Source organism: Candoia aspera, chromosome 5 (genome assembly GCF_035149785.1).
Source record: "Candoia aspera isolate rCanAsp1 chromosome 5, rCanAsp1.hap2, whole genome shotgun sequence".
Classification (NCBI taxonomy): domain Eukaryota; kingdom Metazoa; phylum Chordata; class Lepidosauria; order Squamata; family Boidae; genus Candoia; species Candoia aspera.
Window position 1 is genome coordinate 103,553,854 of NC_086157.1, and position 241,320 is coordinate 103,795,173.

General features: G+C 41.5%; 2 protein-coding genes across 2 annotated transcripts; both read left to right on the forward strand.

Annotated features, from left to right (window-relative positions):
• The first annotated feature begins 27,680 nt into the window (after positions 1–27,680).
• Positions 27,681–35,359, forward strand: CCDC82 (coiled-coil domain containing 82). The gene is made up of 7 exons (XM_063305868.1): positions 27,681–28,240; positions 29,133–29,382; positions 29,504–29,596; positions 29,745–29,869; positions 31,456–31,626; positions 33,364–33,549; positions 35,149–35,359. Exons 1-7 carry the CDS (start codon positions 27,686–27,688, stop codon positions 35,218–35,220), a joined length of 1,452 nt encoding a protein of 483 aa, XP_063161938.1. The 5' UTR covers positions 27,681–27,685; the 3' UTR covers positions 35,221–35,359.
• A 12,775-nt stretch (positions 35,360–48,134) lies between these two features.
• Positions 48,135–234,742, forward strand: MAML2 (mastermind like transcriptional coactivator 2). Its single transcript, XM_063305869.1, has 5 exons — positions 48,135–49,540; positions 183,441–184,904; positions 226,137–226,316; positions 227,888–227,999; positions 233,131–234,742. The coding sequence occupies exons 1-5, from the start codon at positions 49,061–49,063 to the stop codon at positions 234,105–234,107; spliced, it is 3,213 nt and encodes a 1,070-aa protein (XP_063161939.1). The 5' UTR covers positions 48,135–49,060; the 3' UTR covers positions 234,108–234,742.
• The last annotated feature ends 6,578 nt before the right edge of the window (positions 234,743–241,320 follow it).

Genomic DNA, 241,320 nt, shown 5'->3' on the forward strand with positions numbered 1-241,320 from the left:
CCTCATGCTAATGAACCAGTTTCTCAGTAAGAAAAAGTCATTTCCCATTATCCATCAGGCCCTTGGCAACAATAAAATGGCACGTTGCCAGCATCTGCATAAACCATCAGATAAGCAAGGAGATCAGATGCGGCTACGAACACTCCTTAACTAACGGTGTATCTCGATAGCAAGGAAAGTCCTAACAACCCAAGTTGTAGACACATTTGATTTCAGGAGCTGCAGACAGGTGCACTAGGGCATTCTCCAAGGGACATTTTTGTCTTCAAAACTGAAGCACTGCACAGGCTTCGTAGTCACACAGTTCACCCTGAAAGCCATTTTCCACCTTTTGCTCTGGAAAATGGGTGGAATTAAAACCAAACCATCAAACTGACAGCACAGTAGGTCTAGCACAGGATGTGTGAAGCTGAATTCCTAATGTGGTAGTCTGGGCCACTTTTTGTACTGTGTACAGAGTACATGTATCTCTTTTTAACCAAGGCTGAATCGGATTTTTTACTGTGGGTTACAGTCACTTGAGGCACAAATGACCAGGCTCAAATTATCCTACTTTGGACACATTATATGAAGACCCAGCTTTCTGGAGAAGGCTGTAATCCTGGGAAAGGTGGAAGGAAAGAGAATAAAAGGAAGAGCAGCAGTCAGGTGGATGGACTCAGTTACAATAGCAATGAGCGTACCGTTGGAAGAGTTGAAGGACCAGGTTAGAGACAGATCATCATGGAGAAAACCTATCTGTGAGGTTGTTAAGAGTCAACACCAATGTCAAATACATTAATGCAAGATAAATGGATGTTTGCAATCCCTGCACTCGAACATAGAACATATAATAGGTACAATGTCAAAATATCCTTTAGCAGAGGCAGAAAGTTTCACTACAGAGGAACATGGTTCTTATGGATTATTTCCAGATATGCCTAAACTCTGAAATCTCTGCTCTCAAATTATAAACACAGATTAGAGTTTGTGTGCCTCTTTTTATTCTTTCCAACCCAATGGAGTTTGGGATAAACTTATGTATAGAGGCTCAGGAGTCTGTCTGTCAGCAGGATAATGGTCTGAAAACTGAACAGAACAGGACCAACTGGGGAGAGGCAGGGGGGCAGGTGGGGAGAGAGATGCTGGCAATAGAAAGATTGAGTTTGAAAATGGACCAGATTGGGCCGGGGGATAAAGAGAAAGTAATCACTCCAATGCATGTGTGGGAGAAGCAATCAGTCAATGGGTCAGAATGTTGGCAGCTGCTCCATTCTAAAACACTTTTTTCTGACAGTAAGTAAATGCATGAATGAGAATAAGTGGGGCCATAAGGTAGAGGGCATGATTCTCGTTCCTCCTACATATATTCAGTGCCTGGGGGAGGGGGGGACTTTCATATAGTCTTTGGTGCAATTTGGCTTTCTTCCTTACATTTTTAATGGAAGTGTGCAAGTTAAATCCTATTTCATTTGAATGCTTGAACTGATTTAAAAATCTATTTAAATGAATTCAGATCAAATCTCTGAATCAGATCTGATTCAGTTAGGACAAATTTGGATCATCAAAACTATTGTGTGGACAAACAGGAAGAGTCTGAATTAGTCCAAATTGATTTTGTCATGTGAGCTGGGCTTTCTTTAGTTGGAAGATTCAGTTTGATTTGATGGAGCCAATCCACCCATCCATTCAACAGTGTTTTTGATCAATCTGATTAGGTCTGAATTGATTTAGAGCCTAATTTTCAAAACATGTATGGAGATTTCAAGTTTCTATGTAGAAGATACTCCAGAAGGATATATGCCAAAGGAAAGGAACTTTTTTGCACTACTGTGCATGCTATGAGAACCTGGCATCTTCCCAAATAGTTTGAACATTTTAAATGTTCTTATTTTTATTAAGTAGGCCACATGGTTACCATTGAGGGCTATTGTCTACTGACAAAATGGCTGCAAAGATGGGCATAATGACAAAACACTTTTGTATCAAAATTTTTCTTTTTAACATTAGAATAATCTTATAAAAGGATGGGTAAAGCAAGGAACATCACAAGTGTCATGGGAGATGTCAAAATATTGAGGTATTTTTCTTTCTCAGCACATATGGTATTTCCACATAAGCACCCAAGAGTTAACATCATCCCCTAAATAAAGTTTGTTGAACCACAATGTCAGTAGAGTATTACATTTCATACTTCTGTGGGCATTATGTTCTTATGATGCCTTGTTTGGATTAGTATTGTTTAAAAACAAACGAACAAATTCTAATTCCATGTGCAATTTTCCTAAGCAAAGTGTTCTGTTCATAACATTTCCCCCCAATGCCAACCCTCAATCATTTGCCTTGTACTCATGATTGTACAGTATCTTACACAACAGTTGGATTAATAGCTCCAAACAGACTCCTGCACTACAAGAATGCAAGATGAATTGTTATAGAGCAGAGAGTTTAGATTCAAGTTCCTATGGCAACCTCAGTTCTGCCCCTCAGTTGTGCTCCTTCCTGAGGCATCCTTCAGAAGCACCAGTTGTCACAGCAACCTTAATTGTAAGTCACCAGCCAGGAAGATGTTGAGTTAGAGACTTTGGAGTTTGCTGTATCAAAGCCAGCATTTCAATCAAGCCTTGAAGAAACTCATTCACACATAAAGAGATTGGAACTAAATCAGCAACAAAGCAAGCATGAATCTTTGTCAGATGAAGGGACCTGAAAGAAGATGCTTGACCGGGACTAAACTGTCTACAGTTTAGAGGACAATCATCCTTGCATTGTTTTACATGCCCCTTTTTTCCCTCAAAAAAACTCAAAACCACTGCTTTTTCCATGGGTGAAACCAAACCTAGAGAGTGTACCTTTTCTAAGCTGAGGAAGTCTCCTGAAATGGTTGGGTTGGTAGTAGAAGCACATCAATCTTTCAAAGCTCCATTTTTCCAAGACCACAAGTGGAGTCAAATAACTTTGTTTAAGAATATCTTGCAAATATCGTCCCGTTGCAGCAAAGTTGTGACATGAAGGACTGTTGTGCTGTAGTCATCCTAGAGAGAAAAGAAGCGAGCTGCTAAAGGATAAATGCAAGGGCTGACAGATCATTGCCAAAAGGCCAGACAAAAGAAATAAAATGCAATAAGTAAACCCAACAGCTTTTCTAACAATCCTCAAAAATCCATACACAGTTCGGTGGTACAGAAGAGGTAGTTAAAGATTACCACTGTATCACATAAACATTTATTATATGTCAGCACCTCACCACTTCACAGGATGATACTGAGAATTCATAGCAATCTCCAAACTTCTTCAGGGTGGGGTACAAAGGAGCAGAAAAGGACAGAGTTTGCAAAAATAAATAAAGCAATAGAACAACAGCCCAGGCATCACAAGACAGACACACAAGGATAGCAATACCTATGGTAAGGAACTACATTATTTTGATTACTGCATTTTTAGTGGCCAAAGAAAAATGTCCATCCCATGTACAGCATGGTGATTGCTACCAAAAGCACTACAAATAAAAGTGTTGATATCCTACTGGTGCGAGCATACTTGGAACAATGGTCTGGTTACCATATACTTCACTAGGAAAATGTCCAATGTTTGGGCTTTAATCCAGAGGGGAGGCATGAACAAAAGGAAGTGCAATTGCAGAAAATAAAATTAGATATGATATTAAGAATATTCAAGAAGACAGAGATCTTTTCCTCTTTTCTCATAACGTTGTAACTCAGGGCAACTGACTGAAGCCGAATGTGGGCTATTTGGGATAGCCCAGTAGAATAATTTCTTCCCACAGTGTGGCAGAGTGCTGGAAAGCGTTTGGCCCAAGACCTCAGAAAAATCACACACCAGGCATTTCTATAAAAATAAATGTATTTACAGAAAGCACAAAAACATATTTTCAAGCTTGTGCATTCACACACGCTCAGAAAAGACTGGGAGGAGGGCTGTGTAGAAAGGAAACCGAAACTAACAAGCCCAGGCAAAATACCTCTCCAGGGCAATTAAAAGCTTTACCTTATATGGTCATGCTTTTTCACCCCCAAAACTAAGGATACTTAAGTTTGACCTTCTGACTCTGCCAGAGTGATTTGTTACCATAGTAACTTAATGGCTTGCTCCTTGCAAAAAACAAGGAAATGCCAACACACAGCACCTACTTAATTCTGGAATTCACTTCCACACAATGTAATGTGGGCATCTTAAAAGTGTTACATTGGGAAGGAGGGGGAGGGGACAAATTATAATGATATGTAAAGTCATGTTTGGCTTAGATAATGTGGGGAGAAACTCTTTTTGAATTACAGGCCCCCATGGACACTAAAAGCAGGGAAATTCAGGAAATACTTCTTCAAACAGCACACAGTTAAACTAGGGAATTCACAGCCACCATTGTGGTAATGGCAGCCATCTTGGACACTGATAGAGAGGACTGGATGGGTTTGTGGAGGATCAGTACTAATACTGATGGCAATTTACTATCTCCTGATGCATTGGCAGCAAGCCTGAAATATTCTCCAGTCCAGCTTCTCAGATGTATCCAGTGTGTTAGGGATATAGTATGCAGGAGAAATATGTCCTTGACCTAACCAGGCAGATATATCAGATTTTATTTAGACTAATCCATGAAGGACAAAGCTACATTCAAGTTATATCTGATCAAGTCTCCCAGGTAATTTTGTGCCAGGCACTACAGGTAGTCCTCACTTAACTACCACACTTGGGGCCAGAATTCCAGTCACTAAGTGATGCAGTCATTAAGTGACACATCACATGACCGGATCAGATTTTACGACCATTTTTATCATGGTCATTAAGCGAATCAGTGGTTCCCTATTGATTTGGCTTGTTGGAAGCTGGCTGGGAAGGTTGCAAATCACGATCACATGACCACAGGACGCTGCAACTGGTCATAAATGCGAGCCGGTTGCCAAGTGCCCAAATTGTGATCACATGACTGCTGGGGTGGTGTGACGGTCATAACTTCGAGGACGGTTCATAAGTAACTTTTTAGCCTCATCATATCTCCAAACTGTCGTTAAATGTATGGTCCTTAAGCAAGGACTACCTGTATCTCTTAAACCATATGGGTGACCAGCAATACATAAATTTCTTATGGGGAAGGGGCTGCAGTGGGTGGGGCTTTGATGTGAGTCATGTTCTACATATGGGCGTGGCCAGAACTGCTCATTTTTCCCCGAGTTTAGGGAGAGGAGCTCAGTTGTGAAAATTTGCTTTTTGACTACATGACATTTATTTGAGGCCAGAGACACTACAGATTCCATATTTCCTATCTCGGAATGGTAGAAAACCATGCTGCCAATTTTCTGCCATTGTAATCAAAGGGGGCTCTGGGCTGCAAATAAGGAATTTGGGGTGATGTGCTGCTCTGGATTTTCCATTGCCCACCCCTGTCTTAAGCAAGTGGAACAGGTGTGCTGTCTTTCATATTGGATATAAATATATCATACTATGCTAATAAAGCTACTAATGGTGCTAGTCATGGTAGCAATACTGTCTCCAGGATCAAAAGCAGGTGGAAAACAGCAGCAGGAAATTACTGGGAATTATATGAGCTTCTTAAAGACTTATGGTTGGACACTGTTGGTAACAAGAGACTTTGGCCTGGTACAGCAGGACCCAGCTTACTGTATATGCTGATCTCAGCAAGGTTCAGCACAAATAAATGGTCAACAGATAGATGTTTGCTCATAGTTCAGCTGAACTAATCTCACTCGGGAGCCCATCTCAGTTCCTTAGACCTGTATTAAAGCTGCAATAAAGTCCTATCACTAACAAATTTTGTCAAAACACAGAGGCATTTCTGTAAATAGCTTTTGGTCTTTCACTTTATTTTGCAGAAAATCCTTTTCAAGAAGAGAGAGGAGGGAAATATGGAAGATGTCTTATTCAATCAGATTGCAGATCCATTCCTATGACAAGCAATTCTAAGAACCATCAAGTGAATTTTAACCAAAGTCCTTTGAAAGAGAAATTCTTTTTAAAAATTACTACTACCTTGAAAAGTGGTGTAGGGAACACCTGTGAACCCCCAAACTGATAAGTCAACATTTGTGTTTTTTGTCCAGATGCTTCTTTTTGGTATCATCTGTATTGCATTATTTTAATTATTTTATTCTGTATACTGCCAAGAGCCTAATGGAGTTGGGTGGCCTATAAATTTAATAAATAAAATAATAAACAAGTAAATCAACCAACCAAGCCAGGACATGCCTGAAGCAGCATCAAGTTTAAAATTAGGAGTTGGGGAGAAGGATTTGGAAGAGAAAAATCAGAACAGAAAATGACATACGTTCTGACCGATCAGATCGTTACTGGTCCTCTTTTTTTTTTAACTTAGTAGAGTTCATATTTTGTATGCAGAAAAATCCAGGATCTCCATGTTGTGCTGGAAAAAACTCCAGAGAGATGCTGCTCATGGGGGCTGGAAAATTGGCATCCTGAAGCCTTGAGCATCCAGAGTCCTCTATGACTGTAACTGCTTAAAATCAGCCACACAGCCATCTTGTTTTGGGGTATTCCTCAGGCTGCATTTCAGCCTTCCCAAACCTGACATCTTCTTGTGACTTGGATCTACAACTCCTAAAATTCCCAGCCAGAATTGGAGAAAGTCCCAAGCTGGAGAAAACTGTTCTAGCTACAGACCTCTAAGCCAAATATTGCATAAATACTACAAGTAGTAAAAAAGGGAGGTCAGCCTTGGCTTAAGAAAGTAAGGCCAGTGTAAAATTATTTCTGCAAATCAACTCATTCTTTATTAAAATAGATGTACTGATTTATTTTCTTCCAGATACCTATTTCTTTAGTGATAAAAGTACATGCAAATACAAAACTCAGTCTTCGCAACCTACATAACTAAATCCATGATTAGCAGTAATTTTGGCTGTTCATTAAAGATGTGTTTGAGTCTGAAAGATTAAATAACAGTTCTTTATATTGCAAAGGGCTCAGAATTCAGATTTGCACATTTTACTCCACGTGTGTGTGCAGAAGAAAAGGAGAGTGTGTTATATTTTTTTTCTTTCACTGTTAAAGGTCATGAGAGAGAGAGAGAGAGAGAGAGATTCATTCATAAGTCCAATTCTATAAATAGCAGAAGCAATGTAATAAGCGGCAATGGCTCATATTGACAATGTTACTATCATACCATCTGACATATCCAGCACATCTCTCTCTTAAAGTTCCATGTTATACTTATGGGAATTATTGCCATATTCAGCTAATGTTATCCAGTAAAGAACACTACTATAAATATACAGTACATGCATAGGCTAGTAACATCCACTCACTAGCAAAGGAGGAGTTTGAAAATGGACTGAATCTGGCCAAAGGCTGCAGAGATGTCATTTTTGGTTGGTCCCCACAATACACTGCAACAAGCACGCAAACACATTCCATCAGAGTGGATTCACATTGTAGCAGACCACGGGCTTCTGCCCCTGTGATCTTGCTTCTGAATACAGGTAGTCCTCACTTAACGACCATTCGTTCAGTGATGGTTCGGACTTATTTATTTATTTATTTTATAAATGTATTCATCGCCCATCTCTCCCCTATGGGGGGACTCTGGGCGGCTTACAGTAAAACAGGATTAAAATTCAAAACCATTACAATACAAAATACCGTAAAAATACAGATATACGGACTTACAACAGGGCTGAAAAAAACAACTGACGATCAGACCTCACACCTACGACTGTTGCAGCATCTCCGCGGTCACGTGATCACGATTTGGGCATTTGGCAACCAGTTCACATTTATGACCATTGCAGCGTCCCGTGGTCATGTGAACGTTTTCTACCTTCCTGTCTGGCTTCTGGCAAGCAAAAACAATAGGGAACCACATGATTTGCTTAACGACCATGTGGTTCGCTTAATGCCTGCAGTGATTTGCTTAACAACTGCCACAAAAAAGATTGTAAAATTGGGTCAGATTCACTTAATGACTGCTTCACTTAGTAACTGAAATTCCAATCCCAATCGTGGTTCTTAAGCGAGGACTATCTGTAATCAGTAGTTCTCAATTAATCGTTATTAGCTCTGATCCCACCATCTCTTTGTAAGTTCGCAGCTGGGTACAAATTTCTTGAGAAGCCCTCACTTTGCTACTAAAGACCAGAGAAAGCTATATAGCCGGAATACTCTGCCAATAAGCACACTACCTAAAAGAATATTCTTATTTTATTCTCTTTGAGGTCCAAGTCCATGTTGAAAGTAAATTAACATTTAAGTTAGCATGATATAGAAATATCATGAAAACAGCAGTATCTTCTGCACTGAACATGATATGCCCATTAAACCTGAAAATGTAGCAGCTGAAAACATAGTGAATATATTGCAAATCCTTCAGTCTGTTTCAGTCTATTAGTCGCTTAGATCAGAAAGTAGGCAGCCTGCCCTGTGCTGTCCAGCACATATAGTGTATACATGTACATACACACAGATGCAACACAAAAGGAAAGCAGAAAAACCCAAAAATACACACACACACACACATGCAGAGGCAACAGATCTCTACCACCCTGATTAGACCCCCTTGAACACACATTCACATAGGCAACAGGCATGCAAACTCCTGACTATTCTCTGAAAAGAAAAAAGACACATACGCACAGATCTAACAGTTACTTCATTACACAGAAGAAAATACAGATGCCTCCAATGGCCACAGCTGTAAAGGGGTTAGAAAGAATTCCAGAAGCCACCCCACGCACATGTTTCCTATTTCGTTTGATTTCAAATATTCAACATATCTCTGTATTGAGCATACAATATCACACTGACTGAGCATTCCTTTTCCATGTCATACTAAACGCCACAAGATCTGCCTTGGAAGGACACAAAGATACTGATGAGGAAAATTATTTAATAATACATGCACAGGGATGGCTATTCAGAAGTAATCCTTGTTCAGTTCAATGGGATTTACTCCTAAGTAGAAATGGATAAGATTCCAGATTCACACTAGTTCAGTCTGCATAATTTATGAACTAACAATGCAAGATTTGTGTAGGTTCTGTTTCTGAAGATCTTTCTTTGGCAGAATCATGTTGCAATTATCTATGTATTCATAGGTGAAAAGGCTGGTTATAAATATTTAATTTATAACCAGCCTTTTCACCTATGAAAAGTGGTTAAGGCAGCTAATAAACAACAGAATAATGTTATTTCTAACATTAAAATAGGATATAATAATAATAGAAAATAATTATTAAATCATTAGGCTAGAAACCAGGAGTGAGTTCTAGTCCCGCCTTAGGCATGAAAGCCGGCTGGGTGACCTTGGGCCAGTCCCCCTCTCTCAGCCCAAGAGCCAATCAGGTGTAGTAGGAGAGTTCTAGTCCCACCTCAGGCATGAAAGCCGGCTGGGTGACCTTGGGCCAGTCCCTCTCTCTCAGCCCAAGAGCCAATCAGGCGTAGTAGGAGAGTTCTAGTCCCGCCTCAGGCATGAAAGCTGGCTGGGTGACCTTGAGCCAGTCCCTGTCTCTCAGCCCACAACATCAGGCTCGGGCAACAAGCCAGTCAGTCAATTCCTGTTGCAACCAACATTCAGTGTATCTGAAAAAAGCAGACTCTGCACCTGCAGGAAGATGCTAGGAAGAAAAAAAATAATGTTATTCCTAACATTAAATAAGATAATAATAATAATAATAATAATAATAATAATAATAATAATAATAATAGAAAATAATTATTAAATCATTACCTTTGATACCTCAATACATTTTTATATTAATCTTTATTAAATAATAAGTGATAGCATCAGCCCAGTTTAGCAATTCTTAGAGTCAAAGGCAGATTTAAAATGATATACTTGCACACACAGCCCTTGTGTAAGCATGTATCATATTAAATAACATTATGACCATGTGATCAGGAGCATCTGCAGGAAGGGGTAAAACAAGTCAAGATGGCGGTTTCATGCCCCACTTTTTTATTACATGCAATGCAGCTTCCATCTTGCCCTTTTTGATCTCTCCCGTGAATACCCCTCCATATGATTTAGTCTTGCACAACCTGGCATGATCCAGATGTGCACAACCAACTGCACAAGCAAAGCAGTCTTAGCTAGAATGTCCCAAATGCATCAGATTATGCAAGGCTAGTCCACCGAGATCATGCTCTTGAGAGCAGGCCTTCAGTATCCTATAATATATCCTTCAAGTTGAGTTTCATCTAAATTGTAGATGATAAAGCAGCCCTCCTTTTTAAGACAATAACTAGTTAACCCTTGATCCTTTATTTCCTGTTACACCTGTAGATATAGTTTTCTATCCAACAGCAGAAAAATACTCTAAATCATTCACACGCACACGGACAATTTACTTCCTTTTCGATATCATTCTGCCATTATTGGTTTCCCAGGCTGAAATGTAATCAGCCTTGTTCAAGCTTACTGTTTTCACCTTCTATTTCAAATAACCTTCTGACATCAGTGCTACCTAGGCAAGATTAATATGACTTTCCTACTTAATATAAATCAGTATGGAGTGCTCTGCAGAAATGCTTCTAACTGCGAGGGACAATGCAGTTTATCATTTTGTTCTGGAAGCAAGTCATCCAGATCTAGCTATTTATGCTTCTTTGAATTCTGAAACTATGAAATATAAAAATGTTCCCATCAAGAAAAAGAATGAATTAAATTTATAATCTTTGCATTATACCTGAAATATCTTTCAGGGGTTGCTTGTTTATTTATTTGTATGTTGCTAGTTGTTTTTTTCCTTTAAAAAAAGAGTAGAAACAAAATCCAGGAAGCTTTTAAGCAAAATACATACACTAGGTTAAATTAAAATGTATTTACTTGTTTGTTTTTATTTTAAAAATGTATCTGCCACTCACTCATAATGTAAAGGCCTTGGTAAATATAAATATCTTAATCACTTCTTAAACTATAATAAGGGAAGAGCCTATCCAAGCTCCTGTTCCAAGTTGTTGCAAGATCTAGGTCCTACCATGGAAAAGGCAGAATTAGGTGTTACTGTTGAATGTATCCATGATGGCACATATAAAAGATACCCAACTGAAGGTGGATTGTACAAATTCAGGGGTCCTGCACATAACCTCAGTCTAAGTTATGTGAACCCTAATGTTCCATAGAAAGCACCTTGAACTTGAACCTAGAAAGCAGAGAAACCTGTACAGCTGTTTTAAACAGGAGGATCAATGTGGCACCTTCTAGAAACCCCATTCACTACCTGTGTTGGTGGTGAGGATCTTCAAAAACTATCCTATGGAGAATGCATTGAAGTAGTCCAACCTTCAGGTTCCCAGTATATATGTCACCAGCATGAGATCTCCAGGAATTGGTGTAGCTGAGCCAAAGCTGATGACTTGCCACCAATATAATATGACTAAACAGCATTAAGAGAGCCTATCTGGTATAGTGGTTAAGGAATCAGGCTAGAAACTGGGAGACCATGAGTTCTAGTCCCACATTAAGCACAAAGCCAGCTGGGTGACCTTTGGCCAGACACTTTCTCTCAGCTCTAGGAAGAAGGCAATGGCAAACCACTTCTGAAAAACCTCACCAAGAACACTGCAGGGACTTGTCCAGGCAGTCTCTGAGAATCGGATACGATTGAACAGATTAAAAAAAAAAAATCCAGCATTAGGGCCAGATCCAGGAAGACTCTCAAGTTGCAAAGCTGTTCCTTAAGGTGAAGTGCATCTCCATCCAGATTAGGCATATCTCCCAAATCCTGAAGTCCAGTCCCTGGAATCACCAACGATTCCACCATATCCAGTTTCAGTTTCAGTTCATTCTTCCACCTCCCATAGCCTGGAGAAACACAAATGGCCTTCAGACATCTAACCTGAGCTCATGAGAAACCAATGCAGAATTAACAGGTCTCCCTTTAGTCTTCCTTTCTCCAGACTGAACATCCCTTCATCCTACCCACATAGGATATGATGTAAAGTTAGTAAGTCTCTGAAGCCTATGAAATGTTCGAACACAAAAGAGTCAGTACAAAAACCCAAGAACACTTGAAAACTGTACAAAGGTAGCATTATTAAACCTGTCTTTGTGGATGTTTTCAATGGTTAGACACCCACAGCATAATTTTTGTTGGAAAGGCAGAATGTATGTTTTAAAAATAAAGACCTGCATAAGAACAATAGTAATCCACTCATATCACAGCCTCTGATCCAGCAATATAGTCCTCTTTGTGCAATGGATGGTGACTTCATGGCCTTTCATCTGCCATAATCTGTAATGGTTGCTTGCAAGCCATTGGATGCAATAAAGAGGAAATTAACTTAACAAAGTCCTCTTGAAATTAAAGAGATTTTAGCAGAAACTGACTGGTTACAGTTTCATACTTGAGTCCGACGCAGGTGAGTGAGGTAAGATATAGCTTGTGCATAAGATATATTTGCACCACCATTGCTCTTTTACCCTTTAAAGAGCTTATTTGGAGGGGGAAAAAATCCAAACTCAGTTCAATGGTCCCGTAAAGGCCTGATTTCTGGATGGTTGAGATGTGAACTTAATAGTTCTTCAAAGTCTGCTCAGTTTATTTGAGCAACAGGGCAAAAGTATTTGCATCAAGCATTACAGCTGTGTCATTCTGAGAATCAGAAGAAGAAGAAGAAGAAGAAGGGGGAGGGGGAGGGGGAGGGGGAGGAAGGCAGCCCACATGCACCAGCCAAGTTCACCTTAGAAAATGTTGGGCTATTTCGTGACTTTGTTTTCGTTTTGTTCCTGACTGTTTACAGCAGGAGCTAGTGAATCCCAAGATCGCCTGCAGCAAATTGAAGGAGCCGTTTTCTCTCCTCACTCCGTCTATTTTATCTCTTTCTTCTCGCCATTTCATCCTGACGCTTCTGCCAAGAGGGCCAGCCGTGGAACTAATGTCTTGCCAAAATGGTGAGCAGAGTTTTTTGAAAAACAGGGAGCGCTGTTAAATTATGCAGGAGTATCTCCTCACCCTCGAGATTTGACAGAAATCTTCTTGCCTGGTGAGCCTGAAAGTAGAGCCTGGGCAAGGAAATGGGAAAGGAAGAAACACTGAACAGAAAACCAACTGTGCAAATTTACAGAACTGCAGGAGGCAGGGGCTGAAATTCTTCCAATTGTTTGCAGGGTGGGCCCCCCTGTCTTTGTTGCGTGGAAGGCTTTAAAAGGCTACAGCGATGACAAAAGCACAGCATACTATCCTTGGAAGCAATGATATATGGGATCAACTCACTGGCTTTATATTATTATTATTATTATTATTATTATTATTATTATTATTATTATTATTATTTATAAGGCAGAGATGGGACAGCTATATCCTTTCTGATCTGCTGAAATACACTTCACAAAAGCCCTCGAACGTATGGCCAATGATGAGGGCTTATATGAATTCAGCAACATCGAGAAAGGTACGTGTTCCCCACCCCGATTATAAAGCATGGAATGGGGAAACAGACAGAGACAGAGACAGAGAGATTTGCCTCTCAAAACCACAGCATCCTGAAGCATAACAACAGAAGGAAGTTGGATCCAGGCCAGGTTGGCAGAAGATAAGCCTTAAGGGAAAGAAGTATCACCCATTCACCCAATGTAGAGGAACTGGCTTTGAGTAGGATGAAATGAGGATGTGAGGCAGAGCCTTCCTTGCAAATACTGGCCCATTTTCAAGTTTGTCCTTCACCTCAAGGCTTCACAACAGGGTTGGACAATCATCAGGGGTGGGGTGGGGGCTCTTTCAGGTCCATGAGCCAGAAGGACTGAGCTGGCCACTCAGAAATGTCCCATCTCTGCGATACAAAATTAGTAAGTTCTAGTGAACTTTGAAACTGGACTGTAACTTCTGTTGTGCCAGAATCATGCCCTAGGCATGAAAGTTGGTAGGTTAGATGGCCCCTGAGATGTTATTGTTACTGTTGAGGCCTATTGGGTTTGTTCTCAATGATGGTTAGAGGTTATTATGCTTTTGCTGTGATTGTTTTTCTCATTTTGCTTTCAACGTGTTGTTAGCTGCCCAGAGTCAGATTGATTTTGAAACATAAATAAATAATTAATATTTATTTGTTAATGTTTAATAAAACAAAGTTTACATTTTTTCTTCCAAGAAAAAGGCTATTATTATTATTGTTATTATTATTATGCTTGAGAATTTCTTTCAAATTTCTCTTGTCCCTTTTAAAGTAATTGCTGGATATGGTGAAATGTATTAGTACTGATGTTTTTATTTTCTATTATGTGTTTCTCTATCCCTCTGAAGCCTCTTTGGCTGCCCATGTTTCTCTACCTGAAAAAGCCCCATGAGAGGCATTCTCATGGGACTGCGATTTATGCAAGCATGGAAAGCCAGAGATGCTGCAGACTGCTCAAGAAATGATTGCACAATGAAAGTCGGGAAGTTTGTACCACCTGGTAACAAATTTACTAGAAAAAGTCTCATTTTTACCAATATTGTCTTCTAGAAAGAAATCTTGAAAGTGCCTTCTCCTTCATCAGATTGAAAGAGAATAGGTACAAAAAAACTGAAGAAGGATTTATCTGCCTTGCACAGAAGCCTACTTTCTCCAAATACCAGTTTCTGGATAACCAGATCTGGGGAGAGCAGCCAATCTTCATATCCAGCTCATGGACACTCCTTGGATATCTGACTGTCCAGTGTGGGAAGTAAAACCTTTGGCCTGATCCATCAATATTCTTCCTGTAAACTTTCTTGATTCTCATGAAAAGCACATGTTCTGTCTCAGGGGGCTAGTTCCTCTCCAGAAAGTGTTATTGTGGATAGTGGATAGCAGTTTTGCTGTAACTTCCACAGAAAGTGGTGCTGCTAAATGTGGATGAGCTAATTTGAACACTAATCCAATGTGACTTAACCAAAGCTTTCTCTTTGCAGATCATCCTGGACATGCTATTAAAGCTTTTGTTGAGCTTTCTTTTGCTGCAAGTGAAAGCATTTCACATTATTTTAGAAAAATGCTTTGGGGAACAAAAGTCATGGTTCACCAACCAGGTAACATATTTTAGAATGTTCTCCTTGGGCTGAGATGCCATAATGATGCGGATTATACTTCAATTCTCTGTATCATGTAGTCCTCAACTTACGACCACAACTGGGGCCAGAACTTCCATTGCTAAGCAAGGCAGTTGTTAAGTGAGTCATGCACGATTTTACAACCTTTTTGCTGCAGTTGTTAAGTGAATCACATGGTTATTAAACAAATCCAGCTTCCCCCATTGACTTTGCTTGTCAGAAGCTGGCTGGGAAGGTCACAAGTGGTGATTATGTGCCCGGGACACTGCAGCCATTGTATATACATGCTGGTTGCCAAGTGCCTGAATTTTGATCACATGACCGCAGGGATGCTGCAATGGTAAGTGCAAGGACTGGTCGTAAAGACTGGGCACAAATTCAAACGGTCGCTAAATGGATGGTTGTATGTCAAGGACTACCTGTAAGTTGTTGGGGTTATGGCTTGCATAAAAGGTTGTCACCCTGATTCAGGATAGAGAATTTGCACCTTTCTAAACTGCCTCTAAAAGATGCACAATCTTTTAGCACAGAGGTTTTCTTCAAACACTGGTGCTGCTGTTTGGTGTCCAATTGCTAAGATTATCTAGTACCTCTTTGACTATTTTTTTTTTCACACTTCAAAAGGCATAAGGGAACAAAAAAAAAAAAGGCAGTCCAAATGGTGATGTTTGCAAGGGCGGGTCAATATCAACAGGATGATGGATTGAACATTGTGGCCCAACCGTCATGCATTGGTGCCGCATGCAGATTCCAAAGGGGTGTGGCCTGAATCACAATGCTCCATTTGCCATCTTGCCAAGCTTGACCTACGCACTCTCCCACGGACACCGCTGTGCTTGAAATAAACCAGTCAAAATTTCTACTGCATACTGAGGAGAGCAGCGCACATCATATTATTTACAAAATCTCAAACTTCTATTGATTACTAAATGCAGGGCAGAAAAAGAAAATGATTGGAAGAAATAATGCTGCTTAACTGAAATGTATCCTAGTTTGTAAACAGAGAACTGCACTAATCTATTTTTCTTGCAGCTATGTCCTCTGGATATATTACACTACAGTTTTCATCAGCCCCAGCCCCTTGGCAAAATCTTACTGAGAATTCTGGGGTTTACTGTCAACCAGAGGGTGCCCTTAGAGAGGGGTGAAAAATGTCAAGATGGTGACCATGACTGTGTGATCAAAGTGATGAATGTTAAAAAGGGGCAAGATTTTGATTGTATGGGAAGGGCTAAACTCTTGATCTTTTTTACTCTCCCCCCACCCCACAGGGCACCTCTGCTGTTCTACCTGGAGGAGAGAGTCTGCCATTAGTGACACATGTACTAGTAAATCCAGGGTTGGATTACTACATTGTGATGACTGTGGAATGGCTTATAAGATGGTATTGAAATTGTAGTTGACCCACTCTTGTGGAGGGTGAGGACTGGGGAGAATCAGATTCAAATCCACCCTTAGCCATGAAAGGTCTTTAATAGATCTTTCTGCTAGTCCCTCACTCCCAGCCCAACCTCCCTCACATAGAGAAAGAAAGTGGAAGAAAGAATACTATCTAGATGGCCTTTAGTTCCTGGAGGAAAAGTGACATATCAATTTTAAGACTCAATAAATTCCCATATTACTGCTCTGATGTTGCTCTCCAGCAGAGTAACAGGCTACGACTGGGAAGGTGGGGAGATGTGATTCAAGGAGATCCTCCCAGCAGGTACGTTGATAGGACCCTCCTCAAATCAGAACCATTCTGCAAGAGTTCAACCAGTGAGGTATGGTCCATCTCCTAAAAACAGTAACATCTCCTCCAAGTCATGCTTTGCTCCTGGTAATCTCATCAACTTTTCCACGGAGTTTTTTTGACAACAGTAAGTAGCGTAGAACAGGGTTCCTCAACCTTGGCAACTCTAAGCTGTGTGGACTTTAATTCCCAGCTTTGCTGGCTGGGGAATTCTGGGAGTTGAAGTCTGCACAGCTTAGAGTTGCCAAGGTTGAGGAACCCTGGTGTAGAAGTAATCTCTCTCCCTCTCCCTCTCCCTCTCCCTCTCCCTCTCCCTCTCCCTCTCCCTCTCCCTCTCCCTCTCCCTCTCCCTCTCTCTCTCAAGTTGGGTTTGGTTCACTTCCAAGCCTAGCAATAACTTTGGCATTCTCTGATAGTCTCCCATCCAAGTATTAAGCAGGCTTAGCTTTTCAAGATCAACCAGGATCCAGTTTAGTAGCAGTGCAGCCATTCTTACTATTAAATAAGCATGCCTGATGCCCACATAAAATGACCAGATGCAGAAGAGGAACAGCACCTGAGTCTTTAACATTTGACACACTGGAACGAGGCATTCCAACAGGAGTAGCTTAGTGACAACTCTCTCTTCAGGAGCACTTGCAGTTCTGGCCTCTTTTACATGTGATCACTCATATCTGCAGTTTTAGAATATAAAGCAACCTGATGCATATTTGCTTTGAGAACAGTTGCACAGAACATGGTGAGAACTGCTTTAGACCAAGATGGGCAACCTGGAGATTGCATGCATGATGGAGCCAGTATTTTCATCCTAGTTTTGAAGGTTATTGAATCCTAGAGTCATAGAATCATAAAACTGAAGAGTTGGAATGGACCACAAGGATCATTTGGGGGCAGGAAAACCAAGAGGTGGCTCTCCAGCCTCTTCTTAGAGACCTCCACCAATGATGAGCCCATAGTCTCTGTACATATACTGTTCCACTGTTGTACAGATCTTACCATCTTATACTGATGGGTTTTAAGAGATGAAAATGGTGCCTCAAGCTACAACCCCTTGTACATAAAGTAAACCTGTCTTGTTTAGGAGACATTAAAGGTGCCTTCAGCCTCTGCATTGCTTCAAACAGATGCTTTGCTTTTAAAACCCTTTAACCTCATAATCCCAATAAAATAAGGGCAGAAAAGTTTGGCAATGCCATCTGGAGACATTATGAAGTTCAGGATTTTATTAGGGGTATGGTGAACAATGTCTCCTGGAGGAAAATTGTAATCATTTCATTGTAGTTCCTAGCAACTGTTTTTTTATGGATAAGATTTCAGTTATGAAATACCGGAGGAGCTCAGATGTATCAATATGTATCTAAGGCATTTTTACAGTTTCCAAATTCCTTGCCATCTGATTAATGTTAGGTTTTAGAGCAGGAGTCTTCAACAGATAAGCCAGAAATTGAATGTTTTGAACATTTATCATGAAACTGTCCATTTGCCATTCATTTGCTCTTCTCCTTGCCCCAGCCCTATCTGTAAAGCTTTTTTGTAGATGGTCACTAATGGTCTCCCCAACCCCAACCCCAACTGCCACTAGAGCCATCTTCTGCAGTAAAGCCGATGCAATTTCCAATTTACATATTTTATCATACTGATTACAGTCTTATTGAGGAAGAGGGAATGGGGAGAAAGCTTATGACAAACTTTCTGACTTCTAGTATTTCCTAGATGACAAAGCTCATCAAAGTCACCTAATTTTGTCAGCACTGATGGCAACAGGGATGGGACATTTTACTTAGTAAGAAGAGCAGCAATGAAAAGGTGAGGAAACTGAATGAGGTGAGTTTTTTTCTCTCTCTCTTGCTTTCCTCAAATATAGGGCTCAAATGCCACCTACTGGGAAATCAGAGGGCTGTTCCTAACACTATAAATCCTGACTTTATCAAGAATATAAAAAGAGGGTCACTGAATCAAGCACAGAGTTCCACGTTTGCTTCCCACCATGGCCATCAAAATGCCATCTGGGTGTCCCTCCTTCCACCAGGCCTCCAAGATTAGAAACAATATATAGAAATAACAACTAGCAGCCCTGGATTATTTCTAGGCAATCTTCTTTTCATGCTGGCCATAACTAACAGCCTTTCCCCACTTGTACTTAAGCACAGTATAAACATGCCCCAGGAACTTATTTTTTATGCCATGGCCTCATTTGATCCCCAGTCCATACCTGAGACAGCTTACAGTCATCCTTAGCAGTTCCAGTGTTACTCCCTCTTGGATAGACAAGGGGAGGGGAGGGGATTTTGCTAATGGATGCAATCTGACATGTATTAGTGACCACTTGGTTGGTGTCACAGCCAGGTGACTCCTTGGGCGTTGGATCAGCCTGGCATCTATGAACTGCTTTAAGCTGGTATAGGCATGCCCTTCTCTCCAGTGCCTGGGAACTGTCCTCCAAGTCCATTCTCCTCCAGCAGGAGAAGCAAGGAGAAATACAAGTGCTTTACTCACTAGATCACTGGTTCCCAACCAGATCCATGGGACTGGAAATCAAGGTAAAAAGTGTTCTTGCCCTGCTTCTCCTGTCACCTGTTCCAGGTTCAGGTTGGTACCCAGTTTTGACAAAAGGTCAATACATGAGTCAAGCCACTGATCAAAACCACGTGCCATCTTTCTTGCAGTTGGCAGATGATGTCACACCCATTGGTGACCTTGAGAAGAAGGAAGGACAGCAAAGTCAGAGGATTTAATGAAAGGCTTTACTTAACATGTCCTGCACACTGTAAAGCAGGGCCACACCATTCCATACAGAAGCTTTAGAACAGGGTTTCTTAACCTTTTTGTGCCACAGAACTCTTTGAGATCCCTTGTTAGAGAAATGTATTTAAATGCATAAAACAGATTGATACAGATTGGGTTGCAAAGCAAAGCTATTATCTCAAATAGAGTTATCAAAATACACAAAAATTACAAATACATAATATAGTAATGAATGAGTTTCTTTGTTGATCCATCACATCAATAACAAGACAAGTTAAATTTCAGAAGTTAGTGAAAATGAAGTTGTGATTTCCCCCCCCCCCATCCCAAGTTCACAAGCAAGGTGGATGAACTCAGTTACAATGCCAATGAGCACACCGTTGGAACACCTGAAAGATCAAGTTAGGGACAGATTGTCATGGAGAAAATCTATCTATGTAGTTGCTATGAGTTGACACGGACTAGATGGCACATAATCAATCAATCAAGGTCACAACCCCCCTGAAATCCCCTACAGGCCCCAAATTAAGAACCCCAAGGGGAAGGGGGTCCGAATGACACAAGCAGTACTGCAGTGTCACAAGCAACACCCCTTTTTGATCTGCATTGCATGCACACCCCAAAGGGGCAGAGCTTTCACTACAACATCGCGAAGCTGTTTTTGTCATTCTGCCAAAAGCAGAGAACGCCTGTGGGTACCGCGTGGTGTCCTATCCCTGTTTTTTGTTGAGATTAAAAACTGAATAATATTATAGACTTTCCTCACATGAAAACTGCTTTGGATATTTGATGCTATGCCATTTCCAATCTGACCAATTCCTTTGCTGGGATGAGATGCCATATATTCCAGATGTGGTTTTCACCTCGGATATTTCTATGGGTAGTGTTAAAGTGTTGATGGCTTTTTTTGCCGATTCCATCTTTAAAAGCCTGAAGCCCAGAAGAGCTTTCAGAGAGGGCTTTGCACAAGCTTCTTAAGCTATTTATAAGCTGAATTCACAAGTTTCCAGTTCAGAACATCAGCCTACAAGAGCAATAAAGAATTTAAAAAAGAAGTCAGTTGTTGAGATGGACCCATTTTGGCATTTTCCTATCCTCCCCTGCTCCCCCTCCCTGCATTTAGAGCAGTGTTTCTCAACCTCAGTGACTTTAAGACCTGTGGACTTCAACTCCCAGCATGCTGGCTAGGGAATTCTGGGAGTTGAAGTCCACAGGTCTTAAAGTCACTGAGGTTGAGAAACACTGATTTAGAGCTATCCTAATAAGATTCAGTTTGCTTTAGTTTCTGTGTTTTAACACTGTTGCCCCACCATCAGCCTTGGCCATCTCCTTTCTCCTGTTTATTCCAGTCTGCAATGGAAGCTTGGGGAACTCAGCAGCAGGAGCTTGCTATTTCAGATCCATCCCCACCCCCTTAACAAAAGATCATCCCCATACCAATAATCAAAGTATAAAGTCTCTTTTTTCCCAAGCATTGAAAATTGTTTCCAAAACAGTAGGTGGGCCATTACTTATGAAACAATATTTTTATGAAGGCAGCAATTTGGGCGGGAAACAGCTGGACAACAGCGCCATCGTGTGGGAGAAAAATGCAAGAAAATACGAACACAAAATTTGCGTTCTTTTGCAGGGCAATAAGGAGGCTCCCTTGGAGCAGAAGAGCCATAGAGATAGGCACATTGTAGAGGAACACGTCAATTGTAGGCATATATTTTCCTGTGTGTCCAGATAGCAAAAAAAGGACAAAATCATAATCTGTCTAAATAGGGGGTGAACAGTTTGATTTTCATATCAAAAATAATTAAAACTGGGCACAGTTGGCAACAGCTTTCCATTGCAGACCACTGCAGTTAACAGGTTGGTTAAAGATTGAACTGAGACTTGCTTTGATTTCCCAGTTAATAATGAACCTCCAATAATGAAATAAAAGGTGTGACAATTCCCAGCACAGCCCAATCAATTTTGCTAATTTCTTCTCTGTAGTGCATCCCCAGGACTGTAGTCATTTTCATGGCACTGCACTTTACCTAAGCAATGGATCACGGCAACCTATCGCTCCACTGAATCTCCTGTAGATTTCCAAAACCCAAACCGGCTCCATCTACCTTCCCCAGCCTCATTCTGTCCAGATGTCTTGGAATACAATCCCATCATCTCCAGATAGAGAGCCCATTTGTCAGGGAGATGAATTAATACACCATACAGGACACTTTGTTACTTACGCAACTGGTAGCAGTCCATGGCAATCAGTTGGACGTATTTCTGAATAGATGTGCACGAGAAATGTTTAAACAAAGTAACTACCACCCTAGCTTTCATTTTTATTACTCTGTTTATTTTTTGATGCTAGGTTTGGGGTTTTGCAGGACTGGATAGGCAGGCAGAGAGAAACCCTCATATTACTCTTCCCCGCTGTGGTTTAAGGACTGCTGTGCTGTCAATTCCGAACAGCGTTTCTCACCCTTGGCAACTTTAAGACATCTAGACTTCAGCTCCCAGAATTCCCTAGCCAGCATATAGGATCCTTGATAGATTCTATTGGCCAGGCTTAGCCAGAGGTAGCAATTATCTAAATCATAATCTGTCTAAATAGGGGGTGAACAGTTTGTAAATCATGTCCAGAGTGCCAACTATTTGGGCAAAAAGGGCCACAGGATCAAGCACTGTTAGTGGGAGTTCCTGTAGCCCTGGGTTCACTCTCCAGCACAGAGCTGGAAAACAAAACATCCTTGCAGATTTTCTATCCCATCGGGGTGATGGCAAGCTGCTGGAAAGATAAGCAGAGAGAATGGAGAAACACAGGAATCTGACTCAGGATGCCTTTGTTTACAGTGCACGTTCCAAGAAGATAGGGAAAGCCAGGGGAATGAGTTATGGGTTGCTAAACGAGACCCTAACTATCCGTGCTGTCAACATGAGTGATGAGAATAGAGTGTGTATGGGACAGACCCTTCAGCAAAGGATCGTTACCTTGTCGTGGTGCTGGAGCTTGAGCACCTCAATGATGCCATGAGCTAAACCGTGAAGGGCCACCCAAGATGGGAAGGTCATGACAGAGAGGTCAGACTAAATGCGATCCCTGGGGAAGGTAATGGCAACCCACCTCAGTATTCTTGCCGTGAAAACTAAATGGATCAGTACAACCAGAGATATGTCGGTATACCATCGGAAGATGAGACCCCCAGGTCGGAAGATGGTCAAAATGCTACTGGGGAGGAACAGAGGATGAGTTCAACTAGCCCCAGATGTGATGACACAACTAGCTCAAAGCCGAAAGGACGGCTAGCGGCCGACGGTGCTGGTGGTGAACGGCGAATCCGATGTTCTAAGGATCAACACATCATTGGAACCTGGAATGTAAGATCTATGAGCCAGGGCAAATTGGATGTGGTTACTGGTGAGATGTCAAGATTAAAGATAGACATTTTCGGCGTCAGTGAACTGAAATGGACTGGAACGGGCCACTTCACATCAAATGACCACCAGATCTACTACTGTGGACAAGATTTATATCCCCATACCAAAAAAGGGAAACACTAAAGAATGTTCAAACTATCGAACAGTGGCACTCATTGCACATGCCAGTAAGGTAATGCTCAAGATCCTGCAAGGTAGACTTCAGCAATGCATGGAGCGAGAATTGCCAGATGTACAAGCTGGGTTTAGAAAAGGCAGAGGAACTACGGACCAAATTGCCAATATCCGCTGGATAATGGAAAAAGCCAGGGAGTTTCAGAAAAACATCTATTTCTGTTTTATTGACTATTCTAAAGCCTTTGACTGTGTGGACCATAACAAATTGTGGCAAGTTCTTAGTGGTATGGGGATACCAAGTCATCTTGTCTGCCTCCTGAAGAATCTGTATAACGACCAAGTAGCAACAGTAAGAACAGACCACAGAACAACAGACTGGTTTAAGATTGGGAAAGTCGTACAGCAGGGCCGTATACTCTCACCCTGCCTATTCAACTTGTATGTAGAACACATCATGCGACATGCTGGGCTTGAGGAATCCAAGGCTGGAGTTAAAATTGCTGGAAGAAACATTAACGATCTCAGATATGCAGATGATACCACTTTGATGGCTGAAAGCGAAGAGGAACTGAGGAGCCTTATGATGAAGGTGAAAGAAGAAAGTGCAAAAGCTGGCTTGCAGCTAAACCTAAAAAAAAACAAGATTATGGCAACCAGCTTGATCGATAACTGGCAAATAGAGGGAGAAAATGTAGAAGCAGTGAAAGACTTTGTATTTCTAGGTGCGAAGATTACTGCAGATGCTGACTGCAGTCAGGAAATCAGAAGATGCTTAATCCTTGGGAGAAGAGCAATGACAAATCTCGATAAAATAGTTAAGAGCAGAGACATCACACTGACAACAAAGGTCCGCATAGTTAAAGCAATGGTGTTCCCCGTAGTAACATGTGGCTGCGAGAGCTGGACCATAAGGAAGGCTGAGAGAAGGAAGATCAATGCTTTTGAACTGTGGTGTTGGAGGAAAATTCTGAGAGTGCCTTGGACTGCAAGAAGATCAAACCAGTCCATCCTCCAGGAAATAAAGCCAGACTGCTCACTTGAGGGAATATTAAAGGCAAAACTGAAATACTTTGGCCACATAATGAGAAGACAGGACACCCTGGAGAAGATGCTGATGCTAGGGAGAGTGGAGGGCAAAAGGAAGAGGGGCCGACCAAGGGCAAGGTGGATAGATGATATTCTAGAGGTGACGGACTTGTCCCTGGGGGAGCTGGGGGTGTTGACGACCGACAGGAAGCTCTGGCCTGGGCTGGTCCATGAAGTCACAAAGAGTCGGAAGCGACTGAATGAATAAACAACATGGGACAGACCAAGCAGCCCTAACTAAAAGACTGTGACCGTACCTAATTAGCATCTTAAATATGACACTCCCAAGACAAAGGTTATGGGAAACACAGAACATGCTAAAGGATATTATGGGATAGTGTGTTGTATGTTAAGGAACTGCGCAGGAGTCAAAACAATTAGCCAATGAGGAATTTTGTTTATTGATAACCATTGTGATGATCTCTGTAAACTGTATAAAGACGTTGGACGCTGCTGGTTTCAGTACTTCTTCTCCTTTTGAGGAAGGAGTCCTTTTTCTTCTAGACCTCTGGAATAAAAAGAGAAATTTGATTCTCCTGCCTCGTGTGAAATTATTGGGCTAATTGCACTGGGCAAAATGAAGAAGGGACAGGCACAGAAACAAATAAAGAAATGGCTAGTGAAGATGGTGTGACAAGTGCCAAGAAAAGCTCTTGTCACTTAAAAGAAGGGAGGTATGTGGAAGAGTGAACTCACCACCGGGAGCGAGCAGGCATTTTTTTCTTCCTGGGATCCAGAGTTTTGGTGCTATCTGGGAAGGAGGGTTAGGTCAGCCTCACCCTCTCCTCAATTGGAGAGTTTCTTTTATAAAAAGGAACTGAAAGCAAGAACGTGCAGGGGTTTGTCAGGAAAATAGCAGGAAGTGAGCAGAGACTCAGAAATAGAAACTTACAGCCCGAAGGCAGGCGGTCCTCTTCAGACAGCAAGAGAAAATTCAATTCTTGGAGCTGCAAGAGCGCTGAGAGGCAGAGCTGAGGGACGGGGAGAAAAAGAGTCCGAACAGAGTTCGCAAACTCAAACAAGCGGGCTGCGCGCGGCAGTCCAAGGACAGATCCACAAACCAGCTCTAGAAACAGGGCTGTGAGTGCGGGGGCAGGGGAGAGGGAGAAGCCTATTCGCAAATCTATAAAGGAGGGGAAAGGGTCTTCACATGTAAACGGGTTGTGATTGGCTACAAGAGCCGAAGACCTGGGAGAAAAGGAAAGATTTAAATACTTCAGAAAACATAGCGCTACACACACAGGGATAGGAACAGAGGAATAAAACATAGAGATAGCAATGTATAGCTTAAATAAGAATAGAAATAGTAGAATAAGATAGGTTGTTTGTACGCTAGAAAGGTTTTGTGTGGGAAAAATAAACACTGTGTCTGTATTCTGTACCAGATTAAGAAAAACTCCGAACAGACGCTATGTTATGTATTGGACTGGCAGCAGTCCTTGGCAATCAGTTGGACGTATTTCTAAGTAGACATGCGCAAGAAATGTTTAAACAAAGTAGCGTCCTAGCTTGCTGGCTGGGGAATTCTGGGAGTTGAAGTCCAGACGTCTTAATGTTGCCAAGGTTGAGAAACACAGATTCAGAAGGCTCCATCCACTCACAAACTTTAAAAAAAATGAACCCTGAATCTGGATCACCATAGACAAGTAGACAGTTATGAGTCCTTCGGAAGACCGTACCCAGGGTGAGAATGCGGAAGTCACGCGCCTCCCGCCTCTCGCTCAGCTGGAGCGGCAGCCTGAGAACGCAGGCGGGGCGGAGGTGAGTGGCGGCCAGGCTCAACCAATTACAGGTTGGAGGAGGAGAGGCGGGCCCGAGGAACAAAATTCCGTGCAGTTTGGTTGGCGGGAGTGCGTTTGGAGACGTAGGTGAGCGCCTGAGCGGCTTAGTCTCGCATTTCGAGGGAGGGTTGCATGGACCCAGAAGGGGCGCCGATGAATCCCATCATGCCTAGCCCGGGGCTGGCTGGGGATGATGGGTTTTGTAGCACAGCGCCCCTGCCAGCTTCCCAAGCCAACTGTCCCTAACCCATTTGTTCCTCTTCCTAACTCTCCCCATAAGGGGTCATGATTTTCTTTTAAGCTGCCTTGGCAGTCTGGAGGGGCAGAAAGGTGGGCTATGTTTATGCTTTGCATGCAGCCTTCCCCCAGCTTGTCCTTCCAGATGGCTAGGACTTCAGGGTCCACAATCCCCAGCTATCACCCTCTGCTTCATAGTGGAATCCCATCACTCATTGCAGCAGAGAAGTGCAGTTCAAGGGGGCCTTAGCCCAGATATGGTCAGGCGAAGAGTGATGGTTTCCCTACTGTTTTTACTCGATACATGTAATGCTCTTTAGAAAATAATATTAATAATAAAAAAATATTTTTTTCAATTTGAAAAAGGTATTTTTTAATCAGTATCGGTTTCCGAAAAGTCCCAGTTCTCTGATGTTGAACTTCTTAACATTTACAGACTTCAAAAAGACTTTGAAGTTTGGCATAAACGGAAGTGATCTTCTTTCATGTGGTCACGTTTAGCATCCTTAGCTGGCTATGTGTTTGCCTGTTTCCAAACTCGTATCAGTTTATTTTCGCTTGATGCCAAAGTCTGAGGAATCCAGTGCTATTAAGAAGCAATTCATCTTGGAGCTGCATGAAGGGCCAGTTATGTTGCAGGCCTTGAATCAATATTTGGGCAAATCCTCTGAAAATTTTGTAGTTCTCTAAAACGTGCAGAATTTATTTCCAAAGGTGAGATTTGTTTCTGGCCAGTCACGCAGTCAAATGTCTCTAAAACTGCAACTCAGCTGAGCCGTCACCTGAATGCAAAACTTTGGATTGTCTGCCACAGGTACCCTTCATTGTAATTTATTATTTATTTATTTTTCAAATTTTGCCACCGCCCATCTCCCCCCAAAAGAAGGACTCTGGGTGGTTTACAATGAAGTTAAGTTAAAAACAATAACTATAAATAACTATAAATAGTATGTGAAATTTAAATATAAATACAAATACAGGATATACATATAGAAAATAAGAAAAATAAAAAAATAAAATCCAGATGGCAGTAAAAGATCTAATTCAGTTTATATGTATGTGAGGAGCACTCTAAGCCATCCCCAAGCATGACTACTCCCTGCCCCAAGCTAGGTGGCACAGCCAAGTCTTCAGGTTCTTCCGGAAGGCCAGGAGTGATGAGGCTAGCCTCACCTCCAGGGGAAGAATGTTCCAGAGGGCGGGTGCCACTGCAGAGAAGGCCTAATTCTACAACATTAAAACGTTCCATGAGATTTCCCCCCCCCCCCCCCAATGCTTGAGAGATTTACTGGACTTGTTTGGCAGATTTTGGATCCAAAGGACAAAATCCATTCACCAAATTACGCTTGTATAAAATTTCATTTGCCATAATGGACAATCAGGTCTAAAGGACACCCACTATTAATCCATTAAATCAAGGGTTTACTGTACGTCCACTTCTTTTAAGTCTGGAACTAGGGGTGTGAGCAGAAAAAGAAAACCTTTTTTGACTGGGCTCCCCATCACTATTTGGGGAGCTATGAAAGCAAAAAGTACTGAATTTCGAATTCAGTATTTGGCTTTTTTTTCTTTTCTATTTTTTTTAGTAAATCCTTATGGAAACTAATTCTGCAAGTAGAAGATACAAAACCAGGAGAAGCACAAGAGCAGAAGAACCGGTAGCCAAATCTCAAGTTGACTGGAGGCGGACTAAAAGAAATCAACTGCCTGAAAGTGAGGATGAGGATGATGAAATTGTATCATCATCAGAAAAAGAACTCGAGTCCAGTTCAGAAGAAGAAGTCGGTGGAAAAGAAGCAGCATCCATACTTAGGAAGAGTAATGGTGAAGCTGTGAGTGATGCAGATTTTCAGACATGTTGTAGTGGTGTAGCATCAGAGGATCTGGAAGAAGCGGACATCTCCTTCAGGAAGCGGAAGAGACCTCGGCCAGCTGTGATGTATGACAGTGATGAGAGCAGTGACAGCAGTATTGTTAGGAAAGTGTTTGCTAAACGCAGTTGCAAAATTGATGAAGACAATTTATCTGTTGATGGAAACACATCCCCAGCAGAGGAAAAAGCAAATGCAAAGCTAGGAAGACAAATAAAACTGCAAGAACTGTCTCACCGGCAATCAGGACGATCTGGCAGAGTCAGTCAATGTGATGAGGTACATTTTCAAGTCATTTGCAGAACATATTTTGACACTTGCTTTTTCACACTTGTCACTAGCCCACAGATGGATTTCACCTACTTCCCAGTTTAAGGGACATGAATTTTAGAAGCATATTTTTACATTTACCTTGTGATCACAACAATATGAAAGTAGCCATAAATGATTAGCTTGTGGGGTGGCTGCATTTGAGTATGTGCCATCAAGTTGTTATCATCTGTTAGTGATCACACAGATTTTCTCCAAGAGAGTATGTCCATAATCTGGTCTTTCAGCTCTTCCAATGGTGCACTTATGGCTATTGTAACTGAGTCCCTCCACCTTGCTGCTGGTCAGCCTCTCCTCTCCTCTTTCCTTCCACCTTTCTCAGCATTAGAGCCTTCTCCAGAGATCTGGGTCTTTGCGTAATGTGTCTGAAGTTGGATAATTTGAGCCTGGTCATTTGTGCCTCCAGTGAGAACTCTCTTGATCTGTTCAAGGAACATTTGTTTTCTTGGCTGTCCACGGTATTCTCAGGAGTTTTCTCCAACCCCAAAATTGAAAGGCATCAATGCTCTTCCCATCCTGCTTCTTTAAAGTCTAACTTTCACTTCCATGGTGTATCACAGGGGAAACCGTTGTTTGCACAATTCTGATCTTTATAGATACCCTACTTATTTATTTATATGGCCGCCCAACTCAAAACTTTGCAACTCTGGGTGGCCTACAATAAATCATATTGGTACTGTGTTTTCCATGTAATTATTTTAATACACACAGTAACATTACTCTAGCACTAATTAGATTAATAGTTTTAAAAATATATATATATATGCAGACTAGGCTTTGGTAAACAATGAATTCAACTAAAATATTCTAATAATACCGTATTTTTTTTAAATATCTCTAGGATGGTGCAGATGATGTCTCGAAACAACTTGGTTGTCACTCATCCCTCACACAAGATGAAATTAGTGCTATGTCTTCAAGTGACAGCATGAAAGATTTCATAGATGATGATGACGATGACGATGATGAAGAAGAAGAAGAAGAAGAAGAAGAGGAGAAGGAGGAGGAGGAATTGGAACAGGAGAACCACCAGCCCCAAGACAGAAAATATCCTGTATCCAGTAGCTTATTGGAGAAACACGTTCCAGGCTGTAAGGTCACAATAACCAAGAAAGTAGCTATAAATACTCTACTTATAGCATTTATTAGCACCTAGCCTTCTATTCATACGGTCTGTACTGACACATATTTGTGTTGATGGTTTTTTAACAGTGTTTCATGTTGATCGTTACGAACACCTTCGAAGAGTTGTAAAAGCCTTTCTCATCAATGCAACTGATGGTAACTTTCTGAGCTCTTTATATGGTAAGCAAAGACCCCTCCTGAAGAGGCTACTACTATTTGCTACCTCCTTTCAAGTTTTTCTCAGGGCAGTAAATAAATGCATTACTCTTTTTAAATTGTTATGTAAGAATAACAAAGCCTATAACGGTGATTTGTGTTCTCTCCAAAGCGGGGAGAAGACAACAGAGAGATGCGCAGAATATGCTGGATTCCCTCTATTATTTGGATGACCGCTTTATTCAACCTCGCCTTAATAATTTACTTTCAAGTTGTCGCTGGCAAAAACGATATAAGGTATTGAATTTTCTTCTTAATCTTTTTATTTAATTGCTTAGTTGAATTGGCTCTGGCATTCGTATCTGTGTGGTGTGCTATTTTTCTTAGTACAATATACAACAATAAAAGAGGGTAAAATATAATGATATAAACAAAGACAAATCATACTATAATGTCTAGCAATAACATAATATGAATGTATACTTGTCCTTTCATATATTGAAATGTTTTGAGCATTCACTGAAAGCTGGGCGTTGATTGAGCCACATTCAAAGCATTGAGAAGGGCACCTATGTAAAGGGCATTTGTTAAGTTTCCTGGAAGGCTTGTGAAACGCCTCCAAAGGCTGTTCCCAAGATTGGCAGCAAAGAAGATTGGCTGTGCATGCACATTCATGTGCAGCCCCTGGGGACAGCCTTTTAAGCCACTACACATTGCTTGCAAAGGATGCAGCTGCTTTAAAGCTAAGAGGGGCTTCGTAGGGATGTGCAAAGCTCACCATTCCAAGGACAGAGTGTTCCATGGTTTCCTGGAATGATCTGTTGTTGCTGTTTTCCTAAGCACACCAATCCAGCCATACAGGGAGAAGCTTGGTAGTTTTCTAGAAGCAAATCTTTCTGGAATGGCCCAGACCACTCCCTGGAACATTGTGAATCAATTCCTCTTTCTGGAAGATTTACTTCCAGGGAATTACTGAAACATCCCTTGAATGGCCAGACAGGTGCACTTTGTAACTAAAAATGGAACAGTGAGTTTTGCATGCCGCTGGTGCTTAGCAATGAAATGCACTGAGAATCGCTTTTTTGGAATGTCCTAGTTATGATCCTTAAAGCCCTGCATAGCTTGGGACCAAATTTTCTGCAGTAATGGTTTCCTTTAGATGATTTCATTTGGTGAGGTTCTCATATCAATGCCATGGGCTTGGTGGTTCTCCTGCATAACCCCATTCTCTGAATTTAGAACAAAGACTGATTAACACTGACTTCCTTTTCACCTTTCTGTGTGCATATAAAGTGTGTATTTGGGAAGGCAGGGGTGAGGGAACGCAGGGGTGAATGAAATGGCATTAGCTTCACTCTGATAGATCCCACTGTTTGTTCTGTGCATGTGGATCCTGTTTTTTAGACCTTCAGTGCACACATGCATACACACAAACTATTCTGAAAAGAGAGTTCCTAACTGTTGGGTACCTGATATGCACCTGATATGTAATAATACTTTGAAAAATTCCCTCACTGCCTATATTGATCTGGGTCTGCTTACTTACTTACCCAGACCTCAGGCTGCTTTCTTCTACTGGAGAATGACAGTTGAATCATATTTCCTAGATTAAGTGCACTATATCCATCAATCAATGAACCACTGTAGTTGAGAATCCATGGATTACCCAATTAAATACATATTTGAAAGTAAAAAGTGTGTGAGCGTAAAAGAAATGTAATTATAAATAATCACATGTAGTTGAATCAGCAATGTGTTACAAGAAATCAGAGGTGCCTACAGTACAATTTTGTTTCTATATGAATGCATAGTATCTCCAAGACGTGGCAACTAAGTCACTGAAACAGCTATCAACAGAATTCTGATCAAATGTATTTTTCTAGGACCGAGTGAACAGCTATCCTGATGTCCGCATAGTTCCAAGAACTGCAGAGACACGTTCTTGTGAAGCCTGTGAGCTACAGCGGACCTGTAAGTTTACCGTGGTTTTCTCTGGAACACTGTACAATAGTAAAACACTGCAAGTGGACTCCTTCATGCCCCATGATAGACAGGTGTGTTTTGCCCAATACTAAAAAGCGAATGTGTTTGCATGTTTCCATTTTTAAAGTCTTGCACTTTTTATGGCTATTCAGTTCACAGGTTTCAAACATTTAGCAATAATGTATGCTAGAGGTGTGGAGTGCTCAAAACCAAAATGGGAAAGGTGTTTTGCATCTACTGTAACCTGATTGCTCACTGTATCCTTCAGCACCTGCTTAAAACAACCTTCAAGATCCACCTTTCCAAAATCTTCAGGGATGCCTCTGAATCTTAAGTAATTGTCTTTGCTGGAGTTCTAATGTATCTATTGTTCTTTCCATTTCCTAACTTTTCAAATCTTGAGCCTTCCGATCCTTGTTTCAAGCTTTCTTGTCTTTCTTTTAACTCTGATTATTAGCTATGAGCACTTCCTTAACTCCTCTTTCACTGAAATATGTATTTTTCCCATTGGATTCCAAAGCACCTTTTCCACTTCAGGCCCAAGTACCAGGCACCTCTAATGTATCACCAGTATTTATTTATATAATTCATTATATCCCAGTTCATGTTATTTATTGTTCACTTTTATTAGCAACCAAGTAACCAGAATCACTTCCTTGAAACAACTGCTCATAAACTTGTGTGCAAGAATTGTCTTATTCTATAATATTTATGCATCTTAAACTTGTAAAAAAATTTTTAAAGAAGCTTTATTGTAACCTTCAGAGTTACAATAAAAAAAATTTTAAAAATTAAAAAAAAAAGTTCAGAGTTGGCCATTGATTTATGGTTTAGCAATTTAATATTATACTATACTATATTATTTACCTGCCTCACTTCTAAAGAAGTCTTATATAAAACTTACATAAACTTATTTAGAAAGTCTCAAGTTGAAATCACGCTCCAGTCTGAAATATTCTTCCACTGACATTTTGGTGTTCTGGATGCAAAATCCAAAGACTGCCTAAAATGAAAATGAAAATGCTAGAGACTGACTTGATTCAGAATAGCAGCAGATATCTAAAAGTAATCTATCATTTCTCTGATTTTATATATAAACAAACTAAGTAACCTTAGATAGTTGGGCAATTAAGTAAACAGGAGAACTGAATTGGCCCCTTTAGGAGCTGTGATGATTTAATGATGTGAGAATGATGTATCTTGAAGCATCATTGTGACCAATTCCTTTTGTGTGCTAACAGCATCTGCTATGCATATGTACAGCTTTAAGTTACCTGAGTATTTCCTGGGCTCCTAATTCTCCATTCCCAAACTTTCTAATATGAAGTGACTGCTTACATTTATGCTAGGGAGACTGTTCTACTATGTAAACGGCGGGTTTTCTGTGTTTATATTCAGTAACTTGTTAAAAAAATTCCTTTGCAATTCATGTGGTGTTGAACAAGATATTCTTTGTGACTTAGTGGTAATAAATGTATGCAACAAAGAAGTAATCCTTTTTATGTATTGTTTCAAATGTCAGCCTGCTCCATCAGTGCCAATATTTTAACTAATTAAAAGAAGTAATCCCTTGGTAGCTTCCTGAGCAAAAAAATTAAAAGTCGGACTCAGTAGACATCACTATTGCCTTTATCAAGGTGGGCGCAGGAGTTGCTTTCAAACTAGGATTTAATTATTGGATAGTAATAAAGGTCCTGTCTGTGTTAAATCCTCTTATGTTATAGGACATCCATTCTTGCTTAACTAATGTCTATCTTTGCTACTGTTGTTCAGGACATGCCCAGTAAATGAACTTATGTTTGATGCAGGTGTTGAAGATTGGTTGTATATGTAAAGACCGTACTGAGGTTTATCACAAACTGAAGCACTATAAATATAAATTGTATCAGAGCTGCTGTTTAGCTATAGAAAACAAAGGTCTTCAGGATGAGCCAGTCGGAGATTTAGTGGACCGAGTTTTCAGCCAGCTGGATAAAGAAGGCTGGATGAATCAGGTATGTGAGTTTGTTGATGGTTTGGAAATGCATTGCTTATGGATTAAGTGAGGGGCTGAAGGGGTTGTATAATATCTAAGAGGGAGGAGGGATTATAAGATTGTAATTATCTGTTGAAGAGAAGGTCAGACGTCATTGTATTTCATAACTTTGGTTTCTTTTTTTTCTTTCCTTACACTTTTTTCCTTCCTTTCTTCCTTTCTTTCCTCCTGTCTTTTTCTTTGGATTTGTCTTTTATGTCATGTAAAATTCTTAATAAATTAAAAAAAAGAAATTTAAAAAGAAATGCATTGCTTGGAGGCAGGTAAAATTATGGTGGAATGAGAGTAAATTATTGCAGAGGGAGTAAATCTAATCCCTCCTGAAGTATAGTCCTATGGAGACTGAACCAAAAGTTTCTTCTGTTTAGAATTGGGTTCCAGCTCAGATATTTAATTATTGATCCCCCATCTTCTGAGAGCTGAAGTCCACCCTTGATCTACTGTAGGTCCTTTCACCATTTCAGCTAATTAAAGGCCAGAGGGGGACAACTTTCTGGGCAAAGTTTTGAACCAGGTTTTAATTCATTGCTATTTCCACAGCAAGTTGATTTGATGTTGTTGTTCTATTTTTTAAAAAAGAAGCAGACAAATCTCTGGGTCACAATTCCATCACCGCACATTAAATCAAAGTTACTAAAGAAAACACATTAACGTCTGCACAATTGTCGATTTTTTTTCATCTTTTAAAAAATATCAGATTTATATCCCACTTGTATTTTGTACAACTCAAGGCAGTATACATAATGTTCCTGCCTCCTATTTTCCCCACAACAACCACCTTGTTAGGTGGGCTGGGCTGAGAGAGAGGGACTGACCCAAAGTCACCCGGTGTTCTTAGATGCCCAGGGGAGGACTAGAACTCTCGGTCTCCTGGTTTCTAATCCAACACTTCCACCACTACATCAAACTGGCTCTCTGTATATGAACTTGATCGCTAAAGATGGCTTTCTGAGAAGGCCCAAGGGAATTTTGACAAAGGCAGTCCCCATTGGTATAGTAGGGAGAGAAGTACTACTGAACAATTGTAATTTCCATGTTGCTATTAACAGTGCAAAGAGTTTACTAATAATCTGGAGCTAATACTTACTAATGCTGACTCCTTTCTATCTTTCATTGGTTATTCCATTGACTATAATTAATCTGTGTTTAATTTATTTATTTTGTAATCCATTCAGTCCTGTCTGATTCTCAGAGACTGCCTGGACAAGTCCCTGCAGTTTTCTTGGCAAGGTTTTTCAGAAGTGGTTTGCCATTGCCTCCTTCCTAGGGCTGAGAGAGAGTGACTGGCCCAAGGCCACCCAGCTGGCTTTGTGCCTCAGGCAGGACTAGAACTCACCATCTCCTGGTTTCTAGCCCAGTGCCTTCACTGCTACACCAGACTGGCTCTCAGGATTTAAATATACTCTTTTGTAATTTCACACTATTCCCTGTGCTATTATTCCAAGTCTTCCCAAAACTGTAGCTGGGGGTCTTGATTATGACATGCATCAGAAAGTGACTTTATACTCGAAATTTAGGATTTTAGATGCCTTACAGTATTTTTCTTCTTTCTTTGAAGCAATATTCTGTCCTTAAAGACTCTCTGGACAGCGCAGATTTCTTCCAAGTCGAAAAAATGGACAATGAATAAATCTCTTGAAGGATTTTAAAAATGCATCCTATGTGCTTCAGCCAGACTGCTGATGGGTTTTGACTGCCATACCGCATTCCTGCTATTATTTCTTTGTTACTTATGGTCCACAATAGTATACAAATATATGCATTAAATTCCTTTTTTGTATTTCATTTTTAATTATCAGAATAATCCTCCAGATAAGTGGGAGGATTATTCTGATAATTACAGTGGGAGTCCTCTCTTCCATGCCGTTGAGGGCCGGAGAGCTCACTGAACCATCTTGAAATCAAACTGGATATTCATTCAGCAAATGAACTTTTCTGTACACAAGCACTTTCTTCAAAGAGAAACATTTTTGTGTTGCTTTTTTATGCCTTCTGTCTTTGTTTCTCAGTACCATTTTTTCTGTACATACTTAGTTTTTTCAGGGCTGTATCAAACAATCTTCCTAAAACCTGCAGTTTATCCTTCTTGCAGGCCCAGAATTCCAGGACTTTATTACCGGCATCCACCGAAGGAAGCAGAAATATCAGGGTCTGTTCAGATTAGGTCAACCAATTCCACTAAAACAACTCTTATATCGTTGTTGTTGTTCCTTCCCCCCCACCCCTAACGCGAGGGAAGGAGCTGTAGAATTCTTTTTCTAATTTGTGCATCACCTGCTATTCTGTGTGTGATAGTCATCCAGCCCGCTTTCATTCTGAACTGTGACTGGGAGTTTGGTGGAATTTAGCATCCTGAAATGGAGGCTTCAGTAATGAATTTAATCATGAACTACTGACCAGGCAGAGCCGTATAAACTTCAGAATTCCGTGAAACGTTTTTCAGGCTGTTCAGTTCTGAGCTGTTTCCTCCCATCCTTGAGTCAAGAGGAAGTACCTTGACATCAATAGCATTGCCCGCACAGCCCAACTTTTAACACACCTCAGCAATCAGGCCAAACAGCGTTGCTGCTCACACACAGTTTAATGCTGGGTACTTTCAGAACAGCATTTGAGAGATCCCCTGCTGTTCCATTCCAGTTGACCCTAGCGGGGTAAGATCAACCACCAATAGAGGCAGGACTGGACTGGGAATGCAAGTTTCTATTTGCATTATTTATTTATTTGAACGTGCCCCCTTGGTAAGTAATTGCTTATTTTTGCACTTCCGATGAGAGGCCTGTTGTTCTCCCAGGAGACCCTTAATCCTGTGAAACAATTTAATAGATGCTGCCATTTAGAGGTGCCCTGGATTATTGTATGGGTCATTTGGTTTGGGGGTAAGGAGTTGTCTAATCCAGGAGTGGTGGGTTATTCCATAAGCCATGGTAAGATAAGATAGCATGGTACAGACCCATGTAACGATTGCCTTACTCAAATAAAATGCTCAGACTTCAAATCTAAGTTTAAGGTCTGGTTTTATTTAGAATAGTGTGCAAACAGAGAGAAAGCTGAGAATGAGAAAAGCGTGCCTAAACTCAAACTAAATAGCTCCGTTTCCAACAACGACCCACCCACCCCCTTGCATACAGAACAATCCCACATTCCCAGGTGCTCCTAACGAGCTATGCTGATCGACGGGCAAAAAGACCTTGACATTTAAGAGATAACCCAAACACATTCCTTCCTGGCACAGCCCCACACATCTCCCCATACAAGGTTTATCAGCAGCACCCTCCCAGCCAGGAACACGCATCAACACTCTGGCATGTGAACCGTTACGATGGAGCGAACATCACAACGGTGACCATGACATACCGCCCCCCCCGACAAAAATTATGCAGAAGGCTTAGAAGGATAGGCAACATGAAAATCGCAAACCAAATTAGGTGCCAGGACATCGCGCGCAGCGACCCATTCAGGATGGGGAAAATGCTTCCAGCAAACTAAATATTGAAGAGACCCCCGAAGCCTGCGAGAGTCGAGAATCTCCTTGACCTCGAAGTGCTGCTGGCCATCAATCATGACAGGCGGAGGGGGAGGAGGCCATGGATGCCAACGAGAGGTGTCCTGGGCAGGCTTCAGCAAGCTGCAGTGAAAAACAGGGTGAAAACGCTTCAAATTATGAGGCAGATCCAAACGGACAGTGACAGGATTCACAACAACAGTAACAGGAAAGGGGCCGATAAACTTAGGGGCCAGCTTCTTGGAAGGCTGAGGAGACTTGATAAATCTGGTAGAGAGATAGACTAAGTCCCCAATGCGAAAAGATGGCTGTTGGCGCCGATGCCTGTCAGTGTGGAGCTTATAGGAAGCCTGAGCTTCCTGGAGAGCGGTCTTAATGACGGGCCAGGAATCAGCAAGCTTAGAACCCCAATCACAGGCCGCCACAGCCGGGGCAGGAGGTTGGGGAAACTCAGGGATGGGAACAAAATCCTGACCCGAAACAACCCAAAAGGGGGTTTGACCAGTGCTTTGGTGCATCGCATTATTGTAAGCGACCTCAGCAAAAGGGAGCAAATCAACCCAGTCATCCTGGTGATAATTGATGTAAGATCTAAGAAATTGCTCCAGGGTGGCATTAAGGACCTCAGTAGATCCGTCAGTCTGGGGATGCCAAGAGGTTGACAATGCCTGTTCGGTGCCAATGAGCTTCAAAAAAGCCCACCAAAATCGTGAGGTAAATTGTGTGCCCCTATCGGTCACCAAACGAGAGGGGCAGCCATGGGGGTAGTACACGTGCACCAAAAAGAGTTTTGCCAACTGCTGCGCCGATGGAATGGACGCATAGGCTCCGTGTCCTGTGGCAATCAGGAAGTGCATCAGCCAAAAAATTCTTTTTCCCCGGGATAAACTTAAGTTGGAAATTAAAACAGCTAAAAAACTGAGCCCAGCGTATCTGCTTTGGGCTGAGACGCCTGGGCGTGCGGAGCGCCTCTAGGTTGTGGTGATCCATCCAAACCTCAAAAGGGCAAGTAGCCCCCTCCAAAAGGTGACGCCAAGCCTCCAACGCAGCCTTAACCACAAAAGCCTCCTTTTCCCAAACATGCTAGCGCCTCTCAATTTCAGAAAACTTACGGGAGAGATACGCACAAGGCTTTAAGAGCCCAGCAGAATCTTTTTGCAACAAAATAGCTCCAATAGAAAAATCAGAGGCATCAACCTGAACAACAAAAGGCCGTTCAGGGTCAGGGTGGGATAAAATGGGCTCCACTGTAAAAAGGGTTTTCAATTGATCAAAGGCAGCCTGACAGGCAGGAGTCCAATTGAGCACGGCCCCTGGGTTTTTTACTTTGCGTGTCTCCCCAACCCCCTTGGTGCGCAACAAATCAGTCAGGGGCAGAGCAATCTCCGCGAACCCCTGGACAAAGGACCTGTAAAAGTTAGCGAACCCCAAAAAACTTTGAAGTTGGCGACGGGTGCGCGGGCGCTCCCAGTTGAGAACCGCCTGAATCTTCACAGGATCCATTTCAATGCCTTTGTCAGAAACCCTGTAGCCCAAGTAATCTAAGCGAGACTTATGGAATTCACACTTAGAAAGTTTAGCGTAAAGCTTAGCTTTCCTGAGCTTGGTGAGAACCTGTGTAACGAGCCTTTCGTGCTCCTTCTCAGTTTTGGTATAGATGAGAACATCATCCAAATAAACCAAAACCCCCTTAAACAAATGTTCGTGTAACACCTCATGGATCAGCTGCATGAAAACCCCTGGGGCTCCTGCTAGGCCAAAAGGAAGAACCTTATATTGAAACGAACCCAAGGGGCAATTAAAAGCCGTTTTCCATTCATCCCCCTCCCGAATGCGAACGCGATAGTATGCTTCGCGAAGGTCAAGCTTGGAAAAAATCCTACCAGTGGACAAATGAGCTAACATGTATTTTACGAGAGGCAGAGGGTATTTGTTCGAAAGTGAGGTGGAATTTAACCCACGATAGTCCGTGCACAGTCTTAGGGTGCCATCCTTTTTCTCACGGAATAGAACGGGAGCCCCAACCGGGGAGTTTGCCGGTTCAATAAAACCCCTAGCAAGGTTTTTATCAATGAGCTCCCGCAACGCCTCTAGTTCCTTCTTGGTCATAGGATAAGACTTCAGCTTGGGCAAGGGAATGTCTGGAAGAAGCTCAATGGCACAGTCAGTCTTGCGATGGGGGGGGGGGTAATTGGTCAGCCTCCTCCTCCCCGAAGATGTCAGCAAAGTCAGAGTACCTTGCCGGCAGCCCCTCCATGGGGAGAGCGGGAGCTCGAGGGTCGACAATTTCAGCCCTCCCCGCAGCCAAAGTGAGGGATCTTCCCACAACGGGAGCCTGGTAGAACCCATCCTCAAACGTTAGAGTACGGGTTTTCCAACTGATGTATGGGTTGTGCCCGGTTAGCCAGGGAATCCCCAAAACCACCAAAGGATTGCCCACTGGGGTAACGATGAACTGGATCAGTTCGATGTGCATGCCCATTCGCAATGTAACCTCCCCAGTAAACTGGGTGGCCGGACCCCCTCCCGCTGTGGAACCATCGAGCTGCTGAAAAATCAGCGGTTTTGGGAGAGGGAAGCAGGGTAAGTCCAAAGCAGCGACCAGGTCTGGATGGATTAAACATCTGGAACACCCTGAATCGACCAAAGCCCAGACGTCAACGGTCTTGGATCGGCAGGCCAACTGGATCTTTACAGCTAGGATGGGGCAATCAGCACTCACCATGTTGGTATCGCGCCCATTCTCCACCGCCTGCCCAGCGGTGCTGTTTAAGGCAGGTGGAAGGCGTTTCCCGCCGGCTGCTCCAGAGCGTCCAAAGCGTCTCCTGTAAGGTATACATCATCCTCTTTGTCCGCAGTCGCCAGCGGCCCCGCCAGCCAGCGAGGAGGGTTAGGTGCCTTTTGTGGTATCTTTTGGGTTGGTTTAGAGGGGCGATCCGCCGTCTTAGCTCTTTGACATTCCGCTGCGCGGTGACCCGCTTTGCCACACTTGATGCACTGGCCCTGGGTGAAATGGCGTTGCCTTTCCTCAGACCAACTTGAGTCAGACTGCATCCTCGGCCCCTTCCCACTGGAGGGGGGCTTGTCTCCTTTCGTAGCTTGCATAAAGGTGCACTGGGCATGCTCAGCCTTCCCGGCCAGACAGATCCAATCATGCAGTGAGTCTGGATCGTTTCTGCACAGCGCCCACCACAACACCTCCCGATTGAGGCCATCCTTAAATCTATCGATCAAGGTAGCCTCCGACCATTCGGGAACTTTCCCTGCCAAAACTTTGAATTCTAGAGCATAATCAGCAACCAACTTTTGTCCCTGAACCAGTTCCTTCAGAGCATCTTTAGCCCTTTCCTTAGCAAGGGGATCCTCAAAATACCGTTTCAAAGCGGCTAGAAAGGTATCGAAGGCAGCCAGCACTGGGGCTCTTGATTCGGATAACTGTACATACCAGTCAGCAGCTCTGCCCTTCAGTTTTGTGGCAATAGCCGTGATTTTAGCCCCTTCCGAGGTAAAACACTGTCCATATTGTTGCATATAATTCGTCACATTGGTAAGGAAGAATGACAAGTTTGTGGGGTCTCCATCAAACTTCACTGAAAAGTCCTTAGCTACCCCGCCACTCGGAGGCGCCCCAACTGGTGGACGAGCCGGGGTAACTACCACCGGAGTGGAACCATGTGCCCTGCCCCTTCCCCTCGGAGCCGGCGATGGAGTAGGTGGGATGCTGGGACCCCCTGCTGCCCCCGGACCAGTAACAATCTTTACCAGGTCACTCACTGCGGTTGAAAGGGAGCGTAGCATGTACTCCATGGATTCAATTTTGGACTCAAGGACTCTGATCCTATCCAGCGTGGTGGAGTCCTCCAGCCCTGGCACTTCAGGTTGCTGACTCCCCGACACTTTTGTGGACTCTCTCTCGGGAGTCTGTGGGCATCGTAGTTTCCATGTGGTGTGAGATGCCCCCGGCTGGGGGTCTGCCATGGCATCCCACAGGAACTGTTGGTGCTCGGCGAGCCCATCATCCGTCTGGTCCCTCACCTCCGGGCTGGAGCTTGAATCTCTAGAATGGGGTGCGGGGTGGGTTGGGAGGGGGCTCGAGTCCCTGCTCGGGAACACTGTCTCCAAGAGTTGTCTGGTCGCCTCCCCAAACCCCGTTGACTCCTTCCCCAATTCTGCCATCGCTAACTTCTTCTCTCACAAGCAGATTTCTTGGTAGAGACTAGCGAGGTTTGTTCACGGAATGATTCTCAGCTTTATGTAACGATTGCCTTACTCAAATAAAATGCTCAGACTCCAAATCTAAGTTTAAGGTCTGGTTTTATTTAGAATAGTGTGCAAACAGAGAGAAAGCTGAGAATGAGAAAAGCGTGCCTAAACTCAAACTAAATAGCTCCGTTTCCAACAACGACCCACCCACCCCCTTGCATACAGAACAATCCCTCATTCCCAGGTGCTCCTAACGAGCTCTGCTGATCGACGGGCAAAAAGTCCTTGACATTTAAGAGATAACCCAAACACATTCCTTCCTGGCACAGCCCCACACATCTCCCCATACAAGGTTTATCAGCAGCACCCTCCCAGCCAGGAACACTCATCAACACTCTGGCATGTGAACCGTTACGATGGAGTGAACATCGCAACGGTGACCATGACACCCAGCTTGTACCTTTTTGAAGGATCATGCCATGGGGCTGGGCTATCTGAGGGACCGCCTCTCCCCGATTACATCAGCCTGTCCCATTAGATCTGGCAGGGAAGGCATGTTGTGGGTTCCACCCGCCAGGGACTTGCATTTGGTGGGTCCCAGGAGGCGGGCCTGCTCTGCGGTGGCTCCCTCCTTGCGGAACATTCTCCCCGCTGACGTTAGGCTCGCTCCTTCCCTGCTATCGTTTAGGACGTCCCACAAGACCTGGTTATGTCGTCAGGCCTGGGGTTCGTTGGGAACAGGAGACATTCTTAGATGGCCCCGCTGTGATTGATATTCTTGCTCTCTCGGGGGGGGTTGTGCATTCTAAAATTTTCTGCTACTATTTTTATTTTAATAAAGACTTTTTATCTTTTTATAATGATTGTTTTTACCTGTTTGCTATTTTATCTCGTCATTGTACGCTGCCTAGAGTCGCTTTATGTGAGATGGGCAGCCAAATAAATAAATAAGCACAGAGCTTATAGAGATGGATAAGATTTATTCGAACACCTAGAAAAGCTAACCAGGAAGGGATGGTGAGACATGTGCTCCACTCCCACCTCAGATCTGTGCCTGTGGGAAAGAGCCAAAGCCAGGCTATGTTCAGCAATCCACATTATTTAGGAGCTCTTCTACAGGTATGAAGAACTGTCCCCATGTACAGCCTAAAAGACAGATGTCCTGTTTCAGACCTTTCCCAGTAACACAAGTTAGGATGGAAGGCTGGGGTACATATTCCCTGTGTCCTTTCCACATTTAGGATTTTCCGGTCTCAAAAGGTAACCAGCATCTCCTATAAATTGTTGGTTAATCACATAATTAACTAGGGAAATGATCAATCAGGGCTGTTCCCCTCTCTTCATACTTCCATTGTGACCATGCAAAGAGCCATAGCTTGGTGGTAGAGCATCTATTCCTGGCACCTGGCTAGGGCAGGAAAAGACCCACTTGAAAGCTCACTTTGAACATGCACGTATTACATTGTCATCCCCAAAACTATCTCCATGCAAGAGAATGTTGGAAAGCTGGGTATCAGTTAACAGACAATACTGAACAATATGAATCAGGTGTAACTTACAAAAAGGAACCTTTATGCATTTATATTAATATTGGTAGTCCTCGACTTAAGACCACAATTGGGACCAGAACTCCCATTGCTTAGTGAGGTGGTTGTTAAGTGAGTCATGCCCAATTTTACAACTTTTTTTGCCATGGCTATTAAGTGAATCACATGGTTGTTAAGAGAATCCAGCTTTCCCCATTGACTTTGCTTGTTGGAAGCCAGCTGGGAAGGTTGCAAATGATGATCATGTGACCCCAGGACACTGCAACTGTCATAAATGCATTCAGATTGCCAAGCGCCCAAATTTTGATCATGTGACCATGGGGATGCTGTGACGGTCGTAAGGGCGAGGATTGGTCTAAGTCACTTTTTCAGCACTGTCGTAACTTCAAACAGTCGCTAAACGAATGGTCATAAGTTGGGGGCTACCTGTATGAATACATGTTATATTCTGGGGCTAATTTTCGGGGCGGGCTTGGGCGCGCTGGTCGGCGGTCGGTTGGCGAAGCAGTCCGCCGTCTTGTGCCCTAATTTGCCACACCTCCCGCAGGGCTCCCGGTTGAACTTCTTTTTAGGGTATATGGGGCCGGCCATCCCCCCGTGTGGTGCGGGTACCTTTTTCCCGACGTAGTTTGTGTCTTCCGTGGTTGTCATAAGGAAGGTGCGGTGCGCGTGTTCGGCTTTCCCCGCGAGGTGGATCCACCCGTGTAACGTTTCTGGGTCGTCGCGGTAGAGGGCCCATTGGAGAACGTCGCGGTTGAGCCCCTTTTTGAAGATTTCCAGCAGGGTGGTCTCAGACCAGTCGCAGACCTTTCCCGCGAGGGCTTTGAACTCCAGGGCGTAGTCAGGGACCGTGCGTGCGCCCTGTTTAAGTCTCTGGAGTGCGCTTTTCGCCCGTACTTTGGCTAGGGGGTCTTCGAAATAGTTTTTCATCTCGTTGATGAAAGCAGGGAAGGTGGCGAGGGCGGGGGAGCTGGACTCGTACAGTTGGACGTACCAGTCCGCCGCCCTGTCTTGGAGTTTGATTGCCACGGCGCCGATCTTGTCGGCCTCGGAGTCATAGGAGTGTCCGTGCCTCCCCATGAACTCCCTAGCGTTGGTGACGAAAAACGAGAGTTTTGAGGGGGTCCCATCGAAGAAGATGGGGAAGTCCTTTGGGGCCCGGGCGTTTTGCGCGGCCCCGCCTCTCGCTTCCCGGGATGTGGTGTCGGCCGCCTGTGCCGTCTGCTGGCTTTCCGCTGGCTCGTGTGGGTTCGGTGCTTCGCTCGGGGTGTGGGCTTGTGCGGGGACGTCATTGGGTGGCGCGGGGGGCATAAGCGCCTGGAGCATGGTCCGGAGTTCCGTCAGCTGAGCCCGCATGGCCGCGAGTTCAGCTCGTGCCTCCTCGTCCACAGCCCGCACCGCCGCTGGGGCCGGTTCCGTTGGCGCGTCCTCGGGGGGGGGGGGTTCATCGTCCCTCCGCCGCGGGTCCGCTTCCTCCTCCGTCTGATGGGTGTCTCCGTCGTCCTCCTCCGTGTCGAGCACCGTGGGGCTGTCGCTCCACGCCCGTTGCTGGGGTGCGATGTGGGGCGCGGGGTCCTCCGCTGGTTTCGGAAGTCGTGCTGCTCCCTCCCGCGGTCGGGTTGCCTCCGTCGCCATCTCCCCTTGGGGTTGGAGCTGAGGCTCGGGTCGGGTGGGGCGGGCGTCCATGGCTCCGGGAGTCCGCGGTGCCTCTGGCCTCGGTCGGTCCTCCTCTGTCTCTTGCCGCGCGGCTCGCCCTCCTTGCCCGCGCCGTTCCGGCCTCATCTTGCTGGTCTTCTCGCCGTCTACTCCTCCCGCGGCTCGTTGTCGTCCGGTGGGGCTCGGCGAGGCTGAGTTTATGACTCTCAGCTTTATGTCATGCGCTGCCTACCTCTGAATAACGTTCAGACACTGGGTTGCAAAGCAGGCTCTGGTTTATTTCAGGATAGGTACAACGTTGTTAGAAAAAGCTGAGAGTGACAGGAGCGCGCCGGTGCGGGGTTTAAATACCCCGCGCCGGTCAGCGCCCCCTCGCTCTCGGTCACGTCACCCCCCTTTGTCCCATGCGTTGCCCTGCCATTGGTTGAGGGTTTCTAGGATCGCCCATCCGCAGGTTTTCATTCTTCTGCTGATTGCTTTCAGCTGGGCGATCCCCGTGGTATTGCTGCTGATGGCTTGGGTGGCTCCGTGATCCGTTTATCTATTGTTTGTTAGCCGTTAGTCGTTGTGGGTTGATGGCTACTTAACTTGTACCCCTTCACCTATTTCCTTGTCATTGTCATGAGTGCCATTGCGCTGATTACTTTAGCTCAACGGCACTCATGACACATAGTTACAACAAATAGGGGGGTTTGATGGGAATGGAATCAATCCAATCAAACTCCAGAAGCAAAGATGGAAAGATGGGCATTACCTTCATATTTGGTTTGTGAGCTTACTGGAACCATCTGGTTGGAAGCAGATCCCTGACCTTGATACTGCTACAATCCAATCCAATAAAGCATTTGGTGTCTTATTTCAGAATGTACTCGGCAAGCAGGTTCAGACTCACTCCTTGCTACCTTATCTCTGATGATATAGGAGTGATAGCAAAGGATATGGAAGGCCAGACTAGGAGATAGTGGGATACAAACACACACATAAAGATATGACATGCATTACCTATTATGTTCAGATTTTATTGTGCTTTTAAAATAAAAGCCCTTTGAAATAATGTGTATACGACAACACTTTTAAGGCTGAATTTGCAAGATAGGGCCTTTCCTCCCTTGCATCAAACGATGTCACAAACAACCCTTGCCTACTTCTTTTTTCTGCTATGTTCTCATCATGTTACCCTCACTTTGATCTCAGCCTATGAGTGAGAGAGCCTTAAGTCATCCTTGCTATACTGATGTTCATGCAATGCTTTCCCCTTTCAACTGAGAACATGCAACAGCAGCCACAAAGTCTAAAACGTGATACATTTTGCCACTGATGGCAACTGAGGCAAAGTTAGGTGATCAGTAAGTAGAATTTGCACCTGGCTACTACCGACTAATGTGGGTGTGTGTCCTTCTTGTCTTGGGGTCAGCCTCATCTGCTGCCATCTGCTGTTGTCTCCATAAGGAGCTGGACACAGTGACATTGGTCTTTAAAGAAAACTTAATTGCCTGGGTTTGAAATGTCACAGTGAAATAACTATCTTCCCACCATCTCCTGAACAGACCATGGAGGAAGCTGAAAGTTGGTATCTGTTGCCTATATAAAGAAAGGAAGAGGAGAGAAAATTTCAATGAATGTCCTATTTGTGACATGTGACGTGTCTGTACTAAGAAAGATCAGAACTGGGCAGGCAATGGTTTTCCTTGTGACACTCTATGGAAGCAAAAGTTGGACTTTGAAGAAGCAGGATAGGAAGAGTATTGATGCTTTTGAACTTTAGTGTTGGAGAAGACTCCTGAGAATACCATGGACAGCCAAGAAAACAACAAGTGGATCTTCAAACAAATCAACGCAGAGTTCTCATTCAAGGCACAAAGGACCAGGCTGAAAATTATACTTTGGACACATTATGCAAAGACTCAGCTTCCTGGAGAAGTCCATAATACTGGGAAAGGTGGAAGGAAAGAGAAGAAGAGGATGACCAGCAACAAGGTGGATGGACTCCGTTAGAGTGGCGATGGGTGCAGTGTTGGGAGATCTGCGGGGCCAGGTCAGGGACAGATCATCCCGGAGGAAAGCTATCTAGGTGGTCGCTAACAGTCAATGCCAGTCTGATGACACATAATCAAAAACGTGTGACCTAACTCACTTCATGACTCCAAACTGTTGTTTCTAAACTTCATTCAACTCAAATGGTACGTAGGATGCTGGGCCCAGGAACGAGCCTAGAGATGACAGAGGCTGTCAGCCAGACCCATTGCATTTGTACTGCATCATCGTGGTTGGCCGATGTTTCTCCCACTGGCTGATGACCTGAAAAGGGAAGGGAGCAAAGCCAGAACAATCAACAAATGCTTTGCTCATCACGCACTGTGCATGCAAGATCAGGAGAGCTCCCCTCTGCAGTGAGTTGGATCACAGGCGATAGAGGCAGGACAGGGATTAGCTACAAGGACAGAACACTTTACTCTGACATAGTTCCCTGCTGATTCAAGGGCGGATGAAGACTTTCTGCTCAACTATTGTTATGTATGCGATATTTAAAGGTGGATTTTGGATGCACTGACAACCCTCATTTGTCTTATGTATTAAGAAATGGTAGACCGTTTGATTTGCACCATTTCCTTCCTAAAGAAACGGGATGCATCTGTGCCTGTTTCTGCCACCTTTGGGGACTTAGGCACTGCTTTAGAAAGCTGCAGGAACTGGGCATTGGGGGGCTCAAAGCAGGAAACGGGCATTTACCAATTTAGGGTTTTTATTTAGATTGCTCAATCTTTCCCCGTACTTCAAGCCCCGAGCTGTGTTGCCAGTTCATTCTGACACGGTGCTCCCTGACTTTTGGCAGGTCCACTGCCCCTCCAGATGTTGCTGTACTCCGAGCGTTGCTCACGCCGGACCCATCAGGAGCGGCCGTCGGAGGAAACGGAAAGTCCCTTGCAACGACGCTGCTCCGGCGCTAGGGGTCTCCCTTCCCCTAGTTTCCCTAACGGGGACTTTCTGGCGTAATGCTGCCAGCCTCCCACTAGGGCTCCCCCCTCCCTCCCCCCCCCCCCCGGTGAGTCTCACGTTTGCTGCTGCCGCCGCCGCCGCGCTTCGCTTCTACGTGAGCACAATGAAATCTTGTGCCGCTGCAAGCCCAGCGCCGCGCAGTACCCGCAGGCTGGCGGCTTAAGCCCGAGACGAGCGCAAAGGGAAAGCAGGACCCGCGGCGGGATCGCCGGGAGGAGGGGCGGAGTCGCGCCCACCGCCTGGGAAATAGTGCCAAAAAAAGAGGAAAAAAAATCCGGAAAGAAAAAGATCTCCCGGATCCCCGATCTGGGAGGGATGGAACCTCACTGGGTCGCTCCGCTCCGGAGGCAGAAAGCTGGCAGTTTGTAAGTTTCAGGAGCGGTTTGGAAATCGCTTCCCAGACGCGGAGGGATGTCTCTTTTCGCCCCCCAGCCTCGGGCGCTGGGGCCGCGGTAAGCTTCGGGCTGCAGAAGCCTGAAAGATTTTTTTTTTCTCTCTTTTTTTTTCTTCCTCCGAGAGCAAAGCTGCTTTTTTTCCTCTTTTTTTTTTTTTGCACGCCGCGAGAGAAGCTCCCGAAAACTCCGGATTTCTGTTCTTTGGGGGTTTTGTTGTTTATGGTGTCCCCCCCCCCCACCCCCGCGCTTTCCCTTCTGCCGGATCTGAACGAGGAGAAGAGCAGCCGCCGGATCTGGACGAGGATCGGAGGAGTTCGGGCAAGCAGCGGGTTGAGAAGCGATGGAGGGAGGGAGCGAAGTAGTTCAACTCTTGGTCAGTCTCGCCCCCCCTCCCGCCCCCTTCTGACTTACGGATTCCGCGAACAACTTTCTTCCACCTCGTGTCCTCCTCGCCTCACTTTTTCCGCATTTCGACGCGTCCCTTTCTTTGCGTCCGCGCCGCCACCTTTCAACCAGCCTTTGCGCCTGACGGAGATGAGGATCATCATTACTACCACGACTGCTATCCCCACTAACTTTCTCTCCCTTTTGGAAAGCATCCCTCAACTTTGTGGGATGATTTAAAAAAAAAGAAAGAAACACCACAAAAAACGCTTCTTGGAAAATATTGCTTCCAACACGTCCCGTATTCTTAATAATCGAAGGGAAAAGAATCTTTTTTAAAGCGATTCGAACAGCTCGGGGCGTATTAAAAGGAAAAAAAGAAACACCTCCCCGCCCCCTCATCAATTGCTCCACTGCGTTTTAAATGTCTGTGGCAGCTTTGCATCTGTGGAATGGATCCTGGTCAATTTCTTTCTTTCTTTCTTTCTTTTCCCCCCACCCCTGAGGTCATTTGCGCTCCTGGGCTAACAGATCTTCCGCAAAGGATGGGTTTTCTGTAGTCCCTCGCGCGAAATCTGTCAAGTTCTCTCCGGACTGTCAGGGAGGATCATAATTCATAAAGGGAGGGGGCTGACTTCGGGTTGCCCTACGGGGGGGAAAAAGGGGAAAGGGAAAAATCCGATCTGGATCTAGGCGAGCGACTCCTTCGGCCCGGCCATTCATGTGAGCGTGAGAACGCCGCGATCTCCGGTTGGTAAAGAGCGGCGAGCGCGAGGAGGCGTCGGGATGGGGGATACGGCGCCCCCTCAAGCCCTGGGTCTCCTCGGAGGCGGCGGCGGGGGAGGCTCGATGGCGGCGGCGGCGGCGGCGGCGGCGCCCCCGCGGGTGCACAGCGCGATCGTGGAGAGGCTCCGGGCGCGCATCGCCGTTTGTCGCCAGCACCACTTGAGCTGCGAAGGGCGCTACGAGCGGGGCAGGGCCGAGAGCTCGGATCGCGAGCGGGAGAACACCTTGCAGCTGCTGAGCCTTGTGCAGCACGGCCAGTCGGCCCGGAAGGGGAGCAAGCACAGCAAAGCGGCGGCGGCGGCAGGGGCGGCCGGCCACAGCGCCGCTGTGCCTTCTGCCAACGCCGCAGCGCCCCCTGCGACCGACTACTATCCCCAGCAGCTGATCAGCAACGGGACCGCTGGTGGCAGCAATGGGATCAACGGGGAACAACACAGCGCCGCCTCTGGGGGCGAGCCCAGGAATCCAGCCCTGATTGCGGTGAGTTGCGTGTCCTGGCTGTTTTTTCTGACTGTTTCTACTTCGTCTGTCCAGCCAAAGCAAAAGGTTGCTTTGGGTAGATCATTTGGTGGTGGTGGTTTTGCCAGTCCCGACTCTCACAGCCGAGGCTAAACTAACTCCGGACAGGGCAGGCTGAGCGGGTAATCAGCCAAGGGCTTCCCTATCAAGATCTGGGGAGCCTTCCGAACTCGTGGTGATCCTGGACGCTTGGGCAGCCTCAGCTGGCTTTGGGGCTTGAGTGCCCCCCCCCACCTCCACTGTGGTTTATGGGGATCTGGAGCAAAGTTGGGGCTTCTCTTGGCAGTGCCAGGGCTGACCTGCTTCCCCTTTCCAGGTCTCCAGAAAAACTCTCCCCTCCAAGCCTCTTCAGCTGAAGATCTCTTCCTCTCCACCGCCCCCCCCCCCAAAACAACATGGCCCTTGGATGCCTGGTCACCCTGACCTGCCCTGGAAGCTGGGTGGGGCTGGATGGGACAGAAGAGGCTTATATTAAATCCCAGCAAGATGGAATGACTGTTCATCCAGACATCGCCTGGAGCTGGGCTGATTCCAACTTTAGTACCAGATGGGCTTGCACACCCCCGGAAGGAAAACTCCTTCTGGGCAGGCTGCCTTGGCCGCGTGGCTCCTCTCCGAGCATCAGGTGGAGGACGGGGTCAGGAGAGCCTGTGCCCCCAGATTCCTGGAGTTTTTGCGAAACTACATTTCGTAAAAAAAATTAGCCGCCCAGTTTACAGTGTCTGTTGGTTAGTTTCATTAGATTTAGATGCCGCCTGACTCAGGTTGACACTGGGCTGCTCGCAACTCTAAACAACAATATTCAAAATATAATGTAGAATGGCCAGAACAAAACCAGCATCCATCTGGACAACATATTCTAAATCCCTCCCCCAAAAACCCAACACCCCCCCCCCAACATCTAACAAGAGGAGCACATCCACCCTACCCAGGGCCAGGTCTTCAAAGCCTTCTGGAACATCATCAGGGTAGGACCTCTGTTTGCCAAGGGACCCCGACCAGTTGTGCAGTATTATGCTGATATTTCAGGAACTGCAGTGGTTGTCATTAAGCTTCCAGGCACCCTTCAAAGTGCTTGGAGAAGGAAAAACTCCTCTCCCAACAGGGCTTTGGGCACCAAGCGGGCATTAAGATGCTTCTGGAGCCCATCTGGTGATTATGTGTTTTAGTTATGTTTTTATGTTGCCTTGGGGATCTGCTGCTTTTAGGTTGTGGATGACGAATTGTTGATTGGGGTGAATGATCAGGAGCATAAAATAAACCAGCAGCTTACAGGCCTAGAATTGCTAGTGGATACCACAGAAATTCAGCAGCAAAACGGCCACAGTTCTTCAAACAGCGCTCATTTCTGTCCTTCAGCCCACCAGAGCAGCTCCAGTGATCCAAAATTGCCATTTTAGGTCAATTTTGTCCCCTTTCAGAGGGTTTTTGAGAACTTTGATGGTAGAAGTGGGCACGGAGGTCTTTGGGTAGCAAACTGCTTCCGTCTCCATTCTAAAAATTCCCCTAGACCATCCCCCCTCAAATTTAAGCTGATGGGAGTTCTTTTAAGCCAGGGGTGTTGTGATAGGGCAAGGTCAAAAAAGTCAAGTTCGCCATGATAGTGCAGTTGAAATTCTGCCTGTTTTATAAGAGTGACACATTGCACAGAAAAACAAGGCAGAGCTTGAATCATGCCATTGTGGCTGCCATCTTGACTTTTTTGACCATACCTTGCAAACACCTCTGCTTTGAGTCGACACCTGTTGCCTAGTATGGGGTCAACAGACCTGTTCTTGGCACCCACCAAGGTCCCTGCCCCATATAATTTTATACTTTTCGATTCCTTTAACTTAAAGAGTGAGCAGAAAGCTCATACGCTACAAACCAAACCACCAGCCTCAAACATCTATATTGCCAAGAAACCATTGGCCCCATATAGCCTTCCAGAAGCCTTCGCATAAAATAAAGTGTTGGGTGGCTCCAACCAAGAGCTTGGTTTGACTTTTGGTGTACGCACATTTAGTGTTGACTGAGCCCTTCATAGCAACCATTTTGCAAGGGTGCCATAACCTGCTTTCATCCTTGGCTGCAATCAAAGAATAGATGAAAGGCTAGTTTAGACAATGACAAGGGTCTTTCTACCTGGATTCAGTCTATGTCAAAATAACTTTAAAACATTTGCATGGCTCCCCATCTTTTTTCTCTTGACTAACATACTTTACCTAACACATACAGAAAGAGGAAGAAGGAAGTCAGCAAGAGCCATGTATTAGGTTATTATGATAACACCCACCAACTTAGACAACTTTTAATACAGAAATATACGTGGTTGTGGAGAATAAGTCTATGCATGTGAAATTTCCATGCTCGGGAACAGTATACATTCAAATAACAGCTGTTTGGGACAGAACATAGAGGGAAGCTGTTGCATTTATATGTGTTTGTCATCTTCTCAGAAGCATTTAACTGGGTACAGCTGATGGACAACTTGGTCTGATTTAGCAAGAATTTGTTTCTGTTCTAACCTCCTTTCATTAAGAATAGAGGAGGGAAATGTGCTGAATTTCTTTCTGCCACACAATTACACAGAGCAGGAAGAAAAGTTCTGGAACCTTAAGAAAAAGAGTGAGAGTATAGCCCAGAGGAGGAGTATAGCCCTCCAGGTGATGTTAGACTCCAATTCCCATCAGCCTTTCCAACTGGGTTAATTGCCATGGGTGATGTGTGTTGGTTCCAATAACTGTGGAGGATGAAATTCCCATAAATAGCACTTGAAAGAAGCCATGATAGATGTGCTGCATGGATAATCTATAAACTAAAATGATGGTCTATGCACTACTGACCTTCAGGGATGATCACTGGCTTGAGTTAAATGTGCCAAAGAGTGTGAGTTGCTGCATGTGTAGGACTCCTCAAGGACTATTACCTGTTTTGATTTGTAATACAAGAGCCATTTCAACATACAAAAGCAGAAGATAAGGCTTTCCCAACCTGGTGACCTCCAGATACCTTGAATGTCAACTCCCAGAATCTTGTGTTAGTTGGGGATTCTGGATGTTGAAGGCCAACTCATCTGGAAGGTGCCAGGTTGGGAAAAATCGTTCCAGATATTACTTATCCACAGTCCTGTACTGGTAAAGCATCATTTCAGAACAGAGGTCCATTTCTAGGATCTTGGAGCTGCAGAGAAAAGGATATTTTCTGGGAAGAATGCATGAAATTTTCACAATTTAGGAGTTCCTTCACAAAACCTTCCCACTACTTCTAAAAAAAATGAATAAAAATCCTCTGGCATTTTTTTTCCTGATGAAGTTATTCTGCCTCACACATTATTTGTTTCTACTAGCCAAATCCTTGTCTTTGCTACTGCTACTCCATCACCCAGCATAATAAACTGCCCAGATTCCCTCTGGTGGGAGGAGATGGGTGGTGACAAACTTTAGATAGGTAGATAGGTAGATAGGTAGATAGATAGATAGAGATAGAGATATAGCTCAATGCAGATTCCAATGAACCCCAAAATTGCATCTTCTTACTTCGGTCATGTGGAGGCAATGTAGAGGATCAGCAATCTTCTACAAATACAGCTGTGGTATTTCAGGTGATCCTAAGTAGCAGCTCATACAGATGCAAAATGTTGCAGGGATTCTCTGCATCTGGTGACTTGGATCTTCTCTGCTGGTCCTCTTGAATGTCTAGAACTGAATGTATAACAGGGAAGCTCTTCAGGTAACACAACTGTTAAATGCCTTACAGCCACTGTATTATGGTCGGGTAAGAAGATGATGATTTGGATTTCTTCTGATTTAACAAGAAATTACCTACTGCTTCCTGCTGTTGCGATTCAAGGCTATAAAGATACAAGTCACATTAGCCATTTTTCTTTTACAAGAACATCTGACTCAGTAACTCTTCATGTAGACTGCAGTATCCGTGTGCTACCGAGTTGCATGCATTCGCTTCTAGCAATCTGATAATTCTGGGTTGACAGAAGAAGTATCACCAAAGCTGTAGAGCCAAATTTGCAGTAGTTTTCTTAACATCACTTTCAGCCTGGAAACCAGGGAACGCATGTGTGGGCAACAAATTTGCATTTGGGGAATAATGGTCTGTGGTCATTGGCTGTTTATTTCTGGGAGAGCTTAAATATCAATGCATAGTTATACATCTGTCCAGGTGTGATCACTCTCTTTTTTTTTTTTAACTTGCACTTGTGAATGGCTACAGGAGTATGCACACAATTACTAGCTTTTTTTTTTAAATGGAATTGAAATAGCTGGCATCTGTTATACCTTTCCACAGTTGCCCACCATGCTTGTATCAGGCACTCCTGCTGCAAACATGGATAAAGGAAGTGGACTTCTTAAGCTTCTCCTACAGTTACAATATGGTTCTTGGGTCATGTTTATTTACTTTTAATTATGCATTAATTTTATCCCATCTTGCCTTTAGGATCATATCATCAAAGAATCATAGGATGGAAGAGATCTCATGGATCTTCTAGTCCAACCCCTTGCCCAGTGTAAGAATCCACCCCTACAGTATCTCTGACCGATGGCCAACCAGGCTCTGTTTAAACACATCCTGCAAAGGAGAGTCCACATCTCCTGAGGCAAGTCTGTTCCACTGTGGGACAGCTGTTATCATTAGGCATTTTTTCCTGATGTCCAGCTTCCGTGTAATTGAAACCCATAGTTTCTTATCCTGTCTTCTGGAACAACTTTGCCCTGTCTTCTGCATGACAGTCTTTCTAATACTTGAAGACATCTATCATTTGAGCATGCAGTCTTCTCTTCTCCAGGCTAAATACACCCAATAGCTCAGACTGTTCCTCATATTTTTTCTTTTCTTCTAGACCCCTTATCATCTAAGTTACTCCAGCTTGTCACTGTCCTTAATATGCCATACATGGAGCTGGATGCAGTGTTCTAGCTGTGGTCTGAGCAGTGTAGAACAGAAAGGAACTATGATTTCCCAGAATACTTAGTATGTTGAGGCAGGAGGATTGCATTTGTTTTCTTTGAGCTGCACTATTGGTGCAAGATAACATACAATACACAGCAGTTTTTCCTTTAGTTTTTCTCTACAACAGCCTTCTAAAGAGATCGGCTGGACTAAGAGATAGTGATTGGCCAGAGTCATCCAGGGAGTTCCATGGCTGAGGATAAATTCCAAGCTGGCTCCTACCTCTTAACCACTGTATCATCTGGCTTTGTTACACTTCGTTGCATTATAAAGAAGATTAGTACTCTGGCATAATCAGAGGAACTCAAAATGAGAGTCTAAAATTAAACTTGTCCTTGAGCCACAGAACTGACTATTCTGATACTGTTGGATTGAACTGTATTGGGCATCCCCTTTAAGGTATTCCCATCTTCATGGTCAAAATAGTGATATGAAATATCTACAATATAAAAAAAAAAAACCTTGTCCAATACCTTGAAGAATGAGAGAGACTAGGTCATTATTTGTAAATCAGACTTAAAATTTACTGTGAACCTTTGGTAAATTACAGTGTCCTACAGAACTTTCCTTCTTCCCCTTTCATGCTTTTCAGACCACAGAAAAGCAATTAACAATGCCTGATGTTTAGAAACATACCTCCTTTTATTTGCAAGGCTTTGCCAAACCTGAGTTTGGGTTAGTTGGTTTGCTTCCCCCCCCCACAATTTCTTCAACATGATAGATAATCGAGTAGGAAGAAGTATAATTCCTGGAGAGTTAACTATGTGATATTTATTTAGTGCATTTCAAAAATATTCAATGTACATTAATTCAAGGAAACTTACAAAGCTAAAAAGGAATGTAGTTTATTACAGCAGGTATGGAAGAGCAGGACAAGATTGAGAAATGGTAATTTATTGCAAACTAACTTCTAAACTCATCCTCAAGATAACATTGTAGCCACATTCATAAGCTGATCCTGCCCTACCTGAAAAATGTCCTGTAGATTTCACTTGCATTTAGTACCAAGCGAGAGTGCATATTTCTTTGTAATCATCTAAGAAATAGGTTTTTCCGCTCATTAAATAAGTCAAATACATGAGTAATGCTTCTTTGTGTAACTGAACTGAGATTTTTTAGAAGGAAGGGAAGAGGGAAACTCTTAAGGTATCCAGCTTTGAAAAAGACCTGAAATGTGTTTTCCTATCATTATAGGACATCCTCAACTTTCAAGAATTTTCAGATAGTGACAGTTGCTGGTAGTGGCAGCTGAGAAGGCATCTTACTGTGCCGCAAGCTTTAAAATGATAATAAAGAAGACATAAGTAATCATCTGCAATGAGAAAAAAATCAGAGCAAAATAATTATTGTGCCCTAATTGCTTATTGCATTGTACTTTTTTTTTTTTTTAAGAAAAGAAGACAGAGAGAAGGGAGAAAAAAGAAAACGTCTTCCAACCCGCCATTCCTTTATAACTGTTGTTATTTGTAAAGCTTTTAAAAGTAGGTCAAGTTCATGTGACATATCCTATAGGAATATAAAAATACATTCTATTCCCTTGGTCGTAGGATGTGTTAGGAAAGGAAACGAGAACAAAATGCCCAATATTGTAATATATTTATTCAAATGTACACAGTGTGATTGAATTTGGTTATAGTCTTGGGGGCAAGGTTGTTTAGGAAAAGGTGAGTGCCCTTGGAAATAGAAGTGTATAAATTAAATAACGCTCAAAGAAAGTGAACTACTTCCTCTCTTAAGATTAGGGGCCAGAAGTGCCCAACCATTTTATTACAATTATAAATCAAAAGAGCCGTATCCCCTAACATCTGGAAGACACCTATTCCTGATCTGGCCTTGAGCAATCACAAACAATATTGAAAAAGTGGCAATTTATTTTTATTACTATCTTTTCCAGTCCTAATTGCATCAGGAAAATGGAAGCCTGTTCCATAGTGAAGGATGTCAACTGGCAAATTGCAGGGAAGCCTGGCTCAGATTGCTGTCAGTCTTCTCCCCTTTATACATAAGGACCTGCATTAGATATACAGTTAGCAGGATAAAGACTTTTCATTTGCTTCTTCTAGCGTTAAGGAAGTGAAAGGGAGGCTGACTGTTGGCAATCAAAGGACGAGACCTTGGAGGACAAGATCAAAGGCAGGAATAAATAGCTTCTCACCCATCACAATTTTCCTAATATGAAGCCTCTGGTATCCTTCAGCAGTTTACACAGGTGCAGCATTCCTGCCCTTGGGGGTTTGTATCTGTGCCAGCACATCCAAAGAGCTTCGTGGGAGTGCCAAAATTCTCCATGTGGACAAGTCTAAGGAAGGCATAATTCCACTAGAAGGTTTCAATTGCAGTGCCATAAACAGGGCTTCAGTTGCAGGAGATGTCAGGATGAAACTTTCCATAGTGTATTTTATGGAAAGAATATAGTAAGGTTCTTAGAGTGATTTGAAGATTTGCTATTCTCCCTCTGTATTGCTTCTCCTTTCTCTAATGTTATTAAGGGATCTTTCCTACGTCTTGGGTCCATGTTCTACCACTTAATCATGGCTCATCCCTACAACTTCCTTACGTTCACATATTTGTGTGTGTGTGTGTGTGTTTGTGTGTGTAATGCTGTATATTTCTAAGAGAGAGATCAACTTTAACTGTAGATTCTGCATCATCCAAAGGAAGCTACAATTGAAAGCAAGCATTCAGAAGTACTCCAATTTTTTGTAGACATGTAGACTTAAGTGGCATATCTTGCTGATTCTGGCAGGTATCAAGGTTGTCCTTGATGAGGATTGATTTCACACTAGTATTAATTTTGGAGAAAATGACTTGCTGAGATTTCACATATCACTGCCAAGCGAAGCCATCGCAGTGTTCTAAAATGTGGAAGGAACCAATTGTTCAAGTGTGAAATGCTATGCACCATTGCATGTTCTCTACAAAATGTATTAAAATGCTAAATTAACAATGATCAAATATATAAGCAATAGCTAAGTAATACTTAGTTGCCTATAAAATCTTTAAATAGAGCTACTGTAAGTATAAAACTATCTAGTATAAATCCTAGATTCCAAAAATTATTGTAAGACAGGGGTTGTCAAACTATGGCTTATAATCCCGCTCAGGGTGCTGTGAATAAATGGAGGGGGGGGGGGTTAATTGATCAAGTTTGCCAAAACAAGCATCCAGGAGATCTTAAATGGGTAGCATTTTTATTTTGAGAAATGGCTCAATCCATGAATCTAACCATTTGTCAAAATTTTCCACCAATCATAGCAGTCTTCTTTATTTATTCACTGGTTATTTAGTTTTATTTGGGAGAGTCGCATAAATTCGTTTATCATTTTAGGTAGGCATGATCTTGCAAAGTTAGAGAACATCTGCTATAAGGTACTTTAAAAATTAAGATGAAATAGCCACACTAAAGGAAGATAATGAGAAAGAAGGGCAACTGCTTGTTTCAAATATTGTAAAGCTTTAGAAAATGTGATCTCCCCCAAGTGGTATTATTGGACTTTAACATATGATTCTGATGCAAATGCATAACACTTTTGCTATAACTTCATTTTCTAACATCTTGTTTTAATATACGGTATGTATCCACTACATGCTATACAGTATGCTCCCAAATGTAAACCACTATCTATATTTTACACTATTTACAAGGTGTAACTGGAATGGTGGTCCCTTTTGAGAAATGTTGACAGTGTGAAGATAGATGAAAATTCTGTCGCTCACAGAAAAATAAATTCAACACTGAGCCAGGCTCTGATAGTTCTTGGGGCTATTAAGTTCATGCTGAGGTTGTCAATTGCAATCTTATCCAAACTTCAGGGGGAGCTGAGAGGCAATCCTCTCCCACATTAAAAAAAATGCACACATTAAAAAACATTGAAAAAAATCAGAGAAGGCTAAACTAGAATACAACTAGTTGGAGATATGGCTAAAGACAGATTCATAGAATTATGGAGTTGGGGAGGTCTGTTTAGACCAACTCTCTTCAGAGCAGAAATCCAGATTAAAGCAGCCTTAGAGGAAGGCTGTGGGACCTTTGCTTCAATGCATTCTAGTACAGGAGTGTCTACAGTCTCTTTGGAACACTGGCTCCAAAGGTGAACGGCTCTTAAGTTAGGAAGGTGGTTTGGTTGTTTTTTCCTGAAGTTCAATCAGAATCTTCCATCCTGTAACTTAAATCCATTATTCTGTGACACACCCGTTACTCCCCATGATATATGTGTGATACTCTCCCCAAGTCCTGCTGTGCTGCCTCATTGTAGTGGGAGGTGGGTATTCCTGGGAGGAAGGAGTGAAGAATGTCAGGAGTGTATGCCAAGATTATATATCCCCAGAAGGGTCACTGAAGGCATAAAGGCCATCCCAGCTGCCCAGCTAAAGCAAGCAGGCACCTATACTGGGCAGCAGCGATATAGGAAGATGCTGGAGGTGGATGATCAATCTAGTGATAATGCCAAAGGCATCAATTCATACCGTGTGGGAGAAGGCAATGGTAAACCATTGCTGTATTTTTACCAAGAAAATCACCTGGATAGAGACATGAAGAAAACCTATCTATGTGGTCTGTAAGAGTCAACTCCAACTTGATGACACATGATCAGTATATGTGCATCTGACTTTTCTTTCCTTCGTGAAAACCTTTGCATTTTTCTCTGTTTATTCTGTTGCTTTTAGCCCATTTCTCTAACCTAGCAAGATCATTTCAAGTTTCATTTCTGTCTTCTAGGGTATTTGTTATTCCACCTAATTTTGTTTCATCTGCAGATCTGATAAGCATAACTTTCGCCTCTTCACCCAAGTCATTAATGAACATATTGAAGAATACAGAACCCAAGACCCCTTATCCTTTTTTATCAGTTCTATCTTTCAATCTGTACATTCCAGTTGTAGGTTTCATCCTGCCATTTCCATTAATGTTTCCTAAACCATAGTCACCTTCCTGCAGTAAGATTTCTAGTTCTTTGCCCTTGTTCCTCATACTCTGTGCATTTGTCAATAGTCACACAGGAATCCTAGGGGTCCATAAGTTGAACCTATTTCTTTCTTACTGTCTAGCTGTGCCAGACACTATATTATGGTTTATATTCTTTTGACTTAGAATATTATAGGAACAGAGCCATGATGACATGCTAACCATAGTTTATGATATAGCATGTTGCATGAACACAGGTTGAATATATCTCAGTGCAATAATGAAGATGGGAAAATGTCCTAACAACCAGGAAACACACTGAGACAATGAACTGGTCTCTAATATTTATTGCTAGTACTTAACAGGAATCCTAACAAACTGAAGAAGCGTGGGAAAAACCCAGACATATAACCCCCAAGGGTTAAGGCGGTCCCGATCTGTGTCTCTTTGAATGGCTGAACAATTCATCAGTGCTACGCATGCGCTTGACAGTCTGGATGGGAGCCCCCTGCTCGCCATCCTTACTCATGACAGAAAAACAGCATTCAGCCTGTAGTAAGTGTTCCAGGGATGTTCACTTAATGTCTTGAATCATTAAATGGACCTAACCTATGTTAAACCTCATAATGCATTGACCAGTTGGTGGTCATGAAGAGTTTTCCAGATGACCTGCTATTGCTTTAGAGTCCCTTTCCATTCTGTAAGATGTAAGTATTTACCCAGCCTCTCCACTGTATTCATGCATTAATGGCATTGCAGTAATGTGTTCCTGGGTGTACAGATTATGTGAGTTCCTGTTTCTTTTTCCAGCAATCCCATCTATTGGATCCATCTCATGTTCACCTTGCCAATCTTTTCCTTCCCCTTCCCCATTTTCCTCTTGTGTTCTGAAGCAGCAGTATCTACAACAACAAAAAATGACTGGGGTGATACCAGTTTCTTCCTGAGCTGGTATTGGTTATTGAATCAGCTTGCAGGGTCAAGGGTGGGAAGGGGACAAGGGGAAGAAGATTCATGTGCTTTAAAGGATCAAAGTTCAAACCTTATAAACTGGCATAAGCAATTTACTTGAGAAAATCACAGATAGTATCACCACTAGTTAGTTAAATTTCTGCAGGCAAAGTTGTGTTTTTAGAGCTGTTATGTCTGGTCCCCTGGGCAACAACTTTTCACAGAAAGTCCTCCAGCATCTTAAGAAGGGCCTTCTTCCATAATAACTCCAGTGTACTTGAAGACAACTTAAGAAAGCAGACTGATGGTTTATACACGTGAGAAGTGGTATTGGCCAGATATGAACCAGATTTTGCATTAAATCATTCTTTTTCCATTTGTTGATCCTCTGATTTCATATCAGAGCATTACTTTCTTATTTGTTGTTGCTTACAAAACTGCAAAATAGCATCCACATGATAGATGGGAACCCTGAATACCTATTTGTATGGGAAAGCTACACACACAAGTGTAGGTTCCTTCATAGTTTTGCAGAATGCATCCCTGATTGCAGGAACCTTTAGGATATGGTTGATGAGTATGACCTCTTCTGTAAATATATGAAGAGTGGGTTCACTTGAATATGCTGTTCTCTCTATCTGCCTTTATAAGTCCAACCATAGATCACTGAATCCTACAGTTCTGATTATGAGTTACATGTTAAAATAGAATTAATATATTCTCTATAAGTTGTGAGTGGAAGTATTTGAGTTTTGAAGTGTCTCTTGTATACATCACACAGTGGCAACTTTTCATAAGGACATTTAATACTCATGTTTGGAGGGTAGACCAAAATATCTCAGAGCAAATTAAATTGGTTTACTGGGTAAATAAGCTCTGTCAAAGGCTTCTAAAAATCGGGACTCATATTACGCCCACACCCACACATATAAAAGCTGGGGTTACGAGCTAGTGTAGACTAGAAAGCTTGCCCAAACTCAGTCTCTCCAGATAGTTTGGACTGCAGTGTCCATATCCCCTAGCCAGCATGGCCACCATATCTGGAGAGTGTCAGGTTGGAGAAAGCAAGCTTAAGAAGTCAATAACAACAGAGCAAACATTTTAAGCAGATAATGCTTAATTTCCAGGTTCCCAAACATGGACAGGTTTGTTAATGCTTTCTTAATACCATAAAAATGGCTTCTTTTTTTTCCTTTGCCTGCAAGTGGTGAACAGATCTATAAGTGCCACCTACTCAAAATAAAAATATAAAATTCCCAGCATATAAAAATCAACTTTACTTTTTACCTTAGCTCCACTCATCTTTTGAAGTGGATACACATCATGGCACTCAAAGTTGGCCTTTTGAGCATTCCTGCTAGCCAAAATCTCTGCTAGAAGACTGGTGTTTTCATATGGGATTTTGAGACTCAGACCAGCATGCTGAAAAAGTCCAAGAAACTTGAACCTACTGGGAAACTTCCTGGGTAAGGAGGTTAATAAGAGTATACAAGTTTTCTTGAAATACAAGTTGCACACCATTACTGAACATGGTCTACACACTCACTTTATATGGGGCTACAGTGAGGCCATAGAGCTTGACCCCCTTAAAGGCCCTTAAAACCTTTTAGCCATTCCATTCCAAAACTCCTCCAAGGGCCAAAAGAACATTCAGGGGTTATAGGTTACTGACCTCCACCATGTAAGTTCTCCATGTGTTTCACATGAACCAGGGCCAGAATTAAGGGTTAATGTCATGGTGTGCCTTGGAGAGAAGAAGCAGGCCAACCCAGGAAACACCACATTTGTTGCTGTTAACCCCCTGACAAAGCAACCCTTCAGAGGCATTGGGGAGGAATTAAATGGAGGGCACCATCAGCAATGCTGGAGTATTTTTTCCCCTGCTGATGATGTCTGTTGGTGTAAGGGAAGATTGGGTGACCTGGTGCCCATGGTCCTCAGTGTGCCCCACTGAGCTTCTTGGCCTGATTTTTAAAAGACATTCTTAATTTTAAAATAAATGGAAGTCAATAGGCTTCCAAGTAATTGCCTGTAGTAATACTTACTTATAAGAGGAGACAGGAGTGTTAGGTATGTTTGCCACCTTGAGATGACCAAAATAAAGATGATTGATAGACAGACAGACAGACAGACAGACAAAAACTGTGGGATAAAAAAATCTAACAACAACAACAACAACAGGGATGGTAGAGACTGTCCTTGGGTGTTGGTTCACCTTCTGATAAGTGGGTGTCTTGTAATTGCACCTAACACATCCTTTCCCATTTCTAAATCCTAACTTGTTGCCCCTGGGAAAAGAAGAGGAGAATTGAATTGGGCAGAACTGCTACAACAAGAACTTGGTCAGTTTCTCTGTCCTACACTGGTTCTTCCGCCTGAGCTTCACAAGAATTGAACAGAGTGAAATGGCTGCAGGCAGAAGAGAAATTTGGATAGCTTTCTATCCAAAAAGCTTGCTCCTACCACTTTGTGGCTGAACAGATTTGGCCCCTCTCCTGAAAAGCCACCAAACCTGATTCCATCCTAGTCCTTGCAGCATGGACCTTTGCAAGAAGGCTTCCCTGGTGAATGAACATAGGTCCCTTAGTAGCGATATCCATACAGAAAGGTTCATCTGAGCATAGGACATTGCAAGCTGACTCCCATTTACCATACCTATCCCCATCCACTCCAGTCTTCTCCTTCAGTAGACGACATGCTGCTCTGGAATCTCTCTCTCATTTCTCCTCCTCTTTCCTTTCCAAGGAGGTTGGTCCCTGGCTTTCTTTTTCCAGTTGACTAGTTAAATTTTGTCTTTCTGAGCTAACGCGACGCTAAAACACACGTCAAACACATGGTTTCAACATGTTCACCATCTCATCCCAAATGATTATTCCCGCACCATGTTGTTCCATGTTGACCTTTTTGGACATTCACGTTTTGGAGGAGGGTTTGGCGTGGGGGGGGGGGTCATTTGAGAGGATGTACTTTTTTCCTCTTCTTCTTGTTCTCTTTCCTAATGGAAATCTGTTTGTGCACTTCTCCCTCTCCTTTGCTAAAATGTTTATTTATGGCAGCTTTATGTGGATTAATTTTCCCACTGGAAGGTAGGGCAAATAACATTCTAACCATTTAATTGTGGAATATTTATTATGTGAACTCTTGAACAGAATTGTATTTTTTAAAATACAATTTGTCCCTCAACTGTTGTAATAAGGGAATGGATTCTGGTACATTCAGCCAAGGCAAAATTCTGTGTTTCAAATTTAAATACCAGTTAACCTCCCTGCATCTATTTTCTGAGAATTACAAGAAAGATACAAAAGAAAAATAGATATACTAGCTCAAAATTCTGGGAACTGCAGTCCCAGCCCTTCTGAATGGCATCAGACTAGGAAAATGGTCTCTTGAGCACAAAGAACACAACATGAAATTTGGTTTTGCTCATTGTAAATATTTTTCCTAGAATGTCATTTTTCACCTGAAGTTGGAACCCCAGCTCAGGAACTCAACAATCTATATGAGATGAGAGAAATTTTCCAACTCCGTTGTAATGCATATTCAAAGAAAAGCCTTTCAGATGTGATTTATGAGTTAAGACCCTCAGAAGGTGCACATCTAGGATTCAGTGTGTCAAGGAAATGCAGAAATAACCAGTTTAAGTATGTTGTCTGAATGCAGCAACAATTCTGCAAGTTGCTGTCCTAGACCAGGTAAGTCAATAGATGTATGACAATCTATGACAATATATCCCTAGTAGTGCCTGTTCTGACTAGGAACATCTCTCCAGAATTTTAGAAATGAGTCCTTATGTTGCTCTCTTCTCCTGGTGTAAAAAAAATGGGCACGTCAGGAACTGAACCTAGGATCTTCTTCCTTACTTAGTTTCAAAATCCACTGAGTGACCTTGGAACAGTCGAAGTTCCACAGCATAATTTAGCTTCACAGGGTTTTTGTGATAGCAAAATTTAGTTGCAGTGGGTGCTACAAAAATCAAGAGAATCATTAGGTGGCAACAAAGAGATACCAGTGGTCCACTAGATGGCAACAAAGAGGTACAGAAAAAACTAGCTATTTGATGCTATCTAGTGGCCTTCTAGATATTTGCAGCTCAGAACTGGTCATGAAATTAGTTTACTGGTAGGAAATCTGCCCTGCCTTGGCCTCCATGACTTATGGGAAGTCCTTAGCAAATCCATTCAAACTGTTCTCAGCACACCCTGAGGAATTGTCATATATGATTTCAAGGCCACCTTCACAATACGGAACAGAAGAAACAAGAGAATATGCCATGATAGTATTTCCCACAGATTTCTGAGCACTGTGGCAAAAAAGTAAACAAAGATTCAGCTGCCAGACCATGATTTACAAATAGTTTGGTAAAAAATATAAATTAGAAATAAGACAATAAGACAACCCAAGGCAGGTTATCCAGGACTTATTGTAGAACAGTGTAATGGTCACCCATGGGCCGGGGTGGGGGGGTGGGGAACGACCTTCCACCTTGTTACAGTTTTACTTGTGTTTGTACTAATCCATAAATCAGGCCTGAGCAAAATAATTCTTTATTTCTTCAAGTAAAAAAGGCTTGTTTTCTTTTTTAAAAAAATAAATTCTCAATTTCTTTCTCTCCTCGGATAGCCATTTGGTAGCTCTGAGCTGGCAAGAATTTAATCTCTGTTACTCCTTGTCACTTTTCAGGGGCAATGTTTTCCAACCAATCTAGTGCTTGGGTTCAGAGGCAGCTGCTTCTCTTTCACCTCCGGTTCCATGATTAAAAGGGAGGGTAGTCCTAAGAACGGGAGATGGCAATTGTTCACAGTGCAAATACTGTAATGTTGCCATGGAAAAATGCTGGAGACTTCAAGGGAGTTTGTATTTCCTGAGGAATCCAGTCTAGCCGCTTTGACTTATTACAAGCATGCACGCTGAAGGAGCCGGACTGAAGTGTATCTTTGCAAAGCACTGATGGGCAGAGAAAAGATGGTGGTGGGAGCTGGATGTATGGGGAAGCCAGGAGAGAGGAAGGATCTGCATTTCAGAGTCTGCATTTCAGTAAAGAAGCTGCCTTCAAGATCTAGCGTGGGCTCTTCTGAACATGTGAACATTTGTGAATTCTTTAAGTCTCCAGTCCCCTCTTCTCTGGGTTGAAGGATGCTAGAAACGTCTGCGTACTCACACTTAGCAGTCGATGAAAGGCATGGTCATTCCCTTTCAATTGCATGGGATGAAATTATTTAAATCCAACTCTTTGGGTTTGAAAAGGAACAATGGCCTGCAGCAGCCAGGCCTGAGTGAATTCTCACCATGTGCACTGTACTACAGTTCCCATTATCCTCAAGCAGCACAGCTATTGGGGACTTGGGGAGTACTCCTGTGATCTAATATGCATGGGGGGGGGCATGAGGTGGAAGGGAATGCTGGCCTGCCTTATAATCTGTCTTTCCGAATGGGTAGTGGTAGTTGCATTCTTCTCAACTTCATACATTGCCCAAGTTACTTAAATGGATTATTTATTTATTTATTTAGATTTATTGGCCCAACTCCAGTGGACTCTGGGCACTGTACAAAATGCAAAAGCCTAAATAAGATGGTAAACCTCAATGGTAAAATAATAATAATAATAATAATAATAATAATAATAATAATAATAATAATAATAATAATTTATCCCAGGTCCTTGGGAAGGATTCGATAGATGGACAAAAATGCCAAATCCAGTGTGATCAACCATAATAAATTAAACTCCCAGCTGAGGGTAGCATACAACAGCCTTGAGACGGTAAGCTGGTGGTAACTTCATATCAGCCTTGCAAGGTAGACAGAGCCATGACTGGCCTTCCTGTGGCAAAAGGTAGCACTGCGCTCTAGGACTGATAGAGTAACCCTGCCCATATCTGCTCAGGGAGCATTCAGGATTCCAAATGACTGGAATCCAAATTCAAACAGAAACTTAACACACACACTACTTGAGTTGTGCAACATTTCAGACTGGAAGGCAAAGAAGTCTTTCTGTAATGGTATGTGGGAATGACCCTAAGAGATGAGGGGAAGAGAGGCTGCCTAGGGAACAATCAGATAAAAGGGGGAGGAGCCCGCAGCTGAATAACAGGCAGAGAAAGAAACTTAGAAAGGACCCACCCTAACTTATTAGGCTGTAAAAGAGATGGCAGGAGATTTGTACTTTCCGACTTGCAAGATTCTGTTAAAGTAGCCTTCCAGTAAAGTAGAATTAGCTCATTTTGTCGTGTTTCCTGTCTGGTCTACCTGGGAGGCCGACAGCCTCAGAGTGCAGAGGAATGAACGTAGCATCTGCGTGCGACTCCTTTAACCCAATGTATACTTTCCCAGGCTGGTGCAGCAGCTGCAGCAATCCCACAGCCCCAGGAAAAGACACTGCTGCTTTAAATAGCTACGGACAGGTGGTATGTTTACACTCCCAGTGCACTCCTTTTGTGCCTACGAAACCACTCTTTGGCTAAGGCAGGACTGTGGATATACCAGGAAACAGCCTCTCAACCCAGTAAATTAGAGTGGATTATATGGTAATCTGTGACTCCCATAAGAATTATTTATTATTATTATTTATTACATCATATTTATATAGCTGCCCATCTCACAAGGAGTGACTCTGGGTGGCGTACCGGAATCCTAGTCAGGCTTGCTTATTTGTGTCAGTAAAAGGATCTTGGTAAACCAGGTTCTTAATTCAGTATGTTGTGCAAACACTGTCTTTTGGATGTGATTCAGTTGCGATGTATCTGTGTGCATTTGTGTTATCAATGGTTTTGCCTTTGAACAGTGTTATCTATTATTCTTCACCATATTGGAATAATATTCTTGATCATAAAAATACCGATTCAGTAAATCAGGAGACCGAGAGTTCTAGTCCCGCCTTAGGCATGAAAGCCGGCTGGGTGACCTTGGGCCAGTCCCTCTCTCTCAGCCCAAGAGCCAATCAGGCGTGGTATGAGAGTTCTGGTCCCGCCTCAGGCATGAAAGCCGGCTGGGTGACCTTGGGCCAGTCCCTCTCTCTCAGCCCAAGAGCCAATCAGGCGTGGTATGAGAGTTCTAGTCCCACCTCAGGCGTGAAAGCCGGCTGGGTGACCTTGGACCAGTCCCTCTCTCAAAGCCCAAGAGCCAATCAGGCGTGGTATGAGAGTTCTAGTCCCGCCTTAGGCATGAAAGCTGGCTGGGTGACCTTGGGCCAGTCCCTCTCTCAAAGCCCAAGAGCCAATCAGGCGTGGTAGGAGAGTTCTAGTCCCGCCTCAGGCGTGAAAGCCGGCTGGGTGACCTTGGGCCAGTCCCTCCCTCTCAGCCCAGCTCACCTCACAGGGTTGTTGTGGTGGGGAAAATAGGAGGAGGAAGGAGTATTAGGTATGTTCACCGCCTTGAGTTAAAAATAATTAAGGTGGGATAGAAAATATCTTTTAAAAATCTAAAAAAATTAAGATGCATACAGAACAGCCCCCTCTACCTAACTGAATAGAGAATCCATTGAGGAAAAGAGTACAAGTATGAAGAACTGCAAGGGCAGGTCCCCAAAGCAAATATTCAGATTGGTTCTCACTGGCTAAAATAGGGTGGAATTGATCTTCTGCAGAGCTGTAAGTGAAGCTCTGCTCCTTTGTAATCTTTGGAGGCTCTGAGTACTTCTTTCAGGAGTCCCAATATGTTACAGCCAATAAATCCATCACTTTCAAGGGCTATTGGTGTCAGTGCAGAGTTTGCACAGAAGAGCAGGATTCAGATTTACAACTCCTACGGCTCTTGGCAACCTTGTTCACCAAGTGAACCATTTTGCTTGGAAGAGCAAATCTGCAGCTGACAGAGCAAAGCTGCAGCAGGGCAGAAATGCAAAACCTTTCTCTGTTAGTTTTTAAAAGCAAGAATGTCTTTCTTTAAATAAACGATGATTGAGCAAAACTTATCATAAATCCCATACTACTTGAACAAAAAGTGCCTTATTTTTCACTTGGGAAAAAGACTTAAAAAAAAAAAAAAGCAAGAGCTGCAAATATAATAAACATTAAAAAAAACAGATTGTGTTTTTAGATGGATATCCTTCAACATAAATCTTTTTCTGGATGGTTATTTATATTGCATGTGACATTATCATCCTAGCAAGCATGATATTAAGATACGGAGATATTAAGTGTAGGTATCTTAATATTATTATTTTTCCTGTTTTGTTTTGTTTTGTTTTGTTTTGTTTTTCTTTTTTCTGTTATTAATTTTTTAAAAAATTCAATAAAATAAAAACCCAGCAAGCGTAATGCAATAGCTGTTTCATTCTTCATTGGTCAGATGCCTCCTCAATTGTTATGAAGGACTCAGGCAATCTAGAACAAGTTTAGTGCAATGAGGATGATCAGAAGCCTAGAAAACTAAGTTCCAAGAAGAGATATCAAAGGAATTAGCAATGTTTAATTCTGAGAAGAAAAGTCAGGGAGACGATAGTGTTCTTCAAGTAGTTAAAAGGGCATCACATCATTCAGAGGTAGGTCAAGATTACTTCTCAGTCATCCCAAACAACAGGACAAAAAATAATGGAATTTCAGTTACAAGAAGGACAGTTGCTGAAAGTCAGTGTGGTAGAAAAGGTAGACTAGAATTGGGGAAACTCATGTTCCAGTCAATCCTCAATCACAGAAACTTTCTAAGCTAGTCAGTGTCTCTCAACCCAACCTACCTCTTAGAATAGATTTGGTGGGAATAAAATGAAGGGAAAGCCCTGTGTAAGCTGCCTTGGGATCCTGGAGGAAAGATAGGATATATCTAACAAAATAAATAGTTTGGCTGAATGTCAAGAAATGTTGCCCATATCCTCATTGACAGTGGGACCAGTTCCATTACTGGATGTCTTGAAAGATTGCCTAGGCAGCCCAAGACAGTGGATGTTTAATTTGGATTCCTACACTGAACAAAAGGTTGACGTGATAGCCTTAATGACTCTTTCCACCTCTCTGGGCTCATCTGCACCTCTCTCAAATGAAATACAAACATGCCCCACTAACCATTTTTGAAAGCAAATCCTCATGATGTTGCCTTCACCTCAACCCCAGCCCACAGTGGAGACAGCTTAAAATCACCTTTTGCTGTTCCAGTTTTAAAGTATGTAGTGTTTTCCCTCTTCTCTTGACAGAATTTTATCAGCTTCTAATATGCTTCAGGAATGATGTGGTTGATGATGCAGTCAGGAGGTGGGATCTACCTAGTCCCCATTGGCCACTTTAGGCTGCTGTGAGCACACAACCCTCCCCTCTAGGCACTGGCTTGGGCAGTGAAGGACAGACCTTCACTGAGGCATTTACTTACATAATACTTGATTCACACTCGCATTTATCAGGTCTTGCACAGGCCCCTTATGTGCATGAATTGACTGCTCTTTTGAAAGAGCACTAGATCAGTTTTTAGTATTTGGTGCACCGTCCCATGCTCCTGCAACCTGTCAATCAAGCTATGTTGGGACATGGTTATTCAGGAACAGCTTGATTGACAGGTCTCAGATGCAAAACTACTTGTTCCTCAGTTACTTTTAATGGGAGCTAAATTCTCTTCCACAGACTTCCATCTATGTGTCCCAGCCCTGCCCTACTAGATATTAAGCAGAGCAATTCTGTTTTTCCCAATAAGCAGGTAGCAGTTGATGGGAAATGAAACAAAGCCAGGAGAATCCACCCATCACTTTCCTTAACTTGTTCCATATTTAACCTCTAACAACATATCAATCACTGGTCTCATTCCTAAGGCAGAATTGGGATCAGTAGTTAGGGCAGTGCAATTTATATTGGACTACTTTTCTGCCAACTCAAGGTCTGGAAGATAGCACTTTAATGCTGATGTCTGGCTGTACCCTGACAGCTTCTAGAGCCACTAGAGTGAACTATTTCTTTTTTCCAGTTTTCTATGCTCTCACCTTGTTTGTGGCTGTATTGAAAGGCGTTCACTGTAGTTGTGGGAGAAAAATTGGCCAGTGCTCTTCACCTCATCAATGACATGGTCCTGCTGTCTCTCCCCATCTTTTTCTTTTGGCATTTTTATCTTTATCTTTTTATTTATTTATTTATTTAATTTGTCCCTGTCCATCTCCTCCCATCAGGGGACTCAGGGTGGTTTTTACTTATGTAAAATGATAAATCTCATTTATGGTACCACCACTGAGACATCCCAGAACTAGTCAAAGATAACACTTTCTAAAGTTTTTAAAGTTTATCTCAAAGTTGAGAGATCAGTACAAACCTCTGTGTGTGTGTGTCTGTGAGAGAGAGAGAGAGAGAGTGTCCTGGCTTAAGCAAAGACCACGCTGAGATGAGGAGAAAGTCTCTAGTGTTTTATTTAACTGCTATAGTAGACAGAAAATCCTACCAAACTGAAGGAGCATGGGAAAACCCAGACAGATAAACCCCAAAACTCAAGGCGGGTCTGTTCTGGGTTTCTCTGAATAACAGCTCAAAGTCTCTAAACTACACATGCGTTTTCCCCCCTGGATATGGACCTCCTCCTGCTCACCATCCATACTCATGACAGAAAGAGAGAAAGAGTTTCATAAGGAGCCAGAAGAAAAAGGCCTATAGGTTTCACAATCTGATTCCATACTACTTTGGATATCATCTTCTTATATTATAATTATTATTATTTGGACTGTAATGCTAAGGTGTTGGCTAGGACAGGAGAAACCTAGGTTCAAGTGCACCCTTGTATATGGAAATTTACTAGATGGTTTGAGATCACATCTCCAGCCAAACTTAACCCCTACACCACCTCCTGCATTGGAAAACATTGGACCCCATTAGAGTGAAGGAGAGTCTACCATCTCTCTGTCTAATTGGCCCCACTGTTGAACCATCAAGAATAGATACTTCCTAGCCTTGAATTTGCTATTGCCCTTCTATGTCTCGGACCTGGCCATTTAGTTCTTGAGTCATTAAGTCTCCTGTCTTCATCAAGCATCTTCACCTTCCCAGTCCCACCTCACCATACACTCCTCAGCCGCCCATATTAGATAAAGCCTTCAGGCTGGAAACTGAATGTTTAGCTATCTTCATGGCTATTAATCGATCATTCTGTTGATTAATGTGTTCTTTAAACATTGGGTTGTCTTTAAAGGGTGCAGGATGATATCACCTCTGCTGTTGTTCTGCAGAGATTATTACTGCTCAATGCTTCCTGATACACAATAAGTGAATTTACAATCACAGGTGTTAATAAAGCCTGATGGATTTTTTTTCTTGTGCATGTGTGTTGGGAGAGACATCACTGCACGTTTGGTAGGTTGAACAGACCACTCAGGGCAGAATAGCACTGAGGGTAGTTGGAGAAGAAATTAAAATTGTTTGGAGTAAAGACTCCAACTCAGCATAGAAAATGAGCACTTTGCCTCCACTTTCTTCGCTCTACACTGTTGAACGCTTACAGTACTCATAGCATCAACAGCTGGCAGATGTAAGGTTCAGATGTTTGTGTGTATTTTTCCTCCTTTCCCAGAAAGCTTGGCACATCTGTTATTTTTACACTGCATCCCAGAGAGCAGCTAGAGCAAGTTAAAGTTGTATTTGCATTCCATGGAATCCACAGTGCCAAATGGAAAAAGCTTTCTGGGAGATTCCACTGCAGCTTTACCAGTAAACAAAGCTCATGAACCAAATACACTTTCTCCCCATTCTATCCCTCCAAATGATTTTTGTCAAGTAGCAAATTTATACCATTATTGAGTTTGCGGAATAAATTAAGACCGTTAGAACTCCCCTAGATCATGTCAGGACACCATTTGATCCAAGAGTGGGGGGTACCTGTGGCTCAGCAGATAATATTGAGCTAAGTTCTCTTTCTTCCTGATTGTATGCTATGCCATCTGAGACTGGAGGACTGCAGGTCCAGCAGTAGAAAAGCATCCCATAAAATAAATTCCCATAATCCCTACTCATTGTAATCCAACAACTAACATCTTGCTTCCAGAAAGGTTTTTTCAAAAGCAAAGAAACCCCAATGCCTTGTATTACAGAATCATACTTTCTCTAAATAACCTCATTTAGCTTTTGGAACTTGTAGCTGCCATTAAACTAATCCAGAAAAGGGATCAGGATTAACTAATCAAAACTAGTCTCCCCACAATCTAGCACCATCCACATGTGTTGCATTTAATCTCCTATAATTCCCAATCAGCAGGACCATTGGCCTGGATCCAGCACATCAGAAGGACATCTGGTTGGGTGAGATCACATCTGATGACTCTAAATTCCATTTAGAACTAATTAGTTCAACCAAACCTGGACTCCAAAAATCTGGGTGATCGTGAGATGGCATCAAAGAGAGACAGAAAAGACTTCACTGCCATCTAGTAGTTGTCCATATTTTTGTAGCCCAAGTCTAATGTTTGAAATTGTATACATGCCAAGTGTGGTGACACACTCCGCAGGAAGTTCAGATCAGAGCAACCTCTACATTTTGAACGGGTGAGTGAAGGAAGAAAAAGGACCCAAAGTAAACTGAATGAAATGTATTAACCATGATTTCATACTTCAGAGGCAAGTTTGGCCAAATGTACTTTTTTTTTTAGTGTTCTCTTTCAATGAAGTGCTTTGTTAAAACTGGGATACGTTCCTTCAACCACTGATGATGATCCCCAGTTAAGCCACAAGTTATTTTCATCTTGAATGTACTACTGAAACAGGTGGTCCAGGATCAATTATGTGTGGCAGGCATTTAAAAGAGATTGCTTTAGGCTTCTATACAGTTAGGGCCCACTTGCATCTGCTCTCTGAGTTTAAGAAGAGGTTTTGGTGGGATTTTTTTTTCTGAGAAAAACAGATCTGTCTTCTGCACTTATCTTCCCTGACAGACTCATATACTTCTGCTTTCCCAGAATTATCTGTGCTTTTTTATAGACCAGCCTGGACCAATCTCATGCTCCTCCAGATGTTTTATAGTACAACTCCCATCACCTCTAGCTAGAAACTATGGTTGGGCTGATGGGAGTTGTGGTCCAAAATATCTGGCAGGCATTAGACTGGACACATTTGGTTTAGTCCCTCTGTATTCTTTACATCAACTTTCCATTTGTTTGGAAGAGCTTTTTCTGATCTGGATCCTTAGCGAGCCTGGGATCAGACAAGTGGTGGATCCAACTTTTATGGCCTCCCCCACTCAGTCAGCGGTGGCTTGGGTTCTTGGCTCCAAATCTGTTGCCTTTTTGCCAGAGACTGCCCAAATAAAGCAAAGTGGGGAGAGATTTGGAAATAATTTCTCAGACAGGATGAGAAAGCTGAGGGTTTCCAGTCAAGCCAACCATTTGTTTGCTTGCTTGCGTTCAAATTAACTATTTTACACAAACATTGGAGTGTGTTTCTTCCCCTGGGCTGCTTCCTAGAATAGCTTGTCTCTCTGCTTTACCTGGTGTTACCCTGCTGGTTGACTGGTCCTTTGTTAGACACCCAGTCCAGAACAGCAGGTGGTGTTTCATCGCTGGAAACAAATATGTAAGAAATGGTCTCCCCAAAGGTGAGGAAACTCCATGTGTTTTAAAATGAGATCTGCATTTGGACTTACAGGACAGCAAGAAGGGCAGGTATCTAAGTGAGTGAAAAAGAAAGAGCACAAGCAGGTCGTAGTTTCAGAAGCATCTGGCAGAGAAAAACAAGTTTCGAGGTGGAATTAGCTGAAATGGGGAGAAGATTCCTCATTTGAGGACAGTCCTACTTGCTTTGTTGGGCTATTCTACTTTGAAGGCTGAGAAGCCTTCGTAAGCCTGTTCTCAAGAAAATCATCCAGAAAAAGAAGCAGATATTATTAATTGGAGGAGATTGTGTTTGTGGATGCTTTGTAAGTTCTCAAGCAAGCTATTCTCACTCCCCAAGTTCATCTAGATCTTCTCTTCATCATTATTGCAGTTCTATTTTTATTTGCAGAGGCACTTTTTCCTAGAGAGGAAGAAGCTAAACTCTGCTAAAGCAACTGGATGTCTTATTCCTTTCACTCACCTAGGTTTGCACAACACATTTAACCAGGCCAGTTAATGACCTAGCAGCTGCATTTGCACAACACTGTTAAACCTGGTTAGTGTTAACCTTGGTTCATATCTTAGCATGCTGCAGAAACCCAGCACATTCTATGAGTTTATGATTCAAGGTATTGTACAAACCCCAGAAAATTGGCTCATTTACTAACCAGGTTAAGTGTGTTCTATGAGCACAGCTCATTTGTCTACTTTGAGAGAGTAGGTAAATTGGTAGCAAAGACTTCTGCCAGGACCCCTGTAGAGTTGCAGCTTGTCAGCATAAATAGACTGGACTGGAGAGGAAAATAGGCTGATTTAGTTTAAGGTAGCATCTTCTTTTGGTATCACTGACACCCATAGATCATGGTATCCATTCAAATCGGATTACACACAACTTTTTAAAACCTGCAATAGAGGCTTAGCAGTCTATATGGATTACCGTGTCAGATTTGCTTTGGACTTGTTTTCTGTAACTGCAGATTGGACTATACCTGAAAGGTGATCTCTCATATTTGAAACTTGGTTATGGATTGATGCCAGAAACATGGAAACGGAGCAAAGCCTTTCTTCTTGACCTAACTTTCTGATTAAAGCTTTAGTTGATCCATTAAGGTGTTCTGTGTAACTGGACCTCACAGGCTGCAACAATCCCTGGTTAGCAAGTTAAAGGTTGCATCCAAAAGTGGAGATGATTAGGATCTAAACTGTGATTGGTGATGAGCTTAAAGCACCCATTTCACCTTTAAAGTTCTACCAAGTAGCAAAAATCACATCAAGGTGAATATTTGCTCCCACCTATTCTGGGGATTCTGCTTGCTGAAAAGAGTTTTCCAGAAGCTGTTATTTAACGACAACTTCTAAAGTCACAAAAGGGGAGAATTATTCAATACATGCTTGGTAAGGAATCATATTAGCTGTCACACATTTTAATTGAATTTGGCTGTAAATAAAATGAAATCCTATTCAATTTTCTTTTTTTGCAAATGTTTGTAAACTGTTCTCCCCAATGCCACTCAAGGGCTCACATGCATCCCTGGGGGGAGCAAAATATGTGTTGTGATGTTGCAATGCAAAGTCCACCCCTTATATATATATATATATATATATATATATGTCTCTGTGTGTCATTTTGGCATCATTATAGTCAGAATACCTCAGGGAGGGATGAATGCAAAACAAGTATGCTATATGCTGGGGTTTATAAAGCTTTTTGTTATAAATCAGTCTATAGACTTGTTCTGAGCGGGGGCCTTTGGGGGGGATGTCAGAAAGGTCAAGATTGCTGCCACCACCACAAGATCGAAGCCACACCATCTTGACTATTTTGCCATCCTCTCCTCCCCTCATGGATGCCTCTTATTTTGGGCAGCTTCACTCATTAGATCTGTTTGTGAAAAGTATAAAATGGATTTGATCTCTTTCAGCTGTGTGCTACAAAAGCATATGTTTGATTTGGCTGAACTGAGCTGTTGAATGTGAATATTTTCTGCCTTTTGTCAATCTGTCACTGTGTTCATGTTATTTAAAACAGAGAAGGGGGGCAGTGTGTGTGTCTGACAAGTATTCTTATACATTTTTTCACACCTCTTATACATGGCAGTATTTACAGAAATGAAAGCATTCTAAGTAAGCCTATATCCCCAGATACTGAAATCCTCTGGCACCATCTTATGAAAGAGTAAACATTTCCATAATTCAGTCTCCATGACATTCATTGTATGTATTTCCCAGAGAACGATGATCAGCAAAGAGCAAAACAAAATAAAACCACTTTCCTTGTTGTTGGAAAAGTGACCAAAAACCATGTTGTCAGATTATTTTAATTGAAAATTTGGAGCCCCTTAGCAGCCAAACTGAAGGTGCAATCTTACAATCCCCAAGAGAGTAGTTCAGATGAATGACACATTGCCAATCTCCTACCTTGCAGATAGGAAGGGAGATGTTATACAGTATGTGTGGAAAGAGGTCAGCACCAGAGTCTCCTTTTTTGCGGTGTTAGAAATCCTCACTGGCCTAGAGAATTTCTCTCAGCTAAGGAAGGAAGCAAGAGAAACGGAGGGGAAAATAGATGAGTCTTAAAAGTTTGACAGTTCTACCCTATATACCCTTCTTCCATATCCTGATTTCTAGCAATTGCTTCATAGATTTGCTCAACATCTTACTCATTTGGTTCATGTTGAAAACCTCAACTAGGTCAGACCTGATTAATATCTGGATAAGAGATATGGGGGGTGGGGGAGAAATCAGAGGTACAGACCAGGTAGTGGGAAAAGCATCCCAGGACCAATAGAAATAAGTTTATTTATTTATGTTATCCTTTGTTTGTTTTATTCTATTTTTTGTTTGTTTTATTGTTTGTTTGTTTGCTTGATTGATTTGTATAGCCACCCATCTCACAAATGTGACTCTGGGCAGCTTACAATAAGATAGATTAAAACAAAAATACATAATATAAAATAAAAACACATAGCAGCCGAGCATCATAAAATAATCATCACCAAAGCCAAGAGATGGGCTCTATCACACTCCTGGGGCCCCAGGCTTGGGCACAAAACCAAGTTTGTGGGGCCATGCAAAAGGCTGGCAGGATCAGGGCTAACCTAATCTCAGGTGGAATGATGTTCCATGGCTGAACAGGTCCTCCTCCTGGGCCCTGCCAGCCAATATTCCTTAGCCGATGGTACCCAGACATGTACTTCCTTCTAGACCACATGGGACAGGTAGAAACAATTGGAGAGAGACGGTCCCATAAGTAGCCTGGTCCCAAGCCATGAAAAGGGTTGGGAACAAGCTACTTTTGATTTGATGGCAAAAAAAATTGCATGAATATATGCATCATGCTTTTACCCTGACCCTTTCCCTGCTTAATCTAGCAAATCCAAAGAGAAGTTGCCCTTCCATGGTGAAATTCGAGTAATATATGAATGTAGCTTCCTCAGATTGGCATCTGTCAACCTTCAGCATTGGTAGTGTTGGGATTTCAGCGGCCACCACAGCTGTGTCCATGAAGCCACCGGGAATCAGGCTTGACTTGAAGGGCCCTTCACCTTTTTACAAGCCTATTGACTGTGCAGGGATTCCTATCCAGGCCAGAATCTTTGTTTCAGAAAATCCCATCTTTCAGGAGAACCCATCCTGTGCTACCAGGGGGAATGTGGCTATGAGAGAGGAAAGGGAAAGGATGAAGTTTCAAAGGAGAGAGAGAGGAGAAAAAAAGCTTTGTCAAAGCATTTGCATGTCATGCTTGATCAGTGTGAATCTTGCAAATATGTACAGTATTAGCTAGTGGTTCCAATAAGCAAGCGTCCCATTTCTGAACACCTAACACAGGGCACTTCTAGAACATCACTTCCCAAAGCCTATTTTGCTAACGATATGAAAAGAGGGAGGCTTCTCCCTAGTGCTGCTGCAGGCAGGATTTGTTTCACAGGCCATCCTAAGCAGTGAAATGTTTCACTGAACCCTGTTCTACCCAGAGTTTTGTGTGTTTTTGGAAATCAATTAATTTGCAAATAGCTTCATAACTGAGTGATGGTTAATTAAGATAGCAGCATCTAGCCACCCCCCAAAAAGGAATATCATGTCTTTAGAGCCTTTTATTTCTCCCTCCCCACTTGGATTTCTTTTACTGTATTCAAAAGTGCCAAAAAAGTTTCTTTCAACTATTTTCAGGGCTAGTAGCCACTAACCATCAAAAGCTTTTAAGCAAGGATCTCCCACCAGTAAATGATAAAAGAACTTGCAGAGAAGACTGTTTTCCATATCAAAAGGAGATGCTTGTTACAAAGGATTATTCCATGCCAGAAACTTTGTTGTCAGGTTTAAGATTTCAGAAAGCATATATTTATTCTGTAAAATAATATAGCAGATAACTATATTCTGCTATATTCAGAACAGTTCTGTTCTGAGATTTTCTGTGAAATATTACACTGGAGAAAATAGAATTCTCTATGAAAGCAATACCGACTGAATGCACATGTGCTTTTAGACATAGGAAACACCTTTTCAGAAGGGATATAATTAATTTTTGGTTCTTTGTTCTGGCATCATAGCATGGGAAAGTTACAGATGCAACCTGCTGAGTCTGGCTGAAGTGGTAGCATTCATGTTTAAGGAGAGAAGGAAGCTAACATTTTACAAACATATGTAAGAAATTACCCTGAAACATTATAGAAGCCAGAAGGCAGGAATGTGCCAAACTGTGCTTGCTTAAAACTGACAAATATGTTGACTGGGAACGGAAGTTGGGAGAAGACAAAATGAAGAAAAGGGAGAAGTGGGCGGCATGGGAAGAATGTTTTCCTTGCCCTTGAAATCACACTGTGCTCCAAAGGAGAAGAAAAATGGAAAGTAAATTCTAAAAGTGTAAGAATAACTAGGGCATTCTGGAAAACCAGTGTCTGGTGCTAATGATTCCCACTATTGGAAATCCTATTCAGGCTACACTTTTGGATTCCGTAGGCATTGCTAACTATTCCACAAGCCTATCAGTATCTCCATGAGGGCTAGAAACTTGAATTTTTTAGAAAAGAAGGAAAAAAGGCTTGCTCAGGCTACTCTTTCAGCATCGCTCATTATCTTGCAAATACATCTGCAAGTATTTTCATAAGGATGAGAAACAGGGTTCTGAAATAAAGAAAAGAAAAACTAGTGCAATCATAGGCATATTTACTTGAAGTAAATCCATATAACCTCAGCATGGCTAACTCTAGAAAATACGGTCAAATCAAATTCCACACGATGACATGTGAAAACGTACAGAGTGCTGGCAGACTGGCTCTTTCTGAAATTCAGTGGAAGGCGTTTGAATAAGTGAGTATAACAAAGCTATGAATGAGAAAACAAAAATGCATACCTTGGCAGCAATCGTAGGGGTCACTACACAATCAAGAACCAGCAGGGGGGGTCTTTTTGAAGACCATAGGGCAATACAGCCAGGAACACAATGAATGTTGAACAGATCCAGATCAAGAAATAAAGACCTGTTGCTTGGAAGGAGATCTCCCTCTCTCTCTCTCTCTCTCACTCACACACACAGGCCTTAAATACACAGAAGAAATAGTGTCCTGTGTGCGTGTGTGTGCGTTTACCTTTATAATCCCACTGCATAACTTTCCAACAAAATGCTCTTGTGTTCATAGCTACCACATTCCCAGGAACATCTCAGGAAGGGTTGGCAGAAAATGCCTGGAAACAGGAAGCCCGTGGTCAGCCTCAGCCTTGCTGCTGTCCACCAATTGTTATTCCGCTCCCCAGTCACATGACAGTTTGGAATCAACCACAACAATGGTCCTACTCCTGCTATCCCATGTCCTTAGTGAGAATGGCATGGATGTTGCCATCAAGAACCAGGTCCCAAAACACTAGCTATAAGTCCTTTTTTGAAAGCAACCAGGGGCTCCATAAAGAATAACACAGGCATAATGACCTGAACATCTGAGGGCAACAGTCCGTTTTTTCCAAGGGCTTGTCACAATTTAAACCCCAATTAGTCTTGTGAGTCCTTCAGTGCATCTTGATCTGAGCTGTCTTCAATCTCTAGGTAGTGGCAGATCCAGAAATATGATTATGCCACTTCATCCAGAAATATGATTATGCCACTTTCATCTAAAGCAGTGTTTCTCGACCTTGGCAACTTTAAGGAGTGTGGACTTCAATTCCCAGAATTCCCAGCCAGAATACTGGCTGGGGAATTCTGGGAGCTGAAGTCCACACATCTTAATGTTGCTACACTGATCTAAAGCACCAGCTACAGCCATTTCTGAACTATTTGGTAGTAACATGTACCTATGCTTTGGTTATATCATAGTTAGGCTACTGCAGCACAAAATATGTGGGTTACCCCTGAAGAGTGTGTAGAAGCTTCCAGTGGTATACAATTTAGTATCTAGGCTGCTAACTGGTTTATAATACTGGGATCTCATTATAAAACATGATAAGCCTGCCAGGTGTGGCTTCTGGAATTCTTTCCAACCCTTTAGTAGCAACTCCACCCTGAGTCACATGACCAGGAGGGAGAAGGAGGAGACATAGGGCTTAAGAAGCATTCCAACCCCTTTCCACCTGCCCCTTCCATAGGGATGCACTGGAGGGCTGTTGTCTTTGTTCATCCCAGCTGGATCCAGACCATTTTTGAATTTTTGAATTTTAACTTTCTTTTGTTGGGTTCACTCACCACACCAAATTTGCCCTGTTCAGTTCTATCTGGAAGGACAGATAGAGACCCAGGGCCTTTAAGTAATCCTTTCCAACTTTCCACTGGGTTGGAAAGAATAGAAAGATAAAATATACTTCATGCTGAGCCAACTCCTGGTGACTCTGTAGACGTATCTATACCTGTGGTGAAAAACCTGTAGTACTCGTATGAACACTTACCTGGCAGTAATATCTGTTGAACAGTGCTAGTTTATTCAGCGTAAATATGTAGGATTGCATCATAAACCTGCTAGTGCAATAGGACTTTCTTTTAAAAAGAGATTTGCTTCCTTTCCTTTCACTCAAACAAAGCATCCTGGAACGCCAAGTATAGTGATACAGTAAAAGCGAAACAGTTTTGCACAGTGAGACGAAAATAGTAAGGAAATGCAAGAGATGTCATATATGACACAATTAGAATTAGGTGAGGAAAGCATAGGAAGCATATTGGATCTAAGAAACTTGGTCCTGTTCTCAGTTAGAGAGGTGGACTAGAGTTGACATTTGCCACATCTGATCTTCATTAATAGTCCAGGAAATCTGCAAACAGTGTTTCAAAACACTTCTTGGCATCCTGGATATAAGTGCATATAAAAGGCTCCAATTTCACTGCTGCAAAATAATTTATTGGGAGTGCCACCACAAGGAGTTCGAGCTACAGCTATAGCCTTGTGAGTAAAAAAAACCCCGAGATTTGCAAAGATTGGAAATGATAGGGGAAAATTCTTAATGCAGTTACGTTTGGAAAGAAATGTATTTTGAGGAAGTCTCTTCCACTTTTGCAAAGTTCCCTTGTTTAGATTTGTCAGGTTGGCTGGGAGAATAATTATAATAATAGCATTAGGAGAAGAACCCTGCTTGATGTTCCTGAGAAACCTAGAAACAGGACCTGAGGCCAACAGTGGTCTCTTGCAATTGTTCTCCAGTGACTGGTGTTCACAGGAATCCTAACTCATAGTCACTGACAGAGTTATTGTCCATGAAATTATCTTACCTGTGCTGGTGGCCATCACAATATCCTATAGCCATTGTTTTACTACAATGTTTTACTACACTGTTTTCCACGTGGTCAGCTTTTTGTCACCACTCCCACCCCCCATTGTGCCATAAATGTCCTCATCATTACCGTTAAGAAGCTGGCCAGCATTCATTCCAGTTCCCTCCTGCTGCTCTTGGGATGCACAAAAATGAGCTCAAAGTTATTTGGCTCAACTGTGGAACAGCTTCCCAGGACCAGTGGCACTTCAGGGGCACAGGAGGGTAGCTGCAATATCAGTCAGACACAGTTCATACAGTGTATGTGAAATGGGCCTGTATGAAGAGGCCTCTCATTTTGTCTGGTATCTTCAATTCATCTTCAATGAATTCGTTTTACTGGCTAACCACAGTTCCCTGTGTCATGAAAGAGAAATCTTTACTTCCTCCATACCATAAATAAGTTTACTTTGATATGTCCCTGCTTAAAGAACAAAAGGCAGTGTATGAAGGAGTGAATGGATGTGGTAGACGGAAGGAACAGGAAGATCTGGAGAGCTGTAGTTGTCAGCCCCAAGATGTAGATCAGACCAAGAAATCAACACCACATTAAGACTAAAAGTACTTTTATTAAGATTGGCTATAGTAACAAAAGCTTGCAAGTCTGATTATGGTTTATCTCCTCCCCTGTTATACTAATGTTAATTAGGGAGGTTTCTGTCCAAGACATTTTCGCATTCCTCCTTCATTGTTTGGACTTAAGCCATGTTTCCCTTCTCATTGCTTTGGTAATGGATCTCTCCTTTCTCTGTCATGGCCATCCTCTTTACTCTCTAAATCACTGTACGGTGGTATTATAAACTAGATTTAGCTATTCTTCCTTTCCTTTTTGTATCTCATGCATTCTTTGACTTACTAAGTCTGTTGGTCTGCATGATAATTCCTGTAACGCTAAACACAACAATGGGATCAAAAGTGGTATGGGGACAGAAGCTAGCAAAAGAAAAAGCCAATCTAAAAATGAGTCAAATGCTCCTGGAGACTGCAGCAAAATCACCATCATCATCATCTAGAAAATATATTCCAGTGCTTCTTTATGGAAGAAGTATTGGGCAGAGACTCAAAATGTCGCCAACTCCTCCATTCTAAGACTCCGCCCTCTCCTCCCAGTCATGTGACCCAGTGCAGAACATACACAGCCACCTTGTGCTTCCTGTATATACATATAGACTAACTGTGGAGTCCTTGGTGTTCTCTGAGCTTGGTTGTTTTCTTGCAGACATTTCGTTACCCAACTAGGTAACATCTTCAGTGCTAGAAGGGAGTGGGGTTTTCAAGGACTCCACAGAGCTACAAATATTCTCTTCTATTGCTACATATAGACTAAGACAAACACCAATCCAAGTGGAAAGCAAAAACACATTCTCTCTAACATGAGCTGTTACTTCATTACACCAAAAAAAAGAGAGATGCTCCCTATAGCCACTGCTGGTAAAACAATTGGAAAAAACTCTAGAAGCAATGCTCTGCAAGCTTTTTCGACCTTGTCATTTTGGTTATTCTGTTTTGTGCCCATTCCTTTTTTAGAATCTTTTGGCTTGATTTGCTAAGTTAAAATGAGGTTGGGAAATTTGTGATTTAAAAAGGAAATCCATCTATTCTCAGTTTCTTCTCTAAACCTGGTCATTCCATTATAGCATACAATGGTTTAGTTTGTTTGGACATCATGTTATTAGAAAAACAGTGTTTTCTTAACCTGGGTATAGTGATTCGTGTATTGCATAGAGCCAGGTTGCCTTTCTTCCTTTGCTTATTCCAGAGTGAGGCAGATATACATCCTGGGCTATCCTATCTAAAGCTATTTTATCTGGGCTTCAAAACTCAAGATCAGGTCACAGGAAAGAGTTAGAATTAGCTCCATATGCCTTTGCCAAATCTTGTAGTTGTGCAGTTATTCAGTTTTTTTCAGCTCAGATATGGTAGCCCTAATCTTGTCTCTTACTTTTTTTTTCTTTTTCATATATTAGATGTCTTTGTAATCTACTATGTATGTATGTATGTATTTAATTACATGTAAAGGGCACCCAGTTCTAAACAACTCTGGGCAGTTTACTCTTTAAAAACAAGAATCAATGAAGTGAAGAAACAGATTATATGCATCCAAAGGGGAAAAAAATACATAAAATCTTACAGGGGCTCAACATCCACCCTAACCCAAGGTCTAGGAGCATAACCAAATTTTCAGTGCCTTCCTGCACATCCTCAAGGTGGGAGGCATATTGATCTTTGTAGAGATGCTGTCCCAAAGGGCAGGCACCTTGACAGAGAAGCCACACTTCCATGGTGCTAATAGATGACATCGTTTAACCAAAGGGACCTGGAACGCACTCACCTTTCAGGATCTTTCCACACAAGACACCATCAGATAATAATGACTACATTGCAAACAAGATCAAATCCTCAGTTACTAAAAGATAAAAGAAAACCCTTCTCTAGAAAATAGGGGTTATTCATAAAAAGGGAAATTTAGGTTGATGATCTGTAAGTCTCTTGAGAAAGCACAAATGTTAGCATTCGGCATCTGACTCAGTCTTAGCTTCAATTAATATCAGAGGCAGAAATGTCCAGACATTAGAGTAACAAAGATAGACCTCGAATTGCAAGACAATGCCTAATAAAACCCCAGTCCAAAAGGCCAGGGAGATATGCACAATTTTCAGTTATCAGTGGATGGAACTTTATAGCTTTGTTAGACTTTCATTCTGCCAGCAAGCTTTTTTCATTTTTCCTAATTTGAGACCCTGTTCAGGCTGATTTCTTAAAGATGGCATGCCATTTGTCTGTATTTCTGGCAATTAAATCATCTGTGCGAACAATTAAACTGGATTCATATCATCCTAAGTCATGTTTGTTTTAACCATGATTTTTTATAAATCAGCCACCCTAACTAGTTATGTTAAGTGGCTGACAGGCCCTGGTAGATTAGCTCCTGCCCATCTCCTGGCTAACTACCAGGGCAGGGGGGGTTGGAAGGATGAACCATCTCCATCACTCCACAGCTGCCTCTCCTTATTTATAGGATACCCCCAACCATCCATCGATCCATCCATCCAATCACCAAATCAAGATGGGTCCATCCATCAAAGCTTGCCTTCTCCCCCAGTCCCAGCCTCATTCTACATTAAGAGGAGTGATTGGTGGATGTTTTCATGATGGCTGACGATTTTGGGAGTAAGGGAAGGAATCATCCAAGGAAATCCACTAATTCCTATCCTTAACATGTCCTTCACACAGCAAGTAACAATACCACCATTTGGCAACATTATTTTTGTGTCAGGACAAGGATTACCAGTGGAGATACCATGGTTATGCCAGTGCAGTATTCTGCCTGCTAAAGTTTGGGTAGATACAGGGATACTAGGGGAGTTCTTTGGGTCCCAAGTCAAACCAGATGTCCCCTCCCCCATCCTAACATTAGTTATCAGATAGAGATCTTGTAGCTACATTTGAGAGAGTAGACTTGTTCCCTACCTGGGCTGCATACACAAGTCACTTTTTGGCAGGCACAGCAACAGTGGCAGTTTGTGGTACTTTCTCAAGACAGGAGTAATGCCAGTAGGTTGAATTCATACTAGGTGTATCAGAAATGGGCTGCAGAAACCCAGATGACCACTAAGTGGCAAGAGAGAGTTCTTAGTATTTCTTTACTGCCATCTAGTGGTCGTGCTAAGACTAGTTATCACATTTTTGTGCTGCCTGCTCCCACCTGCTGCTTCATCCTCTATGCCACTCAGGCAAATGCTTAGGAGCCCCTACTGGCCCTGCAGCAGATATAACCTGTCTTGTATTTTAAAGTCTGAAAGCTGGGTTGGGCTCCCCTGTGCCTGTGGGACCCTCTTTGACTGTATTAGGTGAATAGTGCTTGAATTCAGCCCTCTGAAAGAGTCCTCTAACAAGGCACCAAGTTTGGTTTGCTCTCAGAGCTGGGATTCCAAGTCTCTTTGTTTTCCCATCATTCCCCTGATGACTTAGTTAGAACAAGGGCTATTTGCCTGTCAGTGAGTGTCACTTCGTGAAGACAGAACAAATGAAGGAAGAGAAGGATTTCTTAGACAGGCCACAGTGACTTAGGCCTATAAATACTTCCAGATGGGAGCATTTCTGGTGAACTTTTTCCCCCTCTTGCTTCTAAAATGAGGCCTTGTTTATGTTCTGAACCTCGGCAGAGATTTTTAAGTTAGTATGAAGTGTGATAGAGGCAGTTCCCACAGATTCATTTGGGCGAAGGAAGGAAGGCTATATCATAAGCCGAAAATTATTAGTAGGATAATCATAGGAAATCAAAACCATTAAAGTATCAGGATAGTTCAATTTGACTTGCACAGGATTCATACCTTTTTTCATTTGAATGTTAGGCAGATGGCAATGCTCCAGGGCAGGTATTTGTCAGGACAGAGCTAAATGGAGATGTAGGTGCTGATGTAAGCTTCCATGCTGCCCTCCCTGCCCCCACCCCACCCCCATGTACAGAGACACACACACAGAGATATGATGTTTCCACATGCTTGGCATCTTTTTGGCAAACTAAGCACAGTTCCAGTGCATTTCCATGATCAAGGTCATGCCTGGAGAACTTTTTAGTGCTTTCCATGCTATTGCTGGGCAAAGGACTGACTACCTTCTTGCATTCACCCATTAGAATTCCCCAAACCAGAATGATGATCTAGACCAGTGTTTCTCCACCTCAGCAGCTTTAAGACGTGTGGACTTCAACTCCCAGAATTCCCCAGCCAGCTTAAAGTTGCTGAGGTTGAAAAACACTGATCTAGACTTTGGGATTACAATTCTTAGAATCACCTGCGTGGCAACTGCAGCAGATTCTGGGAACTCCATACCTCTAGGAGGCACACAAGAAGTGTGGAGGAATCTCCTAGGCCATAATGTGGCTGGTTTGGATAGGCAGGCAACCAAGGCTGTGTTTCTTACCTATTTTACTTATTTATAAATAATTTTTATATTGTCCGCTCATTGATGATATAAAAACATGATCAAAAAATCAAAACAGCCCCACAGTATAACTCCCATTTTCATTAAAATAACATTTAAGCAACCCTAATGGTACCTGGTATAATGGTTGCCTATTCTAAAACACTATCAGACTCATGAGCAGGATCACAAAGATATCTGATTTATTAAAGAATAGTATGCAGGATCACAAAGAAAGCTGAGAATGAAAAAAGCACGCCAAATGCAAACTAAAAACCCTCGGTACAAATGAGATCCCTCCCCCCATAGAATCTTCCCAAGCTCACAATCCCAGGTGCTCCTAACGACTTCTGATGGTCCGCGGGAAAAGTCCTTGAACAGAGCACATAACCTAAACACATTCCATTGAAATGAACATAGATACAGAGCTTGGCACAAGGTTTCACAGCAGCTCCCTCCCAAACAGAAATGCGCGTCAGCACCATAGCATGTGAAATGTTATGATGTACAGTGCACATTGAAACAGTGAACATGACATACTGCCCCCCAAAATAAAGAAAACACTAAGCGGCAAGCTTCAAAGGGTAAGCCAAGTGGAAACGGTTAACTAAATCAGGAGCATTAACGTGGCGAGCAGGCACCCATTCAGGATGAGGAAAGTGTTTCCAGCGGATCAGATATTGGAGAGTGCCTCGAAGCCTGCGAGAATCAACGACCTCCTTGACTTCAAAGTGCTGTTGGCCGTCAATCATGATCGGAGCAGGAGGAGGAGGTTGGGGATGCCAGTGGGAAGAATGGTAGACAGGCTTGAGCAGGCTGCAATGGAAAACAGGGTGCAAGCGTTTCAAATTGTGGGGCAGGTCCAACTTAACAGTAACTGGATTGATAAGACCAACAATAGGGAAAGGACCAATGAACTTGGGAGCAAGCTTTTTCGAGGGCTGTGGGGACTTGATGAATTTGGTAGATAGATATACTTGATCCCCAATTTTGAAATTGTGTTGCAAAGAACGATGTTTATCGGCTTGAAACTTGTAAGCAGCCTGGGCATCAGCCAAAGCCTGTTGAATCACCGGCCAGGAATCAGCAAACTTAACAGCCCAGTCAGGGGCAGAACAGGATTGGGGAGGGGGTTGTGGCAGCTCAGGGATGGGAACAAAGTCATGACCAGAAACCACACAAAAAGGGGTTTGCCCAGTACTCTGATGGACAGCATTGTTGTAAGCCACTTCAGCAAAAGGCAGCAAGTCCACCCAATTGTCCTGATGGTAGTTAATGTATGCTCTAAGGAATTGTTCAAGGGCAGAGATCAAAATCTCAGTAGATCCGTCAGTCTCAGGATGGGACGATGTGGACAGCGCCTGTTTGGTGCCAATCAATTTTAAAAATGATTTCCAAAACTGGGAAGTAAACTGTGTCCCGCAGTCACTGACCAAACGGGAGGGGCTACCATGGAGATGGTAGATATGAAGGAGAAATAGGCAGGCCAATTGCAGGGCCGACAGGATGGACGCACATGGAATGAAATGGGCTTGTTTGGAGAAAAAATCTTTTACAACCCAAATGACAGTTTTCTTCTGACTGGGAGGTAGGTCCACAATAAAATCCATAGAAATCTCATCCCAGGGACAGGATGGGCTGGCCACTGGCTGTAGAAGCCCCTGTGGTTTTCCTCCTTTCGCTTTGACATGGCACAAACAGGACAGGAAGCAACATAGTCCTTTACATCACACCTTAAGGTTGGCTACCAAAATTGACGGTGAACCAAATGCAAGGTTTTGACAAAACCAAAGTGTCCAGCAAGTTTATCATCATGGGAATGCTGCAAAACATCAGCTCTTAAAGTGTCAGGCACATAAAGGCGGTGTTCCACCCACGCCAGACCGTTTTCAAAAGAAACATTGTCCCTATTAGCTAGCAACCAAGTGTCAGATTTCAGTGCCTGGAGAAAGTCCTTCTGTAACTGACAAGGAACTCACACTTTCTGCTTCCCAGACAGGGCTGGGGGCGGGGTTGCCTGCGCACGGGTCTGGCTCCGAGTGACTGCAACCAAGCCCAGTTGTGGTTCAGTGAGAACAGTCCCAACTATATCTGCCACATGGTCAAGGTCCTGAGGTAAACGTGACAAAGCATCGGCCAGAAAGTTTTTCTTTCCCGGAATAAATTTTAACTGGAAATTAAAGTGACTGAAAAATTGAGCCCAGCGAATTTGTTTCGGACTGAGACGCCGGGGGGTGCAGAGGGCTTCCAAATTCCTGTGATCAGTCCAAACCTTGAAAGGGCATTTAGTGCCTTCCAGGAGGTGATGCCAGGCTTCCAAAGCGGCTTTTACAGCAAAAGCCTCTTTTTCCCAAACATGCCACCGGCGTTCAGTTTCAGAAAATTTTCTGGACAAATAAGTGCAGGGTTTCAAGTGATTTTCAGAATCTCTCTGTAACAATATAGCCCCAACTGAGGAGTCAGAAGCATCAACTTGGACCACAAAGGGGCGTTCAGGATCGGGGTGCTGTAAAATAGGCTCGGCAGTGAAGAGGGTTTTTACCTGCTCGAATGCTGCCTGGCATTCAGGCATCCAATTCAGCACTGCCCCAGGGATTTTTTACTTTGCGTGTCTCCCCCTAACCCTTGGTACGGAGTAAATCAGTAAGGGGAAAAGCAATCTCAGCGAACCTCTGGATAAATTAGCGATAGTAATTACTGAACCCTAGGAAACTTTGCAATTGCCTCCGGGTGCGGGGATGTTCCCAACTTAAAATCGCCTGAATTTTTTCAGGGTCCATTTCAATGCCCTTGTCAGATACCCTATAGCCTAGATAGTCAAGTTGGGTCTTGTGAAACTCACATTTGGAAAGCTTGGCATCTCTAAGCTTACTTAACACCTGCTTGAGAAGTCGTTTGTGTTCCTCCTCGGATTCAGTGTAAATGAGCACATCATCCAAATAAACCAGGACCCCTTTAAACAAATTATCATGTAATACTTCATTAATCAATTGCATGAAGACTCCAGGCACCCCTGCTAACCCAAAAGGGAGGACTTTGTACTGAAATGAACCCAGTGGACAATTAAAAGCGGTTTTCCACTCATCTCCAGCTCGTATGCGGATGCGGAAATAGGCTTCACGAAGATTGAGCTTGGAGAAAATCTTGCCCTTAGACAAGTGAGCTAACATGTCCTTCATGAGTGGCAGAGAGTATTTGTTGCAAATTGAGATGGAATTTAACCCCCGATAGTCTGTACAGAGTCGAAGCATGCCATCTTTCTTTTCCTGGAAGAGCACAGGTGCCCCAACTGGGGAATTTGCAGGTTCAATAAACTCCCTTGACAAATTTTTGTCAATAAAGTCCCGTAATGCCTCAAGCTCCTTCTGAGTCATTGGATAAAATTTTGGCTTGGGCAATTGAGCATTGGGAACCAACTCTATTGCACAATCAGTTTTCCGATGGGGGGGCGGGTAGCTGATCTGCTTCCATTTCCCCAAAGACATCTGCAAAGTCTTGGTATCGATCGGGCAAGCCTTCTAAACGTGCCAAACCAGGGCACGGCGTGGCAATTGCAGCCCTTTCAACCCCCGCACTTGAAGCTCTCTCCGCGGTAGTGGTTTGGTAAAACCCATCCTTGAAAGTCAGAGTTCTGTGTTCCCAATTTATATGTGGGCTTCAATAGGTCAACCAGGGAATCCCCAGAATTACCAAGGGGTTGCCAACAGGTGCCACTACAAATTTTAAAGTCTCACAGTGGCTGCCCATTTGCATTGCGACAGTTCCAGTGAAATGGGTTGCTGCCCCCCCCCCCCCCGCCGTTGAACCATCCAACTGTGTGAAGATCAAAGGCTGCTGGAGGGGGAAGCTAGGCAGGTCCAAAGCAGCAACCAGATCAGGGTGAATCAGACACCTGGAACACCCAGAGTCAACTAAAGCCCAGACCTCTGTAGTCTTTGTCCGGGAGCCCAATTTCACTTTTACTGCTAAAGTGGGACAGTCAGCACTCACCATAGCATCCTCGTGCCCATCCTCCTCCACCTGCCTGCAGGCGCTCTTCATGGCAGGTGGCTGGCGTTTCCCGCCGGCTCCTTAGAGTCATCTTCAGCCTCTCCTGAGAAGTAGAATACTTCCTCAGCATCAGCTGCCCCCTTGGCTGCTGTCATCCGCCACGAGGGGGGCAGTGATTTGGCCGGCAGCTTGCCCGCTTGATCTCCAGCCTTGGCTTTTGGGTAATCAGCTGCTCAATGCCCTTCCTTTCCACATCGTAGACACTGACCCCTCACATAGCGCCAATCTCTCTCCTCTTCCCAGGCTCTATAGCCTGGCCGGGTAGCAGTTGCAGCACTTCGGGGTCCCCTCATGGTGGCTGGTTATTTTTCAGGTCATTTGGTTTGCATGAAGGTATGCTGGGCGTGCTCAGCCTTGCCGGCCAGACAGATCCATTCATACAATGTCTCTGGGTCGTTTCTACACAGTTGAGTCCCTCTTTAAACCGTTCTATTAAGGTTGACTGAGACCAGTTGGGGATTTTCCCAGCTAAAGCCTTAAACTCCAGGGCATAATCAGCTACAGACAGTTGGCCCTGGGTAAGATCCTTCAGTGCCTTTTTAGCTCTTGCCTTGGCTAGAGGATCCTCAAAATGCAGCTTTAATGCCCACATGAAGTCCTCAAAATACTCAAGCTCAGGGGAGTCAGCCTCACTTAATTGAACATACCAGTCAGCCGCTCGTTCCTTCAACTTGGTGGCAATGGCAGTTATTTTAGCCTCTTCGGAAGGGAAGTATGGTCCAAACTGCCTCATGTAACTTTTAGCATTAGTGAGAAAGAAAGATAACTTGGTTGGATCCCCATCAAACTTGACAGAAAAGTCTTTCACCCCCACTCCTGTTGGAGCTGAATCAGCGGCTGCTTGAGTGGTTGGGCCCCAGGTTACAGTTGTTCTCCCTCCTTGGGGTGGGAACACTGGTGGTCGAACTCTGCGGGATGGAGATTCATCCCGGCGCCACCTCCAGCCCCACCCTGCCGGCGGTCCGGGTGGGGGGATGGAGGATGATTGTGTGGAGCTGGAATCTCCTTTGCGCCTCGGCTGCCCCCCCCCCCCATGATAGAGACAGGTTTCTCCATCGATTCTATTTTGGCCTCCATCACTCTTAGCCTTTCAGGGGTTTGAGATTCCTCCCTCCCACGCGTGTTAGGCTGTCTCCCTGTTGATACCATGGTAGATTCTACGTCTGGGGTCAGTGGGAACCGATACTTCCAGGACACTTGTGACGTCCCTGGCTGGGGTTCTCCCATTTCATCCCAGGTGATCAATTCTGCGGGCGATTCGCTGGGTGCCGGTTGCTCTGGTTCTCTCCCATCATCGGATACCTCCACCTCAGGGCTGGAACTCGAATCCTGCCATAAACCTGAAGGTTCTGGGGTGAGGCTCAGTTCTCCGCTCTTGACCATTGACTTGGGCATCAAGCCAGTCGGTTCCTCAAGTCCCCCAGTCGTGAGCTTGGATTCGGCCATCGTTAACTGTTTTCCCTCACAAGAAACCAATCTTGGTAGGAGCTAACGGTACAACTTTGGTGATTCTCAGCTTTATGTAATGGTTGCCTATTCTAAAACACCATCAGACTCATGAGCAGGATCACAAAGATATCTGATTTATTAAAGAATAGTATGCAGGATCACAAAGAAAGCTGAGAATGAAAAAAGCGCGCCAAATGCAAACTAAAAACCCTGGTACAAATGAGATCCCTCCCCCCGTAGAATCTTCCCAAGCTCACAATCCCAGGTGCTCCTAATGGCTTCTGATGGTCTGCGGGAAAAGTCCTTGAACAGAGCACATAACCCAAACACATTCCATTGAAATGAACATAGATACAGAGCTTGGCACAAGGTTTCACAGCAGCTCCCTCCCAAACAGAAACGTGTGTCAGCACCATGGCATGGGAAATGTTACGATGTACAGTGCACATTGAAACAGTGAACATGACACCTGGCCACCCTTGGATTAATTACTAAAGGTCCACTGAAAAAGAAGTGTCTTCACAACCTTTCAGAAGGCCAGAGGAAGGAGACTGAGTACCCTTGTGGGGTAGCCTAGTCCATAATATTGGGGACAACACTGCAAAGGTCTGCCTTCTGGCCAGTTCTCCCCATACCTCTCAAGAGGATCAAACTCTAAGGACACATTCTCTAGAATGATGATTTCATGGGACCAGCCAAATAAATTTAAATATGGTGATCCCTGCCTTGATAATGCTCAGTGCTGTGCCATGCTGTTCAGGTTTTTATAAGCAATAACCAGCTTTTTAAAACTGGGCCTAGAAGCCTATTGGCAACTAGTGCAGCAGCTGCAAAATTACCTTGCAGAAACGTATTCCTCCCACCTGCTGCCAGGATGCTGCATTCTGGACCAGCTGCAGCTTCTGAGTCATCTTTAAAGGCAGCCCCACACACAGGGCATTGTAGAAGTCAAGACATGTGATGGCATTCTCTGATCCTGAGAAAGAAAACAGATATTTCCAGAATATTGCAGAACAAGAACAGATGGACATTTTTGTGGTAGCAAATAAATGATTCATATCCTTCCCATCAAACCAAGACTTTAAGAGAAAAGATCAAAGGCATTAAAGTAGTCACTAATAAATGAGGGCCAAGATACACATAGCCCATCTTGCTTTCTAGATTGTGAGCTGCCATAAGGGCCTTGACAGGTACAAACCGCTCAGAGTCCCCTTTTCGGGAGAGATGGGCAGTGATAGAAATTTGAAATATAAATAAATACATACATACATACATACATGGTGAATCCAAGAGTTATAAGTGTTTATTATTGTTGTTTTTGTTGCTTTATTTTTCCTGTATTAAATGCTGCTGTGAACTACAGTTGGAACTTGGCATTTACACTTTGGGAATAAAAATCAAAGTATCTCAAAGGGGGACAGTGAGTGAAAAACTGAATCTAACTTCCACAGTACTGATCACTCACTTCGGTATGCTCCAAATTCTGTTACTTTCCAGTATCTTCATCTCAATTCACTGAGCAACAAAATTGGACTAGCCAAACTTAGTCCTGTGGGTGTTTGCTGGTGGCGGCGGGAGGAATGTCAAGGGGAACAAATGACAAAACGTGTCATAATGTCGTAGTATCGATGCCACAACTTACATAATTGTGGTGTTTACATGATGACGTGGCAACAGGAGTGATTCATTATGGTATCCCTGTGGTTTGCTGCAGATGTCACTGCCAGTTTCCCAGTGTTGTGGAGGACTAGATCTACTAGGAGCTTAAACTAGCCTTTAACGCTCTTTTTTCTTAATTTCCCACCAGGGCAGGGGAGAAAATGGGGTCACTGTTCTGTAATATTTTGGCAGTGCCAACTTGAAGGGCTCCTGAGGGCTACTAGAAAGGGGCGGGGGCCCATGTCTCTCTGGTGGGGTCTTATCTCTGTGTGCAGCCATGTCTGCAGGGGGAAGTCAAAATCAGCAAGATGGAGTGATGCAAGCCCCCTCCCTTTTGTATGTGCATCACTGTCACATGTCACGTGTTCAGAAGAGGTAGGACTTGCATCACAAGAGCCCACCCTCCATTCTGCCAACTTTGATCCTATCCCTGTGGTCCATGCTGGAGGATCATGGTAATAGTGTGCTGAGTTCTCCCCTGTTGTTATTCTACAAAAGAGGCTTTTGTCTTCCTATCTCATTTCTGGGTGCTTAGATTTTCTTTCAAATTTCTTTTGGTCTGGTGTTTTTTGAGTGATGTCCATGGAGATGGCAATGGATGCCACTGCTCGTGTTTTCTTCCTACAAAATAGGACTACCAGACCATTCCACTGAGGTAGAAACAGCTGATAAAGAAAAGATCTAACAAAAGTTGTGAGCAAAACTCTTCTTATATATCATTAGATGGGTATTTAGTTCTCTCCCTCCAAAATGCTGCTTCTCCACAGGAAAACTATCCTTTTTCTAAATAATTTCTCCCCAATAAAAGGCCAGCTGGAAGTAACAAAACACTCTTCTCTCATTTACTCCTACCTGGTGCCTTCAAATGGTGTTGATTTCAGTTCCCTGGACATTCTGGGCATTGAAGCCCTACATGGTTGGGAGATATCAGCTTGAGAAAGGCTGTTATACCACCCCTTTTTTTTTTCAATCTTTCACTTCCATCTGATACTCCACATTTTAGGCTCCTGAGCCCCTTCTGGGCTGATGGGGCTTTTTAAAAATAAGTTGTATTTCTACAAACACGGGGATCACATTTTTAAAAGCCCCATCGTAGCTCCAGCTCCCACCAACCCATGATTGCACATTTTTAGGAGGAACCATTTGCAGACAAATTTTGGCAGGTGCTTGTTTTATGGATGTTTGAAACATCAGAAATCCTCTGCACAATCAGAAGGTATAATAACCACAGATGTTTTTTCAGCAGCCTCAATCTTTCTAAATGGGAAGTTAGGGGGAAAAAAACAGTTTACTCATATTACAAAGAAATCTCATGCCAGGAAGCTGGATTGTTGTAATTACCTTTTGGTTGGGAGAGTGGGCCTTTTTAATATTATTGTTAATGTTTTTAGCTATAAGTCCTGGTTCCCTAGAATTTTTTTTCCAGTTGCTGTTTTATTTGATTGTATGTTTTGAATCCCAATTACTTACTGGGGAGTTGGACACTGCTCTGAGTCATCAGGCTGGAATTGCCTATAAGCCCAGCAAACAAATTAAATAAATAAATCTGATGGAAGAAATCTATATGGACTTACTCTATATTCCCTCTTTGGTGCTTCCTGGTTCTCCTCTTTCCAACAGTATTTAAAGTTTTTTTAAAAAAGAGGATTCTTAATACTTTGGTTGTGCTGCAACTGTGAGAACTTGATAAATGAGTGTTCATTCTCGGGAGCCCCTTCTGAACAGGAAACTTCCCGTCCTCTCTTAATTTTTCCCCCCCTCCCAACCTCTCATTTTAGCTAAAGCGGTTTCTGCAACAGTACTTAGCTGCAAATGAGTGCCTTTAGGAGGCTTTATTGCACTTCCCGGGATAATTGAGCCTCAGTTGTTGGTTAATTATTTTGGTCTGCTTGGCTGTAGCTCAGCACAGAGGCTGCAGAGGGAATGAACAGCACTTCTGTGCACAGGCTGTATGCACCGGTCTGACCTCCTGTTTATGGAGCCATGCCAAGCACATCCTCACCACCCTATCCCCTGAATTCTGGAAAGGCATAAAAAGTGGACAGGCCTCTGCTCAGGATGTTATTTCCCAACAACTTGCCTTGGTGCTCCAGCATTTCTCAGACAAAATTAAGAGGCAGCCAGCCTTGTGGATTGGCAACCCACTGTCTGCTTTACTATTTTTTGTGCCATAAATAAAACACTCCCAAAATGGTCACATTCTTAATGGGGAGTCGCCTCCCCTGTGCTTCTTTCCAAGCAAATAAAGGACAAAAGCAAAAATACAACGTTTGACCAGAAAAGCATAACTGCTCTATAATGCATTCTTCTTCCCCAGTCAAAACAATGGCCACCAAGTAGACAGAGCTACACATGGCTGCAATGCCATCCTAGGGGCAATCTGGGATAGTGTGAGGCATTCCTTCAGCATAAAATGGGTGTGGGTTTTCAGAGTGATGGAGGCTCCCTGGAGGTTCCTGTCAATAGGGAACAAATATGAACTCTTGGGGGTGAGAAAATGGTAAATCTTATGCTATAGACTTAATTCCCTTGTCCTAAGTCTTGATTTCTGCTTGAGATTGTTTTCTACAGCTCAGTTTTGTATGTAACCTTTAATCATACTTTATCATTAAGAGTTGTAGCACATGAAACATCAGACTTCAAGTTCTTCCTTTCTTCTGCCCAAGCGTATCTGTGGATTTGGGGATGGGGGTTAAAAAAAAGTCAAGGTGGCAGTTTTGACCTTGGAATTAAAGGTCTTACATGGGTCTGTAGGACAGGAAATCCTATCATCCTATTTTGCCTTTTTTGACCTCCCCCTGCAGACACCCCTGCTCCTCACTTCTGCAAAGAAAATATTTCCTTGGTAAAGTCATGAGAGCTTAGTGTTACATAAGCACACTAAACTGCAGACAATCAGAACTCGAGTTAGTGAAAACAAGCCAGTTTCACAAACTGTGTTTGCAGTTGGCTTGCTTCCTGTAATCCTGCCGAACTTTAAGATGTGTGGACTTCAACTCCCAGAGTTCCCCAGCAAACTGGGAAAAGCTGGCTAGGGAATTCTGGGAGTTGAAGTCCATACATCTTAAAGTTGCCAAGGTTGAGAAATGCTGTTCTATATGTTTTTTCATTTCTTCTTTTGTTTTGCAGATGGGAAAACAGCCCCTCTATAAAACACTTCATAGGACTATGCAAATAGGGAGGCAGGAAATGAGCAAAATGATAAATCAGTTAAAGGATATTTTGCTATTTAAGAAATACTTCAACTACTGTAGTGTCTTATCCATCATATACTATTCTTCCAAAACTAGAAAACAAATATAAAGAGCAGAAAATGGAACTAAGTAACTTCTGCTTTAGCATGAAGTAGTTGCAAAATGGGAAGATATTTTAAAAAAAAACTATCTTAACCCCAACTTGCCATCCATCCTAGTATCTTGTGATCTTTCCACTTCCTTCTCCTGCATAATATAGTACAAGTATAACGATCAACATCTAATCTTTCGCAGCATTTAACAGAGGTTCAGGATATATATTTCTTCCCTGTTTGGAGAGCCACAAGGGAATTTTCCCCTGAGTATATTATTGTTGTTGTTGTTGTTAAAGTCAACTTTTACTATGAACTTTCAGGCTAAAATGCAAAAGAGAAATGTGTTTTCAGAAACACAGCAACATTCCTTTCACACTCCCACTCACGCAGAGGTTCGTCCACTTCCTTCCTGTGGCTTTTTATAGAATCATGTGTTTCTCTCACATCCGGCAATAAAAGGATGTTTTGTGCTGTGATTGTAGATGGGTGTGTGTGTGTGCGCAATTCTGGTGGTTGTTTTTTTTAAAGAAAGAAAGAAAGAAAGAAAGAAAGAAAGAAAGAAAGAAAGAAAGAAAGAAAGAAAGAAAGAAAGAAAGAAAGAAAGAAAGAAAACCACCATCCCACAAGTATCATGGTTATGGTTTGTGTAGGAGAAATAGAAATATGTCTAACCTTAAAAAGATCAAAATGATGGGGGTATGTGGTTTAGTTTCAAGAGACCTTGAACTGATCCGCTAGATTTTTCTGGTAAGAATTTCATTTACAGCATGAGCCACTTGATTTTCATTCATAAATCTGAATCTTTCTTCCTTCCTTTCTTTCTTTCTTCCTTCCTTCCTTCCTTCCTTTCTTTTTCTTTCTTTCTTTGTCTCTCTCTCTCTTTCTTTCTTTCTGAATAGTTTTTATTAAAAGATTTTACATATATAATAAGAAGTACATTCAAATAAAAAGAGAAAGTAAATGTGAAAGAGAAAAGAAAGGAAAGGAAAGGAAAGGAAAAAAGGACAAAGGAAAAAGGAGATAGAAAAAAGAAAGACAAAATAGAAGAGCAGAAAACATGAAAAGAAATACATAGAAATGGCTTCTGATCTTCCTCTCGGCAGTTATACATACAATTATAATCAAACCTCTGTCTCTAAGATTACATCATAATTCCCTTCTTGCTATAAGCTATTCTTTCTAATCATCAAAACGGAAAGTCACAAAATCATTTTATTTTTTACACAAAAAGTCCATAACGGGTTTCCAGTCATTGATGAATGTCAATAATGACCTTTCTCTAATCAAACAAGTCAGTTTGTCCATCTCAGCAATTTCTGTCAGTTTCACCAACCATTCCTCCATGGTGGGTAGTGCCGAATCTTTCCATCTTTGTGCATATAATAGTCTCGCTGCAGTAATCAGACATTGAAATAACATTCTTTCTTTCTCTATATAACAAATCTCTACAGTAGCTCTAAGCTAGGACTGTGCAGGTAATCTTCAGTTCTTCCCCAGAATGACTGGAGAAAGCTCAGAAAATTCTCAGGGCTATAGCTCTTATATGCTATTTTTCTTTGAAGGAATTCAAGGGGTATATCTGTTTCAGCCCCTCCTGCCATTTTATTCTACAAAAATTGTATGAGGTAGGTTATGCTAAGAATGTATCACCCTGACATGCTAGCTTTTCATAGTAAGGCTAGCTGTGGGTTTGAAAGGGCACGTGACAACTGCCTTCTGGAGGGTTTTGTCCTGTATCATTGGATTCTGAGGAGGTTTTGAAGCCAACTGCCACCATTTTGATGTTCAACGTTGCCTTGATGTACCCTTATTCTGGGGCACTGTGGGAAATTTAAATGGTGGCTCAAAACCAGCCAGGAAAATCAACTAAAGAGTTGGATAGATGTCAGGTGTAGGTCCAGCTGGGACAAGAGAGCCCATCTTCTCTACTCTCTTGGGTTATTCTGCCTCTCCAGGTAATATGGACCTAAGCCAAGGCCCTCCACATCACTCCCCCCCCCAAACTGATTTTTTTCCCCTTAAAATCTAGAGGGGTGGAATAATTTGCAGAGTTTGCAACTTTTTCTCCCTACTCCAGCTCCCTTGTAGAGGGAACTGGAAGAATCCTCATTTATCTGGGGATCAGTCCCCGCCCCGCCCCAGGTAGGCCAGACCAGGAAATCAACTCCATAAGAAAGCTAAAACTACTTTTATTGAGAGTGGCTATAAAAGCAGAGTCTTTTGAGTCTGATTGTGAGAAGTCCTCCCCACTTCTTAAACTCCAGTAAATTAGGGAGGTGTCTGCCCGATCCACTTCCAAATGTTATCTTGTTTCTCTGGACTTAAAAGGTGTTTCAGTCCCCTTTGCTACAGTAGGTAACAGTTCCTGAATATTTCTATCAAGATCATCTTCCTTACTCTCTGCACTGGGTCACTATCTCAATAGCCATCAAATGCCAGCCAAAATGACATTTTTGCTTAAAGTATGTTACCGTGAATTTACCAGCAGTCAAGCTTAACTCGAAGGAGGCTTTGCTTTAAGTTACTACTTAATCCCAAACTCTGATTTTGTTGCATTCTTCTGTTCCAACATCAGTCTTCAGAGCCCCCAGCCACTAAGTTGTTCTGCCCTGTTCAGCTAATTTTATTGATATCATGCCATTTTTTTTATTATTTAAAAGCTCTAAGACTTCTGAGCTCAGAGCTGAAATTTAATCATGTCCACCTCCACCTGTGTTTTATTAATAGAATCCACTTCCTTCATCAAAAATGGCATGCGGAGAAGAATATGAGAAATTAGCCATAGGTGATAACAGCCTCCATACTGATTCCGTGAAGAGCACAGTTGAGATGCAGCTCAAACTCAGTGGCCAGCTTAATGAAGGCACAAAATGAATGTAATGGGTCCCACGTGAACAGGAAATATAGCTGGGGAAGAAAGTCCTGATCTCTGAACTCAACAAGAGTGTCTTCTTCCAAAGGTTGCCAGCAAGAGGTGGCCTTTAAACCAGAGACAGGAGTGTCTGCAGAGGGGAGGGTCAAAAAAGTCAAGATGATGGCTGCAACTGTGCTGTTGAAACCCCACCCCTTTTACATGTGTCAGTGCATGTAAATAAGAGGCGGGGCCTTGATCACACATTTGCAGCCGCCATCTTGACTTTTTTCAAAACCCCTCCCCTCCTTTTGGGCACCTTGATCAGTAACCCCAGTAAGAGGCAGTAGTGTCATGAAAGCTAGTGTGCTGGATCTCTGCACAACCAACAGTAATTAAGGCATTGGGCCAGGACTGGTGTGCACAAAGTTCCAATGTGCTCCATACTCTGGAAGCTCACTGGATGAGGCACTAGTTCTCAGCCTAACCTACATAATACTATTGTTACTGTAGGACAGTGTTTCTCAACCCTGGGAAATTGAAGGCATGTGGACTTCACCTCCCAGAATTCCCCAGATGAGTAGAGTGCCTCCATGTACAGCTCCATCAACTGAGCATCGATGTTTTTAATTAGGAGAGCTGGTGCTTCCATTAGGCAGGGTAGAGATGGCTTTATCCCTGGGCAGAATGCAGGGGTTCCTTTAGGTGGCAGACTGGATAGGTGGCAAATAGTGCTGAGCCCCAGGTCATGCCTTCTAAATCTATTGCCCAGAGCAACTGATTCATGCCCTGATGGCCTGTGGACCTCTTGGAAATGTTGGTCTGTAAGGGGAACATATGATGAGTAGCTGCATTAGGTGTAACGTAAAGATGTTCAAGAGATAGCACAGGGGTGAAGTGACAGGAGGCCCACCCACACTCCATTGTTCCTTCGAGAATGGAAGAGGATGGAAGCTCATCAGAACCTTGAGGGCAGAGCTGGGCAGAAGGTTGGGGCAGGAGACAGGCCCAAGGAAGTGATGGTGCTTCTTTCTTCCTTGGCCAGAAAGTCCCCTGGGATTGTTCCCCAATTGAACTCTTAAAGGTGTGTGAGTTTTTTTCTTTCTAAGAAAAGGTGAATTCAGACTTCTCTGCATTTTACTGGGCAGGAGGAAAAGGACTGACCCAGGAGGACTTTAATGAAGTTTATTTGTTCATTTGGTAAGCAATATAAGAAGTTCAGAAACCAGATTAAAATTAATAATAACAGAGATACTGTCTCACAAGGCTGCTGCAAAGACAAACTAGGCAGAAGTATTTCTCCAAACCTGTTGCAGTTTTTGGTATCCGTCAAGCGTGGGGAAGAACTGGACACAGGACAGTCCACAATACACTGTTCAGGTAACATCTGACCAGGAATACCTTGCTTGGACCCACCTTGCTTGGATCCTATTTAAATATGCCGAATCCAAACTTTAAGTTGCACTAAACTCAGGATAACCCCCAAGCCCACATCTGGCAGTTTTAATTCTACAAGATCTAAATAAAACAGTCATGCTTCCGGTGGATTTTGTTCTAGCCTGGATCTTGTTGGAGAAACCGACATAATTCAGAAACATGCCTTCTACTTTTTCTTGCCCTTCTTAGCCCTAAAAAGAAAAAAGGCATTGTCTCATTTCCTCTGTGCTCCTTACAAATTAAGCTGGCAGAACTGCTTGGCCTCAGTTTTATCTCTTTTATCTCTGCCTGAAACCAGACTCGTGAGTTAGAAAAGATGGAATGAATTCAGTGGAGAAACGCTGTGACCAGTACCATCAAAGAAACAAAAACTTGGGCTGAGTTTCTCTTGGCATAATTTGAGGCTTCTGGTCTGCCAGACCCCAGGGAGAGCTTGTAAAGATGCAAAACGTCTTTATGTTAGAGATGATAATGCAGATGTTGATGTCTTTGCAGGAATTCCACTCTGGATTCCTTTGTGCTAAATATGAAAAAAGGGAGACAACAGCTCCTCACGTTACTGGGAATTCTATATTACAGTGTTTCTCAACCTTGGCAACTTTAAGACGCGTGGAGATGTCTTTGAGGAGAAAAGAACTTCATGGAGACAGTGTGGGTAGCGTTTGTTGTTTTCGTATTGATTTAGTTCATTGAGATATACAAAGTATACAGTCTCTTCAGAGGTTCACAGCCTCCTTGGCTTCTCTTGCTTCAATTAAATCTCTCAGGAAGATACTGAGAGGGCACATCCCATTGATCAGCTACCATCTCTGATCAGCCTTAAAGAAATAAGGAAAAGCAACTTTTACTCATTTTGGGAGACAATTCAGTGATAACTATACTTTTTCACACAGAGGATCCATGGTTCAGTCTCTGGCATCTCTAATTTAAACTCGGTGGGCAATCCTTGACCACTCTTTATGGCTCATAGACCTTCCATATACATATATCTCTCCCTGCCCCAGCTTATGAGGAGAGATATATGTATATGGAATGAGAAATTGGCAAGGCATTCTTCCATTCTTCAAGGCAAAGGATATACTGGAAGTATATTTCACTGTGTAGTTATAACACAGTCATAATTAACATTTAACAACCAAACTACAAAACAGGGTTTTAAAACAACAATTTTAAAAATCAAGGGGAAAAAAATGCAATGACTTCCCAAAACTCCCGAGATGGCTGGGAATATTGTCCAATTCATGTGTAGCTTGAATCACTGCAGCCCTTAGGTCCTCCCCCCCTCCAAAAAAATGTTTGAATGCAATCCCTGGGCACCAATAGTTGCCCATCCTTTACTTTAAAAGATCAGGTGGCAGGTGATGCAAAGACACTGTGTGAGACCCTGGGAAACCGCTGTCAGTCACATGGACCATGTAGAAAGCAATTTCCTCTTTCCATAATTCCACTGCCAAATTGAGGGTGAGAGGGAAACCACATGTAGCATGGAAGATCTGCCTATGGTTCTCCTGGTTTATTTGTTTATCTTAAAACAGCTGCAGAACAGGTCTGGTTTTCATCACCGCTGTGGTGCTGAAGAAAAGATATGGCAAAATTGCTTTTAGCTCCATAATAGAAGGGAAAGAAAAATACAGCCATCGAATTGATACCATTAAGATCAGATGGTCCTGTGCATTCTTCCATCTTTGAGCATATAAGAGTCTTGCTGCTGTTATCATATATAAGAACAGAGTTCTGTGCTGCTTTTCAAGCTGTTGATCCATCAAACCCAAGAGCAACAGCTCCGGTTTCAATTGTAAGTCCACCTTAAGAATCTTTTGAATAGTACTACATATTTGGTTCCAGAATTTCTTAGTTTTTCCACAAGTCCGCCATAAATGATAGAAAGTTCCTTCCCCCTGTGAGCATTTCCAACAGACATTTGATATCCCATTATACATTTTAGACAGCTTATCAGGAGTGAAATACCAACTGTACAGCATTTTATAAAAATTCTCTTTCAACCTATAGTTCCAAGTGAATTTCAGACCTTTGTTACACATGTTTTCCCCTTGTTCTATCATAATATTGCACCCAAAATTCTTGACCCATTTAATCATACAATCTTTAACATATTCATCTTCTTTGCCTCTATTATACCTTTAAAAAATCAAACCAACTTAAATCATTATGGATAAATAGAATCATACAGCCTTGAAATCAATCCACATACTTAACTCTTAATTTCTTATCCCACCTCATAGTAAACCAGAACATTTATTTGTCTCCATATTATACACAGAACATTTTTTATAAATGAATATAATTAAATTGATGGAATTGGCACAAATGGCTAAACTGACAGCATTGATAAGAGAAAACACTGTAAGATTCATTTCCATCTGGAAGCTGTTCTTGAACTATTCGTTTGAAACGCAAAAGAATGAATTCTTGTTTTTAGGTTTTGATGATTGAATGGTTCGATTTTAGAGATACAGTGTTACTAAATGTTTAATTAATACTAAGAGATTAGCTTTTATGTACTTTTATACCTGTGCTGGAAAAGTCAGAAGCCACTGGTCTGATATGCTTTTTTGCTTATTCCTGTACCATTTTAGCTTTTCCTGTTTCTTTTTTAGACTTGTATTCTATTGGTCTTATATTCTGTGTTATGTGCCTTAATTGTATCTTGAACAATTAATAATAAAAATATTTTTAAAAAGGGAAAACAACTACAACAACAAAAGATCAGATGGCCCTATCTTCAGCATTCTCCTTTTCCATGCTGGTAGGGAAAAAAGAGTTGTTCTCCAGCACATATGGAGACCAGTACTTGGTTAAATGTGGGTCTGGAGACTTTTGTCAATCATAAAAGTGGTTGCCAATCTCTATTTTATCCCTTGCTCCTGAACAGTACTCTACCACTGAATATGCAGTTTCCATATACATATATATGTATATATATACATATACATATACAGCTAACTGTCCATCACAATCTTTTTTAAAGAATCAGAAGTCCCAGCCTCCAGCAGTGCCAAACAGGCCCAAGATGCTTTCTTTGGAAATAAAAATGGTGGCAATAGTTGCAACCCAACCCAGTAAAACCTTGATTTAACCAACCTTTTGGGGCAAACGGGTGTCCATTAAATCCAAATGTCCATTAAACCTCAATGGATATATTTCTGCTCATCAGCACTAGACTACTGCCAATCAGATTGACAGTTTATCCCCATCCCAGAATCTTGATCAGAATCTCTTTGGAATATTTGGAATATTTGGGTCTTCCAAATATTAGTTAATAAGCTCCACTTGCAAGAGTTGCTGATGTAGCAAGTGAGAGGGGAAGACCAGCATCAAATGGGAGTCAACAGTGTACATTCATTTTTTCTCTCTTAGTCCCTTGCAGAGTTTTGCTCTCCTGTAGTTCTGTGGATCCCATTCAAGTCCTTGTGGAATCCTAGAGTTTGGAAAAAGCCCATTTTTCATAAAATAGTTCCTAAGATATTTTGAAGAATAAATTTAAAAAAGGAACCATAATGTAAGTGCCATGTGAGTCTTCAGGTACAGCATCACCAAAAATGCCTTTGCTAGGTAGCTACAAGCTATGTCTCACTCAGTAATAATAAAACTGTAACAGCAAGTAATGTAAAATATATCTTCCTGGATGCCAATGGGTGCACACTTGCAAATTCATTTCCTGAGATTCCCTCCAAGGTTTGATGGACAGAAATAAAGTAGCTGTCTTTCTCTGATCAACTATTCATCCCAAATCTCCATTGGTGGTGAGAGATCTATTTGAAAAAGGGCATACATTTCTAAGCATTGCAGTACAAAGAAGATACTTACTTTTTTAAAAAAAAGTTTACATTGAAGTCATTTGTATTGAAAAACTTGAATCCAGGAGACATTCCTAGGTGATCTTTCTCTTCTCCCCCTTTTCAACAGTTGCTGTCTCTTCTTTCATCCAGATCCTTCATCCATCTATACATACAGCTTCTTCCATCATCAACTGCACTTTCTCCCCACACTTTCAAAATTTTTGAATGTTAAAATAAGTTGCAGACAAAAAGCTGAGCAGGGTCAGATCTGGTTAGAACTTGGATTGGAGACCAATAGGAAATACCAGGGCTGCAGGCTAGATGGAGATTTTAAAAAAACATCCTGAAAGAAGGCATGACAAACAGTTTCCATATTATTGTTAGGACAACTCCATGGATGTGTCTATGAAATCACCAGGAGTTGAACGCAACTCAAAGGAGACTTGACTTTTTTATATCCCTAATAATAATTAACAGTGTCCTGAAATGAACTGAAAGTGTTTGTATTCTTGCCACAGTAAAGACTACAGAAGTTCAGAGAAAGAGCAAATATTAGGCCTGCTGTGGAAATTCCACTGAAGACCTTCTGTGACAAATTAATTAGATATAATGTAAATGTAAATGTTGTTCCATTAATTGAAAAAATCTGATGACTGGCTGACTGGCCCAAAGATACTCAGCTGGCTTTCATGCCTAAGGAAGTTCATTTTCCACAGTTCTAATCCAGAACATTAACCACCACACCAAAACTCTCCCCTACATCCCCAACACATGCAGTGCCAACATGTGCAATGTATCCTCCCTCAGTCCCCCAAATGTGATCCACCTCTGCAGTTAAACATGATTATTGATTCCCTGCCCTGTGAATAGTAGAGAACAGTTTGCTTGACCCATTTCATTTGATTGTCACAAGTTTATTTATGAATCTTTCTGGACTTTTAAACCACCAGTAACAGTGAGTTCCCAGACTGATTTAGGAGATGGTTATATAAATAGACAACTGCAAGTGTTTTCACTATCAGTGAAAAGATATACCACAGAAAGGCTGTCAGAAGCTAAAAAAAATCCATCCTAATTTGTTCAAGGATTAATTGGTTGTAAATGGGAAATGGTCCAGTTGCTGAAATTCTTGTAACTACATCCCTTTCGTCTCAATAAATCTTGCTAAAGATGACTTGGTGAGAAACTTAAGACAGCTGATCCACTAGGTGAAGGACCTGGTGCTTTTTTGTCATTCTGTGGTCAGGATAGTGAGCACTGTCATGTGACTGCAAGATGGTCTGCATATAAATCGAATCCAGTGTCCTCAGAATGGGACTTCAATTTCCCACTAGTGATTCCAGGGGAGACAAAAGGTACCATTCATCTGGTTTTATAAGATACTTTTCTCTTGTTATCCCCGCAGTTTATCTGTTTGTTCAGTTTATGTCCCATCTCCCTGCTCAAAAAAGTACTCAACGCAGCTTGTGAAGAAGGTACCCCCAGCCCTGTGTACTCAACTCATATCAAATGTCCGTTTGGCTTGTGGAATTAGTACGGTTAGTCTGCATACCGACGGAGTGAAATAGTAAATGTTTTGCTAACTGAAAGAGGCAGTGGTTGAGTCTTGTGGAGAATGGGGTGTGGATGAAACTTTACATCTCTTACCTAATAATTGTTGAATTTCAAGCATTTCTTCTTTGGGGAAGCTTGCAAGTAGTAGTACAATCCTTCCAGAGCATTCTGGTTGAGACTGATTAACTAGCTCCATTCCAAATTGGATGCTTGTTTATACAGCGCCACATAGAAGTATAAGAAGCTGGAGCTGTGCTTCTATTCTAGAGCTATTGCTTCTATTCTCAACTTCAATACAAGCGGGGAATAAAGGCTAGGATTGGCTTCATCAATGAACATGTTGATATGTACACTGCGTAAATTAAAAAGGTAAGATAATGAGAAAGCCCATGTGGATATATTATAGTTACACTTCTTTAGATAACAGGCATTTGGGGATTCAGGGAACATGCCAAATGTTTGAATGAAAAATGAGTGTTGACTCAGGATTTGAAAGAAGGAAGAGTGGTCCCATTACAGAGGTGCTGAGGAAGCAGTTCCAAGCAAGTGGATCAGCCGGGGAGAAAAAGAAGATTGATGGGACAACCAAACATTTGGAAAGATGAGGGTCATCTTGGTTAGAAATGAACTGGATAAAGTGCAGACAGAGAAGGTGAAAATGGATAGGGATGACAAAGAAATGTGTTCAGTCAAAATACTGTATGTATGTGTGAGTGAGTGTGTGTGTGTGTGTGTGTGTATGAACTTACCATCAGTCATCAATAAACCATATTTACACACCATTCAAAAGAGTCAACAAAAAGCTAAGAAGGAAACAAAAAAGACCAGAACACATCCGCTGCAGCAGCCAACACCCAGATAATCAGGGATTAACACCAGACAAACAATCAAGCAGGAAGCAATACCCTCATCAAGGAACTACCAAGGAGAAAAGCACACCCCCACCAACACCAGCAGGGCAAGCTACTGTAGATAAGCATGGAGCAAACCCCACACTCACGAGCACTGATGATGTTGCCTAGTTAGGTAGTGAAACATCTGCAAGCAAACAATCAAGCTCAGAGAGCACCAAGGACTCCACAGAACTTACCCATGTCACACCTTCCAGAACAATACATGAATCAGGAGGCATTTGCATGCTAAACTCTGCATTTTTCAGGTTCTTGCAATGTATTTTGTAATGGAATCATGTTTGAAAAGGTGATGCTTCCTTGGGTTGAAAGTTGAAAGTAGCTTGAAAGAGATACCTTTTCCTGTGTTGCACACACTTAACCCTTCAGCAAATTGTTGCCTCTGATGGAACATGTTTTAGTCAGGAATTGTTCTGTATAATAAGTCTTGAAAGATTCCCCTGAGTGTGAAGCATTCTGGACTGGGTTTTGACCCTTGGACTCTCCCAATCAGGAAGAGCTAAAGAAGAAACCTTACTTGAGCTGAGATCTCAGAAAATTATAGAGTTGGAAAAAACCGTTTTAGGCCATCAAGTTCAACCCTCTGCTCCAGGCAGGAATCCTAATTAAAGTATCCTTGTTGTTGTTTATTCGTTTAGTCGCTTCCGACTCTTCGTGACTTCATGGACCAGCCCACGCCAGAGCTTCCTGTCGGTCGTCAACACCCCCAGCTCCCCCAGGGACGAGTCCATCACCTCTAGAATATCATCCATCCATCTTGCCCTTGGTCGGCCCCTCTTCCTGTTGCCTTCCACTCTCCCCAGCATCAGCATCTTCTCCAGGGTGTCCTGTCTTCTCATTATGTGGCCAAAGTATTTCAGTTTTGCCTTGAATATCATTCCCTCAAGTGAGCAGTCTGGCTTTATTTCCTGGAGGATGGACTGGTTGGATCTTCTTGCAGTCCAAGGCACTCTCAGAATTTTCCTCCAACACCACAGTTCAAAAGCATCGATCTTCCTTCGCTCAGCCTTCCTTATGGTCCAGCTCTCGCAGCCATATGTTACTACAGGGAACACCATTGTTTTAACTATGCGGGCCTTTGTTGTCAGTGTGATGTCTCTGCTCTTAACTATTTTATCGAGATTTGTCATTGCTCTTCTCCCAAGGATTAAGCGTCTTCTGATTTCCTGACTGCAGTCAGCATCTGCAGTAATCTTTGCACCTAGGAATACAAAGTCTTTCACTGCTTCTACATTTTCTCCCTCTATTTGCCAGTTATCAATCAAGCTGGTTGCCATAATCTTGGTTTTTTTGAGGTTTAGCTGCAAACCAGCTTTTGCACTTTCTTCTTTCACCTTCATCATAAGGCTCCTCAGTTCCTCTTCACTTTCAGCCATCAAAGTGGTATCATCTACATATCTGAGATTGTTAATGTTTCTTCCAGAGATTTTAACTCCAGCCTTGGATTCCTCAAGCCCAGCTTGTCGCATGATGTGTTCTGCATACAAGTTGAATAGGTAGGGTGAGAGGATACAGCCCTGCCGTACTCCTTTCCCAATCTTAAACCAGTCCGTTGTTCCGTGGTCTGTTCTTACTGTTCCTACTTGGTCGTTATACAGATTCTTCAGGAGGCATACAAGATGACTTGGTATCCCCATACCGCTAAGAACTTGCCACAATTTGTTATGGTCCACACAGTCAAAGGCTTTATAATAGTCAATAAAACAGAAATAGATGTTTTTCTGAAACTCCCTGGCTTTTTCCATTATCCAGCGGATATTGGCAATTTGGTCTCTAGTTCCTCTGCCTTTTCTAAACCCAGCTTGTACCTCTGGCAATTCTCGCTCCATGAATTGCTGAAGTCTACCTTGCAGGATCTTGAGCATTACCTTACTGGCATGTGAAATGAGTGCCACTGTTCGATAGTTTGAACATTCTTTAGTGTTTCCCTTTTTTGGTATGGGGATATAAATTGATTTTTTCCAATCTGATGGCCATTCTTGTGTTTTCCAAATTTGCTGGCATATAGCATGCATTACCTTGACAGCATCATCTTGCAAGATTTTGAACAGTTCAGCTGGGATGCCGTCGTCTCCTGCTGCCTTGTTATTAGCAATGCTTCTTAAGGCCCACTCAACCTCACTCTTCAGGATGTCTGGCTCTAGCTCACTGACCACACCGTCAAAGCTATCCCCGATATTGTTATCCTTCCTATACAGGTCTTCTGTATATTCTTGCCACCTTTTCTTGATCTCTTCTTCTTCTGTTAGGTCCTTGCCATCTTTGTTTTTGATCATACCCATTTTGGCCTGGAATTTACCTCCAATGTTTCTAATTTTCTGGAAGAGGTCTCTTGTCCTTCCTATTCTATTGTCTTCTTCCACTTCCGCGCATTGCTTGTTTAAAAATAATTCCTTATCTCTTCTGGCTAATCTCTGGAATTTTGCATTTAATTGGGCATATCTCCCCCTATCACTGTTGCCTTTTGCTTTCCTTCTTTCTTGGGCTACTTCTAGTGTCTCAGCAGACAGCCATTTTGCCTTCTTGGTTTTCTCTTTCTTTGGGATGTATTTTGTTGCCGCCTCCTGAACAATGCTGCCAACTTCTGTCCAGAGTTCTTCTGGGACCCTATCTACTAAGTCCAGTCCCTTAAATCGATTCCTCACCTCCACTGCATATTCGTTAGGAATATTAGTGAGCTCATATCTAGCTGATAAAGTATCCTTAACAAATGTCTAACCAGTTTCTGAACACAGCTAATAAAAGGCACCCATCATCTCTCTATGAAAATAGCTTCATTTTCAAAGTGACGTAACATTAAGAAGTTTTTTTTTTCTAAAATTCAACTGGAATATTTCTATAATTTAAAACTATTGTTCCATCTCTCGTACTTTCAAATAGTCTTTTCCCTCTTTTACATACTGTAGCATCCCTTCAGAAATTTGAAGACTCTTTTATCTCCTCACCATTTCCTATTCTCACGGCTAAATGTACCCAATTCCCTCAATCTCTCTTCACAGGACTTTGAGGACATCAGAAGTTCCTGATCCTGTTTTCATTGTTCTCTCATCATTGTCCCTCAACTTTTCTTCTGAGGCATATCTGCAAGTAGCTGATTCCTGACTTCCTTCCAACTCCCCGACACCTGTTTGTTATAAACAAATGTGTGGTTGGGTTGTCCTCTCTAACTTGATGCTCTTATTATTATTTGAACATATTTTCCATAGTTAGGTAATTATTGGAATTGTATCCAGAATATCTGCAGGGTATCAAGTGGTAGAAAGCTCGACGTATGCATTAAGACCAAAGATTCCTTTTTCAAGTCATTTCTGCCTCCAGCATATTTCAAACCAAACCAAACCAAAACTTAAGAATGGAATATATAACCAGGATGCTTTGGGCTTTTTATAGATTCTCAACAGCTGGGTTTTCCTCCTTGGCTAGAGGTAGCCAAACAGTATGGTATACTAATTGTGAAGAGCCAAGTGTGAGGATACTTCTCACAACTGTCTGGGCTAAGGATCAGTTCAGAGAAAGAGAGAATAAGATCTCTGATCATTTTTTTCTCATTTCCTGCTGCCGCTTTCATATCCTGGATAGATGCCCAGCCAATGTGGGCCTCTTCCAAACGGGAAGGTGTTGCCATTTAAGGGGACCAAAGATATCCTTGGCAAAAATCAACACAAAATGCTGAATGCTGGCCTGCTGATTGGTCAAAAGACAGCAGCCAGCTTGAATCGGCAAATGCGTTAGCATTTTTAACATGTCTTCTTTTGTCAGTTTGAAAGTTTCCAGAATTTAGGAACGGAATGAAAGAGAAGACTACAAGGAAGCTATTAGAGATATATAAAATAAACAGTGAAGAACATGCATTTTGGATGGGAAAGACAGAGAAGTTCACTTCATTGAGAAAGTGCTCACTATTTTAAGGAGGGTGTTTACAGTATTGATGAATGCTTATTATTTCAACAAAGACCTTTTTTGTCATGAATAGGACCAGCCAATGTTTAAAAAAACAGAAAGGAAGTAGCTATAACAAATGAAGAGAGTTTTGACTGAAGTCATGAGCTATACTTCCTGCTAGTGATTTCTTTAACTCTAGATCACCTATCATAATTCATACATATGTATGTACTGTATGTGAATTGTTTTAACCTCCAACTGCCCATCAGCTCAAGCTGTCTTTTGACCAATCAGCAGGCCAGCGTTCAGCATAGCCCAAAACCCCAGCTTAGGATATTGGTGCAAGTGGTATATACATCTGCTGAATATTAATATGCTTAACAAGACACATACAAACACAAATAAGCAATACAAATCACTTTATTTAAAATTAGACTGATTCACAACATAGAAAACCTCTGCGAAGGTCGTATGCTTCATGCAGAAGGATACTTATGTCCCCTTGTTACAACTAGTTCAAGAGGAAAGCAGTGGGGAATCAAAACAGGCAAGAGGGTAAACACGACATCACAGTGCAAGCCCTTACTGTTTTGTACTTGGATGCAACATGCATGAAAAAGGGGTGGGGCTCAATCACAGAGCTGCATCTGCCATCTTACCTGTTTTGATCCTACCCTACAGATGCACAACTTCTCCAGTCAGTACCAGGTTGTCTAACAGTGGCTTATAGACTTTAGGTAGGGTAGACTTAGGCATGGCTGAGTTATAGCCCTCATCCCTGAGTTACATGAGATCATGATATGGCAATAGTTGAAAGGAGGAGGAGGAGGAGGAGGAGGAATATGTTAACTTTGGACATACACAGATGTCAGCCTTGCGAGGTAGTCCAGACAGGAAGCACAACCAGAAGTACTAGCTCTACTTCATTGTAAGGTTCCATTAACAGAATCTTGCAAGTCTGAAAGTACATTTCTCCCCCATCGCCTTTACAGCCCAAGGAACTAGGGAGGGTCCCTTCTGAGATGTTTGCCAGGCCCCCATTCCTTCTGCGGACTTCTGCTGCTTATCCAGCCGTTGCCCTGGCTGCATCTCTTCCCCCTGTCTCCCACATAATAAGATCTTTTTTTTTATTTGCTTTGTGACTGGATGAAGTTTAGAAGTTTAGAAAGGATTAATTAAAAAAATGAAAAGAGATAATGGAATGAAGTATAAAAATTGGCTGGATAAAATATAACCTAGGGTGCATATTTGATCAAATCTAACAGAGCTAGAAGCCCAAGCTTCTAAATGTGAATAAATGTGAAGACTGGAAGGAGACTAGACAGAATGATGTGGCTCCCAAGCACTACCAGGATACACGCAGAATGTAAGCCTTCACCACAAGAACATTGAGGACATTGATCATGAGTCCTGTATATTTTACAGAAAGAATTCCTATACAGCCTTGAATCTAAATCAGACTAGCCCAGAAATAATGGAGAAAATAGATAATGAGCTAAAGGACAGTGAGGAAATGGTATAGAGACCAAAGGTAGAGCATTGAACAAAAGAGGATTTTACCTAGTAAAGATAGAAGGGTTTAAGCTAATCTAAGCTATGGAACGAAAAACCAAGCAAACTCACAGAGCTGAATCAAACAGACCTACAACAAGGTCAGCCTGAGTATATACTGAGTATGTATTGTCTCAAAAGGAGAGGCCAAAATTCAGGCCAGTAAACAAATGTAGTCATGCTCATGAGAAAATAGATCATAACACACATCACTGAGGTCAAGAGTATCCAACAGTATGCATGGCTTAGTCACTACAAATCTTTTCCGTGTCTATATTTGTAAGACTGAGATGAGGAAAAACCTCATTACCATTAAAGTTCAGTGCAAACTCATCCTCACCCTGTCTGCAGTCTCCTTCAAGATTAAAACAGCACTGTCTTGAAATGATTCGCTTTTCACTAGCCAAGGGTTTCCTGTGACTGAGGATTAGCTCAAGGGGCCTCAATAGAACTCAAATTGTGATTTGAATTCCATGTTTTTTTGGGACTCTTCAATTGCTCCCCATAACCCTGTTCTTCTCTACTCTCCATCATCTTTCCTTGAATATAAAGATTATTTCTGGACCCCTCTCCTGGTGAACCCTCTGGGTAGCTAGGGTGGCTACTTACAAATTGCCGAAAAGGGAAATGTATCACCCCCAAATAGAGGGGGAAAATGTAGACAATTTGCATACAACTCTGTGCCTGATGAAATATAAAAGTTGAAGTAATTGGTATAATTAACCCAACATATGCAAGGGCCTACAATGACCAGGTGATGTGTCTGACTGCTTAGTTTACACAGCTACACAAGGGTGGGTACACAGAGATGGGTCAAAAAAGTCAAAGGATGAGTCACAAAAGTAAAGATGGTGTTTGCAATGGCCATCTTTACTTTTTGGCACCACCCTGTGGATACTCTTGGCTTACTGCCTGAATACTCCCTTATAGATAATTTCAAAGCCTCACATGTCCTTTCAAAAGGTTCTCTAGAAGGTGTCTGAAAATATATTTTTTTTCCTTCACTCTACCTTCTAGAGCAGCCTTCCTCAAGTTGGTATCTGCCAATGTTTGCAGTAGACCTGCTAGCAGGCAATTCTGGGCTTCGGAATCTTAATATATCTTGAGATTTCCAATTAGGAAAAGACTTCTCCAATTTGTCCCTTGTGGCATTAATTATAATAATTTCTGCTTCTCTGCTTTGAAAATTGATACATTTGATTTGCTTGCAGCTTCAAGTGGCTCTTGATGCTAAATATGTTCCTTTCCTTTTTTAATGCATAAAGATTTCACAACATTGCACCAGGGATAATCAAGCTAGTTACAAGAGTGAGTGACTGTAACAAAAAGATACAGAAAAACTCAGGAGAACTGTAGTTGTTGTTTCCCACCACCCCCCTGCTCTGGAAGTGTGGTGAAATAAATAGTTACCAAATGTGTCCAAGAAGGAATATGATCTTTATCCCAATGAGTATTGGGGACAACAGATATTTTGAAGTTGTAAACAAGGCATTGCAAAGAAAGGAATAATGGAAAGAGAAGTCAGTGTAGATTTCTGAACTTTTAAGTACATTTGATTTTGATTTTTTTTCCATTTTGGTGCCAGGAAAACAGCATCTTCTCTATATGTGTTTGCTCAAACTCATATTCTAGAAAACCAGCCCAGGCATGCCAACTAGTCACTTGAAAACTGCATTGGATATTGTAGATATAAATGGAAGGAAACCATTCATGTTTTCTACCATCTCTTGAAACCCAGTTCTTCTCAGTGGAGTCAGGTTACACATTTGACTTTGAGTCCAATGACAACCCAGCTGTTGTTTCCATATGGAATGAATGTGCAGATGGACAGCAGTTACTGAGTTCACCTCCACACATTTTCAGCATGGTTTCTGCAAAACCTTGTCTCATATGTGAGCATATCTGTAAGAAGCCCACTTCTTTCCTGTCCCTCCTAAATTTCTGGTTTGCTCTTTCATTCATTCACTCCAAGACAGGGATGGGAACATTTTGATCCTGGGCCTAATTCAATTCCTCAAACTGTCTTTTTCACTTTGGTTGATCTTGGTTTGCACCTATAAGTAGTGCTGTTCATGCACTTGATTAAGGACATATTGTTATGAGGAACAGAAGACAAATCTCACAACTAAAAGAACAAATTACAGAAGCAGCAGCCTAGTTTTTCCAATGTTTAGATGTTTCTTGCTTCTTGTTTTTGGTTTCTCAGCAATAGCTAAACATAAAAGGCATGAGACTTCTCTTCACATTACGTGCTTGAAATAGGTGCAGGGTTTAGCAAGAATAAAGCTATTTCAAGAAGGAGAAGCCATGGGATAACTTTGTGGTTGAGAAAGGTGCCCAAAAAGTTGATTTTGGGAGCTCATTGCTACACAAACAAATGTCTAAACCAGTGTTTCTCAACCTTGGCAGCTTTAAGATATGTGGACTTCAACTTCATGCTGGCTGGGAAATTCTGGGAGTTGAAGTCCACACATCTTAAAGTTGCCAAGGCTGAGAAGCACTGGTCTAAACAATAGTATTATTAAGGTTTTAAAAATAGGAAACCTGGTATATCATGAGTTGGCCATGCAACACTTTTAGATGCCCAGAACATCCCTAGATGGCCTCTAGAAAACCTCAAAAACCTGAAAATGAAATGCATATTAATTTCAGAAATTCATATTGTTCCAAATTTCACAAGATTGCCAAATGTGGCAAAATTCCAGTGTTTTCTAATGAAGTTTCATGAGATGTCAAGCTAGAACACATAATATTTTGGTGTTTCTACATAATTCCACTCAGGAACTTGGAAGGTGAGAATGGATCATTGAAATCTCACAAAATTTGGCAGTCTTGCCCGATTCCAGAAATTTTACCTTTTTATTTGCATTGTGAGAGCAAACAATAGCCCCTGGCACCTAAAACAGTTGTCCATCCTGCACTATATCATGGCTTCTATGTATTTCTTTTCCATCTCTCAATGCTTCTAAATCCAGCTTAAAATGCACACAAATTTTATCTGGGCTACTTGGACTCCTTTCATATATTTTTGGATATCAGGATGTTATGAACATGAGTTAGTTGCTCTTTTACAAATCTAGAGCTTACAGATGTTCATCAGCCAATCCTCTCCCAGTCCTTATTACCCAGAAACCTAGTACCTTGCCCTACCTTTCTCAAGATTTGTCAGCCTTGCGAGGTAGTCCAGACAAGAAGCACACCCAGAACTACTAGCTCTATTTTATTGTAAGGTTACATTAACAGAACCTTGCAAATCTGAAAGGACATCTCTCCCCTGCCATCTTTACAGTCCAAGAAACTAGGGAGGGTCCTTTCTGAGACATTTGCCACTTCCGGGGGCTAAGTTGCCTCTTATCTGACCATTGCCCCTGGCTGCATCTCTTCCCCCTGTCTCTCAAGGTCATTCCCACGTACCATTACAGGATTGCACCTAGGCACTCATCCCATCCTGCTCTTCACCCAAATAAAAGAGAGTAAATTGCAAGTATACAGTATCCCTTTGTTTCTATGATTGCCTTGACTGCAAACCTCCATCACTTCCTAATACTGGCATCACCATAATTCTGGAATTGAACTGCTTTACCTAATCATGCCAACATGCTATTTCCAACTCCGAGCTATGGGATGCCAGGAATTATGGGATATGCTACTGATTAAATGGGGAGGTGGGAAGAGAAGTGAAATAGAGGTACTTCCCAGTGAGAGCACAAACTGCTTCTTCAAGTAGAAGGGAGCAGTTAGTTGCTGTTTCTAGGACGGCCTTTAGTGGTACATCAAAATTGCTTGCAAGTGGAAAACTTCAATAATAAAGTCGCGTGACCAACATGAGACTCATCTCACTGCAACTGTGCCTTACTTAGGAAAGACCCTTCCACTTGAAGCCTATTCATTTTTACTTTAGTGGCTGATTCTCATGGCTGTTTTGCTTCCCAATATTTTACCCAGTACTTGGCCATGGATGAATGTCTTGCGAAATGGACTATAAAATGCATGGAATGCCAGAAAAACAGTCTAACCATGATCACAGAGCTGACTATCAACTCATGTGGATTACCTGATCCATACTAAGTTTTCTTTCAGGCTATTATTATTTTATCTTACCTCTATCATCTCTCTCTCTCTCTCTCTCTCTCTCTCTCTCTCTCTCTCTCTCTCTCTCTCTCTCTCTCTCGGTAGTGAACATACCTCCTGCTTCCTATTTTTCCCACCACATCAACCCTGTGAGGTGGGTTGGGCTGAGAGAGAGGGACTGGCCCAAAGTCAGCCAGCTGGCTTTCATGCCTAAGGCAGGATGGGAACTCACAGCCTCCTGGTTTCTAGGCCAGCACTTTAGCTGCTATACCGAACTGGCTCTCCAAACTGGGTATCTGCAAATCTAAAATCTTGAGAAATTCAGCAGCACAAGGAAACAGGTCTTCTGCATATTTCCTGGTTAGCAAGAGAGGCAGAACTTAATATTCTGTGATAAATATACTGTAAATAGGGTTGCAGTCTCAACTACAAATCTGCTCTTAAACTTTAAGAGGGTTATTGTGAATTTGCAGTCAATTGGCATTTTGTATGAGTGGATCTTTTCCCCTAATATCTACCCAGTAAAAGTGAGTTTCTATAAATATTCAGACTTGGTAATTATAACCAGACATGGTCATTAAAATTCAGCAGTCAGCTTCCCCTGTAGGCAAAAACTCTTGTTCTAGCAAGGGGCACATTATCGGAGTGATGTTTCAGGAAAGGCAGCTGCCATATAATATTAAGGGCACGTTAATGAGCCCAGTCCCCAACAAGGAAACAAAATAGATTGGTCCAAAACCCCTAACCCACATAACAAGGGTGAGGGTTGGGGGCGTTGGGTGAGAACACATCTAGAGAAATACTAAATATGTAAGGGATCCGTGTCCATTAGTCTTATTTTTTTTAATAGTCATGTATTTATTTGTATTACTGCAATATACATTAAATGAGAGAAAAGTATAAAATTATACATGCACATGCACACACACACACACACGAAGCTATCTGTAGCTCCAAACAAAGAAAAACACAAACCCAGCAAACAGAACAAACATACACTTTAGAGCAGATCTGTAAAAGTAATCCATTTTTGAATAATGAATTAAACTTCGTCCCAGAATCAGCTGATCAATTTTCTTTACATATATATATATATATATAATTTTTATTAAAGCTTTTAAACAAGAAGATAAAAACTAACACAAACTAATATAAAGAAAGAAAGAGAAAGGAAAAAAAGAAATCAAAAAGCAGAAAGTACAAGAAAAGAAACAAGTTGAGGAAAAATAGAAAAGGAAGAAAAAAGATATAAAGAGGTGGCTTCTGATATTCTTCACAGCAGTTATAAGTACAATATATTTTAACCTCTCTCTCTAATAGTACATCATATTACTCTTCTTTCTATAATATGTCCTGTCTAATCATCAAAACCATAAATCACAAGTTCATTTTTTTTTTCATTTTTACGCAAAAAGTCCATGAGAGGCTTCTAGTCACCAATAAATGTAGATAGTGTCTTTTCTCTAATCAAAGAAATCAATCTATCCATTTCAGCAAAATCCGTCAACTTTACCAACCATTCCTCCTTAGCGGGTAGTGTTGAATCTTTCCACCTCTGTGCATATAGTAATCTCGCTGCAGTAATCATATACTGAAACAATCTTCCATGGCTTTTTTCTAACTGTTTATCCATTAATCCTAAAAGAGAAAGCTGGCTTCAACTGAATATTGATCTTTAAAATCCTTTGTATCAAAGTACGTATTGGAGAATCAGCTGATCAGTTTTCCATTAGATCAGAGTTCCTCGACCTTGGCAGCTTGGCTGGGGAATTCTGGGAGTTGAAGTCCACAGATCTTCAAGCTGACAAGGTTGAGGAACACTGCATTAGATCAACAGAGAGCCGGTTCAAAGACTTGGAGTGGACACATTTCTTCAGTTAAGGATTTTGAAGTCCAGAGTGGTCATTTCTTTCCAACAAAGCAAAATTATTTTTTAGCTACATTCCAGATTCAAGAAGTTCCAAAGTTCTTCATAAATTGATACATTCCGGGATTTGGGCATGTAATTCAATGCCATTTTAATATCTTTAAAATTTATTTCCTTTCCCCGAATCATGGATGTTGAAGGTCTCTCAAATAATTACATCTCCAGTATAAAAAGGGTGATTTTCACTCCTTCTTAAAGATCTGCTGAGCTGTCCAATAAACATGATACAACATTTATTCATTGTTCTTAGACCAGATGTGTTTCTATGAAACCTACTTTGGCTACCATAAGCAACATGTTTCTTAAACATGGATTTCATCCTGCCACAGTCAGCCCAAACTCTGTCCCCATGGACTAGCTTTCAGGATTAACAGGGTAGACAACGATAGGCAAGAGGAATAAATTTGCTTCCTGTTGTTAACTCCATACTGTCAAAGTCCAAAGTAGATCCTCATACATCATGGTCATGAGCGTTCTCAGCGTTGTTTGGGGGGGAATGGAGGACAAAAGATGAAATGTGCATTGCAAAGTTAGGACACAGACTCCATTCCTTCTGTATTTGTGTCACAACATTCCACACAAGTGCAAACGGATAGAGCTTGCATCATGACATCACAATGCGTGTTTTATCATTTGCTGCGGATAGCCCAGACCAGGCCCAAAGGGTGATACGCATGTTCTCTTATCAACATGAACTCATGACTCTTCTCTGGTTTGTATATTAACCTGTCCAACAAAGATTGTGGCTTTCTTCTGCTTCCTGTTGTATGTTTCAAATAGCCAAAACCACTCATGATTTTTAGCCTAGTGGTGCATTTTCAAGATTGCCATAATATCTCAGGTTACCACTGACAAATCACCAAAAGAAAGAGAGAGGGGTGGTGATATGGTTTTACATGCAATATGCTATTTCTATTTCCAAATATAAATTTAGAACCAGTTGGTGCAATTTAAATCAAAGCCAAATAGATTACACCAGTGTGACAAAGCCCAGCATCTAGAAACCCCCTATATAGCTGCTTATTTTATTCCCCCAATATTGATTTCCAATGGGCAGCCTCCTCAGACTTGAAACAGAAAAATGTCCTTTATAAATAGGACTCAAGGCCCCTGTGCCGAGTTAAGATCGCCAAATGCTATACAGGCTTTTGAGGCCTTCAGAAATTTTCATCTGGCAAAAGGGAAAAGAAGGCAAAATTAAACAATATCAAAAAGCAGTCAAATGTTTCCCAGGCTGCCACCTTAACAGCTCTGCAAATCTACTGACTTGGGGCGGTCATTTCACCGTTCCTCATGCTAAGATGGCCTCCGCCATCTGTCAGGTTTTAATTTAGATTCTTGCACTGAGCAAGGGATTGGACTTGATAGCTAAGTGGCTTTCAGAGTTTTATGATTCTATGGTTCTCATTAACTGAGACCAAAGCAGGTATTATGTATGCCTAAACAGGACACCAATCTTTGGGAGCCAGTTGGTTTATTTAGTATTTTGACAGCATGTTAAACACTCACAAAATGGTTCCCGTAGGAGATCTTCCCTTGTTCCCACAATCATCTGTTGAAACCGGTCAGTGTCCAGGATGTTCCCATCACCTGTAGTTTACCTTTCATTTTTTCCTCTCAGGTGTGCAGCCTTCAAAGCACTCATCTGCCATTTTTATTTTATAACAATTCCACTGTGTCCCCTGAGGCTTTTTTGGGAATAAAAATCATGCTAGAAACTTGGACTTCACATTGCACAATGCCAATTTCTTATTCAGTTTATTTAAAAATAAAAAAACAATAAGAAAAAATAAATGTCAAGATAGGGCACCAAGTAAGATGCACCTTGATGGTCATGAGCACCACACTGGAGAATCCAGATGTTACCATACATATTGCTTCTGAATATTGAATGCACAGTTGGTTAAATCCAGGACCTGGTGATCCAGGCCACCACCCCCTCCTCCAAAATGTTCAGGAGTGGGGGTGCCTCCAAGTCACCGTTGACTCCTGGTGACTGCCTGGACAAGTCCCTGCAGTTTTCTTGGCAAGATTTTAGAAGTGGTTTGCCACTGCCTCTTTCCTAGGGCTGAGAGAGATGGACTGGCCCAAGGACACCCAGCTGGGTTCATGCGTAAGGCAGGACTAGAACTCACAGTCTCCTGGTTTCTAGCCTGGTGCCTTAACCACTATACCAACCCAGCTCTTGTAAAGTGTTCTCCAACCTGGAAAATTTTTCCATATCCTAAGAACTGCTGGTCTTTGGCTACCTCTCTTCTGTGGTTTGCAAAAGCTTATAGAGAATGGTGGTGAAAGGCACTAGCTAGTCTGCTGTAACTACCCTGGATAAACTAAGATCTCACTGTAGAACACAGTTTAGCAGGTCCAGAGTTGGCAATAAGCATGATCAGAAACTACCAGGGGGCCAGACTCATAGGTATCTGCCTAAACAGTCCTAGGGACCCCTTTTTTAATTAATTAATTTGTTTATTTTCTTGATTGGAAAAAGATCAACCAACAGATCCTACAGCAAGATTGGCAGCCATTTTAATTGCTAAATGCAATGTGTAATGGCTCAGACACCAACCAATAACAATTGAAATGAATTGTAATCTATTGCAATTTCTAAGAGTTCAACCATTTGATAATAATAACAGTAATAGTAACAGTACAGCTTAACACATGTTGGTGTAGCAGAATTTGGATACAGTGGATCTATTTTTCTATCAGCTTCAACCCCATTTAAGAGACTACCTATTTCATCAGTGGTTTGCTGCAAATTATGTCATTTACTTCAGTTATGTAATCATGCAAATGACATGAATCTTTGCAAACGATGTAAATTCAGATTTAATTGACAGGCCCAACCCTGAATGGTCAATCAAGGTTTTCCTTGTAGCATTATTATTATTATATACTGTACACAACAACGTGAAATCACAGCTGCCAGATCATTAGCTGTTGTTGGCCTTCATTGGCATCGAGTTCTTCCCAAGGACCTAGGATGTCATAATGTATCGGCATAGTATATCTGTGGATCCAAGCAGTGTTGCCTGTTGTAATTGACATTTGGAAATTTTGTCAATGCACAGATTTTCTAAGTGTTGTCCAAGGCCTTTTGGTTTGGCACCCAGTGTGCTAATAACCACTGGGACCACCACTGCTGGTTTATGCCAGTTTACTCCGATTTTCGGATCTTGAAACTTTGTGATCTTCTTGAATTCTTTGTCTTGTATTCTACTATCTCCTAATATTGCCACATCAATTATCCTATTAGTATGGTGGTGGTGGTTGTTATCATTATTATTATTATTTTAGTGAGTCCTATGGATGTGAACTGGGAAAAGGATGTGCCCCCTGTTACCCTTCATGCTGTGCCACTGATCTATTGCTTTCAGGAAAGTGCCATCTGGAGTCTACCTGCCAACTGGCCCCAATGATGGAAGAGAGGCCAGTCCTAAAATACTCAGAGAGAACTTTCCCAGGAGTACATGAGCCCCTTTCAGTAACTCCTGAACAAGTTTTGGTTGATTCTCTTCTTTCTAGTCCAGTCAATTTTTAGCTCAGCATGTGAGAAATCTCAAGCTCAGGATGACCTTTGCTAGGAAGCCTAAGACATGGGCAGTCTTTTACCAGGGAATACTTTCTGGACATCCAATGTCTCTGCAGTTCTTGATTCCAAGCCAAGCCATGAAGACTTTGTACAGGATGAAACCGCATCTGAAGATTTCAGATCATTCCTGAGTTTGTATTAAAAATTAGGCTGGTGAAATTGTGTAAAGCTGGGTGGTTCTTAGGGAGTGAGATCGTGGGAAAGTCTGCGGTCAGATATTCTAGGCCATCTGGACAAATAGAAGGGTTAGACATTCGGAAGCTATAGATGCAACTCATTTGCAATCTGGCACTAATAACATTGGTCTGTTTTACAGGCATTTTATTTATTTATTTTAAATATTTATCTATGGTATTTATTTATTATTAAATCCATTTATGTGCCATCCATCTCACCAGTGCAGCTCTGGGCAGCTAACAGCTCATTAAGAACAATACAAAAAACAGTGTCAACAAAAGGGTAAAAACCTACAACAGTGGCCGAGAACATTTCCATATTTCATTTAAAAGTGCCTTTCAAAGGATAAAGGAAAACCCTTTTTTGAGTCAAGCTTGACTTCTGAAGATTTTAAGAACACACTTCAATATAGTTTTCTTCCCAACAGTATAGAAGTGTTTGCCATTGCTTCCTTTCAAGCATTTTTTTAAAATTTCCCAATCTAACATAAAGCTGTGGGTCTCCCATTCTAAATACTAACCAAGTCTGATGCTGCTTAGCTTTTCAAGATCAGCCAAGGTCAACTAGGTTCTACCACCTTAGCTTGCTTTACTAAATAGTGGTTTGTTTTTTGTTTTTCTTTTGGAAAATACTACATGGACGCTATTGGCTTCTTTTTGAACTGATGTCAAACCCAATCAGAACATAACTGTATTCACACAACATACACAACCCTAAATCTGAATTCATAGAATGCAATTGTGTGTTTATATAGCATGCTATGCCCAAGCCAATAAATCAGGGAAATAATGGTAGAGGAGGGGTCTATTTACATCTCCTGCATGAAGCATCCTAGAGGCAATTGGCTGATCACTGACAAAATATTGGCCTTGACCTGATTCATCAGGGCTATTCTTATACTATGACTTAATGTGATTTCTGGTTCACACAATAATCCAATGGTATGGTTGGATTTCCATAGCATGGTGAACTACAATGACATAACCCTATTTCCCCAGTATTGACTTATTTATTTATTTAATTTATATCACTACCATCTACCCCAATGGGGGACTCTAGGTGGTTTACAATAAAAGATAATAAAAACGTATAAACCTAAAATTACAATCTAAGAATATAAATAGAATAAATAGATATAAAATCCAAGAAGAGCTGGAATCCCAATCAGTAGGGGGTGCTATGGTGCCAACCATCCCCAGATGGAGCTGTTACCCTTCCCATCCCAAGCAAGGTGGCAGAACCAGGTCTTCAAATTCTTCCGGAAGGCTGGGAGCGAGGAAACCCATCTCAATTCCGGGGGCAAGATGTTCCAAGGGGCGGGCGCCACTGCAGAGAAGGCCCACCTCCTGGACCCTGCTAGATGGAATTCCTTTACTTATGGGGACCGTAGCATGCCCTCTCTGCCCGACCAGGTGGGGTGGGTCAATGTTATGGGGATGAGACGGTCCCTCAGGTAACCTGGTCCCATGTAACCTGGTCCCATCTTCATAGCTTTACCCAACCATTATTAAAACCATAGAAAGCCTGAGATCACTATGAGGTCACTAAGATGAGATGATTATGAGGTCACTAATAATGATTATGTGCCATCAAGTTGATGGCACATAATCATTATTGTTATTTTGGCATAACTGTGATGAAGGATGATTCTTAGATAGACTATAAGTTCATTAGTGGGGAAATGGTTTCAAGGCTAGAATGTTGTGTGAGCCCAGCTCATAAAGAGCTAAAATCCTAATTTTGAAATGAGAGATCCATCAAGCCTATTTCTGTGTGCTCTAGGAGTTATAAATGGGGAATTATCTATGTAGCATGCATCTCAAGGTAAGAAACCAGACTGGGTATTTATGGTTAAAGCAGTATTGCCATGCACAGCAAATTAATGAAATAGGTTCAGTTTTGGCTTGGGGACGATGTTTTGAGAACCTTTTGCATATCATAAGATTTCCAACGACCTCATCACTAACAGTTCTGGAAGGCCGTGCCAGGCAATCTCCATCTCTGTTCAGAGACAAAGTCTATGATTTTTGAAGGTGAGAAACTGCTAGATAAGTCTTCCTCAAGATGGCCTCCTCCAAAAGTGTTAAGACTGCAACTCCCAGAATCCCCATTATTGTAGATCCAACCCTCTGTTTGAGAGCTTCCATGGATCTACAATGATCTAGCGATCATTCCTCTTTCCTGTGCTTGCAACAGCAAACAGAAGGCTGCTTCTTTGGGACCCATGAATATTTCATATTTTACATAACAACTCTGGGAAAGCTCATCTAACTTGGCTTCAAATAAGACTTTTTAAAAAAATTCTCCAAGCTTTTAATTTTGAGGCTGTTATTATTTGCTGTTTGGTTTACTAATTCATAAAGTTTTGTCTTGTTCTTGTCACTTTAATATTTGATATCAGTTTGATGGTTTCAGCCATTCTGGGAATATTTATACTAAAAGAATGTGTAGAAAATAGCAGCAATAGTAGACAACGCATCCTGCATAAAGATGTAAGGGCATCAGTGAATTAGAATGCATTGCAAGAAATTAGACTGGGATGATGAGAGGTTTGAAAAAGCTTCACATGCTTAGCCTGGAAAAGATTAAAAGGAGATATAATCGCTACATACAAATATCCGAAGGATTGCTGGGTAGAAGAAGGAACACATTTGTTTTCTATTCCTTCAGAGAGCATGACTAGATCTTCTGGATGAAAATTACAAACAAGCCAGTTTTGGCAGTACATTGGGAGAAATTTCTTAATGGTAAAAGTTGTTCAGATGGTGGAACAAACTGTCTTGGTTAGTAGCAGGGTCTTCTTCACTGGACAGATTTAAGCACAGGAAGGACAACCATCTGTCCCAGATGTTGTAGTTGTGATTCCTGAATTTAGCAAGGGGTTAGGCTAGATGTCCCTGAAACCACACCCAGCTCTGAAATTGGCCAATTGGAATAAGGATAGATTTGCTGTTGCTGCAGTTCTTGTTTAATCATGCAAACATACATGTAATTGGCAGATTCTCCTCTCTGTCTCACCAGGCCATGGCCCTGAGTGCATGCCTTTTTTCTTTTTCTTTTGCATTTCTAAACCAATACAAACAGTAAGAAGAATAATGCAAAGAGAGACAATTACAAGCAAGACCATTACATTTCGTTTCATGGAAACAGAGCTCACAAACACCAGCTAGCAAAAACTAAAGAAACAACAGAGGGAAAAGTGAAAAGGAAAAGTGCATCTTATGCTTTACTATAGTTTGTACAAATATAACTGCAGCTAACCGAAAGAGTGGCATGGCTGTAAATCTTAAAGGACAGGGAAAAGGCAACTTCCCATTTTTAGAGATAAACCAACTACGGGCTTCCATGACTGTTCTTATCTATTCATGCAGGGAATGAACTAAAATCCTAAGAGGTTACATACCTCTGAAATTTGCAACAAAAGAGTAGGATATAAATAATTATTAGAATCAACTGTATCATTAGCAACTGCAGGCATAGGGTCCTGTTTTTAATGTTTCCCCAATGGAAGAGTTTAAGTTCTTGCATGCAAGGAGAGAAATTCTACATTCTGTTTACTATTTTAGTTTTCTAGCTGCAGGGAATTCTAGTTCATCTACATTGAGGAACTTCTGAATGCTCTCCATAAATGTGCACCCGTCTCCTGGCATCCCTTTCATATGCCAGAGGGGCTGCAACTAATCTGCAACTTTTGCACTGCATCATACAAGGAACATCTTCTGCATTAACTCTGGGTCAAAATGGTGCTTTCCTATTCCACTAGAGCAGTGTTTGTCAACCTTAGCAACTTTAAAATATATGGACTTCAACTCCCAGAATTCCTCAGCCAGCACGTCGCCTAAGGAATTCTGGGAGTTGAAGTCAACATATTTTAAAGTTGCCGTGGTTGAGAAACACTGCACTAGAGCATTGCATTCCAGTATTCCATTCCTAGATCTTTTGCTCCATAGGCAGACCCAGCCTGTTCTATTATTCCTCCCCCACCCCCCTAGTTTGAAGTTATATTATCCAAATGAGAATATTATAGCACACATCTGCTGAGTGTAGCACACCATCCATCATGGTTATGGAAAAGTTAATGCAGAAGAAGTTCCTTGCATGATGCAATGCAAAAGTTGCAAATTAGTTGCAGCCCCTCTGGCATGCGAGCTATTTCTGATGGGGCTCCATGCTGCCCATCACTGCCTGAGGCTGTACACTGGGAAAGAAATGTTCCATCTAGCCTCTGAAGTCCCTCCATAAACAAAAATTAAATTGTTTTATGCGCTGTTAGAGGCCAGGCATGAAATTCATCACAAGCTTTGTACCAATTGCCTTTCTTTACCTGCATTCAGACCCTTCCAAATTAGTCCTTAAGTGTTCCGGAGCAGCAGCAAAGGAGACATTGAGGGCCTCTCTTTTAGCTGGCATTGTAATGAATGCTAAGAATTAGCCAGCTCAAATCCCTGGCCATTTGAAAGGGGACATGGTGTGGGGCTTTGTGCAGTGAAAAACTAGAGGCTATGTGATTTACACTAGTGTTTTTCAAACTTGGCAACTTTAAGACATGTGGTCTACAACTCCCAGAAAGTTAGCCCTTTGAGGTAGTCTAGACAAGAAGCACAACTATGAGCATTAGCTCTATCTTTATTGTAACGTGTCATGAACAAAGACTTGCAAGTCTGAAAGTATTTCTCCCCTCTTTTCCATTTACTCTGGAAAATTAGGGAGGCTCCCTGCCAAATCTGAAAAACACTGATTTATACCTAATGAAATACAAAACGAAGGGTTAATGACACCCATATTAATGGATTTTAAGCTTCTGCCACCATTACTAGTGTTCACAAATACAGCATCACTGGAGCCCTTCCTGGTCTTCATGTCCTGCTAATGATCATATCATGGCTTGCTGTTCTTCAATCAGCTGTGGTGCTGAAGTAGCCACGAGGTAGCCAAACTATGGAACAAATTTGTCACAGAGATCGGACAGGCCACTACCATGGAGGTTTTCACCCATAATTTAAAATTATTTCTTCACCCATGCCTTCCCTTGGTTCTACCAATGGCCCTAATGTGTGTGTTTGTTATTCTTTCTTTCTTTCTTTCTTTCTTTCTTTCTTTCTTTCTTTCTTTCTTTCTTTCTTTCTTTCTTTCTTTCTTTCTTTCTTTCTTGGATTTTAAAATATTGCTTTTCTTTAACATTTTAATGCAGGGTGGGCAGTTTTTCAGCAGTCAAAGGCGATACATAATGTCTTTTCTTGAGACTGCCAAGGGGATAGGATGAGAGTACGGGGTGAGGGCTGAATTTAAAGGGGGTCCCATTGTTTGTTTTAGCTGTTATATGCCTATTTTAGGGCTTCTATTATAGTTTCTCTCGGTTTCCCACTCAACATGGTGGGAGAGTGTTTTAGCAGTCATGACAGAGGGCCTCTCTGTTCACCCCTTTTTACTGTATTTATTATAATTAGTGTAAGCAACATTTGGTATTAAATAAAAACATTAAAATGCTGCTTTAATTCCCTCTAAGGAAGGAATTAAATTCCTGTGTACCACTGGGTCTAAAAGTTGGAACCAAGGTATCTAGGAGACAGTATATGAAAATAAGCAGTTTGGGGGACCCCAAGCAAGAAAACTATTTTATCTCATCTATCAAAAAAGAGGATAGTTTAGATAAAGTTCCTTTTCTACATCCTATCTGCTGCAGAGAATATTACACTCTGCTTGCTGTAATTAGAACAAGGCCTTAAAAGGCTGCCATTAAGTAATACAGTAATTGTTTAACATCTATTCAGCAGAAACCTGCAGAACTTATGATCCTTTCCCATTTTATTTTCCTGATTGAAACCAGCCTTTCCCCATCAACAATCAAATCTGTTGTTTTTCCCTCAGAGTAAAATATAACACAGAGCAATAATTGGATAGCAACTTTCCAATTGGATGTCAGTGACTGGCATGAATATATCATGGGAAGAAAAGATGAGTGAGGTGGATCGTGTCATTATTTGAGTTTCGTCACTAGGTAGCACTGTCCTTTGTTCTAGCTGGGTACATTCAGGAGTTTTCTGTTGCTCTTCAGTTGTTGGAGACAATAATGTTGTTACCTAAATTATTTGGTCTTCCTTGACCATGCCTCCATCTTGATCGAAATGTGGTTCCAACTGTCGGCAGCTAGGTTTCTCATTTAAAAAATCTGCTGTACAAAAAACTCAGTAAATGATCCCCTGCTCTTTGATGTCATAAGGACTGGACTGTTGCTTACCATGATCCATGCAGATAGCCCATCAGCACATGCCCTGCCTCTGCTTTCCTTATGAGCTAAACTAGAGGATATTGGCAGGACAATGTTGCCTGGGTGACATTATTGGATTCTACGGCCATCATGTATTCCCTCTTAGCTGTTGTACTCAGAGTCGGTGAATCCATAAGGTGACCAGGATGGCCTTTTTCTGTGCTAGATAGTTGTGACCCTGAATGAAACAAAACTGTTGAGATGTTAATCAAAATGCTGTCATTCAGTCTCGGATCGTAGAGCAAGGCTGTGTTTGACTGCAATGAGAAAAATTTATATCTTTCTTCCTGTATTGCCCAACCAAATGAGGACTTCCAAGGAGCACTAATTTTCATGGGCTCTGAGAAATAGCTTTGTGTTATGTTTTCACAGTTCTTCTCATAACTCAGTTTTATATCAGAACGTAAGATCAGCTGGATCAGACCAACAATCCACATGTGCAGAATTTTGAGACACAGAGTAGCTAAGCAGATACACTTAGAAAACTCATAAAGACAGGGAGAAGCCTCTCCTTTATTAAATCTGGCATTTCAGATGTACTGCCTGTGATTCCAGAGGGCATAAACCACCATCAAGCGTAGTAGCTATGGACATTATGATGATCCTTCATTATATGTACGTTCGCCTTTTCAAGCCAACAAAACTGGTGGCTATCACATAAACTATGCATTTGTATAAATAATTATTTCTTCTTATTGATCCTGAATCTCTCCTCTCTTAACACTGTAAGTGAAGGAGGAAAACATTTCTGTGTCCACATTTTCCATATCGTACATGATTTCACCTAACTCTTGACATGCCTTTGCTCCAGATTTAAAAACCCAAACACTGTAGTTTTTCTCACAGAGAGCTCTCTACCGCCTAAAGATTTTCATTGCACTTTTCCCACCTCTGCACAATCTTTTCAGAGGCACAGTGACCAGGATTGTGCATGCCACAACATAAACATATATAACAACATTACTCTATTGTCTGTTTTGTTTTGAATCCCATTCGGAAGAAGTCCAAGGAATACTCCATGTTGACATTTTCACAGAGTTATCCCCCAGGGTTCCAAAGTCCTTTCTTGATCAGACACTGTTGGCTCAAATTCCATTAATGTATATGTGAAGTTGGATTTCACTTTTCAGGTGCTTTCACTGAACTACATTTTGTCATTTTGAGGCCCATTCACTCAATATAGAGATCCTTTTGAAGCTCCTCAACAGGCCTTTTCGCAGACCTGTTGACCTCAGTGCTCACCCATAAATAAAGATAATCTACAAATAAAATAAAAAGTACTGGTCTGACTATTGAGCCCTCTCCGAACCTCTCTTCAATTTGAAAATGGTTTATTTATTCCTATTCTCTGTTTCTTATTCTTTAGCCAGTTAGATAAACCCCATCATCTTATGGCATGTCTCCTGAATTTGTTAAGGAGCTGTTAGTGAGGGACCTTTTCAAAGGCTTGTTTAAGATCCATGTAAAACATTTATGGGATCATTTGTCTCTACATGCTTGATTATAGTCACAAAAATATCTAAACATATAAAAAAATATATAAACATCTAGAAATGCAAAACTGTCTAGAAATACAAAAAAGTCTAGAAAGCTAGTAAGGCGACATTTACTCTTGCAAAAACCATTTTGTTCCTTTTCATTATACAGTACTGTATTCTTATAAATGTTTCTTTCTTCCCGACTTTAATAATACATTGGACCTTAAACTAACTGCCCTGTAATTTCCTTCCCCCACTCCCATCTCTTTTTAAAAACTTAGACTCTAATTGGCTTTTTTCCAGTCTTCAAGAAGGACACTAACGTTAAAGACAAGCTGGACAGATTAAAAATCGCACACTTTAATTCTTTAAGAACTTCTTTAAGAACCCTTAGATGAAACTGAATGGATCAATTAGATTTTTAACTTTGTCTCTCTTAACTTAAATGGGTTGTGTGTGGTTGACCCTAATCTAAACTCTAGAGAAATATGCGCAAAATAAAGAGAGCAGAACTTTAAAGTGGAAGTGCCGTTCTCACCCCCACACCTCCATGCCAAATTGGAAGCAGCAGCTGAGACTTTGAAGTGGGATGTCTATAGCTGGTGAAAATAGTTTTTAAGGGAGTTGAGAGTGCTATCATATTTCCCTCAACATACATGCACATTTCTTTTTCCAATAAATTGATCAGTTCCACTTTGTTTTGGGGAAAAAAAATATCAGGACCAAATTACATGCAAATATATGTGAGAGGTCCCCAGCAGATATTTCAGCTTCGTGAGGGATTATTTTTTTGCAGACAAAATACAACAGGATGGAAGAGGCATTCAAATATTTCCTTGCCATTAAAAATTATGCCCTTCCTAGCCTGTTCCCTGACCTCTTGCAACAGTTACATTTTTTTCAGTGCTGACTTATTGGAAAACCTGAATCCCAAACATGGTCCCAAGGCTCAACCCATGTTGAATCTTAAGTGATGAAATCTCATCTAAAGTGGAATTTCATCACAGTAGTGAATTACTCAAGACAAATATGGTGATGTTTTTGACCAAGTGGCTGAGATTTTTGAACTCAGGTCATCCCAGGCTTATCCAACCTTCTATCAACCACCCTAGGCTGCTGAAATGAGAAAATTGCTTTGAGAAAGCGTACAATTTAGATTTGACAGCTATAGCACTGAATAATATATCGTAGAGCCAAAGGTTATCATTGCATGTGCAAAGATTTACATGTAAATGGTCCCCCCTGGGTGAAACGATCTGGATTGAATAAAGATACCATGTTTGCCATGAGAAAATGAGCCGTTTCAGCATCCCAAGTCACTTAGTGACAAGATGAAATATGGAAAGCTAAAGGAAATGAGGTACAGAACATGGGAAAACAACAGCCTTGAAATAAAAACCAAAGGCTACAGTAGTAGAGAAAGATGTACAGCAGTCACCCCCAACTTGGCACCCTCCAGAAGAGATGGCAAGTCTCAGAATTCCCCACTGCAGAATTCCCCACTCTCTAGACATTTTGTCAGCTGACGCCCTAACCTACTTGAACCACACCAGTTTGGAGAAAGCAAATAATAACATTCATGTACTATTTTGATTCCATTATGAAAAGCAACCTTCATTTACTTTGCTGGATCAAATAGGGAAAAGGTAAAAGTCAAGATCCCCTTGAGTCAAGTTCAACTCCTGGTAACTACATAAACACATCCATGCATTTTTCTTGGCTATGATCAGCAATGATAAAGCAGCAATTTCGTGGCTACTGGTTATGATAGCTGAATGCAACTCCATCTTCATCTTGTGCTGTGGAACACAAGCAAGAATGTGGTATGGTCTGCTGTCCTCCTTGTGAACTTCTGGATTATTTGCATCTTTCATTTGATTCAACAGGGCTTTTATTAGTCCAATCAAAATAAGATTGTGTTTTTCAAATGATTGATATAGAAATTGTTTTTCCAGAGACAGCAACAGGCTGGCCCTTCTTGAGCCTGTTAAAAGTTGCAGAATCCAGACTAATGCAAAGTTGGCTTTTTTTTTCCCATTCCTATATCTCAAACTTGTCCCAGTACAGGCAGGTTAACCAATTTAAGCAGAGACGCCATAGGCATCTGCATGGGGCACAAGTGATGAAATGTGCATCAGAACATCATTACATGACATTGAATTTTTGCATCCAATATTGGGACAGATACAAATGAGGAAGGTTTGTGTCATGATGTTTCCACATGCATATCATCATTGCTCCAGCATCACTGCTAGCTGCAGATGCCTGTGACTAATGCCTCATTCTTGTGAAAATGTCTAGGGACCAATATGATTACTGAAGCCAGTGCTTTTAGAAGAGGACACACCAACATCTACTGTCTATGAAACCACTGGAGTAGGTCATCTAGAACACTGGAGTAGGATGTCATCAGTTTGGTAATGTCACCCAACTTACTGCTCCTTATCATCCATCTCCAAGGAAGTTTGATAATGGGTTTATAAGGGCAAACAAACTGAAATTAGACTGTTGCAAAATAGGAAATGGGATTCCAGAACTGAGGTTCTACCTGTTCTGAACTGGGGTTGCACTTTCCTTGAAAAAGCAAGTCTGCAGTCTTGGAGTGTTCCTTGATCTTCAGTTGTCATTTGATCCACAGGTGGCAGACTCTGTTGAGAAACATGTTTACACAATTACAGCTGGTATACTAACTGTGTTCCTTTTTAAGCAACTGTATTTGACAGCAGTTACCCACACACTATGTCCCATCTCCACTACTGCAATGTCCTCTAAGTAGAGCTACCCAAAAGTGTCCATAAGTTGCAGGTGGTGCAAGAGACAGTCTTAATAAAGGATGGCCACATTTCATGGTAATTGTCTATGTCTGTAAGCAACTCATTCATAAATTGCAAGTAACCTCAGGTCTTCAGTTCACTGAGTAATTGAGGCCATAAATTTATCTTTCCTATGTTGAAGGATGAGTCTCTTTGCAATAAGAAGGGCACAGAGAATACATTTCTACCGTCCAGCCATCAATTTCCATGTAATAGGCATGTAGTTCAAGAGAACGTGGCTGTCCAAGAATATTAAACCCTTTCTCAAAGTCAAGCTAATATATCTAATAACTTCTTTCTAGAATTTTATGTTATTGAAAATAGTATGTTTTAATGAAACATTATTCTCATTCTATCTCTAATAACAAAATTATTTACTTATTCCTATACAAATGCAGTGGGGTCCAACAAGTTCAAAATACTATTTTTTGTTTGAATAAGCCATAGTCTTAAGATTTCTTGAAATTTTTGATACAGACATTAAGATAGTTTCTCACTGACTGGACAATTGAGGATCTCTAATTCCTCACTCCACTCAGCCTTCAAACTTTGCATGTCAAATTGATTTATCAATAAAAGTATTTATAAAAAGTAATTGTGGACTTTTTGTCTCATATGATTTAGTGTCTCTGATAATTTGAAAATAATGGAGTGGTACACTGGTGGATCTACTAAGAAAGAAAAAAATCCCATTGGAAAAGTAGGTAGCTTGGGGAAACAAAAATAGTAATTAAAGTTTTTTCTGGGTTTCAAATCTGGATCATTCTACCTGTCAATGGAGTGTTATATCCATTGTGCCACTCAGAAAATCCTGTAAGCAGAATTTGCAGCAGACCTGGAAGAAAAGCTAGGAAAATGCAAGGAAAGAAAGCTTATTTTACAGCTGGTTGTTGTATACTGTATACTGTATACTGTATGTATGTTTTGATGCTTTAACTTTGTATAAATAAAAGTATGTTAAGTCCAGTAAGACCCACTCACAGAAAGGAAAATGATTGGCAGTTGCTTTCCTGGAATGGACAGTTGGAAGGGCGCAGAGCAGCAGCAGAGTCCAGTAGTCTGCAGTCCAAGCTGAATTCCTTGCAAGCCACTCTCAAGGCATCTCAGTCAGGACATGCTGGTTTAGAATTATGCCATCAGCATAGGGCAGAAGCGGCTTAGGGGTACAGTGGAGATATGCTCATACATGTGGAAATCTAAAAAACACAGACATATATAGTACGTGGAAATAAGTTATAGAGATAGAAATAAGATTTATAAGCACAGAGAAATAAGGCATAGCTATAGAGATAAAAAGAGACATAAGCACAGGTGTAGAAATCTAGAAATAAGCAGCTATATCCTCAGTTCTGTTTGAAAACCAAAGCTTTTTTTTGGGGGGGGACAATAAATCCTCCCGTACAACAGAGACAAAATTAGCTTCTTGTCCATAATCTGCACCAATCCCCCACAAAGAACCAGGAAAAGCCCAGTACTAAAAGATCTTTACTAGTTGCTTACCAGACATGATTGAAAGTATTGGTATTAACCCTTAAGTATAATGGCAGACAATGTCTGTGCTTTTTAGTTTGATTCTTACTATAGTAGACAGAAATGTACAGAATAGTAGTAGGAAGGGAATAATTAAATAAGTATTATCTTTTGGGGAGGAAGTTGTTTAGGGGGTCTGTATGAATTTTTTTTCTTTATTTTAATATAAGGGGGGAGTAACAGTACTTAGTGATTTTTATAATGTGCTAAAGTGGAATGATTTATAGAAATAATGTGGTTTTGGTTTAATATAGAGTGAAAGATTTGTTATGGAAATTTTTGTATATCCTTGCTGTTAAAAGTCAGAAGTCACATCTTTCTGTAATTTTGGGGAAAAAAAATTCTCTTGAGTTTTCACACCTTTTTAGTTCTTTTTTCTTTTTTTGTAGTTTTTTGTTTGTTTGTTTGTTTCGTAGCTTTTAACCTTGTCTCGAAACTTAATAAAATTTTAAAAAATATATTGGTATTAGCCTTTGAAAGCATTCAACAGTTGTGAGAGATTGCAAAGATCCAGATGCCTTCTAACAGGCACCCAGATTTTTATAAGTTACCAGATCTGGTCATCCTACAAATAGAAGTCCTTCAGAACTTCAGAACTGTTATATGATAGAGTAACTAGTTAATTGGGTATGGTGGGAATTGAATCTGGAGCTTTGGTATGTAGAAGAAATATATGCTAACACTGAGTTGGGCACTCATTCTTCAGGGCGATATTTTGGGGATTATAGTTTCACCTTTAACAATTTACTCATTGAAGTCCTCCCTAGAATCATAGAATGGGAAGCATCCATTTGATCCTTAGATGTTAATCTCCTGCTTAGTGATGTGATCCAGATTAAAAGATTCCTTATCCTCAGCGACCGTTGTAGGTTTTTACCCTTTGCTAATATTGTGGTGGTGGTGGTGGTGGTGGATTGTTTTAATGGGTTGTTAACCACCCAGAGTCACATTCGCTAGGTGGGCAGCCATAAAAGTTGATAAAATAAATAAATACCTGCCCAGCCTTTGAAGAAATCCAGAAAAGGGGAGCCTTGGGCATTGAGTTTCACTGTGGGATAGTTCTTGCTGTCCGGTAATTTTTCCCTAATATTTGTAACAAGAGCCTGCCTTCCTGTAATTTAAGATCATTATGCCAGATCCTGCATTCTGGAATAATACCAAGTTAGCAACTGTAATCTTTCCTGAAACACAACAACAGGACTAGCAGTATTTTAAAAATGGATAAAAACTAGTCTCTCATTCTCTGTTTCTAGCTGAGTTTCCTTCTGCCACTTCAAGTGACTCTGGAAGGTCAGCTGGTTCTCCCTTTTTGGAAAATCTGGCCTTGGTTCTGAGTTGGATTTAGTGTTCAGGAAAATTAGCCCACAAAACAGATGGTGGAAATAAAGAATGGTGCAGTTCAGGGTTGATTTGTGGTGTGATTTAACATTCCCTTACGAGTGGGAGTTCTCCATTGGCCTCCAAGCAGAATAAACAGAGACCTTTTTCCCAGCTGCCTTCCATCACTGACACAGTTGCAAGCAGATTGTGAATAGGCTGCCTTTATCTGGGGTGGATGGTGGAACTACTGTGGATAATCCCATGCAGAAATGGAGAGTGGGGGAGAGAGACCCATAGCACCATCAGGGAACAAAAACACATGAGTTAATTTTCCAACACAACCATTATCATTTTTATGTGCAGTAACTGCATGTGAAGAAAGAAAGAAAGAAAGAAAGAAAGAAAGAGAGAGAGAGAGAGAGGGAAGGAAGGAAGGAAGGAAGGAAGGAAGGAAGGAAGGAAGGAAGGAAGGAAGGAAGGAAGGAAGGAAGGAAGGAGCAAGCTACACAAGGGCAAGGTAGAGATTTTAGAAGTGGACTTTTTAAAAAAAATATCACATTTTGGCAAAAATCCTTTCTGAATTCACAGCATCTGTAGATTAGTTGCATCTGGAAAGCTCAGATACCAGATAATCACAAAGATTGTTCTATTCTTCTCAACAGAGTTGCCCTCTTCCCTGAAAAGGAAGTATTAAATGACCCTGGCTGTTAGTAGGGGGCGGGGGAGTTTAACTTGCAAGAAAGTTCCATAAGTGCATAGATTAATGGTTTGTGAGAGTCGTAAAGCACAGGCAGGAACTCTAAAATGTTCATTTATCTCCTTGTGCTGTTTTGTGGGAAGCATTTAAAATAGTATTGGATTATTCCCCCTGCCCCACAGAGCATGATAGTGGCTTCATAATGATTATTTCTGGCCCTTTCATCTTCTCCATTAAGTAAATAAAATCTGCATTTCAGCTGCAGCAACAAAACACAGTGTCAGTCTAGGATAGCTGGTTGGACGGTAATGCGGGAGAAAAAGATCATGCCAGTGTGGATAATTACAGTGGGAAGATGAGTCAGTGGGACAGTTGTAAGTGCAGAAGAAACTAATATGATTTTACTCTGCTTTATCGGAACTGCTATTTTTGACACAGAAAAAGTAGTTATTCGGCATTATCTTCCACTGATTGGAATCCATCCGGAGTTCCAGTTCTGCTCTTGATGCTGCATTTTAGAAGGAAATAAACCAATTGGAAATAGTACATATGGTAGGGAATTTCAAATCAGCCCTAATCTGTACCATTTCAGGGTGATTTTGATGTGTAGAAAATCTCTGGATATGAAGAGAGGATGCAAACTGAAACAGTAACCAGCTTTTGTGTGATGATTTTGTTCTAATCCTCAGGAGACAAAAAAAGGGCTGGAATATTGCCTAATTCAAAACACTGATGTTTAATCCTCTTGCATACTATCCTGATATCCTAGAAAGCAGGAGAAGATAAAACTACAATAAAGTCTTTTTTTTCCCCAAGATGTTCAAATCACTTCTGGAGGCACCTCCTCAGTCCCAAAATTTCTCCGCTGTTACTGCTAATCATTCAATCAGTCATTCAATCAATCAATCAATCAAGTCAAGTCATGTCAGTTCTTCCTCTAGGACAGTGTTTCTCAATGTTGGCAACTTGAAGATACGTGAAATTCTACTTCCAGAATCCTGGGAGTAGAAGTCTACACATCTTCAAGTTGCCAAGGTTGAGAGACACTGGCCTAGGAGCTCAAGGTGGCATATATAATTATCCTCCCCTCTTTTTAAAAAAAAAATCCCCTAACATCCCTAGAAGGATGGCTGATTGGCCCATGATTGAGTTTGGATTTGGACAAACAAACATTTTTAGTGCCACAATAATTGGGTCATCTGCTCAGAGTGCCCTTGGTTCAAAGCTGTGTTTTTCCTCTTCTGACACCACTTGCTACTCAAAGTTAGAAACTTGTTTTAACAATTTAAACATCCATTAAATGCATTTACATGGGGAGGTATCATATTCCAGAGTCCTGTCGCTAGCCCTCAGATATAAAACCCTTCCTAATGCCAGCAAGTTACATACCCCCAGGTAGCAACCTTTGGAAATACTTCTGTCAGACAGAATTAATCTTTCGTCTCTCAAAATTTGTTTCAGTGCTGTGAAAGTTCTTGTGTTTGCATAAGCACACTGGTTTTTGAACTGGCGTAAGATGATTCACCCCCACTGAGAAACTCTTCATTTCCTTCAGTACCTTTGCAAATCACATTACATATCTAGATTTTGTTCACTTTCTTCCAAAGCTTGCCTTAGCCAATCCACAACAGCTTTGTAGAAAAGCTGCCTGGGCAGCAAGTAGGCACAAATGAAGAAAGTCACCTCTGTTTTTTAAAGAAAGATGAGAACTCTATCACAATCCAGTGCAGAGGCAATCTTGGTTCCTTGCAAATTAAGAGCCAACATTTCTCTTTTTAATGAGCATTAATATCCACGCTTTGCTTTTTAGTAGAAAAGCAGAAACAAAATACTGTAAATAATCTTGTGTTGTTTACTTACAATTTAGAGTAGGGGACAGCAGGCTTTTTGGAGCCCAGGCCTACGCCTGAAGAGGACCTCTCTGGACCAGGAGAGCAACATCCCGTCCCATCAGTAACATGCATGTTGGGGCAAGATTATCAAGAGATCGGTGGCTGGACAATTGCAGCAATGAGAGGCATGTACAGGGATGGGGTCAACAATGTCAGTGGTGAATGCAACAGTGCAATCAAAACCCCACCCCTTTTTACATGCAATGAAACATGTGTGATGGATGTTTAAAAAAAGGGTTCAATTTTGATTATCATTGTAGTCCAGTTCTGAGGCTAGTTTTTGGCCCAGACACTGTTTTGGTTCCCTAGATGGATGGCTTCTTATGAGAGAGATATGGAAAAATGTATTCATTCATTCATTCGTTCGATCGTTCGTTTATTTATTTATTATTCAAATTTCTATTACCGCCCATCTTCCCCCAAAGAGGGGGACTCTGGGCAGTTTACAATAAAAATGGGATGGAAAACGGGGTGGAAAAATACCACCGTGTTGATGATCCTCAAGCTCGCAGTAGTTTGCTATATTGGGACAATGGTGTCGTTTGGTGCTGGCTCTGTGAGTGGGAATTGGCAGCAAGATGCAGACATTCCTACCTGCAAGGCAGTTCCCCAAAGTAGAATTGGGGGACTTCTATTTAAAATAATAGTGGGTTCTACAGGGTTCAGTCTTGTCCCCCATGTTTTTTAATATCCATATGAAGACATTAGGAGAGGCCTTCTAGAGATTTGGAATGGGGTGTCATCAAAAAGCAGATGATGCAATATCTCTGCTTTTTATCTGAACCAGGAATGGCAAAAAAACGGATGGATAAGTGCTTACGGGTTGTGGAAGAGCCAGTAAACTAAATGAAGTTGGGAACCATTTGACTGAGCTACAAAATGGCCTTTGGCTGGTTTTGGATGAAATGACGTTCACCTTCTAGGCCTTAGCATAGGATTTAGGATTGGTCTTGGATGCCATGTAACCTTGGTGACCAAGAGTACCTATGGAAAGGTACTCTGGCCACCACTGGATGGATATGGTATGTTCTTTGAATTACTGGCATGCACTGTATGTTGGGCTGTCCTTGAAGATACCCCAGAGACCGCATCTGGTATGGAACACTGCAACTAGGAGAATACATGGGCTTGGAAGATGAGTGCATGTTTCCACTTCTCAGTGAGCACAGCACAGGTGTGATAGGACCCGATGTCCATTTAAAGTGCTGGTACTGATCAGTAAAGCCCTGAAGAACACAGCTACCCTCTAGGCCTGAATATTTGAGAGATCATCGTACCCAATACCAACCATACTTTGGCCATGCATCTGCTGGGAAGGACTTAGTGACAGTGCTTCCCATGCAAGAGGTTGGAAGGACATATGCCCATCAGCAGAGCTTTCCTATAGTAGCACCAGACCTTTGGAATAATCTTCCAGTGGACCTGAGGCAACCCACTTCACTTTAACTTTTAGAAAACCCCTGTGGATCTACCTTGAAATCCTGTCATTCTCTGAGCCTTGAGAGGCTATATTCACTTTGGTTTTAAATATTCGTAGGAATCTTCTATTTAATTTTTTAAAAGTCACTTTAATATTTGATATTGTAATGCTATCTTAATTGTGATTTTATTGCTAAAGCCTACCCTGAGCACTGTGAGGTGATAGGGCCAGGTCTACATATTAATACAATTATAAATATATAATCACTCTCACACACACTGAAAATCTGTTGAAAAGGCAGCGCCATTGTCCAATGGTCTACTGCCAATGGGGGCCTGATCTTGGGGGATCTGCTAAAAGAGGTTTGTGCTTAGAAGTCGGCTGTAGATTTTTGATGCCTGATTGAGCAGTACATCTATACCAATTACAGCTACTTAGGGCACTGCCGTAGGAGCAATCTGCCCCATGCTGAAAGCTTCTGCAGACTTTTGTGTTCTTCAGCATTAGAGAACTGGCTGAGCTGCAATGACCTTGAAACAGCTGCAAAATTAGGATGTTTTGGGGAGTTGTTTGGTACAGTAGGTTGGGCTAAGAGAGTGAGTGCCTGGCCCAAAGTTACCCAGAAGCATCCACGGGTGGAAGCAGTTTTGAATCAGAGTCCCCCCAAGCCGAGTCCAACAGTCTCATCACTACAGCACACGAGCTACAGCATCTTCTGCAAACTTAGCCCTAAAGAAAACAGGACGTGGAATTTAGAGTGAAGAAATAGAAGACCAAAAAATAGTCACTTCGGATATTTTAATCTGGACGATAATCTAGTAATCAGAGTTTGGAAAACATCGTTTTGGAAAAGAAAATAAGTTACAGCTACAAATGGAAGCCTAAGCATCCACTCCTTAAACTAGCATCCCTGGACGGAATGCAAAGTTTAACTACATGTATGGCAAACCTAGACAGCATATTAAAAAGCAGAGACATCACTTTGCCGACAAAGGTCCATATAATCAAAGCTATGGTTTTCCCACTAGTGATGTATGGCTGTGAGAGTTGGACCATAAGGAAGGCTGAGCGCCGAAGAATTGATGCTTTCGAACTGTGGTGCTGGAGAAGAATCTTGAGAGTCCCTTGGACTGCAAGGAGGTCAAATCAGTCAATCCTACAGGAAATCAACCCTGACTGTTCACTGGAAGGACAGATACTGAAGCTGAAGCTCAAATACTTTGGCCACCTAATGCGAAGAGAGGACTCACCGGAAAAGACCCTGATGCTAGGAAAGACTGAAGGCAAAAGGAGAAGGGGACAGCAGAGGATGAGATGGTTAGATAGCATCCCCGATGCAATGAACATGAATTCGAGTAAGCTCCAGGAGACAGTGGAGGACAAAAATGCCTGGCATGCTATATGGTCCATGGGGTCACGAAGAGTCGGACACAACTTAACGACTGAACAACAACAAAAATTATTGGCTTTCCATTTCCCTTGGGCTATTTTGTCCACATTCAGTATGACCCATGAGAACATGCATCCTGGTGAAGGATGTGATTGCTACTGCTATATTTGCTTAACTCTGGCTTGTATTTTTCTGTCTGTCAGTCTGTATTTATTTATTGCTCACATTTATATGGCCGCCCATCTCACACAAGATGATTCTGTTCAACAAATTGAACGAAAACAGCAAATAAGTAAAAAACACTAGGTATAAAAAGATCAAAATAATTATTAAAATAGGAAGATTTTCAAACAATTTTAAAATATACCAACCCCATGAAGAGAGCAAGAATGTCAATCATAATGGAGCCATCTAAGAATGTCTCCCTTTCCCAAAGAACCCCAGACCTGACAACAGTATAACAATAATTTAAAAAATGGACATTAGAACCGGAGGGCAGTTTGGCATTAAGACAAGCAGAGAAAGAGGAGAGGCTGGAGCTTGTAGATTGAGAAGAGGCCTTGCAATCTACAATCTCAGGTATGCTCTGAATCTGCCAATTAAAACAATCTTAGGAAAAAATACACTGTTGACGTTCTTCTATATTGACTAAAAATAGCTTTTCCCAGCCCAATACTCTTCAGATGTGTTGGAACTACAATGCCCAGTATTCCCAGACAATACAGCCAGGGTCTGGGCATTGTAGTCCCTAACACATTTGCAGGGTGGGTGGAAGTGTTTTAGGGACAGTGTTATTAAGAATATATAATTACAAACTTTTCTATAACTGTGTAAACTGCTATAATAGTAGCTATTGATCCCTACAGAACAGACATAAAACCATTTATTTTACATGGAAATGCTCTCTTTTGCTCTTTTATTTTTTAAATTTTAAATCTACACTGAAAATACCATGACATAATCAAGTGGCAGCTGCAGAATTGACATCCATTAGGTAACTAAGAACAGTCTTAACCCTTTCCTTCAGTAACTTTGGGTTTCTTGACAATTTGGTTCTCTCAAGAGACAAGTAAACATCAGCCCTTTCCCTAGAAAGATTAAGCAATAACATGAAGGAGGAGGAGACAAAAATCTAGGGTTTTTCAGAATGCTGTCTAATATACACAGATTCTAATTTTAAACATGCCTCCCTCTCCCCTAGTGAGTAATATTTTTGCCCTATAAGAATGATTTAAGGTTACATTTGGGTCTAACCTAAGACCTCTCTATAACCAAAGGAATAGGCATTACATTTCCATGAGAACAGCAGGGTTTCTGCAGGATAAATTCCCCTGCCAAAGTTGCTATCATTTCTTGGCCTTTTGGCTAAGATCAAGTGGGTAAAGTTGCTTATGGAGACTAGTAAAAATAAAATAGAATTTTAACAATAGTAAAAAAAAAACTAAATAGAACTTTTGTTGGGCATTTATGGAAGCAAAAAGAGAATCATAAGAAATAACTTTCCTAATATTTGTGATACCCAGCTTGATGCAAAAGTGATTATTTTCATTGCCAATTTTTATGAGGAAATGACAGCTGATACTGCAGCCTCTCTCCTTTTATCATGTTTGTGCTAATATTGTCATTGTGAATTAGCTCTGCAAATATTTAAATGTTCCAGATTTTAAAAATTAGCCCTCGTAATCAGTGAGGGAGGGGGGACAGCCTTCTAACATTTCTAAACTTGTAAATTTGCTAATATTGAAATTAGTATCTGTGGTTATTAGCAATTCCTATAATACAGACTGAATTTTGCATTTTATTCGAATGAAAGACTGTCCAGCTTGATTCTCACCTGGAAATAAATTGAAGGGAACAGAAATGGTAAAGGAACTGGGTGGGCAATGCAGAAAAGTAGGGATATAAATTATTAGATACGCAGTTTAGTGTTCCTTAGGACCATCATTGGCAACTATTTGCATATGTTTGACAGGATTTACTTTGTCATTCTTTCCATCTGCTTTGAAATGTTATTGGCCTGCCAGTCTCTATACTTAAGCATCTTGTGTCCTAAGCCACCTGTCAAATATTTGCTGTTGCTGTTCAACACATTAGGCAGGCACTTTACAAAACACTTTAGCTGAAATGAGAAGTACTTAGCCAACTTTGGCTGATCCCTCAAAAGGTAAACAAGGTCAGATCTGGTTAGTTAGTAGTTGGATGAGAGACCACCAGGTGATCTCAGGGCTGACAGGATGTTGAAAAACCATGCCAGAAGAACTGGTCTAGAATGCAGCGGTGCAGGCAATGATGGATATGCCTTAATATGCCCATGTAACACCTCTGCTTCGCAAGCTACACTGGTGGCCAATTTGCTTCTGGGTACAATTTAAGATAAAGCCCTACATGGCATAGGGCTTGATTAGTTGGGGGAACCACCTGTCTCCCATAGAATCTGCCCGGCCAATCTGATCTGGCAGATTATTTAACAATGATAGAGATAATCACTGTATATGCCGTTGGAATTTAAAAAATTCAGAAGTTTGAAAAACACCCAACAGCTTAGTCACAGCACAAAAGCAGGATATAAAGATACTGATCTTCCTGGATATCTCTTCCCCTCCCAATTTGTAAAATTCATTCATCAAGCAAGTAGCAATTCCTGGAGCGAGTAGAAAATAGATGTGTTTTATCACAGTTGTAAAAGCGAGCCAGATGTTTAGGAGGAATATTTTCCATGTGGAAGAGGACAGGGAGCTGTGAAACTTTCTACACCCCTCTCCAAGTGGTTGCTCTTGTGGAAAAAACAGGAAAGCTACTTCCTTTCTGTTTGCAATCACTACTTCCCAAGAAGGAAGCAGCAGGAAAAGGCCTTAGGCTTCTCTTCTCTTTGTCCTTTAAAAACAATCATACGCAGCTATTAGGTCACTGCTATTATCAGCAGCATCAATGATACACGGATGGAGAAGTCCTTTAGTTGGGTGACCACATCTGGGCTGAAAAAAAATCTACGCCAGGCACTAGTTGGCAGCAACAAGGTACAGAAAATTCTAAGGCTTGGCTGCCAGATGTGGTCATCCTGAGCGTTGCAGCCACATCTGGTAGCTATACCTCAAAAGCAGGGTAGGATGATATGTGGAGCAGAGCTCAGACAAGCAATCTGTGGCTGATGGGGGTTCTTGCTCTTTTTCAGTGGTAGAGTCACACAAAACCATATTTTTCTTTACCAAGATTTATTGAATAAGCTTTAGTGGTCACAACACACTGAGCCATAAAGCAGGGATGGGCAGCTTCCTGTGGCCTGGGCTGAAACCTCTCTCTCTCTCTCTCTCTCTCTCTCTCTCTCTCTCTCTCTCTCTCTCTCTCTCTCTCTCTCTCTCTCTCTCTCTCTCTCTCTCTCTCTCTCTCTCTCTCTGCTATCTCACAAGACGCAAGGTGCAGACTGTGCAGAGAGGCCTCAGAGACAGTCCAACACATATTGGCAGGGTGTAAGATGCAGGCAGGAACAGCATACACTGAACAACACAACCAAGTAGCTGGAATTGTGTACAGGAACATGTGCACAGCGTATGGGCTAGACCCTCCCAAGTCCAGATGGGAGATTCCACAGAAGGTTGTGGAGAATGACAGGGCGAAGATCCTGTGGGACTTCCAGATCCAGACAGACAGGCAGGTACTGGCCAATCAACTAGACATTGTGGTAGTAGACAAGGACCAGAAGACAGCGGTGGTGATAGATGTAGCAGTGCCAAGTAGCAGCCACATCAGGAAGAAGAGTATGAGAAGCTGGAGAAGTACCAGGGCCTGAAGGAGGAACTAGAGAGGATGTGGAAAGTGAAGGCCAAAGTGGTCCCAGTGGTGGTGGGAGCACTTGGGGCTGTGGCTCCCAAGCTGAAAGAGTGCCTCCAACAGGTCCCAGGAACAACCTCAGAGCTCTCTGTCCAGAAGAGTGCAGTACTAGGAACGGCTAAGATACTGCACAGAACCCTCAAACTCCCAGGCCTCTGGTAGTGGACCCGAAGTTGAAGAAGACATACACCACCCTAGGGGTGAGAGGGGATTTTTAAAAAAAATTTCCCCCACTATGTTGGGAGCTCTTAACAGTTATATGACTAACCTGAAGAGCTGCTAGTGCACTGCAATCCATATGTGATCATGGCCAAGGCAAACAACCCACCTCTTTATGTCTAAGCATGTGAAAAGAGGAGGCTCCAAATGGAAATCCCACCAGGTCAATAGTTCCAATGGCATGGAGTTTTTCTTTCCTTTCCTTTCCTTTCCTTTCCTTTCCTTTCCTTTCCTTTCCTTTCCTTTTCTGATGTCTGCCCTGAACCCACGGGGGTTGGGAATAACAGGGTATGTGAAGAATAGAAGGCAGGTTCCATGCCCGACGTCATCCACTGATGTTCCTGTATGGAGAGTTCTAAGTTACAGGGCTGGATAAGTGAGGTTTTGATGCTCAAGAGAACATGCAACGAGATTAAATATTTGAAAATGACTATGCCAGCACAGTCTGTACTTGGCTACCAACATGCAACTGCAAACTCTACAGGACTGTATTTTATGAACAGAAGTGAAATGCAGCTCTTGGTGTGGCTCACTATTTGATCTTATTTGATTCAGTCATGTGCAGCCTGCTTTTGTAAATGTGAATCTTTGCTGCTCGTGTTGCTACTTCCTTCAATTGGAAAACACGTGCTTCTTGAAACAAGCAAAAAGAATCTCACCCCTCAAATTTTCAGGTTGGATTTTAATTCAAGTACAAACTTGAGATGTCAGGTCCTTTTTATGTGCTCAAATTCCATTTCGGCTCATGAAGAAAATCTTCAAACACAACAATGAGTTCCTCCTGGATTTAGTGTGGTTACCCAGGCCTACAAAGAACATCATCTTAGTCCTTTTCTTCCACTTATGTCCTGTGTTTAGTATTTGGAGAATTAGAAACTTGAGACTATACTGTATATACAGAAATCTCCCAAAGCAATAGCTTTTATTTAAAAAATTGATAACAGCTGAATAAATCTGTGGAAAGCTGTAATAGGCAAGTGAAATGTATACCTTTGTTCCTACGGATATGCAAATATATTGAAAATACACTTTTACATGAAAAATGTTTTATGAGATACATTGCTAGGAACTAAGTTGCTACTTAATTTTTAAAATCAGACTTTCAAACAAAGAAGCCAATCAGCAGAGGCATAATATGGATTGATTGAAACAGCAGATTATTAACTTGCACCAATCTGTTTCATAACCCTAACTGGGAATGCCTATTTTAAACTGGGTCTCATTCAAGTAGCACTACTAGAAACTGGGGGGAAATGATCCTCCTAGAACAATTTCAACTGAAGTCACATAAATAATGTCATTATTTTACAGAGCCAGTCCTGCTGGGGAGATGATACCATCACTGTTGGGCAAATAATTCTTTATGGATAAATATAGTTGGGGGCAAGACATATATAAAGTCTTATCTTAGTTCAAATATTTATTTCTGCCTCTGCCTCTGTTAGATTTTAAAATCCATATCTTTGCAGCAGAGGGAAAAAGATTTAGGCCTCATACAACTGCAGATTAGATTTGTTCTATTAGCTGATCCCAGGTATAATGTTCCCACTAATGCCAATTCTATGCATATCCAACAGTCCTTTGCAGTTTGACACAGGGATGCATAATACCCATTGGGGTAGTGACTACCTTTGATCCTCTTGAAGAAGAAAAATATCATGGCTCAGCTCTGCTTTTTATTTACTATCTGCTTATTTTCAAATCTAACTGTCTTCAACCAAGCATCTTCCAAATATTTCAGACTACAATTCCCATCTTTCCCAACTGATAGGGCCATGGCTATTTTGACTAGGAATGATGGAAGTGTTCATCTGGCACATCTGTGGTGCACCATGTTGCAGAAGTCTGCTTGGATTATCACAGCCAGATTAAACTAAATCAAAGTAAAATCAGAAGTAATTCTTCTATTTGTGTTAACAAGTTTGAATTGGGTATGTTCTGAGTCACATGCTGCCCTTCAATATTCAGGGAGAGAGAAAACAACTTACTGTGGTTACTTGTGTCCTGAGAGCATCAATGACATCAGAACCTTCCTATACCAGCTGAAAACATGATGGGATCAACATGGAGAAGGAGAGATATAGTACATCAATGTTAGAAGAAATAAGTTAGAATTTAAGATGAAGTAGGAACAATTCAGGGAGCAAGTTACTGAAAAGTAAGAAATCATGCATATTAACCAACTCATGGAACACCTATTTTGGTTAGGAGCTTGTTGGGAAGAGGGAAGTTTGGTCAAGAGAAAAAGATGCTTTGTGACAATTAACAGCAACTTCTCCCTAGGTGATACCCTTCAATTAATGCAATCCACATGCCCCACACTCATATTGGTTATAGCATTCCCAACACACCTGGAGAATATCAAGGTGGTAGAAGCCTGATGGCTTTCCTTCAAGTATCTTGGGAATTCCTGGCTGGCTAGGTTTTGATAATGTTTAATGTGATCCCTAGGAAGCAGGTTATTTCTGTCACTCCAGTTGTCATTCCACATCATAGGGAGCCTTGGGAACTCTAATTCTCGAATGGCTTCTAGAGATCTTGAAAAGAAAATTCTCAGCATCCCACATCTTTGCTTCCCATAATTCCTTGGAAAAACTAACTGTAGATTACTGCAGATACTTGACTTTTAGCAACCACATTGACAGGCCTTCTCCAAGATGTCCCCAACCTGGTCCTTCAGGTGTTCCAATGGTGCACCATGGTGCTGTATCTGAGGCCATCCACTTCAGTTACATAGCATAGCAATTTACAAACCTGTTTCCTGAAGGTTGTATTTTTGTGGTGAGGATACTTCGCATTTTCTGAGCAGTGTTTCGCACGAGAGGGAAAAACAGTACTTTCTCCAGGGAACATATTCACTGATTTTGTAAAGTGTTCTGAGATATAGTTATGTGAGGGTCACAGGCACTTGCTGAATGTGTTTGTGATATAATTAGCTATACTTAATAGAAATCTCTTCTTTCACATCAGTACCATTTCATAAATTTGAAATACACTAACCATTCTTCTTTTTTAAAAAAGAAAATCAACTATTTTGGGGAAAACATTAAGCTGCTCGTGCTACAAGAATGGTTTTCATTTTACAAATGATGATTACTAAGCAACAGAAGTCCTTTTAGAGGCCTGTCTGCTTTTTCTGTTACATATCCGGGGTTTAAGTCAGGAGTGTCCTCAAGTAAAAAAAAGTCAAGATGGTGGCTGTGACTGTGTGGTCCAACCCCCGCCCCTTTTTTACATGCATCACAACTACCTAGAATGCTCCTGAAAGCTTCCAAACAGGAGTTAATAGCAGTGATGTCCCCACATGTATTTGACCTGTCAACCCTAACCCCAAATGTACCTGACATATATCCCACATTTCTCCCCTTTGAGGGGGGCACTTAAAGGGACATCATCAAATAGAAACTGCTTGATAATTTCCTGCCTGCCCTCAGAGCTTAATTTTTTTTTCCATTTGAAACATTCTAATTTTTAAAAATCTTGCATTTTTAATTTTTAAAAATCTTGCATTTTTAATTTTTAAAAATCTTGCATTTTTAATTTTTAAAAAACTTGCATCAGGGAAATTTTCATAGCAAAGCACAAAAGGGAAACTTGCATGAATCAAAAGGTTTCCTTGACAGTTTATATTGATAGCTCCATTCCAAAAAATGGAGTTGCAATGTTTGTCTTAGGACGACAGTGGCTAGTGATTAGTGGTGCCATCTTGATGGGGACATTTGACAATGTTTGCTAATTCAGTCTCATAAAAACCTTGCAAGGGAAGACACGGAGGATTTATTTTCCATCTCTAATCACCATCACATCTTGGAGTAATGAATTCATTGGTAATTACATTTTGTAAGAAGAAGGATTTTCTTTGATCTGTACTAAACTCATTTTTGTTTGTTCTCCAGAGCAAATGCTGATATATACACAAGTACCTTGCTTTGGCAAGTCTGATGGTAAAACCTTTTCCATACTCTTAAGGCATTTGTGGCTTCCTGTTCATTAGTTTTTTTCCTCAACACTAACATTTATAGTGTTGATTTCAATTCCACTCCCCAATATATCCAATCATTGCCATAGAGATCTTTAAAAAATCGTTTCTAGAGCTACGGGGTAGCTGCAAGGGGGTATCAGCAGCATTAAAATGGCAGGCTTCACCAAGGTAACCAAAACCCAGTTCCTTTTTAGTGTGAGCAATGCGTGTAACGCACATTTAAAAGGGGTGGGGCTTCAAGCACATAGTCGAGCCTGCCATTTTTGCCCTTGCGGACACCCCTGCTTCCTGGGCTCTCTCCCTTCAGTTTCATCCTAAATCATAATCCCTTTTTATTTTTAAATCCTTTTTCTCTGCTGGAGGGTCCTTGTTTAGCCCAGTTGTCAAAGCAACTTGGAAGCTTTGTCATTTGTCGAGACAGGCAGACATATAAATTGACCAGATAAATAAATAAATATTTTTTTTAAAAAAGTCCATCGAATGGCGCTGCCTTTAAATGCACATCGTCCCAATTTTCCAAGAAATCTTCTGCAAATAGTAATGGGATATTAGAAGAGGGACCTATTCTGCTTTTTACAGTAACACGATGCCACCAACACTTTATAATCAATTTAGCCGATTACAGCCTTGGATTATTGTCCGTACATTTCTATCTATCTCCATCCATTCATTAGTCCTTCTGTCTAGGTTTAATCTTCCCAAAGAACTCTGTTATTAGGTAGATTGGAATGATCAATAAATAAATCAGTTAGTATAATCCTTTTTCAAGTTGTTGATTCTTTGGCATGAATAGATTGTTTGTATCTGCTAACCTTTTTTTTTAAGGGTTACCTGATTTTTTAAAAAATGTTTTTGTTTATATATAGGGTGTACCAAATTCAGGCCCCATAGATCAAATAAGGCCCCATAGACAATTTATTATATAAATTACATTAAATGTTCAAATTGGTTGCCATTTTCTTCTAAACACCTCCTTATTCATTGGATGCATGACTTCTGAACATTCCTAAGTACAGTAACATTTTCTCTGGGAAACAATTTGTTGTTGTTTATTCGTTTAGTCGCTTCCGACTCTTCGTGACTTCATGGACCAGCCCACGCCAGAGCTTCCTGTCAGTCGTCAACACCCCCAGCTCCCCCAGGGACAAGTCCGTCACCTCTAGAATATCATCCATCCACCTTGCCCTTGGTCGGCCCCTCTTCCTTTTGCCTTCCACTCTCCCTAGCATCAGCATCTTCTCCAGGGTGTCCTGTCTTCTCATTATGTGGCCAAAGTATTGCAGTTTTGCCATTAATATCATTCCCTCAAGTCAGCAGTCTGGCTTTATTTCCTGGAGGATGGACTGGTTGGATCTTCGGGGGAAACAATAATTAATTAAATATGTTGTGATTGGCCTAGGGGGCCTGACTTTTGGTACACCTTGTTATATACGGTATATTTGGTTTGGGCCATATATAAAAATTTGACTGGCTACTGAAATATCCCTGCAGCATAATAATTGCTGCCCAGAGTCATGATTGTGAGATGCGTGGCTACCTAAATATTGATATAATAAATAATCTAAAAACAGCAAAATATAAAATGTGGAACCCTTTTATTGTATTATTGGAGACTGGCAAAAGGAAGGCAGGGTATAAGAGCTCAAGAATGTAAATTATTATTCAACTGTCTCAACTGGGAACCGATAAATGGAAACAGTTAAAAGGATGGTAGTCTGAGACAGTAGAGTTGGCAGAAAACTCTACCAACATGACATCTCCTGTCTTTTTTGCCAATCCCTATCCTGTTTGTCTCTGTTCTAGTCATTGACTCACCTCCAAACTAATGGGTGACCAAGCCTAATTGATCTGATATACTTGCAGATGTTTGTAGCCAATGTTGAAATAAGGGAGGAAAGGCTATTTGAATGATGATACAGATAAGGATGACTTAAGCCTGTCTCACTCATGGTCTGGGGGTGAGATGAAGACACAGGGGAAAAAAAGATGTGGCCAGGCCATGGTTAGATGTAAGTAGGGTAAGGCCAGAGGTGTGCAAATAGTGAAGTGGCTGCCTGGGGCTCCTAGGCACAGGGGGGGCTGACCTTCCCTTTGACTCCCTTCTTGCCCCATGCCTTGCAGAACCCCAACAGGAGCCATGGAATGGGAGCAGCAGGGAGGGAGGGGAAAAGGAAAGGAAGGAGAGAAAGGAGTTTTACCATCATGGATGCTATTTCATCTCCTCCTCCACTTCCACTCACAAGTAAGCCATCCCCTCAGCAGCAATATCACCTGGGTTCCTCTTCTTCTTCTGTGGGATCACCTAGAAGTGGGACAAAGAGAGGCCAAGCTCTATAGTGGAAGAGGGGCCCTCAGAGACCCTGATGGCTTTCCCTGTTTGCTTCTGGCCAATCTCTTCCTCTTCTCTTTAGCCCTTCATTGGGCTCAGGACTGCTACTACTATGGTAGTAAGGAAGTAGTAGCAAGGTTTTTTGTTTATATATAGGGTGTACTATATATAAATATATATATGTACTCCTCCTGTCTTCCTCTCGCTTGCACTTGGCAGCCAGGGAGGCTCAGTGTCTGAGCTCTTTCATCATTGGGGGGCCCCATCTGAGAGCTTTGCCTTGGGGCCCAGAGAGCTCTACTTACACCCCTGGAAAAGGCCCTCACAAGGCATAGGCAAGACCTTATAATCAGGGGTTCTTAGGGTTATCAGTGAGATAATGATAAACAATGGCAAAATGTGAAGTTTGACATGTAAATAGAGCTTAGTGTGGACCAGTGTGGCCTTCAAGGAGGTTGTGCTTAAAATATTGCAAAGATGAGCCATCCAGACAATATTTACATGTCCATGTCTGGCAGGAAGGATCCTGGTCTCTTTTGCAGAATGGAAATGATCAAACAAAGAGTGAGCAGAAATATTTGCACCAGTTGAGGTCCAGGGAAGAGAAACACGAGGTATTTAAGACCCCAATCCTTGCCTCCTTCTTCAGATGAAGCAGTGTGCATTGTTTTGAGCATATGCTACATACAAACACCCAGCACTTTGCCCTCTATAGTTGATAACAAGGAACATTAGGTAGTTTTTCTGGGCTCTCTTATTTGGTCCTAGAAACAATCCCACAAGTGAGATGTAAAGTTGATGACTCTGAATCTAGTGTCTCCCAAGTCAAACTCTGGCACTTTAACTCTTTCCACCACTCTACTTTTAGTTGCTCAGTCGTAAGGAGCCAACTAAGAATATATGCAGGTTACTCCATACTCCAGAATTTTCCCATTCAGCACATAGAAAGCATCAGAGACATGCAACAGGGATGCTAAACACAAGGTTTCTTTCATTAATAGCATTGCCTTTCATGTATCCATATGAGTCTTCAGAAGGCAGAGCCTGTGAATATGTGGATATGGAGACAGAAGGGTCAGGGCCATAGATAAAGGCATTTTCCCTGTTGAATGGGGAAGTACATCTGAAGGTACATGTGGATGGGCAGGTACATTTGAAGAAACAGAGTAAAAGTAATAGAGGACAGCTGAAATCTGGAATTCCTTATCAGACATGATGTCAAAGTAGCAAATCTTCTCTAAGTTTGATCTGAATTAAACTTGTTTCAATTTGAATCTCATGTGCATTGTGTTCATATACAAGAAGCCCTTGAAGATCTCTGGATCAGGATGCAGTTTGATAAATGGGAGAGAAGGAGGGAGGGAGAGAGAGAAGAGAGAGATTTTCTTGTGAAAATAGTGAGATTGAAGAACTGAAAATAACTCCAGGCAGATATTGGGGCAATGGATCAATTTTCAAAAGCTGACGGACCAGCAAAAAACAGGATTTTCTGATTTTAAGAAACATCTGGAATGTTTTAGATAATACCTGCCAAAAAAGGGTCGGGTTTTTCTTTCCCCCTCCTTCACTTTTGTGTATGTGTTTGGACATGTTTGGACTGACATCACCTTCTGGGCAATCTACTTCTGAAAAGATGCCAGATCTACTTTTGTGTAACCATGTGTGGCATCTTCTGCTTCATGCTAAGACATTCTTACTTTTGCTCTGACTGCAGCTATCTAGAATTCCCATCTATTGCACTCTTTGGTGGTCAAATCAGGCCAAAGGAGAAGAAGTAGGAGCTTAAATCTTGACCTGAGGCTTGGTAACAATTGCATTTGCCCAGAAGGTGTGGATCAAACTGAATATGAAAAGATGCCGAGACTCTTCCAGCCCACCCTTCTCAATCTTCCCCTCACAAGACAACTATTCTTTAAGACTAAAGCCTACAGTGGACTGATATTTTATAAGCTGGAATTGGGATCCACTGTCAAAGATTGATTTAACGTTATTTGATACAAACCATAAATGCACTGTTCACTTTTCTACTTCTACTGTCAGCTTTCACCCAGACTAAAATGTTACACCTGTCTGTTTTCAGCAAGGAGAGGGCAAGAGGCATATAAGCTGGAATGTGTTGCAGCTACTTTACTGAAGCAAAGCAATCTGGAGTTGGTCTGGGCTAAGCAGTTAACTTGAGAAACTTACATACAACCCTTTGATGGAATAATTAAAACTAGGGATAGACAACCTATTGGACCAGGGAACACATTTGGCATGTTGGAAACATGTCATGGTCTTCATGCAGAATCTGTCACTGTGGGTATGGCCAATTACAAGCACCCATTTAGCAGAAGACAAACATGAGATTGGTCCCTCTGCCATGCAGCTCCCAAGACTTTCATGCTGCTTTCTATCACCTCAATTTATCCTTGTCTGTTTTTCTGGGCAGGTAGGCCCACATGCAAACAGAGCCCTTCATGCTGGCTGGGGAATTCTGGGAGCTGAAGTCCACACATCTTACAGTTCCTAAGGCTGAGAAACACTGCTCTAGGGCCTTAGTGGGGCCCTGAAGCATTCTTGTTAATAATGATTAGGTGGAGGCTGGCAGCACATTGCTCTGCAGCATGCCAGCTTTCCTATTTGTTTATGTATTTTTTCTGTTAATTAGAAGTCTCCCTTAAAAGTCAGCTGGGATAGAATGTCTGGCAAACACTATGTAACCGACCCCTTAGTAAAACCAGTGTTGGCTCTAGTTTCTCTTTGACAACTTCATCTCCTCTTCCTACAGAGTTTGTGCCAGACATTTGAGACATTCTACAGAAAAAGCCGCCCAGAGTCACTTGTTGAGATGAGCAGCTATAGAAATTGAATAAATAAATAAATAATAAAAAGAAAGGACATTTGCATGTTTCTACCATTACGTCTTTGATGTCATGGTCACCCGTTCCCTTTATAAGTAATGAGGATAACCAAATTTGTCTTCTTCACCTTTTTTTTTTGTTGCAGGTGGTGGTGGTGGTGGGGGAAATAGCAAAATCTGATGATATCTTTTTAAAAAGTCATTATTTAATGGCCCTAGCTTTGCCTTTAAAGAAAAACTGATGCCAATTTGTACTGCTTTGACTTTTCAGATTGCTGAAGTGCATTTAACTGAAGTGATTCTGAACTGCCAAAGTTACAGTACATTCAGTTGGGGGAAAAGTATTATTTCATCATGATTTCACAGTCCTTGAATGCTTGTAACTGTTTGGGTGAAATAGACCTTTTATCCAGTTTGATTACATTTTCCCTAGGGCCAGATCCAATTCATAAGGGATCCCAACTGCTGCCTTATTATTCACTTACAGTTTTAAAAGTTATCTTTATTGTGACTTTCCTTTGGATGGTACAGTGAGGTGGGTCATAATGATCCCCTTGTTGAAATTAACTGATCTTTCAAGTGCTTTGAATTACTCCCTTTATAAGTAAAATAGGTCTACTGTGGACTCTAACAGCTTTTTAAATATATAGATAAAGTTCACTCATCATTCTAACCCATGGTTTCCTGAAATATGGTTCATTGATCAACCACAATCCATACAATTAGCCGTATGCATTGATGACAATGGCTGAGGTCACACATCAATGCCAAACCAGTGTTTCCTAACCTTGATATATTCCAAATCTGTCGACATAAACTCCTGGAACTTCCAAGCTGGCACAACCATTGCTGAGAACTCTGGGAGTTGAAGCCCACATATCTGGAAGGTGCTAAGGTTAGGAAACATTGGGCTAAACCAAAGCCAAACAACCCACATATTACCTTAGCAGCTTCACAATCCCAGGAAGAGAGACTTTTGATTGAAGGCATTTCTGACAGGTCTTCTAAATCACACTTTACTCTTTGGATCCAGATCACTGCACAGTGCTAATACAAAATAATTATCTCCATATATATGATAGGAGAACATCCGGTTGTTCAGCTCCATAAGGAAGCAGGATTGTATGTTGAATGGATGTGCTAATACACATGTTTTGTTTTTTTGTTTAGACTAATCATGACTATGTAGCATGGGGAGGGTGGAGTGGCATGAAGCTTCACAAAGAGAGGAAGATTTGTCTTCAAAATTTCCAGCTAAAGGAAACTGGGCCAGCCGACTTTCTACTTAGCCAACTCTCCAGCCATGCTTAGTTCTCCCATTTGGAAGATTTTAAACCCCTTTGGATGACTTTGTGGGGAGAAGCAAGTGTCTTGGTGCTTTACTATAAAAAATCCAACACAGTGATAGAGAGCACTGGCTTAGTCTGGAGCTTGTGTGAGATACATGTGTATAGAATAGGATAATCCACAGAGTTCCTTCCAGGGGTTTTGGACTTCAACCCCCATTTACCCCAACCAACATGGCCATTAGCAAGTGATTATTGGGACAACCAAACATCTGGAGGACACCAGATTCCTGGTGCAGAAAGTCTTTTTACAGAACGTTGCAGCTCACTGTTAACTAACTGCACCTTCCCTGTTTCTGGGCAGCAGCATCCTGATTTCCAGACATGGATCATAGGCAACAAAGTGGTGGCTGTTTACATCTTGCAGGCTTTGTCTCTTGGAGGCCTGCTTCTGTTGGGTGCAAAACATCAGTCAAGATAAGCCTACACCAACCGAATTCCTTCCAGATAAATTCAGTCTGCATCTCCCAGAATTCTCCATGAGCACAGGGAGACCCATACACTGGACAGAAATAGTCCAGCAGATGTTGGGTACAGAAACCGCAAATGCACAGAACCAGCTCGACATGGTTCTGAATGCACAGAGCCTGCATTTTGTTAGGAACTGAGGGCTGGGAGAAATATTTATGTCTAGCGCAATAGATAAACTTTCAGGTTTAGTGAAATGTTCCAGGATGAGATAGTGGCAAGTTTCCCAAGGTTACCCACAGGCTAGGCTAAACATGGAAGGGGGGAGTTTGTGGCTCTGCTTGTTGTGATAACCTGACCAGGTCATCTCATTAAACATAATATAGTTTATTTGTTTGGCATGGCATTTTACACACATCCAGCAATCATATTTTATAAATCTAGGTTTCGTCTTTAATAATATTGTGTAAGCACTGTTTCATTTGAGTATGTTGAACTAATACCTGTTTGGGTCTTTTGAGCAAGATGCCTTGGTAGACTTCCTCTCAGCAGATCTACCACCCTCTCACTGTTGCCACTCCCTACTTAGCTACCTTTGGGGGGAGGGTCTATTCTACCCACCCTTCCAGAGAAATGGCAAGATTGTTTGTTTGTTTGTTTGTTTGTTTGTGCTACTGTTTCTCCTTGGACTTATCAGCACGCATTTGCTTCCAGGACACAGGTGAACAGGAAGCAACTGCAAATAGGAAGAATAGCAGAATTAGGGATTGGTATCCCTGTGGCAGATGAATAGAGAACCAGATTTAGGCTACAAAAACAGAGATGACCACTAGACAGCAGCATAGAGTTAAGAGTGTTTCTGTATCTCTTTGCTGCCAAATAATGGTCATCAGGATTTATTTTTCAAGCCAAGATCTGGTAGCACTCAGTATGGCAGTTGTTGACAATTGAAATTCACCATTGTGATCAGAATCATGCTGGGACATTGTGTTCTCACAACCCTCTCTGTGCATAGTTTAGAGTGGGGCAAACTTTCTCTGGCCTAACTTTATGTCCATTGAAATTTACCTTTTGATTGTTCAAAACGTTTTTCCCAAACACCACTGGGAAATTCATTCTTATAACAGATGCAAATAATCATTTCTCCAAAGTCTGGGGGGACATAGCAGGGCAAGGAATGTTTTATGAATGCTAACCTTAACACTTTATCCCAAGTATAATACTCCTGAAAAATAACATCAGAGTGCATTGCACATTAATGCTCCCATTCTGAATATCTTCTCTAGAATAATTCCTATTGGTTTTCATGGTGTTAACAATCAAGCAGCACACTGAGAATATATTTTCATTTAGTTAAACTTTTGGATGCGAAGTCCTTTAACTAATCACATGGAAGAAAAGCTTCTTGTCAGAGTAGGATTCATACCCACTTCCCTTCTAATGCATTTCTAGCCCTGAACTTTCTTTTTTCCCACAAGTATGTGCCAAATCGGTGGTCAGACTCAGATAGTCTCTGAATCTCTCTGAGGTTGAAATCCTTGTGAAATGCTACTCTTAATAGTAGTTTATTATGGTCATTTGACCATCACATACAAAAAGAAATTGACACAAAAATACTTAGAACCCCAAAGGTTTTACTATCCCATAAGTCATAACAGATACTACTATCCCATGACTATTTAGTTGGATATTCATGTCTTGATTTATCAGATCACTTGCTTTGTTTCTTATATAAGGAGATAATAGCTTATTCTTTTGTCAACCAGTTGGCTTTTAGTAAAGATCAAGTGTAGATGACTAGCTAAATGTCCACTAATGAAGCAGGATTTACTGGCAGATAACTTGAAAATACAAAAACATGTTTTTATGTGATGCAGGACAATGTAGCTATAACAGTATTTAGTTGTAGTGGAACAGTAATAGTATATGAAGTAGCAGTCACAATGGAGAAGAAACAGAAGTAATGAAAAACAGATGAATACATAAGACCCCCATTTCTGATGCTTCCTCTAAATCTCTGAAGTTGGAAGGAGGCTGAAAATTTCCTGTTTTTAATTTTTCTTTCTGATGCAAATTTTGATGCTCTACCTCCTCTGGCCCCAGCTGGAAGGTCTGTGAGATCAACTTCGCTCCAGACAGTTCAGTTTTCAGTTCTGGTTGAAACTAGGAAACATGAAGAACACAATTCATAACTTCTGAAATTAGATGCATGAAACTGATTATACATTAGGGGGAGATTTATTCTTTTTTTATTGAAGGCCTGTTTCTCCCTCCCACATCCATATACTATTTAGAAGGGGCAGCAGATTGAAAAAGCAAATATTATTCAGTTATGCTCTAGCAAATTTTTCTAGAGTATGAGTGTTTGAGGAGCATATACATTTCAAAAACTTTTAAAGATGGAGTTGTTTTGGAGACCCTTCCCTATTCTATACAGAATAGAGTAAAACAATTTAAAACATCCATGGTAGAATCTAAAATTAGACAAAAACATAAATAACATCAATAAATCCACACCCAAGAATCAGGGCAATAAAAATAAAAATTATAGATGGCATCATCAAATCAAGGGAAGGGTCTCCAAAACAACTCCATCTTTAAAAGTTTTTGAAATGTCAGGAAAAGGGAGTTTAGCCTGATCTCCACTGGGAGGCTGTTCAGTAGAATTGGCACTGTCATAGAACAGCAGCATCTTCTTGCTTCATCCCCCCAAACCTCATGAAAGTGTAGGATCTGCAGCACTTTCTCCTTGGTTGATCGAAGTGGTCAGGTCGGTACTAGTTGGAGTAGGGAGTCCTGCAGGTTTCTGGGTGGCAAGCCATGAAGAGCCTTAAATTGTGCCATAAGCCAATCAACTAACCCGTGCAGGGTGCACAAAACCAGTGTTACATGCGCCTAGCGTTGGGTACTAGAACATAGGTGGACCACTGCATTTCGAACCAATTGTAGTTTCCTAGTAGCTATGTGGACTCAGTCTTTGCCTCTAATCAGCACTGAGAAGACTGTGCAGTTTCCATAATTCCATAATTGAAGCATCTGACATTTTAGTATTTCCATAATTGAAGCATCTGATCTTTTTTAAGGTGACATATTTACCAGAGATGGACAACATAGTGACCTCCAGATATTTCAAACTACAATTCCCACAATCCCTTGGTATTGCCCTTGCTGTTGGGGCATTTGGGAATTGAAGTGCAACTTTGGAAGGCATCCAGTTATCGATTCCGTGCTAATCGTGAATCAGAGCAATGTTCAGTCTGTCTATCCTGTTGTCTGTTCGACGTCATAAGAGTATGTATCCCAACGTTAAGATCAGCAGTGAAGATTGATCTGGAAGGGCCAACCACTGTCATAAAATAAGTGTCAACTTCATAAAATAAAATAAAACTATTATGAAGGCATCTCACATCATTTAAGCTTTTAAAAAAGCTAATTGTTTCCTGTTTTTTCCTTTACTTTGCCATTTCAGAGTGAAATTTATCTGTTTCTGTAACAATATTTATGTAGTGCCTCACTCTAAAAGACCCTGGGCAATATACAAAAACAATATAACATTAAAAGATGCCAAAAACGGGGGGAGAACACAGATGATTGCCCACAAGGAAATCATGTTGTTATTATTTTGAGAGATTAGCCATTCTGCTTTTTTTAAGAAACTTTCCTGTTTAAAGATCAACATTCAACTGAACCCAGAACTTTTCTTGCTGGAGAATTAATGGACAGTCAATTAGAAAAGAGCCATGGAGGATTATTTTTACATATGATTACTGCTGTGAGACTATTATATGCATAAAAATGGAAAGACTCTGAAATACCCACAGTGGAGGATTGTGAAAATAACAAACAAATGAATGACAATTGAAAAATGATAGAACTAGCAGAGATGGCAAAATTAACTTGTTTGATTAGAGAAAGATCCACAATTATATTTATTAGTGACTGGAAACCCCTTAGGTATTTTTTGCTGAATAAAAAGAAAAATGAACTTGTGATTTACGGGTTTGAAGATTATAAAAGGTAGCTTGTGGAAAGAAGGAAATTATGATATAACTTTAGAGAGAGAAGGCAAAATATAAATGTATCTATAACCACTGTCAAGAAGGTTGGAAGCCACTTCTTAATCATCTTTCTTTCTCTTTCTCTTTCTTTCTCTTTTTTCACTATTTACTATTTTTCTTTATTATCTTTATTATCTTTTATGGGTTTTACTTTGTTAAAAATTTCTTCAATAAAAATCATTTAAAAAAAGAAAGAAACTCTCTTGTTTAAATCTTCCAAGAAGGCCATCTGTATTGCCTCTATATATTTTGGTAGTCAAGTATTTTTAGTTTGGCTTCTTTTACTGCTGCAGGAAGAACTCGTTTGTCAGCAGTTTTTCAGCATGGTTAAATAAAGACTTATTGGCAAACTCCATTGAACTGTTTGATAATGACCCAACTTTAAAAAGAAAGACCTAACACACCCTGCTGGGTTGTATTGAAACTTTAGTTCAGCCACAATCGAAAGCATGAGACAATGCCTGCTTTCAGATATGTAAAGGTGCTTTGTAGGGCGCTGAAAAGCCCAAATTAATATTTGAAAAGAGTATTGCTAATTCCTTTCTCCTCTTCTTATTTAGATACGATCCTATATTTTAATTATCTTGTTGCCTCTGAATCTGCCTGCACAACCAGACAGTTTTCCTCATCAAACAAATGTGTAAGGCTGAAAATGTGTCCAACAATCAATTACATTATAATTAGTAGGGTCTTCTGGGGGGGCAAAAAAAAATCAAAACAGAGGCTATGAGCATGCAGACAAATTCCTGCCCCTTTTCTATGTGCAACGCAGCAGCCGTCTTAATTTATTTGACCTCCACTGCAGACCCTCCTGATAGTTACAACTATCTTTGTCTTGTATTGTGTGCTGTTTTTAATCTGTATTTTGTATATACTCTTGAGAGCCTTATTATTATTATTATTATTTGTAAAGATAATCACTTTTTCAAAAGGAGAACGATCCATACGTTATTCAAAATATTCAGGCAGGACAATACAGCTGTGTGTAACTGACTCCTAAACAAGAAGCACAAACACCATTTTTGAGCTGAGGCCTTACATTTGCTTCAGCTGGGATGCTCACACTAAAAGTTGGGAGGAACGGGACAGAAGAACCTGGCTGATGGTTTTTTTGAAAATAAATTAAATATGAGGAAAAAGAGGCATAGACAAGTACCTTCGCTTCATCATTTTCACCTTGCTGGCCAGATGCAGGCAGGGTTTTAGAAATGACCAAAGCTCCAACGTTGGATGCTCCAATAAAGAAGATTGGATTGCCTAGACAATGTTCCTTATTAATATATAAACAATAAATGTGGTATGTGATATAGAACTGGAATTAATATTACCTAATATCGAAGAGAGCTTAGGAGTTGTAGTCGCAACAGATCTGGGTGCTTCTAAACTGAGAAGGGCTGGGACCATCATATATTTCCATAACAAAGATCTACCTGATATACTAAATCCAAAACTGCCAGGGGTCTTCTTAAATCTTTTAGAGCCATGTATTTTAATTGTTGTGTTTTATTGTATATGATCATACTTCAAAATGTAATGTTATAATGTTAATACGATATTAGTTGCTTTAGGAAAACTTGATTCTAGGAGACGGCATACACATTTTAAATAAAACAAACAAACTATTGTTTTGTTTTTAAATAATTAACATTTCATAGTAATATTAATTTATTTAATTAATAGTAATAATAATATTAAAATTATATTAACAAAATAATTATTTTGTTTAAAAACAAAATAACCAGAATGAAAAGAGTGCTTTTCCACAATCAGGAGCACTGAATAAATTCCACTTCTCTGATTCCCTGCTCAGTCTGAGGCTCTCCAGCGGTGGTGATCTCCCAGCCAGCACACCTGAGCTGTGTATGGGAACAAGAGAGGCTGTGTGATGCATATCATTATGTTCTTCAAGAGCAGGGAAAGAAAGGGACAAAGGAAGAACAGCCTTTTTTATGGGCCTGCCAGCTGAGGCTATTACCCCACTTAACCCAACAGTAGGGCCGGCCCTAGAGGGGAACCTACACACACCCAGATCTCATCTTTACCAGATGAGGTGCCTGAACGCAGCTTGTATCTCACCACCTCATTTGTGATTGAGGCTTGTTATAAAGGTAAAATAGAAGGAACACTAACTGTAACGTGATAAAGGGAGACTTTCTGAACTGCTGTGGCCTCCAGGCTTGCCCACCAATCTCATTAATCTCTGTGGCTTCCATTTTTGTAAGGAAGGAAGCAAAAAAAAAGAAAAAACTTGAAAGGATTAGGTAGACCTCCAGAGTTGGATTCCAAAGGCTGTGTGTGATCTTCTGGCTGCTTGTGTTTTAACAGATGTGGTTTACAAATGGCCTAACCCACCAAGAAAGATTAGCACCTCACTGTTTATTCTTCTTCAAGGGAGAAACCGTGGGAAGTTGACACATTTTCCCATATGTCAGAAAAAATAAAATGGTGCGCAAATGCAGATCCATGGACGCTGGGGCTGCTGCTGGTTGTGATGATGGAAGAGGCATCTTAATTCACTGTTAGCTTTTTGTCCTTCTTTGCCTTACAAATTGCAGTTTGGGATTTCAGGGTAAAATGAAGTGGCTTGGTTGGTGTTTATACCTGGCCAAAGTTAAGAGAAGCATGGGGGGTGGAGGGGGAATAAGCAATGTCAGAAAAAACATGGTATTTGTTTTTTTAAATGCATCATTTACTGTATCTCAGGATGGGCACAGTTTTGATGGCCAGTGGCAGCAGATGGAGCTAAGACTTCTTATTTTGTTTTTCCTGAGGTAAAGGTTTTGAGTCTTTCCTTTAAAAAATATGTTACAGACATTTTAAGGCTTACCTGCTGTTGGCAGGTGGGCACTGCCTCAGAGTGGCAGAAAACAACACAACCAATTTTCAGCAGGTCTGATTGGCAGAAGCATCCCAGTTACAAAAAGATACTTGTGGTCTCTATGGGTCCTGGGCCCACAGAATGCCTGCCCCCTGATTTACCAATCCCAGCAAAAGAAATGGTTAGCAGTCCATACCTGCTCTGGAGCAGTTTACTGTGGTCATGCAGATCAGCCCTTAGTCCAGGGTGTCTCAGCCTTGAGCTGCTTGGCTCCAATGTATAAACCAGCTGGAAATGAAGCCAGCTTAAGAAATCCATTTCCAAATTTCAGCCACTTCCTTCCCTTTGGCTTTGGTGATGGTCTGGATTTCTATCTGGACTCTATCTACCTTGGCCTTTGATTGGTTGATTCCCCTTCTTTACCCTTCCTACCTGTGCACCAATCACTTTTCTTGTTGTGGGCAGGTCTTTGAGGATATGTGGTTTCCACTGATAGACCTTTGGTATCAATCATCTATTGATTCCTCCTCATACCTGACATCTTCCTGGCTGGGGCATCCCCGTATGGACCAGTGACACAAAAAATAAAATATCACTCTTTTACCATTCCTCCTGTTTCTTGGACTGGAAAGGGAAACCGGGAAAGCTCTTGTTATTTCTCTTCTATTGGTTCTTGTTAATTTCCCCTTACAATTAAAAAAAGGAAGGGGGTGGGTCAGTCTTTCCCTGGCCCGCCATGAAAGGAAGGGGGAAAAAACAGAGGTTCAACAGTTAAGGTCACTTTAGAAGAGGACAAGCAGCCCAGCAGCTCAGGACAAAACAGTCCTGGAAGTGACCAGTGTCCAGAGGATAGTGCAGAGTGTGCACAGTGGGAGTGGAGGTGTTCACCTACAGTACAATGAAAGGAAATGAAGCAAGCAAACTGGGCAGCACCTGCAAAAATTGAAAAATACTGGCATTTGTTGCATAACAGGGAAAGACAAGTAGAGGTGGCCTTTCCAATGGGCTGGGGACCGGTAGAGGACAACACCATGTGTTCCTCCCTTGAGAAATGGTGAGCACCTCATACATGCTCTGGAGCAGTTTACTGTAGTCATGCAGATCAGCCCTTAGTCCAGGGTTTCTCAACCTTGGCAACTTTAAGATGTTTGGACTTCAGCTCCCAGAATCACCCAGCCAGCTTGCCTTAGTCAGATAACTGTCTTATACAGCCAAGGAAGTATCTTCCTAGGAGCCTCGCTCATAAACCACATGGCCTTCCTGATACTTTAGGATTCAGAGAATTTTCTGCAATTGTATGGCTACCAGATCTGGGCTACAAAAAGCTTGACAAGCATTAGATGTCAGCAAAGAGAGACAGCAAAGAGACACACCAGTTGTTCTGTTAGTGTTAATCTCAGTTGTCGCAGCCCAGATCTTGTAAGCCTAGCAATTATGTACTTTAGGATTTTTACCAGATATCTGTCAAATTGAATATGCATAAAAATGGGAATGTGCATCCCTAGAAAATAATTATAGTACGTGCATGTTTGCTTAGAACCAAACTCCACTGAATTTGGTAGTGTAAGGGTTGAGTCTGATTCTGACTCTGAACCAGGAGAAATCGAAACCTATGCTGAGCCAGAAGGGGAAAACAAAACTTATCTGGAAGGAATTGGGGAAATAGAAACCTGGAGTGACTCAGCAGAGTGGGAAAATTCGGAGGAGCTGATTGGGCAGAAACCAGAGGGAGGTTTGAATCCTCCAATCAGTGCTTGTGAGAGGAGAGCTGAGACACGAGCCAAGCAAAAGGCAGCCCGATTGGCTACAGAGGAGAAACCGCGTGAAAAGGGTCGGATAAAAAGGCACCAGTGCAAGGAGCAAACTGCCAGAGATAACCGATCCATTGAGCTAACAGCTTCTTCAGGAGAGTCCTTGCCAGAACCAGGAGCCTTGCCTGTAGCTGACATGGAACCAGTGCCAGCTCCTTCTACCAAGGCAGGCTTACCTCCTTTCCACTCCGTTCCAGCCAAGTCCTGTTTTGCCTCCAGGGCCGGGCTTTGTCTTAGCACTCTGGCCGATTCCAGCCTTACCTTCTGATCCGAGCCTCATCTTGCTGTTCCAGCCAAGTCCAGCCCTGCCTCCAGACCCGAGTCTTGCCTTGCCACTCCAGCAGAGTCTTGCCTTGCCTCCATCACCAAGCCTAGCCTTGCCTCCATGCCACGTCCTGCAGCCAAACCTCAAGCTTCATCCTTGCCTCGCGCTCTAGCCATACCTGGTCTTGCTGCTTCATTGGGGGGGTGCCAATCTCCAGCTGCTTCATTGGGGGGGGGAGTTCTGCCTTGCTGTGTTGCCACAATCTGCTTCTACTCTGACCTTGCAGCCTTGCCTTGTTTTCCTCCACTGCCTGGGGGGGCTTAATTGAACTGTACTGTCTAACCTATGGACTCTTATCTGTTGTAAATAGTTAATTGTAAATAAAGAACTTCCTTTTGTAATCTGCCTGGCCGTCTCATAGTCTGAACAGGACAGGTAGACTTTACTCCATGATATCTCTATATATAGAATTAAAATCATTGACTTTCTTTTTTTTTTTAAGAGGGAAGAGAAAAAGTTGAATTTATGAATAGTTTGCCACAGAAGGAAGAGATAAAAAGGTTTAAACCAGTTTTGCCCACCACTTCTAAACTATCTACTGGTTAATTGTGGGTTTTCAATTATTGTCTTTGTCGTATAGTATGCTAAGCCCCACAGTGTGGTTTATTTGAGGCTTAGTGTGTTATGTGAACCCAGCCATTTTGGTATATAAACTGTGTTTTATAGTTTGATTCTTATGGTATCCCAAGCAGTTGATTAATTAAACCACAGCTAAGCTAACCCTGGTTAAGAGCTTCAATGATCACAGGCTGTATGATGTCTGGACTAAAATTAAAATTCTTGCCCTAATGAGTTATTTGAGAATAGTGGAAGTGAAGCAGTCATGGACTAAATGTGGTCATAATTTCACCTTTTCCTCAAGGTTAATGACCAGTCAATGTTTTCTGCAAATCCACAAGCTATAGCATTTCAGGCATTTAAATATGTTTCATTGTAAAAGAAAAATACCATTCTGTAGCATTAAGGTAAATAGAAAGCTAGCATCTTACAAAAGTGATTGCTTCTCTGCTATGGTAGCTTTTTACACACAGATGCATTTATATTTTTAAATGGAAAAATATTTAATAACCTAGTTATCCATTTACTAGCCAAAGTTGTACAGCTGAGAAAGCGTACCATATTTTGCTACAGAAGTAACTTGGTTTTGACCAAGCTGCTCTGATAACAGCAGTCCTTAATGTTAACAAAGAGGAAATGCATTTGCATTAATCTCTAGTTCCTATCCATCCCCCAAACCTTATCTTTGTGAGCCTGCTGTTTACTGGAATATGGGCAAAGTTGGGGGAAAGGAAGCTTTTCAACGTAATTGTTGGAGATGGTCTGCTGGATTTCTGTAGGTACAGTCTGGCCTATAAATGTGCAAGTATCTGCATACAAGAATGCAATCTAATCCCTGGGCTAGGTTAAAAGAAGTTCCTTTTAGCCAAAAACTACAGGCTGAATTGAGTTGGATTTTTGTGTCCATGTGTACACCCTGTGTTTGAATTTCTCCATACTAGTTTATAGCCAATGAATAGATTTTTTTAAGCCTGCTTGAAGAAATCTGTGCTCTGTTGCATTTTGTTTGTGTGATTAGCATCAGAAGAAGGTCATTTCCACAAAAGTTTTTTTCATTTGTTCAGTCAGCCATGCTGACTCCAACATTCTAAAACTGCCCTGTAAAATTATTCTTATTTAAGCCTGTATACTTTACAGAGCACCAATATGAATTCAGTGGGCCTGCGAAGTCTGTATTTGACTGCAGCCTTAAAGTATCATTAAGAAAAAAGGTTTTATTAAACTTCTATGTAATCAAAGTCTGTATTTTATAACTTTCCTTATAATCCCCCCAAAAGCTCCTATTTTTATGGCTAAATCATGTGCAAATTAGTTCAAATTTAATCCATAAATCAATTAAAAGTCAGATAATTAGATACTTAATTAGATTTAGGATTAATTTAAATTTTTGTTTTTAACTTACTTGATTTCTTCTTTTAAATTTTATTTAAAGAGCACTCATCAGAGTAAGAGACCGGAATCCAAATCAATCCAAATAAAAAAAAAACATTCAACTAAAAAGTATTTTGTTGGTTCTCTAACTTTGTTGTTGTTGTTATTTAAATGAATCTATCTAATAAATCAATTTTCCCCTATTGGGATCCCTGCAGACTTCAACCCACATACAGTATTTCTCCGTAATAAGCATGTACAGTAGACTCTCAGTTAACTGGAACCCATGGGGATTGGTATATGCCAGACAAATGTAGTTTCTGGTTGCTTGAGAGTTACTATTAAATTTTATTTAAAGTATTATTTATTCAATTTTTTTGCCAGTTGCTCAAGAGTGCTGGTTAGTACAAAAATAATAACAGCAAGACAATTGTTTACTCTCAATCCTCCTTTATATTTGGAAGGAATACAAAGTCCAAAACTTAAAAAAGAATTTTTTAAAAAGTAATCCCAAAAATAACAATAAGCACCAAAAGAGCCAGCTTCTCCTTGCTTTAGAAAGCCTCTCTTAGGTTACACATACTTTTAAAAAACACATAAATTTAGTGACTTAGAAATGGGGTGGCTGGTCTTCATGTCCTTTAAGGCTATGGTGCAGCTTGGAAAATGATGATAGCCCCTCTTCCCAGCTAAAAGCTCTTACCAGTCAAAGGCGAAACATTGTTTGCAATCTTCTGGCTGCAAGCAGCCCTCCAAAGGACAGATTGGAGTGATTCCAGGTGTTTTCCTTTATCCAGAGAACACTCCTGGGCTTCAGAAGAACTTGCCTGAGCCCCCCCAAGATTGCCATATTGTCAGCTCCACCTGCTAAGCCCACAGGCACAACTGTTCAGTCTGCCATGTCCCCACCAGAAGTCCTGGAATATTACTGTTCTTCACAGAATATTACTGTTGTCTTTAACAGGGAGTTTTTCAACTAAGTAAGGGTTGGCAGGATCTAGTTGACCTGGACTATCTCAAAAGACTTAATAGAGTCAGATTTAGTTAACATTTGGATGGGAGAACACCATAAATATGAGGGCTGAAGTCTAAGTGGCAATGGCAATTTTCCTGTTGCCAGGAAAACTACATTACATGTGGTCACCAGGAGTTGAGTGTAACTCAAGGATGTATTTAGCTTTATCTTAAGCAATCAACATGCCTGTGAGTTTTTTTCTTGTCTTTTTTTCTCCCCTTAAATTATTTCATTAAAAAATAAATAAATAGCAAGTAGCATTCTGCAAAGCAGACCACTGTTCACCAGTGATGACTGCTGCAAACTGCAATGACATCAAAATGAGAATGTGCAGGATGATGTCATCACACAAATGCTGCCATTAGGAACTTGTGTCCCGATGTTAGATACAAGTTGTGTGTGGCATTTGTGTGATGATGTCATCAGCACTGGTCATTTGTCCCCCCTCCATGGACACCCATAACATGTACCATCTGTGTAAATTTATATTAACAAGAACAATCAGAGGAATGGATTGTGAAGATGGCAGAGTTTGCAGAAATAGTTAAATTGACTTGTTTGGTTAAGGAGGGAACAACAACTAAAAGACGAAACCCTTTATGGACTATGGATAAAAATGAACTGGTGATTTCGGGATTTCACTGATTAAGAAGGGTTGTTTATGGGAAGAAGGAAACCACGATATGTAATTTGGGAGGATGGAGATGGTAACTATCATGTCTATAACTGCTGCAAAGAAGATCGGAAGTTGCTTCTTTAGATATCTTTTCTTTCTTTTTGTCTTTTGCTGTCTCTCACTTTTTCTTTTATTCTTTTATATCTTTTTCTTTTTTCAATTTTTCTGTTTACGTTTCTGTAGTTTTTTAATCTTGTGTAAAATTCTCATTCAATAAAAATAGATGGACACACACACACACAAGACCTTGCAGATTTTCTTAGAAAATAAAAAAAATGGTTGCCAAATGTCAGTACTTTGGTTTGGAAGTCCAAAACACCAAAAGAATTAGAGGAGAAATATTTCAACAGAACCAAGGTTTCGTCCAGTTTTATTGTCCTCAGAGGAAGAAGTTCTCCAGTACAAAAGCTGTTTATGAAGGGCTGGCCTGGAAGGCAGAAATCTGCAAAATTTGGAAAGTATTTTTACTCTGACCTGGTCTAGAGGATCAAGGGATTGAGAAATGAAAAATGAGGACAAAAATCATTGTTTCCTTTTTTCCCCATCAGATTCCCCATTAGCTGGGACATAGTGCATTTGGTGGCAAGGGCTTCTGCGGGGATGAGCCAAAAAGGTCAAGATCTCAGCTGCACACAGATAAAAAGGAGTGGAGGGGTTTGCAGGGTTGCAGCAGACATCTTGATTTTTTGGCACTCCTACCCATGGAGCCCTCAGGTGGGGAGAAAGGGACAGCATCTTTAAGAACAATAGCTCTAGGTTGTTAATCACTTCAAGGAACTGCTGGTGTAGTTTACTTTACAAATGACAATTTTCTGTTGGTATTTGAACAGCTGTATGATATGAGTTCAGTTTAAAGATAAAGAACCCATATTTAGTCTTAAAATGATCTTGGACTTTGAATTTACCCATTCTTAACCCCTGGACTGACAGCATTTCCACCAGACCCACTGGTCAACTGGTCAGTCTTCCTCACAAGCATTTCCTGGGTTGAATTTTTCAAAAGGTACATTAAATATGGGTCCCCTTTTTGATTTTGTGTTTTGTCTTTGAGATAGGTGTATTAAGCAGAGATCAAGCACCCTTTCCGAAGAAATGGCTAAACATGACACCGTTTGCTTTGCAAAGACTGGGCCAAATTTAAAAAAAATGAAAACTGACTAGTATAGATTACTGCTTTCTGAAAGTTTGGCATCAAAGAAAAAGTAACCTATATGAAAAGACCTAACCTGGATAATTTGAGTTTATTTGGTGTGGGTTGTTTTTTTTAATTGGGGGACAGATGACAAGAATGTAGAAAAACTCTACTTAATTTTATGTGGGCTGAGAACAAATTTAAAAAGATCTATTTTCTCCCTCCCTGTTTTTGCCCCCATTTTCTCTCCCTTTGTTAATTTAGTCACATGCATTTGACCTCATTTGGGCTTCCTTTGGGAGAATGGAAAGACATTTAAAGGGGGCACACATTCATAAGAAAAAATTGGATGAGTCAAAGAAGAGACTAACTTATTATGGATACACAAGTTCTTTTACTGTACCAGCCTGTTTTGTTTTTCTTTTCTTTTCTTTTTCTCAGGAAAAAAACCCCTGCAAATTAAAAAGAAAATGAGCTCAATTTTAAATGTTATGTGGGTGTGTGCAAGGAAAGGAGTAAAAGATAAAGTATTTGCACATAAACAATCAAAATAATTCCTCAGAGAGCATTTCTGCTCAATGTACATCACAAACTGATTTTTTTTTTAATTAAAGGGGGTTTATACCCATTTTTTTTTCTTTTGGGGGAAAAAATCCTCTTTGAAAAAAACCAGTTCCATTGCAACCAAGGATCTTGTTTTACTGGTGAAAAAATGGCATACAGTAACTACATAGGAAGGAATGGGAATCTTGCCTGTGAAGAGCTCTTGTTCCCTGATGACCAGTTTTACATCAGTAACTATAGCAACTCCCCTATTCCCATGTTCGGAACAATTTGTGCAAACCAAAGTGAAAAACAATGTCCAGCTACCAGTTATTGATGTTTCATAGCCCAAGCCACCCAAAAAGATTTTAGACTTGGCAGCCCTAACAACCTTTAAAATAGGCAAGAGTGAGGATTAATAGAATGTAAGTGTGGAATTGAGGATGGGGGTGATACCCAAAATATCCCTTTTGGGGATTTTCACATGATACGGAGGCAGAGAGTGGCCACTCCTAGTTCTTAATGTGCATCTGTCAAATTGTCACTTTGCCAACTTTAGACATCATTAGACTGCCAAAAGTTCTGGTGTTCCCAGTCTTTACAACTTCAGATATAATCTACTACAGGTAGTCCTCGCTTAATGACCATTTGTTTAGTGATGGTTTGAGTTATGACTGGTCTTCTGTCCTAACAGCCAGGAAACACGCTGAGACAAGGAACTGGTCTCTAATATTTATTGCTAGTACTTAACAGGAATCCTAACAAACTGAAGAAGCGTGGGAAAACCCAGACATATAAATCCCAAAGGTTAAGGCGGTCCCGATCTGTGTCTCTTTGAATGGCTGACCAATTCCTCAGTGCTACACATGCGCTTGACAGTCTGGATGGGAGCCCCCTGCTCGCCATCCTTACTCATGACATCTTCACACTTATGACTTTCTCAGCATCCCTGTGGTCACAGGATCACAATTTGGGTGCTTGGCAACTAGTTTGCGTTTATGACCATCTCAGTGTCTTACGGTCACATGATCACCATTTTTGACCTTCCTGGCTAGCTTCTGGCAAGCAAATTCATTGGGTAACCGTGTGATTTGCTTAACGACCATGTGATTCACTTAACACCTGCAGTGATTCACTTAATGACCACTACAAAAAAGGTTTTAAAATCCAGTTGGATTCACTTAATGACCACTTGGCTTAGCAACTGAAATTCTGGTCCCAATTGTGGTAGTTAAGTGAGGACTACCTGTATCAGTGTCTCTGCTCTTTTCTGAAAGACTTCATCACTAATGACTGTCTCCTAAAACAACCTGAACAGTCTATGAGTAGACTCAAGTGATCTTCACCAGTCAGGAATGCTGAGATCTTTCTCATGGTCAAAGAGAATTGGAAAATTGTTTTACAAAAGGGCCACATTTCACAGGCACAATTTTTGACCAGAGAAGTGGAAATAAATATGGGTGTGGAAGTGCAAGATGTCTGTGAAGTGGGGAAAAAAAACTCTTGCATCCACTATTAAAACTCACTAAAATACCTAAACTTGAAAGAAAAGCTTTATTTTTAATTCACATTCTTCTAGCAACATCATGTCAAAGGAAAGCCTCCTGTAACCTGCTGGCTGGTTGGAATCTGAGGTGGAGAATGAGCTCGAAATTGTCTGCATGGTAGTTATCAGGATTCCTGGCTTGATCTCACTTTCCTTTTCTTTTTCTCATGACAAAAGCTATAGCCAAACCCTTTTGGATGGCACTGGCTTTGGGGAAGGCTGTGTTAAGTAATAGACCTCCAATGAAAAGTCATTCAAAGATCTACCTGTAGATTAAGGACTACCTCTTCCCCATGCTTTGCCTCCACTGACTGCAGAAGCTCTGTTAAATCTTTCTCAGTCCCACCAAAAGGCACCACAGACTGTTTACCTGAAAAACATGCTAGCTGCTAAATTATAGTCTTGGTCCCAATAGAAGAAAACATCTATAACTCAGGGTTGAACTGTGGAGTTCTTGGTGATCTCTAAGCTTGGTGTTTGCTTGCAGACATTTCATTACCCAACTAGGTAACATCATCAGTGTGAGTGATGATGTTAGTAGCTTTCAGCAAACTCCATACTCACCCACACTGATGATGTTACCTAGCTGGGTAATGAAATGCCTGCAAGCAAACAACCAAGCTCAAAGAATACCAAAACACTGCACAATCTTGATCCATTTGGCTTTCTCTCACTTTTGATTTTCTCCTCTCAGACCCCCTTCCTCCTTTTGATTCTTGATGTCCTTTTGCACTGTTTCTGTCTCACATAGAATGAAGAAAAAGAGAATAAAGAGAACTCATAGTAGATCTCCTTGATATGATATCAGTGTAATAATTTAACAATCAGGCACTTGGGTGCTTCAAGTCTTAGAACCTTATTCACCCTTAACACAGAATGCAGTTTCCATCCTATGCCCGCATTTTCCATTCAGAGATAATCAACCTTCACAACATTAAAGTATCTAAGTTAAAAGATTTGCAGACCTCTTTCTTGATAGATTTAATTTAAAAACATATGAACTCTAATCTTGAAGTAATTGCTCTTCTGAAGACATTGCACTAGCAAGATCATACTGTATGTTATATGTCTTTATTAAGCATGAGCTATTTCTCAAACCCAGTTCATTACATCCATCCCATTCTATTATGGAAATCTGTCTTTAGAGGTAGAACAAACCTGGACTTCGCCATTGAATAAAAACTGGAAACTTTGTCTTAAATTAGCAGTAAAGTGTTCACAGTTTATCTGCAAAGTTCTATTCTAAGAAATAAAACACTCTTTTTTATAAATCTTGACAATTCTCTCTTTTTGGAAAGAGAGAGGAATTCCAAATAAAAATACAAATCATAATTAGATAAAAAATGCAAGAAGAACCAATGTAAGATGAAATAAATCACAGAACATTCCTGTACAAGATTCATTGTCTTCCAAGTAGCCTCGTTTGCAAATTGTACAATTATTTGTAACATCTTGCACACTCATTTTTTTTTATCTTGTCTGACAAATGCACTAGCTTTGTATTTTAAAACATGTAACAATGCAACTTATCTGAACCTAAATCAGTGGAAATTAAGGCTTTTGCATGTAAAGGAAATTGGTACATCTATAAATGAAAGCTTTAAAAAAGACTTATTTTATGGTTAAAGATAGGAATTGGTATTTTAATCATTCTTGGCGCCATTTACTTGTGCTGTAACTAAAGTAAAAACAGTAAACAGTTAATAGTCCTTTCAGTCAAGGTCAGGTTCTGATGATTTTATGAAGATACCCAGCTAAGTCTTTTTCAACCACAATACAGAAGTAGTTTGCTAACACCTTCTTTCAAAGTTATTGTTGTTTTTACTTACTCTGGGATTTCCTGGTGGTCTCCTGTCCAATTACTAACTAAATCCAACCCAGCAATTCTCCTGTAGCAGAGCAGGCTCTAATTCTAGGAGTTGTAGTCCCAGTATATTAGGTATGCATCAGGGTGGAGAAGAGCGATTTTTTTTAAAAGTAATTTTATTAACTATTACAATTGCAGAGATAAAAACTAATACAAACTAAAAAAAGAAAAGAAAGAAAAGAAAAAAATAGAAAAGAAAGAAAAAAAAATAAGAATATAATAAAGAAATGACAATTACTTCTCCCTTCATCACAACGACTATAAACAATTTTAGTAACTTATCACCTTTTCTTAAATTACAACAAATGATCTCTTCTTCCCATATCCATCTCTTACCTCTTAACAAATCCTTAAAACCTCATTGTTTCAGTCCTGATCAGCAAAAGTCCACTAAGGGTTACCAGAGAGAACAATATATATATATTAATCTTGATCAAATAAACCAACTTTAAATTCCATTATATTCCTATTTTACTTTTAACAATCTTAATCTTTAGTCCCTTCAAATAATAACCTAGAACTTGATTTCTTTTCATTTTTTCTTTGTCCCTTCTCACAAACTTCCTCAAAGCTTTAACAAGCCTCTTTTATAAATCCAATATAGGAAAATTATCCAGGTCACTTTCTTGGTTTGTCATTTGTATATTAATTATTAAGACATCAGCCAGCTTCTTTTGTATAGCATCTTTTTTCATATCATTCTTGTAGCCTGTCATTTTTAAATCCACTTTCAGATCAGTCTCAGTCTTGTCCAGAAAAACTTGTTCCTCTTCCAGAAAATCTTTTAATTACAGTCTATCTATAGAAGCAGACACTCTTAAAATTAACTTCTGGGTCCATTGTTCAAAAACATCCTTCAGTATGTCCAATGTTAAAATATTTTGCTTCATTCTGTATGGGTAAGTCAAATTTAAGTGTTCTTCTCCTTTACTTGTAATCTTTTGTTCCTTCTGGTTCACTCTAGCGTCCAGCCTTCGATGTCTCATCCTATCATATTTTTTTAAGAGAATTCAAAACAACAGCATTTTTCCATGGGAAGGATTCTTATAATTAGTTCCAAAATCTTATTTCAAATCCATCTGGACCTTAGTCCATTTGTAACTTTCCAAAATCAACATTCTAATCACTCTTTTGCCATCCTCTTCTTGTCTGGAGAGAAATTAATGAAGAGCCAGTGTACTCTTCATTCTACTGCAGTAATCAGCTTCACTTTTAGCAGAGCCATCTTCAGTTCGCCATTTCTTCCCCAGAAGTTGATAAGGGCAATTTAAAAGCAGAATATGAAAGAAGAGTGATTTAAAAGCAGACTATAAAGGATTGGTTTTGTATGAAGTCTGAAAATTGTACATTTTCAGTTTACCCTCAGGGAAAAAACCTCCATGAATTGGCCTGTTGGAGTACCCCAATATTTATATTTTCAAACTCATAAATGCAGATTCTTATAATATCCTATTGTTGTAGTACATATTCTGCCTTTTACAACCCTTGTTTTTAATCTGCCTGATAAATATTTCTGGTTATTCTGAAAAAAGGCAAGGAGAAGAACCATACACCAGTCATCCAGATTCTCCTCTGTAAATCCTTAAAATATTGTGTCATTCCCTTTTCTTGCCCCCCTCCCCGCTTTCATAAAATGATGAAGAACTAATGTATCAACTTATACACAGAGGTATTTTGAATGCAAAATAATGCAGTGCCAGAGATTCTTCAGAAAAATTTTCCAAAATGATCATGCACAGAGAAAGCCCACATAAGACAGATTTCAGGAGGAGGGAGGTTGTGTGAAAAATTCTAAGTAACATAAACACATAGAGATGCAACACCTGAATTTTATCCATATGTGAGCAATGTAGCAGGCATAGTAAAAATTATATGTTTGGATTACTACATCAAAATAAGCAATCAACCATGCATTTTCCACCCACAGCACTGAACTGTATATGTGCAGATAGCATTTGGATGTGCTGTTTGTAAGTATGCATGTGGGAACACTGGGAACCATCCCCCAGGTGAGAGGAGAGGAGATGTATTTACTCACTGCTGGAGAAGGACCATCCAATTCATCTGATAAGAAAAAACGGATTGGTTCTCTTCAGAATTACTATACAAAGGATCTGTTCATAAATAACCCCCAAAGCAAGCAACTGCCTCAACCATGGATAGGTGGCCATTTGTGGCATAATTAGAATATTTATACAAATATAAATTGTATTTTATATTTATTGAAATATTGGTATTATTTATAATTTTATTGATTTTTAAATTGTTTTTACTGGGAACTGCCCAGGGTCCCCCATGTGGGGGAGATGGGCGGTGATAAAAATATGATAAATAAAATAAAATAAATAAAATAAATATTGAATGTGAAGTACTATCACTCACAAAACGGCTACTTCAGGAGAGTTTACTGTTCAGAAATTGGATGCCACAGTAACTGATGGCCAGTAAAAAAAATTTTTTTTAAACATCCATTTCCAGAAGGTGAAGTAAACCCATTTATAACACCCTCAAACTCCCAGTAGGACTTGTAGAGTCTAAAGGCATTGCTGCGATTAAATATGATGTTGGATGATGCTCTGCTTTTTAATGGGCCTTCCTAACAGTTTTCATCCGATGACTAATTGGAGATGGTGGGGATTGAGCCTGGATGCTTTGGTATGCATAGAATATATATTATCACTGAGTTGTGCACTCATCTTTGAAGAGGAGACTTTTGGGACTGATTTTATTTACACTTTCAAGTTCACATGTACTGCTGTCTTCATAGAGGCCCTTCCTAGAATCAGAGGGTTGGAAGGATCTACTGAGGTCAATCTACTACTTAATGCACAGAATCCAAAGTAAAGCAGTTGGACATCTCTTACTCTTAGGCGGTTTTCCATAACATTTGTAACCAGACTTACTGTAGCCCTGCTATAATTTATTACCATCATTCTGTGTCCTACAGTCTAGAACAAGGCAACCCCAATCCTGAAGAACAACTCGGTGAAACACAAAACAACGCTATCAGCAGGTTAACCTGGATAAAAGCTAGGATTTTACTCAGTTTCTGCCTTTCTGAGTTTTGCTCTACCACTCCTGTAGCCTTGGTTTAAGAAGCTTGGAACTTCTGTGCATTTGTAAGGAGGTGGAGTAGCACAAAAAAAAACTTGTGTGGTGGTCATGACTGGGAGGTTCTCACTTCTCATTCTTTAAGAGGCTTTCCAACCTAGCAACTTACAGCTGTAGCGATATAAAGCCTGTTTGCATTGGTGATTTATTGCCTTAACGATGACTGGATCAATAAATCACTGATGTAGACTTCAAGACTGTAGCTCTGCAGGTGCTTCTAGCTTCAAAGACAGGGAAATTTTTTTTAAAAAGGTGGCAGAACTTGATTACGAAGGAGGCATTTTTCCAAAGAGAGTGACCCAGCTTGCATTACAGCAGCACAAATTTGCAACATCTCTTCATTTGCACATTTCATCCAACAATCCTACTTCATCTTTGGCTTCTCAATGTACGAAAAAGACTTTCTCCCCCTTGCTTGTACTGTAGGGGCCTGTTTTTTCAAAGTGGCCTCATATGAAACATTCCAACAGAATTCACTATCTACACTGGTTAACAAATCTGTTAACAAGACCAAAAAGGAAGCATGATGAACAGGATTGAAACAATGGAGGAACAAACGCAGGAATGTATGAGGCCATGACATGGAAGAAAGGCAATGACTTATAGGTTCTTATAGGAGTAAGGAACTTGAGCCCAGAGTGAAATCAGTATGTTACCTTTGATTCTGAGTTCTGGTGCCTCAGTTGTGATCTGTTGAGGCTAAGAATTGTCCATCCTCTTTCAAATGCACTTCGGATTCCCCAACCCAATCACAAACATTTCCTCAGGATCTGTTATGGAATGTGTCTCTGAAAGGGAGGGGTGATGTGGTGGATTTTGGCGGCAGCTGGTTCTCAGGAAGGAGGGAGCACATTCCAAGGAGGTGGAGAGATAAGCGGAGGCACAGTCCAGGAGGCAATGGTGGGAAAATGAAGAGGTTCAGGATAGCTCCACTCTAGAGCCTCCCAGGTTATTTCCCCTGGGGTTAGGTAGAGTAGCTTTAGTCTGGCAAGATTCGGTCTATACGGTGTGAACAAATAAAGAGCTGGAGTTTGAATGGACTGACTCTTCGTTGTTCTTGGGCTGAGCCTGACAGGATCATCCATCCTGAGTTTGATGCTCTCCAGATGCGTCAAGCTACAAGTCCCCGAATTCTTGGTCTCCATTGCTAATGGTTGGAAGTTCTAGCAGTCATAGTATGGTACAGCTGGAGAACACTTGAATAGTGTTCTCTAGACTCAACGTGTCTCATTGTAAAGGCCATGTGCTTTAAACATAAATGGTTCAGGTTGAATCTTGGCAACTCTGTGTTACAAAGGAGCAAGGAGAATAATGTCAAGTTTCTTAGCAAGGATTCTCCAATAAAAGATACCTGCCACCAGCCAGGCTGAATTTCCCAACTTTTAGTCTGTCCACTATGCAATTATTTATCCCTTTTACACAGGACTTTTTCCTTCTACCCAGCACTAGCAAAACTGGAAATGAAGGTCCATTCAAAGTCCAGAAATAAAGAACAAACCTAGAGTTCGTCTTGAAACAAAAGGGGTAGCTGAGTAATCACATACATCAGTGTTTTTCAAATTTGGCAACTTTAAGATGCATGCTGGCTAGGGAATTCTGGGAGCTGAAGTCCATACATCTCAAAGTTGCCAAGTTTGAAAAACACTCACACAGATGGAGAAGGTTTTGAGAAATCCCCTTTTATTTATTATTTCTTTATTTCTCAAATTTCTAACACCACCCATCTCCCCCCAAAAAGGGGGGGCTTCGAGCGGTTTACAATAAAATCAAGAATTAAAACCATAGAAATATAAATTACAATATAACAAACCAATAAATAAGAATAAAATAGATACAAAATCCAAGGGACAAAGATCTTATTCGTTGGGAAGAGATCTACGGTGCTAGCCACCTCCAAGAAGAACTTTTGCCCCTCCCACCCCAGGCGAGGCAGCAGAACCAGGTTTTCAAGTTCTTTCGGAAGGCCAGGAACAAAGGGGCCTGCCTCATCTCTGGGGGCAAAATGTTTCAGAGGGCAGGTGCCACTGCAGAGAAGGCCCACCTCCTGGACCCTGCCAGGTGGAATTCCCTTACTGGCGGGGTTCGCAGCATTCCCTCTCTGCATGACTGGGTGGGACGGGTCAATGTTAAGGGGATGAGACAGTCCCTCAGGTAACCTTTTAACTCAATGATGTTGAATCTCTAGAATCTTTAGATATAACATGGGGAGAAAGGCAATATAGGAAAATATGGGAAGACAACAATTGCACAGAGTTCCAAATAAAATCAAGTCTGGCCAAACTATAGTAATAACTTAATTATTACTTAACTAAGATCTTGGATTTCAGCATGTGTTTAGAGAAGACAGGTGGTGGAACGTCGCTGGGCCTCCTGCTAGGGTGCTGTTCAGAGGCCTTCCGTGTGTCTTCTTCTTTCTCTTCAACCTGAGCACTATCCTCACTTTAACAGAAGGTGAAAGATTAAAAGAAAATAAAATAATAAAATAGCTCACTGGGGAAGCTATTGCTTTGTCCAGTCAAACAAAATATTTCCTCTTGGAGTTGTTGGTTTAAGCCAGCAAATGAGAAAATGTAGCAACCCTCTGGTTGAATGACAAAAGTGCTGTCTGCTTTTTACCAGTCATTCATTACATGAAAAAAATGATAGAAGAGATGCTTTTGGGGAAAAGGGAAACTATTTCCATCGGTTCAGACCTATCAGCATGGGGTTGATTCACCAGATGTTCTAGGTGGCCCTGTTGTGCCAACCAAAAATTAGGGGATTGTCATACTCCAGGTCAAGGGATTTGTGATGAAGTTAAGCCTTTATCTGGCACATCCCAGAGAACTGTTGCTAGAGTCAGTTAAAATCACTGTGCCAAACAGCCGAATAGCAGGAGCAGAAACTCCGGTCATAGTCCATTTTATGGACCATGTAGCCCAAGGAGCAATGTGCTGGAGGTGGAGTGTTTTTGTTTTGTTTTTAAACTATGTCAAACTTATTCTTTTAAGGCCTACACTACCATTTTGTTCTTCACCACACACCGTCAGGAAACTGTGCTGCAGATTTTTAGCAATGATGAATACATTGCTGATTCCATGCGTGTTTCTGCCGTCTTCAGTTGCTCAAAGATTAAACCATGTTCCCTCCTGGTAGTACATCAGATCACAGGGGTGTCCGTAAGGGAGGGGTCACCTCTTTTTATGGGCTTCAGTTGCACAGTTGTGGCCAATATTTTGACTTTTTGGACACCCCTGCAGACCCTCCTGCCAGTTATATATTCTGACTCCACCTCCCTCTCCCTGCAGTGCCAAAAATGATGGAGGGAACCTTGTAGCAATGAGTGAAGAAGAATGCCTGGCCATAAGGCCTTTTGAAACACACTTGCCGTTCAGCTAGGATGCCTGCTCTAGGAACTTCAGATTGCCCACAATTGTCAGGCTGGGCTGGGTAAACTGTCTGGATACACAGGATGACAAAAGGGCAAAAATAAAATGAAAACAAGCTTGTGCTACCTTTCCTTCCTTCCTTCCTTCCTTCCTTCCTTCCTTCCTTCCTTCCTTCCTTCCTTCCTTCCTTCCTTCCTTCCCCCTCCCTCCCTGGCTTTGCTTGCATCACTCTGGATGCATATCCCCTGGTAATATACATTGACATTAATTTCTGTCGATTTAGCAGCAAAGGGATTGTTAATTTATTCATGGTTTGAGAGGATCTGAAACAAGGAAGGGGGTAGTTCTCCAGGATGAATGAGCAAGGGGAAAACACTTCTCGTACGACATGGAGTGTTCCTTATTTGTTTCGCCCAAAGTAATGAATGCCTTGTCCTGATTAACAGCTTTGACCTATTTATAGCTGTACTGTTCTGTGTCGCTATTGTGCCTCTTGGATATTCTGAACTGCACATAATATTTTCAAACCCATCTACTGTCGTATTGGTCTAGCAGACATCATTATTGCTTGCCAGCCGCTGAAATCAAAGCCAAGGAGAGATTTTGAAAGCTGCACTTTGCAGAGATTATGGAAACTGATCTTTTGTGTCTGCAATTCAACTTGGGTGGGGGGGGGTGCCCTCCACCACCTTAATTTACTACAGTGTATCAAGGGAACGTCATTCCAATTATTCTTCCAGTGAAGGTCATTAACTGATCAAAATTAAGTAAATGTTTACAAAGTCTCCTTTTTCTTTCTTTTTTTATTTAACCAGCATTGGGGTGGGGAGGAACGGCTTTGGAAGTGAGTGGTAAAATCATGTATTATATCTTAATCATCTAGTTGGCAAACGGGTCCAGTCTTCTGGAGCTAAAGTGGATTCTTTATAGCCGTTCTCCACTCTCACATGCCCAGTTTCTTGGAGAAGCTGCCAAACATTAATTCCCAGGCTAAAGCCATTTAATTCTGTTTGTTTAGTTTGAAACAAAATTATCCTTCTGCCAAAGTTGTAGGAGAATGTACTTGTAATTTGCACAGGAGAAGACTGGGCAAATTGCATGGTCCAATACATTGCATTCAGAGCCAAGGGATTACTCAGATATTGGAAGGACCTGTGGTTGGTTCATATGGTTAAGACAGTCACAACCTTTCTCAAGCACAGACTTGGCCTTGGCTTTTGCATGGATGAGCACTCAAGACGGGGACCAAGGGTTGGCCAAGCCTACCTTTAACTGATTTAAATTTATTAAATTAGTGCAGTACAGACAAAGGTGCTCGTTGCTGTTCGTTTATTTCCCCTTCAATCACATGGAAAATGACCATTTCAGAGGAACCTCTGGAGACCACCCCAACATCTGGGGCAAACTTAAAGTTATGCACCAAGACTTTTGAGTAGGCAAAGGGGACTGAGTGGAAAGAGTGATGTTTGTAGACAAAAATACAACCAGAAGTATGAACAGAAAACAAGTAAGTGGGTATCATGATTCTCAAGTCTTTGTATCAACTCCAGACATGTTCCTGAGCTGCTGTTCTTTTAATCTCCATTATCATTGTCCCCAACTCTCCGTGCCAAACCACCCAATCACTTTGCATACCCTGGGGAGATTTAAAAACAACTCAAGTCTGAGAGACAGCAGTAAAAGCAGAAGATCCATAAACGTGGTTTGGGGAACTGTGGTCGTATCAGCCCTTATTGTTATTTTTACCGTCCTGAGATTTAGAAAAGATACTGTTTTGTTTTTAACATAAATTAACAGTAAATGCTGGGAAGAGCAAAATGTGGTGCCAGGGTAAGACTTCTGTTGCTTGGAAGCGTCCTCCTTTCACAGAAAGAATCTGGGCCTTGGAGAGTGATTCTAGTTTCACAAAAGGAGAGTAAAGAGTATTGGGAGAAAGAAGCAGATATAATTTACCAGGCTGATGTGAAGAAAAGAATGTGGCCAAAGAAATGAACAAAGCCATGAATTATTAGAGCTGCTGACTTAGCCCATTCTCCTTACTGTTCATTTTTTTACCAAGATAGATAACTTAAAAGTTTCAAATAATTGGTTTGATAATCTTGTAATTCTAATTGTTGTTACCTTCTGTTTATTACAACTGACTTTTAGACTCTGAACCTGCAGAGCTAGTCTCACAGAGCTGTCCTTTAAGCCAGGGGGTTCTGCAGGGTATGGTAAAAAAAGTCAAGATGGCCACACAACGGTGTGATTGAAGCTTCAGACGACATGCATAAAAAACTCAGGAAGCGTCGTTTGCACTGTCACAACTGCTATTTTGACTTAAACATGGACCCCCATAATCTTCATGCAGAGGTACTGCATGGATTTCAGATGCTGTCCTGATAGATTTTTAGTAGTCAGTAAGAACAAGGTTTCATTGTTGTGTACTACTAATAAAAAGTGTTGCTATAGGAAAATATGAGAATCAAATTACAACCTTCATGTTATGATGCACCCAGTAAATGTTTGATTAATGGTCTTTACCTTTATTTATCTATAGGCAATAAAGACTTTTTACTGTTCCTCCCTTCAACCGTAAATGTTTATATGACATTTCTGTTTCAGGATAACACTCCATGTATCTGAAATGGACATGTTGTAATAACTATGTTAGTATTTAGGATGCCATAGTTTTTAGTCATTTTCGTGGCAGTGGGCAGTCATGGCTAATTTTTGCGAAATTGTTTTAAAAAAAACCAGCTAAAGAATCCTTTTGTTCCTTTCAGCTCCAGGGTTCCTTGAAGAGAAAACTGGTGGTAAATCTGACCCCAGCCAATAACAAGAGATCAAATGGTATTGCTGACAACGCTTTCCTGGATATTAAGAGAATCCGAGGTGGTGGTGATCATCTTTCCATGGCACGTGGTCAGTGTGGTAACAGTTGCCAGTCAGCGTTGGGATCATTCACCATTGGTCAAGGAGCTCCAAGGAAAATGGACAGCTCAACAAGCAACAGTCATGCTAGTGCAAATGGGATGTTTAACATGGCTCTAAAGGAGGTCAAAAAAGAACCTGGGGAGACAATCTCTTGTAGTAAACATTTGGATGGTCAGACATCACAGAACACTGCTTTCCCTAACAGATATGGAGAAGACACAGGGGAACAGTTGATGGACCCAGAACTTCAGGAGCTATTCAATGAACTGAGTAATATTTCCGTGCCCCCCATGAGTGACCTTGAATTAGAAAATATGATAAATGCCACCATCAAGCAAGATGAACCATTTAACATTGACCTTGGTCAGCAAATCCAGAGAGGGCCCGCAGCCCAATCATCTTCCCTGCAGATGGATAAAATGGTGATCAAGCAAGAGTATTCACCAGGGTTGAACCAAGCTTCAGTGGGATCACCTCAGATGAGGCCTCCTTCTACAGACTCAGCTTTCACCATGTCTGGTGCTGCTATGCCCACCTCATCTCCAATTCCTTCAGTACCTCAGGCTCAGATTCCTCCTTCTCAAGGGACTTCAGTCCCCCCTCGGCCATTGGCCAACTGGCAAGAAGTTTCTCATGCCCAGCAATTGAAACAAATAGCAGCGAACAGACAACAGCACGCTCTGATTCAGCAGTGCCAGCAAAGCCAGTCAGCAGCACCCTGGCCTGCTTTGTCATCTACAGAACCATCTTCTGGAACATTTGTCCAGGAGAAGATGCCTAGCCCATCCTTCCACCAGCAACAACAGTTCAGTCCACAAAGTTCTGCAATGTCTGGGATCCCGGTCAATGGGACTCCATCAAAAGGAATGAGCAGTTACACCTACCGGCCAAACTCCATGCTCCAGGGAAGCTCTGTCAACATTGTAATGCCACGAAAGCCTCAAGACATCCCCAGAAGTTATGGAAGCAACAGCCAGGTGTCACTGGAGGAACCTCAGAACAGTATCAAGCCTTTGTTTCATTTCAGCTCAGAGCAAGCCAACAAGCAGATACCTTCTGCTTTGGGACCCCCAAATAAGCCTTCCCTTCTCCACTATGCACAGCAGCCACCCCAGCAGCTGTCTAGCTCAGCAGTTCAGCCACAAACGTCACAGCAGCAGCAGCAGCAGCATTCTGCCCAACCTCTCCAAGTCCAGCATCTCCAAAGACCCCCGAACATACCCTTAGCTTTACAGCAAAAGATCATGCTCCAGAAAATGCTACAAAACCAGCCTGGTTCAGGACTGCAATATCTGAGCCCACAGAATCAGCTGGTAAGATTATGTCCTATATGTATATGTATATGTATACATACACACACACATATACATATCCATACATATATATATATATACATATATACATACACACACAGACAGACCCATCATGCAATTCCTATTTGGGGTAAGCACAGACAACCTTTCAAATGTAGAATATTTCATGATGCATTACGTTAAGTGGGAGGCCTTGTAATCTGACCTTCTTCCTTTCAGATCCTGAACAATAACAAGGTTGAGAAAAGAGTGGTCTTGGGGGGGACGGGCGGGGTTGTTAAAGCCTCTGGGAGTTTTGCAGCCCCAAATTCAGCAGTGCCTTTTTGAAGCAATAAGAAACAAAAAAGGCAGGTGACCCTTCCACTTTGCAAATTTAAGCAGGGAGGCAAATAGGTTGCCATCTACCTTAGGGGGCATTATATGGTGACACCTCCCAGGCTGGTGTTAGCTGATGGGAACGTGATTTGGGTTTTAGAAGCCATGAAACTACTGCTGCTAGTACTATGTTAAAAAAAAATTAAATATTGGGGTCTTCTCTTTCGCTTTATTTTTAAAAAATGCTGTTAGTGAGCTAATTATATAAACAGCTTGGACTGAAGTCTATCTGGTCTTGCTTTCTCCGTGGCGGAAGTTACTATCTAGCAAAGGTGTGTTTTTTTATTTTCTCTTTGGGATGTTTCCCTGAGTCTGGGACTGTTTTATGTCGAAGAGTCCAGATGAAGAGATTTGTTGTTGCCTTTAAAAAGGGCAGCTTGGATCTGTTGTTTGGAGCAGTTTAAAATTGGGCTCCCTGAAATCAGTTTTGCTCCTTTACGCTGGAGTCATCAATACTCTGAAATAATCTTCATCCTTTTAAACGGGATGAGCCTCCTTTACATTGCCAGGGCAACACTGACATAATTTGGATTGAAAATTCCAGGGGGAGGAGCCATGATGCAAAGTGGGTGTGGCAGTATGACATGGGGGTGGAGCTAGAATTTTCCTTTTTTTTCTTTCTAAGTGTTGAGAAGGGCTGGGGAAATGGCTACTTTATTAATGGGTTACTATCTAGCCGCCTTTGGCTAATTTTGGAAAACTAAGCAGGTCAGACATGATTTGCACCTGGATGGGAGACCATCAGGAAATCCTGCATAGGTTACATTGGGAAGTTGAAGAGGCATTTGGAAAAAAGCCAACAGCAAACCAATATCATATTGTTGCTAAAATAACTACACACTCATGAAGTCAGTAACAGTTGAGCCTGACTCAATGATGCTTAACTTTTGTGTAGTTTAAGGAGCATTACACTTGTTCTGTATGTCCCATTTTGAAAGGTCAAGAAACTACACTGGTTACTTTTTATATTTCTGGCTGCCAAAACTTGCAGGACTGTTGGCCAAGAGGAGAGGAAGGGAACAAATTCACAAAAACGTGCTTTGAGGGCTGCATAAAATTCTGGGGTGACAGATTGTCCATTCCTGTTTTTAAATAAGGGACATATCGTTTCCCAGATCCACAAGTGTGTTGCCTTCTCTGCAGTGTGTTTTGACCATAGTTTTCTTGCCTAACTCTCTCAAGACACATTGCCTAAAGTCTCACTGCAGCATTAGCTAAACCATTTTTCGTCCCTGATGCTCCTCCTTCTCCATTCAACCATCAATAGTAAGGAGAGGGAATAAGTCTATTGTAAGATTTCTTATGGTCCAGTTTGGTGTGGTGGTTAAGGCACCAGGCTAGAAACCAGGAGACCAGGAATTCTAGTCCTGCCTTAAGCAAAGCCAGCTGGGTGACCTTGGGCCAGTCCCTCTTTCTCTCTCAGCCCTAGGAAAGAGGCAATGGCAAACCACTTCTGAAATCTTGCCAAGAAAACTGCAGGGACAAGTCCAGGCAGTCTCCATGAGTCAACAATGACTCAAAGGCACCCCCAAAAAAAGTTTTCTTAATGATGAGAGCAGCCATGCATGGTGTGAGCTTCTTTTGCTGGCTTATGATGCTACAGCAAGTATAGCAAGTTGCTGAACATGGTGTTCATTTCTTGTCCAGGGCCCCTCAGTTTTCACCCAGACAACTACAAGGAAATCAAAAGGAGAGATCAGGAAACAGGACCGTGGTCATAACAAACATTTCAGAACAGTTGCAGGGTTGCATGAGTGAAGTCCTGCAACATGGGACCCAATCAGAAGAGACAATGTGGGACTCATAATCAGATCTCCCATGTTTTCAAAACTGGATTAATATCATTGGGCAGAAAAGGAGGACGTAGACCTCCCTTGCCCTGTGTCATTTTCAAATGTTTTAAATTGCCCCTCTTAAGCTGCTGTTTGCACCAGAGCAAAACCTACAGCCTTGTAATTTGTGATTATTTATCTATGGTTCCATATTAGTAAACCAGGATTACTTGTGAGCAAGGGGGCCATTCAGTGGTGGAGATGTCTGAAATCTGTAAGATTGGTGGTGTTTCCAAAACATGCTTATTGGGCATGAACAACCTGGTGCCCAGAGGCATCCACAAGGACAAGTGGCAAAAACATGCATTGTGACATCATGATACAAACTCTGCCCTTTATGTATTTGTATGGGACATTATGATGCAAGTAGAAAGACTGGAGTTAGTGTGACATCACAGTGCATTTTTTGGTCACTTTTGCATAATTGTAGATAGGAACTGAGACCTGTGCCAGTGCACCTTGAGTGATAACATACCACTGGCACACCTCTCCAGAATTCAGCAAGTTGCCTGCTATACCTGCCTTGAATTTATTTTAGGTTATTTTAATTAGAAATAGTAATACATGCGAAGCTTGGCAGGTTGCAGAGCAAAGCAACCGTCTTCGCATCATTGTTATTTCCATCTCTGTGCTTCATAAAGGCTCCTGAGACATCCTTAGAGAATAAACATACTGGGCAGCTGCAGCCCAGGACTCTGGTTGGAAGCATGCCCACTTGGTGGCTGTACTCACTAAGGCAGCCAATTTGTGAAAAGGCAGCTAACTAATCTGCAAATCGTACTTTTCCAAGAACTCCAGAATGTTCTGTTTTTGATCTGGAGCGTATTCATCCCACTGTTCCGAAGATGATCCAGCAGCGTTCTGAAAGTTAAATCTTCCAACTGGAAGAAATTCATGGTCCCACTCCATGTTTTTTGGGAACAACATTAACTGCTTCATTTCAGAAGATTAATTTCCAGAAAACCACTAGACAACACCCACCCCCCAAGTGGTCAGACCAGCCTGGTCCATGACCCAGGCTAGTCCATTCCTACAATGGTAGGTTTTGTACATCTCTACAAAAAACTCATTTTATGAAAGGACCTAAACCTCCCAAGATTGCTTAACCTTTCTCTAAACAAAGGAGATAGGAGAAGAAAAGGACTGTTTCTTGGTTGATATAGCTCTCAGCAATACACTCAAAAGCCCTTCTTATTACTGTTTTCCCTAGAGTGATATTGCATAACCTGGGGGAAGACGGTAGAAGGTGGTTTGAAAGATGATAGGGTCCACAAACCACATGGATCTCTTACAGAAGCAATCTACTGGCAGACAGGCCAAGATAACTCTAAAGCAAAATGCACTATGTAATCATCAAGTGCAAGGCCTGAGGGTTCAAATCATGTTAAAGGACTGAACGTGGAATATCTCATGTGGAGGACACCAATGCCTGAAGAGTGCCAGTAAGGAGGACACTGGTTGTGTAGCACCTCCTACTGGTCAGTAGCTAATAAAACATCTAAACCACATAGACCTCTGTCCTATCTATCCCAGCTTTCTAACAGGTCAGGGGTCCCCAAAATCTTCAGTTCATCAACCCCTTCATGAAATTTCAGATTGTTCATCAACCCCCAAACATTTATTATATGAAGATAATTTAATAAATACGGCTTGAAGTAATAGTACTACAAATAATAATAATAATAAAAACAACAACAACAACCCCTTGGATCAGGGTTTCTCAACCAGGGTTCTGTGGAACCCTAGGATTCCACAAAAGGTCACTAGGGGTTCCCTGGGAGATCACGATTTATCTAAGAAAATATGTCAAATTCAGGCAACTTAACATTCAAGAGGTAAGTTTCATTCTTTATTTTTAGTTTAAGAACACTGTTAGTGCATATATACAGGCCTACACATGAAACAAACATAATAATTTTGTAACTTCTGGCCTCTATCTGAGCCTGAATGTGCAGGGGTTCCCCCAGGCCTGAAAAATATTTCAAGGGTTCCTCCAGGGTCAAAAAGTTGAGAAAGGCTGCCTTGGATAGTCCGATCGACATTTGGGGGTCAATATTGACCACTTCGGGGACCCTGCTCTAGGTGAAACAGAATAGCAAATTAATCTTTATAGTTATATTTATGACTTGCAGCAGACCTCAGATTTATGCATTCTCCCTTCTTTTTGTGTTTGCCCTCAAGGAGAGGGGATTTGTCTCCATTTGTATTTTCTATCAAACCAGTGTTTTCTTATTGACCTGAACATGGCAAACTGGCTTCTACAAACTATGGTACCAAGCTATTTTAGTTTACTCTATATTGTACAACTATAGTTAGCCAAAATAAGCAGCTGGTTTATTATGAATGTATGTACTTAATGTCAAAGGTGTAGCAATATTTTGTTACTGCATCTGACCTAGGCCAGTATCTTTTCACTGTGGTGAAAAGGGCTAGAAAACAAACTTGTTCATAGGGTACAGGGCTGCCCTTGTGTTTTGTGTCTTCTTAACAAGCACTACTAGAAAGAGTAATTGAGGCCATCTTTAGAAAAGCGAAGCATATTGGTCATGGATAATATTGTGGCTGCCTTCAAAAGTGGCACTACATTTATATTTATATCCGTATAGAAGAGATTGATTGGTTGGTTGGTTGTGTGCCAATAAGTAGGTGTCACTGTTAGCAACCACAGAGATAGATTTAGTTTAGGATGAACCATCCCCTGGTCCTTCAGGTCTTCCAGTGGTGGCAGTGGCAAACTACTCCTGAAATTGTTGCCAAGAAAATCACATGAAATTGTCCAAACAGTTGCCAGAAATCAAGAATCAAGACTGACATGAAGTCATACAGATATACACATGCACATATTTGTTTGTGTGTATATGTCTTCCTGTCTTCCGTCCTTCCTGCCTTCCCTCCCTCCCTCCCTCCCTCCCAGAGTTGAGAATTCTCTATGACTTTGTGGCTCTGAAGATTCCGAAAAGTACTTTGAGATATGGCATTATTAACTACAGATTTCTAGTACAAGTTACATTTCTTTTTCCCACATTCTCTTTGTATCAAAGAGGGGTGGATTTTGGAGTGGATTTTTAATTACATGGCTATTGCCTTTTATTGTTTAAACTAAGCCTTCCTTTTGCTGTTGGGTGTCACAGTTGTTTGTTTCTAGTTCTGCTGTCTCCAGGAGCTGGGGGATGGGGGGAGCAAGTGATGCAAATTATGTAAATTGGCTTTTCCTGGATGTCAATGCTCCCCAGTTTGACTTCTCCAGCTGATATAAGTATCATGTGCTTTCCCCTAGTAGCAGCATCCCACAAATCAAGCTTACTGTATATAGTACTGCAGATTTGAAACCCATTATATCCAACAGTGCATGGAAGCCACAATCATCCTAAAACCCCAACCCAGAATAAAAACAGTGGGAGAGGAACCCTGATTTTTACAAGAAAATCTAATCAAGAGGATCAGTTGAAGCCTGCATCATTTGCTCCATGAGTGATATATTTGCCACACTGCAGAAGTATAATGTCAGTCCAGCTATACCCCAAGTTAGCATTGAGAGAAATTAGAAAAAGAAAAAGAAAGTTCCTGTAGAATCAGCCTCAATTCCTGGTGAGATACAGTGATTAACGCATGCAGTTTTCCTCCTATGATTTAGAAGTGATTTGTTATTGCCACCTGTATTTTTTTTTTACTTTAAGCAATCTAGTTTATAGACCTGGATTTGTGGAGTCCAGTCCCAGGAAAGACCAGGGCCGCAACTAGGGTCTGTGCCACCCGGGGCAAACATGGATTCCACGCCCATTTTGGCGCCCCCCAGCACTCATTTTGGCGCCCAGCACAGCACCCAGGGCACATGTCCCGGTTGTCCCCCCCATGGTTGCGGCCCTGGGAAAGACATCCTGGTGGCATACTTACAGACAGATGTAGCAGCAAATATTAGCATCTGCCCTGACAATAAGTCTTTTTCATGAGATAATAGTTGATGGCTTATCATCTTGTTTCTATAATATGGCTGTGAATAACAATATGCATGTGGGCATCAGAAGTTTCAGCACCTTTGGAAACTTAACTGATTTCTCTTTGATTTCTTTCTCTTTCTTTTCTTTTCCAGCTATAGATATAGATATAGAGGGAGAGGGAGAGAGGAAACTTAACTGATTATCTATAACCACTGTCCACTCTGCCCATCCCTTCATTCTTGATGTCATTGGCCGGTCTTCTCTGATGTAACAGTGAGTTCAGGAGACATGGACCACAATTTCTCTGGCTTATCCAGTGTTTTTGATGGAAAGCAAGGATGATGCTTAAAAGCTGCACCATCCCTTAAGTGGCAACTGGATGGGGTCATACTCAGTAAGGGAACAGAGCCATGTCAAAAAAACATTTTAAAAGTGAAAGCAGGTCAAACATTAAATGAATTAAACACTAGTATTATGCTGCTTGGGGTGAAAGGAGGATCAGAGGACAGGACACACAGTCTCTAGGACATAGGCTATTTACCTATCCTTAAAAGCATTATGTACTAAAAATCACTGAGGATGTACATAGGGATTGCCTAAATAGAGCAACACTTAACACTTGTTTAGAAAAATTGATTTCTGCTACCACTGTTATACTTCTGTGCATTTTTACTATGTGCATGTGGATGGCTAATGTGGAGGGCATTGTTCAGAACTCTGCATCCCAAGAAAGAGATCCATTGTGGTAGCACAATTGTGCTATACCATGTTTCTTGGTGGCAACCATAGGCATCTCTTAGAAGCCACAATGATGTCATGGAGATCATGACATCATTTGCACCACTTCTATGGTGAAGCCATGATATGCACTGTGTCCCTTGTTCCATGCTGGCAAATATTAGCAACTGAGGAGGTTTCTTCTTTTAAGATGCTTCCTAATGACAAAAGCAGAGTCATTTGACCACAATGCTTTCTAATACAACTATACCATTCCTTAAAAAATAAAAAAAACCTCCACATCTTCAGAGCAAAAGAGGTATTTTAAATGTAAACACCTGTAAACATTCTCGTTGTTCCTTTCTTATTATCTGTATTTCTAGAAGATTCCTCTCCCCCAAATGAAATCCCAAGCAAATCGGAAGCTATTAGAGACCCATTAAGTGTTGGATTTGCACATTAATACTACATTAAAGTTGTGCTCAAAAGAGGGAGGGAGGGATTAAGGAGGTTGACATATTTGCTCTAAGCATCTGTGAATCTGGTCATAAGGCCATGTTCTTGTGGTTACAATGCTGTGATCAAAAGGATGGAGAGCTAATGAATTACAGTATTCATTTCTACCTGCTGTGTTTGGAGCAAAGGAAATGGGAGAAAACCAAAACTATGGGTTTACCCATCATCTAATTATTTTAGTGACTCTTATGGAAAATTCATGGTGTTTTTTTTAATTCGTTTTTTCCAGCTTCCATTTTCCAGGAGTGGAAATTCAGCTAATACTTTGCCGTTGAGCATCCTTCATAGAAAGGCTGTCAGATTTATTCCCTTTAATCTTTTGTGTATTCACAGAGACTATGCATTAGAAAGATGGAATATAATTTTAAAGGGAAGGAAGGAAGGACAAGACTCATATGAAACCAAACGTTTATGCATCAGACGAAATTACAGTTAATGGTCCATCTTGTTAATCATAATTCTACCAAGTACTGAAGGGTGGGAGAAGAGAAGTTGCATTCACATGGTAGTATGCTAAACCATAATCTGTTTCCCTTGGTTTTATTTTAGCATGTTCTGTGAAACTCAATGTGAATTTAATTCTGATTGGTGGTTTAGTAAAGTCACCCAATTCTGAATTATTTAACAATCCAAGGCTTTGTATAATATGTGACTCCAATCAGAGAGACAAATGTTAACTCATTTATTTACTACATCCATTTTGCTGGGGACTGTAGTCTGGGAAAGCACTAAGTTGGAGGAAGGCTCTATTATACCAACAACAGGAGTACTAGAAAAACGACATATAATAGGGCTGCTTTGGAGTCAGTTTCTAAAAGGTGCTTTACAGCTTGCAGAGACCCGTCTGCAACTCTTCAAAGCAGCCATGAGTTTCCAAGAAAAGACACAGCTGCTTTAAAGAAATGCAGGTAGGTGCTATGTTCATGTGCCAATGCTCCCTGGAGCACTTTTTCTGAATTACTTCCTAAGTGCTGCAAAACCTCTCACATATAACCATCAGTCACAGTCTTGGTGGAGACCATGACATTCATGAGTGAATGACAAATGAGTTCTCTGGGCAGAAGAATTCCATTACACCATCAGAGGCCCATGAATTAATTATGTGTTAATCTGATTCATTTTACCCAGAACTGTTAGTGGCAGAAGCTGCAAGAACTACTAATGAAGCCACAGGAGTCTGCAGTTAGTGTTTCAAAGGGTATATACAAAAATGTACCATGCTCTATAAACTCTTCCCTACCTCCCAATGTGCAGGTTTCTTTAACAGATCCTGGTTCAATCAAGACTGAAAGAGGTGTCCATCTATACATTTCTAGTGGTGTAGCTGTGTAACAAATGCAGTGAAGAAAGCATTTATCTACTAGTGATCCTTAGAATAACCTAACCTTTGCCATATCATTATAACATCTTGCTGGCATAATGGTTCTATACACTGTCCTGGCAAGCTAATTAAATATGCCCACATTGATGAAGGCAGATGAATACTTGGAAATGCTGATCAATAGTATGCATTTTCTACCTTGCTGGCTAAGATGTCTCCTCCAGATCAACATCACTCAGTGTGGAAATCTATGAATGATGGTCAAGTCTGGTCTGATTCTGTGCATGTGTGGGTGTTTGTATACAAATACATACACACACACGCAGGTACCTTTGAGTCACTCCTGGTGACTGCCTGGACAAGTCCCTGCAGATTTCTTGTCAATATTTCAGAAGTGGTTTGCCATTGCCTCCTTCCTAGGTGCGAGAGAGGGGCTCCAGGTCACCCAACTGGCTTTGTGCCTCAGGCAAGACTAGAACTCATGGTTTCCTGGTTTCTAGCCTGGTGCCTTAACCACTACACGAGACTGGCTCTCTCTGTGCATGTGTCTCCCCTCCAAAGGGGAGGGATGTAATGAAATTTACACAGCATGGCCCTGTGGTGGCTCTTTGTGGTGGCAAACCATGGTGTTTTGTGGAACACCGGTCAGTGGGGAAACAGCTTGGGATGATGTATGGACGGTGCTGTGGGGAGGCTTAAATTAGGATTGGTAGCTCATAGAATAAAGGGGAAGTGGTAAGGGGATGCAGAAGGAAGAGGACAATGTTGAATGGAGAGGTAACAAACACAATTGCTTTAGAGATTGATCAAAAACTAAGAAGCAGGTGGGCATGCCATAGATATCCTTGCATTGAAAAGCTAGTTAACCAATTTATGTGATAAAAATGGGGCTAAATCATGGAAGGAATCCCAGCTCAGCTGCTTTGCAATAAAATCAGTCTGGAAAATCCTTTTCTTGTGGATTGCCACCTTGAGGTTGGAGACGAAGTGTGCTCAGGAGATAAAATGTGGTCCCCTTTCAGGGGTTGCCATTTTTCATGCCTATTTATTCTTCTGAGTAAAGATTTATTGATTTGCCCAAAGTATTACTGGTCTCTCTCCTTCTGCTTTCATTTTGGTGATACTTTATGTCATACCTCGGGAATATGTAGCTCCTTAGATGTTGGTTATTTCAAGTGTTTTTTAGAAAGAATGTATGAAGTATTATTCTTCAGAAACATTCTCCCCTACCATTACCACCATAATTTATTTCTGTTCAATTCCTTTATTTTCATCAAAACTGGGGTGGTGCTCAGCTTTTATACCAGCCCATCTCAACTTGATGATTCTCTTCTGTTTCGTATTATAAATCTCTGTCCATTCTGGCTGTGGCTGCTAGGAGTTGCCATCCCAAGCAAAAAAAGGGTACCATGTTAGAAAGGCAGAACAAGTAAATCACTTAGACATTTTGTTCACTTAAATAAAGGTGCATGTTGTAAAATGGCAATAAAGCCTTTCTGAATGGTTCACTTCAGAGAAGACTGTTAAAACTCTGAATGAAGTTATGTAGCTACTGAGACACAGCCTCCCCACCCCCAAAAAAAGGTGGGGGAAAATAAAAGTTTCTTCAGTTCAAGCTTAGTTTCTCAATCCATAGCGGAAGCATCATATTGTAAACCTTGCTCCTTTAAACATGCATTGTGATCTCATACACACATGAGGGCGGGTGGTGGGTGGGGGAGAGACAGCCAGCAGTGTGACACTGCTTTCATAATTTTGAGAGAAAAAGCACAATTCCACAGAGCCCTCCTGGGCATGTCCATGTGGTTTGCTTGGCAATAATGCAAAAGTGGTTTACCACTGCCATCTTCCAGACTATATTTTTTAAATTTCCCAGTCTAGCATACTGCTGTGTTTTTAAGTAGTCTCCCCACCCAAGTATTAACCAGACCTGACCCTACTTAGCTTTGGGCTTAAAAAAAAAAAAAGCTAAGGTAACAGCCGGAATTGTGCTATGAGTCTTAGTGTGCAAATTGAGAACGTGTTTCTCTAATTCAAATTCTATTAATATCACTGCATTGGAGAAAAGAAACTAGGTGCGTGGCGTTGCTTGGTATTCAGTTTGTATGCCCTGGTGCTACAAACTGGGTGGAAAGTTTAGTGCATGTTGTTGTTTATTCATCCAGTTGCTTCCAACTCTTCGTGACTTCATGGACCAGCCCACACCAGAGCTTCTTGTCGGTTAGTACCTGACCTTTCTTCAAAGGCAGCTTCTTTAACTTTAAAACAGTGTTTCTCAACCTTAGCAACTTTAAGATGTCTGGACTTCAACTCCCAGAATTCCCCAGCCAGCCATGCTGGCTGGGGAATTCTGGGAGTTGAAGTCCAGGCATCCTAAAGCTGCCAAAGTTGAGAAACACTGCTTTAAATAGAAGCTGGTCAGATATTCCTTCAAGCGCTGAAGAGGGAGCTATCTTTTCTTAAAGGGGGGCATGGCTGTCCTAATCCATTGTAAATTTTGTTTTTTAAAAAATCAAGGAATGTGTATTACTTCTCAACAGCAACAAGGAATAAGGTTCTCCCCTCCTCTCAAACTTGGTAAAGCATCCCAGACCTGCACAAAAGTAATCCTGTATTATTTTATAACCCCAAAGCCAAGTTATCCAAACTGAAGCTCTAGTTTGAGCTGGATCACCATAAAATAATGCTGACAAGTTGTAATTAATACCATTATTCAGGACCCATGTTTCCTGAAGCTAAAGTGCTCCACCCAGGTTTTAACAATAGAGGATCGTGCAGGAGCTCCATTGCCCAGCTATTGATTTACTTTTCAGTGATTCCTCATGCCCTTTTGTGTGAGTTTCAGAGATGGTGGGGTGGGTGATTAAAGGCATTCTTCTGCTCTACACAACGTGGTAGCTTGGTTCACCGAAGGAGGAAAAGCCTATGAGGCCCTAAGCAAAACGCATGAGAACGTGGCCACCGAAAGTTGAACGGGGGTGTAAAAACTGTGCTTCCTTCCATGGGAATGAGAACTTCTGCCAAAGTGAGATGCCTGAAGTTCCCCTGGGGACAGCAGCCCATCTCCAATTGGTGGAGGCCGCTATGAGAAGTTGGGGCGGGCAAGCAGCAAAAGATGTGAATCTGTCTCTGTCTGTGAAACCCGAAGGGCAGAACCCTTTCACTATGAATCTAGCGATGATAAGCATCAGCCTTTCATGTTAAGAGGGGGTATTCAAAGACCCTAGCCCTGAATGTAAGAGGCAGTGTTTGCAAAAGAAAGGCAAGCTGGTCCCACAATCTATTTTAATTATTGTACTTAAACCACATCTGTAAATGTTAGCAGCCAGGCTGGCCTCAGACGATAGAAAGAGGTAATGTGCTTTTCTTTTCTTTTCTTTTCTTTTCTTTTTTTCCTTCCTTAGAAGCGTCTTATTGCAGAATTAAAAGCAGAATTAAAAAATAACCCCAATAAACCAACCATCAAAATGCAACAGGTAGAACCACATAGTGGATATCAGAGGACTTTTTCAGAAAGGCAGACAATGTATGTGTAGATGTGATATGCTCTCATTCATTTTCCACCAAGCTCTGGGTTTTCAATCCTCTTGGCATTCACCATTATCAATTAATGGATCAGAGTCAATCTTCTCCATTTAACTGCCTACTTTGGGGGACTGGTTTTTGGTCCAGCAATTTTTGGTATTGTCTTTTTAAATCAAAATCTGATGAAAAAGATTGGTAGCTGGGATCTAGGTGTGGAGGGGGGAGGGGTTGTATTTCTTTTATGAATTTCACAAGGTGGCCAAACAGTCTCTCCCATTTTTCTTAACTTCAAAAACTCTTGAGAAGCATTTATAGAAGAGTGCATTATATGTTGAAATTCAATTCCAAAGTCACTTAGTTCAGAAGCAGGATGGCTGTTTTTCCTTCTTTCCTCCTCCTGATTCTGCAATTTATGTTTTTGACTGGGGATTCTGTGAATAAAATCTTGGGTTTTATCAACAACGGCCACTTCAAGTCCCGCTAGAGTCAAGCTTATCTCCCAGTGGCTTCAAGGACAACACGTATCCATGTTGTTTTCGTGCGACAATAAATAAGTGGTTTGCCACTGCCTTTTCCCTGGATACTCTTTCAGTGCAGTCTAGTCTATGACCTAGGGTTTTCCGATGGACTCCTCCAAGTTCTAACCAGATCACCAGAAGCACCCAAATCTCGATCACGTGACTGTGGGGACACTGCAACAGTTGTGTGAGGACTGGTCGTAAAGTTAGTTTTTCAGCACCGTCATAACTTCAAAATGACTGCTAAACAGGGTAGTCATTAAGTGAGGTCTACCTGTAGTGGATTAGACTGCAAAAATGGCAGTGCAATTCTGGCCAGCCTCAAAAGAAACATGCTTGCCAAATACAGGAAGTTCAAATGGCACTTCATTCTATGTGGGTATGGATCCACCTTAAGTATTGTTCAGGAAAAACTGGAACAAGTTCAGAGAAGGGCAAAAGGATGATCAGATCATGAAATCAATTCCAGAGGAAAGCTGAAGCTACTTTTATTGAGATTGGCTATAATAGAACCTTGCAAGTCTGATTCTGCTGTATTCCCCCCCCCCCCGCCCGCCCGCCACCTTATAGTTCAGTGAATTAGGAGGTGTCTGTTTGATCCACTTCTGAATTTTATCTGGACATTATAGACTGAAAAAATATTTCAGTCCCCTTTGGAAACACCTTCAATATATCTCCATCGAGGTCATCTTCCTTACTCTCTGCAGGAGAGGACTGGAAACTAGGGCTCCATAAACACTTTGGATCCCAAACCAAAGAGGGTTCTTTGGAGCATGCCATGCTAGCCAGCACCTTCTTAAAGAAGCTACATCTTTTTCTGGTGTTGCACAGTAGCATGTGGTCCTAGGAAAAGACACATTGGAGTGGAGGTGATAACGAAGTATAACAAGTTGCTTTGGAGCAAGTATGGGTGCGCTGTTGGCACCTCCTTAACTCAGAGGCATTGTTTCCTGGGATTGTTTTGCCCAGGAAAAGAGGAACCGACAGGCGTGGTGTGCATGCCCACACCCGCTGTGATGTGCTTTTTCAGCTTCAGATGTGAAGCCCTGCTTATCCCTGCTACAAATGAAATCCATGAAGAGAGAATGAAGGAGCTGGGAGAGAGGGGATAGGGTAGCATTTGTTAAATACCTGAAAGGAGATCACATCAAGGGAGATTGAGGGGGGTTCCTGAATGCAGGACACAGAATAATGGATTTAAATTTTATGAAGGCAGAGGCCAACTAAATGTAAGAAAGTTCAAAAGCGTAAGCAGTTCAACAGTGGAATCAGTTCCTAACAGAAGAGGTGGGGGGCTCTCTAATACTGTTCAGGCAAATGTTTGATTCTTAATATGAATTCCTGCACCAAGTAGTGGATTGGAGTTAATGGCCTTTATTGTCCCCTTCCAGTTCTCTCATTCTACGAATGCAAACAGGCAGACAGTTATATATGTGGTTTAAGATAGGAATGAGGTTATGGGCATGAATGATGTCTGTAAATACAGAAAACCTTAAGTACTACAGGGCCTGTCTGCGTTTACTGATTCTTATCCAGAAATATGCTGTGAATCTCTAACGCACGCCAAAGTATGTCCTTCAACCAGGTTCAAGGAGTCTTCCCCAAGAAGGATGCCCTCTAGATGTATGGACCTCAGCTCCCAAAATCCTCAGCAATGGCCAAACTGGCTGGGGAATTCTGGGATTGGAGTTCACCCACCTGGAGGTTGCCCACATTAGGGAAAACTGGTTTCTAGAGTGGGCTGTGCTTTAGTAATTAGAGTCAGAGCTGATTCATAACTTCTGAACTTCCTTTTTAGAAGTGAGCATACGAAACAGACATGATCACACCTCCCATGGTTTGTCAGATTTCCCTAAGCTACGCATGACAATGGTTTAATGGAGGACAGGGATAAAATTTCTGTGAGATCTCAGAGGCCCAGGAGATTCCCTACTCATGAATCTCTGGCAATTGATATGCTACAGCATAGTGAATGCTACCTTTAAAATGTTGTTACTACTACGGAGAAAAAAAAATGTATTTTACTCATTCGTGACCAATACTGTTTCTGGTAAACCTGAATCACTAGTCAATTTCTGTCTCCACCTTCATTTCCCACTCCCCTTTTTCCTTTTCTCAACTCTGTAAGAACATTCTTGGCCTCAAAAGTTGCCAGAAAACATTTTCTTTCTGGGACAAAGGAAAGTTTATGAAGCAACTTTTATTTTCTTCCTCCTTCTTGGCTGAGAGCCAAGTCTGTGGAAGTCCAGGCTTGCAACTAAATCCAAGAAAGAAATTTTTTTTCTGCTATCTTTCCTCCCCTACCCCACCCCCAGTGTAGATAAATAGTGCCAGGACCACATCCCAAATGAGAACCTGATCGGGGAGGTATCTTGCCAGACAAGACTGCCGTTTCAGAATACAAAATTTTGTTCATATTTATTCACCTACTTGCTCTCACATACATGCATATGCAAATATTTATACCCTTCACTGGATCCAAACCCTTTTAAAAGCATCAGGAGCATTATTGGTTTTTTGCAGCGTTCCGTAAAATATCCCTTCCCTTTCTACAACTGGTAGAGCAACTGCAATTCGGGTTTCTCTTTTGCTGTAAGAATATTACCATTCCTTTTCTTTCATGTGGCAAGTGCAAAACAAAACAAACAGCAAAAGTACAGTACATATGGGAGAACATGATAAATCCTCCCACCCTGGAAAACAGACAGACACTGTTACACAATATACAGTTCTGCAATTTTTACAGGCTCCTGTTTTCTTTGCGATGCAATTGTTGAGCGAAGACCAATTGCAGTATGCACATTCTTTTGCAAACCTATTAAAATAAACATGATTTTATTAATATTCTTTTGCAAATCCTGTGGAACTAACATTAGCTCTTGCCCTTCAACTCCAGGGCAAGATTACTCCTGTAACTGTATCAAAATGACAAGCTATCTCAAAATCTTTCCCACCAGACGCAGATACCTCTTCTCAAAACCCTGCCATTCCAAAGGCAGAAAATATTCAAGTGGAGATGAGCAGTTATTTCTTCTGGAAATGTTTGAGAAGGGCTAGAGACCCCCTGCCCCCAGCTCTTTTCTGTACACAAGGACATCCTGCCTCCAATCTCTTTCCATGTTTTTTTTTTTAAATCACCTTGGAGAAGGTTGAAGTAGCTGGCATCAGACAGCTCTCCCAAGACAGGAGAGGAAGGGTAGGCGTGTCGCAACATCATCAAGATGTATTCCCACCCCCAAGAGGGAAAAGAGGCCAGAAGGATCAAGCAGCCAAGAGAATCAGATGCACTTTCTGAAAAAGGTTTTCTGAGCCAGCACCAGGCTGCTTGGTCGACAGAGCTCTGTATGATAGTCCAAAATCCCTCAGAGTTTTGAAATTACGATCGGAGGAGAAACATCCACAGTCACAGTAAACACAAAGGCTCAGAATTGCCCCCGATTTCTATAGCATTAGGCCTACCAGACCTAGGAAAGGAAATCTGGATGTTGCAGCCTGAACCCATCTTGAGTGCAGCCAGTTGAGGAGCACCCATCTCTTATTGTAAAGCTGAAACTCGGTAAGTGGAGGTGGAATACTCCAATTCCACATGAACCTTGACTTCAGGTGGAATTTTGGAGAAGATTTCTAAGCCTTGCATTGCCATACCCCAAGGAAGCTACTGCTTGGATGATGATGATGATGAAGATGATGATGATGATTCAGAATGCAGGACACAGAATAATGGATTTAAGATAAGGAAGACATAGTCTGATTAAATATTAGAAAAACACTTCCAACAGAAAAAGGGCAGCTGGACAGTGGGATTACTTTCCCAAAGAGGTGGTAGGCTCCCTTTCAGTGGGTGTGTTCAAGCCGCATGTCAGGGTTACTTTAATTTGGATACCTGCACTGAGCAAGGGGTTGGACACAGTGGTTAGAATGGTCCCTTCGAACTCTGTATTTCAATGATTAGAAGGCCATAACTTGCAGTCTTACCATATGACAGTCCTTTTAGAAGAATACTTTCATCACAGATTTTCAGAAGGGGAAACTTCTTCCCACCGTCCCTGTTTGTCAAAAACAGGTTGTGTGAATCATCTGTTGTTCAACAGAAGCGAACCATTTCCTTTTGATTCTGTCCATTTCCTTCCTCCATTAGAAACAGGCCACCAAGGATTTTTTTAATAATATTTTTTATTTTACAAAACCCAATGAAATACTCCATCTTATCTGTGGTGTAAAATTGTGTTTGCTTGTTGTTGTTTTTTAAACAGTTCTACGGGATTTTTCTTCATTGTTTGTGAGATGACATATATTCTGAATCATCTTAAAGAGATGTGGATAGGAGCCTTTTAAGAGGCTGTTTTGATTCTCAGTCTGTGCTGATTAAAAAAGATTATTAGAAATACAACAAAACGCAAATACTTTAAAAGGGAGGATTTAATCCTCCAGGGGGAAAAAAGTATTTCATCTATCACAAGCAGTTATCTCACATAGAGAAAAGGGATTAAATAGTGGCTTTTGTGTACTGAGTGACTGAGCAACTGCAGCAAGATGGTTACTAGCATAACAGATTTGCTACCGGCTGGAAAAACCAATACATTTTGGTGCTGTGTGCCTCAGCATCTGACTGCAAGCATCATTTTGTTTAAACGAAATAGGGTTCTGCAGATGTTCAAAATCTGTATATACTAAACATGCATTGGTGAATGGGATAGTTAACCTCTCCTTTTTTTAAAAAAAAAGTATTTAGTTGTGGCTGAATCTCAGAGACTGCCTGGACAAGTCCCTGCAAGTTTTTCAGAAGTTTGCCATTGCCTCATTCCTAGGGCTGAGGGAGAGTGACTGGCCTAAGGTCACCCAGCTGGCTTCGTGTCTCAGGCGAGACTAGAACTTGTGGTCTCCCAGTTTCTAGCCTGATGCCCTAACCACTACACCAAACTGCCTCTAACCTGACCTACTTCATCTTTTTACCCACCCTAAATTTCATGATCTTAGAGGCTAGATAGATGATCATATTATCCAAAACATGCCAAGCAGCAGTTCTGGGCTTTTGTTTTATGTGGACCACTACCTTGTCAGTGAAAGCTGGTCAAATATTCTTTGCAAGAATCCAAAATCAAGTGAAAATTATTTTAAAATGTTTTTAAAATTGACTGAAGACAGCCAGGATCTCATAAGATTTTGTTCAAACATGACAGATTTGGCAATGTTCTGAGATTTGGGCCATTAAAAAAAAATTGTTTTTGCCTCCCATTACAGACAAACTGTAGTTGCTTGTGGCCTTCAGCATCATCACAGACCACCTACAGTGATGGAGGTTGAATAATATGTTGACCTGACTTCTGAAGTAGTTGGGCCAGGTTGCATTGAAATCTTTGCAAATATTTTTCCCAGTTCACATTCACACACATGCTGCTTACGCACTGATATTTGTGCGATTTGGTCATCTCACTATGCATTTGTTCTCACGCCTCTCTTTCTTCTCTTGAAACAAATTGCTTGTGTGTTGGTGGCACACTACAAAAGGTCTCACTCAGCTGCCATCCCTACTACAGTTCCCCCACAATTCCTCAATGTCTTGGGCCCATCATACGTGGGATTCATACAGTTGTCCAAAGAGGCCAGTTTGTGGTACAAAGAGCTTTACTTGATACCTGACAATCCTGCTGTGATGAAAGAAAGAAGTGGAGAGGGGATAGCCGAGAATTGGGTGGAGGAGAATTTGGTTCAAATCCTCATTCACCCATGATGTTCATTAGATAACCCAATTTCAACCTAGATTGTTCTGACTTTAAAAACATTGAAAAAGAGCAGCTATTCTGAGCATCTTGATGGCAGGATAAGAGGAAAGTATTAAATACAATCTGGAGTGAGTTCCAAGTTGAGGTCACTTGAAGCTGCCTTCCCAAATCCAATGCAGGTTTGAAGGAATGTTCTGGTATCTTGACCCCAGAAAGGCCTTTATGGGAACTCTGTTCAGGATTTGATTAAGTGGTTTGTGTGTCTTTGCCTCTCCCCCTGCTCTCCCCCAGACACACGTCCACTCCTATTTCCTTTGTGTCCACATGAAAGAATTTGGCCTTCAGGATTGGCTGGAAAGTTTACCAGAACTGGAACAAATGTTTCATTCAATATTACAAGTCATTCCATCAAACCTGTCTTCCTTTATAGAGGAAGAAAACAGACTGAATCTTCTAATATCACCAACTGCAAAATAAAATAAAATAAAATAAAAATAGACCTTGACATCTTTCTAAAGCTCTCTCTACCAAGCCTGCCATTTTCAGTGAGAGTATGCAGAAAGACCTAAAATCCTGTTTATTGCAGACGAGTTCCTTTCGTCTCCCCTTGGAACATCTAGAAGGGACCTAACCTTCTGCAGGTGGGTTGGCAGAGTAACTCACACTGGCTTGGAATTCTGGGAAGGGCAAGTTGGGGATAACCATGGACCTGTTTTCCACTCAGCAGCTTGCTGCACCTTCAGAGGGGAAATGCAAAGGACTGAGATCTGAATAGTGTAGCCAGGCTCTGAGCTATTTATAAGCAGTGGTTGGCCTTCCATACCTCATGCCTTTGATAACAATTAGAAGGGAAAACGAAATGCTTAGCACAGAAGAAAGTGGCAACTGGAGTATTATTCTTTGCATGCAGCTACAAGGAGGAGGAGGAGGAGGGAGTGTGAGAGAGAAAAGATGAAGATGTTTTTCTTAAAGATTAACTGAGGCAGGAGAAAATTAACGTGGGACAATTATGCCCAGAGATGTCTTAATTGCTTTTAGACACAAAAAGAAGCATGTCACCAGAGGTTTGTGGCAGGCGCCATCTGCTGGACATTACAAGTCATTGTCAGAAAATGTCAAAATGAATAAAATAATGGGACCCACCACAAAATGTTGCAGCATGGCACCTGGGATGCTACTTCAGCTGGCTGGTCACTGATTGGTTTAGCTCAGTATTGCTGTCAAGAACCTCTCTCCAGGATTTCAAGCTGGAATTTTACCAAGCCTTACTGGAGATGCCTGGAAGCTTCTATATAAAGTGCAGCTGTTCTTCCACTGAGATAGAATTTGTCCTGAGTTCCTGTTTCAGCCGACATCTATGTTCTTTGTCTGCTGGCCTTGTCACACATGGATGTTGTCATCTTGAGAGCTGAAGATCCTTCCTCAAAGAAGACTTTTGCTATTCATTTATAGCTAGAGGCATCTGCTAGGAGGAACACGTGTCATGCAGTTCTTTAGGCCCTAGGGAAGAAGTCTCCTGGTGATTTTTCTAACACATAAGTGGTTTCTAGGGAAAGTAAATCCAATCAAGCAATTGCCTATTTGCTTCTTCTTGAAGTATTGTGTTTCATAAAAGGTCTCAACTTGAATGTTAAGAAAAAAAGATTCTAATAGCAAGACCAAGTTGAACCAGTTACCAAAAGAGTTAGTGACTCTTCTTCATAGGACATGTTCAAGCAGAGGCTGGAAAGCCAACTGCTGTGGATGTTTTGAGTTGGATTCAATGGCCCAATGGCAGAGAGTTGGGTTGAGGGTTGGACTTGATGGCTCAGAAGCCCTTCCGGTTTGGTAAATCTACAGTTCTTAAACTTCATGTTCTTTTTGGATTAGGCCAAGTTTCTTCTCTGCTTTTCCAGTTTTTTCTCTTCCTTTTCAAGATGGCAGGAAAGACTGGGCTAGAGAGCAAGGGGGGGCTCTTCCACATACCCATGTTGGTGTTCTTTCCTTCAATTGTCAAGACAGAAGGAAGGATGTTGTTCTGGAAACTACTGCCCCCATAGGGTTGCTTTTACCACTCCTTGGGAAAAAGGCCAGTAGAGTTGCTCCCTTTGTATGGGGGCCAATACTTAGCTGTTGCTGCTGTCAGGGCCAGGAATGGTGGTCTTCCGTATGCGTGATTAGAGTGAGACAAGGGTGAAGAACAGAGAAGTCCTGTTTTCCCAACCAAGGATTGGAAGATGGTAGAGAAGAGCCAAGAGCTACACTGGGCCTCCTCTCCCTCCCATGAGCCACCAAGTCTGCTCCACATTTCCTGCCAAGGGTAACCCTGGAAGCTAAAAATAGAATTGAAGGGCAACCCCATCTGCTCCGTTAGCTCTCGATCCCTTTCCTCCCTCATTCAGCTACTCTGAGAAAAGGAGGCTGCTGCCTCTGTTTTAAATATAGAAAATAAATACAGAAGCAAGACAGAGCTACACAAAGCTGGTGGCTGAAAATAAATCCCTTCTGAAATTACAGATTTTGAGTGTTGCCAAAGGAGTGCAACAACTGGAGAAGGAGCAGGAGGAAGTGTGTTTCCACTGTTAGTGGATTCCAATCTGCTTCAGGATCGTGGCAATGGGAGATGTGTGGCATTCAAACACAGCTCATAATCATAATAGTCTTTCCAGTGGAAATATTAACCTCAGGGAAGGTCTTCCATGAAGTCAATATTGTTATGCCCAAACTCAGCTTCAATTGAATCTCCACATCCTTTCCTCTCTAATCACACAGCTCTTAGTGGGTCTGTACATAATCAACTGTGACTTTGGAGGTCACCTAGCACCTTGGAATGCCACTACAAGCCACATGGTAGGTCTATGTCAAGGCTCTTTAAGAGTTGTACTCAACACTTTGGAGCTAAAATTCTCCTTGTAGGTCCACACTATGGCTTATGTTCCATCCATCTGTTTGAGGTTCTAGAAACTCCACTCAGTATCTTGAAATGCTCTCTTGGTGTAGAGACCCATGGAGATGGCCTTGCAGGAAATATTCAGAAGCCATTACAAAAAGGAGGACAGAAGCATCCTTTGAGTCTTGAAAAAGGAGGTAGAATTAGGAAGAGACTTGGGTTGGGTCCTCCCTGACTCACTGGGATAAAAGAAGGGAGGAAAAACATGATTAGACTCATAGGATTCTGTTAATATAGTCTTTATCAGTAAAGCTTAATTCTATTTTTCTTGTGGAGTCTGTTTCTTAATCTAGGCAACTTGAAGAACTGATGCCTTCTACAATTAGATTCACAGTCAAAGACTGGTGAAAACTTAATAATTCAAGTCCTAACCAAGGACCTAAGAATTATTAAGGTAGCGTTTGAGGATATAGGCAGTTCCAAGCAGGGTATTTTTTTGTAAAATTAGGATTTCTGGGTCTGATAAATTCAAAATTTCCAAATAGCGAGGGAGTCCTTTAGGTGTTGCTCCAAGGGATCCAATCACAATTGGTATACCAGCAGATTTCTTTTTCCATAAGTGTTCAACTTCGATCTGCAAATTCCAGTATTCCATAAGTTTTTTGGATTGCTTTTCCTCAATCCTAGTATCACCCAGTATAGCAACATCAATGAACCAGACTTTCTTCTTTTCAATGACTGTCATATCAGGCATGTTATGAACAAGATGCCTGTCTGTTTGGTTTTTAAAGCCCATAAGATCTTAACCCCCTCATTTTCAAAATCATCATCATCATCATCATCATCTGTATTTTGACTTCAGCTGGAAAAGGGAGCAGCCAACTTTTCTTTAAAATGTTTTGGATGTTTTACAGTACTCCAAAATATCAAATTGCTAGGAAATCAATAGATCAGTTAGCCAGGAATCTTGTTATTTGGTGTATGTATATATTGTATGTGTGTGTGCTGGGAAGATCATAAAGTAAGGAAAACACATCTCTCTGTCTCTCTCTTTCTCTCTCTCTCTCTCACACACACACACCTATTTGAAATGGGTGTGTGAGGGAGAAAAGATCTTTACCTGCCCATAAATAATTCACACAGGAAATTGGCTTCAGGAGAGAGAAAAGAAAGATCGATCCAAAAGTGCAACAGTATTAAGACTATCTGAGTCCAGCCTCTCTGCTTGGTCCATCATATCAGCTCTTCCAATAACTGAGGACGATTTGGGGGGTATGGAGGCTATTTAAAATAGGGATATTGATTGTCAATTTCTCTGGCAGGAGTATTGTTCTTTTCACAGCCCTAGGAAACTATTTTGCTCAGATAACTGTAGGTGGACCTCAGAGTTCGAGAAGTCTCTCAGATAAAAGCACTTAGTAAATAATAACAGTGAAGTCTTGAACCCCAGCTCTGCCCTGCCGTGTTAAGAAGAGCAGTTAAAGGGAGGAAAACACTGCCCAACTTTATTGCAGTGATACAGGAAGGATAGATTATGGGGACAGCACAATTTGGAGCCAGTTTGGTTTAGGCACCAGGCTAGAAACTAGGAGACTGTGAGTTCTAGTCCTGCCTCAGGCATGAAAGATGGCTGGGTGACCGTGGGACAGTCCCTCTCTCTCAGCCCAAGAGCCAATCAGGCGTGATATGAGAGTTCTAGTCCCACCTCAGGTGTGAAAGCCGGCTGGGTGACCTTGGGCCAGTCCCTCTCTCTCAGCCCAAGTGCCAATCAGGCGTGGTATGAGAGTTCTAGTCCCACCTCAGGCGTGAAAGCCGGCTGGGTGACCTTGGGCCAGTCCCTCCCTCTCAGCCCAACTCACCTCACAGGGTTGTGGTTGTGGGGAAAATAGGAGGAGGAGGAAGTATTAGGTATGTTCCTCACCTTGAGTTACTTATAAAAATAATAAAGGCGAGATAAAAAATAAATAGATAAATAAAAATAAATAAATAAATAAATTTCTGGCAATATCCTTTCTTCTCAAGGATGGCAGGAAAGTGGATTAATGTAGCTGTGAGAATGAGCCAAAACTCTGCAGGGAAGATAAGCCTGAACCTTCCTGTGTATGTTCCCAATCAACGCAATTCCTAGTCTAGAAGGAAGCTACGGGATTAGGCTGGCTTCTGGGAAGGTGAAAAAATCTCTTTATTGTAATAGCTTACCTCTTGCTGTATTTCTCCCCATTTGATGAAAAATCATTGATGGGCACTCTTTGAGTAAGATTTTCAAGCCAGCTCTGTATCCACTTGATTGTCATGCTATCCAATGACTGCCTAACTAGATTGCTAATCACCACCTCATGGAATATTTGTCAAATGTTTTGCTGAAATCAAGATATATTATGTCTACAACATTCCCACAATCTTTTAAGTTCATCAAAAAATGAGATAAGATTATTCTGGCAAGATTTGTTTCTGACAAATCCATAATGACTGTTGATAATTACCTCATTATTTTCAAGCAGTTTACAGAGTAAAGTCCTATTAACAGGTGTAGAATCTTCCCAGATATCAATATTATAGAATCATAGAGTTGGAAGGGACCTGACAGATCATTTAGTCTAACCCCCTGCTTAGTTCAGGATCCATTAGAGTATCTCTGACAGATGACCATCAAGCCTGTTTGAAGACCTTTATCAAAGGAGAACTCACCATAACATGTGGCAGCTTATTCCACTGGCTGACAGCTCATACAGTCACAAATTCCTTCTGATGTCTAGCTTGAACATCCTTCTTTGTAATTTAACCCATTGGTTTTGATCCTGCCAAGGAGTATCAGTCTAGCTGTAGTTTGCTGAATCTCCTTGTTTTGCCCTTTTGGACATAGGGGCAATATTTGCTCTCCTCCATTCATTTTGAAGTTCATCTTTTGTCCAGGATTTCTCAGAGATAATGTACAAGGGTTCAGCCAGCTAGTTCATTCAGCATCCTACAATGCAATTCATCTGGTCTGACTTAGAAATTTACTTTGAAACTCATTCGAAGTAAAGAAATATTTCCTGACCTCATTTCTATCAGTCTTCAACTTCAAATCTGCTTCTTCATCCTGCTCTTCACAGATTCCTGGTGGAACACTTTTTTTTCTCTTTGGAGAAGGCTGGACCAAATAGGACTTCAGTAGCTTTACTTTATTTCCCTTAGCATTTTGCTATCTTCATTGTAGTGATTCTTTTCTCTTTTATTTTATTTTGCACATAACTAAAGAAGCCTTTTGAGTTATTCTTAGCATCTTTTGCTAATTTCATCTCATTCTGAAATGTTGCTTTTCTGACAAGGAGTTCCAAGCTTCTTGTCTATACTCTTCCTTCATGATCTGCCCTTTCTTCCACGTCCTATACTGTATGTATCTTCTTTGTTTTCAAATCTTCACTGGGCTTTTTATATAGATACACTGACCTCTTCTGCTTCCCTTCATTTTCTTTCCCCACTGGAGTTACCTACAACTGTGCTGTACTCTTTAGGAACTCCTGTCCATCATGCACTCCTTTTCCAAATAGCTTCTTCTGACATTGCATCTTAATTACTACTCTCTAATTAAAATCTGCTCTTTTGAAGTCAGAGATATGTATCTGACTATGTTCAGTCTGTTTCTTTTAAAATCAAAAACACCAGCATTACCTGGTCACTTTCCCCCCATTATCCCTGCTACAGGTAGTCCTTGCTTAACAACCACACTTGGGACCAGAATTTTGGCTAAGCAAAATGGTCATTAAGCGAATCCTACCTGATTTTTCTGTGACAGTTGTTAAGCAAATCACCACAGGTGCCAAGCAAACTATATGGTTGTTAAGTGCATCATGTGATTCCCCACTGATTTTGCTTGTCAGAAATGGGCCAGGAAGGTCAAAAATGGCAATCACATCACCATAGGACGCTGCAACAGTCATAAATGCAAACTGGTTGTCAAGCACCTGAATTTTGATCACGTGACCACAGGGATGCTGTGACAGCCTTAAGTGTGAGTACAGGCCATCGTTAAGTCCAAACTGTCACTAAATGGATGGTCATTAAGCGAGGACTACCTATACTGTGCCACTTCATCAGCTAAGTCTTACCTGTTGATTAGTGGCAAGTTAAGGCTAACTACATCCTTCATCCTCTGAAGGAAAAAGTTATCAGCAAGACAAGTCAGGAATTTCATGGAAGGACCATGCTTGTCAGAGTTTGTCTCCTGACAGTTGTCAATGTAACTAAAATTCTCCATCGCTATGATTTCATGCCTCTTAGAAAGATTTGCTGTTTGCTTTTGGAAGGCATAATCCACATCTGTTCTCTGGTTGTGTGAAAACCACTTCCGAACCAAGGAATGAATGAAAATTGTCCTTCTACCCAGAAGAGCATTGCTTATAGCCCTTCACACAGGGTGAGCAGGAGAAAGGGGTGCAAGAGGTTGAACATTGATTTCAATAGAAATAGAGCTTGCATCCGATACACAGTAGTCACTGAAATCCAAAGGTCCTTGTATCCTTCTTAATCTGTTTGTTCCAATCTAGCTTGAGAAGAAGCCTGACATACTGAGTAGATGATAGTACATACCAACAAAATATTACTTTGCTTTGCTCTCCCACTTATTTTAGCCCAGATGCTCCATATACCACCGCCAAGTTCATTCATTTGGATTTTTGAATAGGAATGGATATTTTTAACATAGTACAATTCATCCTCCCTTTCTATGGCTTCTCTTCCTTTTGAACAAACTGTATCTCTCGAGTGCTGCATTTAACTTAGGGAAGTCATCCACTAAGTCTCTTTTATACCTACTAAATCATACTTGCCCTTCTGTCCTAAATGACCATCACAGTGGTCATTTCCCCCTATTGTCAGCATTAGAGTATAGCCAGTGAAGGCCATGAACTTTATGAGATGACATTCTTTCAGATTCTACCTTGATTTTTAAAGAGGCCTAATTTCTGTAAGACTCACAGGGTTTTTGTTTCTTTTCCCCAAGATTCAGTTTAAAACCCTCCTGATCAAACTCACCATGCTTTGGCCAAACGGACTTTTCCAGTCCTTGTGAGATGCAACCTCTCTCATGCCAGCAGCCAAACCATAGTCCCAGAAACCAAATCTCATCTGTGTGTGAAACCAGTCATTTCCATTTGTTTCCCATGGACCGGAAGGATGGATGAGAATACTATCTCAGCACCAGCAGTTGGAGCCTCTTTCTGACATTTTCAAACTGTGATGATCTAATTCAGCTGTTCTTTTCAAGTATCAACTATTCTCACAAGCAGAAAGGGATAGTGGTTGATGGACTCGGTAAGTCTTGAAGTTGGTTTGATCCTGATAGTCACCATGCTTCATGAACCAATGGTTCCAGAAAGCATCTTTTTCTTTTCAATGCCTATATTTTTTCTTGTAGTAGTGAATCACCAACTACGATGACTCCTATCTTGTACAGCAGAGTTGCTTTCTCTCTGTAGTCTCTTTTCCTTACCCTGAACGTAAGGACCTGGTTCATCTGCAGGGGCTTGAAGACTTCTCCTGAGTTCCAGCAATAGAAAATATCTTCTGAGTACCTAAGAAGCCATTAAGAAAGAATTCTAGTGACCACTGCTTTCAAAACTGAGTCCTGTTTATAGAGAAATCAAAATTCCTCTAGGTATTGCCTCTTTCAGCAAAAAGTTATGCAATGGCTGAACAGCCTTCTTTTGGGGGGTGAGAGATCCGGTCCTCATCTGTCTCTTGCTTGGGCAATGGACATTGGATATCAGCTTGTTTTCTTCTGACCGTGGGTGAACTAACTTTCACACCCCTTCTAGCTGTTACTTCCATGCTCTGGCCTGGCTTTTCTGTCTGTATTCCTTATGGAGTGTTACTTTCAGAGGTCTCTCTGGCACAGCCTCCCTTGCTTGAACTAAGTCCTCATCCTTTCCAATTAGCTGCCTTATGACTAATTCCCTGCTCCTTCTGACATTTTCTTCAAGAAATGCTAAACGTTTGCATTTTTGGCAGGAAGGCAAACATTGCATTGCAGGTCACAACTGTACGCTCCTGTTCATTCAATTTTACTTTATTTCCTAAGGCATCAGAAATAGAAAGGCTTCTGCTTCATTGTGTTTCTTTCACAGATTCCAGTACAGGTAGTCCTTGACTTATGACCATTCATTTAGTGACCATTCCAAGTTATGACAGTGCTGAAAAAAGTGACTTATGACTGGTGCTTGCATTTATGACTGTTGCAGCATTCCTACGGTCATGTGAACAAAATTCAGGCATTTGGCAGCTGGCATGTATTTACAACAGTTGCAGTGTCTCCAGGTCATGAGATCACCATTTGCAACCTTCCCAGCCAGCTTCCAACAAGCAAAGTCAAGGGGGGAAAGCCAGATTCACTTAACGACCATGTGATTCACTTAACAACCATGGGAAAAAGGTTGTAAAATTGGGTATGACTCACTTAACAACTGCCACACTTAGTGATGGACTTTCCAGTCCCAATTGTGGTCATAAGTCGAGGAATACCTGCATTAGCCTTATTATTATTATCATTATTATTCAATTTTGGACCCTCCCTTCAACTTTAACTTCTCCCGTTTGGTCTTCCTGTTCACATACTCAGTAAGGAGGAAATATATGCCAGGGTGAACCTATCCCGTTGGTTCATCAGTGAATATGGCTCATATAGAATGACTACAGTGAGAAATTGTCACAGACAAGTACATTCAAAGCAGGCCGAATAAGCCACAGAGGGATACCTCTTGGTGATCAGCCATTTCATTACCCAAATCTTACAATCCAGTATTTAAATGAAGCAGAATCTGAGTGGACAATTCTCACTGTTTTAGTCACCAGGACTTCTGTGCTGTGAATTTCCAGCAATTCACAACCAACAGCTAATCAGAATTTGCTGTCCTTGGTGAGTAGATAAGCAGAGAGGTCTTGACCAATCCCTTTGCATCTGTTGGCCTGCCCTCTTAGTTTTGTGCCTATAAGAAAATCTCTTTCCCCTCCACTCAAAAATGAGGAAAAAGAAGTGAAAGCATCACATCTGCTTAGCAAGGTGTCATTGAATGACAATTCAGTATCTTGGCCTTTTTATCAAGTTCTGCTGCTCTACCATTATTTGGGATAACATGATCTGGGAGGCATAATCAGTCATGCATTCTTCCAGTGGCCACACGGTCTGCCACGTGCAAAATCCTGGAGCTGAATGCAGTCCTTTCTGCAAGACTGCTCGCTGTTGCAAACAGAAGATTTCCATTTGGAAAACTTTGTCAGCACAGCAGCAGGAAGACAAGGCCACTCATGACAGATGGGAAACAAAGGCAGCGCTGATTGATTCTGGGGAGGCTCAGTCTCTGTTGGGAGCAGATCAGAACCTATGTCTAGCAGTGTCCAAGCATACCAACTCAACATACCAACCTTTGCAAAACCAAGTATTTCAAGTATTCCTATGTCCAGCCTCCATCAAACAGTATGAATCCAGATCCCCACCACCATCATGGGGGAATATGTGGTTAGCTAATGATATCAGCTTCCATCTGAGTCAGGACCTGGTAAAACAGAATCCTGGCTCACAGACAAGCCAACAAGCATATGGCTGTACGTGTGTAGGTTTTCCTCCTGCAGACATTCAGGCTGCATGCATAAATGCTTCAGAACAGCTTATATAATTTGAATAATGATAGAGTGTGGAGCTTAAACAGGGCTCTCTGGTTTAGATAAAACCTGGTCCAGGCTATAGAGGCTCTGCATTGAGCAAATAGCAGATTTGGACAAAAGCTAGATTTTAAGCAAAGGCACTTCCATGTGGCCAGCATCCCTTCTCAGAGCTCTTTCTGCAATGGTTTGCAATTGTCCTAACTGCAGCTGTTACAGATGTGGCGAGAGCTAACCTGTGCTCCCTCAATCAGACCAGGGATGGAATAGCAATCAGACTTCTGACATGTTCCTGTCTCCTCCCTTCCTTGCCTCACCACATTTACTCACAACAAAGGGAACCACTCCAAAACTGCTGGTATAATTGGGGAAATTGCCATAGGACCAAGGACACCATGACACTACAGTGTCATTGTAGCTGAAAAGAGAAGGGAGCATTATCAGGGCCGCAACTAGGGTCTGTGTCACCCGGGGCAAACATAGATTCTGAGCCCATTTTGGTGCCCACCCAGCGCGGCACCCGGGGCACATGCCCGGTTCCCCCCCCCCCCCCAGTTGCGGCCCTGAGCATTATGGCACCGGGAGACAAGGATTATCTAGAATTCCCACTAATGGGAAAGTTGCCCAGCCACATGGAGCAAAAGCAGATCAAATCACCAAACTGAAGGCTGTTTAAATGTAAGTTTCAGGATAGTTGGATCAGAAATAAATAGACTTGGTTGCTTAACAAATGGTAGTATGGAATCCCAGGGGCATGGATCAGTTGTAGGAGTGCCGTGCAAGCCTTATGTAGAAGAGGCTAATTTTACATTCATTTTTTCCCACTGTTGTGGTTGTAGTTAGCTGGGTCACTCTCATTGACGTTCCAACATCTGCATGAAAAAGATCCTGTGTCAGATCTAGGCCCTTTACGTTCTTAATTGTACATGGTTGCATATCTTTGCTTTGGCTCATTGTATTTTTAATCTTAAGTATAGTGTTAGTTTGTAGATACGTTTTAATGATTAGTTCTTTTCATGCTTTGTATATTTTGAGGGACCCCTTTTTCCAAAGGGAAGGGAGGGGTAGGGCATGCGTCCTACTCACTCCAGATTTTCTGTTTGTTGATCACACACACACACACACAAACCAAGATAATTTGTTTGTTTCTGCCTCGGTGAAAGGGCAATTCTACCATTTGTTTTCCATGGTGGTCCCATTCCAGTCTGGGTTGGGAACAGGGCCAGGTTAGTCTTCAGTCCAGAGTATGAGCACTGACTGGCCATCCCCTCCTTCTTGCCCTTCCTGGCTCTTGTGTGGATCATTCCAGCAGAGAATACAGGGGTTGTTCCCCTTTCACTAGTGTCTGTCCCTTTCCTTTGCTTTCCCAGATGTTGCTAACCACCACCCCACCTATCTTTTTGGCACTATCACAGGCCCTTTGTTGTTTCTGCTTTTTTCCCTTATGGTGCCACCATTGCTCTAATGCTACAGGAATCAAAGCAACCAGGAATGTGTGGTTGTTGTTGTTTTCATTCCTACCTTCCTGTATAGATCCATGGAAACTCTGTAGCAAGGAAGAACTGTTAGTTCAGCTTCTCAGAAACCAAGTTGCAATGCTCCTATGTTGCCATTTAACAATGTTTTGAAAAATAAAGAAAAGGGAAGCTTTGCAGTAGTCAGGGCAGGGGTGGGAAAGCAAGGGGAGCATGCTTCACCCAGCCTGAGCAGAAAGCAAAAAGATGCCCACTGGTTGGATGTAAAGATGGGAAATGAGCTTCTAGGGAGGGTGGGAAAACAAAGGGGGAAGAAAGTTCACTGCCTGAACAGGTCATCGCTGGATCATTTGCAAGTTTTTATTAAAAGACAGCAGAGAACAGCAGCCTGGGAGCCCAAGATTAAATGGCTGTCCAGGGCAGGAACTGGCCACTGGAGGAAAGGGGGCATGCCAGGCACTGCAACAACAGAGCTGAGACTGCTACTAGAACAGAACAAAGCAGCTGACGCCATCTGCTCTGAAGGGCTCAGGACAGCCTTGGTCAGAAGACAGGAATTTTGAATCAAAGCTGGAAAACATGGGGGTGAGGTCCACTTGCAATGGGCTGGCTGTGAGAAGCAGACAACGTCATCTATTCCTGCGCTCAGGAAGCCGTGAATGACCCATGCCGGTGATGGACCAAGCAGAAAGTGTGGATCTGCCCATAGCTTCAAAGTATATTTTAGGCATCATGTGAAACTAGAAAAAATGAAACAAGAAAGAAGATGAGAGGGGAGTTGGAAAGGTCACCTTGTAAAGAGAAAGCTAAGCAGTTAATTTTAGGTTACAATCCTTTTCATGAGTTGTGTTTGGTCCACCAAGAACAGTACTGCTGTGAATTTTCCAAGATCTCCATTACAACGTTTCTCTCTTCTGGATTATTTTTCCTACTTTGCGGACTGTTGTGCAGTCTTTAGGAACTGTTCATCCAGGTTTCTAGCCCTGTTAAGAAAAGTTAATATTTTGAGGTCATTATCATGACATACATTGATAATAGCAGTTTCACTCACTGCAGCATGCAAAGTACTGGGCCCACAACTTCCCCTTATCATGACCCTGTGATTAGTGTGATAAAGACTTGTGCAAAAAAAAAAAAAGGCCATAGATATAAATATGCAAGGGTTACCTCCAATATGCAGGCTTTCCCATAACAAGGCTGTGCATTTTATATTTTATAAATATTTTTGAACTGCTAATCTTCACAATACAACAGCATTCATACACACAAGTGTGAGTAGCTTTATGAGAGTTGAGCATGACCAGATAGGACAGAAGATGTAATGGAGGACTTCAAAAAGGAGGGGGGAAAGGCACATTGATGTGAAGCAGATAGAACTCTCTCTTGGATTCACACTCATTTTGATATGCCCCAAGGAGCTACCTGTAGAAAGCAAGGGAGCAAGCCAAAATGTTAGGACTGAATATTAAATGTCCAGTATCCTTCCTCAAAATGATCCAAAGTGTAGGAACACCCCACCCAAAAGCCTCCTATTCTTTCCAAATCAGTTCTTTTGCAATATGAAACATTCTTTAAAACAACAACTCTAGTCCTACAAATTCAAAAACAAATACAGATGGTCCTCATTTAAGGACCACTCATTCAATGACTGTTTGAAATTATGACAGTGCTGAACGAGCGGTACTTACAACAGGTCCTCATACTTATAGCCAGCACAGTGTCCCCACAGTCACTTGTCTGCAGTCCGGACACTTGGTGCCCAGCTCACGATTATAGCATCAAAGCATCCCGCAGTCACATGATTGCGATTTGCAACCTTCCCTGCACACAAGCAAAGTCAACGGGGAAGCCAGAAGGAAGTTAGAAGTCACAATCACGTGAGGTCCTCACTTAACAATGGCAACCAGAACTGCCAGAACTGTCATCGCTAAACAGTGCGGTCTCATGGTTTTTCTAAAAAAAGCTGTTGTTAGGCTTCAGGGTATTACAGATAGTTCTCGAGTTATGACAGCAATTGGGACTAGGATTGCCATCGCTAAGTGACACAGTCGTAAAGCACAATGTCACATGACCGCATCACTTAATCCAGGCAGCTTCAGTTGTCACCATAATCCCAAGACGTGCAGGTTGTTAAGCGGGAAGAGGCGGGAGTCCCAGGTAAAGAGTGCAAGGGTGCCGCAGGGGGGTGGGGGCAGCCTTAAGAGGCCTGACGCAGGCTATATGTGAGTTGGAGGAGGGGGTGCTGGGTGCATGCATGTGAGTGCAGGGAGACCCAGGGAAGGAGGGCATAGTGCACAGGAAGGCAGACTGACCAGAGTGACTTGCGACCTTCCCTGCCAGTTTTCCCATTGACTTTGCTTGTGGGAAGCCGGCAGGGAAGGTCACAGATGGCGATCACATGACTGCAGAATGCTGCAATGGCCAGAACTTTGAGGACTGGTTGTAAGGACCCCTCATTCAGCACCATCACAACTTTGAATGGTAATGGTCGGTAAGCGAGGACCACCTATATAACATTAATATAATATAGCTTCTAGTTATTTTTGTGGGTTAGACTTTGAGTGTTGTTTCAATAGAAGTGTGGGCTCTGATCCCCATCACTGAGAACTATAGCAACCTTGAAGTTGAAAAATATAGCAATCTTGCCAAGTAAAATAACGCTGCAATGTAGTTTAGTGATACATCATTGTTAGAATTTGAAGAACTATACAAAAAGAGAGACAGAGAAAATAGCAATGCTGCAGGGAAGCTTCCTGTACAGCCTTCTGGTCAGAAGTGAGGCTGAGAGCGGTTTGACTTCCTAATCGATTCTTTCCCTGCCCCCCAAATCTTTCAGGTTGCAGCAAACATCTGTCGTTTAACAGATTAATGGAGGAAGTGGGGAGGGGGTCCATCAGACCAGAATGTCCATTAAATGGTGGATGGGATTTTTAAATGCCATTATTCATGGGTAAAATGGCAAAAGGGATTTTTCACCCAGGTAAAATGGCAAATGGAGTTTGCATCTGAAGTCTGCTAATACAAGGTTCAGGAAATCAGAGCCTGACTGTATGCATACAGAAATCTTATGTGCTACTGACTTTAAAAATTAAAATATTGCACATGAAATAAGGACTAAATTAGATCAACATACTCCTTGGTTTGGTGCAAACTTTTTTTTTTCAGCTTCTTCAGTCTCAAACACATAATGCATGCTCAATGGGAACATACTGCTACACCTTGTGGAGGCGCCACTTGTTTCCCCAAATTTGGAAAACTGTATTTAGCAATACTGTGTTGCTCCAGCAAGTCCTATATTGGATGAGGTTGCTAAATTAATGTGCTAAGCCAAAATAAAAATAAAAATCCAAACAAACAGATTTGGCTTAGTTTACTATATAGCAGAGCCAGTTTGGTGTAGTGGTTAGGGCATCAGGCTTGAAACTGGGAGACCACAAGTGCTAGTCCCGCCTTAGACACAAAGCCAGCTGGGTGACTTTAGGCCAGTCACTCTCCTTCAGCCCTAGGAAGGAGGCAATGGCAAACCTTCTGAAAAACTTGCCAAGAAAACCGCAGGGACTTGTCCAGGCAGTCTCTGAGAATCAGATACAATTGAACAGATTAAAAATAAACTACATTGCAGTGTTTTTCAAACTTGGCAATTTTAAGATGTATGGACTTCAACTCCCAGAATTGAAGCATGGTGGCATGCTGGCTAGGGAATTCTGGGAGTTGAAGTCCACACAGCTTAAAGTTGCCAAGTTTGAAAAACACTGACCTAGATGGACAATGTTTTGAGAAATCCCCCTTTAAGTCAATGATGTCAAATCTCTAGATAAAACAATGAGGAGAAAGGCAATAGAGGAAAATATGGGAAGACAACAATCCAAACTAACAGATTCAGTTTCGTTTACTATATACAGTAGCAGTGTTTTTCAAACTTGGCAACTTTAAGCTGTGTGGACTTCAACTCCCAGAATTCCCTAGCTAGCAGATGACTGGGGAATTCTGGGAGTTGAAGTCCACAGATCTTAAAGTTGCCAAGATTGAGAAACACTGCTATATAGACTCACCCATTATTATTTGTAATCACAGCTTGTAAAAGGCGTAGGGAGCCTGTAGCTCCAGAGGCCCCAACAAATTTTCCACTAAATTTCAGCTTTAATACCTTTTATAAACAAACAAACATGCAAACAAGAACAACAACCCCCCCAAAAAACTCTTCATTGCTTCTACTTTGCACACCACTGACCAGCATTAGTCCAGCTAAAATTAGGATGCAAAAAATGGGGCACATGGACCACCTGCAGAACACCGGCACCCCTTTTATACCCCTAGATCCCCCCAAATAAATGGGACAAAATATCCAGCCTAATTTGGGATATTTTAAGAAGGAAAAAATAAGGCATCCGTTTCTAGATCTGTGACATTCCAGGCTGCAAAATTCTGTATCTCTGTTACCTAGATGGTAGCAGAGAGTTATGGAGAACTCTTAATTCTTTGCTGCCACTTAATAGTTATCTTGTTTTTGCAACCCACGTCTGATACTCTTTCTATTTTGCATCAAGTACCTAAAATCAGGCCTGCTTGGGGTCCTGACACCCCCCCCCCACTTTTGGAGCACAAACTTTCTTTTACATGGCCCATTATATCTGAGATGGTCCTTGAGCCAACTGAAGCTGCACCCCTCAGCCTAAAATCCCAAACTGCAGTCTCTGCCTGCTAAAATAGTCCATCCCTGCTTTATGGTTTAGTATGATGCACAATGCCAGGCATTTGTGGCTTGTGCAAGAAACCATGATTAAACAATGCATGTCTTCACTCAATGCATGGGGGAAGGGCTTAATGCAAAGGCTGGAGAAACAGTTAAACTGCTCCAAGCGCTGTTGCTCCAAATAGTCTTCTCCCCATATGAATGGCTCCCCAGCTGGGAAAGGGGAATAAATTGAGGTTGGCTGCTTCGAAGCAAAATGAGGATAGGATCTTCTTGTCAGACCCTAAGCATGAGAAGAATGAAAATCTGAGAGGAAGTTCTGACAGTCATAGCTGTGGTTTGAGTGAATGAAAGGAGGAGGCAAAAAAGAGGCAAATGTTTCCAAATTCTTCTGGGGAACAATTCAGCAGCCAGGCATGTATTAAATCAGTCTCTTTTTTTTAACATATTTACTATAAGGTAGAGGGGGATGATTTTCAGAGAGCCTAAGAAAGAGAGAAAAAAATAAGCTACATTTCTGGCCTCCCTGGAGGAATTTATGCATAGCAAGAATGACAAAGAGACTTGTCAGTTGTATACTGACACACAGGCATCCACACCTACACACACACAAGAAACATGGCTCTCATATTTACTTTATTGCATCAGTTCATATAAAAGATTACACTAATCTCCTTCAAACAGTAGAATATCAGCATGTTTTCATTCTCTGATTACCTTACGTCAGCCTCATCTGGTACCCCTCAGATGTCTTTGGACTACAACTCCCACAATTCCTAGCTGGCAAGAACACCAGCTATGTTGGCTGGGGATCCTCAGAGCTCTAATCCAGTATATATAGAAAACACTAGCTTTGGATAAGGCTGGTGTGTATCAGTGACAAACATATTACATGAACACAATTAACTTTGGTGAACTTCGTTTCTGAGAGATTTTTTTGTTTTGACTTTTTAAAGAATTGATGTCTTACCGGTGAGATTAATAAATGCTGGTGGTGGTAAGGTCTGTGTGTGGTTTGAATTTTCCTTTGAAAATCTCCGCTGCTCAGAATAGGTGTATGCGGATAAATTTCCACTGGCCAGGCTTTCTTTTCAAAAGATCTTTTAAAAAAAGTTCTGAATCAGTTTTTATTTAAAATATGTAATTTTTGTATGTTATTTTCACTGAGTTGTAGCCAAAACAAATGGAGGGGCCAGGGATGGTTGGTTTTGGAATGTCAGTGTTGTAAGCTATATATCTGGAGGCACCCAGTTGGTAAATCCCTTCTGCTCTTCCTGTGAACTAGTTCCAATCTACTTTGGTGGCCATGAGTTTCTTCTTTGCGTACCCGTTTTGAAGTACACGCTTCATGTAATGGATCTCACCCTATCTTTCATGCTTCTAGTTGCATTTGCCAAGAAAAAAATGGAAAGACATTTGTCTAGAGCAGTGTTTCTCAACCTCAGCAAGTTTAAGATGTGTGGACTTCAATTCCCAGAACTCCCCAGCCAGCATCTGAAAGTTACTGAAGTTGAGAAACACTGGCATATAGGATTCCAGCATCTGTACTTGGAGATGTTATGGACATATTTAAAAAGACAGCCCTGTCTGATCACCAGTCGGCACTCCATAGCCCAGACAGGAAATATGCCAGACTGCCCCAGCAGGAGACTACACTGAGCACATGGAGAAACAAATTAGACACTTGTTACTGATTAAGCACTGTCAGCCTTTGTTCATGTTAAAAAACTTGATTGTTTTGTAAGCCTAAGTTGCTGCAAGCCCACAGGAACTGATCTGTGGCCCAAGAAAGAATTTGTCTCTCCCTGGACCAGGGCGTCTTTCAAAGAAACATTGGAAAACATGCTTCTTTATGATCTACAGAACCACTGGAATCTGTCTCTCCCTGGACCCATGGGTTTAAGGAAACATTAGAAAAAGTGCTTCTGCATGATCAGTAGAACTACTGGAACATCTTTGGGCTAAAGAAGCAACTGGACCCCTTTGTTGATACGTAGTTCAATGCTCTTCTCCCCCATAACTGGAATACTAAAAACTTATTTAAAGATATTTGAAATAGAAAGCTAGCCAAGGAAAGTGTTGGGTTGTTAGATGATGGAGAAAAAGAGATCCTCAGTGAGGATATGGGGACCCTGAAAAACTGCATGAATTCTTGTCATCTGTCTTTACTACAGAAGATACAGCCTGCACTGACTTTTTCAGGGAAGAAAACAGAACTAAAGCAAACTGAGGTAACAAGAGAAGATTCTGTAGGACATCTTGAGAGACTACATGGTAACAAATCACTGGGTCCCAGTGACATCCACAGAGGGTTATTAAAACACTGAAATGTGAAATGTGACCTTCTGGTAAATCTTTTTAACCTGTCTCCACCCCAGCCCCCAAAGGTAGCCAATGGGACATCAATATTGAAAAAAGAGAGATCAGAGAAATTATAGGCCACTCAGCATAATGTCTGTTCCAGGCAAATTGGCAGAAATGCTAAGATTTTTTTTTTAAGGCATATAGAGGAACAAGTTTTGCTGAAGGAAAATCAGCATGAATTCCACAAAGGCAAATCCTGCCCCACCAACCTTGTAAAGTTTTGAGGAATGTCAAAAATGTGTAGATGGAGGTGACCCTATCTACACTGAATATGTAAATTTTCAAAAGTCTTTGACAACATTCCTCATCAAAGGTTACTGAGTAAACTTAACAGGCACAGGATAAGAAGACCCATGGTTTTATGGATTGCCAACTGATTAAAAAGCCAAAAGCAAAGACTAGAAATAAATGAGCAATTTTCTTAATGGAAGGGTGTAAGAAGTGTAGTCTTTCAAGGATATGTGTTGGAGCAAGTGCTTTTTAACTTGTTCATAAATGACTTCCTTGACTTAGGGGAAAGCAGTGAGCCAGCCATACTTGCAAATGACACTAAACAAGTCAGGATCGTAAAAACCTAGAGTGTAACTGTGAAAAATTCAAGAAAGTTATCTCTAAACTAGGTGAATGGTCAACCAAATAGCAAATTCATTTTAATGTAATCATGAACAGATGCACATTGGAACAAAAACCCTTAATTTCATATAAACATTGATGAGGTGTGAACTGTCTTTAACCATCCAGGAAAAAGGTCTTGAGGTCACAGTGGATAGCTCAATGAAGGTGTTGACTCTGTGCATGGCACTGGTAAAAAAAGGCAAATTTCACACTAGGGATAATAAGGGAAAGGATTGAAAATAAAAATGCCAGCATTGTAATGTTCTTATACAGATCTATGGTATAACTGCTTCTGGGGTACTTCTAGTCACTTGAAAAAGAGCATTATAGTGCTGCAAAAAGTGTAGAAGAGGGCAACAAATACTTGTGTGTGTGTGTGTGAATATCTTCCCTATGAGAAAAGGCTAGAATGCTTGCCACTCTTTAGCTTGGAAAAACGTGATTGAGGAATCTAATTCAGGTGCTTAAAGTGATACAACGGTTGAAGAAAATGGACAGCATGAAGTTCTTCTCCTCTCTCCAAATAATAGGATAACGTCTAATTGAACTGATTAGGAGGAGATTTTAAATTAGACAAAAAAAGAAGTTCTTCATCCAGTGCATAATTAACAGGTGGAATTCATTACAAGACATGCTGATGGCCACAAACCTGAATGGCTTTAAAAGGGGATTGGAGAGATTCATGGAGGACATGTCTATCAAGGTTGTTGGTGTCAGTGGTACCTCTGGGTTGGAGGTAGTGTACATTCAAATACCATTTGCATGGAAACAATGGTAGGAGAGGGATACATCCCCACTTCCTGCTTCAGAGCTCCATATTAGAGGCATGAGGATGTCCACTATAAGAAATAAAATGTTGGACTAAGATGAGCAGAGCTGTTATTATATTCTTACATTGTGTCAGGTTCTTTGGCAGCTGCGTCAAACTTAAAGTAATTTTTCCTAAGCAAGAGTCTAGCAGACTTTTATATAGCAAGATTTATTGAGATGAAGGGGATGAGGTTACAAGAATTTCAGCTAGTGAGCTATCTCCAGCTTAACATTACACATTGTTTATTAGTAGGCCATGATAACTGCCTATATAGGCAGGACTGTGAGCATCTGGTAAAGTATTGTTCTGAGGATCACTTCAGAATGATTTTTATAGATTGGCTTGCTGATCTGCTAGAGAGTGAAGGTGGTGTTAAAATCACTGAGGAAGAGATGAATGGGTAGGATCTTCCTTTCACCTTAAGTGCCATGTCTTTTAAGGTGAGATAAATTTAAAAAATCAATAAATCTAGACTTTCCTACTGTGGTGGTGAGAATGTCCACCCAGTCCATATTTTGACATAATTTAAGCAAGCAGTGAAGATGGTTGTGAGCTTGGCTGATGATGAAAAAGCTAAGCAGGATCAGAACTGGTTGGTATTTGGTTAGGAACCCTCCCCATGCTAGACTGAAAAATTGGGGGGAAAAAATCCCAGAAGGTGGCAGTGTCAAACCATTTCTGTATTGTTGCCAAGAAAACTATGGTTATGGCCATGTAGTTGTCAGGGGTCAAGTATGACTCAAAGGAGACTTTACCTTACTTTTCACAACAGCCCTTTGCTTCCTCATGGAAGGGTTGTAAGTCCTTGGCTGCACAGTTTTATTGGTGATTTGTTCCTAGATTATATTGCTTTGTTTTACATTTTCATAAGCTGTCCTAATTAGTCTCTTGACAGAAGAATTGAGTAATAATGCTTAGCCACATATAAAATAAACTATGAGCGACTGGAATTCAGAAAGAGCAATGGACAGGAACTAAATTATAAGTTCCTGGGTGAGCAGCTAGTTTAATCCTGTAGGTCTGGTCTTGGCAGTCGCAGAACATTTAAATATGATTCCTAGAATTCGACGGGAGCCATGGAGATGCACAGTTTCCCTATGCCCAGCTTACACCAAGTTAAATACATCATCCAGTCCTTGGTTTTGTTTCTTGGCCACAACAGTGTGTACAAAAGAAAGATGCCAACCATTCTGATTTCACACATGCACACACAGAGAAAGCCATATATGCATACAGTTTTTGATTGATTTTTCCAATCTTTATTGTGCAAAGAAATAGAACCAAGGAGAAGACAGTGAATTTTACCTAGAAGAAAGGGAAGCTTCAAGTCTCAATATAAAATAAAATTCAAAGAAGGATTTGTATATCAGAGACGCACTGGCTTTCTGATAAAGAACTCCATTACACCACTTTTTTTTAAAACCTGTCAGTAAGAGATGGGCCATTCATTGCAATCTATGCAAAGATTTTTTTTTTCCATTCCTTACTGTGGAAGCTTCCCCACATTTTCATGTGTATAATTTACTTCAGGGATGAATTAGATTGATTGATTTCAAAAATATGTAAGCCTTTTTTCAGCAAAAATTCTGAGCTTTCCAGAGCAGGACTGAATATAACAAAATGTGTGATCAACAGACCTGCATGTGGAAGAAAATATGACAAGATCAGAGCTAGTGTTCTGCGTGTTCATTGTGATAAAATGTAGTAAACATTTGCAGAGAGACAAAAGGGAGCCAGTTTTGTCTAGTGCAGCGTTTCTCTACCTTGGCAACTTGAAGATGTGTGGACTTCAAATCCCAGAATTCCCCGGCCAGCATATGCTGGCTGGGGAATTCTGGGAGTTGAAGTCCACACATCTTCAAGTTGCCAAGGTTGAGAAGCACTGGTCTAGTGGTTAAGATTGGTTAACACTGGTCTAGTTGTTAAGGCTCCAGCTAGAAACCGGGAGACTGTGAATTCTAGCCCACCTTAGGCATGAAAGCCAGCTGGGTGACCTTTGGCCAGTCACTCTCTCTCAGCCCACGATGCCAGGCTTGGGCAACAAGCCGGTCAGTTAATTCCTGTTGCAACCAACGGATCAACATTCGGTTGATCTGAAAAAGCAGAACCTGCACCTGCAGCAAAAACACTAGGAAGAAGAAAGAAATGCGGAGAGACAAAATAGGTCAATATATAACAAATAGATCTTTGTTTTCATCACCTTCCAAGAAGATAGGGATAATGATGCCTCCCTTTCCATTTTTGCTGGTGTGAATCTTTGTACATCTTTTTACTCATCCCATCTTTTCTTTTTCTTTTACAGGATCAACATACTGTCTTGGGTCAAAGTGGAGGCCCCAACCCAGGATCTGCCACGTGCACAAATGCAAACACTGGAAGCACCTACATCAACTCATCACAACAAGCGTTGCTGAATCAGCAGCTCAAACAACAGTTTCTCCTTCAGCAGCACCACCACCAGCAGCAAATACTAACAGAAGCAGTAAATACCCCAATTTTCTATTTTAGCTATATATGAAACAACCTCCCAGGATTCAGAAAGGAAATGTGAGAAGGGATCTGCTCAGCCTGTCTTAATCGCTTGGCACCTGAGGAATTTGGGGCAATCTGAATTGCACTCACTGGGCCTGGGAGCTCTGCAAAATCCATAGTGTACTTCAGAAGTAGGAGCATGAAGGTCGAACATATCTTGTCCGTGGGGAAGGTCCTAGGTTCCAAGTAGCTCCTCTAGTTAGCCAGGTCAGGGAGGAGATGCTGAGAAACATCTCTGAAATCTTGAAGTCATAGTAGGCAGTCAGGAGGAAGATGGCAACTAGGCTTCAGAGGCACCTTATGCATGATGCGTTTCAGGATTGTGTGTTTCCCTGATCTCACACATTTTGTTTCTGTTTCAGAGGAATCATAGCTAGGCAAGCTATGATTCATGGAACTAGTAATACTAGAGCAGGACTTCGGTGCAGAAGTCAGCAATGATATGACTGCAGGCGAAGGGTGGGAATTTTGTATTTTCATCCACAAGGATAGCAGGTTACAGGGCAGCTGAGGAATCGGTACAGAGCAGCAAGTACCATCCCGTTTCTTAGCAGACACTGGCAATGCACGAGGACCACCCATGTATATCCCCTGTATTTCTTCAGGCAAAACATATTTTGTGTGAAGGCTGCACAGTTGGATTGGAAATGCCTTCCTTCTGCAGGAAGAGTAAATGCATTTTGACAGCAGGAGGGAAAAAAATGCAAAGTTAAAAAAAGAGGAATTGCAGCCGGTTTCTGTTGCAGAGTTCCTCATCCCCTTTTAACTAAAAATGAACTAACAACAGTTCCAGATTCAAAGTCCTCCTCTTTTCAGCAGCCTTGTATAAAGCACCACCTTGAGTTATTTATAAAAATAATCAAGGTGGGATATAAAATAAATAAATATTCTCTTCTCTCAAATGCAAAATAGGTATAATAGCATTTTGCTGCACGACAAGCTTCTTGGACCTATTACTCAGATAATTGTGTGAAGGGCTTGACATAGTATGCTAGGCGCATATATCTAGGTGCCTAGATATAAGATCATGAGAGAATAAGAATCAGAGAAAATGAGAAAAATAAGTTATTATTCTATCCAGATCGTCTAAATTGTCTGTATTCATTTGTAGCCTTTTCCTAGAGCTAACAGATACAACCCAGTAACAGCTCCTCTTAATATTTGTTCTCATCCCAAACAATATACCAACATTTCATTTGATCTGTGAGGTGTCCATATTGCACAATTTGAAATTACAGTCATCCCTACGGGCTTCCTCAACCTGCTGTCCTCCATTGTTGAGAGTTTACTTCCCAAAATTGATTCCAACACCTCTGAGGGACATCAAGCTGGAGAAGCTTGTTTTAACAAATATCCACAACTCCCCAGCTGCTTCTCCTCTATTGCATCAGTGGAGCAGGGTCTCCCTTGAGGATGCATCTTCAAATGTATGTATATGCTGTCAGGTGATTCATTTCAACATTGTGACCTCAGTATAATAAATAAATAGCAATGGGTTTCTCTTTTTCTTTCATCCTGTAGGAGAAAGTAACCCCTCAAGATCAACTGAATAGATACCTTACAAGACCACCACCAGATTATAAGGACCAAAGAAGGGGCCAAGTCAGTGTGCAGCAAACACACCAATATTCAGGTAAGCATGCGTGTAAAAGCAAACCGACACCTTCAGACAAAGATTTCACTGGTCTGAATGTGGGACATAAAGCTTTTTCCTCATGAGCAACACTCAGGCCTTCCTTCTCTCCAAGTTCAGTGTGAGGGTTTCTCCTGTTTTCTTCTTGTGTTCTTGTCCCCCTGGTCTCTCAAACTTCCTTCCTCCTAAACTCCTCTTTGCTTTCAACCATTTGAAACACAAAAGTCTCCTTGTCCCCTAGAGCTTCCTTGAGACCTTTCCCCCACCCCAAACAAATCATCTTTCAGTTTCCTTCACAGAAGCTGCATTGATTTTCAGGAGCCCTCCACTGACCTTTCCCCTCAGCTGTTGCGGTGTCTGTGAACATTTTATGGCATTGCTACAGTTGCACTAACGGCTTAAAAGACGATTTGAGCCCAATACCTAAGCTATCAGCTTAATCAGAAGACATCTAAAGATAGGAAAATCTGCCTATCTAACTCTGTTGGAATTTGCCTGGTGGCTTGACAAATCAAGGACTTCCAAAGAAAATGAAGAGCAATTCTAACGTGATGAGTCATCTGATGACTTAAAACATTCTTCATGGATCTTCACTTTTAAAACATTTAAATTTTAGTTAGTGAAGACCTAAACCAAGTCTCATTTTTTTGAGGTCTCTGAATATGTTAAAGAAGGTTGATTTGGGCAACAGAGTCTCACTGTCTCATGTTCTATTTCAGGGCCTTTTCACACACTGCATTTTTAGGCATACACCTTGATGCAAGTGTGAATGAAGCAGGCACATGTTCATCAACTCAGAGTCATTTGAGTATACCCATCTGGAATAAAAGACACTAATGCCTTATTTAGGCCATGTGAGAGTATGAAGAACAAAATACGGGAGGGGGGATTTAAATAGCACCCACGCATTTCTCCTAATATATGCCTTTTTGCACACACATTTCCTGAAATCCTCTTTGTAATTGTGGACACTTTTCCCTAGTTTTTGGAATGGCAAATTGCATCACAACGTTTAGAAATGTTCAGATGTAAGGTACATCTCTGGTTGTCTTTCCAGGAAGTGCAATGAGGTCCCTTCACATGAACATAAGCAAATGACTTCTCAACCAGAGCTATTTGGTTCTCCATGGGACTTAGTCAGGGCTCAAACTGGCAGCTGTGTACTCAGAATAGCCAGCCTTCCCCAATTTAAAGCCACCCAGATGTCTTGATATCTCATCATTTCTAACCTGCAGAGCCAAATGCTACAAATAGGAGAGTTAAAATCCAATCCATATCTAGACAGCACACAGCTTGAAGAAAGCTGTGATTCTGAGCCTGCTTGTTGTTTTTTTTCATGGTGGCTAACTTATGTTTGAGACCCAGTTTGGTGTAGTGGTTAAGGCACCGGGCTAGAAACCAGGAGACCGGGAGTTCTAGTCCCGCCTTAGGCACAAAGCCAGCTGGGTGATCCAGGGCCAGTCCCTCTATCTCTCTCAGCCCTAGAAAGGAGGCAATGGCAAACCACTTCCAAAAAACCTTGTCAAGAAAACTGCAGGCAGTCTCTGAATTGGACACGATTAACAAAAAACAACTGCATGTTACTTGCATTTGTGCAAATCTGACCTCACTCCCTGTTTATACATAACAAGGGGTGGATGTATTTTTATTTATTATTATTATTATTATTTTAAAAAGGCTAATGCTCGGCAGAGAAATTCTTTAGAATGCTTTTTAGATGAGAAAAGAATACCTGAAAAATGCTCCTAGATAGACTCTGCTGTTCCGATTTTACTTGTTTACAAATGTGTGAGGATCTTGTCGTTTAGATATCACTCCAAAAGTATGAAGCTTTCCTCACTTCCTAGGTTGGCATGAAATCTCAAGGACAGGTGTCTTTCTATGGTCCTTTTTAGTAGGACTCACCACAGAGATGTTTAGAGAATTTCTCTCTTCCCTTGTAGATATTTGGAGAAATTATCTACCTAACCTTTCTGTCTATACCAGTGTTTCTCAACCTTGGCCACTTGACGATGTGTGGACGTCAGCTCCCAGAATTCCCCAGCCAGCATCCACACATCATCAAGTGGCCAAGGTTGAGAAACACTGGTCTATACACTTGATGGAAAATGTTGAAAGACTGTCCAGCATTTTTCTAAAAAGTATTCTACACTGTGGCCTTTACTCTATTCCTCATTGAATACATTTGTCCTCTAGTTTGGATTTAGTTTCAGTGGTCCTCCTACACCTTCTCTTCATGAAATAGAATTAAAGATTACATAGCCAGTCTCAGAATTGACTTTCTCTTCATGATGGACTGTCAGTTCTGACCATCAATCAGAAATTGACACATTCTCCAGTACCACTCAATTCTTTTAGTATCTGAGGTCTGGTTGTGTTCTCTGTTGAACACTAACTGGAATGCAATTTCTGCCCATCTGGCATAAATTAGAGTAGCACAAAAAGGAGGGGGGGAATGAAAAAGCTAAAAATAGTGAGTGATTCAGAGAAAAAAGGAAACTTTGTCTTGGGAGAGAGAGAGAAAACCATTGTCCCCAACTACTGCACCCTCTGAAACATTTTCTGCTGTTACGAAAGAATATAGTATGTTGGCCATCTGGGTCAGAATCAACATGTTCCATCTTGGCTAATCTAGAAAATGCCTTAGTCGCTTGAGTTCTTTTTGCTGCAACAAATACTTGGTTATGTGTCTGGAACATCTGCTTCGTTTCAGTGTACAAATTCAGCTCTGATTGCACTGCTTAATTGCTAATGACCTGTCTAATCCAGGCAGCTCTCTGATAAGAGTCTCCATGGGTTCTTTCACATTGCTACTGTTTTCACTCCCCAGTCCTGCAAAGTCAGTTTGAAGATGATCCATGATCATCTTTTCTTCTGCTGACACTGAAACTCTAAGAATAAGAGCAAAGAACGTAGCATAATTCACCCCAAGCTGCCACCGATCCAAGAATAACAAAAATCCCTTCATCCTGACTCTGTGCAAAAGAGAAATCCAATGAGTTGTGATTACTCCTGCCTTCACATTGCATGCATTTGTCTTGTGCAAAATAAAAATCTCAGTGGTTCCTATGTAGGAGTGTGGCAAAACTGTCAAGACACTCCCTGACAAAAGACCTGCTAGGGCAGTGGATCCCAGGACCTGGAAGACACAGTGACAGGAATTCCTGTCAGTGGGGAAACAGACCATTCAAAGGTTTCTCCAGAGACACAGCATTTCAGTTAAAATACTACTTAGAATTAGACACCTTATTTTCCTGTAAGTGTCTTTGAGTTTGCACATCAGTTCTTTCTTTACTTAAGAGGGGGTATAGTTCAGAGGTAGGACACATACTTTCCGTGCAGGAGGCCCCAGGTTCAACATTTGGCCTTGCAGGTAGGTGCCACCTTCACACTAGGGGCAGCAATAAATCCTAACTCTCCAGATATGTAATCCCATACATGAGAACTTGCTTATGGCCAAAGGTCACAGAGATGTCATAGTTAAATAAGTCGCTTTATTGCAAACAAGCTAGAAGCCATATATATGCAGAATATTGCTTACAGCAGAATTCAGAAATCATGTTTTAATTCCTCCTGCATATTTGAATCAAAGGAAATTTATCAGTTCTCTTCCAGGCTTTAAGACTAGGATATGCTTGTTTACATTACTGTTGTGTCTAGCCTAAGAACAACTGGTTCCTCTTCTTGCCAACTTCTACCTTTAACATAAGGCTGGTTGCCAGTCATTGTCCAGAATACCAAGCTAGATGAAGCAGTGGCTCATCTTTCAATCATAACATTATATCACACGCAGAATGACTTTTCTTTAAAAGTCAACACATTAAAATTTGTGCCTCCACAAATCAATCAGGAGAAGTTTAACAGTCCACCCATTTAACTAAGCCAAGTCTCAGTCTATTAAGGATCAGGGAACAATAGAAGGCTCACTGCCAATCAGAAATAGAGAAAAACCCCATTCCGTATGAATCATTGGCTGGGTTCATTTGATACACTCATCCCTAAATCTGAGTTAATAAAGCCCTGTTCACATAATATACTATGACCCAATAAATCATATTGTGATTTAATATGATGGCTGAGTTCATACAACCTGTGGGTTTCCATAACATTCTGAAGCAAACTAATATCCAACCCCATTTTAGCTTAGTCTATTGTGTTGTACAAATCCAGTTTATGGGTGGAAAAGTCCTAAGTGATCAGCTGGCCTCATCCATTACCCATGAAGGAAAGCACCACCCCATGGCTACTACCCACAATGGAAGAACGGTTGGTGAAGATGATGGAACTTGCTGAGATGGCTAAATTGACTTCTTTGATCAGAGAAAAGACAATGTCTATGTTTATTGCTGACTGGAAACCCCTTATAGACTTTTTGCATGAAACAGAAAAAAAAGAACTTATGATTTATGGTTTTGATGATTAGACAGGATAGAAAGAGAGTTATGTTGTAACCATAGAGTAAGAGGTAAATTTATAATTGTACTATACATATATACATACTACATACATACATATATACATACATACATACATAGCATCCCCCATGGCTGAGCATCAAATTTCTGCTTATAATCTTCTGGTTGAAATTTCTGGGAAGAGGAGAGAAATCAGAACATAAGAGACACACACACTGGAGACAACAGATGGTACATAAATCTAGTCAAGTTTCCTTGGAGTTGAGCTCAGCTCCTGGTGACTTCAAGGATATGCCCATGTAGTTTGGTTGGCAGTGCACTTAAGTGGTTTGCTACTGCCTTCTTCCAAGGTTTTGATTTTTTTTAAAAAAAATTCCCAGCCTAGTTTACAGCCCTGGTATTTCCTGATCATCTCTCATCTAAGTATTAACTTGATCATGCTGCTTAGCTGAGAACAGTCAAAGTTGGCTTGATCCTGCCATGTAATTGAGCAAAAAGGTTGATGAGTGATTCTACCATGCTTCAGAGAAATGGCATTTGATGGCATAGGAATATACTTCATTTTCTCCAGTAGGGTCATTGTGTTGAGTGAGGGATAGGACGATAGCCAGAGTAGAAAGTGGCCATATGGGTACTTTGGTTTCTGAGTCCTGTTTGGACCTCCTGATGGATGATCAGTAAAGATTATGGATTTTTATACCTTTGTTTCCTCCTAGGTGGATCACCAGCTGTGAGCATCAACTCCAACCTGTGTTTCTCCAACCCCATTTCCAGTCCTAGCATTTTGCCACAGCCATCTAATCTCTTGTCCACAACTCATGGAACCAGGATGCCTTCTCTTCCAGCAGGTCACCACATCAGCTGCTATGGGAACATTCCCTGCAGTCAACCAAATGCGTATAATGTGGCAACGTCAGGAGTGAGCCAAGTTCCACAGCACAGAAATCTAAACCCAACTGTAACCAGTCAAAGCAACTCTGCAGTATCTCGGCCAGCACCACCTGGACAAGGAAATAACATGCCAACCTTTGACAGTGGCTTGGGAGTTAACTCCCAGCAAGGGAAACTCAGCTTGAACCAGGGGACTTCAGCACAAAGACCTTCAAATGTGATGGTCACCTCAAATGCTGCAGCTCAGAGCTGGGTTTCTCCGGAAACAGGATCAAAGCAACAGGAAACACAGAGGGCTTCAGGATCCCCTTTCCCATCTGGAAGCTCCTATACGAACCAGCCACTACAGCGCACAGCTGCCCTCCAGCAGTTTCCTCAGCGTGCCATGGTGCCTCCTAACCAACTGGGCACTATCCAGATGAGAACGCCTGCAAGCCAAATGAACCAAAGTTTAAATGGGCAAATGGCTGGGGCATCCAAATCCCAGAGTGCAATGCCTACCCAATTACGGGCAGAGGCTGTGGCACACTTAAATCCACCCAGGGTGGGGATGACACCACCCCACCCCTTGTCATCAAACCAGTTCTCATCAAGTACTACCCAAATGTCCACCAGGGCTTTTCAAGGAACAGATCACTCCAGTGATCTAGCATTTGACTTTCTGAACCAGCAAGGAGATAACATTGGGCCGGCACTCAATAGTGATCCGGACTTCATCGATTCTTTGTTAAAAACAGAGCCTGGTAATGATGATTGGATGAAAGACATCAACCTTGATGAGATATTAGGAGGCCATTCCTGAGGCAGCTAACAATTATTAACTCCTGGTTTCTTTTTATTATTATTATTGTTTTTTTTAAGGCTGAAAAGTCAGGATATCACTCTTCAGTTTGTAGAAAACAAAAGTTAGGGGAGGGTGGAAGCAAAACAGTGAGCTGTGGATCCAAACTTAAGCACTTGGATGCAACCATGCTTATATAACTTGTCCCATTATCAAGTATGCCAGGGATGGTGAAGTTTGGATCCATAATTTCCAAATAGTTGATGGGGTTCTGAATGATAAAGGAGATCAAAGAAATGGCTATTCATCATCTAAGCAAATCCTAAATATGTAGGCTAATATTTACATCTACAGTATAACACAAAGGAGAGACCCAGGAATATGCACGGCATCAAAAATATACCTGCTGATATCCACTAATGATTTTCATGTGTATCTGTGTGTGTGTCTGTATGTGTACAAATACAAATACAAATCTGGCTGGGAAAAATAAACAGAAAGCAGAAAAGAACACCCAACACAAAAAGCGTAGTCTTCCCTAACATTGCATGTTCCAAATGTGTTTTGATCAGAATTATTACCATTTTCATTCAGTGCATCATGTGAATTGTAGTCTAGAACATCTGGAGCATACCAATTTAAGGAAGCAGGTTTAGCACTTCATAGAAGCAATCAGGAAGTGCCAAGGAAGTTTATTGATAGAACCCATATATACATGTCAAAGCTCAGGGTGAACTGTGGAGTCCTTGGTGCTCTCTGAGCTTCATTGTTTGTTTGCAGATGTTTCATTACCTAACTGCAAGCAAACAACCAAGTTCAGAGAGCACCAAGAACTCCATAGGATATTTAGTCTGGGGCGAGAAAGAGCCATCCCACAATCCTGAATGTCCAGGAAGCATATGGTAGCTTCCTAAATCTCTACTCCAAAGTTCCTAATGCTCCATTAAAGCTGCAGTTCTCTACCCACTTCCCTGGAAATAAATCTACAGAATTAGGTGGGATAAACAGATAACTTGCATTGTAATGGTTTGGGTTCCCACCTACTTTCTTCCTAATACCCCTCCTTATAGGAGAATATGTGCAGACTACAGAGTACCAAACTCAAGGGAATTAGAGGCTTTCTATTCAAGATCTGCCTAGCATTTTCCAGTGAAATAGGAATATCCAGCTTGTTACGATTTCAGCAGATGACCCACTTCACAAGCTGCCTTCTCCTCTCCATAGCTTTCCCACTTCCTGGTGGATTTCTTCTTCCCTCCTTTTTATCCACCTAATTAGGTATTGGAGATGGGATTGTGTTTTGGATGCTAATGGGATTCCCTTGTGCCCCAGAGTACAGATCATATCAAAACATCCCAGTTTTTCCTTACATGTCAATAATACAGTAGGAATCAGAATCAGGATCCATGTGGCATGGATCCCTGCAAACACCACACACATAGACTCAAAGGATATCTAATGGTAGATTCATCAAACATGGTGGCTTAATTATTTTGAGAACATACTGCAAGCAGCTGCCACCATCACTCTTAGGACACCAATTTAATGAGTTCATTTTTCAAATGCAAGGTATTTAAAAAAAAAAAAAAGGATAGTCCATTTTCTACATGAACAGCACAATGGTAAGTGAAATCTAATCTCTTCCCCTAGATTTCCCTGATAATGGCAAGGAGTAACAGCAGTGATACAATCTACAGTGGATGGTGGTGTTTCACCTATCATTTTTGATTATCTACAGTGCCCTGCACATAGCATCACTCAGAACACTGTTGGGAATTCAAACTTTGCAAGTATATGAACTTTATATCCTCTAGGTGGGTTGAGTCTACAACAGTGTTTCTCAACCTTGGGAACTTTAAGATGTGTGGACTTCAACCAGTATTTTGGGAGTTGAAGTCCACACATCTTAGAGTTCCCAAGGTTGAGAAACACTAGTCTACAAGAATTCCTAGCCAGCATATGCTAGGTAATTTTGAAAATTTCAGTCTTAATACATCTGAAGCATGCCATTGTGGGAAGGCTGAAATAATGAGTAGTTTGCAGTTCTGATGAAGTGGGGAATAAAGGCTGGTCACCTAAGGATTTCCTGGCCATTGGGTCTATAAAATCTTATAATTCCTGATTATCTGCAGTTCTGTGAACAAAGTTGTAAAAGAGACATATCCTTGTGCAACTTCTGTTTGTTTCAAAACTCCATGCTCTTGAACCCTTGACCCTAGGTTGCACCTTTGAGATCAAAGTATGAAAAAAGCTGGGAGTATTTTTATTTCAAAAGAAGAAAAACCCTGCATCTTGTTAACACCATATATCTTCTTTTTATCCTTACAGTTAAATGCACTACACTTATCTTTTGCATTATTGAATCAGGAGTTGTCTTCAGTATTGGGCTGTAAATATATAGAGAAGTTTTTGTAAACTTTTGTACAAAAAATGTAATATTTTGGTAGGAATACTGAAATCATATTCTTTGGGTTATATTTATACACATGTGGAATAAAAATGTACTGTCCAAACTTTGTATTTTGTACTGCAAAGGAGAAAAAAAACAATTTTCTTTCATATTTGAATATACAATGTATGGGGCAAGGGGAATTGTATGATATGATTAATTTTTTTCCATCCTGAGATTTAAGCAGCAGCTTATATAAGAGGAGTCAGGAAGAGAACTATGAATAAAATAATTGAGGACCTTAAACTTTGTCTAAAATCTGAAACCTGGATTCATATAATTAGTTATGCCATATTAGCTAAGGATTTTGGCTGCTGAATTCCATCTCTAGGTTGAAGAAGGCTGTTTCAGAAGAAACACCAGCTCTCTTAAATCTCAGAGAGTCATCATTCCAAATGTGCTCTGCACCTTACATTAAATACTGTGCCCAGTTTTGGGAACAGACTTTAAGAAGGATGCACACATTGTAGGTTCAGGGAAGGGCAACAAGGATGAGAGATCAAGAAACTAAATTCTATGAAGACAAATTGAAGGAACTAGGAATGTTGTAGAAGGCAGGAAGGGGCTATGATAATACTTCAAGTTTTTGAAAGGATGTCGCATAGAGATCAAGAGCTGCTTTCTGTCATCCCAGAGAGCAAGATACAGAATAAAGGATTCCTGTGCTGAGCAGGAAGTTGGACTCAATGGTCTAAATGGCCTCTTCCAACTCTAGACTTTGATTTCACACACTTTTCATCAGAGTTTCTCGCCTCAAATCACAATTCAAAGCAATGAACACTTCAGGGAATCAACCCCACATTCAGTAATAGTGAAAGATTCATTGACCTGACCTAGCTTGATAAGCTGCTTCATTGCTGAGAGCCAGTTTGGTCTAGTGGTTAAGGCAATGGACCAGAAACCAGGAGGCTGGGAGTTCTAGTTCCACCTTAGGCACGAAAGCTGGCTGGGTGATTTTGGGCACTCTCTCAGCCCAAGTCACCTCACAGGGTGGTTGTTGTGGGGAAAGGAGGAGGAGGAGGAAGGAGTATTAGGTATGTTTGCCACCTTGAGTTATTTATAAAAATAATAAAGGTGGGATAGGAAATAAATAAAATAAATAAATAAAATTGCTGATAAGAAGGAAATCTTCTATATGCAGATCTGCCAGCCTAAAAGCAGCCAATAAGCCTGTTTACCAACACAAGTCCATTGGTGTCTTGAGATGGCCAGTAGTCAGAGTCAACCTGGGGCTCATATAGGAACTCTAATGTGCTGAATACACACAACAATTAAATTTAGGACTGTGGCAATAGTATTAATCTATGGGGTGGTCTACCTTTTGGTGACTGAAGGCTACACAACATTTTTGAGAGACCTGCAACAGACAGGAGTACCTGCAGTGTAGGTGGAACCTGGTCATGTAGAAAGAATCAGGAGTCTCTTTTTCCTGATAGTTGGGGATGGGAGGAGTTTTTTATCACCCTTTGCTTTTTTAAACATTACAAATATTTTTATGCTTTTCCCATCCTGAAATGATGGGAAACAGGGCCACTGATTTCTAGCATATGGTTAAATGTTGCTCTTGGAGCCACCAGAGAAGAGATTTAGGGTGGATCTCAAGGTGTTCCTTATTTAAGGTCTCCAGTGATCGTCAGAGCATCTTCTGTAGGGCTCTGCATCAGGTCAAAGAGTTTTATAATGGGACTACATTGTGCTGTTTTTTGTGGATTTACCATTAAATTCAGTATCTCAGTTCAACCACTTTTAGCTCCAAAACCTAAACACAGGTCTATTTGCTAATTTGTCCCAAATTTTCCATCATGTGCACAGGAGTCATCAAAAGCCAACTGGGTGACTTTTGGTCAGTTGTTCTGTCTCAGTCCAACCTACCTCATACGGTTGCTGTTACAGGGAAAATAGGAGAGAACAGCCAATTATTCACAGTTACAGATGATGATGATGATGGTAATGATGATGATAATCTATGTTATTACTTTGTTTTACTGTTAGGAAGCAGAAAAGGTAGGTGTTCATGAGAATTTATACTACAGCACTCCAAACTTTAGTTTACTCAGCAGGGATAGCACATGTATGGGCTTGGAAGCTAAACAGGGTTGAACTTGGTCAGTACTTGGATAGAAGACCCCAAGGCTGTGAGTTATATTAAGAAACTGAAAAATTATCTCAGAAAAAGGCAAGTGCAACTCATTTCTATACTGTTGCCAAGAAGAACATGGATATGTTCATGAAGGAGTCAGGAGCTGAGCTAAAAGTTGATATCACTCTCCTTAGAATAATTTGCCTAGCACTGGGCACCTTGACTTTGGCAGGGGTGCTTTTCTACCCCAGGCAGCAAAATGTCTTGAAGCCACATACAGATAAAGCTGGAGTTCACAACTATTGTTGAGGGGGACAACTAGTCTGACCCTATCTAAGAAAGCTTCCTGTTTAATACTCTGGCCATTAAAGAGATTACTGATTTGATTTATAATTGATACAGGTCAACCCTTTTGAAGCATTCTAAAAACTCTAGAACACACTTATATTCTAATTTGCATACATGGATATGTTAGCGTTGCATATAAACTTGTTTCAGTAAATCTGTACCCTCCTAAATGTGGCTGAGCAGTTCCACACCCCTGGAATAGATCCCCTTCCATAGTATTTTTCACCCGTGGGGATAACAAAGAGAATAATAATGGGTATCGCACAGTGGGTCGAGGCCCATCATTCTGATCCTGGAAAATTCCTTTCCACAAAAAATTCTTGGAAAAGAGGAGGAGAAACGGAAGGAAACAGGAAAGAGCAAGGTTTGAGGCTGAAGGGTCAGGACCTGCATCAGAAATGCACCATAAAATATTTTTCCATAAAATATTACTCCATAAAATATGAAGAAAGATGAGCAGCTGCAGGAAGGGAAAATGAAATATAGCTGGGTATTGTGCTGTCTGTGAGTATGTAGCAGCAAGATTTGTACTATATCTATACAGTGTTTGTTTCCTTCCCATAGATTCCAGAGAGAGTGAAATAAGCTATGTTGGCTCCAGAGGTAGCATCATTTCCCCCTATTTGCAGGCTGTGAGAGAGGCCTGGATTCCCCAGATCCTTCCAGCATACTCTCTCTTCTTGTTATGTTCTCCAATTTCTGATTGCCAGCCGGTGTTAGAGAAGTATCCCAGGGCAACAGGGCAAGGGAGAAAAGGGAGGGAAGTAGATGTGATGGTTGCCTTATTCCCAAAGAAACACAGACTCACTAGTTAGGACTAAGGATTTCTGGTTTATTGGGAATAGAACGCATACACGAAAAAAGACGGGAATGAGCACATGGCGTGCGAGGTATCCAGTAAATACCCGTGGTGCAGACCTGATCCTTCCCCACCCCCTATTGTCCCAAAGTCCTGATCCAGAGTCTTGATGGGCGATCAGGGTGCGATTCCGGAGTCTCGATGGATGATCGGGGGGATTAGCGCTGATTGCCTCTGTCCTCTTCCTGTGTCCGGAGCAGGTGTGTCCCCCGTGGTAATGCAGAGATGTCAGGGAGATAGGGTGATGGCTTTTCAGGTCAGGACAAAGGTATGGCTCCTTTGTCCTTTATTTGTATTTGTCTTTAAGTGTTTGTGAGATTATCACTGATTCCTTCCTCTTTCCTCCCCTTCCCCGGGAAGGCATGTTCCCCGTTGTGATGTATGTATACATCGCAACGGGGGACATGACAGTAGAGAAGAATCAATTTGGCGAAGACAGCTTCTGAATACGACTTCTCTCCTAGCATCCTTAGAAAGCATGGCCGATGGTGATGGATGCTGGGAGTCATGGTTCAGCAACAACTGGAGGTGCACAGGTTGTCTGCCCCCAAATCAGAAGTGGGTGTGGTTGGTTGAGATGTTAGAAAAGGAATGGGGAGGGCCAGGTCCTAGTCCCACCTCAGCCACAGAAGCTCCCTGGTTGACTTTGAGCTAATCATCCTCTCTTACGCCAATCCATCTCACAGTGCTATGTACTGCCCTTAGCTCCTACATGAAAGGCAGGATATGGGTCTAATAAATAAATACGTGACCCCTCATGAATTCAGTGCAAACAGGAATAGAAGACCCACGATTCAAAGGGAGACTAATTTTTTATTTACTTTTGTTCATTAGATGTTTCAAATGCTTTTTTTTCCCTCCTTCTACCATGCTTTTCAAAAAATAAACTTAGGGGAAAAACCCATAAACACACCCCAACGTTTTCAAGGCTATGGCCAATTTAGAATTTCTTGTCCTTTATGATCCTCTTTTTCCTGTTCCACAATACAGAGGATGAATACCAGGAAATGCCCAACTCTCTCTGGCTGATCACATGAACAGTATTCTCAATGTTAACTTGAGTTAGATGACAGTTGTCCATGCCCTGGCCATGTTAGTTAGTTCTGGCAAAATAGCATCAATTCTTTTTTTGCAATTGTGCCAGCTTCTATAGATCAGCAAAGTTCACTTTCTCGGATACATCAGGAAAAAAATGATTCCAGAACAAATTTGTTTGTCTTTAAGGTGCTACCAATCCTCATTATGGAGTTCCTGTAGCAACAAGTAAAGAATTTAAATTGTTTCGGCTATAGGGGTGGTTACAAATCTCCCGTTTCCCCACTCTTGTAAAGATAGGCCCATTTTTCCAAACTTAGCAATGAGAAGCAAAAAGCAATACCTACCTTTTGGGGAAGGGGGGCCCAGTCACCCACCTACAGGGCCATGCAGAGGAGTTTTTGGAGGATCTGCAGGATAAAATCACTCGGACCCGCTCTAAGTTAGATTCCAAGCATGGTCC

Coding starts and splice junctions, on each gene's coding strand:
- CCDC82 (XM_063305868.1), top strand. CDS start 27,686: ATGGAAACTAATTCTGCAAGTAGAAGATACAAAACCAGGAGAAGCACA. Junction 28,241..29,132: donor GAGTCAGTCAATGTGATGAG/GTACATTTTCAA, acceptor AAATATCTCTAG/GATGGTGCAGATGATGTCTC. Junction 31,627..33,363: donor TCATGCCCCATGATAGACAG/GTGTGTTTTGCC, acceptor TGTTTGATGCAG/GTGTTGAAGATTGGTTGTAT.
- MAML2 (XM_063305869.1), top strand. CDS start 49,061: ATGGGGGATACGGCGCCCCCTCAAGCCCTGGGTCTCCTCGGAGGCGGC. Junction 184,905..226,136: donor TGAGCCCACAGAATCAGCTG/GTAAGATTATGT, acceptor TTTCTTTTACAG/GATCAACATACTGTCTTGGG. Junction 226,317..227,887: donor AGCAAATACTAACAGAAGCA/GTAAATACCCCA, acceptor TTCATCCTGTAG/GAGAAAGTAACCCCTCAAGA.